The 288,358-nt window shown below is 42.3% G+C and overlaps 2 protein-coding genes and 1 pseudogene across 7 annotated transcripts; 2 read left to right on the top strand and 1 right to left on the bottom strand.

Annotated features, from left to right (window-relative positions):
• The first annotated feature begins 19,675 nt into the window (after window positions 1–19,675).
• Window positions 19,676–200,367, top strand: WWC3 (WWC family member 3). Of its 3 annotated transcripts, none has more exons than XM_030572575.1 (23): window positions 19,676–19,822; window positions 81,126–81,235; window positions 85,793–85,996; window positions 98,338–98,414; window positions 101,086–101,165; window positions 120,829–120,958; window positions 131,256–131,405; window positions 133,724–133,797; window positions 159,797–160,039; window positions 163,260–163,349; window positions 165,266–165,837; window positions 173,549–173,669; window positions 175,177–175,251; window positions 176,544–176,630; window positions 178,073–178,265; window positions 183,786–183,953; window positions 184,920–185,071; window positions 190,472–190,631; window positions 191,819–191,983; window positions 195,423–195,515; window positions 196,558–196,788; window positions 197,563–197,690; window positions 199,418–200,367. In XM_030572575.1, the coding sequence occupies exons 2-23, from the start codon at window positions 81,220–81,222 to the stop codon at window positions 199,482–199,484; spliced, it is 3,276 nt and encodes a 1,091-aa protein (XP_030428435.1). In that variant the 5' UTR covers window positions 19,676–19,822; window positions 81,126–81,219; the 3' UTR covers window positions 199,485–200,367. The 3 variants fall into 3 exon arrangements, with proteins under 3 accessions (XP_030428435.1, XP_030428444.1, XP_030428424.1); XM_030572584.1 differs by having other exon boundaries at window positions 196,561–196,788; XM_030572564.1 differs by lacking the exon at window positions 19,676–19,822 and having other exon boundaries at window positions 81,133–81,235; window positions 173,549–173,597.
• A 2,287-nt stretch (window positions 200,368–202,654) lies between these two features.
• Window positions 202,655–268,067, top strand: CLCN4 (chloride voltage-gated channel 4). Of its 4 annotated transcripts, XM_030572623.1 has the most exons (13): window positions 202,655–202,774; window positions 205,818–205,958; window positions 229,858–230,009; window positions 235,617–235,716; window positions 240,866–241,053; window positions 247,079–247,201; window positions 249,648–249,854; window positions 249,941–250,021; window positions 250,615–251,160; window positions 253,815–254,001; window positions 256,654–257,052; window positions 264,765–264,981; window positions 266,710–268,067. In XM_030572623.1, the coding sequence occupies exons 3-13, from the start codon at window positions 229,866–229,868 to the stop codon at window positions 266,798–266,800; spliced, it is 2,283 nt and encodes a 760-aa protein (XP_030428483.1). In that variant the 5' UTR covers window positions 202,655–202,774; window positions 205,818–205,958; window positions 229,858–229,865; the 3' UTR covers window positions 266,801–268,067. The 4 variants fall into 4 exon arrangements, with proteins under 4 accessions (XP_030428483.1, XP_030428474.1, XP_030428492.1 ...); XM_030572614.1 differs by lacking the exon at window positions 205,818–205,958; XM_030572632.1 differs by lacking the exons at window positions 202,655–202,774; window positions 205,818–205,958 and adding an exon at window positions 226,063–226,067.
• On the bottom strand, window positions 254,751–254,930 carry LOC115644655 (annotated as a pseudogene).
• Window positions 268,068–288,358: the final 20,291 nt, after the last annotated feature.

Genomic DNA, 288,358 nt, shown 5'->3' on the forward strand with positions numbered 1-288,358 from the left:
GGTTTGGGGTGGAGGCTGACAGCTCGCAACCCCCCATGTAATAATCTCACGACCCACTGAGGGATCCCAACCCCAGTTTGAGAACCCTTGCAACAATTCACTCAGATTCAGACCTGCCAACCATAGAAATGTTTTCCATAGACTAGGGGATTTCAGAGCCTTCTACAGGGAAGTGCCATAGGCTACGGATAACCCCTCCCCCCACTAGCCAACTGCTTCTCCCCATCTCCCTACTTCCTGGAGAAGAACAGCTAATCAAAGCTGCTCCATGTGCTGAGGGATAGCCTGGCTGCTCAGCACAGAGGTGGGCAGAGTCTGACTTCTGGCCTGCCTCCCAGATGCAGCACTGAGCCTTTTGATCTTCCAGACAGTTCTTTGGATCCCTGTACTCCCCCAGGCCAGGGAGTGAAGATGCTGCCACTGAACAAACCCTCAGCCCCTCCATCACTGTAGCTCTGCTCTTGGCCAATGAGACTCAGGTCAGCAATGAGGTTCCATGGTCCTCAGCTTCCCTGAAGCAGACAGCTTCTGCTCAGGCCTCCCACCATATGCCTGGCTTCTGTGTGCAGCCATCATTTCCACCCACTGGATGCTGCCCCGATTCCCTACAAATGCAGCCCTCAGTCCTTACCTTATTTTATATGGTAATAGAGGTGATTAGCAACATTCAAATAAGCAAGTCCAGATTAATGAGCTAGTGAATAACTATGGCAGCGGGTTGATGTATGTCCGAAATGCCACTGGCAAACGATCAAAGCAGGCACTGATTTACAATGTGGTCCATCATATTTGACTAGTGTCCAGTCACATTGTGAATTATTTCTCATCTTTCAAGGGGTTTAAGAGATGACAGCATCTTTCATGTGATATTCTGAAATAATTCAGTGAAAAACATTGTTCTGGGGGGATGTTGAAGCCTGAGAGTTCTTTTGAAGCCAGCAATCAAGGGTTTATTTGGGACCTTAGTATTATCCCAGAACTCTTTCCAGCATGCTTCTGGATTGGATGAAGGTGCTTTTTAAGAGCTTTAGCCCAATACAAAAAAGGCTTGTGAGATATCAGACGTGTATTTGGAAGGTTCTGGAGCTACTAATGAATTGGGAAGTTCAAGCTGGCCATGGTTCAATAGTACTCATGAGCTCTGTGTGTGTTTCTATATTTTGGGTAGGCATATATGTGCCACAGTGGGCAACTATTGAAGAGGTGTCAATTTTAATGTTCCAGTTATGATTCTCATCATAGCATTATGATGTACATACAGAGATTTGGTATGTGAGTTGCCTGTCCAGACAGGTGGGCAATCTTCAGTGGTTGAGTATATCAGTGTGTGTGCATTTAGCATGTTATGTGCACAAGTTTTTGGATGAATCAAGTCCTTTCTTTTTCATTTTCTCATGTCTGTTCCAGATGAAGTTTAAAAGTCAAGCTTTTGTACTTTGGATCACTTTCATATCAGACCTGTTGACCTCAAAAGTTGACCCTTTCCTTTGCAGCTTTGTTGAACAGATGAAAAGCTACTACCAAGGTTCTGGAGGCACTACGGCAGAGCTCCCAATATAGAAAGCATTATGACATTATTTTGAGGTTGGTGGAAAGGGTGTCGCCCATGGTGGTGAGGTCTTTGCCTCGTACCACAACAGTGATATTGTTAATGAACTTAAACAAAATTGTGTTAGGTAAGTCACTAATGTATGTGTTTAATAGCAAAGAAGGAAGCATAGATCCTTGAGGTAATCCATCATTAAAAGCTTGTGCTGTGCTGATCTGCCCATTCAAAAGGACACTTTATCTAGTTGCTCAATATTGTGGCCAGGAGTCGTGTGGTATGGCATTTGATGACCCTTGATGCCTTGAGCAATAGCACATATTGCCATACCATGTCACAGGAGGTGGATAAAACTATTGGTGCTGTTCTCGTTTTTACATTCTGCTGGAAGCCAACCTTAATGTGACTAGTGATGGTGAGAACCTGGTCATGGCAACTTCTTCCTTGTCTGAAATCAGCCTGTTTTTTGGCAGGATGGTCTCAAAGTTGGGATGAAATGGGCCAGCAAGACCCTCTCCATTAATCTGAGAATTGTGGAGGCGAGTAATGTTGGGCAATAGCTGGCAGAATCATTTAATTGTTCCCATGTTTGGGAAGGCAATGATTTTCACCTCTTGCCAGCCTTTTAGGATCTTCCCAGTCGAACGTCTGGCAGTGAATGTGTATGCTAATCATGCTCGTCTCTTTGACTCCAAATTCTTAAGAAATTCAGGATAAATGCCCACCTTGCCAACAGCTTTTTTGCTTTTAGTGGCCATAAAAGCCTTGGTTATTTCTTCTATAGTATATGAGGGTTGATAGCGGTGAAGTGGTGAGTTTTGTCATATGTTTAAAAGAGCTCTTTTTGACCCTTCTGTCTAACTGGCTTGTCAGTTTTGGTCTTCAAGGTGTGAAGAGACAGCACTGGCCATCAATTTCAGTTGATGGTGTTTTACTGGGTCAGCAACTCCAAGCTTATGGAGGAGTGTCCAGGATTTGTGACTGGAAAGCATGAAGACAAGATCCTCCACTGTCTTGTTTCATCTCTTCAGATGGGCAGAATTCAATGATTCTACTAGAGCTTTTGTTGTGTCTGGATCATCACTCTTCTCATACTGTTTGACGAGTGCTCCTGTTGTCAACTGCCAGCAAAGAGTATAAGCCTTGTGATAGCAGTGGAGAATGTGTTTTGCAGCAGCTTTGATAAGAAAGTGAACAGAGTGGTCATTGTTTTCTGGAATGGACTCAAAGATATGGTATATGATACAGTATATCCCAACTTAAACTTCTGTGGTATATGCAATCCAGTTCATTTTGCGGAAATTCCAGCATAATTTTGGCATTGATTCAATCAATGGAAATCCAAAGGCAACATGCAGAATAGTGGGGTAGTGTTCGCTGTGAAGAACATTTCAAAGCACTGTTCAGGAAGCTTACAAGGGTACTCTGGTATTGTCTTTCATCAGAGAGCAGAGGTCTTGGTTCTGTTCAGTATTCCATCTGGCCGAGCAAAAAGCCCCTGGTTTTTTTGGGTTGAAAAGATGGAGGACATCTGTGAACAAGGCTCAATATGTGTGTTGCTCACCAGCAGCATCATTTCTGCAATAGCCTCATTGTGAATGGTGGTGGTTAAAAATCACCAAGGTACACATCTAGGTGGAGAAATGATGGTAAAGCAAGATTTGACCATTCAAGCTGTGGAGGTTTGTGGATATCCATTATGGTCTGTTGTCTTATTCTTATTGGAGGGATAGATTCCCATGGTCTTGGGTTCCTCCAGGACTACGACATCTTTAAGACCATGCCTGATGCACATGGCAAGGCCATACTTTGCATCATTCATGGTGGCAGTCAGTTCATAGCCATGAATTTATATCTTGCAGTTTGCTCATTGTCTGCCACATGAGTTTCTTGCAGATCAACTATGCTAATGTTCTTCACCTTGAGGACTCTTGAAAGATAGTCACATTGACCTGGTACACACGTACAGCTGGTCCTACGATTCTTCTGTACTGTCCCAGACAGGGACCCTTAACAAATTTCACATTGCTAATCATAGTGGGACAATGACAAATCCATGTCTGGTAGCCTTTTGATGACATTTGTTATGTTAATAACATATAATAGGAGCACCGTGTGAAGTTTGTCATCTTGTCCCCATGTGTAGTTGTCATAAAAATAACTTTAGTCCCAGATTTGGACCTTAGCGTCCAAAATATGGGGGTTAGCATGAAAACCTCCAAGCTTAGTTACCAGCTTGGACCTGGTACTTGCTGCCACCACCCAAAAAATTAAGAGTGTTTTGGGGCACTCTGGTCCCCCTGAAAAACCTTCCCTGGGGACCCCAAGACCCATATCCCTTGAGTCTCACAACAAAGGGAAATAATCCTTTTTCCCTTCCCCCCTCCAGGTGCTCCTGGAGAGATACACAGACACAAGCTCTGTGAATCCAAGCAGAGTGACTCCCCCTCTCCGTTCCCAGTCCTCGAAACAAAAGCACTTTCCTCTTCACCCAGAGGGAATGCAAAATCAGGCTAGCAAATCCAACACACACAGATCTCCCCCTGATTTCTTCCTCCCACCAATTCCCTGGTGAGTACAGACTCAATTTCCCTGAAGTAAAGAAAAACTCCAACAGGTCTTAAAAGAAAGCTTTATATAAAAAAGAAAGAAAAATACATACAAATGGTCTCTCTGTATTAAGGTGACAAAATACAGGGTTAATTGCTTAAAAGAATATTAAATAAACAGCCTTATTCAAAAAGAATACAAATCAAAGCACTCCAGCACTTATATTCATGCAAATACCAAAGAAAAGAAATCATATAACTTACTATCTGATCTCTTTGTCTTTACACTTAGAAACAGAAGATTAGAAAGCAGAAACTACTTCTCCAAAGCTCAGAGAAAACAGGCAGACAGAAAACAAAGACTCAGACACAAACTTCCCTCCACCCAGAGTTGAAAAAATCCGGTTTCCTGATTGGTCCTCTGGTCAGGTGCTTCAGGTGAAAGAGACATTAACCCTTAGCTATCTGTTTATGACAGTAGTCACCTTGTTCTGTTACTCCATCCCCTCATTTGCCCATGCCACCCCTATATCTCTCTGTCCCCTTTTGACTCACACACCTAACCCCAGATTCTGGCTCCCCACTTATCACTGGTGTCTTCTGGGGGAGCTTCAATAGCCTTCTCTTACCAACCCATTGTTTCAGAGGTTGATCAGATAACTTTCCTGTTCTTTGTTTTAGGGAGGTCTCCAAAGGGAACCTCTGATTTCTAATCTAACAGTGAGCAGGCAGCCCAAGGAAAGCTTTACCTAGGCTGACCAGATAGCAAGTGTGAAAAATCGGGATGGGGTGGGGGTTAATAGGAGCCTATATAAGAAAAAGCCCCAAATATCAGGACTGTCCCTATAAAATTGGGATATCTGGTCACCCTAGCTTCACCCTCATGGGAAAGGTTTTTTAGTCATAATAGGGTTTTTCCATCAGCAAGATTAAGCTATTCTTTCCCCAGGGGATGATGCTGGCTGAGCACAGTTGGCCTGTGGAACAAGGCCCTGCTGGGGGGATTAGGGATGTGGGATAATAAGAGGAGGCCCCTAAATTTTCCTACTCTCTGCTGGTTTAGGGCACAGTGGCTGCCTGAAAACTGGAAGATGAGGGGATCAGCTGGCCACCTCTGAAGACAATGAGATGGGAGAAGGGGGAAATCTATCAGTGCTTCCCCCCTCCCCCAGAATAATATGTGTGGAGGATTCAGATGGGTTGGGGCAGCAGGATATGGGGGATAAACTTAGAATAGCTGCTCACAACTGGAAGCTGGGGAAACAGGAGCTCTCCCTGCTACCAGTTCCAAACAAGTAAGGAATGAAGATGAGCCAGTCAGTCAGGTAACGATTTCCCCATAGATAAAGGATTTTCCCTGTAGATCAGTAGAAAGGCCAGAAACTATGTAGTTGATAGGGACTGGGTTGGCATTCGTGGGAGTGGGTATATGTGCACATGGAATGGGCAGATGTAGGGTGAGCAGATGACTGTGTAGAATTAGTGACTATATATATTCAAACTGACAGAGAAGGTGGGTGGGTGGGTAAATGTAGAATGAATTTGGGTAGGTGTGGCATAAGATGTGCCTCAGGAGTGAGTGAATGTGTGTGTTTGTGGGTGGAACGACTTGGAGTGGAGTGAAAGTGGGTGTGGAATGAAGATATGTGAAATAAGTGAGAGCTGAGATGTGCTGAATGCATGCAGTGGGTGTGAGACAATGAGTTGATGAAAATGTCTATAAATGTATTCATTTTGTAATTATAATTAATTATTATAATTAAATTAATTAATAATTATTTTGTTGGCAGTATGCATGTACTGTACAAATTGTGTTGTCTTTCCTGCAAAACAAACTCAGGCTAAACTTAAATGCTATATATTGTGCATAGCGCTCTAATTTGGCTGCAGGTTGTTTCTCCTTCTCTACATAATGTGGAGAAATTTTGCATTATACTAGGTACCCTACTCCTGTTAGACAAGAGAGGCCTCCAAGGAGCAGAGCTGGCTGAGAGGAGCCAGTGGTATTTTTTGAAGAGGGGAGGAGGGAGCAGTCAAGCAGCCTGAGATGCTACATTTTTCATAAATGCACTGCAAGTGAAAGTGTGATTGTAGTACCGGTAGGCATATCATGCTAGCTTCAGTCTAACTATCAGTGAACATAAGAGCAACCATACTGGGTCAGACTAAAGGTCCAATCTAGCTCAGTATCCTATCTTCCAATGGTGGCCAATGCCAGGTGCTTCAGAGGGAATGAACAGAACAGGTAATCAAGTGATCCATTTCCTGTAGCCCATCCCCAGCTTCTGGCAAACAGAGGCTAGGGACACCACATGGACCTATCCCCCATGAACTTATCTAGTTCTTTTTTGAACCCTGTTATAGTCTTGGCCTTCACAATGTCCTCTGACAAAGAGTTCCACAAGTTGACTGTGAGCTGTGTGAAGAAATACTTCCAGTGGTAATAATAGTAGTGTAGGCATAGTGCCACAGACTTCAGCATGGGCTACCAACCAGGGTAAATACCCAGGGTCCCTGGCTGGTTTGTCTACCTGTGCTACAATCGCACCTTCACTTGCAGAATATACATACCACAGAAGGAAAGACAGGAGAAGGGCAAAGAACAGGCAGTGGCTCAGAAACTAATATGCTTCTCTCCTCTTAATAAAATTTTAGAGGTGCTGACTGATTTCTCTATCCTGCTTAGAAACAACCATTGGCTCCAAGGTGCTGAGTTCTCTCCTGTCCCTGGAACTGGCAGGAGGATGAGGTAATCAAAGATTGGGGGTACTTGGCCTGGCCTCTCAGGAGGATTGAGCTGGGGTTCCTGTTCAGAAGCTGAGTGGTTCTCTGTCCGTGTTTCTTGGGGCAGTTGAGAAGGTCCCTGCCCTGATATCTTGTGCATGTGTGTGTTAAGGACTGAGGGAGTCCCTGCTTTTGGGGATAATTGGCAGGCAGTTGAGAAACCGTTCCTAGATTTCCCACTTTTCTCACACCTGGGAGAACCTCTCAGGTGGAGGTTGTCTGTTTCTCAAGATAGCCAGGGTCTTTCCACGGATGCCACGTTTGCCAGTGTAACTCCAACAGACCTTGGCCATCAGTGGGCGGGATCGAATCTGGAATCTCTGGAGCCAAATGTATGAGCCTCTACTGCATAAATGAAAAGGCATGTGGATCTTAGCTAAGGCTGTAAAGCAGACTCATTATTCTCTATCTAAGTGGATTCAGTGCTACCAGATGGGACAGAGCACCACACCCACAAGGTGTGTGGCTTATATAAGAACCTAAGAACAGCTGTACTGGGTCAGACCAAAGGTCCATCCAGCCCAGTATCTGTCTACTGACAGTGGCCAATGCCAGGTGCCCCAGAGGGAGTGAAGCTAACAGGCAATGATCTCTCTCCTGCCATCCATCTCCATCCTCTGATGAACAGAGGCTAGGGACACCATTCCTTACCCTTCCTGGCTAATAGCCATTTATGGACTTAGTCCCCATGAATGTATCCAGTTCCCTTTTAAACATTGTTATAGTCCCAGCCTTCACAACCTCCTCAGGTAAGGAGTTCCACAAGTTGACTATGCGTTGTGTGAAGAAGAACTTCCTTTTATTTGTTTTAAACTTGCTACCTATTAATTTCATTTGGTGACCCCTAGTTCTTGTATTATGGGAATAAGTAAATAACTTTTCCTTATCCACTTTCTCAACATCACTCATGATTTTATACACCTCTATCATATCCCCCCTTAGTCTCCTCTTTTCCAAGTTGAAGAGGCCTAGCCTCTTTAATCTTTCCTCATATGGGACTCTCTCCAAACCCCTAATCATTTTAATTGCCCTTTTCTGAACCTTTTCTAGTGCTAGAATATCTTTTTTGAGATGAGGAGACCACATCTGTACACAGTATTCGAGATGTGGGCGTACCATGGATTTATATGAGGGCAATAATATATTCTCAGTCTTATTCTCTATCCCCTTTTTAATGATTCCTAACATCTTGTTTGCTTTTTTGACCGCCTCTGCACACTGCATGGACATCTTCAGAGAACTATCCAAGATCTTTTTCTTGACTTGTTGTAGCTAAATTAGCCCCCATTATAGTGTATGTATAGTTGGGGTTATTTTTTCCAATGTGCATCACTTTACATTTATCCACATTAAATTTCATTTGTCATTTTGTCACCCAATCACTTAGATTTGTGAGATCTTTTTGAAGTTCTTCACAATCTGCTTTGGTCTTAACTATCTTGCGTAGTTTAGTATCATCTGCAAACTTTGCCACCTCACTGTTTACCCCTTTCTCCAGATCATTTATGAATAAATTGAATAGGATTGGTCCTAGGACTGACCCTTGGGGAAGAACACTAGTTACCCTTCTCCATTCTGAGAATTTACCATTAATCTCTACCCTTTGCTCCCTGTCTTTTAGCCAGTTCTCAATCCATGAAAGGACCTTCTCTTTTATCCCATGACAGCTTAATTTACGTAAGAACCTTTGGTGAGGGACCTTGTCAAAGGCTTTCTGGAAATCTAAGTACACTATGTCCACTGGATCCCCCTTGTCCACATGTTTGTTGACCCCTTCAAAGAACTCTAAAAGATTAGTAAGACACGATTTCCCTTTACAGAAACCATGTTGACTATTGCTCAACAGTTTATGTTTTTCTGTGTGTCTGACAATTTTATTCTTAACTATTGTTTTGACTAATTTGCCCGGTATCGATGTTAGACTTACGGGTCTGTAATTGCCGGGATCACTTCTAGAGCCCTTTTTAAATATTGGCGTTACATTACCTAACTTCCAGTCATTGGGTACCGAAGCCGATTTAAAGGACAGGTTACAAACCTTAGTTAATAGTTCCGCAACTTCATATTTGAGTTCTTTCAGAACTCTTGAGTGAATGCCATCTGGTCCCGGTGACTTGTTAATGTTGAATTTATCAATTAATTCCAAAACTTCCTCTACTGACACTTCAATCTGTGACAGTTCCTCAGATTTGTCAGGTTTGGGAATCTCCCTAACATCCTCAGCCGTGAAGACTGAAGCAAAGAATCCATTTAATTTCTCCGCAATGACTTTATTGTCTTTAAGCGCACCTTTTGAATTTTGATCGTCAAGGGGCCCCATTGGTTGTTTAGCAGGCTTCCAGCTTCTGATGTACTTAAAAAACTTCCCCTAGCTAAGGAAACGTTTCCTGAGCTTAAGAGATTTATCAGTTGAAATCCTGGACGAGTCCCCACTTGTAATACTAACAGACCTCAGTCGTTGGAGGAGAAGATTGAACCTAGGACCTCTAGAGCTTAGTGAATGAGCCTCTACTGCATGAGCTAAAAGCCATATGGCTCTTAGCTAAGGCTGTAGAGAAGACTCATTAATTTCTCTCTAAGGGAATGTCTACACTACAAAATTTTATAGATTTTATAGAAGTCAATTTTTAGAAATCGATTTTATATAGTCAATTGTGTATGTCCCCACTAAGCACATTAAGTTGGTGGAGTGCATCCTCATTACCATGGCTAGCATTGACTCACGGAACTATCCCACAGTTCTTGCAGTCTCCACTGCCCATTGGAATTCTGGGTTAAGCTCCCAATGCTTGAATGGGCAAAAACATTGTCATGGGTGGTTTTGGGTACATGTTGTCAGTCTCTCCTCCCTCCGTGAAAGCAACTGCAAACAATCATTCCGCACCTTTTTTCCTGGGATTCCTGCGCAGATGCCATAGCACGGCAAGCATGAAGCCTGCTCAGCTCACCGCCGCTGTTGCGAGCTGTAAACACTTTGTGCATTTTATTGCAGTATGTGCAGACCCTGGCTAAGAGATGGCAGCACGAGAACGATTGTGAGGAGGACATGGACACAGACCTTTCTTAAAGCATGAGATGTGGCAATTGGGACATGATAGCAGCAGTGGGGCTGGTTGATACAGTAGAATGCCAATTCTGGGCCTGGCAAACAAGCACAGATTGGTGGGACCGCATAGTGTTGCAGGTATGGGATGATTCCCAGTGGCTGCGAAATTTTCACATGCGTAAGAGCACTTTTCTGGAACTCTGTGAGTTGTTTTTCCCCACCCTGAACTGCAGGACTATCAAGCTGAGAGCTGCCCTGACAGTTGAGAAGCAAATGGTGATAACCCTGTGGAAGCTTGCAACGCCTGACTACTACCAGTCAATCGGGAATCAATCTGGAGTGGGCAAATCTACGGTGGAGACTGCTGTGATTCAAGTAGCCAGTGCAATCACTGACATTCTGCTATCAAGGGTACTGACTCTGGGAAATGTACAGGTCATAGTGGATGGCTTTGCAGCACTGTGTTTCCCTAACTGTGGTGGGGTGATAGATGGAATGCATATCCCTATCTTGGCACCAGACCATCTTGCCAACGAGTACATAAAGCACAAGAGATACTTCTCAATGGTGCTGCAAGCACTGGTGGATCACAAGGGACGTTTCACTGACATCAGCGTGGGATGGCCAGGAAAGGTGCATGACGCTTGCATCTTTAGGAACTCTGGGCCGTTTTAGCAGCTGCAAGAAGGGACTTATTTCCCAGACCAGAAAATTACTGTTGGGGATGTTGAAATGTTATAGTTATTCTTGGAGACCCAGCCTACTCCTTGTTCCCATGGCTAATGGAGCCATACACGGGCAGCCTGGACAGTAGTAAAGAGCAGTTCAATTATAGGTTGAGCAAGTGCAGAATGGTTGTAGAACAGGGGTCGGCAACCTTATAGAAGTGATGTGCTGAGTCTTCATTTATTCACTCTAATTTAAGGTTTCGTGTGCCAGTAATACATTTTAATGTTTTTAGAAGGTCTCTTTCGATAAGTCTAGAATATATAACTTAACTATTGTTGTATATAAAATAAACAAAATTTTATAAATGTTTGAGAAGCTTCATTTAAAATTAAATTAAAATGCAGAGCCCCCGGACCGGTGGCCATGACCCAGGCAGTAAGAGTGCCACTGAAAATCAGCTCGCATGCCGCCTTCGGCACATGTGCCATAGGTTGCCTACCCCTATTGTAGAATGTGCCTTTGGATGTTTAAAAGCTCACTGGCGTTGTTTGCTGACTAGGTTAGACCTCAGCGCAACCAATATTCCCATTGTTATTACTGCTTGCTGTGTGCTCCATAGTATCTCTGAGAGTAAGGGGGAAGACATTTAAGGTGGGGTGGGAGGTTGAGGCAAATCGTCTGGCTGCTAATTTTGAACAGCCAGATTAGAAGAGCACAGGTAGGCATGCTGCGCATGAGAGAGGCTTTGAAAACCAGTTTCATGACTGGCCAGGCTATGGTGTGACAGTTGTGTGTGTTTCTCCTTGATGCAAACCTTGTTGATTTTAATTCCCTGTAAATCAACCACCCTCCCCCCTTCAATCACAGCTGGCAAAGAAAATAACATCACTGTTTTGAAACCAGGCATTCTTTCTTTATTAAATTAAAGAAAAAGAGATAACTGATAAGGTAGCCCGGGTGGGGTAGGGTAGGAGGGTAGGACAAAGCCACATTGCTTATTGCAGCTACACTACAAATCAAAACTGTTTGAATGACAGCCTTCTGTTATTTGGAGCATCCTCTGGAGTGGAGTGGCTGGGTTCTCAGTACCTCCCCTCCCCGTGTTCTTGGGCGTCTGGGTGAGGAGGATATAGAACTTGGGGAGGAGGGCAAGAGGTTGTACAGTGGATGCAGGGGCAGTCTGTGCTCTTGTTGGCTTTCCTGCAGCTCCACCAGATGCCTGAGCATGTCCGTTTGCTCCCCCATTAGCTTCAGCTGTGCCCTATCAGTGCAGGAGGACTGCATGAGCTCAGAAAACATGTCATCATGAGTGCGTTTTTTTCACCTTCTAATCTGCGATAATCTCAGGTACGGAGATGATAGGGGGAGCACAGAAACATTTGCACCTGCAGGGGGATAAAAAGGGAGAGTAGAATTTAAGAAGAGACATTTCTGAGAACAAAAGGGAGACTTTCACACTGAATCAAGCAATTCACAGCAGACAGCATATGTGCTTTACGTACAAGGTTGCATTTTGCCTTTTATATCAAGCGCCTACCGGTATGGTGACGCATCACACATGGCTAAGCAACAGAATTTGGTTTCCAGGAAGCCACGGTAAGACTAAGAGTATGTGGGTTTGGCTTCTAACGTCCTCCTAAACACGTGAGAATGTTTTCAAACTGCAGCGCCTTCCTTTCCCATAGCAAGCAATGCCAGTTGGGTTTGCCATTTAAAAGGAGGGTCTGCGGTCTTCGGGTGGATGTGCAGCACCTCCCCCCCCCGCCTTGTGGCTATTTGGGATGATCCCTTCACCCCTCCCCCTGCCATGTGGCTATTCTCAGGGATGATCCCTGTTAGCCAAGAGCAAACAGCCCAACACGAACAGGGTCCTTTTACTGTTCCCTTACAAAAATTCCCCTATTTCAATCAGGTGATCATGAACGATATCACTCTCCTAAGGCTAACACAGAAAGATATAGACTGAATGTTGCTTGAACGCGACCAAAACCCATGACCATTCCCTGCCATGCTTTGTGCTGCAATGATTCCAGACTACTTGCTACTGGCTTGTCAAGGTAAAGTATCCTACCGTGGAGGACAAAATAAGGCAACCTTCCCCAGAAACCTTCTGCAAAGGCTTTCAGGCCTGGTCTACACTGGGTGGGGTGGGAAGTCAATCTAAGTTAGGCAGCTTCAGCTAGGTGAATAATATAGCTGAAATTGACGTACTTAGATCGACTTATTGTGGTGTCTTCACCGCGGTGAGTTGACTGCTACCACTCCCCCGTCGACTCTGCCTGCGCCTCTTGCCAAGCTGGAGTACAGGAGTCGACAGGAGAGCGCTCGGGGACTAGACTAGATCCCCTCTGGATCCAGGGCCGTAGCAACAAAGAACGTGGCCTCCTCCGAACATATGTCCGGGGCCCCTTACAATGCAGAAACTGGAATGCGGTATTTATTTTATACAATATACAGGGTTCATATTATGTATACATAGGCCTACAGTGTACATGTATTCCGTATTTACTCAAAGCGCTTCTTTCGAGCCTTGTTCTCCGCAAATTGGTTAATCAATGCGTCATATCTAGAGATCTGGCAATCTTGTTTTTGATTGACATAACTGCAAGCGCAGAAAGCCTGTCATCTCTCAGGGTTGAGCGCAGGATATTCTTGATCAGTTTCATTCTGCTGAAGCTCCTTTCAGCACCAGCGACAGTAACTGGTGCGGTCAGAAGAATTCTGAGCAAATGCAAAGATTCGGATATATCTCCTGAAGGCTGTTCTTGTATATGTACGTTAAAAAATTGTTTGCCGTGACAAGTCCTTTCTTTTTCTCGATGACATAAATAAAACAATTCAATTCCATTATGAGTTCGTTGGCATCAATGTCTTCCATTTTTCTTTCAAAATTTTTGCTGTGATTCTCCAGTTCATTTTCTTTGTGACTCTGCTTCAGGCTGTTAGCATTGTACAGAAATCCAAACAACTTATACCACTCCACGAGTTGGTCAAATCGCGACGAAAGAGAAGATATGGCCTGATCATTGAGAACAAGAAAGAACTGTGATTTGAATTTTTCTTCGGCAGAAAGATGACTCGAATCATCAGCACATTCGTAATCAAACATTCTCTTCTTACGTCGCACCCTGGTTTCTGGAAACACCTGCTCAATACGCATATGCTCTGCTATTTCACGTGCATTTGTGACCACAGAGTTATATCCTGTATTTCGATAGTCTTCCAAAAACTTCATTGTAGCACCGACTTCTGCCTGCAGTACGTCAATTGACACATCTGGTGACTGAATTAATTTGCTGGTTTTATTGATGTGAAATAGTACATCGTACCACGTGTACACAGTCAGAACAAAAGGCCACGTAGTAACATGGTCTAAAAGCGCACCGGCTTCTGTTGCTGTATTGCCATCTTTCTGTTCGAGAGCATATTCTCGCAAAGATGACAAAGCATTGCACAATTCTTCAAGGTGATAATGCAATGGCTTCACAGCATCAATTCTCGACTCCCAACGAGTGTCTGATAACCCTTTAACAGATATTGGCACATGTTCTTGAAGTATATCCCAACGTGAAGGTGAAGAAGAAAAGATAACGTATATTCTGTTAATCAGACCGAAAAAGTCAACGGCATATTTCGATGACTTTGCCACGTCTGAGATCACAAGATTCCAAGTGTGAGCTCCACATGGTACATACAAGGCACGGTCATATATTTCTAGCATGCGGGCTTGAACTCCTTTATTCTTTCCTGTCATATTTGTGCCGTTATCATAAGCTTGGCCTCTCATGTCAGCAGTCTATTCCTAAGTTGTTTGCCTTTTCAAGAAACACTTCCAATAAGCCCTTGCCAGTTGTATCATGAACATTAAGAAAACCAACAAACGCTTCACGAATATTGACACCATCTTCACCGTTGCATTCAACAAAGCGTAACACCACAGACGTCTGTTCTTCATGTGACACGTCGGGAGTACAGTCCAAAATAATTGAATAATATTTTGCTTTTTTAAGCTGCGCTATGTTGGCCTCTTGAATGTTACTGGCAACAAGTTGAATCAGCTCGTTTTGGATCTGTGGACTGAGGTACTGAACATGTGTCTCTGCCTTCTTAAGCCTCTGTAAAAGTTCGCTGAGGACAGTATCATACTTTGCAAGCAATTCAAACAGTCCCAAAAAGTTGCCATGCGAAGGATTGCTGAGCTTTTCATTACTTCCTCGAAATGCCAAGTTTCTTTCGGACAAGAAAATAACGACATCAACCATGCGTTTGGCAACATTTCTCCAGAAATCTCTTTCTTTCAGAAAAGCCTGCAATTCGAGTTGGTCAATAGATGTACGGTTTACTATGCCTGACCGAAGGTCAAACCATTTCACCGTACAGTCTTGATGACCTTTGCCTGTTTCATGCTGCTGAAGTCTTTTTGACAGTGCTTTCCAAGCAGATGTTCCATGACGTAGCGGTATGTCGCCAGTGCCAAATAATTTACAACAAAAACAAAAAATGGCATCTTTCTGAACTAAGTACATTAACCATGAACGTCTTATTTTCTCACCATTTGCCACGGTTCTATAGAAATGAGTACTTGTGAACCTCCGTCTTTCCTCGTTAAATGGAAATTCGTAACTTTCATTTTGCTGCGGTGGGCCACGTGCAACAATGTGACACACTTGCCTGTCCGATATTATAGATGGCCAATCTCCTGGATCATCAGTCAGTGGTTCAGATTCAGATACTTCTTTCCTGGCAGCAGTTGCAATATCTGTCACAGTTTGTTTGGTAGAACAACTGGCTTCACCTTCGACCTCACTTGAAGCACTTCTGGATACTTCTGGATACGATTCGTCGCTGTTAGTGCTGTCTGTTTCATGTGCCTGTACCTGTACGTTGGATTGCAGTGCAAAATACGTTGACAACTTTGGAATTTTCTCAAAGTTCCTTCTCGGCATCTTTTGCTGCCTTTCATTTACTAGCTCCGCTCTTATACATTCTCTTAGACATCACAAAGCATGCTTCTGCGTTGGAAACGATAAAAAACTAAACAACTAAATTAATAACATTTATCCGCCGACCACCATTATGAACGCAAATACACATTCTTTGAATGGGTCCAACTAAAATTCGAAACTGACTGACAGACAACTGATGTAGCCAATAGCATTATGATGTATCATAATGACTTCACGGTTTTGTCAGTAAAACCGACATGGATTGTGCAATAGCGTCCATAAATGTCACTTACCTAGTTATACCTTACTTTTTTTTGCCACTTTTAGGGGCCCCCTTCCTTGCGGGGCCCCCTCCGGTCGGAGGGTACGGAGGGCACTCGCTACGCCTCTGTCTGGATTGATCGCTGCCCGCCAATCCGGCCAGTAGTGAAGACATACCCTCAGAGTACCTCCAGGAGAGCTTCATGGAGATGTCCCTGGAGGATTCCTGCTCCATCCCCAGACACCTTAATAGACTTTTCCAGTAGCAGTACTGGCCGCAAATGCATCCCAAGTCTTCAGGGCAAATTAAACACTATTTCTTTTAAACCCTGTACTGTAGTTACAAATGTGCATTCATCAGAGGTGCCTTCTCCACCTTTATGGTCAGGATCCTACCTTGAGAGGGTATTGGCTCCAGGGTGATGAAAAGGTCCTGGCTGCCGGGGAGAACAGATTCACCACTTGCCTGCTGCGCATTTGTCTCCTCCTCCTCCACAAAATCCATTGCTGTGTTGAGTGAGACTCCCTGCTTCCAGGTGTCCACGGACAGTGGTAGGGTAGTGGTAGGATCCCCCCCCTAGAATGCCATGCAGCTGATCATAGAAGCGGCATGTATGACTGTTTGCCTCCTTTGTCTTTTGGTAGGCTCCCCTGAGCTCCTTAATTTTCAAGCAGCACGGCTGTGTGTCCCTGTTGTAGCCTCTGTTCATCATGCCCTCTGCGATTTGGCATATATATTAGCATTTCTTCTTTTTGATCAGAGTTCTGCCTGCACAGATTCTTCTCCCCATACAGCAATCAGATCCACTGTCTCCCATTTGCTTCATGCTGGAGCTCGTTTGTGATTCTGGGAGGACTGCATGGTTACCTGTGCTGCTGAGCTTGCCACGCTGACCAAACAGGAAATGAAATTCAAAAGTTCCCGGGGCTTTTCCTGTGTACCTGGCTAGTGCATCAGAGTTGAAAGTGCTGTCCAGAGCTGTCATATTGGAACACTCTGGAATAGCTCCCAGAGGCCAATAACATCGATTTGCGTCCGCACTACCCCAAATTCGACCCAGCAAGGTCGATTTTAGTGCTAATCCCCTTGCTGGGGAGGAGTCAATTTTAAGAGCCCTTTAGGTCGACAGAACTGGGTTGCTTGTGTAGATGCATTCATTGTAAAATCGACCTATTGCAGCTAAATTAGACCTAACCCTGTAGCGTAGACCAGGGCTAAGTGGTCTCAGTGCCACTAGATGGGACAAAGCACCACACCCAGGAGGTGCGTGAGGTATACCGGGTCTACTGAAGTGCCCCCTCATGGCCACTCAATAAACAGCTGTGAGGGGAATCCAAACCTCTGGATCCTAGATATTTTAAGCAGGCCGCCTCAACAGGCTACAGCGCTGTTTCCTCCTTTGGCCTCTCTGCAGACTTCCTGGGCACCGATTCGCTCTGTTGCCCCTTCCATGGAAATGGGGCCTCTGAAACCACCTGCTTATGGGCGTAAGGCAGGTAGACTGAGGGACTCCATTTCTGCAGGGAAGTGTTATTATTCCCATTTTTACTGATGAGGAGCTTAGTCACAAAGAGACTGACTTGGTCAAGGTCACAAATGGTCTGTCGCAGAGCAGCAAAGTGGACCCAAGTTTGAGATCCTAACCCCTGGGCCATTCTTCTTCTCTGGTCAGCCACAATGTCTTTCTCCTCTTCAAAACATGTCCCTTCTGACTCTTTGTCCCTGACCCTGAATCCTCCACCTGCAGGTTCCATGCTGCTGCCTGCCTCCGCATGGAGTGGATGGTTGAGGAGGGAGAGCCAGGCTGTTCTAGGCTGTTCTAGACTGGCAGAGATATGGAGATGATGCAGAGGGACGGGCCTAACATGCAGCCAGTGCATTCTGCACTAGGACTAATCGCTGTGAAGGAGCCAGAGGCTTTGGAAGGGAGAGCTGGGTATGATACATGGAAGTGCTTGTAAATTACTTTAAAAAACTAGTATCAGAGGGGTAGCCATGTTAGTCTGGATCTGTAAAAGCAACAAAGAGTCCTGTGGCACCTTACTGACTAACAGACGTATTGAATACTGCTTGCATATTTATACCTACCTCTGGAAATTTCCACTACATGCATCTGACGAAGTGGGTATTCACCCACGAAAGCTCATGCTGCAATACATCTGTTAGTCTATAAGGTGCCACAGGGCTCTTTGCTGCTTTTAAAAAAAATAAAAATTTAGTATCTCAAAACTTTCACCCAGATTTAAAGTTAATAGGGGATGCCATGTGCCCTTCTGAAACAACAAGTTCAGCTAAACTCAGATCTTTCAAAATTAGGAAATAAAGACTGCAAGTGCACCAGGTGCATGTTTTGTGTTAGGTAACCTGTATTAACAGGAGCTACCTCCACTATCCTACTCTCAAACACTGATCCTACTCCACAGAAACATCCCAACATTTGCTGAACGCTATGACCCCTTCACCCCTTATAGGATTCCATCTAACGGTATCACTTAACCATTATTAAACCTACAGACCACTCTCATATCCAATCTCACCCCTGGCAATCCCCAGGGCAAGGAGACCCCTGTGTTGCTACTAATACACCACAATTCAGCACTGAAATGAGGCATGCTGATCAAAGAAAAGAGGTGCCTGTGTACCATAAGAAATGCAGACACATGGGGGGAGAGAGGCTCAAACCTCCCACATCTCATATCACAATCATGAGATTCTCCAACTCCTCTGCCCATCGCTATTGCCAGCTCCAGGGAAGCAGTCAGGGTTGCATTGATGTTGTGTAGCTGGTCTCTTCTGCACGCCTTTAAATCTTATCCTCTGCAGGCTCCGAGGGTCAAACTTTCCCCATAGGCACATAAATATTACTTACCATCTTAGTGACAGCTACAGATTTTGACGGACACTTGGTCCCAGATCCTCCAAAGGCTCCAAGCTTCCACTGAAATGAATTGAAGTTAGGAGTCTAAGTCCCCTGAGGATCCGGGCTTTGGGATCGAGGAAGTAGTGAAGAGGCATGTCATGAGGCACGGGGAGGCCGCTCTCCAGTCCCTTTATAATTGCGCCTCAGTCTCCCAATTGCGTGTGTGAACACAGGGTAGGGGTGAAATTCGCATGCTCTAGAAGGGGGTCAGATGTGGGAACGCCCCAACTTGGCGCGGTTTCACACGGGGCAGCTCTCTTCCCCCAGGGCCGAGCCACTACCCTGGCTGGGGGAGTGTGGCTGTAACCGGATCCCGGCTCTGAACACAGGAGCAAACGCCGCGTGGCCCCGCCGCTCCGGATCCCCTCCCGGTTCCTCACGCCCGGATTTGTTTCCGCGCCACCTGGGCCAGGAGCTAACTTCGGCCGCCGCGCCTCGCCCCCCTTCCGGGAGCGGGTCTGTCCAGGCCGGAGGGGAGTGTCTGCGCCGCTGGGGCTGGAGGCGGGCGGAGGGGAAGCGCCGCTCCCCGCCCCAGCGTGGGAATCGCCGGGAGGGGCCGGCCCTGGCGCAGGCAGGGAGGGAAGATGGCCGGGGCAGGCGCCGGGCGGGAGCAGGGGGAGCCGGCGGGGCTGTGAGCGGGGCGGGCGCTGGGAGACGCGGGCTCTCGGGGCCGCTGCCGGGCGGGGTTAGCGGCGGGGCTGGTCCCGGCTCGGAGCGGGGGAGGATGAGCCCGGCGCGGCGCTGCCGGAGCCGCCCCAGTCCCGCTCTCCGCGGGGCCGCTTGGTAGCGCTGGAGGCGGCGACGGCGGCGGGCGGCCGGGGCCCTGCAGCGGGGCCGGCCGGCGAGCGGGCGGCGGCCGGGGCCAGGTGGCGGCGGCCGGGGAGCGGCGGGGCCATGCCCTGGGTGAGCGGCCGCCGGCGGCGGCAGCAGCAGCAGCAGCAGGGAGCCGGGCAGCCGGCGGCGGGGGGTGGCCAGCGGGGCCGGGAGAGCTCGGAGCTGCCGCTGCCCGCGGGCTGGGAGGAGGCGAGAGACTTCGACGGGCGCGTGTTCTACATCGACCACAACACCCGGCAGACCTCGTGGATCGACCCCCGGGACAGGTAAGGGGCCAGCGGGCACCCAAGCCGTCTGCACCGGGGGCTGCGCTGGGGGAAGGGCAGCTAACTGCGGTCCGGGGCCGCCGCAGCCAGGGAGGCACAAGGGGTGGGAGCCTGGCGAGCCCCCTGGTTACATCTGGCTGATGCCCCCCTTCCTGTCTCCTCCGCGGGGGTGGGGTCCATTGCCTCTATGTGCTCCCTTCCTGGGGGCGGGTAGTAGCCCGGGCTGGGGTGGATCGGCTGCCTCGCTTCCCTCGGCCCAGCAGCGAGGATTTGCTTTTGGACACTAACGGGGCCCGCTTGCCCTCTCCGCGCTCCCCCAGCAGAGAGGTCGGGAGGTGTATGCGTGCTGGCTGGGGCCGTCACGCCTTCGCCGGGCTGCTCGCTGTGCTGGAGCCAGGTTCAGCCCGCACGAACGCAGAGACCTTCCAAGTAGCAGAACTGTTGCAGCATTTCAGCTTGCACGGATGGGCTGAAGCCACCTGAAAGAGCAGCCGTTCTGCGGGCACTCGATTTTATTGATCTGGTGATGGGGGTGGCTTGTCTGTTCCATGGTGTAAGTTTACGAGCCAAGAAAATCCAAAAAGGACACTTACCGCAACATATTTAAAGGGTTTATTTAATTCTTGTAAGTCACGGTTTGCGCTAGTAATTTTTAACTCAACTCCCAATATGAAGTCAAAGAAGCTCTTCTTGCTCTCATGGAAACTTCTGCAAACTATTGTTTGTAATTCAACACGAGCATTTTAAAGCATTCATAGTGGAGTGAAATATCACTTTGCTGTGAAGTGTAAAAGTGGAGATGATATTGGTGCATCGTGATGTAGTTTAGAAGTACAGAGTTGTCACTTGTTGAAATCTAATAACATTTCTTCTCAAGCTTTGACCTGCCATTTCCTTCTCAGAAGAACAGAAAAATATTTAGGCCTCCTCTGATTTAAATATTCTTAAAGAGGCCTTGTGTGAATTCTTTGCTTCTCTGCTCTAGAAGCCCCAAGCAACTCCAATGCCCCTCAAACTGCACTATTTTAGATGTAGCTGCGTTTTTAAAAGAAATGGAGCATAAAGTCTCTTACAGTGGATATAGACTGATTGAGCTGCATAGCTTTATTCTGATACAGTACTCAGTCCCTGTAAACACTTGCACATGCTTATCTTTACTTGCATGAATAATCACACTGACGTCTGAAGTGGGCCAGCTCACTTAAGTTAGGGGTGTGAGTTTGCAGGATCAGGTCCCTAGTCATTTCTGTATAGTGTTAAAGTATCTTTTTATTTCCAATTTGTAAATATTATTTGAGCGGTAAAAGCGTATTTTAGGAGACAAAGCACCACTGTCTGTAGTTAGTGCCCATGCACAGGAGTGTGTTTTCATTTTTCAAATGCTAGTATAGAATCCACTATAACTTTGCAGCATGACCATGCTGATTTATTAGCCGGTTTGAACAAATTGGAAACCCAGCTGCTTGGGATATAATGAAATAATATGATGGATTACCTTATCAGAAGATAACATTTAGGGAGAAATTTGGCAAATCAGTGTTTTTTTCTAATCAATTTGAGGAATATGTGGGCTACAACACATTACTTTGGACTACATTGTTACAAAATGACTTCACATATTTTGGGCTTGATGGCATGTCTCAATGAGTAAGAAAACATCAATTTTTAAAAACAGGTTTAAGTATTTTTTTATAAACTTACTTGCATCAGCTAACTGAAAAAATTATTACAGTTTAAAGATTATGGAAGTATGTAACATTTATATATGGTGTGGTCTGGTAAAGGCAATCTCACTTTGAAGATTTGCTCTAAAAAATTCCATGTAGAGTTACTGAACACAAGTGTCAGTATTTTAGGTGTTGGTAAAATAAGAAAGTTTGCTGTATACTTTTCTATATTAAACAGTTTTTATAGTAAGTGAAAGTTAGAAAAGGACAGTTTGAACTTCGTCCAGAACTACCTTGCCAGAAATATGCATGGAATGTTAAGCAGGCCACAGAAACATTTAAATAGAGTCTGGTTTAAAGACTAATAATAATTTGTTCAATTCCTGTTTTCTTGCACAATGGTACATTGCTGTTTTTGTAGGTAAATATTTATACTGTTTATACAGTTAACTGTTATATCTGAAAACAAAATTTTGGCTTTTTCCATATTCTATTGACTGTGTATATGTGTATGTTTTGTGTTCATGTACTGCAGTTTTGTGTATTCATAAATATAATTTTCTGCATTGATTGTATACTTTAATGCTGCTGTTGACTTATTTTGAATATGCAGTGGTATTATAGCCATCTCGGTCCCAGGATATTAGAGACACACGGTGGGTGAGGTTTAATGGCCCAATTTTTGGTTTTGAATATGTTACCTTCGGGGTGTCTGAAGGGAAGTATATTTGTCTCAGTAGTCAGTCTATCTCTTTGCTTTCCCCTGAAATGTAATGGAAGGAGGAAGCCTTTCCATATGGTTCTTCGAAATATATGGAGCAAATATATAGAGCTCAGAGGAAAGAATTAAACAAGTCTTATCATAACGCCGTTGAATTCATGACAATTTATTTCAGTATGCTTAAATTTATATGCCTTAATTTGTTAAAATAATCAGTAATTTTGAATGTTGACTGATATGTGTATAGATTTGTCCAAATACTAATTTAGATTAATGCTTAATCTTCCCTTGGCTCACCAAGAATGCATGAATATGTGGTACAGTTCGTTCAGTGGAGATGGACACATTTAGCTTGAAGCAGATACAAAAGGTGATTTATATCAGGCCAGTGCCATCAACTTCTGCAGAATTTAAGCCTTCATTCTAGCCCTGTGGTTGCAAAGATAACCTTTCAAATGCAAACTCAGGATAAACTGCTGCTATGTTATCTTACAGACAGACATCTTCAAAGTATGCTGCTGATTAGATGTTTCTTTGGAAATGCTGTAGAGTGAAAACTGACCAGGCTTGTGAGTCTTCATTGCTGCTATTCAAAGTCTTCTTGGTGGCAGTGGAACAAATAAGAACTCAATTTTGCCAATGCTTGGGAAAGCCCTAAGCAGCTAGGAGACGTATGTACTGTAGCTATTCATTTTTTGGAGAAAGGGACTTAACACCAGATTGAGAGAGGGGTGGGGTAGTAGTAATACACCTCCCCCATCACATCAACCAGGAGACCGAGGAAGGAGTAAAGTAGCAGAAATTACTCCCTATTCCTGAAGCTGCCAAAAGGAGGTGGGGTGTTTTTGGGGGAGGGGGAGGAGGAGGACACACCCAGCATGTTGTTACTATCTAGCAGCCAAAAGGTATTGGGAAAAATTTGAAGCTTGGCCCACAGGCATCTCAGATTATCAGCCATCTACTAACTAGAGAATGATAGGAAAGATGGAGCCCCACTCCCAAGCACACATCAGGGACAACACTCTATTAGGCTTTCCAGCATGTTTCACGTTCCCAGCAGCTTGGGGCATGGCTCTTCTTTTGGGCATTGCCTCCAGACTGTGCGTGGGTTGTGTGTCTCAATCATTTGTTTGAGTAAAAACTTAAACCTACCACCAGTTGTTTAGTTAACAAATTGATCCCTATGTCAGGGTGGGCAGGAGAGAGTGGGAAAGGTTAATGGGGTAAGTTAGGAAAGCAGTATACAGATTTTTTTGGAGGCTGGGGTGAGGAAGAAATGCAAGAGAGGAGGAGAAGAACACAGTGAAAAGAGAGATGAGATGGTGGTAGATGGAAGGAGAAAGAAGAGAACTGGAAACTGAATATGACTCAGGAGAAAATACATTAAGATCTATTATAGGAAAGAAAGTGGAGTAAAGCTAGGAAGGAAAACAAGGAATAATATGTGAGATGAAGTAAGGAAGGTTAGTGTCAAAGGGTGTTCTGCTTGCCGCCGGGTGGTGCCTCCTAGTAATCAGCTCTGCCCAGTTTAGCAATCCCTTTTTTGTCTTCCACCATACAGTTCTTCTCCTGCTCACCAAGTTACAGTATGTCTACTGCATGACATGACCCTCCAGCCAGATCACGCTTTAATTTCCTCTTCATAAGAAGTCTTTCAAAGTCCTTCTGTACCCACTGTCCTGACTTTGTCACTCCTGCAGTGTCTCCACCAGTCTTCCTATCAGCTTCCCTTAACAAAATCACTCTGTAGTGGATGATAGGGAAACCAAGGCATACCCTCTACTCTGGGTTCCTGTTCAGGGCTCTGTAGCAAGCAGTTGGTCTGGGACTTCACTAACCTTGCTGCCCTCTTCCCTGGACTACAGCCCACCATGCTTCTTTTTCATCAGCCTTCTTACTCACAACCTTTTCTCTTAGGCCCACTATGTAAATCCTTCCTCATGAGTTTCTACATCCCATTCCTGCTCCCTTACTGCAGAGAGAGAGGATGCAGGCTTCATCCCTGCTGCCTCCCACCTTGTTGCCACTGCCAGCCTCCTAGCTTTATAGAAGCTCTGCCTGCTCCCTCATAGGTGAACTTCCTTGTAATTAGGCCCTCCACACAACCTAAGTCTCCCACATTTGCAGCTTAGTTAGGTGATGGGGCCCACCTAGCCTAATCAGCTCTTTCAGGGCTGGTGTGGCGAGCACACCCCATCACAGTCAGCCAAGCAGTTTTAGTGAGTATTTTATCTTAGAGATCGATCACTGCCTTGGTTGACAAAGATAATTGCGTTGATGTATGTAGACTTCTTAACACTATACAAAATCAATATGCTATGTATTAAATGGATTATAAACTGCTAGATCTCAAAAATTAATGGTTAATGAATAATCAACGCATCCGAACTCCCTCGTCTGTCTTCTGTCTCTATTATACCTGGGCTCTGTAGCGTAGACATGGGCTATGTTGACCTAAGGTAGAGCAATGTATCCTGACAGAAATTCTTTTGCCAGCATAGTAATGCCACCTCCCCGGATGATATGAGTTAAGATGACAGAAGCATCTGTGCTAGTGGTTTTATCAGCCTAATTATCTTCAGGGGTATGATTTTTTTTGTTCCACACTCCTAGCCAGCATAGCTATTCATAGACTCTAGGACTGGAAGGGACCTCGAGAGATCGAGTCCAGTCCCCTGCCCTCACGGCAGGACCAAATACTGTCTAGACCATCCCTGATAGACATTTATCTAACCTGCTCTTAAATATCTCCAGAGATGGAGATTCCACAACCTTCCTAGGCAATTTATTCAGTGTTTAACTACCCTGACAGTTAGGAACTTTTTCCTAATGTCCAACCTAAATCTCCCTTGCTGCAGTTTAAGCCCATTGCTTCTTGTTCTATCATTAGAGGCTAAGGTGAAGCAGTTTACTCCCTCCTCCTGATGACACCCTTTTAGATACCTGAAAACTGCTATCATGTCCCCTCTCAGTCTTCTCTTTTCCAAGCTAAATAAACCCAATTCTTTCAGCCTTCCTTTATAGGTCATGTTCTCAAGACCTTTAATCATTCTTGTTGCTCTTCTCTGGACCCGCAATTTTTCCACATCTTTCTTGAAATGCGGTGCCCAGAAGTGGACGCAATACTCCAGTTGAGGCCTAACCAGCGCAGAGTAGAGCGGAAAAATGACTTCTCGTGTCTTGTTTAGAACACATGTGTTAATGCATCCCAGAATCACGTTTGCTTTTTTTGCAACAGTATCACACTGTTGACTCATATTAAGCTTGTGGTCCACTATGACCCCTAGATCTCTTTCTGCCATACTCCTTCCTAGACAGTCTCTTCCCATTCTGTATGTGTGAAACTGATTGTTCCTTCCTAAGTGGAGCACTTTGCATTTATCTTTATTGAACTTCATCCAGTTTACCTCAGACCATTTCTCCAATTTGTCCAGATCATTTTGAATTTTGACCCTGTCCTCCAAAGCAGTTGCAATCCCTCCCAGTTTGGTATTGTCCACAAACTTAATAAGCGTACTTTCTATGCCAACATCTAAGTTGTTGATGAAGATATTGAACAGAGCCGGTCCCAAGACAGACCTCTGCGGAACCCTACTTGTTATACCTTTCGAGCAGGATTGGGAGCCATTAATAACTACTCTCTGAGTACGGTTATCCAGCCAGTTATGCACCTATCTTATACTAGCCCCATCTAAATTGTATTTACCTAGTTTATCGATAAGGATATCATGCTAGACCGTATCAAATGCCTTACTAAAGTCTAGGTATACCACATCCACCGCTTCTCCGCTATCCACAAGACTCGTTATCTTATCAAAGAAAGCGATCAGATTGGTTTGACACGATTTGTTCTTTACAAATCCATGCTGGCTGTTCCCTATCACCTTACCACCTTCCAAGTGTTTGCAGATGATTTCTTTAATTACTTGCTCAATTATCTTCCTTGGCACAGAAGTTAAACTAACTGGTCTATAATTTCCTGGGTTGTTTTTATTTCCCTTTTTATAGATGGGCACTGTATTTGCCCTTTTCCAGTCTTCTGGAATCTCTCCCTTCTCCCATGACTTTCCAAAGATAATAGCTAGAGGCTCAGATACCTCCTTTATTAACTCCTTGAGTATTCTAGGATGCATTTCATCAGACCCTGGTGACTTGCAGGCATCTAACTTTTTAAAGTGATTTTTAACTTGCTCTTTTTTATTTTATCTTCTGAACCTACCCCCTTCCCATCAGCATTCACTATGTTAGACATTCCTTCAGACTTCTCAGTGAAGACCGAAACAAAGAAGTCATTAAGCATCTCTGCCATTTCCAAGTCTCCCGTTACTGTTTCTCCTTCCTCACTGAGCAGTGGGCCTACCCTGTCCTTGGTCTTCGTCTTGCTTCTAATGTATTGATAAAAAGTCTTCTTGTTTCCCTTTATTCCCATAACTAGTTTGAGCTCATTTTGTGCCTTTGCCTTTCTAATCTTGCCCCTGCATTCCTGTGTTGTTTGCCTATATTCATCCTTTATAATCTGACCTAGTTTCCATTTTTTATGACTCCTTTTTATTTTGTAGGTCATGTAAGATCTTGTGGTTAAGCCAAGGTGGTCTGTTGCCACATTTTCTATCTTTCCTACCCATCGGAATAGCTTGCTTTTGGGCCCTTAATAGTGTCCCTTTGAAAAACTGCCAACTCTCCTCAGTTGTTTTTCCCCTCAGTCTTGATTCCCATGGGACCTTACCTATCAGCTTTCTGAGCTTACCAAAATCTGCCTTCCTGAAATCCATTTTGTCTATTTTGCTGTACTTCTACCCTTCCTTAAAATTGCAAACTCTATGATTTCATGATCACTTTCACCCAAGTTTCCTTCTACTTTCAAATTCTCAATGAGTTCCTCCCCATTTGTTAAAATCAAATCTAGAACAGCTTCCCCCCAGTAGCTCTTTCAACCTTCTGAAATAAAAAGTTGTCTGCAATACAGTCCAGGAACTTATTGGATAGTCTGTGCCCCGCGGTGTTATTTTCCCAACATATATCTGGATAGTTGAAGTCTCCCATCACCACCAAATCTTGGGCTTTGGATGATTTTGTTAGTTGTTTTAAAAAAAAAAGCCTCATCCACCTCTTCCACCTGGTTAGGTGGCCTGTAGTAGACTCCTAGCATGACATAGCCCTTGTTTTTTACCCCTTTTATCCTAACCCAGAGACTCTCAACACTTCCGTCTCCTAAGTCCATCTCCACCTCAGTCCAAGTGTGTACATTTTTAATATATAAGGGAACACCTCCTCACTTTTTGCCCTGTCTATCCTTCCTGAGCAAACTATACCCATCCACACCAACATTCCAATCATGTGTATTATCCCACTAAGTTTCAGTGATGCCAACAATGTCATAGTTGTATTTATTTATTAGCACTTCCAGTTCTTCCTGCTTATTACCCATACTTCTCGCATTTGTATATAGGCATCTAAGATATTGGTTTGATCTTGCCTCCCAGTTTTGCCCTCACCCTCCTTTCTCTCTGCCATTATAGCCCACACTCCCTCTTGTTTCCGTCCCTTCTCCCAGGTCTTCGTGTTCCCCACTTACCTGTGGGCTTTGCTCACCTGTCCCTGTCGAACCTACTTTAAAGCTCTCCTCACTAGATTAGCCAGTCTATGTGCAAATAGGGTCTTTCCCCTCCTCGAAAGGTGAACGCCATCTCTGCCTAGCAGTCCTTCCTCGAATAGCATCCCTTTGTGGTGTAGACCAGGCCATAGATTGTAAACTCTTCAGTGGGGTCTTGATCAGTGGCTTGGTGCTTAGATACTATGGTAATACAAGTTTCCTGTGACCGTTTTTCTGAGAAGGTCAGAGTTGGCAAGGGGGTGTACTTTGTTTTGGGGATGTGCCTTTTTCTGCCCCTGTGAAAACTGTCAAAATTTGAAAAAGCCTTTGAAAAATTGCAGTTTGCACATGCTCAGTAGAGATTTTGATTTTAGCAACTAAATTATCTGAAGATTCTGTCTGCACTGAGTATGCTGCAACTTGGAGCTGAGCAGGACATGCTCTGCAATTGCAGCTCTGGGCTGCTGCAGACTGTAGTGAGCATGGACACCTGAAGTTAAAACTGAGAGATGGAGGGCTACCTTTCCTGTGCTCTTAGTGATCCTGTTGGCACTCATTCAGGCAGCATGGAGGAGAAAGTTACCTGATATGAATGCAGAGGGGACAAAAGCTAGACTTGGAGGGGGAATAGTCTGGAGGAAATGGGGGGTGAACCCCAAAACTGAAATGGAAGCTGAGTAAAAGGGAATTGGGAGGGGTAGAGGTGAGTCGAGTCTAAGAACCAGGGAGGGAGATGTGGAGGTGAAGGAGACTGGGAATGGGAACCAATGGGGCAGGGAGAAAGAAGTGAGGGGGTGGGGGACATCTGCAGAAGAGCTAGGGTGTAGAGGAGAAATGGGACTGGCTGGACAAGGAGCTGGGATGAGGAACCTATGTGGAGGGAGACTGAGAGCTACTGACAGGGAACATAGGGGAGCAGTGAGTGGTGGTCAGGGTAGAGGGTGGGGAGAGAGAGATTAGGTAACGAGTGGAGAGATTGGGCCAGGAGACAGGATAGGAGTGTCAGAGTGAGACTGGGATGAGCAGTTTGGAGAGGTAAGACCTAGGGCTTTCTGATCCTGGGATGAAAAGTCTGAGGTGTAGAGACTGGGACTGGCTAAATAAGGAGAATAGGACTGGGAAGAGACAGGACCTGGACACATTGCGAGGAATAGAGCAGAAAAGAAAGGGGTCACACTTGGATGGGTCGGCAAGACAGGCTGTACCCACCAGACACACTCCTTACCAGACTCCAGGCCACTGAATCAAAGTGTAGTACAGACAGGGCCACTGGGGTTCCTCCCCCTACTCAGCAGGGGTGCTGGAACAATTTGTACAGTGGGGGTGTTGAGTGCCATTGAACCAAACTGTAAACCCTGTATATAATGGAAACTATGTCAAGCCAGGGGGTGAGGCAGCACCACACGAATCCCTAGTTCTAGCACCTATGCTCCTCAGGTGGCAGCAGATCCCACCACTTGGTGTAGGGGCGGGATGGAAGGGCTAGGAAATGGATGGTGTGAAGCACGAGCGTGTACAGATGTTCTCTGGAAGTGATTTGGAGGTTGGAAGTTTTGCAGTGAATGAGCCTGGGGATTGAAGGAAGATAAAGGAGGTTCTCCTGGTTAGGCAGTCAAATGCTGCTCTGGAGAATTGGATTCTAGTCTACCCCTGCTCTGAGATTCTGTCGCTTAAACCAGGCTTTTCGCATGTGATCACTGATTATGTGTTCCTAATTTTTTGGCTGCTTGACTTGAGATCCTGGGGCTTGATTTGCAGAAGTGCTGAATACTCACAACTGCAAATGAAGTTAGTGAGAGTTGTTCTTTGAATATAGGATATGTCTACACTACGGGATTATTCCGATTTTACGTAAACCGGTTCTGTAAAACAGATTGTATAAAGTCGAGTGCACGCGGCCACACTAAGCACATTAATTTGCCGGTGTGTGTCCATGTACCAAGGCTAGCGTCGATTTCCGGAGCATTGCACTGTGGGTAGCTATCCCGTAGCTATCCAATAGTTCCCACAGTCTCCCCCGCCATTGGAATTCTGGGTTGAGATCCCAATGCATGATGGTGCAAAAATAGTGTCACGGGTGATTCTGGGTAAATGTTGTCATTCATTCCTTCCTCTGTGAAAGCAACGGCAGACAATCATTTTGCACCCTTTTTCCCTGGATTGCCCTGGCAGACACCATAGCATGGCAACCATGGAGCCCGTTTTGCCTTTTGTCACTGTCACCGTATGTGTACTGGATGCTGCTGAGAGAGGTGGTACTGCAGCGCTACACAGCAGCATTAATTTGCCATTGCAAGGTAGCAGAGATGGTTACCACTTGTTCTGTACCGTCTGCTGCTGTCCTGGGTGCTCATGGCTGGCTTAAGCTGAGGTCGGCTGGGGGCGCAAAGACAAAAATAGGAATGACTCTCTGAGTCAATCCCTCCTTTATGGTTTATCTAAAAATAGTCAGTCCTGCCTAGAATATGGGGCAAGTGGACTAGAGAACCAGTGTATCAGAGAACTAGAGAGCACAGCTGCTCCATGTCAGATCCCGCAGAAATGATGAGCTGCATGCCATTCCCGGGGGGTGCCCCTGCAACAACCCCACCCGTTGATTCCCTTCTCCTCCAACCTTTCTGGGCTACTGTGGCAGTGTCCCCCATTTGTGTGATGAAGTAATAAAGAATGCAGGAATAAGAAACACTGTCTTTTTAGTGAGATAAAATGAGGGGGAGGCAGCCTCCAGCTGCTATGATAGTCCAGGCAGTACAGAGTCTTTTCTTTAGACATGAAGGGGTGGGGGGCTGATGGAACTCAGCTCCCAGTTGCTATGATGAGGACAGTTACCAGCCGTTCTGTACCATCTACCAGGAATGACTGGGAGTCATTCCTATTTTTACCCAGGCGCCCCCGGCCGACTTCACCTGAGGCCAGCCAGGAGCACTCACGGGCTGATGATGACGATGGATAGCAGTCATATTGTACCGTCTGCCACCGGGGAGGGGAAGGGAGAGGATGCTGCTATTCATTGCCGCAGCACCATGTCTACCAGCAGCATGCAGTAGATATAGGGTGACATATAAAAAAGTCAAGAAATGGTTTTTTTCCCTTTTCTTTCGTGGGGGAGGGAGGGGGGTAAATTGACGACATATACCTGTAGCAGGGTGGACCACTGCTCTGGCCCTGAAAGGGTTAAAACAGCCCTGGATAAGGGCTGGGGCTGGAGAAAGCAGCCTTTTAGGCTGGGCTGATTGGGGGAAGTGGCAGCAGCTGGGGCCACACCCCAAACTGAGCAACAGGCCCTTATATAAGGCAGAGAAGCCAGGAGCACAATCAATCTCTCTCTCTCTCTCTCTCTAGCTGTAGAGGGAGATGGACCTGCCTGCGGGGAGCTGGAGACTGGGTGCCTAAGTGGAGCAGGGCTGGGGGAAGGCAGAGGAGCTGGGGGGCTCCTGCCTGGAGCCCAGGCTGCAACCTAGCTTTAGGCCAAGAGGTGCTGGGGATTGCAGGAGGCAACCCAGGGGTAGGCCAGGGCAGCAGGTCCAAACCCTCCTTGTCAGTGATGAGTTGGTTGATACTGCAGTCTGCCCTAGGGCGTGGGGCTAGACAATGACTGGCAGTAGCCATACACTGAGGCAAGGTGGGAATAGAGGGCGGGGGTTGCCTAGGGAGGGGAAACCCTGAGAACAAGGGGTCACTGCCAGGGGGCAGCACCCTATATAAAAGGGCACTGGGTCCAGGGAGGGACATGGGGCCAGTAGCTGGAAAGGTGGATCACCGCCTGCAGAGGGCGCTCCGGGCTGGAATTTGAGCTAATTCCCTGAAGTTACCAGCAGGAGGCGCTGCAGGGGTGAGTCCGGCCCGTCTACAATACCCTGAAACACTCTGGACAATGTGTTTGACCCTACAAGCATTGGGAGCTCAGCCAAGAACGCAAATGATTTTCAGAGACTGCGGGAACTGTGGGATAGCTGGAGTCCTCAGTACCCCCCTCCCTCCATCCATGAGCATCCATTTGATTCTTTGGCTTTCCGTTAACGCTTGTCACGCAGCACTGTGCTGTGGCCTCTGTCTATCATAGCCTGGAGATTTTTTCAAATGCTTTCTCATTTCGTCTTCTGTAACGTAGCTGTGATAGAACAGATTTGTCTCCCCATACAGTGATCAGATCCAGTATCTCCTGTACGGCCCATGCTGGAGCTCTTTTTGGATTTGGGACTGCATCGCTACCTGTGCTGATCAGAGCTCCACGCTGGGCAAACAGGAAATGAAATTCAAAAGTTCGCAGGGCTTTTCCTGTTTACCTGGCCAAAGCATCTGAGTTCGGATTGCTGTCCAGAGTGGTCGCAATGGTGCACTTTGGGATACTGCCCAGAGGCCAATACCGTCGATTTGTGACCACACTAACCCTAATCCGATATGGTAATACCGATTTCAGCGCTACTCCTCTCATCGGGGAGGAGTACAGAAACCGGTCTAAAGAGCCCTTTATATCAATATAAAGGGCCCTGTTGTGTGGACGGATGCAGCGTTAAATTGGTTTAACGCTGCTAAAATCGGTTTAAATGCATAGTGTAGACCAGGCCATAGAGTGCTGTATGATGCTAAGTACTTTAAAAACTCAGAACAGGGAGAATACAAAAGATTGATTAGCTTTGATTAAGTGAGCAGGGTCCATTCAACTAAGTCAGGGCCTCATTTTGTTAGACATTGTACAAACATAAAGACAATGACAGTCTCTGCCCCGAAAGTCTTACACAACTCTTTTCAGGATCAGCTGAATGCTATGCTCTGTGAATAGTCCCCTTGAAGTCAAAGGTAAGCTTGGGCGTAAGTCTTTGCAGGTTTGAGACCTAAAAAAATATTTTAATGGACAAGTTAGATGGACACTTAACTACCAGGCCATAGGTTAAATGTTGCTTGCAATTACACAGATGCTGCTCCCATTGATTTACGTGGTATTTGTATCCATGTGACAAGAGAATGTGGAAGATAGTGGCAGGACAGCTGTTAATCTTAAATCATTAGGGATTTCTTTTACCCTTTCATATGTGTCGTTGCAAATTTAAGGGAGGGAAGCAATTCAGTTACCCTACTGTCACCCAACAGGAGAGATTGTTCTCTGTGCACTCAAGTCACCTTTTCTCACACAGGATTTGTGAATGTCAATCTAATCAATTCTCGTAGGAAAAAAAAAAAGGAAATTGTCTCTAGGAAAGTCATAACTTGTTACAGTGCTGAAGGGGCCAAACATTTTATAACATTCAATAACTAATGTGAATTATTGAGAACCTTTTCATCTTCCTCAAGGAGATTTATTTCCAGTCTGTTGATCTAACTTACTGTACACAAGACCAGGCCCTGATTTAAGTTTGCCTTTTGAATATTCCTTAATAAAATTCCAAGTTATTTTCAGACTTTTCTCACCATTTCCTTTTTGTTGTAGTTCCTGTCCCTAACTAAATAGGGTGTGTTCTTTGTGTCATCCCACAGGGATTGGTTCTTCTAAAGCTGTTTAATAATTATCAATGACGTGGAAGAAAACATAAAATAATTGCTGATAGAGTTTGGAGATTGGTGGAATGGTAAATTATGATCATTGGTCACTGATCCAGAGCAATCTGAATCAGTTGGTAAACTTGCTGCAGTTCAGGGTAGAGGTATAAAGAATGCAGGCCATTACCTACTGGCAGTCCTGGAAAGTAGTGACTCTGAACAGGCTTTAGAGCAGGGTTTCTCAAACTTCATTGCACCCCAACCCCTTTCTGACAACTACATGACCCTAGGGGAGAGGGGGGCAAGAGCCAGACCCCCAGTGCCCCCAGGTTGGGGGTGAGGGGACCCGTGCCTGGGCCCAAGCAAATCTAATGCTGGCCCTGGCGACCCTATTGAAATGGGGTTATGACCCACTTTGGGGTCCCATCCTACAGTTTCAGAACTGCCACTTTAGAGGATGTCGAAGATAGCTGAATTGAACAAGATTTCCCAGTGAGATGCTCTGGAAAAGGGTTAACATATACCATGGGTGTATAAATGGGGATATTGGAACTAGGGTGACCAGATGTCCTGATTTTATACGGACACTCCCGATTTTGGGGTCTTTTTCTTATATAGGATCCTATTTCCTCCCACCTCCTCTCCCAATTTTTCACACTTGCTGTCTGGTCACCCTAATTGGAACAGAGAGGTAATATTTTCTTCGTATATGGCATTGGAGAGACCATTGCTGGAATATTGTGCCAGTTCCTTAAAAAGGATGTTGAAAAATTGGCAAGGGTTCAAAAAGAGCTAAAAGACTGATTTGAAATTTGGGAAAATATGCCTTCCAATGACAGACATAAAGAGTTCAATGTATTTAGTTTATTGAAGGGAAAGTTAAGAGATGACTGACTGATAGACAATGACCTACATAGGGAGAAGTTATCTGAGAATTCAAGGCTCTTTAAATTAGCAAAGTCATTACAAGAAATTATGGAAGCTAGAAATAGTAAAAAGTACAAATAAGATACACAGTTATAATAGTGAAGGAAATTAACAGTTGGAATAATTTATCAAGTGGCAAGCCTTGAAGTCTCTAAATCAAGATTGGATACTTTTTTATAGGATATGCTATAGTTCAGGGTTTCTCAATCTTTTCTTTATCGACTTTAGAATATATATATTTCTTAACTTGTAAGCTCCCCCCAGCCCACAGGTCCCCCAGCCCACAAGTCATGACAATGTGCAGAGGTGCCATTTGAGGTTTCCATTTAGGCCTCTGGAAGCTCTTGGATTTTTGAAGATTAAAATATAAAAATCACTCTGTGTTAGGATTATGTTCTGTACCTCCCAGCAATGCCCCTGTGCCCCATGCTGCCCCCAAATCACTTGGCAGTACCCCTCTACCCCCATACTCCTCCTAACTCACCAGGCAACATCCATCCCCATACCCTCCCCCGCCACTATTCTGCCCTCAAATCACCTGGCATTCCCCAGCTTTAAATGATCTGGCAGTGCACTCACCGGACAGCTCCCTCCCCCCCATCACACATCCATGGCTCTCCTCCTGCAGAGAGAGCAGAGGGATTGAGCGGATGTGGAGGGAATTCCCCCAGGGGGTTCTCTGTTCTACACTCTTCCCCCACCCTGCTTACCTAGGTTGGCACTCCCTGCTGTAGGTGTGGTGGGACCCCTCCTCCCACCCAGAGGTGCAGTGACTGACAGTGCTGCAGGACAATCACAGCTCATGTGTGTGTGAGGGGGGGAGGGAGGCTCTATAAAGCAACCCTGGGATCCACTTGGACCATCCTGCAGTTGGTTTTTCATGCTCAGGTTGACTGACAGTTTTGCCTGGATTTCTCTTCTCCCCCCGCCCTTCCGTTTTTGCTCTGAATGCAGGAATTATTGGTTGGCTTTTTATGGCCTGTGTTATGCAGGTGGTCAGTCTAGATAATCACAACTGTCCCATCTAGGTTTTAAAATATATTAATCTATTCTTTAAATTGCTGGAGATGTATAGGTGCACGTGTTTTTTACTCTAGCTAGTTGGCCTGGGCCCTGATTCTCCAAACACACGCAGTCTTAACTTGATACTTGTGAGTGACAAGTGTTTGAACAAGTGTTTGAACGATTGGGGCCAGAGATGTCAGGCTGGTCAGTGTTGGGTACTTTTTTGAACTTGATGTTTACTTAAAAATTGCAGCTTCTTTGTTACTCTTATTTGATAACTGAAATCTAGTTCATGGTTAATCATTTGAACTTGATCTTTTTGACCCTCAGTGTATTGTGGTTTAGATACTTTGAAACAAGTGAGATGGTTAGGGTATTATTTTTGCCCAAATTATATGCCTGTTTTGGGGAAAAGTTATCATCTGTGTTAATTTCATGTCCACATGTTTCCTAATTAATGGAACTGATATCCTATGATTTATCCAGCCTTGTTGAACGCTGATGCTGTACCTCCTGTGGCAGAAGATTCTGAATAGTACAGGCCTAAAATATGTTGAGTAGTAGTGTAGAATCATGGAAGGTAGCGATGGAAGCTGCTTTCCAGATTATGCAGGCCATTTCTCTCCAAAAAGTGAAGGATTGTTCCTTACAGTACAATATAAATGATAGATTCATGTATTAAAAAGAACATTAGAATTTTAAGTTTAGATTGAGTGACACTAAACTTTGTGGTCAGGTTAGCCAATTTTTGCAGTAGTTTAAGAAGAAAAAAAAATTAGAGTGCTTTGAAACCTTAACAAGAAGAAAGATGATATGCTGCTAAATGTTTTGTCATAGTTCACAGAAGTGAGATTTTATATTGTGCGCTCTCTAAACCCATGCAGTTTTGCACTTCCAGATGATGTGGTGCTCAAATTATATTTCTCAGGAAAAATGTTAGTAGAGTTCAGAGCTTTGCAATGATACAGGAATATGCAGGAATGTATGGTTAGCACTTAATCTTAGAAGGTCCTGGCTGTCTGTGGGGAGGTGCTGAGCATCCTTGAGTTGGACTTGAGGGCATTTTGCAGCTTGCAATATCTAGGCCTGAGCAGCCAAGTTTTGAATAGAAGGAATTTTCAAAAAATATTTGTTCTTGAGAATTTTGAGACATATCATTGCCGAGTACTGATGAATGAAAGGTAATGCAGTTTAATCTTGGACAAAATGAAGATGCTTTCCTGCATAGAAAAATGTGTGTAAGAGTTTTAAGGTAAGACAAATACAGAGAAATGTTAAACATGTCCTTAGATGATGAGACTTCAGATGCTGTTAAAAGTGTGAGCTGCAAGGGGTAGGGACTTTGTCTCTTTAATTGCATGTAAAATGCAATGTGCTCCAGAAGCACTTAGAAATAACATACATGTTTAGGTGTTCCAGGTGCCCATTTTTTGACTGGAAAGTCTGGTTGAAAAGTGGACCTGAAAGAGTCCAATCAGCTCTACTGATCAGACACCCAAAGTCCTGGTGTTACAAGTGGGGGAGGCGGGGAGGTGCTTGGTCATCACCCACTACAGCCCCTAGTCAGCCGGGGTGGCCTCCTGCCTTTGCTGGGCGATTGCTCCCAGCCCAGTCCCTCAGGCAACTCCCTCCTGACCTGGGGTGTAGGAGGAGAAAAGCAGAGTGTGATGAGGGAGAGGGGAAGAGGAATGGGCAGGTAGTGGGGCCTCAGGGGAAAAGGTGGGTCAGGGCGGTAGCTCAGGGGAAGAGGCAGGACAGGTGAGGTTCCAGCACTCCTGTGGGAGTGTCTGGTTTTTAAATATTACCAAGTTGGCAACCCTTCGGAATGGCTTGCATTTACTGGTTCAGTCTGGGTTTTCCAGAGTCTCAGACAAAGAAAGGGCTTTTGATATAACTGAGTTTAAATGACTCAGGGCCTTCTTTCTGATTCAGCAAATGGACAGGACCTTCTGTCCATGGGTGGCCCTAGGCCTTGTGGAATGGTTGGAAAGACTTCATCTTGCTAGGGCCCCGCAAGACTTTGGCCTGTGCCCTATGAGACTTCTGGTAAGCCTTAAACGTGCATATAAGAATTTTTATTGTTTTATATGTTTTCTGTGTAATGCTTTTACCTTAAGAATAAATGTGCTTGGTTAGAAGGAGTTGTGTAGTAACTGGGAACTGCTGGTAATATGCTGTTTGTAGCTCTTGGAGACAGACCAATACACAGGCGCTGGTGTTAGCCCCAGCAAGTCAGTCTGCCTATCACAGTGTATGGGAGGAAGATGTGCAGCTTAAAAACCTGCTGGTCAGAAGGAAGCCAAAGAAAGGTCCTTACTCAGAGATAGGTGATGGCAACAAACTTGAAACCTGACTGGGTACTCTTGGAGTGGACCACGGGGCTCAGGGGATACATACCCTGAAGCTATGGTAAATATTACTCAGAATGAATGTAAGGGTTTTACAAGAAGATAATTTGTTTAATTTCCAGCCAAACTTAAGGCCCTGATCCTACTTACACACGTGCTTAACTGAGGTAAAGTTAAGCATATGCAGAAGTAGGCTTGGCAAAATTTAATTGTCATTTTTAAAAATAATTTCAGTAGATAATATCAATGTCTATTTTTAAGATTTTTTTCCATTTTTTTATCACACACCACACAGGCACAGCCCGCTGCCGCAAGGATGGTAGGAAGCACCTTTGCAACAGCAACGGCAGCTTCCCCCCAGAAGAACAGGCGCCGACTTTTCTGGGGGATGTTCCAGGCCCGCCTGTTCCTGTGCCCACTTTACTCCAGGTCCACCTCTTCCCACCCCCACTCCACCTCCTCACCAGAGCACGCTGCATCCTCGCTCCTCCCCCTACCTCCCAGAAAGTCCTAAGTGTCGCCAAACATGCACTGTGAAGGAAGGGGAGGAGGCGGAGAAGAGGAATTTGTGCAATGCTTCCTTGTAGAGTCGCTGCTCTTCCACAGAATCTTACAAGCAGTGGACAGAGCAGGCAGCCAAACAACGTTTTAAGGGAGCATTGCACAACTTTAAGCAAGCATGTTCCCTAGTGGAGCAGCGACATAACTTTGAAACAGCGTTAAACGAGAGGGCGTTAAGTGAGGAGTTACTGTACTGCATATAGGACTATGGTTCCCTGATCTTGGTGGGAGTTTCTAGGTTTTAGTGTAATACAAATTTTGTTAGAAGTGAATTGGTGAGTAATCTGTGGTAAGGTAGTAAAACACTTCTGTTTCAACATTATAAAGTTTGTATTGCATTCCAGATACATGCAATAGACCCTGTTGAAAACAGTGACAAAACTGAAGTCTGTTATGGGAATTGGAAGAGTTGAGCTTGGCTCAGAAAAAAATGTGAACAGATTTAGTAGAAACAAGAAAATTTATTTATCTAGTCATAGGGTGACCAGACAGCAAGTGTAAAAAATCAGGATGGGGTGGGGGGTAATAGGAGCCTATATAAGAAAAAGACCCAAAAATCGGGACTGTCCCTATAAAATCGGGACATCTGGTCACCCTGTCTAGTTGTGACAATGTTGCTTGTGCTATACAAACAGAGTTCCTGCCCCAAAAATCTTAGACTAAGTCAAACATGGAAATACAATTCAAATATGTAAATGCAATCCAAACATACATGATACATAGGGTGAAAGGCTAAACATAAGTGTTGCCAGTTTTAAAAGTTATGTATTCTGTTTTGTGAAACAGACATGTTGACAATCATTCTGAATTGCACTCCTTGTTTTCACCATCAGGGCATAATTTATGTAAGAAGAAGTTTGAAAGGCTCGTTGCGTGTTTACTGCAGAAGTGCAAGTAGTGCTTCCAGGGTTGAGGTTGCCTTGAGATTTGTGCTTAAATAGCATTAATATCCCTGTTTTACATTTAAGTATTTGAACTTACTCTCCATATTTTGTACAATAACTTCTCAATGGACAATTGAGTCGTCACTTTAGAACAGGGGCAGGCAAACCTTTTCGCCTGAGGGCCGCATCGGGTTTCTGAAATTGTATGGACGGCCGGTTAGGGGAGGCTATGCCTCCCCAAACAGTTAGGGGGCAGGGACCGGGCCACGCCTATCTGACCCCTCCTGCTTCTGACCCCCTGACATCCCACTGGGACTCTATCTGCCCTATCCAACCCCCCCCATCCCCTGACAGTCCCCAGAACCCCTGCCTCTGACTGCCCCCTGCCCCCCTGTACCCCATACAACCCCTGCTCTCATTCCTGACTGCCCCCCTGGTACTCCTGCCCCATCCAACCACCCCTTCTCGCTGTTCCCAGATCGCCGCCAGAACCCCTGCCCCTGACAGCCCCCCGCCGCCCCATCCAACTACCCCTTCTTGCTGTTCCCAGATCGCCGCCAGAACCCCTGCCCCTGACAGCCCCCCGCCGCCCCATCCAACCCTCCCCTCCTTCCTGACTGTCCCCGGGGACCCCTGCCGCCATTCAACTCCCCGGTTCCCTGCCCTCTGACCACCCCGACCCCTATCCACACCCCCGACCACCACCCCGAACTCCCTTGCCCTCTGTCTAACCCCCACTGCTCCCTACTCCTATTACCACGCTGCTTGTAGTACCCGTGGCTGGTGGTGCTATAGCCATGCTGCTCAGAGCACCAGGATGGGCAGCCGTACCACCTGGCTGGAGCCAGCCACCCCACCGCGCAGTACAGAGCACTGGGTCAGGCCCGGCTATGCAGCTGTGCTGCTCCAGGAGCATACAGCCCCGCCGCCCAGAGCATCGTGGTGGCGGGGCGAGCTGAGGCTGTGAGGGAGGGGGAACACCAAGAGAGGGGCGCAGGGCTAGCCTCCCAGGGAAGGAGCTCAGGGGCCGGGCAGGAGGGTCCTGCTGGCTGGATGTGGTCTGTGGTTTGCCCACGTCTGGTTTAGAAGAACTTTCAGAAGAGATCTGGAAATACTGTCCTATGAAATGTTGCCCTGATTTCTTCATATTTATTTGAGTTCTTCTTGCTAAATAATGTCTCCACAAACAACAAACTGTCCCTGCTTTCTCTCTCTGACACATAGAAGCGATTATACTGGTAGTTTCTATTTCCTTGGCCTCTGTCCTTTGCATACTAGCTCAGGCTTCCATTTTATTTCACATAGACTACCAAATAGCTGTTAGATTGTAATGCCTTTTGGTTACCACTTGCCTGGTATGGTTTTAGAGTAGTGACCTAAGTTTTAATCTCATTTGCCAAAGCCCTCTATTGTGTATTGCTTCCCCCATTAGATGCTTAATTAGCTTGTCAGTATAAACTAAAGGAGATGCTATGTGTGGGTTTTTTTCTAATGTGGCTTGATTTAATATTTTGGTTAAGAAGTTTCAGCTGTTGTCTGCTTTTATAAAATCTCTGAACCATTTTGTCATTACAACTTTGCCATAATAAATCGCTGACATTTTTGCTACATGTATCATGTCTAATACATGAAAATATCTGTATTATTTAGATTTGCACATTTAACCATTTCCCGGATTTCTTGAAAACAAATATTTTGTTTAAATATTTTGTTTATACTTTCTGAAGTCAACTGGTAAATCTTAGGGAAGTACAGTGTGTGTGTGTGTGTGTGTGTGTGTGTGAGAGAACTTTTTATAGAAGTATGAAAAGGGAATCATATGCCTCTGTTTAAGGGAAAGAAGTTAATGAACTTCAGAAACATTTTATTTTAAAAATACCCGGATCTCTGCCATGTAAAAGAACTATGGAAAATGTGTCCTTGTCATGGAAAGGTCTCTCCTCTCCTCTCCCCCTCCTTTCTGTAGATGGAGTCCTTCAGAATGTGCGTTTGTAAATTTATAGGTCATGTATTCAGTGAATGGTAAAATGATCATGTTTTATATCTGGAAAAATGCTTCCTCTTGTTAGCCTTGTATTTGATCTGTGGTACCTGTTTTGGTATTGCAGTCAGAGAACTTAATAGCAATGGTAATATCTCAATTTTTGTAGTAGGCTGTCTCTTCACTAGGATAAAGGTGTGTGCCTGTGTGCATGTTTGTCCCCCTCTTCCCCCACTTTGATTGTACCTCAGGTTAGCTAACTCAAGTTAAGAATATACCTTTTTTGTGTAATCTAAGGCCTGGTCTACACTACGAGTTTAGGTCAAATTAGGAGTATTAAATTGAATTAACCTTTCAGCCATCCACACAACGAAGCCATTTTTGTTGACATAAAGGGTTCTTAAAATCGATTTCTGTACTCCTCAAAGATGAGGGGAGTAGTGCTGAAATCGACATTGCCAATTCAAATTAGCATTAGTGTGGACGCAATTTGACGGTATTAGCCTCCGAGAGCTATCCTACAGTGCACCATTGTGACTGCTCTGTAGAGCGATCTGAACTTGGATGCACTGGCCAGGTAGACAGGAAAAGCCCTGCAAACTTTTGAATTTCATTTCCTGGTTGCCCAGCGTGGAGAGCTGGTCAGCACAGGTGACCATGCAGAGCTCATCAGCACAGGTAACTGTGCAGTCTCAGAATCGAAAAAGAGCTCCAGCATGGACTGTACGGGAAGTACTGGATCTGATTGCTGTTTGGGGAGACAAATCCATGCTATAAGAACTAGGTTCCACAAGACACAATGCCAAAACATTTGAAAAAATCTCCAAGGCCACAATAGGGACTCAACAAAGTACCATGTGAAACTTAAGGAGCTGAGACAAGCGTACCAGAAAGCCAAAGAATGAAACGGACTCTCCGGGACAGAGCTGCAGACATGCTGTTTCTACACTGAGCTGCAGGCAATTCGGGGGGGGGGGGAGAGAGGGGTGCCACTACTACCCCATCCCATCTGTGAATTCTGATGATGGGATACTCTCAGCCATGCCTGAGGATTTTGCGGATGGGGAAGATTAGGAGGAGGAGGACGACGAGGTTATGGAGAGCGCACAGCACACTGTTCTCCCCGACAGCCAGGATCTTTTTCTCACCCTGACTGAAATGCTCTCCCAAGGTGGTATCCCGGACCACGAAGCCGTAGAAGGGATCTCTGGTGAGTGTACCTTTGTAAATATAAAACATGATTTAAAAGCAAGCATTTTTTAATGATTAATTTGCCCTGAGGACTTGGGATGCATTCGCGGCCAGTATAGCTACTGGAAAAGTCTGTTAACATGTCTGGAGATGGAACGGAAATTCTCCAGGGACATCTCCATGAAGGTCTCCTGGAGGTACTCCAAAAGCCTTTGCAGAAAGTTTCTGGGGAGAACAGCCTTATTCCATCCTCCGTGGTAGGACACATGACCACGCCATGCATGTAGCAAGTAATCTGGTGTTATGGCATGACAAAGCCTGGCAGTGTATGGTCTCGGTGTTAGCTGGCATTCAAGCAACATCCGTTCTTTATCTCTCTGTGTTATCCTCAGGAGAGTGATATCTTTCATGGTAACCTGGTTGAAATATGGGAATTTAATTAAGGGGACAGTCATAGGTGGCCATTCCTACTGAGCTGTTTGCCTGTGGCTGAAAAGAAATCCTTCCCTGCAGTTAGCCAAACGGTGGGGGGCAGGGGCGGGGTGGCACTGGTGCTGAGCTGTTCGTGTTTGGCTAGCAGGGATCTTCCCTGATGTCACACGGTTGGGGAAGGTTTAAAGCGATCATTGCAGAGAAAAGGATGTATATGTGGGGAGGGGGGCTTCATGCTGAGCTGTTCGGTTTGGCTAGCAGGGATCTTTCCTGATGCCAGCTGTGTGGTGAGGGAAGGGTTAAAGTGATCGTCCCAGAGAAAAGGATGGAGGGGAGTTAGTTTGGTTTCTGCTGCTGCACGTTAACACTAAAACCGCAGCCCTAAATGGACAGCTCAGCGGGTTTTGCTTGGTATGGGAAAGGAGGGAGCTGCTGTTATGAAGGTTGCAGAAGCTGAAAGACTATGGCTTACCATGGCTGCCTGCAAGCCGAATTCTGTTGCCTGTCGTGTTTGATCTCTAACACCAAAGCGACAGGCACTCAATAGAAGATGCAAAAAATGACCTTGTATCGAAATCACATGTGCTATGTAGTGTGAATAGTGTTGTTCACCATGAAAGAATATGCACATCGTTCTGTAAAATGTATCTTTTTAAATACTTTTCTCCCTTTTTTCCTCCCGCAGCTGCAAATGTTTCGAGCCTCCCTCCTCTGTCCCAAAGTCTATCTCAGATATGGAGGCGAAAAAAATGCACCCGCGCTGAAATGTTCTCTGAGCTCATGCAGGTGTCCTGCACTGAAAGAGCACAGCAGAAAGTGTGTAGGGACACAGTAGCACAGGACAGGAAAGCAGCAAATGAACGTGAGGAGAGGTGGCGGCAGGGGGATCGGAGGAGGCAGGATGCAACACTGGGGCTACTATGGGAACAGACAGACATGATCCAGCGTCTGGTGGAGGTTCAGGAATGTCAACTGGAGAGACTGCTGCTGCAGCCCCTGTTTAACTGCCCTCCCTCCTCCCCAAGTTCCATAGCCGCCTCCTCACCCAGGTGCCCAAGAATGTGTGGGTGGGAGGCTCCGGGCACCCAACCACTCCACCCCAGTTGACAGAAGGCTGTCATTCAACAAGTTTTGAAATGGCCTTTTCCTTCCCTCCTCCCACACCCCACCCGGGCTACCTTGTCAGTTCTCTTCTTATTTTTATAATCAATTAATAAAGAATACATGGTTTTTAAATGATAATGACTTTATTTCCAAGCTGTGATCGAAGGGTGGTGGGGGCGGTTGGCTTACAGGGAATTAGATTCAACCAAGGAGGCAGGTTTTCATCAAGGAAAAATAAATAACTGTCACCAGTTATGAAACTGGTTTTCAAAGCTTCTCTGATGCGTAGCACTTCCTGATGTGCTCTTCTAATGCCCTGGTGTCTGGCTGCGTGTAATCAGCGGCCAGGTGATTTGCCTCAACCGTCCACCCCACCATAAAGATCTCCCCCCCCTTACTCTCACAGAGATTGTGGAGCACACAGCAAGCAGCAATAGCAGTGGGGATATTGGTTGTGTTGAGGTTTGAACAAGTCAGTAAACTGCTCCAGCGACTCTTCAGATGTCCAAATGCACACTCTACCACCATTCTGCACTTGCTCAGCCTATAGTTGAACAGCTCCTTACTACTGTCCAGGGTGTCTGTGTACAGCTTCGTGAGCCAGGGCATTAAGGGGTAGGCTGGGTCCCCAAGGATAACTATAGGCACTTCAACATCCTCAACAGTTATTTTCTGGTCTGGGAAGTAAATCCCTTCCTGCAGCTGTTTTAAAGAGACCAGACTTCGTGAAGACGCGAGCATCATGAACCTTTCTTGGCTATCCCACGTTGATGTTGGTGAAGTGTCCCATGTGATCCACCAGTGCTTGCATCTCCATTGAAAAGTACTCCTTGTGGTTTATGTACTGACTGCCTTGATGGTCTCGTGCCAAGATAGGGATATGGGTTCTGTCTATCACCCCACCACAGTTAGGGAATCCCATTGCACCAAAGCCATCTACTATGACCTGCACATTTCCCAGAGTCACTACCTTTGGTAGCAGCAGCTCAGTGATTGCGTTGGCTATTTGCATGAAAGCAACCCCTACAGTAGATTTACTCACTCAAATTGATTTCCAACTGACTGGTAGCTGTCTGGCATTGCAAGCTTCCAGAGGGCTATTGCCACTTGCTTGTGAACTGTGAGGGCTGCTCTCATCTTGGTATTCTTGTGGTTCAGGGCAGGGGAAAGCAAGTCACAAAGTTCCATGAAAGTGCCCTTACGCATGTGAAAATTTCGGAGCGACTGGGAATCATCCCAGACCCGCAACACTATGCGATCCCACCAGTCTGTACTTGTTTCCTGGGCCCAGAGTCAGTGTTCCATGGCATGAACCTGCCCCCTTAACACCGTGATGTCCACATTGCTGGGGCCTGCTCTTTGAGAGAAGCCTCTGTCCATGTCCTCCTCATTCTTGTCACCGCGCTGCCATCACCTCCTCGCCTGTTTTTTCAGCTTCTGTTTCTGCATAAACTGCACGATAATGCGCAAGGTGTTTAAAATGCTCCTAACTGCTGCAGTGAGCTGAACGGACTCCATGCTTGCCGTGCTATGGCCTCTACTTGGGCAATCCAGGGAAAAGGGCGCAAAATGATTGTCTGCCGTTGCTTTCACAGAGGGAGGGTTGACTGATGACATTTACCCATAACCACCAGTGACAAATTTTTGGCCCCATCAGGCATTAGGTACTCCAACCCAGAATTCCAGTGGACAGTGGGGACTGTGGAATAGCTACCACAGTGCACTGCTTGGAATGTCGACGCTTGCCACGGTACTATGGATGCACTCTGTCGAATTAATGTGCTTAATGCAGACACATGCACTCGACTTCATACAATTTGTTCCCAAAAATCGACTTCTGTAAAATCGGAGTAATTTCATAGTGTAGACATACCCTAAGAGTAGTAAATATGACATGCATCATTTTTGTAAGACCAAGTTCTTGAAAAAAATTGAGTACCTCATAGGTGTGTAATTCTAATAGGGAAGATTTTGCTTAGATCCTTGACCCTGTGTTTTGGTTAGGCTTTATAAAATGTCTATATGTTAGCAAGCATGTTTAAAAAGTATATATGAGTATAAAAATTAGCTCTCTTATTTGAAAAACAAGTCAGACCTGTGCCTCAAGATCCAAGTGAAACTGCTGCTCAGTTGAGGCTCTAAGAAGGCATTTATATGGTGAAGAATGAATGGCATGCCTTCTCTAACTCCCACAGGCTGGTTATTTCCAAGGTATCAGACAGAGCTGTATATGTTGTGCGTGCTCTCTCCCCCCCTTCCTCCTGCCCGATATGAATGTTTCTCTCTCAGCAAACGCATAAAAAGCCCTTACCCCAATGGAGAGAGAGAGAGAGAGGGGAAAAAAAAAAGACAGAGGTAATTACACACTTTTCTTTTGTTCTCATTTACTGTGATGCATTTATGGGTTCTTTATGCTTTGTAAGTTTAGAGTTTTTTTAAATCATTGTTTTTTGAGTAGCATAGTTTGGAATTTCCTGTTCACATTTTACTACAATGGTTTGTTTAAAATGATAAACCACAGTCTTTTTCCTGACCTAAAACTAGATTAGCCTTGAATGATGAAAAGAAGTATAACAAATAAGGGGAATTGATTGTATTTGCTTTTACTACAATGGACTCAGTAATATCAAATACCATAAGTTGTGTTTCTTAAATATTTATGAATGCAAATAAACACAATTGTATGAACTGTCAGGTCTCCAAATTTATATTTCTTTGATTCTCCATGGCAGGCTGTTTTTAATGAGGACAGCTATTTTTAAAAAGTACTTTACCTGCCTATCGGGGCATGAAATTCAGGGTACAAGCAATTGTTTTCCTGCTTTCCCTTGTAACTATATTAAATGCAATAAAACTACTTAAACTTTGTATTCAAGTTGTAAAATGAAGCTTTTGAGTGTCAGGAAATGCCAAAATTGTGGATAGAAGATGCTTTGCTTTCCTGTACCCCTGGTGATTGCCTTGAATAAACATTAGGATGGTCTTTAATCATGTTAACCTATATTTTTTTTAAAATAATAAGGAAAAAATAAGTATAGCATCTTTTAATATATGCAATTCTGGTATACTTAAACCAATTTCTTTATCATAACATTACTAATATATGTACATGTGTTCTGGTCCCAAGATATGTGGAAAGTTACCTGATAAATTTATTTTCAGGTAATTTAGGCCTTCAGGCACTTGGTAACAAATACAGTTTCAGCTTGTTTTAAAATCTAAAAAATTGTTAAAGTAGTTTTTCTATACCATATATGGCATATACAAAATATGTGATGGTTTATCTGCACTTTTTTGGATTCACCTACCTAACTTGCTCATAGCTTTGCCACCCATGAATAATGTGACTATTGCAAACTCCTGGTGGTATAAACGTTCTAACGCATAATTGTGTATTTGTGTGTGTGTGTAAATATGTATGTAACAATACCGCGTGCACTCTAAGTGTATTAAATTTGCAAGCCATGATATTTGAAATTTTTAAAGATATGGATTCCATAGCTGATACCACACACAGGCATGTCACTACAAGAGTGTTACCAGTTAAAATGCTCAGCTGTTATGGTATTTCTAGCTCAGCATCTAGCTGTGTTCCACCCAGCAAATACTCACATAAATAGGACTTGTTATTGATTTATAAAGGAAATATTTAATGTATTTTTAAAGAAAATAGTTTTGGAAGGGAAAATATTTGGGTAACTTGCACATGAATGTCTAGGACAAGGTAGGAGGTGCACCGCAGAGCACTGGGTTGGATTTGACGTTTGGTTATATTCAGAGAATTCTGAAAGAATCATGTGACAGGAGTTAACGTAAAAAATGTTACTGTTTTTCACATCTATGTCTGTATTCTATACACTTTTTGCCTTTCGCCAGCTTTTAGTAAATGCAAATTTATTCTTAGTACACATGGTTAAAATCTTGACCACTTCTTTGCCTAAAACAGCAATCATAAGAAATATGCAATATTAGTGACTCTTCAAATTATGCTTCAGATTTAGAACTTTATGGTAGAGACTTTACTTTACTTTAAGCATACTGTTTTGCACTTACAAATATTGTCTCTAGAATTGAAAGGAAACATTTGAATTTTCTGTGTAAGCTTCTTGACTGCACTGGCTTGATTTCGATTTAATTTATGTGAAGTTTTTATTATTGGTAGTTATATGTAAAATGAAGTAGCCTTCTATTTAAATTGTACCACAGTTCTCTTTTTTTATTGGGGTTCTGGTGTTGCAGAGCAGCTTAAAAAAACTTGTTTGTCTTAGCGATTGGCTGAACAAGAAGTAGGACTGAGTGGACTTGTAGGCTCTAATGTTTTACATTGTTTTGAGTGCAGTTACGTAAACAAAATTCTACATTTTGTGATTGCACGTTCACTACAGAGATCGCACTACAATACTTGTATGAGGTGAATTGAAAAATACTATTTCTTTTGTTTCTTTTTTAAAGTTCAGATATTTGAAATAAAAAATAATGTAAAGTGAGAACAGTATACTTTCTATTCTGTGTTTTAATTGAAATCTATATACTTGAAAATGTAGAAAAACATCCACGAATATTTATAATAAATTTTAATTGGTACTCTATAATTGTTTACCAGTGCGATTAAAACTGGGATTAATAGCGATTAATTTTTTAAATAAATTAATTTGTTTTGAGTTGATCTCTGGAGTTAACTGTAATTAATTGAAGCTCTACTTTTTTTTATTTTAATTTTTTAAAAGTTGGGACATATGGTACTTTATCGTGTATGTATAGTCATACACCAGCACTGGTTAAGTGGATGTATCAACAATCTGACACACAGTAATGAATAAACACGTCGGCAATGCAAATTAATTCACTGTATAGTGGAGAACAGTCATTAAAGCACTTCTGAACTAACTTTAACGCCAGGAGCTTTGCAGTGCTGTAAGCATGTGAGTTCATGGAACTTATCACGCTAATGTAATAGTGAGCTTCAAAGAGTTTGGAAAGCTGGAGTCATTTTTCTGATTGACAAACAACAAATAAAAAAGAAGCTGCTGTGAAGAAAACCAATAGAAGACTGCATTGGTAAAATAGTATCCTGACGGTTTAAACAAATAGTTTGTTTCTAGTACACAATCAAAATTTGTAGCATATGAAATCATATGAATAAGTAGAGCAAAGAAATGTAGTTGCGTTTGCCATTAATGTGAAAGGATGCAAGAGTATAAATGACTTGAGGTGAAGGTGTATGTGTTTGGAAATATTTTTATGATCTTTTTGTTTTGGACATTGGTGTTAGCGAAAATTAAAACAGTATATATGTTCAAGACAAGGGAAGAATGTGGTGGGCTTGAGTAGAAAATGCAATGTGCCATACAGTTTATTAAAAATAGAGTTTTCATTGTTGTGGATTTTGAGGAGGCCCCCCTCCTCCAGGAGCGGGAGGGAGGAGGGAGCGGGAGAGAGAGAGCAGCTGTAAAGAATGCCTGGAACTATTTTATTTTTTTGGGAATAAGATTCTGATAATGCTAAATTCTGCTGGATAATCTTATTCCTATTTACTATTCTTTTTAATACTTAAGGACCGTATAAACATGAAACCAATTTCTGCACAAGCACAGGAATGGCATCTGTGTAACAATTGTCTCCTTCTAAAATTAATTTAACTATATGCAGTAGCTTTTTAAAATATTTCATATACTTAAGAACTATATAATAATCATCCTGATTCTGCATAAAATTGTTTTGACACCGTGAACAACATATTAAATTTTATCCTTTTTAAGAGTTCTAAGTTAACCCTGCTTGGCAGATTTTTCACTGCGAACTCTTCCTAGCTCCTAATTCAGTTGTTGACATTCTTTTTAAGTTTCTGAGCCACAGTAAATGTTAAATAGTACTTCTTTTCTGAGTTTGGTAGAGTTTTGAATCATGCAGACAATTTAGTCAATGGGAACTTGGCCTTTTGCATGATTCTTTACATTTCAAGACTGCATGGCATCACTGATGCCACTTCAAGAAGTGACATGTTGTGCAGACTGATGGTGACACAGTTGCTTGCACATTTAGTCTATATTCAAGTGTTATTACTAGGCTGTATACTTGCCAAAAAGGAGTGAAGATCAGTATTACACTCAGGAGTGTGTTGACTGATAGCTATAAACTCAGTGTAATATAATTGCTCCTTACATGGGAGAAAACATTTAATAGTCCCCATAAAAAAATAATTTAATACAAGGCTTAAGACATCTGCACCACACTGGTAAGAGGCCTTGTCTGATGAGTGGGGATAGAGAGGAGGGGCGGACTAAGCTATTGATTTCTGCAGAATTTCATCTTCCATTAAGAAGTTTCAGTTAGTTTCTAGAACACTGATAATGTACACTAGTGGTCTCCAACTGGTAGATCGTGATAGATTGGTCTTGGAGCCTCTGCCAGTTCATCGTGATCTCCGTCCGCTAAAAGTCTGGCAGTGCAGCAGGTCTAAGGCAGGCTCCCTGCCTGCCTTGGGCCCACACTGCTCCCGGAAGCAGCTGGCATGGCTCTGCAGGGGAGCAGGCAGCTCTGTATGCTACCACTGCCCCCAACCCAGCGCTGAGTCTGCAGATCCCATTGGCCAGGAACTGTGGCCAATCGGAGCTGTGGGGGCAGCGTTTGTGGCTGGCTGGGGACAGCAGGTGTCCGTGCGCTGTCCATTCCCACAAGCGCTGCCCCATGGCTCCCATTGGGCGCAGTTCCTGGCCAATGGGAGCTGTGGAGTCAGCACTGGGGTTGGGGTAGTGGTGGAGTACAGAGCTGCCTGTCCGCCTGCAGAGCCATGCCAGCTGCTTCCGGGAGCGGTATGGGCCCAGGGCAGGAAGGGAGCCTGCTTTAGCCCCTCTATGCCACCAACCAGCAGCTGCCTGTAGTAAGCGCTTCCCGGCTGGAGCCTACACCTCACTCCCCCTGCCCCCCCCGCACCCCAGCCCAGATCCCTCTCCTGCACACAAACTCCCTCCTAGACCCCACAACCCTTCCGCACGACAAGCCCCTGCCCTGAGCCCACACTCCACACCCAAACTCCCTCCTAAAGCTTGCTCCCCTCATCCCCTCCAGCACTTTAGCCCCTTGCCCCAGCCCAGAGCCCCCTCCTGCACCCAAACTCCCTCCCAGACCCCGCACCGCCTCCTGCACCTTAACCCCCTGCCATGAGTCTGCACCCAAACTCCCTCAGAGAGCTTGCACCCCTCACTCCAACCCTCTGCCCCAGTCTGGAGCTCCCTCCTGCAGTCCGAAATCCTCGGCTCCCTGCACAGCCTGCACCCCCTGCCACACCCAACTCCCTGCCTCAGCCCAGTGAAAGTGAGTGTGTGGAGGGGGGGAGAGCGAGCATGGGCGGGGCCTAGGATAAGGGATGGGATAGATCCTGGATTGATTTTAAGTTAAAAAAGTGATCCTGTGTGTAGAAAGTTTGGAGACCACTGGTGTATACAGATGGGTGTGAAGTCAAGCTCCTTAACTCAAGGGTTTTATAATCTGTGTAGACAACATATGGAGGAGGATTGGATGCAGTGATATTCAGTTTTATTGAATGGTGATTAAGTATTGTTAGCTACCCAGTTTGTAATCCCTGTGACTCCAAAGATAACCTGGGTTTGGGGCGGGGGGAGGGAACAGTTCTCTTGGGGGAAGAAACTAAAGCACACACAGGCGTATAATATGACGATTTGGTTTGTCAGTAGTGGCCCAATTCAGCTCTCATTTAAGTCAGTGGCAGTCTTTTGAAGAACTCTCATGGACCTTAATGATGCAGGATCAGACTTTCAAATACCAGCGTGAGCTGGGTACACGCACAGGTACCAATGCACTGCTGTCTTCTTGACTCTGCAGACATGACTCCAGTGCCTGTGTTACTCCTTCAGCTATCTGAAGCAGTGCCAAAGGGAAATTAATAAAATGCTGGTGAATTTCAGTAATGCTATTTAAAACCTTGTGAACAAGAACCCTGTGGATTAAATCTGCAGGTACCTGGGAAGGCTGTAAGCAGCAGCCTATGTGGGCAATTTGTGCTTATGGGAAAACAGGACCTGAAAAAGGAGGGGGGAAAGAGGATGATAGAGAAGAGCCACCTATTTTGGCAGTAGCAGGGTGGTGGGAAAGGGTCAGCATAACAGAGAAACCCTCTGCTCCTTAGACAATCATTAGGTTGTGGAGTGAGCACAGGGGGAAGAGTGAGTGCTACACTTTCAACTAAACTGTGTGGGAGGCTTCAAAATTTATTTAATAGATATCTCAATGTTTATAAAAATAACAGAACTCAAGCAGTGTACAGGGACAGTAGGTAGACAAGAATCATAACCCCATTAGAATAATAAGATATCAGGGTTGGAAGGGACCTCAGGAGGTCATCTAGTCCAACCCCCTGCTGAAAGCAGGACCAATCCCCAACTAAATCATCCCAGCCAGGGCTTTGCCAAGCTTGACCTCAAAAACCTCTAAGGAAGGAGATTCCATCACCTGCCGAGGTAACCCATTCCAGTGCTTCACCACCCTCCTAGTGGGGAAAAAAAAGTTTTTCCTAATATCCAACCTAAACCTCCCCACTGCAACTCAAGACCATTACTCCTTGTTCTGTCATGTGCTACCACTGAGAACAGTCTAGATCCATCCTCTTTGGAACCCCCTTTCAGGTAGTTGAAAGCAGCTATCAAATCCCCCCTCATTCTTCTCTTCTGCAGACTAAACAATCCCAATCCCCTCAGCCTCTCCTCATAAGTCATGTGCTCCAGCCCCCCTAATCATTTTTGTTGCCGTCCGCTGGACTCTTTCCAATTTTTCCACATCCTTCTTGTAGTGTGGGGCCCAAAACTGGATACAGTACTCCAGATGAGGCCTCACCAATGCTGAATATAGGGGAATGATCACGTCCCTTGATCTGCTGGCAATGCTCCTACTTATTCAGCCCAAAATGTCGTTAGCCTTCTTGGCGACAAGGGCACACTGTTGACTCATATCCAGCTTCTCGTCCATGGTAACCCCTAGGTCCTTTTCTGCAGAACTGCTGCCTAGCTACTCGGTCCCTAGTCTGTAGCAGTGCATGGGATTCTTCCATCTTAAGTGCAGGACTCTGCACTTGTCCTTGTTGAGTCTCATCAGATATCTTTTCGCACAATCCTCTAATTTGTCTAGGTCCCTCTGTATCCTATTACTATTCTCCAGTGTATCTACCACTCCTCCCAGTTTTATGTCATCTGCAAACTGGCTGAGGGTGCAGTCCATGCCATCCTCCAGATCATTAATGAAGATATTGAACAAAATCTGCCCCAAGACCAACCCTTGGGGCACTCTGCTTGATACCGGCTGCCAACTAGACATGGAGCCATTGATCACTACCCGTTGAGCCTGATGATCTAGCCAGCTTTCTATCCACCTTATAGTCCATTCATCTAGTGCATACTACTTCGACTTGATGGCAAAAATACTGTGGGAGACCATATCAAAAGCTTTGCTAAAGTCAAGGAATAACACGGCCGCTGCTTTTCCCCTCATCCACAGAGCCAGTTATCTCGTCATAGAAGGCAGTTAGGTTAGTCAGGCTTGCCCTTGGTGAATCCATGCTGACTGTTCCTGATCACTTTCCTCTCCTCTAAGTGCTTCAGAATTGATTCCTTGAAGACCTGCTCCATGATTTTTCCAGGGACTGAGGTAAGGCTGGCTGGTCTGTAGTTCTCCAGATCCTCCTCCTTCCCCTTTTTAAAGATAGGCACTACATTAGTCCTTTTCCAGTCATTCGGGATCCCCGCGATTGTCAAAGATAATGGCCAATGGCTCTGCAATAACATCTACCAACTCCTTTACCACCCTCGGATGCAGTGCGTCCGGCCCCATCAACTTGTGCTTGTCCAGCTTTTCCAAATAGTCCTGAACCACTTCTTTCTCCACAGAAGGCTGGTCACCTCCTCCCCATACAGTGCTGCCCAGTGTGGTAATGTGGGAGTTGACCTTGTTTGTGAAGGCAGAGGCGCAAAAAGCATTGAATACATTAGCTTTTTCCTCATCCTCTGTCACTAGGTTGCCTCCCCCATTCAGTAAGGGGCCCACACTTTCCTTGCAACAAAAAGATGGTCTAACATATCTGAAGAAACCCTTCTTGTTACTCTTAACATCCCTTGCTAGCTGCAACTCCAAGTGTGTTTTGAACTTCCTGATTTCACTCCTGCATGCCTGAGCAATACTTCTATACTCCTCCCTGGTCATTTGTCCAAGCTTCCACTTCTTGTAAGCTGCTTTTTTGTGTTTAAGATCAGCAAGGATTTCACTGTTAAGCCAAGCTGGTTGCCTCCCATTTTTACTGTTCTTTCTACACATCAGGATGGTTTGTTCCTGCAACCTTAATAAGGATTCTTTAAAATACAGCCAACTCCCCGGACTCCTTTCCCCCTCATGTTGTTCTCTCAGGGGATCCTGCCCATCAGTTCCCTGAGGAAGTCAACATCTGCTTTTCTGAAGTTCAGGGTCTGTATTTTGCTGTTCTCCTTTCTTCGTTTTGTCAGGATCCTGAACTCGACCATCTCATGGTTACTGCCTCCCAGGTTCCCATCCATTTTTTTTGTCCCCTTCTAATTCTTCCCTGTTTGTGAGCAGCAGGTCAAGAAGAGCTCTGCCCCTTGTTGTTTCCTCCAGCACTTACACCAGGAAATTGTCCCCTTCACTTTCCAAAAACTTCCTGGATTGTCTGCACTGCTGTACTGCTCTACCAGTAGATATTGGGGTGATTGAAGTCTCCCATGAGAACCAGGGTTTGTGATCTAGTAACTTCTGTTACTCACACTTCTAAACGTAATCCAGAGAGTCTTGTGTTTTTCCTGCAGTTTCATACTGGCGCTCTGAGCAGTCATGCTGCTCTCTTACATATAATGTAACTCCTCCCCTTTTCTGCCCTACCTGTCCTTCCTGAACAGTTTATATCCATCCATGACAGTACTCCATTCATGAGTTATCTCACGAAGTCTCTGTTGTTCCAATCATATCATAATTCCTTGACTGCCAAGACTTCCAGTTCTCCCTGCTTGTTTCTCAGACTTCTTGCATTTGTGTACAGGCACTTAAGATAACGCTCTGATTGTCCCGCTTTCTCGGTCTGAGACAGGAGTCCTCCCCTCTTGCACGCTCCTGCTCATGCTTCCTCTTGGTATCCCACTTACCTCAGGGCTTTGGTCTCCTTTCCCCGGTGAACCTAGTTTAAAGTCCTCCTCACTAGGTTAGCCAGCCTGCTTGGAGAGGTGCTCTTCCCTCTCTTCGTTAGGTGGAGTCCGTCTCTTTCTAGCAGTCCTTCTTTTTGGAACACTATCAGATGGTCAAAGAATCGAAAGCCTTCTCTCCGACACCACCTGCAGAGCCAATCGTTGACTTCCACGAGTTGACAGTCTTTTCCCTGCACAGGGAGGATGGATGAGAACACCACTTGCAGCTCAAACTCCTTTATCCTTCTTCCCAGAGCCATGTAGTCTGCAGTGATCCGCTCAGGGTCATTCTTGGCAGTATCACTGGTGCCCACGTGGAGAAGCAGGAAGGGGTAGCAATCTGAGGGCTTGATGAGTCTTGGCAGTCTCTCCGTCACGTCGTGAATCCTAGTCCTGGCAAGCCGCACGCTTCTCGGTTTTCCCAGTCAGGATGGCAGATAGATGACTCAGTCCCCCTTAGGAGGGAGTCCCCAACCACCACCATCACCCGCCATCCCCTCTTGGGAGTGGTGGTTGTGGAACCCCCATCCCTAGGACAGTGCATCTCATGCCTTCAATCGATGGAGTCTCCTGCTCCCTTCCCTAAGATGTGTCATCTAGTCCACTCTCCGCATTAGTACCTGTGGCGAGAACATGAGAACATTATCCTTGGATCTTTCTGGCATGCCGTTTACACCCTTTCCCCTCCTGCTTATTCCACCACAAGGGAGGAAGATTACTCCTCCCACCCCCCTTCATTTCTCCTTTGAATTCAGACTCCTTTTGCTGGACTGCTGCAGCATTGCACATTGCCTCCAGTTTACTCTGCGTTCATCTGAGAGAACAACGCTCTGCTCTAAGCTTTTAAGCCTGCAGATTTCTTCTCATGAACTGCTGGGAGCTTGACTTAACTGGATTTTAAGTAATCAGGAACTGTTGACCTACAACTGCCTCGTCTCAAATTTTGCTGTACAGTCCTTGAGACTGGCTCACCTATCTTGCTTAGCTCTAAGATGGTCAAAATTGCAGTGAGAGACAGAGAGAGAGGGCTGGTCTACACTATGGGGTGTGTGTGAGATATCTAAGTTACGCAACGTCAGCTGCATGAATAACGTAGCTGAAGTTGATATACTTAGATCTGCTTATCACGGTGACTTCGCTGTGGTGTGTCGATGGGAGACATTCTCCCATCAATTCCCCTTGCACTCCTTGTTGAGGTGGGGTACCGGAATTGACACTGTAGTGATCGGTGGTCAATTTATCACATCTGTAGTAGACTTTATAAATCAACCCCCACTGGATCGATCACTGCCTGTCGATCTGGCTCATGGTGTAGACAAGCCCAGACCCACAGAAAATATTTTGTAGCCTAGTAGAAGGTGCACTGATTTGGTAGCAAGGAGAAATGAGTTCAACTCTTGACTCTTCTATTGACTGTTAAGGGTTCTGAAGCGCGCAGAATAGTTATTGAGCAAGGCTTTGTGTCCCTCCCTCTGAGTCAGGCAATCATATTATCTAGGTTGTACAACTGAAAAAAAGAACAGGTCACTTCGAGCAGAGCTGGATTGAACTGAGCTCTCTAATACGGCAGACCCCAGTCTCCTGTACTTAGCCACTCTGTCTTTCAGAGTAAATCTCTTGGCTGTTTTGTTTGTAAGTACCAGCCTCCTTGGAAACAAAGTTTTGTTTCCTTCCTCCCCCTGCTTTCCTTATTAATCCTACACACTAACTGGGGGTTATAATACTACTGACATATGCTAGATTGATTGCCATTTTTTTAAGCAGGCATAAGAAAGTTAAGGAAACAAAAACAACCACCCTTAAATATCTTTTATTATAATTTTCTTATTTCTTATGCTATATTAAAATGTAGATCTTGTCCCGACCAAGGGGTGAAGTGGGAGATGTAGTCTTTAATTACATGATCACATACACTTTTTTTCCACAGAACCCATGCCACAGCAGGATCTGGATCTTTAGACCTAGAGCACAGACCTCTACCACTTGAGTTAGTGGAATACATGATGGCAGTAGCAGGCTGTTGTTCTCTGTGTATCAGTCGCATGAAAGGGAGAAGAGACACAAGTTTTCACTGGGTTTCAGAATTATTTGCTGAGAGCTGAGGAATGTGGAGACTGAGGACTCAGGTTCAATTCCAGGTTTTATAGGGCAGTGTTCTCTAGTGCCTATCCCTCTGTCCTGTCCCCCTTCCCAAGGCTTTCTCTCCCTCTGTCCTATCCTCACCCTGTGCCCTCCCTTTGCTCTTACTCATCTCCTGCTCCTGCCTCTCCTCCCTTTTTGTGCCGATATACCACTTCCCCCCCACCCCCACCCCTTGGCTCTAACTTACTCCAGGACTGCGTGGTTGAGAGTGAGAGAGCTGCAACTGGCTCGCCACAACTCCCCATTCTGCTCCGAGTGCTGCTTCGACATCACAGGGAATCAAAGTCTGTGTATCAGTAGTGAAAATGACCTTCGCATATGCTTTCTCCGACCACGAAGGAATGCTTAAATGTACAAAAATAAGCCAATGTTGAAGAACACCTAACAGATTTTTGGGGGGTGAGGGTGAAGAGGTGATTTCATAATTAAAATTGCCCCTATTCCAGACCTTCTAAGAGAGCTGCAGAACTTGGAGAGAAATGCTAATAAGATGCCATTTATTATTAATAATAATACAAAGCATATAAAATCAGTTTATTTAATTATACATGGAAGTATGGCTGTAACATGCCTCTTTTTCAAACACAAACATGGGAAGTTGACAAACCAGATAAACTTTCTCAGAGCATTGGAATTAAAGGGAAATAATCTTAGGAAACGGAAATATCTATTTTTAACTTTCTTAATCGTATTTGTTTTTTGAGGGGAGGAGGAGGAGGAGAAGGAGGACCCTTATCTAGTGTTGAAGGATTTGATGAACAGAGCTTCAATTAGTATGTTACCTGTGTAAATTCTCTCTCCATTGATAGAAGTGACGGGATTTGTCTCTTGTTCTGTGGTGAACTGTTTTTTTTTTCACCAGCAGCAATTGCCTTCTGTTCTCTAGCTGCTGGGTTCTGGTGTTCGTTACTTGTAGATGTGCAGTATCATGTAATTTTGCAGTCAAGATCACAGTGTGTCTTCAGTTTATACTGTGGTCCTGTTGTAAATTCCTGGAGCAACAAGAGATACTATATTTCCAAAAAGCAGTGCAAATTTTAAACTTCTTATATGGTTATTTTTGCAAACTCACTTTATTATTTTTAGGTGTCTAATCCAGGGATAGGCAACCTATGGCACACGTGCCGAAGGCGGCACGTGAGCTGATTTTCAGTGGTACTCACGCTGTCCGGGTCCAGGCCACTGGTTCGGGGGGCTCTGCATTTTAATTTAATTTTAAATTAAGCATCTTAAACATTTTAAAAACCTTATTTACTTGACATACAACAATAGTTGAGTTATATGTTATAGACTTATAGAAAGAGATCTTCTAAAAACATTCAAATGTATTACTGGCACGCAAAACTTTAAATTGGAGTGAATAAATGAAGACTTCGTACACCACTTCTGAAAGGTTGCTGACCCTTGGTCTAATCCTTTCACAATTATTTTAAGAGGACTCTGCTATTTTATCAGATAGAGTTGGCTGCAGTGCAAAGCAAATGTTAAATAGCTCTGTTGTTTTAGCTGATTGTTTTTCTTTTGCTTTTTGAGTGCACTGGAATTTTATACTCTTAATACATATTGCTGTTGGTACCATTTTATTCATGTTAAAGGGCTTCATCAGTGTGTAACTATTTGTATTTATGCATTTTTTTCTAATAGATCTATTTCTTTACTATACCATAGTTATGCAGGTTTCACTTCAGTGTTTCTGTTACCTAAAGCAAGTTCCTATTTTCCCACTGGTCTTTGTTCATTAAAAATGCCTTGTTTGGTCAGCATTCCTGAATGGAACATTTTCACAGAAGATACTTAATTCTGTGACTATACTCCACGTAAGAGTGAAGTTATGAGCAACTGTTCTATTGCTTTCTCTAAAGGACTAAATTGCAATAGCTTTCTTTAAATTTAAATAGAAAGTATTGTGAAACTACTGGCAGCACTTAAGATTATAAGGTTTGGTACCTTTATTGTTATCGCTGAAAAATATATGATGACTATTAAGCTTGGTAACTAAACCTAAAGTAGTAATCACTGTATATGCAGCATGGTTATATGCATGTTTGGCATTCAGGAGCAAGTTGGAGCTTTATAGGCATATATGCGTAGGGACTACACACATTTATTGGGAGGTATTGAAGAACTGAAAAACAAGCAGTAAGTTTTCTGAGAACTAGGAGGATGAGTGAAAGAGAATGCTGGCTGATATGAGGGGAAAGCTGTTTAGGGTTTGTGAGAGGTCCTTGTATCTTAAGATTTGCAGGGGCAGCCCACATCTGGGAGACCTGTTTTATGAAGCTTTATAATAATATTTGTATGTATTTTGTAGTGTACCTAGAGATTTTAGATACATAAAACATAATTTGCAAGTAATATCAACTACTTTGAAGTAAAAATTGACATATCATAAAGGGATAAACACAAATTACATGTCCCTTTGAGGTCAGAGAAAAGACTGTGGTGATATGGAAAAGAAAATGTGCCCATGCTGCAGAAAATATGTTGAAGTTTTTTTTTCTTCTGTTCTGAAATATCTAGATGACTATTGAGTTCTAAAACAAATTGTGTATCACTTTTTTACATTACTTTTACTTATTGTAATTTCCATGAGAGACTATTACATTTATGAACTTACTGTGAGAGGAACCTGTTCTGCATATTGAGGGTATAATGGGTTTGTATTCTTGTTTTTGGAGTACAGCAATAAGTGATATTTCAAGTAATCTGTATAAATATATTAGCTAGAAAGCTTGGCTCACATAATAGCTTACAAAAGAGTAAGAATGAAGTCTCTGAGGCTCTATGATAAAGTAGTCGATTATTTTTTGTCAAGGTATAGTTAAGGTCCAGACTTCAGAGAAAATAATAACAATAATAATAATAATGAGGATAATAAGTAAATAAAAAGTGTTCAGGGTCCATTCAAAAGCATCTGGTGGTCCATATTTGGCCCACGGTCTGCCTGTTGACTACCCTTGGTTTGAGATCAGAGGCTCTAAGAGCTGAGTGAGACAGTGCTGGCTTGAGATTTTAATATTACTTTTAACCAGAGAATTGTCTAGGTGCGGTGTATTTGTCTTCAATTTTTTATTTTACGTTTTTCATGCTAAATTTGTTTGTAATTAGGATGAGTGTGAAGCCCTGGCATGCATGTATTTTTGGCACCACTTACAAATCACTCTGTGATGAAATTTGAAAAGAATGTCCTCCTGAGAATACATTTTTCAACCATTGTTGTTTTCTGCTTAGTTTAAATTAATTTACTTTTTCCTCCCATTGTTAGCTCCTTGATTTCATTTTATAACCCTTTATAACTTAGTTCTGTAACTTTTTTAAAATAAGTTTTATCTTCCATAAGACTCAGACTGGATAAGGTTCAAGGTCAAGTAGTACTTTACCGGGAAGTCTTAGGGTGAACACTTCTGACTGGAAGTAGCACTTACTGTTGGGAATAGTCTTATTGTGAATGTGAATATTCCCAGTCATAAGCTTTCTGCAGGAACAGGGCTTTATCAAGAAAATATTAAGGGCAAGTTACTGTGCAGCAGCTGGGATGTGAATCTACAGCACACCAGCTTGCTGCAGCAACTTCTGGAATGGATACTGCTATAGCGTATTGAAATTCCTGGCCTGTGCTTTGGCTTATTAGTATCTGAAAGCATAGTATGCCAAACTACGCTCTGGGACTTCCAGGGTGCTCTAGCAGTATCCACACCAGAAGTTTCAGTGGCAAACTGGTATGTTGTAGATTCATGCTGTGGTTTGCTGCATAGTGACTAGCTGTGTAGATGGGCCCTAAGCCCCTGAATTTCTTTCTTATGCCTGGTCTACACTAAAAGGTTAGGTCATCCCAACTGCACTGCTCAGTGGTGTGAAAAATCCACACCCGTGAGTGACATAGTTAAGATGACCTAACCCCCAGTGTAGACAGCACTTGGTCAACATAAGAATTCTTCCGTCCACCTAGCTGCCACCTCTTGGGGAAGTGGATTACCTATGCTGATGGGAGAATCCCTGTGTATTTTAAATGACTGAGGTCTGTTTCTAATCTTCTTTGACTTCATCTCCAGGGAGACTTAAGAGCTAGCCGCAACTAGCTATTACATTTTTAAACATGACTTGTCCCAAATTATTACTCTAGATGCTAAATCCTGTTTAACATCCTGTTACTGTGTGTTAGTTAAGTTTTTCTAACATGATGTATTCTTCCAGCATACAAAAGGCGTTTCTTAGATTGATGCCAGTTGTAGACCACAGCAGGTTATAACGGTATATCTCTAGTGCAAGCCTCTAGTCAAAAGCACTGTACATCTTCACCTTCTCATGCACAGTCAGTCAGTCCAGTCTCTTTTCAAAGGTTATTTCACTTTTATCAGTTGACAAATGGCCAAAGTGATTTTGAACCTTGTTATGAAATCCTTTCACAAAAGTATTTCACAGCATCATTTATGAAAGAATGCTGATCAAAAACCTCATCATCCTTGTCCTTTTCCCTTTTTCTGGTATATGGAACTAAAGCACAACTTCTTGATCTGGCTGCCTGTAGGAGGAATGCTGATAAACTTAGAGGAGAAGAAAAAAAATCTAGTTGCTCTTTGAGTAGTGACCCTAAGGATATTCCACTTCAAGTGTGCATGCACCTCTCAAGCTCTTCATTGTAGATGTTTCTGCTGGCAGTGCCTGTTCGGCCTTATGCCTACTTATGCTTGACGCCGAGGTTATGGGGTGAACTGTCCTTAGTTCCTTCTCTATTATCTCAGCCTGAGAGAGAGAGAACTCTGGCATGTCTGCCTTGAACATGCCTCAGCTATTTCGTGTTCTTCTGATAGTTAAGTTTTGTTAGTGTAATTCAGGGGTTGGCAACCTCTGGCACGCGGCTCGCCAGGGTAAGCACTCTGGCGGGCCTGGCCAGTTTGTTTACGTGCCACGTCTGCAGGTTTGATCGATCGATCGCGGCTCCCACTGGCCACGGTTTGCTGTCCTAGGCCAATGGGAGCTGCGGGAAGTGGCGCGGGCCAAGGGATGTGCTGGCCGTGGCTTCCCGTGGCCCCCATTGGCCTGGAGCAGCGAACCAGTGGGAGCCACGATCGGCCGAACCTGTAGTGTCGTTAGTTGTCAGTAATAGTTATCGTTACTTAGTAAGTGTTACTACTGAGAGGCTAAGGTGTGTGGTTTTTTTGGGGTTTTTGGGTGTTTTGTTTTTTCTTCTATTTTTCCTTGGGGAGCCATTTCTTCCTGGCATGGCATGCCTGGCTCATCAGGCTTCAAACACTGCCTCTCCTGCTGACAGGCTATACCTGTGAGTGATGGCCACTCTAAATGTGTCCGTTGTTTGGGAGAGTCTTGTGTCTCCCAGAATTGCAGTTTCTGCCTATCCCCTAAATCAGGGGCAAAGAACAGGGGGATTCAGTTCAAACTGTTAATGATGGAGTGCTCAATTTGACCAGTATCTGAGTCAGATCAGGAGACCCCCCCACATACATCTTCTCTCCAGACAGATCCAGCAGCTCTTCCACGTAGTGCAGCCTTCCCTAAAAAGAAGGCAAAGGTAGGGGGTCATTGGAGAGTTCCCAAAAAGAGGTGTACGGGCTGTCAACTGAAGGGACCCGCTGCAAAAAAGCCCAAGCTCAAGCCCCATGCAAGATCTTCGATCTATGATCTCAGAAGCTTCAGTTGGGGGGAGGGATAGCTCAGTGGTTTGAGCATTGGCCTGTTAAACCCAGGGTTACGAGTTCAATCCTTGAGGGGGCCATTTAGGGAACTGGTGTGAAATCTGTCTGGGGATTGGTCCTGCTTTGGACTAGATGACCTCCTGAGGTCCCTTCCAACCCTGATATTCTATGATTCAGTGGCCAAGTCTCTGGCCCCATGTATTAACTTCTCAAGGTACTCTTGAGTCGAAGGACTCCTTCTCTGGTACTGGCGGAGTGGGAAAGTCCCTGAGGTTGCAGGAGACACATGACTCTGACAGGGCTTCAGTACCCTCTACCAGGAACAAAGAGGGTGAGCATAACCACCACTGTTAATACCATCAACTTTAGTTACTGTGCCAGTGCCAGTTCTCTACTCTGTACTGCAAGAGTTTAGATATATGAGAGGTCTGTCCATAACAGATGAGCTAGAATCCCCACTCCTCATGAGTACTGAACATCTTTTGGTACTAAGATCTCAATCCTCAGACTGCTATTGTCCCCCACTACCACAGGCCTCTCTGTCTTTTTCTATGGGAGTTCCTCCATTGGACACTGTTGAGGAGAATGCAGTTGATCTCTTTTATTTCAGTCCAGGGTTTCCCTACATATCCTGTCAGAAACTCATTCTTTGATAGTCATCGGGAAGATCACAGAAGTCACCTAGAGTGGTAGAACCAACTCTGTATGCCATCCCTACGTCTGTATAGGAGTCCCCAGTGTCCACACTGGGATCCCTGGGCTGTTTACTGACAGCAGTTCTCCAAATGACTGGTACTGTGTCAGAGAGAGATTAGGATTGTTCAGTCCTTTCCTCCCCACCAAGCTCCCCCCACAGGAGATGTCTGAGGAATAGGACGCTAGGGCGGATAAAGAGGCTGCCCTTTAAATACCCATCTCATCCTTGTGTCCAGATAAAGCAGTTAGGTCTCCACCACTTTTCATGGTATGTTCTCAAATAGAACAGCTCATAAAGAATGCTGATACTTTCACAATAGAAAATAAGGTGTTAATGAATTATCCTTTTGAGAAACCAGTCCCGGGGAAGGCAAATCCACAAAGCTGCTGGAACAACACTGTAAGTGGACCAGTTCCCAGTTTCATGAACTGCTGTGAATAACAGAGCTATATATATTTGCCTGTTTGTTTAGTTTGACTTTCGCTTACTTGCATGTGAATATGCAAGTGTGTGTAAGTATAATATAGTTTAGCCTGCTATTTTGAATAATGTATTAATATTGAATCTTTACAGTAACAAGTTTTAAATCTATTTGTATCTTAAATAGATTTTTGCCTTTCTCTAAAGAATTGCTATAAATATGATTTGACTTAAAGCACAGCTAACATTTACAAGATTTTGCACACGTTAGTTTTTTTTAGTGATGCACCTGAGCTGACAAGTTCAGATTCCAAACCCCTATTCAAAATTTCATAGTGTATCAGTCTGGCCTTTTGATTGGGGCCTGCTACATAATTTTTCATTATTGGACTCATAGCTAGTATTTAGCATTTGGCCAACTAGCAATTTTTTGCATTTACAATGAAATTGCACAAAGAAGTATTTATAATAATAATACTGTAACCAATCCCGCTGAGAGTGTTGTGGTATACCTTTCCTCTCGATATTTGGTAGGCTTTTCTGGGTACCATGAGCTTGACTGTAAACGTAGGCACTCGCTGTTTTAGACTTTATCTAAACTATGCAGCTTTTAGTGACACAGCTGTGCCGCTAAAGCCATTTCACTAAAGTCACATATTATAGCTCCTATTTGTCAGCAGGAGAGAGCTCTCCCATCAACCAAAAAACTTACACCCCCAACAAGCAGCGGTAGCTTTGTCCTGCCGACAAAGCGCTGTATGCACCAGTGCTTTTCCTCGACAAAACTTTTGTATTCAGGATGTGTGTTTTCTTAACACCTCTGAATGACAAAAGTTTTGTTGTTCACTTGCCAGTGTAGACGCAGCCTTTGGCTCTTCAGACAGTAGTGCTTGGGAGGCTCCCAGAAACATTCACAGATTCTGAGTAACACAAGAATGTTTTACTAGGGCTGGCAAAATAGAGGTGCAAACACCATAGGTACAATTGCTTTTCTTATAACAGAAAAAATCAAACCAAGAGTTCCTAACCTATTACCTAATGACAGTCCTGTACAGAGGTGTATAAGTAAGAATTTCAACTCCTCCACACACCATTCTTCTGCCTGCAACATGCTGTCCTGTATTCTTTTTTGCTGGCCTTCTGTCAGTAATATCGTGACTCTGTCTGGCTCTCAGCTTCCCAGTCCCAGATCAAGCCTTCCCTCTGCAGTCAGCTCTCAGGCTACACTGGGGTGCACAGTCGCACAGCTCACACAATGCACAGTCATGTGGAACTCCTTGCCAGAGGATGTTGTGAAGGCCAAGTCTATAACAGGATTCAAAAAAGAACTAGATAAGTTCATGGAGGATAGATCCATCAATGGCTATTAGCCAGGATGGGCAGGGATGGCGTCCCTAGCCTCTGTTTGCCAGAAGCTGGGACTGGGCGACAGAGAATGGATCACTTGATGATAACCTGTTCTGTTCATTCCCTCTGGGGCACCTGCATTGGCTGCTGTTGGAGGACAGGATACTGGGATAGATGGACCTTTGCTCTGACCCAGTATGGCTGTTCTTATGTACACTGTCTCTCTGATTTTGGCTTTCTGCCTACCCTGTTTTGTGGGGAGTCTCAGAATGTGACTTTCTTTTCCTGAATTGGAGGGATTATGGAGCCTTCTGCTGGTTGGATGCTAAACTAGGAAAAGATAATACAGTGTCTAGTAACAAGCCAGAAGATTTATTACAATTCTATACTTTGTTGTATCCATGAACACTTTTAAATACACACGACCACACAGAAAGACAGGGAAATAAAGATGCATGAGATAAAAAATTTAAAACCTTTATGTAAGAGTAGTAAATGTAGAAACAGCAATCTTTTTGCTTTGTAGTTGATCTTTAACCTGAGTGTGGATTTTAGAGCAAGTGTTTCAGTCCTTTTGGTCAAGTAGCATAGTACTTGGCAGACGCCTTGATTCTGCTTGTGGATCAGAGCTGCCATTTAAACAGTGGTAGCTGCTTGGAAGATTAATTCTAGTTTTCATGGTGTATTTCAGGAGTTCCTTTGCTGCCAGATATATTGTTTACATGGGAGAGTTATGAGTAGAGAGTAGTTTTTAAGGCATAATGGAATAAAACATTTTATAAGCCTTGCCTTCTTTTCTGAATTTGATTCTGAAGAAAATAAGAAAATACAATATATAACTATTTTTGCTCATAAGCTTACTTGATGATAGTAAAGAAAAAGTCAGAGGGTGGAGTATTTTAACTAACAAAAAATTAGACCATAATTTTAGGTATACAAAGTCTCAAGATTAAGACTATGAACTACTGTTATTTCTTATTTTGCTGAAGTACAGGATTGTTTTGTTATGGGTTTTACAGTTCAGTCCAGCCCAAATTCAATATACAGCTGCTGTCCTGAAGAGATTCTCTCTCTTGGTGTATGCAGACATAGGGGCTATCCTATTCAGGTTGATTATTTGTGGCACAGAAGGAGCTGCGTAATAGAGATTTCAGTATTTCATGCTTACCTGTGCTTATCTCTTTCCTAGGTATTTGGCTTATGTAAGATATCAGAGGATACACTGAGCATGTTTAATGCATCTCTCAAATTCCAGTGCATGGGTGACGTTCTTTCCTGTTTCGCTGATCATCATTGACACTTAAGAAAATGTAAAGGAGTTGTATGGCCTGTTGTCTCCGTGATCTCTGAATTGATGCAGTATGCCATATAACACAAGGCTCAAGATCCTATAACACAAGCCGTATAACAAGAGGCTGAAGATCCTATGAAACTGTGTGAATCAAAATCATTCTAGTGAATTTTCAGAAGTCAGAGCAGAATATTTCTGACCTATTAATTTAATATAATGACCATTTCCAGTGACATTCAAGAAAAATGGGAATTTTTTTTCATTTGTATACCATTATAAGTGATGTTTATCAAATGACTTTCTACTTTTTATGTATTTTAACAGTTGTCAAATTAAATAATATGAAATGATTTGCTGATCTTGATAATACTAGGCAGTAAATTTCCAGTCCTGCAGTCTGTTCTTTGCCTTAATTCTGTAATTTGTCCTAGGCGGGTGCAAGGATTTACAAATACAGAAAAACTTGCAGTTCATGCTGTTAGAGACAAATAAGACAGTTTGGCTAAAAAATATTATAGACCTGGTAGTCAGTGGAAAGCAATTCTCTTCCATTGTTTTTTAAGCACAATGAGCCTTTCATCACTGTGCTACTTCTGTTTTATGCCACTGTAATACCATTGGAATAATGCTGCAATGTAACCTGCTTATGTTAATTTTTTTTAAGTTTGGGTGTACCTTCCGCAAAGTGCAGGAAGCACTAGAGGATCATAAAAATAACTGACTTGTTGAATTGTTACTTTTTTTTTTCTCACTCTGAAGTAATGTTTATTTCTGAGGGGAAAAAAAACCCACTGTGGGAGAGGCTGCTTTGAATGCAAGCTGTAATTTAAAATATGTGATAATGATATTGATTTTTATCATATTTTAAATTACTATAAGATCATATAATTACTATAAGATTTTATATATATAAATAAAAGAACTAAGGCAACTGGCATTGAATACTTGCTGAGCACAGTGCAGGTTGAATAGTTGCTGAGCACAGTGCAGGTTCCTGTAGTATAAGTCTTTCTGTGTTTTCCTCCCAGTGACCTCAAGCTAGAATATATTGCATTCTGCAAGTTTCTGTGCTAACACTGTCCTTCTGAGCACTGAGCTTCATTTGTGCCAATTTCTGTGTGGTCATTTATGTTGTGGATTTATGTCCATGAGGGCCTGAACTGATGTGTACCAAATCATTTTATTTCAGAAATTAAGGCTATATTTGAGCTGCTGTTCTCCAAGGGTGAAGTCCAATTAGCCAGTCAGGCACTCATACACAAATGTTCACTTTTATATGAGGGAAGAAGACTTTGTTTTATCTTTTTTTTTTAAATGTGTATTTATAGCCTATATTACTCTGAGGGCTTGTCTACATCAGAAAGTTGCAGCGCTGGTGAGGGAGTTACAGCGCTGCAACTTAGGAGGTGTACACATCTGCAGGGCACCACCAGCGCTGCAACTCCCTGTTTGCAGCGCTGGCCGTACTCCCGTTTTGTCTCGGGTGTAGAGGATCCAGCGCTGGTGATCCAGCGCTGGTAATCAAGTATAGACACTTACCAGCGCTTTTCTTGACCTCCGTGGAATAAGCAGGTATCCCAGCATACCTGAGGAAGCCTCTGGTAATCAAGCTGGTCTCCTTCCCCAGCTTGCTCTCGCGTTCCCCGAACCCCGAACAAGCAGGTCTCCTTCCCTGAGGTTTGCTGGGTGGTTCTGGGAACGCGAGAGCAAACCGCGGCGAAGCTGGTCTCCTTCCCCGGTTTGCTATCGCGTTCCCTGAACAAGCAGGTCTCCTTCCCTACGGTTTGCAGGGTGGTTCGGGGAACGCGAGAGCAAACCGCGGCGAAGCTGGTCTCCTTTCCCGGTTTGCGCTCTCGTTCCCTGAACCCCCGAGCAAGCAGGTCTCCTTCCCTGCGGTTTGCAGGGTGGTTCGGGGAACGCGAGAGCAAACCGCGGCGAAGCTGGTCTCCTTTCCCGGTTTGCTCTCGCGTTCCCCGAACCCCCCTTGAAGCCGCCCAACAGCGCTGCAGTGTGGCCACATCTAACACCACTTGCAGCGCTGGTTGCTGTAAGTGTGGCCACTCTGCAGCGCTGGCCCTATACAGCTGTACTAATACAGCTGTAACAACCAGCGCTGCAAAATTTTAGATGTAGACATGGCCTGAGCTATGCATATTTCTAAGTAGTGAAGATGGGCTTTAAAAAAAAAGTTGGGATATTAAAATGCTAACCATCTTCTATGATTTGAACATTATTTCTAGGGAAATTCTGCACCAACAAATTAAAAATTCTGTGCAGAATATTTTAAATTTCTGAAAAATTCTGCATATTTTGTTTGTCAAAATAATACAATATAATCATGCCAGTTTCAATTATTTTGGTAATTTATTTCAAAATACCTGTCAGCAAGTATGTCTGTAAAAATACAGACAAAAAAGTTTCAGTAGATTTTTTTTTTTTGACAAATAGATTCCTTACTAGGTATATTAACACAGAACTGTGAGTAATAATTCATTTAAACTTCAATACAGAAACTTATTTCCTGTATCCCTCAGAAGCAGTGGGGGATACAGGTTAATGGAGGAGCTGAGGGATAAGGAAGTATTGTTGAGAAGGTGCCTGGGAGAGAATCTTGGAGGGTTGCTGGGTGTAGCGGGAAAATATAGAATAGGTTTTTTTGGTGGGGGTGTGAGGGGGAAGGATTGTTAGAGAATTGAGGAGCCTCCTGCAAGCATACCCTGGCTACATCCTAGCATCTCCCATTCAGTCAAGCACATTTGCCCCCACAGGCTCTGCCCCAGGCCATGCTCCCACTCCACCCCTTCCGTCAGTGACCCACCCTGCCCTGTCCTGCTCCCGCTCTACCCTGTCCTGCCTCTTCCTGACCGCTTCTGCCTCCCCCCCCAAAGCCTGCTGCATCTTTGCTCCTTCCCCCTTGCTGCCAGCCTCCTGTATGCCGTGAAACAGCTGTTTGCAATGGATGGGAGATGCGTGGAGGGAGGGAGAGATGCTGATTGGCGGGGCCTGCCGGTGGGGGAGGTGCTGGGGGGAGAGGGAGGGGAGGTGCTGATACGGGGGCTGCTAGTGGATACTCAGCATTTTTCCTCCGTGGGTGCTCTAACCCCAGAGCCACCCAAGGAGTCGGCGCTGAAGTCTGCTGCTGTCTCCACGTGCCCCGCACCTCCATTTCTCCTTGTGTCCCTGCACCCTCATTCAACTAGGCGTAGCTGCCTCTGTCTCCATGTATCCCTGAACGCCCACTCTGCATTCAGCCAATCATAGGTGCCTCTATCCCCATGTGTCCCTGCATCCCCCCTCTCCCTGTCCTCATGTGGGCCTGCACCCCTAATCCCATTCAGCCCCTGGCTCAGTGGTATCATTCCACTAGTTCTTGTTCCCCCACCTCAGTCTGTCCATAACCACTAGCTCTTCTAAACCCCAGTCTCTGACAGACCCCGCAGTAGCCCTGTGTGCCCTATCTGTCTGTCCCCACATATCCAGTGCCTCCTCACCTAGTCCCGCGGACAGGATGCTGTGAGGAAGGCAGCCTCTGCCCCCTTCCTTTCTGTGACTGGCTGCTCCATCCCATAAGCCACCTGCCCTCTTTTTTGGTGCCATATCAGCCCCTTGTGGGCAAAAGATGTAATTGCAATTTCTCTTTGCCTCTCCCTCATAATCAATTATTATACGGGGGAAAAAAATCTGTGGGGGACATTAATTCTGCACTTGCTCAGTGGCACAGAATTCCCCCAGTAGTATAACTTTTAACGTGTTCTGAATTTTGTTAGTAGAATGGGATACTTTATGTAAGCTAGACAATGTGACGATATCCAAAAATACTGTAATATAGGGTTTATTGCTTATGATGTAATTTATTACAGATTTTTAAATACAGAAATGAGTGTCATCTTGTTTGCTGCCACATTACTAAAGGTGTCCTAGCTTTTTAAAAGAAGTTTATATTTTTAAAAAGAAATATTGCTGAAAAAGCACATTCTTCAGGATCCGGGCAGTGCATTCATTATTTGTTCAATACTGTACTGTCCTTCTGGGAGGGAGGTGGCATCTCTAAGGAGAGTGTGTTTGATCTCTTTGGATTAGTCTGTTTGGAGAAGCTGTGAGGGTTAGGGCTGCAGGAGGGATATGGCTGAACAGTTCAGTGGTCACAGACTGACTTTCTTCAAAGAAGTTCCTGCAGGCCTTGGAATGTACTCCTAGCCAGCCTGTAGCTACAAAGGTGAAGGAAGTCATTATGGCTTCTTCAAGATTGGAATGTGACTAAAAAAGCTATAAACGGCTTTTCCTGTGAATGGCTTTGTGAAACAACAAAAAAAGCCCTCTTCAACATTTCCCTTTCCTAACTGTATATTTTCTGTGAAAAACAGTTGCTAAAATACCAGGCTAATGTGCAAGCATAACTTATTAAAGTGGCTAGAAATTACATATAGTATGAAAGGCAAACAAACAATAGAACAGAAGTCGGACATCTGACAAAAATAGTTTAGATATGTGCTTTGCTCCTCATTTCACCCTTTCCACTTCTCATCCCTTTTCTCCCTAGCGTCTCTCAGTATGGTGTTTAAAACAGTACCTTCACTTTGCAACTGGACCAGTATTAGCCCTATCAGAATGAATAAGGATAAGATAATGAATAGCGTTTTCTTGTGTCAAATTGCACACTCTCATTCAACATCCTGTCGCCTTGTCTCTACTAGAAATAAATTTTAACAAGCTTTTTGCCTAGTCCACATTGACTGGTTAAAGCCATCTTAAATCCCTGTTAGACTGAGGCCAGGTCTATACTACATACCTTATATAGGTCTAACTACGTCACTCAGAGGTGTGAAAAATCTACACCCCTGACTGACATAGTTATACTGACTTAATCCTCTGCGTAGAGAGCACTATGTTGACAAGACATAGCTACTGGCTGTAAAGTAGCCATAGCAGGTATAAAAATCTCACCCAACATGTTCCAGTCTCTTGTTCTACCAGTGGTCTAGCCCAGGGGTGGCCAACCTGTGGCTTCGGAGCCGCATGCGGCTCTTCAGAAGTTAATATGCAGCTCCTTGTATAGGCACCAGCTCAGGAGCTGATGCTACAGGCGTCAACTTTCCAATGTGCTGGGGGGTGCTCACTGCTCAACCCCTGGCTCTGCCCTCACTCCACCCCTTCCCCTGAGCCTGCTATGCCCTTGATCTTCCCCTCCCCCTCTGAGCCTCCTGCACACCATGAAACAGCTGATCAGGAGATGCAGGGAGGGATGGGGAGGTGCTGATTGGCTAGGCTGCCGGTGGGCGGGAGGCACTGGGGGGGGTGGGGAGCTGATGGAGGAGCTGGTGATGTATTACTGTGGCTCTTTGGCAGTGTACAATGGTAAACTCTGGCTCCTGCTCAGGCTGGCCACCCCTGGTCTAACTCAGTTTCTGAAAAGGGTGTGGGAAGTAACTAAAATTGGTTTGTACCAGGTGTCTGCACTAACAACCGTTCAACTCTTGAGGGGTCCATTTAGGGATCTGGGGCAAAAATCTTTCTGGGGATTGGTCCTACTTTGAGCAGGGGGTTGGAATAGATCAGGGGTCTCTAACTCAAATGACCATGAGGGCCACATGAGGACTAGTGCATTGCCCTGGGGGCTGCATCACTGACACACACCCCTCACTGCCTCTGGCCCCGCCCCCACTCCACCCCTTCCATTAGGCCCTGCCCCATTCCAACCCCTTCCACGCTGCCCCAGGGGTTGCAGAAAGGGTGCAGGGTGTGGCGGGGGCTCAGGGCAGGGAGTTGAGGTGCAGGAGGTGTGCAGGGTATGGCAGGGGGCTCAGGCAGGGGTGAGGGGTGCCGCACGGGGTCAGGGTGTAGGGTGCAGCAGGTGGCTCAGGACAGGGAGTGCAGGAGGGATGCTGGATGTGGCTGGGGCTCAGGGCAGGGAATTGGGTGCAGGATGGGTGTGGGATGTGGCACGGGGCTCAGGGCAGGGAGTTGGGCACAGGAGGGGTGCGGCAGGGGGCTCAGGACAGGGGGTTGGGGTGCAGGAGGGATTCAAGGCGTGAGCTTCAGCCCTAGAGCAGCTCCGGGGTGGCAGCAGCACTCACCGGAGCCAGGGCAGGCTCCCTGCCTGCCTGCCCTGGCCCCTGGCCCCCGGCCCACAACGCTCCCAGGGCTCGCAGTGCCACAAGGGCCAATCCTGCGGATAGGCAGAGGGGCCGAGGGGGGCCGTGGGGAGCTTGGCAGACCACACGCAAGAGTCCCACGTGTAGCCCACAGGCCAGATGTTTGAGACCCTTGGACTAGATGACCTCCTGATGTCCCTTCCAAACCTGATATTCTATGAATCAAACTGCTTTCAGCCCTCTTTGAAGGAGCAGGGGCAGGAGAGGCATGTAGTTGTCACTTGTTATGCACCCACAAAGATTTTCTTATTATACAAAGGTGCTTTGAGTTTTTTGTGTTGTTGTTTTTATCCCAAGAGGAGATTTCCATCTTTTTAAAACAAAAAACAGGATTCTATTATAAAGGGTGTTAAAGTTTGGGCCAAAAGGTTGCGTTTTCGCCTAAAATAGTGTGATACTTTTTGGAACTACTCTTACAAAGATGTTGGACTATATTTGGAAGCATTTACATTATCCAGAGGAGTGCCTCTTGTGCATCCACAACAGATAATGTAAACTGAACAAATGAAATGGGGATGGGAAGCAATCCCTTCTGATTCAATCAGAATCTAATCAGGTGGCTACACTGTTCCATGTTCATGTCAAACCACGAGTCTTATAATTGGACTGTTATAATTTGGCTTTTAAATTGGCAGAGTAAATATTTAATAAAGAGAGGCATTATAGGAATATTTTTATCTGCTTTATTGCATATGCATACAAGACTGTCTTCTAAAAAAAATGTTTTTACTCAAAACAATTTAGGTGGGAAAAATCCCCCAAAACAAGATTTCTGTCTGTTTAAACCCATGGGATTCAGATTCCAGAAGCTTTCTAATGTGCTTCAAAATTTAAGCTTTTGAAGGGTTACATAGCTAAAAATGGCTGTGATGTCAGAAGATTGCTATTACTTTTGGAAAAGGTGAAGTTAAATCAGAGAGCTGAGGAAACAGCTTAATCTTGATTTGAATCATGGTATGAATAATGGCAAAGATACCATTGTAGCAGTTTGTTGTCTACTGTGAAGTATGATCTCTAGTTAAGAGACCAAAACCTTTTTGTATAAAAATGTACCATTTTAAAATTTTAACTTTTTAGCTTGTACACCACAGGTAAGAGAGACAGAAAAAGCCAGTGTGGAGTGATCTCACCATGTCACTGGTTGGAAACTTAATCTGCCGGTATTTAATAAAAGTTTACATGGAACATATCAAGTACTTTTTCATGTGCTCCTTGCAGAATGTTAGAGGACTTGAGTCAACGGGGCCACAGTGGAGTCTATATCTCTTAGTGAGCACTAAACAGCTCTCAGATTGTGAACAACAGGCATTATTTAGTTGGCTTTTTCTTTGCAATGGGATGAATACCCTTGGTTTGATCAAAGTAGAGCAGTCAGGCACTGTACAAGTTCTTTAAACTAGTGGGGAAAAAAGGGATAACAAGAACTAGTGGCTGGAAGTTGAAGGCAGACAAATTCAAACTAGAAACAAGCCACACATTTTTAATAGTGAGGGTGATTAATCATTGCCAAAAAACTACCAAGGGAAGTGGTGGATTCTCCATAGATGCCTTTCTGGAAGATATGCTGTAGCCAAACAAATTATTTGGCTCAATACAGAGGAAGTGGGTGAAATGTAATGGCCTGTGATAAAAAGGAGTAAATGATCTAATGGTCCCTTCTGGCCTTAAACTCTCTGAATCTATGAAGGTTTCATCCAATAGTTCTTTTAGCATATATCAGTCACCCCTGTTCTTGAAGTACTAGTGTTTTCCTATGCAGAGATAGCTAATTGTGCTATATTATGTTTGGTTTTATACCGTGAACAGATGGGGGAATAGAATAAGACAACCAAAGTCATTTTCTCTTGTGAGTTCAGACAAGAACCTATTGAATTATTTTTTTGGGAAAAAGTGAGTGCTCTTATTCTGTTGCTGCCTAGCTCCTAACTTTGCTGATTTAAAGTGCTTTTACAGATGTACTCATTCCATGTACAATTCCTTGTATAGAAACAGGAAAGGAGACCTCTCCCATTTTTTATAGTAGTTGAATTAATCAGAGAAAAGGGTGTGATACTTCCAGAGGACGTTTAGTTTCAGTAGACTCCTAATGTATTTTTTGGCTGACCCACTACCGCTGTATCTGTTTCTATGTTACTCTTCTACAATGTACGTTTTATTACTTTGGGAGCCGGTAATTTGCCTAGCAGAAAAATAATTGTTCTAGGCTTTATCTGTATTCAGAGTTATACCAGTTTAGCTAAAGGTGTAACTTTAAACCTGATTAGTTAGACCTGTGCAAACAGAGTGCAAACACCTTAATCAGATTGAAACCTTGCTTATTTTGATTTAATTAAATAAGGAATTTAAAAGATACATTAATACAAATCTGGTTTAAATCAAATGAAGAACGCCCACTCTGTGCACTAGTTTAAAGAAAACAGGTTTAAACTGAATTAAAATTAAATTTGTACAACTTCGAATAGAGACAATTTTTTAGTAAAATCTTTACTTAAATAACTGAGTTGTTGACTGTGTGGTCATGGTTTCCATTTCCATTTTTTCTTTTTAGAATGCTAGCATGAATTCTTAACAGATCTAAGGTTTCCTTTGGATACACAAACTATCATTCTACAGTTTAAACAGGTTTTTGTGAAAATGGTATAAAACCTGTTCCATCTACTTAATTCCCTTTCTTCACTGTTGACTCTTGCTCCATCTGTTCATGGAAAGTTAATATTGTTTATATTCTAGAAATTTAAGTGAGAGAGATGGGATCATCACGGATGCTGGATTAAGGTTCTTAAGGCATGCGAAGGTAGAATACTGCATGTGTAGATTTTGCTTATGAATAAGGGATGTGTATGTGTGATGGGCAAGCATGCCTCACTATCCATTGCAAAGAAGATCTTGTTGATAGTGTAGCAATTTAGGTAGGAACCAACGTCTAGACTATCTTGAGTAATTGTAAATACGGTGTCTCTAGAACAAAATCGTCAGAGGTAAATCAAGTGCTAAACCTTCACTTGTATTTTTAATATTGTAACTGAATTCCAGAGAAATTAGAACTTATTTGGCAGTATTTTGCCTACATAACTACTAGATAAAGTCTTGGGAGAACACTTATTCTGTTCTATAATAAAGCTTCAGTGACTGCAGCTTTTGGTTCAAATGGACACTTCTTCATGAAGTAGCATATATAGAAGTTGTCAGTAATGGAAAATGTTAAGGTAGGTGTACTGTATATGTAGTGCTAGAGATCATTTCACTGTAACTGTAACAATAGCTCTAATCTGTAAAATCCCTCCCTTTTACTAGGTTTCAAATCTCATATCGGGCAGCATTAGTAAATTCTAATCACTTAGTCTAAATTTATTTCTGTAGTTTATAAAACTTATTTTTATTTTCAATTGTTTGGGTTTCCTGTTCGGTAAGTGTTGTGTACAATACCTTGTAATGTTATCATAACAATCATTTTAGCAGCTTGTTGAAAATATTCTTTAATCTGAAAAATTTATCAAACCTAATTTAACATTTTTATCTTTAAAAACAAAAAGACATGTTTGCACTGATCATACTGGTCACTAACTCTTGTACTAGGCACATTCAAAACAGCATGATTGTGTAAGATTGTGATTATAAGTTACTGTCTTGCACTTACATAGTAGTTCACATTTTAAAGCACTCTAAATGCTTAAAATAATCATGAGAGATAAGTAAATATTATTGTTCAGTTTGTGTGCATGTGCCTGTGTATGGACTTTTTGTGATCTATCCCAGTGTTATTTCACCATTGGTGCTGTACCACCTGTGGTAGTGATGGTGAAAGTGTTAACGTAGAAATGGCAGAGGCTTTTAATGCTCTCTTTGCTAGCACTTCCACAAAGGTTACCACTGACAATGCAGATGCACTGGTTCAAGACCAAAAGTGAGAAAAGTGTTTGTATAGACAAAACTTTTTAACTTTCAGTTGCTATAATGAGAGTCTTATAATGAGAGTCTTCTTGGCTTTATGAGCTAAGATGTGAAAAAATTATCTAAGTTTTGAATGGCACACTTTCCATGCCTTCTGCTCGTGACGTCAATGAACGAGTCTGAGCAAGAAAAGAAAGTGTTCCTCTTGCATCTGTAGTGACATTTGGTGTAATTTAAGAACATTCTATGTGTGCTTGCTGTGCACCCCTTGGTTAGAAAATGAATCCTCTTTTGAAATTTGTCTTTGCTACTTTATTTTGTGTTCAATAAATTTAAATATGCAGGGCTTTTTTATTGGTTCAGTCATCATTCTCCTATCTCCTTTAAACCAAAATCTTGTTTGGTACTAAAACAGAACTTTTAGCACTTTTTTGCGTGCAGGTCATTACCTGTTGTGTAGAAGATATAATCAGTGTCTCTGGGAAACATCTAGATCACAAGTATATGATAACTAGGAGAACAAACTAGGATTTTCTTACTATTGTCTTGAATATTGTCCAAATTAGTCTGTTTATCATGTTTGTAAACATGATGGGAAAATATTATATTCCCTGCATTTTGAAAATAAGTGGAACACTTTTGCACAGAAGAATTGTAGAATGCAGAGTGCTGCTATAAAAATGTGGAAAATACATTTTTGTTGTGGTTTTTTTTAAGTTGAGAGAGGGTTTGAGGAGAGAGATCCAGATGCTAAAATAGTTATATTTTCCCATTTGTATTTGTCAAGTTGACATCGGGCCTAAAGGTTTTGGAAATTAAGAAAGATTTCACTGTTTTTATGTAAAAAGATAAGCAGTGTCTTGCAGGCTGCTTTGGGAACAGTTAGCAATAAGTCTAGTTCCTTTATTCTGAAAAGAACATAGGTGGTCATGCTAGATAACAAAACAAACATATAAGCTGCCAGTGTGATGCTATGGCTAAAAGGGGTAAAGATCACTTTGGATGCTCAAAGGAACATTGAGTAGGAATACTGAATTGGTATTTTTATATATGGCATTGGTGAGACTGCTACAGGAATGCTCTGGCCAATTTTGATGTCAGTACTTCAAAGACGATCCTGAAAAACTGAAGAGGGTACAAAAAAGAGCCAAGACTGGTTTGAGGTCTGGAGAATACATCTTTCAGTGAGAGACTTAATAGGCTAATAGATTGTTAGATGAAGTGAAGATTGAGACTGGTTGGTAAGTTTGTATCAACACTGGAAGAATGTATCTGATACTTCAGAGCTTTTAAATCTAGCATACAAGGGTTTAAAAAGATTCACTATTGAACTTCTCAAAGTTGAAGTTAATTAAATTGAAACAATAAATAAGGCTCACATTTTTTTTTCCATCATGGAAGGTAATGAACCATTGGAACAAATGACCAGTGGATGTGGTAGATTCTCCGTCACCTGAAGTCTTTAAACTGAGAAGGATATCTTTTTTAAAAGATGAGAGTTTTTGCAGGAACTACTGGAGGAAGTTCAATGATCTGTGTGTTATACGGAAGGTCAAACTGATGATCATTAGGATTCCTGCTGGTGATAAAATGCATGCATTTATAAATGTCCAAATTCTGATCTTTTATAGGAGACTGTAATCAGATATTGTACATTTGTTCACAAATTTGGAAGCTGATTTTATGCAGTATGTGGTGATATGCGTCACCTGTATTACATTATATTGGAATTGTTTATATTTATATTGTTTATATTTAACTTAGGTTTATATTGTTAATATTTAGTTAATGTTTATCTTTATAAAATTAACTTTTCTTTTGTGACTGAGTTGATTACATAGCTAGTTACATTTTTTTATTTGAGCCATTTAGAAACTATTAGGGAATACATTATGTGATGGTTTCAGCAACTGCTGGAATAATGCTGTGGGAAGTGAACTGGATAAAAATCTATACCCTTGGGTTCTGTCTTGGTTACTTTTGCCTTTGTATTGGTTTTCTTAAATTCTTGGTAGTTTTGTTGTTCCAGAGTAATACAAATGTTGAATCCAAAGATTTAGTGGTACTCAACCAAGGGCCATGAACAGATTTCAAGGAGCTCTGGTCTACCCTACGAGTTTAGGTCGAATTTAGCTGCATTAGATCGATTTTTAACCCTGCACCCATCCACACGATGAAGCCATTTTTGTTGACTTAAAGAGCTCTTTAAATTGATTTCTGTACTCCTCCCCAACAAGGGGATCAGCGCTGAAATCAACCTTGCTGGGTTGAATTTGGGGTAGTGTGGATGCAATTCAACGGTATTGGCCTATGGGAGCTATCCCAGAGTGCTCCATCGTGACTGCTCTGGACAGCACTCTCAACTCAGATGCACTGGCCAGGTAGACAGGAAAAGCCCCTCCGTGCTATCCGAACTCCGTTCTAAAAGACAAAATGATTAAGTGCAGCCAGATACCAGGGTGATTAGAAGAGCACAGCACGGCGCGCTGCGCATCAGAGAAGCTTTGAAAATCAGTTTCATAACTGGCCAGGCTACGGTGTTACGGTGTGAAAATTCTGTTTGTTTCTCCTTGATGAAAACCCGCCTCCTTGGTTCATTCTCTTTCCCTGTAAGCCAACCCACCCTCCCCTCCTCCCTTTGATCTCTGCTTGCAGAGGCAATAAAGTCATTGTTTCAAATTCATGCATTCTTTATTAATTCATCACACAAATGGGGGGATAACTGCCAAGCTAGCCTGAAGGGAAGCATGGGTGGGGTAGTTGTAGTTGCACCCCCTAGAATGGCATGCAGCTCATCATAGAAGCAGGATGTCTGGAGTTCTGACCTGGAGTGGCTGTTTGCCTCTCTGGTTCTTTGGTAGGCTTGCCTGATATTCCAGGCAGGACTGAATCTACATTAGATGAATCTTAAAGAAGGGAATGACCTGGAGTCACTCCTATTTATGTCCAGGGGCCCCGACCAACCTCACTGAGGCCGGCCAGGAGCACCTATGTCTGCCCAGGAGCCCCTGACCGACCTCACCGAGGCTGGCCAGGAGGAACCAGAGACAGTAGCAGATGGCACAATAAGGCTGCTAACTGTCTATGCTAACTTGCAAAGGCAAGGAGCTGCTACCGTGTGTAGCACTGCAATACCACATCTGCTGCCAGCACCCAGGAGATGTAAGGTGACAGTGAGCTGAGCAGGTGGTGTGTCATCTGCACGGGTAACCCAGGAAAAAAGGCAAGAAATGATCTTTTGCTGTTGCTTTCATGGAGGGGTGGGGGGCTGACAATATGTACCCAGAACCACCCACGACAATGTTTTTGCCCTGTCAGGGATTGCGAGCTCAACCCAGAATTCCAATGGGCAGTGGAGACTCTGGGAACTGTGGGATAGCTACCCACAGTGCAACGCTCCAAAAGTCAATGCTTGCCTTGGTACTGTAGACGCACTCCGCCAGCTTAATGGTCTTAAGTGGGGACACACACAATCGCTGTTTCAAATTGATGTCTAAAAAAGTCGACCTAACTTCGTAGTGTAGACATGCCCGGGGTCCGCCAAGCATGGCTGACATTAGAATTGCTAGGGCTCAGGGCAGAAAACCAAAGCCCTGCCGCACTTGCCTGCAGCCCTGAGCCCTACCACCCCAGGGCTGAAGCTGAAGCAGCTTAGCTTTGCAGTGCCCGCTGTGGCTTGGGGGCCCGGGCAATTGCCCTGCTTGCCGCCCCTTAATGTCACTCCTTGCTTTTATATGTAGAAAAATGGTTGTGGTACAACTGGACCATGGAGTTTTTGTGTGTGTGTGTGTGTGTGTGTGTGTGTGTGTTAGAAAGAAAAAGGTCAAGAAGCTCTGGTTCATTGAATAGTAGGAAAAATGACTATTTACCAGTACTCTATTGAAAGTTATCACTCTGTGTATTTTATTACTATTAGTTTGTCAAACAGTTGCTGCAGAAGTAGTATGATATTCAGAATATTCGGTTAGTAATGCTGCTGCTGCTACTTGTGTATATCCTTCATTCTAGGAATATCTAAATGCTTCACAAACCTATAGTGATTGCCTAGTTCCTTTTTCTGGGCAGAGCAGGGTAATTTATGTTGGCCTGAGATAATGGAATTTCGTTATATTATATATACTGTGCGTTGGCAGTTGAAATTTATTTATTTATTTATTTATTTATTTTACATTTGAGCTGCCATGGATAGCAAATTATACTGCTTTGACAGTCTAAGAACTTGGATGCTATAAAGTTTCCAATAAATGTGAACAGCAATGAATTCCAGCTCTGTTCTCACATTGTTACTGCAGGGTTTTTTTTGGGGGGTGTGAAGAGAAACTGGCAGGACTGCATGCCATCATAATTAAATAGTTAAACACAGAACTTGAAGGGAGAAGCTGTCTCACCTGTTTTGGGAGTAGCTGTCAGCATACTTTCTAAATTAAATGTTCATTTTCTTCATACATTTCAGTTTTCACGTACTTAAGATTACTATTGCATGTGAAAGTGTTGTAACTATTTAATGTTGCTCAAATCAGAGGTTTGATTTAGTCAAAGCACATACTAAATAGCATTAATTGCATAGTAAATGATGCATCTTTTGAGTTTGTTTTCATTATTTATATTTTATATTTTTACAGGATTACAAAGCCATTAACGTTTGCTGACTGTGTTGGCGATGAACTTCCTTTAGGATGGGAAACTGTTTATGATCAACAGATTGGAATTTATTACATGGACCATATAAATCGTGAGTAGAAGTAAAATTGGTTTTCTGAACATTCACAAGCAGCAACAAGTATAGTTTCACCAAGTGTGATTAAAATGACATTTATTCAACTTTCAGTTACTATGAGAAGTCCTGGGCAAGTTACTTCTTGCAGTGTTTGTTTCCCCATACGTCAAAAGGCAATAATGCCCTTTAAGATCTATGGATGAAAAATAGTTGTATGTAAAATCACTATTACTCTTGTGATGTAATGCAAAGTTTTATCTAAACAACCCTTATTGGAATAAGTCAAGTTTATAATTTCATTTTAATATTTATATTCAAAGAGAATTTCCAAAGTAGATGTATTCCTAATCAGTGCTTCAAGTTCTTGTTTTGACAGAAGAGTATTGAAGGAGCATGTCATAAAGTGATACAAATGCTAATGCTGGTGAAGTGTCAGCATTTTCAGACTGCATTTTGTTTGTTGTATTCCTTTTCAGTAGTCCATAGTTTGCTCCCTTATAAAACAACCCACAGTGCCCAAAACAGGCTGAGAGTAAATGCGTGGTGTTTTTAATTTTAGCAGCTATTTAGCATCATTTTAAGATTATTGATTGATATATGTATTCTTATTTAAATAATAATCTCATCCTCTCCTAAGCATTGTATATTTTATGCTTCCTCATAGCAAATCAGTGGGCTTAGAACCACTGGCTATATACATTACGCACTGTTGCTGTTGGACTGTTACTGAGCTTCATACCACTACTGTCTGGCACATTTGCAAATTATACTTTTTCAAGTATATATCTTATCTTTTTATAGCTGTATGTTAGTGCTGCTGGGACTATTGTGCTTCCATCATTTAAGCTACTTTTCACTAATGAGCGAATGCTTTCAGTATTGTGCGAACTGGCAACTAGCTGGTAAGAAAAGAAGAAAGGAGCAGTAACATCCGTGGTAAAGAGCACTCTCTGCAAAACCAATTTCAACACCATCTCTTTGGAATGTAGTTAATTTAAACTAATCGTTTCAGGTATTATACCAGCTTCTGAACTGCTCTGCATATTTTTGTGGCTTTCACAAAAACATTTTTCACCTGATTTTGGTGCGTGAAAGACCACACACAGACATTTCTTCCCTCTTAAAAACAAAAACCTTTACAGAGATTTTAATGTAGTCACTAGAAAGATAAATAACCTAGTGAGTATTTCAAGATCCATTGAAAAACCATAGCGCAGGTGTTTGTGTAATTCTTAAAGTACTTACTGTTAAAAATTATATGAGCAATGTTCTTATTTGAGCTGTCAGGGCAACTTTTATAGAAGATAGAGCTTTATCTCAGATAGTAATAAAACACCACTGACACACACACATTGTACATATAAGCATAGTGTCAATAGTTCTGAATATTGTCACAGGTTTCTTTACTTTGTAAAGGACTTACTGGTGTGGTAGATAATGGACTAAACACAAAATCCCTTTGGGATGCTGTGGCTAAAAGGGGCTAATAAAGCATCCAATTAATAGGATTCCTTTTTTAGGAACTAGGTTCTTCATGCTATGGAACAAAGATCTGTTCTTTTTTTGTTTCAATTTTTTAAGCTTGATCCTAGTGCAAGGGTAGAATTGTTGGGGTGTTATTTAGTAACCATTGGGGATGCAATGACAGGTGAATGCAGTGATGGCATAAGAATCAAGGAGAGGTTCTGGTGGAAGGAATCTCTTACTCTGGGGGTTCTGAGATCTACCTAAAATATTTGCCACAGTAGCTATTGGGTGACAGTATCCAGTAGGAGAACAGGATCACTCCTTGATTAGACTTTTATCCATTCTTCTTTACTGATGGCCTGGTTATGTGCTGTCTCCAGGAGCTACAGCTTAGTGTATCAGCAGACACCGCAGCAGAAATCAATGTAATAGTTACAAGAAATGTTGGGAGAAGATGCAAGAGAGGTTTCAAATCAGTGCTTTTTAAAGTCCATGCATTGAAGAAACCTCCCAAGCTATGTACACCCAAATCCTTTCTTTCCTTCCACTCTTCAAAATAAAGCAGCAATGCATATCACTCTTCTAGGTCTCCTGTCTTGATAGCTTTACTCAAGAAAGAGGAACACTATCTGGGCTGTGATGAAAAAAATTCTGGTCAATGACTTTCCATTTACAGTAGGAAACCTAAGATGAAAGGGAATCCTCTGTAAATCACAGAGCTACCTTCGGAGCCAACCCTGATCTCCATCTCATCCTGTTAATTCTTAGCTTCGTTGACACCCTCGCTAAGCTGGTGTTGGAGCATGTCCAAATATTTCTTAAGACGCTTCAGTGGCTGCCAACCGCAGAATTCCTTTCCCCTCCTCCTCTGAGTTTTAAGAGCCTTTGAAGTCTCCTTTTAACCAGTTGCACATTTCCCAGTTGGGAATAACATATTCCATGTTCTTGGCCAGCCAGGGCTGTGCCCGAGTAACTATAGGAATTTCAGTCAGCTCTATAGAAACTAAATTAGTGGCTATCCAAATCTAAAACACCTTCAGTTTCAGTTTCTCTATGGTAACTGGTGCAGTCTGTGCTCCATACACTTATTCCAGGCCAGAGTACAGTGTAGTCTTCCACAGAAGAATGTCAGTGTTGTACTTAACAGGAAGTGAGACTCTTTCTTAGTGGGATGCAAGATGATGATGAAGATTTTTGGTCACTTGGCAGGTTATGCAGTGTCTCAAAATGTACAGACTCCTCTTCTCAAGGGCTGGGTGTGATACATTTTAACCTTTGCTGTTACCTGGGATTAGAATTGGAACATTGTGAAGAGCCATTTATTAGGGTGTCATAGTTCTAAACCACTTTAAATATAGTCACTCTTTTAATTCCTGAAAGTCTCATTTGTTTAGGCAATTAATTTTCAAATGGTTCTCAAACAACAGAGCTGCTTGTATGACTGTGGTGATTTTTTATTATTAGTTTGAAGGGAGAACTGCAGTTTTTATTTTGGGGGGCTCAATCACTACAATCTCTGATTTCACAGTGCAAACAGAAATATTTAAATAGGTTTAAGTCCTATTATTAGTACCAACAAAAGAGTTGGCTTTCCCCTTTCCTATCATAGTAACAACAAAATCAGAGTTTTTAGGGGGGAAAATTAACTGAAAATATCTTCTTTGCTTGTATTGAGTATCTGTCTTATGGCTTATTCTACATTCCTCAAGATAGCCTGTGGTATGATGTTTCAAAAACCACTTTATTAATACATTTGGAACTCATAACAGAAATACTTCCTATAGTTAACCTGTGGAATGCCCTATTGCAGGATTTACTGTGGCTAACGTTTTTAAAAAAGGACTAAATGATTTTGGCAACTGTTTATAGCACTTGTGTACATTAAGGTAATGATATAACTTGAAACATAAAGATTGATTTATATGGTGGCAATGGAACAGCAATGCAGATAAGGTATAAGCATTTTTACCACCATATTGACTAACCCTGTTCTGAAGTATGGTATTAAGATGCCAGCCCCCTGGCTGTATGACAGATTGCACAATTACTACCAACAATGGAGCTGCAGAAATGGTGATTTATGCATCTGATTTTTGTAAACACAGCCATAGGAGGCTGGCATTCACATACACAGCAGACTCTGCACAGGCAGGATGATATAAACTACTCTTCTTCCTGCTGCCCTTCCCCCTCCCTCCCTTTTTCAGGTTTTTTGTTCTATTTTTTGAATTTGTGGGCCATTGAAGTGTTTGCAGGAACATAACATTGAAAACTTTTTTATACTATAAGCATATATTTGAAAAAGTTTCTTGATGCTAGAAACAAGCTTTACTTTCAGCCTGTGACTGTAAACATTAGCTGTTCTCAAATGTTAAAAGCAGGGCTTTGGAGCAGTGCTCCAGCTCTGCTCCAGCTCCAGGCAAATACCTGCAGCTCCACTGCTCCGGAGCTGCTCTGCGCTCCAACTCGAGGCTCTGCTCCAAAGCCCTGGTTAAAAGTGATGAGAACATCAAGGATCTAGTTATGACTTTTAGGATAGAAGAAAGTTAAAATTAAGCATGCATTAAAATGATTTCCTGAATCTGGGCCCAAAACACTAATCTTCATTGTTTGCTATTTAACCATGCAGGCATAAAGATAACATAAATAGCCTTTCAGGGTGTTGCGTTTATCTTGCACCTTTCTGGAGGCTGAATATAAAATCTCTAAACTGTTCCTGCCACCAACTGAGTCAAGTATTGGGATATTAATTTGTCTCTCTTACTTGGCTGTGGGTTGTATTACCGTTATGCCATCAGAATGATCTAATTTGTCATCTTAAAACAAGTTGACTGAGGTCATTTTACTGCTGAAAAACTAGTTTTATTCTTAGAGATGAAGTTAAAAAGAAAAGACTCAAATATAAGTGAGAGTACAGTCACTTTTTTCTCTCTTTGCTGACCTTTGTGTTGAATTGAGTATACTAGATGTTTTAGAGAGAGACTTCACCTGGATTATTTGAGCACATTTCCTGTGGTCATGAACTATCAGTGTAGATATTGAGAATTGACATTGAGAAGGTACTTGTATTTAGTGGAGTAACAGGACTTAAGTTTTTCTCCTCAGAGCTCACACAAATTGAGGACCCAAGAGAGCAGTGGCGAAGAGAGCAGGAACGCATGCTAAAGGAATATTTAATTGTTGCCCAGGAGGCACTTAATGCCAAGAAAGAGATTTACCAAATTAAACAGCAGCGTTTTGAGCTAGCCCAAGAAGAATACCAGCAGCTGCACAAATTGTGTGAGGATGATAGCCGCTCCTATGCTAGTGGTGAGTTTACTTTCATTGTCTTGCTAATATGTATTTTTCCACTATTCAGTTTTTACACGCAATCTAAGAGCTCGCTCCCATCACTCTCTGTTTTCAGTAATGTAAAAGTTTAAACTACTCATGAAGTTGCTGTGATTCTTGGGAAAAAATTGCATCTTAAAAGAAAATAGCCCTCTCCAAAGACAATTTCCTCCAATATAACTAGGAGTTTCATTTTAATGAACTTTCACTTTTGAAAAGCAAGTTCTGTCTTTATTTAGAACAGAAGGCTAATCTTTTTATCCATCTGCAGAATATTGAAAGCATAAATGAAGCAATGAGAGTAGAACTAGGCCAACCCTAGTTTCTGCTTCTCAGGCTCTATGAGTGTGAAAGTTATGTGTTAAATTAATGAAAAACACCTCCTTCACTGGAATATTTTAAAGTATGTTTGGATTCTGGTTACACGTGTGCACTTCAGTTTCTAAAGTTGCTGTTTGCTCTAGATAAGACAGTGCCTTCTGCACTGGCAATCCATTGTGTTAATTTGCAACACTATGTACCAGCAGATGACAAATTTACTTGCCTTAAGCTAACTCTTAGAAAATTGAAAAGTTTCCTTATCTCCATACACAGTTCTTAATAAATGTATTACCTCATCAGATGTTTATAAAGACAGAGTTTAGGATAGGAATGAGCAAACAAGGTCTTCTAAGATAACTAGTTTGAACTTCAACCTTTTATCTGATCCTAGCTTAAATATTATTTTATAAGATTGACCAAAGGTTTAGTTAAGGATTTCTTTGGTCAATGCTACTTGAAAAAATAGTATGACCTAAGAATTGGTTCACTCACTTCTCCCCTACAGTATAATTCAGTCGTCCTCTGCTGGCTCCTTCACTGTCCCACAGGCCTCTAGTTGCTTTTCTTCCCTAACTCTAAAGTCTCAAACAGACTCAAACTTTTCCCCCAGTCAGATCTCTCCACTGTATTGTTATCTAATACTGTTTAAGGTCTGTTAAAGGACCTAGCTGCCTCAACTTTAAAATCTCTTAAGTTGTGTCTTGAATAGTTCAGTCTGGGTTAAGTCACAAGGTCTGGCAAATCTTGGTGTGATAGTTAAAAGTACAAGTTCCTGGGGTCAAACACAGAGACAACTGTATCCCCGCAACAAATATCTAAAGGAGAGTGAGGGGCAAATGGAGGAGTAGGTGGAGGTTCATTGTATGTCGGGCATGGAAACAGGAGCATGTTGCTGGGGGGAAAAAATGGTATTTAGTGTGAGTTGTGGAGGAATGGGGGCTACCAAAAGGGGAAGGGCGAGGTGCCCATTAGGAAAGGATGAAATGAGTGAAAGTCCCAAAAAGTTTGGATCACAGTGGATGATTAACTGAATCCATTGAGGTTCATCCATCACGAGTTGAGAGTAGGTTTTGATATGGTTTTAGGAGCCAAGTTGGACATTTTATGAGAGATGACTTTATAATGTGAGCACCACAGAAAGCTTCCCTTCATATGGCCAACCACTGGTTGGTGACTGTGGTGGAATAGACATAAAACATTTCTACAGATGACTGCCTTCACAGTCCAACTTACTGTCCAGTCCCAGTACAATTTATTCTCTCTTATTAGTGCCTGCTTTTAAATGTAACATTTTACTTACATTTTGATATTCAGAGCCAGAAACAGATGTTTGATGCATGACTTTGGCATTTTGAAGGGCTCAGAGCCAGGGTGTCCAAACAGTTAATATATTTATGTAGTACACAACTAGATCATTTATGTAAGAAAATCTCTTTAATAATTGTATGTGCCTTTACTAAAAGGCTACTTTGTTTAGCTAGTTCTTAGATGTTCTTGTTTCATGCATAATATCATAATATTCAATGTCTTTTACCTTGGAGATCCCTGCACCTTATAATTCTAATTGATTCTTTTGTATATGGTTTTCAAAATTAAAACAAACAGATAATTTAAAAATGTTTTTAAGATTTTGTGGCAGAGGTGGTAGAACCCAGCAACAGAAGTATTGGGAGTGGGGAACTCTGCTGCCTTGAGAACTTGTGCATGCCTGGTGGGCAGGGGGAGGGGGGTGGCTGATGTGGCGCTCGGGATTGAACAGGGAGCAGGACCTAGCAGGGCAGCAATGGGAGCAGATAGGAACACCAAGAACTTTCCTTCTCAGTGTGTTGCTGGCTGCACCCTCTCACCCCTGAGTGTCAAAATCACTCCCCATCTGATTCTTCTGCCCCCCATTCTCAGTGAGTTTCCATCCCCACCCCCGCAACCCTTGGTGGGCAAAAAATATTGCAAAGGGTGTTGAGTATTAGCCATAAATGCTTTAGTTATTTTGGAATGGAACCACACTGTTAGGAAAAAGCAAAGATCTTCTGTCCAAATCACTCTGGTTTTTCTTCATGGCTGAACTTCTTTTGATAATTTTAAGTTGCAATTATAGGACAGAATTTTACGTAAGGTGACGGATTTGCTAACACATGTTAAACAAATATTCAGTGCATTATATATGTGGTCTGTTGCATCAAAGTATTAATAAAACAGAATACTACAGAAATCTGTGGTACTTTCGTTCAAAGGCTTTCCATATTAGATTAGACTTATATTTCTGTCCTTTCAATTTTTGATGAAATCTACATGTCAGAAGTTTAGAGCTCTTCTTTTGAGCCCTAGGGTTTTAGCCCTCCCTGATCTGTAATGGACTCATTTCCCAATTTGAGAGGTTGAGCTGATGACTTTTCTGTTGCGGGGCAACCATTTCCCCGATAACTGCTCGATGTATACATCCTCCTCAGTGAGGATGAGCAAGTCAAGGGATGCATGGCTGAAACTGCACTTAAGCACTGCCTCCCAGTTTCCTTCCCTCCCCACCCCCAACACAATACCAACAAGCACCACAACCCAGGATTTGGTAATGAAAGGAAGGAAGTGAAGGAAACTCCACCATCAAATGCACATGGAGTACCCTGGCACTAGGATCATCTACACCAATCATAGCTACCTCAGGACTGATATCAGGTATAAAAGCAGCACAAATACCAACTGACTTCTGGACCAGTTCTTCTGGCATACACAACATCATCTTTGGAGCCAGCACCCAACGTAAGGATTAGAAGGGCCAAACTGAGACCAGACATGGCCCCAAGTGTAAGGAGACATTGCCCTGTAGAAAGGAGAAGAAGCCTCACTCCTAAAAGGATAAAGAGCCTAAATCTTCTACCGTGGAGAGTGGCATTGACTAAGCTGACACCAGTGAAGGCATCAACCATACCACAGGGCTGAGGTAGACCCTTGTGGAACTGCCAGGATTCCCTCTAGGGTCCTTGTTAGTACTGAAGTGGCACTGGGCCCTGGAGCCAATCATCCACCATTCGAGGACTCCTTTTTCTCATCATCATTGTGGAGCTATGCCTTCACTGCAGGGTTAAGCAGGGATGCCTCCCTGTTACTGTCTGGGAGTGGCCCTGAAGATGGCCTGAGGTTCCTGTTGCAATGCTGCCACAAAGACAAAAGGAGTGGCTCTGAGTCAACCAGTTGCTCCTGGGCTGGTATCCATATACCAAGCTACTCTGGCCATACTGGGGGCCAATCATCTCAGGTATCCCACAGCAGATTCCCCTCCTGTAGGTTCGGGAAGATGAATAGATCAGGCTCCCCAGTGGAATCATGACTTGGGTCACTGACACCAGAGCCATACATTGATGTCCAAGAAGTAGGGACATTGGAGAAACAATGGCACCTTGACCTCCATCCAAAGCATCTTTATTGTTTCCTGACTAGGTGGTCATACCATCTCTAGCCCTGGTGCCCCGGGACTTTAAAGTACTCCAGGATCTTCCAACTCACATAGTGAAGACCCTGGACAGTGAAATGATGGTAATCCAAGAGAAATCTCACACACTCTTTAATTTCTTGATCACACTGTAAATGTATTTCCTGTAGGCTCTAGCATACCCCAGCAACCATCCAGCCCACATGCAGACTGGTGGAGAAGCATTATCAGGTGCCTCTAAAAACCTTTGAGCACTCGTCCCATCCCCCTCCAATTCAGGATCAGTTGGTAGTTGCAACAGTGCAAGAAAAATTAAAATTGACAAAAGGCACATCGAAGGACAAAGACCCTGAAAAGCTTTTTGGGTGCCTGTGTGCACCTGTTTGAGTGCAAAGCCTACTCATTTGTCTCACTGCAACTCCATGTGGCACACTATGAAGCACTGTTAGCCAAATATAATTTCCTGATAGGGGAAAGAGTGACTCTTTCTGACAAATGTGCTCCAGGATGTTAGGGACGAATTAAAGGAGATCATCAGAGAAGACCAGACAGTGTCCAGGACAGCCTCACAAGCTGACATAGGTGCCTCTGGCACAGTCAGAAGATAGATGGCCATGACCATGAGACGGGCCTCTTGGCTCTGGCATCAGAAATACCTAGAGAAGTCCATGTTACTAAACGAGGTCTCCTGTTTGTGGCATGGAGCTTGTCAAGAAGAGAACTGGCAAAATCATTCCTTAAAGGACACTGGGGCCACCCTGAGATCACTGGAGACTAGGCTTGCCAACTTTAAATTTCAAAAATATGGGACAAACCTCAGATGTGCCTAGTCTTCACTTGCACCTCTGGAGAAAGTCCCTTCTTGTCTCATATTCTTCCCAGGGGTTCTTTCTCTAGCTCTGGGCGCTGCCACTGTGGCACCTGTTAAGATTCCACGCAGGTGCTGGGAACAGTCAGAGCTTGGACTCTGAGTGGCATTGAGACCCCACGTGCTAAATTGAAAATGGGATAAAATGCATCCCATACTGACTTAGTACGGGGCAGGCAATTTTGTGTTTTAAATTGGGGATGTCCCTTGTAATGCTACTGGGAACCTACACACCGACCCCTACAGAAAACTCTATAAATACCAGCCCCGATGAAAACTGTGGGCTCATCCATACTCCCAGGGCAGACAGCAGGAGTACCATTCTGAAAATGATCATGATACTCAAAAATGCCCCTCATATGGCTCCTCTGGCATTTATTCCACCCTGTTATCCAGCTAGCAGAATTGACTGGAGACTGAAAATACACTGCCCCAGATTCAGGATGGTAACATGTGCACCTATCATTTCATCTCTGCAGACTCAAGACTAGTTTGTGGCTCTCGGCTTGGGAGATGTGTACTTTTATATAAATATTCACTCAGCCCTCAGGAAGTACTTTTAGTTTCACAGTGGAAATTAATCACTACCAATACACGGTACTCCATTTGGACTTTCCATGGCACCTAGACTTTTTGTGACTACTTTAGCAGTGGTGGCTGCCCACCTGGGGAAGACAAGGCATTCACACTCCTCCACTTCTAGCTCAGGTCAGGCTATTCTCTGCAACATTGACTAGATAGGAAAATCTATGTGCCTCATATATCAGTCACTTCTGATCTGGCTTAGTGGTTGGATCCCACAAATGCACTAAGAGGGGTACCCCTTTCAGTCCCTCGTGAAGATACGCTGATCATGGATGTGTCGGGGCAAGCAGGAGAACTCATTTTGACTACCGCAGACTCAAAGGACTGGTCCTCAGATGATATGGAATTATATATGAACGTCCTGAAGCGGAGAGCTGTTAGACTGGTCTGTCTGGTGTTCCTGCAGATCCTCCGGAATTTGGTAGTGCAAATCTTCATGGACAAGACAGCTATGCACTGCATAATCAAACAAGTGGACACTTGCTCCTTGTCCCTCTTCCTGGAAACCATCAAATTCTGGACTTGATGTTGTCAGAATGGGGAGATCCTGATGGCTCTTCACTTCCTAGTCAGCAACAACCTGGCAGACTTCCTGAGCAGACAATCTGTGCCTAACCAGAGATGGTCCTTGCATAGATTCATTGCAGAAGAGCTGTTCCATGTTTGGAGATCCTCAGTAGACTTGTCTGACACCAAGGACAAGACTACATGTCACGGCTTTTGCTCCAGAGGTGGACTGAGCCCAGGATCATTACTGGATGCATTCTTCCTACAGTGGAACAGTGGTCTCCAATAGGCTGTCCCACAGATTCCCCTAATGATCTCCAAGACTGGGAGAAACAAGATCATGGTCATTCTCATTGCTCCTGGATTGGGTGAGGCAGTTTTGGCTAACAGGTCTCTTACCAATGTCCATTCAGTCTTTGATCCAGCTCTTGGACCATTCAGACCTAATCTCACAACACCATAGTCAGATACTTCTTCCAGACCCAGAGTTGCCACATCTAACAGTGTGGCCTTTGACTGGTTAAGTACCATGGATAGGATCCAGGAAATTCTGATTCAAAGTAGGAAAATATCTATCAGATGAACCTATTCATCTAAATGAGTAGCAGCCCATCGTGATCTGGACATGACTCAGACTGAAGTACTGAAGACCACCCACTACCTGTTACCACTGAAGCATCAGGCTTCCATGTAGCTCTGTAAAGGTCCACTTCATAGTGATTTCAGGCTTGTACTGCAGTGCTTGATTTTTTTATCATCCCATAGTATCAAAGTTTGTCAAGAGACTCATACACACTGGTCAGAAAACCGGCTCCTGCTTGAGACCTTAGTATGGTCCTCCTGAAACTTAACAAAACCTCCACGTGACCCTCTCTCAGAATGTTCCCTGGACTAACTCACTCTGAAGATAGTGTTCCTCATGGCTATTTCAACCAAGAGAGTGAGCTGGCTTCAGGCACTTATGGGTGTGTCCCCTTATATGACCTTCCATAGTGACAAAATGGTGCTGAGGCAACACCCAAAGTTTATTTTGAAGGTGGTCTCTGATTTTCATCTAAACCAGGTGATCATCCTACTTGCCTTCTTCCTGAAATCTCTCACTGCTCAAGGAGGAAAGAAAATACATATAGTTGACATTTCCATGACTTTGCTTTATCATACTGACAGGACCAAACTATTCAGACTGTAGCCTGATCTATTTATTGTATTGGCTGGACGTTTGAAAGGTCCAGCCACTTCTTCTCAAAGAATATAAAAGTAGATAACACAAAGTATCTCACTTGCCTGTCAGCGTCTCCCACCAAACATCAAGTCTCAAACTCTGCCAGAGTGCAAGCAATATCCTCTGCCTGCTAAAGGATTTTTTCAATATCAGAGATTGATAAGGCAGTGACTTGGAATGACATTTGTCAGGCACTGTTTCTTGGACTTAGCTGCTAGGCCAAATACCAACTTTGTGAGAGCAATACTACAATCCCTATTCAGCTGATGCAATTGGAACTCCTCATTCCTACCATCCTGAGTGGTTACTGCTTGCCAGTCACTTAAAGTGGGATCCACACTGACACATGCTCTCCCTGGTTCTTCTTCCTTACTCTACAAATGATTGTGGCTCTTTTGAGATGGTGATGTCAGTGTGGATCCCACAAAGTACAGCCCTGCTTTTTGGGTTTTCAGCTACCCCAAGCTTTCAGTTACGAGGGAGCTAAGGGAGAGTCATGGCTCTCTTCCCTTTATGCCCTCACATGGCAGCATAAGGAGGCAGAGAGCATGTGGATGGCCCTGACGGACCCTGTTGTTTAAAAACAAACAAACTGCTCTTGTGTGTGAGTCGCATGTGCACACACACGAGTCCACGTTGACTACAGCATCTTGAAGAATTGTAGTTACTGTAAGGTAAATAGTTGTTCTTCTGTTAAACTTGCTTTCTTTCAGCTATATTTATGTGGCAAGTAATTTATTTAAATAGCAATTATTTAAGGCAGATTTCTCCTACACATTTCGTTCTTCTCACAATTAAAATTTAAGAAAAACATTTTGTGATGACATAGTCACATGTTAACGTGGTAATAAACATGATGTTAACAATAGGAGCATTATACATTTAAGTGCAGGATCAAGTAGTGAAAATAGACTGGAAAGAAAAGACCCTGTTTAAAAGTACTTATCTTTAATAATAATCATGGCAGTAGCATTTATGACAAATGAAAAGTAAATGCATTAATGTTTGACTGTTTTCTCAAGTGCATATGTCTCTTTTTTCCTCTAAAGTAAAAGATATATTTGGCTGTCCTTATTTCCAGGTTCACTATTTTAGTTCCCTCCTAACACCTATAATTTGTGAATAATTTTTACGTGGTATGCCCTCTGGTTTCAGAATATTTAAAAAAAAATCTATCACTGTAGTGCTAATATTTATTTAAAAATCAAAGATGTTTTTTCAGAGCTGTGCAAAAAGCATCTTACATTTTTCTCTGCTGTTTTCTGCAACAAGTACTTGAGAATTTGTTGTTGAAATAATCAATGAGCTAATAAATAAAACTAAGTTCCTTTATATGTTAGAGTTGTAAGGAACTTCTTGAGTCTTTGTCCTTCCCTCCCTGTCGTCCCATAATAATAATAATAATAGATTTCTATAAAACCCTTATTAATTTCTTATCTATTCTTGGTGTGAATCCGACTCTCTGAAAACTACCCTGATCTAATATATGTGCTCCTGTAACAATGGCCAAAAAAAACTTTGTTGATCCAAAGGATCAGTGGCAAAGTCCAATATCTATCAAATCACTAGTGATATATACTGTTGGAAAGCTGAAAAATAGCTTTTGTTTTTGGTCCTTTTGGTTTCTGAGGTACTGGATGCCAAAGTCATACCTCTTGCTTTCTTCCCACTTATAGTCTAACATGATTTTAGTTGCTGCTGTTTCAAACACTATAACAGGCTGAAACTGATACTTTATGACACATTTAAATCCCAGCTCTTGTGGTGTGGAAAGTGGGCAACTAAAATCATGTCACAATTGGAATGAGGGTGGGAAAAAGCAAGTTAATATGATTTGATGTCATTTTAAAATAGGAAAGTCATCCAATTTATAAAAATATTTTTTCTTTATTTTTCAAGACTTTTAGTAGTTGCACAAGACTTTAGTTTCACTAATTTTGATAACCTATTGCCTATCGTCTTGTAGAGGGCAATTTTTATATAAGTGGAGAAAATATTGGGGAAATAAGGTCTGATTTTTTTTTAGCTACTTTATTTGATTGGGCTGTGGTAGTTCTTTTTCTACCCAGAAAAGGTAAACTGCGTATGACAGCAGCAGAATTGGACACAAACAGTTACCCAGACTTTGCTGGGAGATATCCATAGGAAAGGTACAAATACTAATTAATTTTGAAGTTTCTGGAACTATTGAGATTTGTTTCTGGCATTCCCCAGAATCAGAAGCCTAACAAAGTACTTGAAAAATATTTGTAATAAACTGTTTCACTTGTGCTTTAAGATCTAGAAACATTTTAGACCAGTAAAAATGTTTTCAGTATTTGTAAACATTTCTAAATATTGGTCTCTGACCAGTTAGAGCAGTTCTAGATCTGTGGAGAGCTGGTTTGTCGAACGATCTTCTTGTTCCCATCTGTCAAATCGGATTAAAAGGCAGTTAAAAATACATAGACTTTTCTATGTATGCATTTCCTCTAAGTTCATGAAGACTATGTGTTCATGAGCAGGGGAAGATGAGATCTGTATGTTTGCAGGTGGAAGCGGAGGTGTCCATGAAACTCTTTCATTACTAAATTGTGATCATCACCATGAAAAAAATTATGAAATTCTGGATTAGAGAACTTCAGTCCATGCAATGATAGCACTTGCACAATCTCTTTTGGCAAGTTACTGCATGGTTTATTCAGAGTTAAAGTTCTTTCCACAATTGGTCAAGACACACAGCAGAATGAAATGCTGAGCTGGCTTATAAAGTGTCAGGCCACAACTTTATTAACCATGGGAAGAGAGGACTCTCCCCTCATCTAACTCCCCTGAAATACCAGGCTTTTTATTGGGTCTAGTGCTGAGCTAAATGGCTTCACACAATAAACCCAGCAGATTAGAGTTAGCAGTCTCCAATCTAACCTCTTGGACTTAGCCCACTTCAGAATCCTTTTACTACCTCAGTCTGCAAGGGCTTCAGGTCTCCTCTTTTCTCTACACTCTAACAGGTCCACCAACCATTTTCTGGGACTCTTAAGCATATTTACTTCTGGGAGCTGGCCCTTGTAGCCTTTTTATCCACATTAGACACTGGCTGCTAATTGCTACAAATTAGGTATTCCTGTATTACTACTTAACATTAACTATTCCTTTCCTTTTTCCTTTAAACCAGCAGGACTTCCATGGTAAAACCCAGACATCCCTCCCTGGACACCTTGCTGATTTGGTGCAAAAGGAAAAAAATGCTTTCTAATCCCAAAACAGGCATTCTGATCAGATCCACATCAGGGAGTGGATGAGGGGGCATTAAAATTAAATATTTCTTTTTCTCATTTAAGGCCATTATTACTCATTTTTTTCCTTAGATGGTGATGGAAAATAATTCTTTCCCAACTCTCCATTTAAAAAAAACAACCAATTACTTGCCATATAGACCATTGTTCCCCTTCAGCATTGCATTAAACTGCACACATAAAGTTCTTTTTTTCCTACAGTATGAAGAGGCATTGTGTGTCACATCCTTGTAGGGGGATAATACCCAAAAATCCCACTGCAGTAACATTTAACTTTGAAAAAGGGAACTACACAAGAATGAGGCCGCTTGGTAGATGGAAATTAAAAGGAGCTGTCAAAAGGACTAAATGCTTGCAAGCAGCATAATAGAGGTTCAGATTAAATGCGTGCCCCAATCAGAAAAGACAATAAGAATACCAGAAGAATGCCACTGTGGCTAAATAGCAGAGTAATGGAGGCTGAACAGGCAAAAAGGCATCTTTAAAATTTGAAAGTCAAATCCTATAAGGAAATGAGAAGATGCATGATCTCTGGAAGGTTGTGTGTGAAAGTATCAGAAGGCAGGCCATGAAGGAATTTGGGAAGCAACTTGCTAACAGTAAGAATTTAAGTACATCGGAATCCTGCCAAAAAGGGAGGGAGGCCAATAGTTGACCAAGGTGTTAAAAAAGTAGTCAAGCAAGACAAGGCTGTTGCAAAGAAACTAAATGAATTCTTTGCATCCATCTTCACTGCAGAGGATTTGGGGGAGATACCCACATCAGAGCAATCCTTTTTGGACAACAAATCTAGGAACTGTCCCAGGTGTCAATAAAGGGAGGTTTTGGAATAAATCGATAAATTAAACAATAATAAACATTTAAACAAACCTGCATGCTAAATAACTGGAAGGGTGTTAATGTAGTAACGTTTTTTTAAAAAAGGCTCCAGAGATGATCCTGACAGTTACACTGGAATGGAAGGTATCAGCTTTTAATCAACAGACAGTGCTGCTATATAGCAATTCAGGATAGATAGTGAATAACTTTAGGTACACACATAATAACTTCCCAGTTGGAATTCAGCCCAAATTGACTTTTGAAATCTTGTACCTTATAAAAGAGAGAATATGTTGGTGTACAAAAGTATGTTGCCTCCTGGAAAACCTCAGTCTACCAAAAGAGAAAACACAAAGGTGTCTTTAAATAGAAACTCTGTCTTAAGAGAAGCTGTGACGAGATTATTAAAACAGTCACTATTGAGGGGCTGTGAGGAATTTTTTGAACTGTAAACTTGCATGTGGTTACTGTGTGCACTGAGTTGCAAGCAGGCCTAATTTCATCAGTGATAGAGCTGGAAACTGATATTGATGTGGAACAATTTTTCCTAGTTTTCTGTTCTTAGAAGGGCTTTATTAAATTGAAATTTGTGATGTGATTTTACTTCCTTTATATGTATTTGGTAGCAGATTGATTCACATTCTATTAGATGGTTCAGTCCAAATTTTGTCGATCTAAATAAATTCTATTTATTGCATATAAATACCATAAACTTAATTAACAGCCAAAAATTACTTCTGTCTGTAATCATGTTGAGGAGGTTGTAAATAAAATCTGTGTTACCATAGGGACATTAAATTTGTTACATTCCTATGAAAGTTCCTAAACTGCAAGAAAAATAAATGGAAAAATCCATGAAATGTACTGCCAATTTTTAGACCCTACTGTTTGGAAGAAATCATTTTGGCTACAAGCATTCCTGTGTTGTACTCAAAAATAATTACACTGAGTAAGTCTTGTCACAAATGATTATCATATCCTACAAAGACATGTCTTGAAGTTGTAGACAAATAAGCTTGTTCCTTCTTTAAAATAGAATGACTCAACTTTGGGAACTCAGAATGACGTGTAGCCACACTTTGACAAGTATGTACTGTTTTTGGCCACAGTCCTGCAAAACAGTTAAGCACATGCTCAAGTGATTTGCTGAGTTGTGGCTTTGAAGTTTTTAGAAACATGTAGACAGGCTAACCTATTTATTTACAATTTACATGGCATACAACCTGCACGCACTATCATTTAACACATTGAAAACATGAAAAATGTTTTCTAAAATACCATTGTTTTCCATCTCTTTAGCATTCTCTGGATTTTCAGCTAATACCAAGTATGACCCATATCAGATTAAAGCAGAAATAGCAAGCCGTCGTGACAGAGTGAGTAATCTTTTTTTTGATGTTATGTGATTAAAACAGTGCTGTACACACCCACCCACCATTAAGCTTAGAAGTTGTGTATGCTTTCTAAAACTGCACATGTTTAAAGTGCCCTTCTACTCTTGAACAATTATTTAATAAAAATAGCAGTGTGATTCCATCTGTACTATGTCTCAATGATTCCGAAGATTTTTTCTGTTTATAAGTGTAAAGAATTTTTTTTCTGAATGACTGACACACCAACCCAACTTGTATTTTAAAAATCATTTCCTTTCTGTCTCGAGCATCATCACTAGTAGCAAATATTCTGCAAGTCAAATTCTGTCCCCAGCAACACCTATCCAAACCAGTTGTCATTAAATTTTGCTCTTGGGTTCCATAGGGTACTGTAGATGTAACTGAGGTCAGGATGTGGCTCTGTGCTGAGAACTCAGTTTAGTTGATGCACAGACCAGAATAGATCGCTTGCCCAGGGCTGCATTTATAAAAGTGACAAATGACCCACCCCCAACACTTCTCCATATACTATGATAAGAATATAGAACTCTGAACACATATGGACCACATCTGTTGTATAAGAAAGTACCATTTTTACTTAACCATTTTTAGGTTAGAACCATACTTAGAATATTGTCTTGTCTGAAGTAGTTACAGTGGTAGAGGGGAAAGTTGTGCTTATCTTTCCAAATCTGCTTGTCAGTGTTCCTAATGAACAGTAAAATTCTACATATTTAATGGAAGCTAGTTAGATGCCCACAACTAATAAAGCAGCTTATAACTTAAGGCCCACCATATATCTAAACTGCATATTCATTTTATTAATGGATAAAATGGACTTAGCATGCCAGATGCTCAGTTTATGAAATAAATAAAATACATATCTTTGAAGGATGGTGTTCCTGTTTATGACTTCATGATTTAGTGACCACTTTTCACAGGAGTGGCTCTCTGGAAAATAAATTATGTTTACCACCCATCAAAGGCATGTATTCTGTTAGCATGCATTTACAACATACTGTATATGGTAGAGCTAATGTTTGGAAAATGCAGCAAACCAAACAAGAAAATATAACAAGTTAAAATTTCACTCAATTTCTCTAAACATGGTTTAAAGGAAATAAGTGACTTTTCTATTTGCATAGGGATTACCCGTCTCTGTCCCCCATCCTCTGTAGTCCAATAATAAAGTGACTATGAAATACGCCTTTTTACTTCTGTACATAGGGTGAACCTCTGTGTTATGCACGTGCATGTATATTGAATTAACATGAAGAGTGCAATATACTATACACCATTGAATATACACCGCTGACCTGATATAACACAAATATGGATAGAACGCAGTAAAGCAGTGCTCCGGGGTGGGAGGGGGAAAGGACGGGGCTGCGCACTTGGGTGTATCAAAGCAAGTTCAATATAATGCGGTTTCACCTATAACACAGTAACATTTTTTTGGTTCCCAAGGAAAGTGTTATGTCGAGGTAGAGGTGTATAAACATGGAAGATATTAGTGATATATTTTCTTATTTTAGCGGAGTGTATTTTATAAGAGTTGGACTAGATAATCCGAGAAGTCACTATATACTTCCTGTTTTGTTATGAAGATGTAGTGACTTCTGTTTTTTCAGGGCATGAGGGAGATGTGTTAATCATTTTGTCACTGATTTACATGTGTCTTATCAGTGTTTCAGGTACATCGTAGAAAATCCACTAAATCTCTGGGAGACTCAGTTTGTTTTCTGTTTATGAAACTCAATTTTCATTTTTTTTCTGTGGCTGAAAGTTGATGGCATCATTTATTGAAATGGATATACGAACAAAGGAGTGCCTATCCCAGAACATATGTTACTTTTTAAACCAAAATATAAAACATCCATACGGAACCAGACATAATTCTGTGTATCTGTTACAAGAAGCATCAGTTAAGGAACAACTTTATTAAAATAGTGAAACTTGGTAGTAAACGTCACTGCAGACACACACCAAATTTTGAGGAGATTATAATGAACAGCTGCTTATTATTACATTAAATAAATGATCCGCCAGGCAACTTTCACTATTTACTGCTACTGAAGGGTCACTTTGTACTTGTCTTTTATAATAAAAATGGGCAGATGAATCATCACAATCTCTAGTGACTTCAAACGAACATTCTTCCCGTTGAAAAGGCCATAGTACTGAACCTCTTCCCCTTTCTGGCTGTCTGAGCTGGCTGTTTGCAATATAATTAAATATAGTTGGGCAGGTCTTTGGGTGGCTGTCTACTACAGAGTTAAATGGGAAATCACTGTTCTGAGGGAGACGAGAAATGGGAAATCACATGCGGACAGAGACTTGTTGGCTATTAGAACAAATGATAGCAGATAATATAGTAGAAGATTATACAAAGAAGCAGCAACTTTGTACGTTTGGCAATGTTGTTACTTTGTGACCGTTGTTGGGTAGGTTTTTATTAATATTTCTATAAAGCATTTGTTTTTGTTTTTCTGTATATTAAAAACCAAACAGATTATCACTTTTCTTTTTGAAAATACTAGTCTTTGAACAATACACAGTAATTGTAAATTCTTGAAAGAACAATTATTTTAAGAATTATTTGAAAGAAGAATAATAGTTACTCAGTGATTTGCTGCCATAACATATTTTTGCTTAAAAAATATTTTGTTTTAAGCTTTCTAGACTAAAACGAGAGTTGGCACATATGAAGGAAGAACTGCAATATAAAGAAAAAGGAGTGGAAACACTACAAGAGTGAGTTGGGAGGTTGTGGGAGGGGGGAATTTTTCTTTCTCTTCTTCCTGTTGGCGTACTTTCTTGTTACTTAACTGGAAATGTTACAAAGCTTGATTTAACGCACAGACTCCTGCTGTAAGTTTTTATTTTTGAATTGTTTTTCTTTCTTTATTTTATTTATTTATTTATTTATTTTAACAAGTGTTCCTACTTAGACAACTATGGATGGTGCTAACAATGTGCTTTCATTGATCATAAGGCAAACTGATGTAAGCAAGATTGGCTGAAATTATTTTGGATGATGATGCCATTGATTAATGTGCCGGCAAGTTTATGAAAAACTGGCAAAATATGCAAAAATTGAACAATTTTTGTATTTTAGGTTATAGAATTCCCTTTTGAGCTTAGTGTAGAGGTGGTGGTTGCTTACTTTTGCAACTGACGGTTGTCCTTAACAATTTCTGACTTTCAGGCAGCAATCTAAAAACAGGCAGCAGCTTTCTTTTCCGTTTGCTAAACATGGTACTTAGTAAATAATAAATACACATGAAAGATGCAGGTCATACTTAAAAGTTTAAGAGAAGAAAACTCTTGTCAGGCCAAAATACTTAACTGGCAAATATTAACTAGATATCCTCATACACAAATGTCTTTTAAATTGACTACAACAGATAACTGCGAGGCCAGTCAGAGGTATATGATAGAAGACCAATTATGAATATACTAAAGTAATGGAAAAGATATGGTAACACATGAAGAAACTGTTTAATGTAGCGAAAAGATCTTGACTGTTTCAAGACAAGCAATAATTCAGAATGCTGTTGTATTCACATGACAGGTAGCGCATACACACACAAACATTTACGCCTTACACGGTGACTTAATATCTATATCAATATTAAGGTTTAAAACTAGATAAAACACATTTCTGCTTTTCCTTTCTTTCCCATGACAGCATGAGGTTAACTTAAAATGAGGATGATAGCGTTCTGATTTAAGGCTCTGTTCTGCTGTTTCTGTGAAGGATTAATCACCTCCCTAGGAAGATCCAAGAACAAAGAAAGTGATTTGAAGGCAATTTCAAAGCTTTCTCTTGTATGGTTTTGTTAAAAAAAAAAAAAATAAGGCCTGAGAAGTAGTTTTGAACCTAAACATTAATGTCCAAGATTTTAGTCTAAGTTAAATTGCTTACAATTGGGCGGGGGGGGGGGGGGGGAGGAGGGGGGAGAGGGGGAATTAAGATTACTTTAGAATGGCATTTTGTGAATCTGATGAATTAATAGTTTTTTAGATACCTCTGATCATACAGTTTAAAAGTTCAGCCATGACTGTTCTGTGCTTCAGTGCTTTGCTTGTTTGTCGCTGACATTGAAGTCATGATATTGCTCCTGCTTTGTCTCATTTTTCATCCTTATTGTTTACTGAAGGCAGCCATATGTCTGTTAGTGTGTTGTTTGAAGTTGTGATGGAATTTTCTTCAAGAATTTCTCTAGAGCATTCTTGCTTTGCTGATCTCTGTGTGTTCTCCACAGTGACTTTTTGACTTATGGGCCAGGAGATTTGTGTTTTTTAAAAAGGCTACTCTAGAAAGGCTTGTTTTTTGGATATAATTTTTTGAATCATGTGTGAATCTGGTATTTTGTTGTATCTATCCATACAGAGAGTGTGCATTGTCACAAAAGAGGCAGCCAAGTAGGTCATCTCCCCCAACCTTTTTAAATGGGAAAACTTACTTTTTTTGCAGGTGCTTTAAGCTCAGTCACCTTGTTAATTCCTCTTCTGCTGTAGAATTTCTTTAAAAACTTCAGACTTCACAACTGCTTTCTGCCTTCTCGTTAGGCTGTGTCAAAACTATACATTTTCAGCTAATTACCAAGTATAAAATAGGAGGAGTGGAGTTATAATTGTTTGGTTTGCAATCATGTTTCCTTTCATTTTTAAGTGTGACTTTAAGCAGTGTTAGGAATCGTATTTTGAGCTTTGCATATGGGTGAATGTTAGGTCTTTAAAACCCTTACATAGTTTCCAAACGGCAAAATATTATGAGCAGTTAGGGGCCTGAACCTATTACTACTAAAGTCAGTGTTATAACTACTGTTGACTTCAATGGTCCTGGACTGAGACTTAGGAGATCAGGCAGATTTTCTTATAGGTGGGGCTGGTAGTGCTGCCTGTTGTTAAGATTGCCTGACACTTCCCATTATAAGACCCTGTTTTCAATTTATTATAACTTTGCCAAACTTGCACTATTTGGGCTGAAATTTTCCCTGCTAGATGTCTGTCGCAGGCTGAGCTATATATTGATTTATTTGTTAGTTTCAGCCAAAATGGTTCAGATGTTTTGGATAATGAGGCTAGGGGACAATACATTGTTTTGCCTATATTAAAAAAATAAAAATCTGACCTTTTTCTTTGAATAGCTCCAGTAACCCTGTCCTACAGAGCAGGGACTTGAAATTTGTCTGGGTGAGGGCAGGATGAGGCAAGTGGGGGTCCTTTGTATGAGAGAGATTCATTTTGCCATCCCTATGAAAATCTGCCCACACCTGGCCAAGTTATAAGCCTTTGAAAAAACACACTTCTTGAATGCTCAGTAAAGATTTTGATTTTAGCAAGTAACTTCTCTGTAGATTCCATGTTTTGGTCCATCAGAGCTCCTTGTGCTGCCTAGACTGCGCATGGCCCATCTCCACAGCGTGACTGATCACGCTGCAGCTCGGGGCTTCAGTGACAAAGCTTGAGTTTCCTTTTAATGGCTGCTCCGAGCTGCTCGATGCTAGAGTGGGGCCAGATAATGGACCTGAGGGTGGTGAGGCTGTCTCTTCTGTGCTCTCAGTAACCCCCCTTCTGGCACCAATGCAGTGTGGAGGAGTAAGCCATCTGATCAGAATGCAGAGGGAACAAAAGCCAGATCAGTTGGTTGGAGGGAATGCAGAGAGAACCAGGAGCTGGGGGAGCAGGGAGACTGGTACTGGCTGGACAAGGAGGCTGAGACTAGGAACTAAGGTAGAAGGGGCAGAGGGAGGGGAGATGGATCTGACAAGGAGCTGAGGCGTGAGAGGAGAATTGGGACTGGCGGGGCAAAGAAGGGCAGAAACTGGGCTTTGGCACTAGGCAGGGGGTGAGGATAGACACTGACTATATGAGGAGGAGCCAGTGGTGGATAAGGGGAGGGACAGATAGGAGGAAGAACCAAGAATGGGTAAGTGGGGCTGCCTAGGAAAGAAAAAAAAGACTGGAATAAGGTGTGGGGAGGGGGTAACTGAGACTTGGACATGAACCCAGAGAGACTGGGATTATTATGAGAAGCCTGAGGAATGGAGACTGGGGCAAGGAGCCAGGGGTGGGAAAGAGACAGAAAAGAGGCAGGTTGGAAGTGACAGAGCAAAAGGGGTCAGGCTTGGATGGAATAGACCCACTGTCAAAGTGCATGTGTATGTGTTTCATCCCTCTCTAGTCCTGGTTTTCACAGGTGGTCACTCATTTTCTGGTTGCCTGACTTGAGACCTTGAGGGTCTGATTTACAGAAGTGCTGAACTCTCCAAGCTGCCGCTGAAGTCAGTGAGAACTGTGCTTTGAAGTTATATAAAGAGCTAAGGACTCTGCAAAATTAGATCTGAAGTGTTTAAAATTGAGCATCCAAATTTAGTGGAAACTTAAATGTTATCTTTCTGTGCCTCAGCTCCCTCCACCTGTAAAATGACTGTCACCTCAGAGGGGTGTTGTGAAAGTAAATTAATAAATGTTTGTGAAGTACACAAATCTTATAGTGATGAGTACTGGAGGAAGGCCCATGAGAAAATCAATAATTCTATTTTAAGAAGAGGGTTTGAATAGTACAGGCGGTAAATAAAGCATTGAACAATGAGGTGAAAACAAAGTAAGCAAGCATCATCCAACCTGCTCAGTAAGGAAGGTCTAGAGTCTGATCATGTAATTAAAGGCTGCATTGTAATCTGTATGCACAAGGTGGCCGAATAAAGGTTGTGCAGGTAATTCTAGCACTTTCTGGTTTTTGAGTGTTTGACCTTGCAGTGTTCATGTTATTTTAATGTAATTTTCTTGTATAATGTAGATATAAAATCACAGCAAATGTGGTCCGCAAGAAAACACCAAATATGGCTATCACTTTAATAAAAGAAAAAAAGATATAAAAATGGTGTAAAAATAATTAAGGTATTGTTTCTGGTAATGGGATAGTTCTTGCAGAAAACCTGCCTTCTTTACCTGCTGTTGACCGAAGACTTGCAGAAAGCCATCTGTGGTTAACTTGAAGGCCTGTTGCCAGGATCAGTGATGTAAATGCAGAAATTGTAATACAACTTTCCATTCTTTTAGGATGTAATCTATTGTGTGATATGAGAAATCAGCTGGTAGGTTTGGGCAGTGGTTTTTTCAAGGTATATAGAGTAAAAAGGGAGTATTATAGACAGTAAATTGTATTACTGCACGTTAAATTTGATCCTCTTAGTTGTTGTCTCTTGATAACTTAAAAATCATGTTGAAAGCAAAACATTTTTATAGGGGCCAATTGAATTTTGGAAAAAATGTTCATAAGTTTATTTTTTAATAAAGATTACAGATTTTCTTTCCCTTTTACCTCAAAAATATTCTACAAGATGAATTTGCAGCAACAGTTTACTCAAGAGTTGAATTTGATAAGCCTTTTTGCTGCCACTAACAATGAATCTCACCATTTACAGCCAATGATTCTTTAACCTGTGAGGCTGCTCCTCACATATGTGAGCCCAGGACATCTCTAGAAGAATACAGCTCTTTCAAGTGTATACAGGTCTGTCGCATCTTACGCTGGGGTTACGTTCCGCGGTCAGCGCTTAAAGCGAAAACTGTGTGTAGTTAAAATGGCCCTTGAAAATCCCTTGAATCACCTATAAAGTACTATGTATTGTACATGGCAATGTACAGTACAGTTTATAATAGACTACGTATGCAAAATATAATTTTACAGTATTTTTAATAACATAACAGACAGAAGAATGAAAAAATAAAAAATGAAAACAATACAGTACAGTGCAGTATTGTAAACCTGAACAGTCACCAGTCTTGTACTGTTCACACTCCAATGATTAGTCTTCATCTACGCTGACAACACTATTATTGAGTTGTCAGGGCTTGATGTCGATCCAGGAGATGATGGGCCAGGCTTGGGTGATGGAGAGCGAGTCGTAGACGAAGTGGTTGGCTCTGGTTCAGCTAGAGAAGTTGATTGTGTATGCTCTGCTGCTGCTGGTTGTTTTTTCTTTAAAAGCATGGTGATTGGCAACTGTCGCTGTTGTCTCTTGAGCTCCTCAAACATTTCTTGTATGGTCTCAAATCATCTGTAATACTACGTGTGATTTTGAGGCTTCGTTCCATAGAGGGATCATATTCACAAATTAAATCATTCAAGTGTTTCGCTGCTTGGAACACTTCAGAAAATTTATGAAGATTCCAAGTTACTGGCTCTTCCTGTTCGTCGTCATCTTCGTCTTCTGTAGATGATTTTATCAGTTCCTGTAACTCTTCATTAGTCAATGTTTCTCTATGGCCCTCAATTAATTCCTCAATTTCGTCCTCGAGGATGTCGACGAAGCCATCACCATCCACTTGCCTGGCCACTGAACGATGAGTTGCACTTCTTTATCAAATGGTCGGGAAACTCTTAAAATCACTCTCACAGTCTTCCCATAGGTTTTGCCAGCATGCCTTGACTGTTTCAGTCTTGATTGCATCCATTGCCTGTTTAATATAAGTGATGCAATCAGCAATATTAAAGGACTTCCAACACTCCATCACATTAACATTGGGATCAGCATCCATAGCGGTAAGAATCCGTGAGAATGTAAGCCTCGTGTATGTGGCTTTGAAACAGCTAATGACGCTTTGGTTGAGAGGTTGGAGGATGGAGGTGGTATTGGGGGGGAGAAAGACGACTTCAACATCGTTATATGCAGACCAGAGTGCCGCAGGATGGTCAAGAGCATTGTCTATCATCAGCAACAATTTAAAGTCAAGTCCTTTTTTTGTCAGGGTACTGCTTGACCTCCAGAATGAAACGCTTGTGGAATCAATCCAGAAATAATGCTGCCGTCACCCAAGCCTTTTTATTTGATTGCCAGAGCACAGGCAGGAGATTTCTGTTCTTGCCTTTTAGTGCATGGGGATTCACAGCCTGTAGAGCAAGCCCGGCTTTATTAAATGCTCAGCCGCATTGCCACAAAGCAACACAGTCACATGGTCTTTAGCTGCTTTGAAGCCAGGGCTTGTCTTTCTGATTTTGAAATGTAAGTGCGGGTGGGCATTTTTTTTCCAGAAGAGCCCAGTCTCTTCAGCATTTAAAAACTTGTTCTGGAAGATAGCCCTTTTCCTCTATGATTTTCTTTAATTGTTCGGGGTCGGCTTTTGCTGCGTCCTCATTGGCAGATGCAGCTTCACCAGTAGTCTGTAGTCATGGATGCTAAGAGCCTTTTCTCGCAACATGTTGCCATCAGTAGACACACATTTACAGTTCATGTCTTCCAGCCATAAGTTTAATGCCTTTTCAGTCTTCACTAAGGTCTTATCACGCACTTGGCTCATCACCTTAGCAGTTACTGGAGCACTTGATGCCACGACTTGACCATTTTCTGTCTCTCGAATCTTGATGGCACGGATGCTAGATCCGTTGCGGCTGTATTTACGTGCCACGTTGGCGATGGACATACCGTCTCTCAGTAAGTCCAACACGGCCAGTTTTTCCTCCAGCGTTGAAACACATCGCTGTTTCTTCGGTTGAGCACTAGATGAAGTAGGTGCCTTGTGTTTAGGGGCCATGTTATACAGTACGAAAAATATGTACTGTCTTTTTAAACAGTACAGGCGTAGCAGAATCTCACTTAGCACGGCGAGGAGCGCACAATATGAGAGGCACGGGGGGCTGAGTACTGTAATGGGAACAGCAGATTCACTTCTCCCATCTCACGCTCACTCCGGGGCAGACACACTATTTAAACCTTTTTTTTTCCCCCCAACCCTCCAGGGTTACTATAGAGGAAACCCTTATCACAGGCCTAAAGACAAGTTGTTGCTGTCAAGTCCACCCCCCAAAAATACTTCAGTAGGAACAGTAGATTTGCGTCTCACGCTGGTGGAATCGTCCATTCTTTTTTCTTTCCCCCGACCGCGCAAAGCTGAAATCGCGCATGTTAAATGTGTGTAAGATGCAACAGACCTGTATGTGATCATGGAGGCCGCTCAACCTGCAGTACAGGTGGTAGAACAAAAAAATAAACATGGTGGCTGTTAACTGTAAGGTCTGTTTGTGTTCCTACCCAATTTTAATGGGCCTGTTTAACTGTGGAGATGGAAGGATGTGCTGAGTGAGAAGATACTGGAGTGGCGGAGCTGTGGTAACTGGGAAGCTCCCAGATTCTTGGTGTATTGCAGACCTGCTCACTATCTTGAAAGCTGAAACAGAAGAGTGGTGACTGGCTCCTTTTAAGCTTCTTTGTTTAGAGCAGATGTCCATTCTGTGCTGTGCTCCCGCAGAAGAACACATGCATCAAGGGACCCTGCCATTATTCCTCTGGTAAATGGGAGCAAAGGACAAAGAAGGAAAGCCACTAGTGCATGCCTGTCAATAGTCATTATTTGTTTGGAACATTCCCAGATTTTGAAAACTTCTTCTGGGAACCTGCAGCTCCCAGACTGTGGCAAGCAGCTATTCAAAAGCCCATACCTTTTTCCTCGCCAGCTTGCTTCTCTTAGGTGCAGACTCCTAGCTCTGGCTTCCTGCAGCTGCCTGTGGAGCTGTGCCCAGCTGAACAAGGAGCTGGAGGCCAGGTTTTTACACTGAAGAGAGACATGTGCAGTAGGTAGTAGTCCACTGAGCAACACAGAAAGAAGCCTGCATACTTTTTGGGGAGCAAAAATAGTCTGCAGGGGATAGATGTCACAAGTTGTGTGGGGAGGTTATGGACAGGAGGGAAGAAATCAAAGCAGTGTTATTTTCAGGGTATGATATTTTAAATCAGCCAGTGGTCTGGGAACTACTGGAGTGTTCCATGTGCACTCTGATGATTCTGAGAGGATTTCTCTTTTCTTTTTTTCTCATGTTGTATGAAGAAAATAACCTGCTCAGAGGTTACACAAATATGTCCTCCGGCTGGGGGTCTGGCAGCTCCTGGGTTCCTGCTGTTTTGGGGAATTGTGGCCAACTCCAGGAGAATGGGGTAGAGAAGAGAAAAAAGTATAGCAATAGTGGGAGGGAGGGAAGAGTCTGGAGAAGAGACAGAAGGAAGGAGAAAAGCTGTGGGGAAGGAAATGGGAAAGAATGACTGTGAAGGATCTGGGAGGGGAAAAATGCAAGGGGAATAGCAGAGAGAAAGGGAGACAAACTGGTAAAGAATGAAAATGTGGGAGAGAACACTGCGAAGTTAAGAGCTGGGGGCTTCACAGCAGAGCAGAGACTGGAAGAAAGAGGCAGAGGAAAGTAGGACAGTACTTTGAGAAAGCTAGTGGGAAGAAAAAAATTCACCAAATGCATAAAAAAGTAAAACTTGAGGACGGAAGAACAGCAGATAGAAACAAGAGGGGAAAGTGAGAGAGAATTTTTTTTGCAGAGTCTAACACAGAAGCACCTGATCTTGTTGTGGCCTCTAGGTGTTACTAAATTATAAATGGTACATAATAAAGAATAGATAATTAATATATGAGATGTAGAAGTGAGAACAAGGATTGAGGAGGAGGTGTCCAAGTACAGCTCAAGTTACAAATGAAGAAGGCTTCCATGCAGAATCCAGTCACTTTAAGTCAGTCATAGCACAATTCTCTGTGCTGTGCGTCAAAATGAAAAGTCTTGCTGCAAAGAAAAGGCAGTTAGGGTGGGATTTTCAAGTGCTCAGCATTGGTCTAACTCTGCTTCTGTTGAGTTAGTCCCATTGATTTTAAATAGGAGCAGAATTAGGAAAGTGGTGAGGGCTTTTGAAAATCCAACCATTAATTCCCAAATGAGGGCTCATACAATTGAATTCTCTTAGGGTCAAATGATTCCCCAACCTGGATAGCTCTGTAGCTTACTGACCCAAAAGAAGGGGCGATCTTTTTATTTAAAGATGCAGTTAGCATTGTAGTGTAAGGCCTTGTCTATACTGGCAAGTTTCTGCACAGTAATGCAGCTTTCTGCGGTGTAGCTCTCGAGATTTACACACTGCCTAGCCACTTAGTGCTTAACTATGCAGTTACAATGCTATAAAAAAAAAAAACCTACCCTGATGAGAGGAGTAGAGCTTTCTGTGCTGGGGCTACTGTGCTGTGGTGCCAGTGTAGACACCCCGGTCAATTACAGCGCTGCCATTGGCCTCCGGGAGGTGTCCCACAATGCCTGTTCTCGCCTCTCTGGTCATCGGTTTGAACTCTACTGTCCTATCCTCAGGTGACCAACCACGAGCTCCACGCCTTACATTTCTTGGGGAATTTTGAAAGTCCTCTTCCTGTTTGCTCGGTGACATATGCAGTGGTCTCTGCGCCTCTTTGCAGGTGACCATGTCTGCTCCATGCACCAGGCGATCCCCCGCTTGGAGCATTGTCGAGCTACTGAATCTCATGAGCGTTTGGGAAGAGGAGGCTGTCCAGTCCTAGCTGCACTCCAGCCATAGGAATTATGATACTTATGGACAGATTTCATGATGCATGACAGAAAGGGGCCATGACTGGAACACACTGCAGTGCAGGGTCAAAGTGAAGGAGCTGCGGAAAGCCTACTACAAGGCAGGAGGAGGCAAAGCACCACTCCCATGCTGTGCCCACGAGCTGCTGGTTCTACAAAGAGCTGGATGCGACCCCCCAGTGAAGGCCACTGTGGATACTTCGGTGGTTCACGTGCCAGGCAGGAGTGGAATGAACCAAGAGGGGGAATCTTGGACGAGGATGTGGAGGGGGGCTTAGAGGCAGAAGACGACTCGGAGGTCAGAGATGCATGCAACCAGGAGCTCTTCTTTACCCCAGAGGAGGTTAGCCGGTCACAGCTGTCAGAGCTTGGTGAAGTGCAAACAGGAGAGGAGACCCCTGGTGAGTGGCTTTGATTTTGGGAATTGCTGAAGCAAGTTGTTGGGGGCACAAGGGTTGCAGAAAGCAGACTTCTGTCTGTATGATGTGCGTATCAACGTGTACCTAGTCAGAGTGGTGGAACAGGGTGTTGTTTGACTCCCTTACTTCACGGGAATCTGCCTCAGCGATGTCCACGAAACTCTTAGAGATACAGGGCAATCCACTGCTGCAGGTTCTTGGCAGAGCTGTTTTGTCTCTTGCCCCATTAAGGGTAACTTTCCTGTGCTACTCTGCCATCACTGAGCGTGGGATGGGGTGAGGTGAGGTGGGAGGGACGGCCATTACTGCACACAGGCAAGTCACATAAGGGCCAGGGCGGAAACTGCAGTCTTCAAGAAGACCCTCCCTTGATTCCCTGCTCACCCTCAGCAGCGCGATATCTTCCATAATGAACACAGCCTATGGAAAATATGGGGACAGTAATGATTATAAGCCCCCACCCCTCACAGTGCTGGCTCTCCACAAGAGCTCAGTGTACAGTATGGTCCTGGAACACTGATTTCCTCTTCCCCTGTGTTTACTCACCACCATTTTGGGGATCTTTGGCTCATGTGTGCTTGCCTGGGATCAGCCAGTTAGTGATAGGTATGTGAATAGTGACTGTGTTTTAAATCACTGCATCCGTGGTCTGTGAGTAGCAAACAATTCTGCTTCTTTAAAATGCTGCATTTTGGTTTCACAGATATGACCTTGGGAGCCCAGCCTCCCTCTTTGTTATCGCCAGCTGAATGTCTGCGTGGAATTAGAAAGTAGCCATGAAGAAATAAAGAGGACTTTCTGCATGATGTCATGATGCACTCCATGGCTGAAAAATAGGAATTGAAGGAATGGCGGAACAGTGAGAAGAGGGACTGAAAGAAAAATGCAGCATGCCAGAATGAGGCCGTGGAGTGACTCTTAAATGTTATGGAGCACCAAGCGCACATGCTCCAAGCACTACTACCACTGCAAACTGAGCATCTCTGCGCCTGCCCTACCCTACAACCGTTGTCACAAAACTCTTTCCCATGTGCCTCCCCCCCCCGACACCGCCAACACACTCTTATCAACCTTCTGGCTCCAGTCTGTACCCACTGCATTCCACTCGTGTCCCATCACAGTCCAGCACTGCGGACTCTCAGTACCCACTGCATTCCACACCTGTCCCTCTGCAGTTTAGCCCTGCTGAAATACAGTATTCTCTGTACCGTACTCCAAAGGAGAAGGTTGGATATGATACCTGGACATACACAAATCTTTAACCGTCCCGGGACCTCCTCTCCTCTTGGGACCTCCCTTCCCCCATCCTCCACGGTGCTGATGGTTTTTTTGTTTCTTTCTCCTGCGGTGGTTGTTTTTTTTAATAAAAGAATTGTGTTGGTTTGAAAGCAATCTTCATTCCATTAATTGAAAGCAAACAGAGCCCTTCAAAGCAACAGGCAATTTTCTTAAACCTTCATAGTGCATCATCTGCACTAATTACAATCACCTCGTAGCATTTCAAGCACTGCACTCCTGAGCATAGCAACAAATATTAGTGGCTTTCAGCTTCAAATTGCTGCCTCAAGGTATCCCTGATCCTTATGGCCTCGCGTAGCGTTCCTCTAATAGTTCTGGTCTCTGGTGGTTCAAATTCAGCCTCTTGGCACTGAGCCTCAGTGGTCCAGATCTGACTGAAGCTTTCACCCTTCCTTTCACAAATATTATAAAGCATACAGCACGCGGCTATAAGCATAGGAATATTGTCATCAGCCAGATCCAGCCTCCTATATAGGCAGCGCTAGCTCTCTATAGTCATTCTGCACTTGCTCAGCCTGTTGTTGAACTGCTCCTTGGTCTTTCAAGCATTTGAAGACTAGATGGAAGGATAAACAAAAATAGGTCTGGGACTAGGGTTTTTTATTTCAAAAGGGCTAACTTTAAAGAATTAAGGAAATTAGTTAGGGAAGTGGATTGGACTGAAGAACTTGTGGATCTAAATGCGGAAGAGGCCTGGAACTACTTTAAGTCGCAGCTGCAGAAACTATCGGAAGCCTGCATCCCAAGAAAGGGGGAAAAAACCATAGGCAGGAGTTGTAGACCAAGCTGGATGAGCAAGCATCTCAGAGAGGTGATTAAGAAAAAGCAGAAACCCTTCTTCCACTCCTTGAAGGCTGGGATTAGCAAGGAAAGCTACCTTAGTGAGGTCAGAACATGTAGGGATAAAGTGAGAGAGGCTAAAAGCCAAGTAGAGTTGAACCTTGCAAAGGGAATTAAAACCAATAGTAAAAGGTTCTATAGCCATATAAATAAGAAGAAAACTAAGAAAGAAGAAGTGGGACCGCTACACACTGAGGATGGAAAGGAGATTAAGGATAACCTAGGCATGGCCCAATATCTAAATAAGTACTTTGCCTCAGTCTTTAATCAGGCTAATGGGGAGCTTAGGGGTAATGGAAGGATGACAAACGGGAATGAGGATATGAAGGTGGATATTACCACATTTGAGGTAGAAGCCATACTTGAACAGCTTAGTGGGACAAAATCGGAGAACCCGGACAATCTTCATCTGAGAATATTAAAGGAACTGGCGCATGAAATTGCAAGCCCGTTAGCAAGAATTTTTAATGAATCAGTAAACTCAGGGGTTGTACCGTACGACTGGAGAATTGCTAACGTAGTTCCTATCTTTAAGAAAGGGAGAAAGAGTGATCCGAGTAACTATAGGCCTGTTAGTTTGACATCTGTAGTATGTAAGGTCTTGGAAAAAAATTTTGAAGGAGAAAGTAGTTAAGGACATTGAGGTCAATGGTAATTGGGACAAAGTACAACATGGTTTTACTAAAGGTAGATCGTGCCAAACCAACCTGATCTCCTTTTTTGAGAAGGTGACAGACTATTTAGACAAAGGAAATGCAGTAGACCTAATTTACCTCGATTTCAGTAAGGCATTTGACACGGTTCCACATGCGGAATTATTAGTCAAATTGGAAAAGATGGGGATCAATATGAGAATTGAAAGCTGGATAAGAAACTGGTTAAAGGGGAGACTACAGCGGGTCATACTGAAGGGTGAACTGTCAGACTGGAAGGAGGTTACTAGTGGAGTTCCTCAAGGATCGGTTCTGGGACCAATCTTATTTAACCTTTTTATTACCGACCTTGGCACAAAAAGCGGGAATGTGCTAATAAAGTTCGCAGGTGACACGAAGCTGGGGGGTATTGCTAACATGGAGAAGGACCGGGATATCATACAGGAAGATCTGGACGACCTTGTAAACTGGAGTAATAGTAATAGGATGAAATTTAATAGTGAAAAGTGCAAGGTCATGCACTTAGGGATTAATAATAAGAACTTTAGATATAGATTGGGGACGCATCAGTTGGAAGCAACAGAGGAGGAGAAGGACCTTGGGGTATTGGTAGATCACAGGATGACTATGAGCCGCCAATGTGATATGGCCGTTAAAAAAGCTAATGCGGTTTTAGTATGCATTAGGCGAGGTATTTCCAGCAAAGATAAGGAGGTGTTAGTACCGTTATATAAGGCGCTGGTGAGACCCCACCGGGAATACTGTGTGCAGTTCTGGTCTCCCATGTTTAAGAAGGATGAATTCAAACTGGAACAGGTTCAGAGACGAGCTACTAGGATGATCCGAGGAATGGAAAACCTGTCATATGAAAGGAGACTCAAAGAGCTTGGCTTGTTTAGTCTAGCCAAAAGAAGGCTGAGGGGGGATATGCTTGCTCTTTATAAATATATCAGAGGGATTAATATTAGGGAGGGAGAGGAATTATTTAAACTTAGTACCAATGTAGACACAAGAACGAATGGGTATAAACTGGACACTAGGAAGTTTAGACTTGAAATTAGACGAAGGTTTCTAACCATTAGAGAAGTGAAGTTCTGGAACAGCCTTCCAAGGGGAGTAGTGGGGGCAAAAGACATATCTGGCTTTAAGATTAAGCTTGATAAATTTATGGAAGGGATGGTATGATGGGAGAGCCTAATTTTGGCAATTGATCTTTGATTATCGCCAGATAAGTATGCCCAGTGGCTGGTGATGGGATGTTGGATGGGATGGGATCTGAGTTACTGCAGAGAATTCTTTCCTGAGTGCTGGCTGGTGAGTCTTGCCCACATGCTGAGGGTTTAGCTGATCACCATATTTGGGGTCAGGAAGGAATTTTCCTCCAGGGCAGATTGGCAGAGGCCCTGGAGGTTTTTCGCCTTCCCCTGCAGTGTGGAGCATGGGTCACTTGCTGGTGGATTCTCTGCAGCTTGAGGTCTTCAGACCACAATTTGAAGACTTCAATAACTCAGGCATAGGTTAGGGGCTTGTTATAGAAGTGGATGGGTAGGGTTCTGTGGCCTGCTTTGTGCAGGGGGTTGGACTAGATGGTCACAATGGTCCCTTCTGACCCTAGAATCTATGAAGAAATATGAAGAAAAATTAAGTTAGGGTCAGAGAAATTGCTATAAAGGGTCAGAATTATGGTCCATCCAGTCCAGGATCTTGTCTCTGACAGTGGCTGATACTAGGTATTTCAAAGAAAGATAAACTGTCTATGTAATGGACAATAATAATGTACTCAAAGGGGAAGTTTATTTCTATCTCCTGTTATTTAGTGGCTTGATAGTTTGTGCTTATACATTTTTTATTGTATTTCATTGTATCTAAGGTACTGTGAATGTTTTTATTATTCATATATATACATTATTTATTTGAATGCTGCTACTTTTTTAATAAATGGAAAAATCTTCTTAGTGTTGTCTTCAAAACTAGCAATTTATGAATGGGCATATGACTTTGGAAGAATATTAATTAATAGTAACTTTGTGCATTCTTTAGAACAGTGTGTTTCCCAAATGATTGGTCTTAAGCCATTGGTGTCTTCCAGGAAGGGTCTAAGTGTGTCACCTGTCACCCTTCCAATCAGTCCCCGCCTCCATGTGTGCCCCGAAGCACTAATCCCAACTTCTCACTTCTGCTGGGCCGTGGCAGCAGGCAGTGATGTGGGGAGCAAGATCAGGTCACCTGCAGTAGCAACGTGGAGGAAGTGGTGGGAGCTAGTGAATGAACATTTAGCAGCCTGTTAGTGGGGTGTGTGTAGTGGGGGAGATGAATAATAGGTAGATCCGTGGAGGGTCACCTTAGTAAAAAGTTTGGGACCCACAGCCTTAGAATATTAGGTCAGTTTGGATTGACTGTATGACAGCCGATCATACTGTAAACAGTATGATTGACAATGACCCTTTGAGAAAATAAAAACTCACTAGTCAGCCTCCAACCCTCCCCCAAGAACATGAATTAGCAGATACTTACCTGTAGAAAATTCCACTTGAAGTTAAATATCTTTCTTTTCTCTAGATGTCAAGCAACAGGAAGGTAGAAGGGGGCCATCTGGTTTAATACTTGGGTTGAATCCAAGTTCTTGACATGAATGTGACCTTGAGTTAAAGCCAACTACTTTCTGTATCATATGAAATTCTTAGTGAGTTAAAGTCACTTTTCTTACTGTGGTTTGGTCTAATCTTGTCAGAATCTTAAACCAGAGCTGCCAGCTCCTAGCATTCAAAAATCATGAGTCAGGCCCAAAAGAATCATGAGATTTTTTTAAAGTAACACCTTTACATCCTCTCTGGTGTTTGAAATTTCAGAGTTCATGTTTCCCACCTGTTCTTTGCAACCAGGAGGTTAGTGACATGACTCCAGGAGCTGGATCTTTCAGTAAAGACAAAATAAAATCACCAGAATTAGCAAAACTGCTAAACTTATTGGTGGCTTATTTACCAGGTAATAGGTTTCCTTTCAGTTTTTTTTTTCCAATTTATTTTGTATTTAAGGTGATAAGACTCAATTGAAAATGGAGTTTCATCAGATTAGTTTATGGAAAGTGGGTGGTGGTAGCATGTGCTATATGACAGGGCAAGAGACTTGTCTCTTCAGGCTATATGTAAGGTTATTTTTATACCTTGGTATATTCAGTGTCATATTTTAGTATTTTCAGTGTATTTGGCAAATTATCACTTTTATTGTCATTTTCCTCCCTCCATATTGCAATTCAACAGCCTCTCTCCTTCAGTAAAGTTTGAGTTTCTGCTAGTTAGTACTGAGTAGCTCAAGATTGTGTCACGGTTCTGCTAGCATGGAGTAGCTTAATGACATCTTGCTAGATAGGACATCAAAAGTAAATCTTTGTTAATTGACACTGTGCAGCTAGTTGTCCTCCTTTTGTGGTGGCTGTCACGCTGTCTGGAGTGGCTCATGACCGTGAATGCCTACCTTAGAGCAGACATCGCAAACTGGTGGTATGTTCTGTAATTGGGTTTCACCAACGTAGTAACAAATGAGAACTCCCAAAGTAGTACAATAGTCTTACATGGAGTCACAACCAGTCCCTGAAGACACTCCAGTCTATTTTGTCACCCAGGCAAACTGGACTACGTAATAAATGATCATTTACAACAACAAAAAAAAAATCATAAAATATTCCAGTTGCACCCAGTCCAAAGAGACCAGTCACTCACCTGGGTCGATTTGCGCCCCAGATCTCTCACTAAATACAATGCTGGCAGCCAGTTCTGTAGTAAACTAACTAAAGGTGTATTAGCTGAGAAAAAAAGAGTTGTTCAGAGGTTAAAGCAGGTGAAAGTATATGTAAAAGATGAGTCAGAGTCTATAACTTTGAAAGGTGGCAGAAGTGTAGTAATCTGCCAGTTCACAAAAGTTTTTTAGGGCTACGCGGAGTAACTCTGGGGACTTTATTCTTCTCTTTCAGTTAGAATCCAAACAGTGCAGAAATGAAGAATTCTTCCTTGTGTCATATTTATAGCTTCTTCTCACACAAACCTAGCTGACAGCAACGGTTCCCACACAGGCCTCTTCTTCTGAAGGGTCGGGAGGGATTCACTTAACAAAGTCTTTCTTTGATCCTTGATCTCGCACAATGGCTAATTTTTTGGTTAACGAACAGGTTTTAAGAAGCCATCATTTGCATTCTTTGTTGTTTGATGGGTTACTTAGTTATAGGGATATATACAATGCAGATGTTTGCTGTTATGTTCAGACTTGGCGTATAGGTGAGCGAGAATAATATATGCAGCATCCCTACAAGCATTTTATAAAACACTAACCACATTCTTCTTATCTTAACATATACTATTTATTTTGATAATGCTAACACACAGATAAGCAAGACTGGTTTCCAGCTATGCACTTGTAAGTGTTCAGGGAGGCCTGAGGCTTTGGCATCAGCTGGCACCTGGTCTGCTAGCCTCACGGTGGCTGTAAATCTTCTCTCTGTATTTATCTTGTATCATTCTGCTAGAATATGAAAGATAATTTCCTGTGGTATGCTTGTTCCCTATCATAAATATTTGTTCGCACTTTGATATTTTTGTCATAATTTGCATTCTATCTAAGCCACAAATCCTTGTCCTTTTTTAAAAGATATAAATAAAATTATAATACTTTTGCGGCTTTGACAATACTCGTCAGCTTACCATAAAGAATAATTTTTAGCTCTTAGTATCCATAGTACTATCAAGTAAATACAGTTTGTGAGTATTCTCACTTTGTATTACTGAATGTTTGTATTGAATTATGAGATCTGCTGACAAATTTCCTTTATTAGCTGTGGCATATAGCCCATAACGGTATTCTTACTAGTTCTCTTCCTATGCGCGCTTTCTCCCCCTAAACACACTTTCTTTTATACTACTGTAGGCATAGAAGTTGAGATTAACATTAACTTCAGTGAGTGGCTGGCTAAATCCCCCAGTCAGCTTTGAAATCTGAATTTGAGTGTTTTTTCTAGAAAGTTCTGTAGGGACTCTGGTCTTATTTTTAATTGGTATCTTCAGGAGAGTGGTGAGGATGAGGTAATGGGAGAGGGTTTGTAGGTGTTGCTCTGTCAATGATTACTGATAACAAGTTTATAATCAGCCAGCTGTTGATAGAATGATTTAATGGTTGAGCAGCAGAACCCATCAGATATATCTGGACCTGCACTAGTTCTGTCAGCCCCCTAACAGATCTTCCCCCTGAAAGAACTGTCCTTAACCTGGAGCAAGAAGTGGTCTGGCTATGATAAAGATGTTATCTTCACACTCCCAACTCCCAGACCAAAGATAAGATCCAGACTGTGTTCTACTGTGAATTGAGTTGGAAATTTTGTGGGATAGTCCTGTGATTTCAAGCTGGCCATGAAATCCCATTTTGATGTGAACACTGAAATCCAGCAGAAAGAATAAGTATTGATTATTCCTAGTTAGGCTGGATATCAATCAGAACTTCTTGACAATAAAACCTGAGTCTTTACAAATGTCTCCCAAGGAAAATTGAGAGTCCCATCACGACTCACTTTTAAAACAAGACTGAACAAAGTCCTAGGACGGGGGTTGGCAACCTTTGGCACGCAGCTCGCCAGGGTAAGCACCCTGGCAGGCCAGGCTGGTTTGTTTCCCTGCCGCATCCGGAGGTTCGGCCGATCACAGCTCCCCCGGCCGGAATGCGCTGTCCCAGGCCAATGGGGGCTGCGGGAAGGGTAGCCAGAACATCCCTTGACCTGCACCGCTTCCTGCTGCCCCCATTGGCCTGGAGCGGTGAGCCCCGGCCAGTGGGAGCTGCGATCAGCTGAACCTGTGGACGCTGCAGCTAAGCAAACTGGCCTGGGCCACCAGGATGCTTACTGTGGTGAGCAATGTGCCAAAGGTTGTTGACCCCGTCCTAGGAAAAATTTTGTAAAGAGCAAGGATGGTGATTAATTGGAGAGGGTTCAGAGAAGAGCCACAAGAATGATTATAGTACAGTATTAGAAAACATGCCTTATAGTGGTAGACTCAAGAAGCTCTATCTGTTTAACAAAGAGAAGGTTAAGGGGTGACTTGATCTCAGTCTAGAATTACCGACATGGGGAACAGATATTTGATAATGGACTCTTCGGTCTAGCAGACTAAGGTATAACAAGATCCAGTGACTGAAAGTTAGACAAATTCATATTGGAAATAAGGTGTAAATTAACAGTGCGGGTAATGAACTATTTGAACCTGTTACCAGTGGTTGTGGCGGATTCCCTATCACTGACAATTTTAAAATTAAGATTGGATGTTCCTTTAAAAGAGATGCTCTAGATCAAAAGGAATTATTTGGGGAGAGTTCTATGGATTGTGTTATACAGGAGGTCAGACTAGTTGATCACAATGGCCCCTTCTGGCTTTGGAATCTATGAATCAATGCTGCATTGGCAGGGAATTGGTGCAGCTTACACTAAGGGTTCTATTTCAACTTCACCATCTGTGATACTACTTTGTAAGTTAATTTTATTTTTATTACATAAAACTCCCTTTAGAGTGTACATTTATGTTGCATGAACTGTGAACTCTGGTTCCGGAGGTTAAAAACAGGAAACTTGTCAGTTCTGGGGAAGCTGAGTTGGGACAACTGGATTGCCTTTTCAGTTTCCTGGTTTATAGTCAGATAACTTTAGAATGTTATAAATACTTGGTGTTTGTTAAGTCAAAGTAAATATACCATTTTATTCATAGAAAGGAAGTGGCATATTAGCAACCAATACTTTCGGAACCTTTGCATAATTAGTTAACTTTTAAATGTCTCTGAATTTTTGCCAACAGGATTGATCGTAAGATGTCAAATGCTCATACAAATTATAAACTGGATGAAGCCCAGGCCATAATGAATGAGCTCCGAACCATAAAAAAGGCTATTTGTATGGGTGAGAAGGAAAGGCAGGACCTTATGCAGGTAAGAAACTTTGTACTGGATGAATAGCTACAAAAATGTAACTTCCCCTGGTCTTTACTGTTTTCCCTTTTTTGTAGGTGCAGAGGAATTGCTAAACTGAGTCAGACTAGTGGTGTGATCTAGTCTGATATTCTGTCTGACATAGATCAGAAGTAGAGGAGAGGTACAAAACACACATCTTGGACAGTTTATGCAGTGACCTGCTTATCTGGAAAGTTTCTTCCTAATCCCTATCAGTTAGTGGTTGGCCTGTGTCCTGAGCCTGAGAGTTCATATCCCTGGATCATTTATACCCTAGATAGTATAACTAAATCTTCTTCTTCGAGTGATTGCTCATATCCATTCCAGTTAGGTGTACGCGCCGCGCGTGCACATTCGTCGGAAAACTTTTACCCTAGCAACTCAGTGGGCCGGCAGGTCGCCCCCTAGAGTGGCGCCACCATGGCGCTCCATATATACTCCTGCCGGCCCACCCGCTCCTCAGTTCCTTCTTACCGCCCGTGTCGGTCGTTGGAACAGTGGAGCGCGGCTTAGCTGACCTCCACTTCCCTAGCTACTCGTTTTCTCGTATATAATTATGCAGTTATAACCCTTTTATATATATATTTGTATGGTTATACGGGTTTTCTTTGCTAACATGGTTAGTTTAGTTAGCGGGGTTCAGGAAGTAGCCCCTTCCATGAGCCCAGTGCCGGAGCCATGCATGGCTCACCGGGTTTTAAAAGGGGCCCGGCCTGCCAGAAGCCGTGGCCGAAGAGAGATCTACATGACTCCTGTTTGAAGTGCCTCAGGGCAGATAAGTGCCCCATTTGCAAGGCTTTTAAGCCGAGAACAAAAAGGTGCGGGACTTTCACTTACCCCTCCACCTTGGGCGCCGAGCGGTATTCAAGCGGCGGGCAGAAGCGCCTCGGCACCGGACCCCGCCGGTACTACCAAGGCCTTTCGGCACCGACCATCGCCGGCACCGATGTCGACTCGGCACCGCTCCCTTCCGAGGTCGAGAGAGTCTACGATTCCTGCTGGTGCCTGGCGGCTCCCCGGCACGCGCCGTGGTTGAGCCCCCTGCTCCCGCTGCTTCCGTGCCACCTGCATCGCAGCCAGAGAGCTCGCCTAAGTTGCGTTACCCGGCACCGCCACCTGCAGAGGCACCGATGACTTCGGCTCCGTCGATTCCAGTCCCCCAGGACCACGAAATCCGGTGCCTGGCAGCTCCCCGGCTCACGCCGTGGTAGAGCTTACTGCTCCTGCTGCTTCTGTGCCAACTGCACCGCAGCTAGAGAGGTCGTCTAGGATGGCTCGCCCGGCACCGACGACGTCGCCACCGTCGATCCCGGTCCCACGAGGGCCGTAGAATCCGGTGCCTGACGGCTCCCCGGCACGCGCCGTGGTTGAGCGTATTGCTCCTGCTGCTTCCGTGCCAGCGGCACCGCAGCCAGAGAGCTCATCCAAGTCGGATCGCCCGGCGCCGACACCTGCTACGGCACCGATGACGTCGGCACCGTCGATCCCGGTCCCACAAGGGCCGTAGAATCCGGTGCCTGACGGCTCCCCGGCACGCGCCGTGGTTGAGCGTATTGCTCCTGCTGCTTCCGTGCCAGCGGCACCGCAGCCAGAGGGCTCGTCTACGTCGGATCGCCCGGCACCGACACCTGCTGCGGCACCGATGGCGTCGGCACCGTCGATCCCGGTCCCACAAGGGCCGTAGAATCCGGTGCCTGACGGCTCCCCGGCACGCGCCGTGGTTGAGCGTATTGCTCCTGCTGCTTCCGTGCCAGCGGCACCGCAGCCAGAGGGCTCGTCTACGTCGGATCGCCCGGCACCGACACCTGCTGCGGCACCGATGGCGTCGGCACCGTCGATCCCGGTCCCACAAGGGCCGTAGAATCCGGTGCCTGACGGCTCCCCGGCACGCGCCGTGGTTGAGCGTATTGCTCCTGCTGCTTCGTGCCAGCGGCACCGCAGCCAGAGAGCTCGTCTATGTCGGATCGCCCGACACCGACACCTGCTGCGGCACCGATGACGTCGGCACCGTCGATCCCGGTCCCGCAAAGGCCGTAGAATCCGGTGCCTGACGGCTCCCCGGCACGCGCCGTGGTTGAGCTCCTGCTCCGGCTGCTTCCATGCCAACGGCACCGCAGCCAGAGGGCTAGTCTAAGTCGGCTTGCCCGGCACCGACAACGTTGGCACCGTCGATTCCAGTCCCACAAGGGCTATCGAATCCGGTGCCCGACGGCTCCCCGGCACGCGCCGTGGTTGAGCGTATTACTCCCGCTGCTTCAGTGCGGACGGCACCGCAGCCAGACAGCTTATCTAACTCGGTTCGCCCGGCACCGGCACCTACCGGAGCTCTGATGACCTCGGTACCGTGGATCCCGGTCCCACGAGGGCCGTCGAATCCGGTGCCTGACAGCTCCCCAGTACGCACTGTGGTTGAGCCTGCTGTTCCCTTCACGCCGGAGATGTTACCAACGGCGAGGGCTCTCAGTGCCATGACAGAGTCAGTGCTGCCTGACCCGGGCACCGCCGGTACGGGTAATACAGTCTCTTCAGGGGACTGTCCCCTGTCAGCACAGCAGAGCGGCACCGTTCATGATCACGGTCCCGCAGACACTCCACGTCCTGTCGGCACGCCGGACGCCACTGGCAGTCCCGGTGCTGTTTTCCTCGGTACTGGTCACACTCGCTGCACCGGTCGGTATCCCGTTCGCCGACCCGCTATCGGCACCGTTCCGACCTCTGGCACCGGGGCAGGTACCTTGACTCCTGTAGCCCTTCTCCGAGTTGGGCAAGGTCCGAGTGAGTCAGAGACTCTGCCTGTGCCTTCTTTTAGTACCTCCATGGCTGTCCGGACGCGCATCCGTGTCATCCCATATGCGCAGATTTTATGCTCAGGACCACGATCCTGATATGATGGCCAGCGGGCGCCAGCCCCGAAGCAGAAAGAGGCTTGGCGAATGCACAGGCTTGGCCGCCAGGTGTACTCTGCAGGGGCCCTGCAGCTCTGGGTAGCAAAGCAACAAGCCTTGCTTAGCTGCGATAATTATAGCACCTGGGTGAAGGAGTTTCTCCCTCAAAACTCCCACCTGGAGTTTGCTACCGTCTTGGAGGACGAGGGAAAGAAGGTTCCCAGAGCGTCCCTCCAGGCCTCGTTGGACGCAGCAGACTCTGCGGCCCGCACTCTGGCCTTGGGTGTCGCCATGAAGTGCATTTCATGGCTTCAGGTTTTAAAACCTCCGGCCGGAGCTGCAGTATGCCATTCAGGATTTACCCTTTGTTGGTAAAGGCATCTTCGCGGCAGAGACAGCCCCAGACTGCGAAGCCTGATGGACAATAGGGTCCTAATGCGTCTCAGCATGTATACGCCAGCGACCAAACGCAAGCCTTTATGGCCCCAGCCGCCATACTCTGTGCCTAGCCAGAGGCAGAACTCTGGCAAACGGCAAGGCCAAGGTGGTCGCAGACAAACGTCAGGACCCCTAAAGAGCCAAAGTCAAGGTCCTTCGCAATTACCACTGGGACCAAAGACGGACCTTCCAAGGTTCGCCTGAGGGCGGTGTACCAGTCGCAGGACGGGATCTCAATCCCGCTTTCTCCTGGCATGGCCCCAGTTACTTTCAGATCGCTGGGTCCTGCGCACGATGGAGCATAGGTACCACCTTTAATTTGCTCCAGCCCTGTCCCCCTTCAGCGGGTGAAAGGGGCAAGGGGTTTTCTCCCGTTATGCCCTAGTCCCCCACTCGAACACAGGTCTCAGACCTCCCTGGTCCTGCATGGACTCAACCGGTTTAGGATAAGGTTGAAGTTCTGCATGGTATCCCTGGGAACCATTATTCCATCCTTGCCTCCTGGGGGCTACTATGCCGCCCTGGATATGAAGGACGCGTACTTTCGCAATGCCATCTTCCCTCCGCACGGGAGATGCCTCCGCTCTATAGCCGACTGTCAATACTCCCGGTTTCCGGCCATAGTCGCCGCCTACCGTCGCTGATGTCGGATATGCGTTTTTCCGTATCTGGACGATTCGCTTATCCGAGGAGACTCTGAGACACAAACCACTCAGCCCGTGGACATCGCCATGGTCTTATTCACAGGTCAAGGCCTGCGGTTTACTATAGAGCAATCCACTCTGGTTCCCACGCAGAGGTTGGGCTTCCTAGGGGCTATCCTGGTCTCCTACCTAGCTGGAGTCTGCTTATCACAACTGCGGTTTTAGGCTATGGCAACAATCATCTGAGGTCTGAAGGCTTTCCCAACGACCTCAGCTCGTTCTTGTCTCAGTCTCCTGGGTCCATGGTTGCCCGCAAGTTTGTAACCAAACACGCCAAGCTCCGCCTCCGTCCTCTCCAAGTCCGGCTCACCTCGGCGTACCGCTTGGACAGGGAGCCAATGGTCATGGTAGTTACCGTTCCCTCGGACGCCTTAGGCTCCCTAGAGTGGTGGCTAACTTCCTCCTTGGTGTGGACAGGGATGCGGTTTCATCCGCCCCAGCCCTCACTGCCCCTGACGGCGGACGCATCATCTCTCTGCTCGAGTGCTCATGGTCACCTCCGAGCTTAAGGCCTTTGGTCTTCTAGGGAGCTGGCATTCCTCATTAATGCTCCAAAAATGAGAGTAGTCCGCCTGGCATGCCAGGGGTTCCAGCGGCAGCTGCGAGGCCGTTGTATCTCGGTGTTTACAGCCAACACGATGGCCAGGTGCTTCATAAGTATTCAGGGGGGACATAGTCCTCCCCCCATTTTTTGTCAGGAGGCCATCCATTTCCGGGTCTTTTGCATGGCCCACTCGATGGAGCTGGCGACGTCCTTTCTCCCAGGCGTTCGGAACGTCTTACCTCTTTGACTCAGCAGGTCTTTCCTGTCTTACGAGTGATCACTCTGCCCCATGTGAGGCGTCCCGCTTTCCGGAAGTGGAGATGTTTCCTCACACAGACCTGTTCGCTCACCGCGAGAGCAGGAAATGCCAGGTGTTCTGCTCCTTCCAAGGTCTCTCCTCGGAATCGCTCTTGGACGCATTCCTGATGTCGTGGAAAGGCCAACTGCATTATGCCTTCCCACTGTTCCCACTGGTTCATTAGGTCCTGCTCGAACTCCGCAGGGGCAGAGTGCGCATCATCATGATCACTCCAGAGTGGTCCAGGCAGCACTGGCATACCACGTTGCTCGGCCTGTCAGCCCAGACCTCATCACTCAGGGCAACGACAGGCTTCGTCACTCGGACCTGCAGCCTCTTCGCCTCACGGTGGCTGCTGCGTACCTGAGTCGGGGTGACAGGCAGCCTTCCACCTGGTCAACGTACCGGGCCAGGTGGAAGCGTTTCTTTTACAGCTGCAATACGCTCGATCTTGCTCCTGCTGAGGTCTCGATCCCCTCTATTTGGCCTGCCTCTGGCCTTCAGCGGCAGGACCTGGCGGTATCATCGCTGAGGATACTCTCGGCAGCCATCTCTACCTTCCAGCAGGCTAAGATGGACGTTCAGTGTCCCACGCTCTATGGGTTCGAGGCCCCTCAAGGGCTTGAAGCGCTTGCACCCTCGGGTGCGCCGCCCAGCCCCGCCCTGGGTCCTCAACCTAGTCTTGGCCAGACGGGTCTCTGAGATCAGAGCTCTTACGGGGGTTCCGCCGTACACTAGGTTCCACAAAGACAAGGTGCAGTTATGACCGCACCCGGCTTTCCTCCCTAAGGTGTTTTGGCCTTTCATGTTACCCACAGCTCAACGCAATGGGCATAACCGTTGCACTCCTTGGACATCTGTGGAGTGCTCGCATTATATTGACAGAATCATTTCCTAAGGTGCCCCCAGCTCTGCCCGGTAGCGGGCCAAAGGGAGGGCTTGCTTGTTTTCCTCTCGGAGGATCTCCTCTTGGGTGATGGCGGACATCCCCACTTGTTATGATTTGGCTCATATTTCCCTAAGCCACATCACTGTGCATTCTACCAGGGCTCCGGCTTCATCTGCCGCCTTGCTGGCTCGTGTTTCTACCCACGAGATCTGTCGCGAAGCTCCATTGGTCTTCGGTCCATACCTTTGCTTCGCAGTATGCCCTGGTTCAGCAGTCAAGAGAGGCTGTAGCCTCTGGCTCAGCAGTTTTATTCTGCCACATTTCACTCCGACCCCACCGCCTTTGTAAGGCTTGGGATTCACCTAACTGGAATGGATATGAGCAATCACTCGAAGAAGAAAAGACGGTTACTCACCTTTGTAACTGTTGTTCTTCGAGATGTGTTGCTCATATCCATTCCGCACCCGCCCTCCTTCCCCACTGTCGGAGTAGCCGGCAAGAAGGAACTGAGGAGCGGGTGGGCCGGCAGGAGTATATATGGAGCGCCATGGTGGCGCCACTCTAGGGGGTGACCTGCCGGCCCACTGAGTTGCTAGGGTAAAAGTTTTCCGACGAATGTGCACGCGCGGCGCGTACACCTAACTGGAATGGATATGAGCAACACATCTCGAAGAACAACAGTTACAAAGGTGAGTAACCGTCTTTTCTTATTCATATAAATGTCTCCTCTTTATATGAATCCATTTACACTCTTGACTTCAAGGATACCTTGAGTTCCACAGAGTAATTGTTACATAAGAAAATATATTATTTGATCGGTTTTATGTTACTTGTCTTTAATTTCATTTTGTGTTCTCTTGTTGTTTGTATAATGAAACAGGGTAAAGAAGAGAATGTGCTAATCCACTTATTATTTTATATATTTACTACGTTTCCTCCTGTCTTCTTTAAACTATGAAGTGTTTATTTTATTAACTTATCCTCATTTAGAATCTATCCAGGCCTCTAATAATATTTTTGCCTCTCTTGACCATTGTAGTTTGTGCTTTGGCCTTTTAAAAATTCAGTGATCCACCTTTTTGGCTTCAAGAGCCAGCGGAGGAATACCAGTACTATGATGCACTAGTCGAGATAACTGGAATGTAATTGCATATGGTTGCATGAAGCCTCTTCATCCCTATCTCACTATCATTAGGCATTAACTTCCCCCTTTCCTTTTTTTAAATCTCAACTTCATACCATACGTTAGCTTTATACACCTTATTAAAAAATCCAGAGAGCCTGTGGGCTTGGAAAGATGACAAGGATAGTCTGTTAAATCAGCTCTGCTGTATGTGAAAGGCAATATCTTTTAGGAGCCTAGTAGATTAACATAGCCTTTCAAATGTATCTTTCATCTCTCTCTGCAGTAGTTTCATCATGTTCTGTTAGCTTTTTTTAATTATCTGGGTATCTTGTAATCTTCTTATTATGTTTCCATAGTTTAAAAATTATTCAGTCTCTGAAGCATTACCCAAAGGTCAGCTGATGGACTCCAAAACATTGTCTAAGTAGGCAGAAAAGTGAAGTCACTATTAAAAATGTCAACCTTCCTTGGCAACTTTCACTATATTTGCTATTTTGTATTGGCCAACTTTTAAAATGGTTTTCAGCCTTCCACATGCCATGGCTAGTGAGAATGATTAGAAAAGCATTTCTTCCTGGATTCTATAATGCACATTTGGGGAAGGTAGCTGGCAGTTTAAAGGCTTGTGTGTGAGAAATCTTGGATCAGCTCAACTACTGGCCTTGTTTTAACTCTCCCACTAGACTATTTTATTTAATCTTATGTCTTAACCCAGCAACACAGTGTCCACCTGACAGACTGAGGAGTCTTGAGAATTGCACCTTTAAACCAAACTTTAAGTGTGATAGTAGTGGCCTGAAAAGTACTATTAAGTAATTACAAATCTAGTATCACGTTAAATGCCATGGACTGAAATGTGTCCTCTGGCAAGCCTGGAATAGAAGTCATATAGAACAAATGAGAAATTTAGGATGATATTAGTCATTGGTTTTAGATCTGTTTTACTGATGAGAATTGAAGTTGTCACAATTGTATATTTCTTCCAGTGCATTTTGTGGTGCAATAGTCTTTAATATTGATTTGTTTCATAATTAGTTACATATTTTATTCAATTTCGGCATACTTTACAATCCTGATCCAATTTTAAGATTTAACAAAATAACAGTATTTCAAAATATGAGTATCTCAGTTATGTAGACCCAGTATGAAGTCTGTTTAAAATTTTCCATATTACTTTTACATTTTAAGGTCTGACTAGCAGGCGAAGGGGAAAAAAAATCTCTCACAATAAACACATTTTGGAAAAAGCAGTGGTTATGGAGGAGTTGGGAGTTTTATGTAAACACTTTGTAAACTATTCCAGAAAGAGGAAATAGAAAACTTCATAACTACCTCTTAATCTAAATCTGTAAGGTGTAGGCAGTGGACCTAAACATAGCAGAGGTGACTCAGTCTTCTGTATGTGCTCAGAAAGCTGTGGCTGTTGTAGAAATATGATAATTGGATGAGGATATGTGGGAGAAGAGTCTGAGGCAAGGAAGGAAGAGGTGGACAGGTTTAAACTGGGTGCTGTGGTTAGAAATAATGCCATATATGTGGTGTCATTGCTCCAAAAAGATGAGGGAATGTTTATAAAGGGTTGTGTGCGTAGTTAGACTTCTGAGAGCTGCTCTTCCCCCGTGCCTACCAAGTATACATTCATACTAATTTTGTTGTCTGCTCCAGTGTGTGTTTTCTTCTGTAATTTTAACATCCATCGACAGCCCTGGGGAGATTTTCCTTTTTTTTTTAACTGGGTTGGGAAATTGAGTAGGAAATATTGAAGTGGAAGAGTTGTTTCTATCTAACATGAAGTAAATATTGCCCCAAAATTGTATCTGATAGTGTGTGTATTTGGCATAGTGTCCCCAGGATAGAGCTATGAAGTGAGAGAAGTTTCAGGCAGAAGACCCCCATTGCCCTACACCCAGCACAGCTACATTTCTCCTGTACCTCGTGGAGATGAATGGCTTTGAGCAGGGCAGTGCAGATGAAAGTGGGACCACACAATGTGGTAGAGCATGTGTGGAAATCAGAGGGCACCAGGCCCCTCTCCTCTATTGGCTTTCAGAAAGGGCTTTTTTCTTGCTTCTGTAGTTGTCCAATTGTAAGCAAAGAGGAGATGCCAGTAGTACGATGTTGTCTGCAGTTTTTTATGAGCTACAGTTTGAGAACTACTGAGCTATATTATGTTCTTTTTTTCTTAATAAATTGCAGGTTGTTGCAAATTAGCAATCCCCATAGGGAACCTAAAATCAGCAAACTCTGTTTCACTAGCACTGAGCCTCTGTAGTTTAGAATCAGGTTAGTTCTTTGTTAAGTAACAGTCTTCTTCCTGATGCTGGTCAGTATGGTTATAGTAGGTTAACTTAATGTTTGATGGGATTTGTTAGTGTGAGTTATCTCTTTTTGGGAATTTGTTGGAGAAGTTTATTTAAATATTTTATGTTTAAATTTTTTGCAGTGTAGGATGCCAGTGGTCTCTCTCATGTATGCCAGACTATGGTTTTTGTTTTCATTGTGACAAAAGAAAAAAAATCTTTTGAAAACATTTGGTTGCAGGAGAGGGTGAATAATCAAATCATGAAATTAAAAGTTGGCAATTTATCTTGAAGAGAAACTCTGTTTAATGGGAACTTCAAAAACCCCAAATCCTGCTGTCTAAGCTTGTATAAAAATCATGATATTGGCTTTCTTCTTTTAATTAACATTTCATTTAAGAAATTGAAAACTTGCCTTCTGTCTGATAGTTGCTATTTTGCATGATTGTGTCTTACCTGCCTTTCTCCCTCTGTGCTGTTCTACACCCTTACCTACACAATCTGCTCAGATCCATAGATTTCATAGTGCTGCCCTTCTTGCAATCCAAGTGGAAAAACCTCTCTGGCTGCATGGACCTTGTGATTGTAGAATCTAGGGGTGAAATTAACTGTGATTAAAATTGAAGCAATGGGTGATATTTTTTCAGGATGGGTGAGGGATTAGTCACTGAGGAGTGTCCTGTGTTGGCGGCAGGGGCAGGTAAGACATGGCCTTCTCTGCTGTCTGTCCTGGAAGCTGTCAGCTGCCATGTATAAAGTCAGAGCCATTCACAGCTCTGAAAACTGAAACTTTGACAGATATTTCTTAATTATTTGTTGTTCTTGGATTTAAACTACATTACTTTTAATATACACTTACATACAGTATACAATCATTGGGGGGTTTTGGAAATGGATTATTTTCAAAACAAAGTTCCCATTTCACAGAATGAAATGATATATTTGACTTTCTTACAGGTAGCTTTTTTTAATAAACATCTTGTTATATCCCAATAATAGAAAAAGTAGTGGGTGGAGTAATTTTACTATTTTTTGAAAATGGACAACAAAAATTAGATTCTATTAGATCACCTTTTTAATGTTCTTTTTTAGAGCCTGGCAAAGCTAACAGATGGATTCAGGAATAGCTGTTGTATTACAGACTCTCTGCAAGGTCTCCAGCACAATTCTAGTTCACTGAGTGATTCCTGTTTACCTCAACAACACTGTGATGCTTGTTCTCAAACTGACATCACTGGAGAGGTATGTGTTCCAATGCAAGATGTTTGCTGTGGAAAATAAGCTGCTTTTGTGTTAATCACATGATTATGGTTCATTTTCCATTTTAATTCAAAGATGTTTTGGCTGCAGTGGAATGGATGCTTGGAAGAAAATACTGTGTTTTTTCCCTCCATTTTTAAAAGAATCCATTTTGGTTTAATAGTGTACAAATAATGTTCACTAGTTATGTGCTTTGTGATTCTAATCCTCAAACATGCAAAAGGCCTTTGTGAAATGTTTACAAAGGAATCTGCTCCTCAGTTCCATCAGTCTGGGCTGAAGCAATCACTTTCTTACCATTGACATGACTAATGGCCAGATGGCAAAGTAGACCCTGAATAATAGTTCCCCACGGGCATGTTCACAAGCTTCCCAGTCTATGGTTTTGCCTGTTCATAGTGCAATTGTTGCCAGCTGTTGGCACCAAGCATCAAACTTTTACTAGTATTACAGCCATGCTGGAGGGTAAAAAATAAAGGATTGTAAGCGCCCAGTTTTACATTTGCCTCAAGGACCTGTTACCCTATGACCTGTCAAGTGTTTTTTTACCCACACTTGGTTTTGTCTTTTCATATGGATTAAAAGATTCAAGATCTAAATTGATATCTACTCCTTTCTTCCAAAATAAAGGGAAATTTACAATTTAAATTAGGGCTCTAATATTTTGTTTTTTTTAAATAAGAATCCACTTCTTTCTTAAGCTGGTTGGTCAGGCTTTCGCTGTAATTTCCTTCAAGCCCTTCTTTAAAACATGTTCAAGAAAAGTAAAAGAGCACCACACTTAAACAACCCAATGTGAATTACACTGTCGTGTGCATGCCTGTTAAAGTGGTTACCATGCACTGTTACTTTGGTCATTTGAATTAGGATTTCATGGGCAAAAAGTAAGCAACTGCTTCTGAGGAAATTTGAAGTGGAGTTGAGAGCTCATTCACAGTGAGATAGTATAAGAATTTGAATGTTACTTCAGATACAGAGCTTGTTTCAATTCAGGAACTTTAAGTTAACTGCTTTTTCTGAGTGTTGTATACCATGCATTTTTTCTTTGGTCTATTTTCCCTCAAGTCCCTTTCTACTCACCCATGTGTGATGGGTGAGTAGAAAGGGAAATTTTTATAAATATGACGTGATTGTGGTCTGTGAAGAGTTTGAAGAAACTGATCTGGCACTAAACTTTTCTCATATGGTCCAAAGTGAGAGTCGTGTGGTACAAATTTGTTGAAACTGGTGGTGGATCAGATTGCAGTGTCCTAGTTTACCAAAAGGATAATAGCCATGTTCTCTGCTGCAGAATGCACATTGAATACCATCCACGACAAACCAACTATGGTATATTTTGAAGACTGTATAGCATACATTTGGTTAGAAAATATAAATGTATATCGGCATAGGGATAACCCTTGCACTCTTGAATTTGAAAAATATTCTGCAGTGGGGGAATTAGTATCAGCTGGTGGTTGTGAATGGGAAATTGGTGGATTGTGTTACCTGTGCCTGAAAATGCATAGAGTAGGACAGGGAACTGATAAGGGACTAAAAACTCAGTGATCTGGTATGTATGGGGATCCAGAGAAGTTATAGCTATTAAGCTATATGTGGCTGGCTTGGGGAGGAACTAAAGCTGCATGTGATGGGGCATATTGCCCAAGGAGGGTTTGCAGAAGTGAGCTTGCTTTGCTACAGTAAGAATTGCGGCATGGCAACAGTGTTGCAACCTTTTGATTCAAGAAGCAGTTATAGCATGTTCGAATAAAACTGATTAATTTGTTGTTTATTTCTAGATAAATTTAAGGCAAAGAACCATGGATTTCAGGGACTAAAATACTTAGTAATGCTTCAACATATAGGGAACATCTGTCTTTTTGCTTTGAAAGCAAAACCCCAATGACTTTGCACTGACTTTTCCCATAAAATAAGAATACTACTGTAATAAGCAATTAAATATTGCACTCCTTTGATTCATCTTATTCTTTACATTTTGAGCTCTGATTTAGGAAGGTCTTAACAATGCATAATTAAGTGTTACTAACTCATTTTATTTCCATAAAGCCAGTTTACTGAGAGGGCTAACTTTACAGTTACTGCACCTTTAGGTAATTTATTAAGAACACAATTTCATATCTTAAGAATCCAAACTATCTCTTGCAGACACATTTTTATTTGAAACATTGATAGTTTTTTGGTAAGCTTGGGTGGGGAGACAACATTTTATTTATATTCTTTTTACAATGTTTGTTACTAATGTGTGTTGTATTTTGCCACCTTTCCTTCTCTTCCTGGTCCTCAACTCCAAAAAAAAGTTTTGCTTTGATGATAAAATGAGACTTGTGGACAAAGTAAGACTGAGCTGGCAATATGAAGAAGCCAAAAAGAGGTAAGTAAACTTAAGCCTGTTTTCTGTTCTTTGTGACTGAAACTTTGGAAATAGATTTGAAACCAAGCAATATCACCACTTTCAGTGTACCTCCTGAAAGATAGATTAACTGTATTTGCTAGTACTTAGTCCATAGGTAGTTGAGGTTTACTGTAGCATAACATTATCAGTAAGATTACAATATTTGTTTTCAGGGGAAAATCCAAGTGTCAGACATATCAGAAGCCCCATGTACACACAAAGTTGCACTAGTTTAAAACTGTGGTTTGAAAGTGGTTTTGTTAAACAATTGCAAAATCTTGTGTGGACACTCTTAAGTTAATTTAAATCCAGTTTATATCTGTTTAGCTCATGTTGGTAAATTTACAGGGCAAGCTAAACCCGTATAAGCAGTTTTAAGTCAATATACGTATGACTGCATAAAGGTTTGCACTAGTTTAACTAAATCAGTGTAGATAAGGCTTAAAACTCAAAACGAGCAAGTGAAAACAAAACTTTCTTAACTGAACAGCAGTGCTTTTAAACTTTTAAGACCTTTAATTAACAAAGGGTGTTTTTTTTATTTTTAAAAACAAAAAGTTTGAAAATTGGTTCATCCTTCACTAATTCCTTCGGTCATATTTGCCTACTTAGTGATTTGACTTACTATTTTTTTTTGTTTTGTTTGCTAGTGTATCAATCCTGCAGAACCAACACAACTCTGTTAAAAGTAAATTGGACACACTTCTGGTTTATGCATCAAGAACATTGTTAAGTAATTTCTGTTTGCAGTGCTCCTTAGCAGCTCCATTGTCCTCAAACTATGTGCTTAGTTACACCTGTGCAATTCCATTGAAGCTTATAAGGTATTACTAGTATAAATGGTAATTTGAGGACAATAAGATTGCATTGCTGTAACAGTGATTTTTATAGACAAGATTGGTAGCACCATTATTAAGATTGCCCGACATCTCCCACAACCACATGTTCATTAGCGTATAACTTTGCCAAAACTTAACCTTTGGGTCTGACATTTTCCAAGTCAGGTGTCTGCCTTACCCAACATTTTTCAACATTTAAAGCAAAGTGGTTCAGGCATTTCTGAGAATGAGGCTAGAAAAAAGATTTTTTGCTCATAATAAAAAATTCTGGAGACCTTTTCTTTTGGAAGCTATAGCACCCCCATGCTTTGAAGCAGAGTCTTGACATTTGGCAGGGGGTAGGGGTAACAATGTGTCAGGGATTTGCTTTTCTCCATCTCTGTTAAAATCAGAATGATCTTGGCCAAGTTTGAATAATTGCATTTCACACTTGTTTGATGATGACTTGCCAGAACTTCACAGCTAATTTCTTTGAAGATTCTGTCCATGCTGAGCAAGACTTGCCCTGTAATTGCTGCTGCGGGCCACAGCTGGGCACCAGGACTGAAAGCAGGGAGGCTGACTCTCTTATGTTCTCAGTGCACTGCAACTGGACCCAGGAAGTGAGCAGCAGGAAGCTGTCTGATGTGAATGCAGAGGGCACAAGAGCTGTATGTAGGAGGAAGGGAAAGGGAAGAAGTAGATTGGGGCAAAGAATTGGGCAGAGGTGACTGGGATTGGCTGGGCAGAGAGACTGGAACTGGGAGACAGATTGCAAGGAACCTAAGGGGAGAGACTGAGATTGAAAGCCAGTGAGGATGGAGAACCTGGGTAGTGGAGGATGGGACTGGAGGTGGGGGAAACAAGGGAAAACAGATTAGACATGGTTCTAGAGAGAGGGAACTGGATGGGCAAGAAGCCAGGGGGTGAGGAGTAACTGGGAATAGCTGAACAAGGAGTATAGTGGCATCCGGGGGTGGGACAAGGATTTGTTGGGCAGTGAGATTGGGATTAGGGTTAGAAGACTGAGGAGTGGAGGCTGGGACTGGCTAGGTGAGGAGACTGGCACTAGGACGAAGAGCGAGGGGTGGGAAGAAGACGGACATGTTGCAGGGCGTGGAGTAGAAGAAGTCTGTGTCCACCAGAGACACTCCCTCCAAAGGCTGGAGTGGAATTTAAGATTCCTGAGCTTCCTCTGCTGCCAGAAAATATCGTTGAAACCCACTGTCAGTGTGTGTGTTTCATCTCCCCCTCTCCTGCCGGACCACACAGAACAGTGGTGCCCAAACTTTTCTTGTCATGCTCCATACCAATAATGGAGGAGCTTGAGTTGATTTGGAGCTGGGGGCAGAACTGTGGATGGGCGAGGAATTGGGGCAGAGGCGGAGTTCACCTGGGGGCAGAGAGGGGATGAGGGCAGAACTGGGCTGGGTGACGAACAGGGGATGGAGTAGAGCTGTGTCTGCAACTAGAGCTGAACTGGGGGCAGAGCAGGGGGTGGAGTGGAGCTGTGGCTGGGGCTAGAACTGGGCTGGGGCAGAGTGGGACTGGGTGGTGCTTCCTACCCATCTCTTGCCCCTCAGACCGTGGTAGACTCCCTGAATATCCCTCAGGCCTCCTTATGGGGCACACCCAACAGTTTGGGGAACTCTTAGTTCAAATGGCAGAAGTCTGTGTGGGAGATCTAAAGATTCCAACGGTACTAATCATCCATGTAGGTGTCAGTATGATGCTATTGGATACAATTTTTGTTGTTTGTTTCTTTTTTTAAAAAGCAAGGAATTTACACAAAACCTATGTTAAAAGAAAACCATTACAGTTGCAAAGTCAAGCATTTAGAAGTTAGGAAATGCCAGAATTAAGGCTGTCTATGCACCCTTTGTGCATACAAGCAATGTGATACAAACTTTAATTACATGATCACACACATTTTTTTCCTTTAGTGAAAGGGAGGCTATAGTCTCCAGGACCCGTTTCACGTGTACCAGAAGTTGGGAGGGGTGTAGTGAATTAAGCAGTGGCGTGCAGGAAGAGAATGGAGGGTGTCATTGTTAAGGCAGTTAAATGCTGCCCTCAAGAACAGGATTCTACCCTGCCCCTGTCACAGAAGCCCTGTGTAGTCACTTGTTTCAAGACTGGTAGTTGGAAAAACTTTTATTTAATTTAAAAAAAGCACTGTGTTTTACAAGACCTAATTTAATCTGAAAATTTGAGGGAAGCTAGCATTTTAACTCTTCGATTTGGTTAAAAGTTTTTCGAAGTTCTTGCTCCTTTTCATCTACTTCAAAGAGTTAAGGAATCCCGTTTTGTTCGGTAGGGCCAACATGTATGCCACTTAATTTCCAACTGTGATTGTGAGTTGGGAGGGAAGGAAAAAAACCTATTACTTTTTATATAATTGGGAAAACATGACTGAGGAATGATTGAAAAGATGTAGACATTTATAATGTACAATGTTTTAACACACTGGTTACAAACCTGTTAACACTGGTCCATTGGTGCTCTGAATAGTGCAGCTCACTGCGATCATAAACCTAGAGGGAAGGCCATAGGAATTAGAAAGGATCTTGGTTTGGACAGCAATGAAAGAACTTGCTGAAACAATCAACTTCTGTAAATCACCTTTGTCCAGATTTTCCTTGTCTGTCCCTCCACAAATGCAAGTCAACGCCACACCACTCCATTTTGTTGCAAGCGCGTTCTTTTCACTTATGGCCAAAGAGTTTTATCATGGGATCGGCCCAGCACATTTTTGGTCTCCCCAGTGGTCACTTGGGGTCTCTGGGGATCCGGTTACTGATGCAGGTTGTCCACCTATTGTCTTGCCTGCAGTCTACATGACCCACCCATCTTTGCTTTGCATCGTATATTGCCTGCACTACATAACTTCTGTAAACACGCTCTATAGATATGGAGTCGGCAACCTTTCAGAAGCAGTGTGCCAAGTCTTCACTTAATCACTCTAATTTAAGGTTTTGCGTGCCAGTAATATATTAACATTTTTAGAAGGTCTCTTTCTATAAGCCTATAATATATAACTAAACTATTGTTGTATGTAAAGTATATAAGGTTTTAAAAATGTTTAAGAAGCGTCATTTAAAATTAAATTAAAATGCAGAGCCCCCTGGGCCGCTGGCCTGACCCAGGCAGCGTGAGTGCCATTGAAAATCAGCTTGCATGGCGCCTTCAGCACACGTGCCATAGGTTGCCTACCCCTGCTATAGATATAGTGCCATATGACATGCTACAGAGAAATTGATCAAAGACCGTTCCCCACATGTACAGTCTAGGAGATATGTGACATTGATCAAGGATGCAGGAGATAAGTGAGGTTTATGCAATATAATATAATAGGGGTTATTTGTATCTTACTGTATAAATCATGTGAGACAGGGTGTTAATTAGTTTTTCCCAAGGTACAATCAGATATTCTACATGTCCTTCCCAGAAATTTTTTTGTTTGATGTCTGGAAAAACATATTGGTTGCTTCTTTGTGGTATAGCATGTAGCACAAGCATAAATAGAGGGGAAATGCTGAGCATTTCACTAATTGTGAAGTACTTGTGTTATCTGAACATCAAGAAGTGACCCGGTTAAAACCTTTCTCTACGAACTACATTTACTTTTTTTTTATTGAATAAAAAGGCCCTCTGTATTAAAAATATTTTTCTAAAATTGCCACTAGGATACAATTTTGCTATCCAGGGATAACAGCTTTGACAACGAACTATTGTTCAACAGAAGTGTTAGTTGCTTTAAACAAGTCTTTATTTTGCCCAGTATAATGTATAGTAGTAATCAGCATTTTAAGTTTTGAGTGGAATTGCACAAAGCTCAATTTGCCCCTACCAGTTATCTCTGGTTACATTCTTCATTTATCATGCATTCCTTCCCTTTAGCTTGCTGGCATTTCTGTAGAGCTTTTGTCTCCATTAAATATTTTTGTCTTCAGCCTTGCTTGGCTGATGAAACATCTACTGTAACTGCACAGCGTGGGTGCAGGAATGTGCTGTGTTGGATTAAAATCTACAAACTAGAAAATTAAAATGCTGCATTATATAATAATTGTAAAACATTTTACCATGACTCCTTACTACTTAAATGTAACATGGAATCAATCTGTTATGCTGGTAGTACACAGCAAATCAGTACATTATACAAGTTCTTCTTTTTGGGAAAAAAACAAACAAGTTAACAGAAAATTTAAAATATACTCAGTGTAGAGTGGAAACCACCTCCCTTTTCTCTTTCTAAAAAAAATGGAAAAAAGTAAAAGTGATAATATATGGCATGCCATAGCCTACCTGTACTCCTACAGAGTCAGGAAGATAGAGCAGCTTCAGATAGCAGTAACTTTTTGGCTTTGCCATGTGTAAAGAAAAATAAATATGATTTTCTGTTCGATTTACTACTTGTGTGCATAGCCTCTTGACAGAGAAGTGCAAGTGTGAGAGTTCAGATTGAGCTCCCTACAGGAGAAGAGACTCAGTAGCAGTAGAAAAATTTCCCTCCCTCCTTTCCCACTGAAGGTGATCTGAGTTGAAATCCTGCCTTCAAAAATTCTCATTCTGTACCATCCTGAGTGACTTGATATTTACATAAATTAAGACATTCGCAGAGATTTTCTACAGTTTCCCATATTGGATAATTTGCCTCTTCTTGTGAGCAGCTTCTGCTGGATGGAGTTGGGGATTCTTGCACATTGAATCCATTGCTCTGGGCAGAAACTCATAATTCATGTCTTATTGTTCAGTCCAGCTCACTGGGAGGCTACATCTGTTTCCTTCCACCCCTTACTCTTCCCTCCCCCACCTTTTAAAAAATACCAGTTGAATGCTACTTCCATGGGATTTACTATTTGTCTGTGAGCCCTGCCAGTCTCACCCTACAGAATTGGAAGGAGGAGGTGTGGTCACATTAATACAATCTCACTTGGAGCAGTGACTCAAGGACCTTTTTGGAGCACTGATATTGGCTTCAGTTACTATATCAGTGAGAGCCCACCTCTTCAGAAAGTAGTTGGTGGAAGCTGGAAAGGCCATCACAGACCACTGCTCTGACAGAGCTGTTGCATAGCAAGAAAAATCAAAAGCAAAATTGCTGCTTTCACAACTCTTAATGGTGCTAGTAGTTTAATGCCTTATATGAGCTTCTATCAGCAAAATCCATTCTGAAATATTCTAGTAACTATGCCACATCTCCCATGAAGTATATGATTATGCTTCTGAACAGAAGACTGACCATACTGGGTCAGACCAAAGGTCCATCTAGTCCAGAATTCTGTCTTCTGACAGTGGCCAATGCCAGGTACCCCAGAGGGAATGAACAGAACAGGTAATCATCAAATGATCCATCCTCTGTTTCCCATTCCCAGCTTCTGGCAAATAGGCTAGGGACACCATCCCTGCACATCCTGACTAATAGCCATTGAAGGACCTATCTTCTATGAACCCATTTAGTTCTTTTTTTGAACCCAATTATGGTCTTGGCCTTCACAACATGCTCTGGCACGGACTTCCATAGGTTGACTGTGCGTTGTATGAAAAAGTACTTCCTTTTGTTTCTGTTAAACCTGCTGACTGTTAATTTCATTTGGTGACCCCTAGTTCATGTGTTAGGAGAAGGAGTAAATAACACTTCCTTGCTTACTTTCTCCATACCACTCATGATTTTACAGACCTCTATCATATCCGCCCCTTAAGCTCAAAAGTCCCAGTTTTCTTAATCTCTTCCTATGGAAGCCATTCCACACCCGTAATCATTTTTATTGCCCTTTTCTGTACCTTTTCCAATTCCAGTATATCTTTTTTGAGATGGGAGTGACCACATCTGCACACGGTATGTGGATGTACCATGGATTTATATAGAGGCAATATATTTTCTGTCTTATTATCTAACTCTTTCTTAATGATTCTGAACATTCTGCATGCCTTTTTGACTGCCACTGCACATTGAGTGGATGTTTTCAGAGAACTATCCACAATGACTCCAAGATCTTTGAGTGGTAACAGCTAATTTAGACCCCGCCATTTTATATGTATAGTTGGGATTATGTTTTCCAATGTGCATTACTTTGCATTTATCAATATTGAATTTCATCAGCCATTTTTGTTGTCCAGTCACCCAGTTTTGTGTGATCTCTTTGTAGCTTTTCGCAGTCTGCTTTGGACTTAACTATTGCGAGTAGTTTTGTATCATCTGCAAATTTTGCCACCTCACTGTTTACCCCTCTTTTCAGATCATTTATGAATATGTTGAATAGGACTGTGGACAGCACTATTTATGTCTTTGCATTCTGAAACTTGACCATTTATTCCTACTCTTTGTTTCCTATCTTTTAATCAGTTACTAATCCATGAGAGGACCGTCCCTCTTATCCCATGACAGGTTACTTTACTTAAGAGCCTTTGGTGAGGGACCTTGTCAAAGACTTTCTGAAAATCTAAATATACTATATCCACTGGATCCCCCTTGTCCACATGCTTGTTGATGACCTCAAAGAATTCTAGTAGATTGGTGAGGCATGATTTCCCTTTACAAAAACCATGTTGACTCTTCCCAACAAATTATGTTCATCTATGTGTCTGACAATTTTGTTCTTTACTATAGTTTCAACCAGTTTGACCAGAACTGAAATCTACAGGCTTATCGGCCTGTAATTGTCAGGGTTACCTCTGGAGCCCTTTTAAAAAAATTGGCATCACATTAGCTATCCTCCAGTCATTTGATACAGAAGCTGAGTGAACTGATAGTCCTGCAATTTCACATTTGAATTCCTTCAGAACTCTTTAAGTGAATACCATCTGGGTCTGATAAATTATTGTGGTTTAGTTTATCAATTTGTTCCAAAAACCTCCTCTGACACCTCAATCTGCAACAATTTCTCAGATTTGTCATCTAAACAGAATGGCTCAGGTTTGGGAATTTCCCTCACATGATCAGCTCTTGAGACCGATACAAATAATTCATTTAGTTTCTCCGCAATGGCCTTATCATACTTGAGTGCTCCTTTAGCATCTCGATTGTCCAGTGTCCTCACTGGTTGTTTAGCAGGTTTCCTGCTTCTGATGTACTTACATTTTTTTTTATTTTTTTTTTTGCTATTACTTTTTGAGTGTTTGGCTAGCTGTTCTTCAAGTTCTTTTTTGACTTTCCTAATTATATTTTTACACTTCATTTGCCAGAGTTTATGCTCCTTTCTATTTTCCTCACTAAGATTTAACTTCCACTTTTTAAAGGATGCGTTTTTGTCTGTCACTGCTTCTTTTACTTTATTGTTTAGCCATGGTGGCACTTTTGTTTTCTTACTGTGTTTTTTAATTTAGGGAATACATTGAAGTTGAGCCTCTCTTATGGTGGCTTTAAAAAATTTCCGTGCAGCTTGCAGGGATTTCACTTTTGGCACTGTACCTTTTCATTTCTGTCTAACTTCCTCATTTTTGGGTAGTTCCCCTTTCTGAAATTAAATGCTACATTGTCAGGCTGCTGTGGTATTTTGCCCACCATAGGGATGTTAAATTTCATAATATTATGGTCACTATTAACAAGTGGTCCAGCTATATTCACCTCTTGACCCAGATCCTGGGCTCTGCTTAGGACTAAATCAAGAATTGTCTCTCCTCTTGTGGGTTCCAGGACTAGCTGCTCCAAGAAGCAGTCATTTAAGTTGTCAAGAAACTTTATCTTTGCATCCTGTCCTGAGGTAACATGTACCCAGTCAATATGGGGATAGTTGAATTTCCCTATTATTATTATTATTATTATTGAGTTTTTTATTTTAATAGCCTCTCTAATCTCCTTGAGCATTTACCAGTCATTATCACCATCCTTGTCAGGTGGTCAGTAATATATTCCTACTGCTGCTATTGGAGCATGGAATTATTATCCATTGAGATTCTGTGGTACAGTTTGGTTCTTGTAAAATTTTTAAGTCATTTGATTGTTTTTTGCACATATAGTGCCACTCCCCCACCAGCACGACCTGTTCTGTCCTTCCTATATATTTTGTACTCTGGTATTACTGTGTCCCATTGATTATCTTCATTCCACCAAGTTTCTGTGATGCTTATTGTAGCATTTAATGTGAGGCACTTGAATTCACCCATCTTATTATTTAGACTTCTAGCATTTGTGTAGCGGGTCGGCAACCTCTGGCACATGACTCGCCAGGGTAAGCACCCTGGCAGACCGGGCCAGTTTGTTTACCTGCAACGTCTGCAGGTTCGGCTGATCACAGCTCCCACCGGCCGCGGTTCGCTGCTCCAGGCCAATGGGGGCTGTGGGAAGCCATGGCCAGCATATCCCTCGGCCCACGCCGCTTCCTGCAGCCCCCATTGGCTTGGAGTGGCGAACCACGGCCAGTAGGAGCTGCAATCGGCCAAACCTGTGGACACAGAAGGTAAACACACTGGCCCGGCCCACCAGAGTGCTTACCCTGGTGAGCCGCATGCCAGAGGTTGCCAATCCCTGGTATATAAGCACTTTAAAAACTTGTCACTTTTTAGCTGTCTGCCATTACATGATGTAATTAAATGGGATTCTTTTTTATGTGACTGTTTCTCAGCAGATCCTACTCATATTTTATCATTTTCCATCCTCTCCTCCTTACTGGGACATAAAGAATCTCTATTAATAGATCCTCCCCTAAGGAATGTGTCTATCCAAACCAGGTTCTCCTCCGCACCTGTCGTCTTTCTCCAACCCTTAGTTTAAAAACTGCTCTACAACCTTTTTAATGTTAAGTGCCAACAATTTGATTCCATTTTGGTTTAGGTGGAGCCCATCCTTCCTGTATAGGCTCCCCCTTTCTCAAAAGTTTCCCCAGTTCCTAATAAATCTAAACCCCTCCTCCCTACACAGTCGTCTTATCCACACATTGAGATGCTACAGCTCTGCCTGTCTAATTGCCCCTGTATGTGGAACTGGAAGCATTTCAGAGAATGGTACCATGGAGATCCTGGACTTTAACATCTTACCTTGCAGCCTAAATTTGGCCCACAAGACCTTCTGTGTCATTGGTAACTACATGTACCATAACCACCAGCTCCTTTCTGGAACCACACAAGTCTATCTAGATGTCTCAAGAGATCTGCAACCTTCGCATCAGGCAGGCAAGTCACCATGGAGTTCTTCCAGTCATTGCAAACCCAGCTATCTGTTTCTAATGATCAAATCCTCCATCATTATTAACTGTCTCTTCCTAGTAACGAGTTCCCTCAAGCAGAGAGGTATTCTCAGTGCACGATTATACCACAACACCATCTGGAAGGAGGATCCCAACTGTGGGATTGTTTCCCTCTGTTCCAGTTAGATATTCTCCTTCCATGAGACTTTCATCCCCTCAACTGCACAGAGGCTGTCAGATTGGGGATGGAACCGTTCTACTGTGTCCCAGAAAGCCTCATCTATGTACCTCTCTGTCTCCCTTAGCTCCTCCAGTTCAGCCACTCTGGTCTCCAAAGCCCATACTCTGAGGGCCAGGAGCTCCTTGCACTAAATGCACACCTACGCCACCCGCCCATAAGGCAGGCGATCATACATGCTGCATTGGGTACAATAAAGTGGGTACTCGGTTGGTTGGTTGGTTGGACTTCTGCCTGAATTCTCTTTCTACACCTGCAGCTCCTTCCTTTGTTGTTGATTTGGTTTTACCAGGGGGTGTTTTTGGCTTTAAGTTTAAAGAACGTTAAGTGTATTTAGCCGCCGCCGCCACCAAACACGTGCACGCGCGCACACACCCTCTAAACTCCCTTGCAAAACTCTTGTTAGCTACTCCTGTTCACTAGCTCCTCTGGCTCAGCACATGGTCCCACAAACAAACAGGTCACATGGTATATTTCAGTCAAGCAGCAAGCTCATCACAAACATGCACGCTGCAGATGACAAACTCTACCCCAAGGGTAGAGCTCCTCCTTTAACTCAAGAACTACATCACAAAACTCCTCCGTTAGCCTCTCCTGTTTGCTAGGTCCTCTAGTTGCTTAGGAATGGGTTTTTGAAAGCCTTGGTCTTTCCGAGTAGCCCCACCCCATGGTTAAGGGTTGATGGGTGCTAAAGGGCTTAGGGATCAAAGCCGTATTAAGAAGTTCTCAGCCTTGCCTGGCAAGCTGCTAGGCTGAGCACACGGTCCCCCAAACAAACAGACCACGTGGTATATTTCAGTCAAGCAGCAAGCGCAACACAAACAGACACACACTACAGACAAACTTACTCCATGGGTCACGTAATCGCTCCTCCTTCACCTGGAGAACTCCCTTGCAAAGCTCCTGTTAGCTGCTCCTGTTCGCTAGCTGTTTCTTTGCTGAAGAAAGCACATTGCATCTTTCCAAGATGCAAATTAGAAATAGTGCATTTTGCCTTTTGTCAGCTAATAATCTAAGAAGTCATAGACCCAAGTACAAATCAAAAGAAAGGGATCTCTCAGTGCAGTGCTCATTTGTAGTACCATAACCTGGGCAAGTCTGGTTTTTGGCAGAGAGAATAGGAAAAAGCTATTTAAACTTTAAAATAGGAATAAAAATGCTCAATTTTCTTATCCTGTGCTGTTGATCAAATGCAATTTTAATGGTAACACTGCTTAACTGTAATGAGATTGGCATGAATCTGCAGCTGAATTGATCATAGCACTAGTGAAAGAGTTTCAGTGAAATACATGATCATGTGGCTAGCTTTAAGGTCAAAAGGTGCAAAAATGATTTAACTGTTGTATGTATGCCAGAATGAAGAAACAAATCCAAGAGCTGTAGAGAAAGAAATTATTCATTTTCCACAGAAAGAAATAGTGAGATTTAAAATAGTAACATGGGTAATGCTGAGGAGCTTTAAATTTGAAATCTTGCTTTGTGAAAGCCTAAAGTAATGCAAATAAAAAGTGCATATGAAAAATCTGTTTTTACTACTGATGAGTATTTGTGAGTGCGCACTTCTGCACTATTGCCTGTGATCAAGATGACGTTAGTTTATTGTAGATAGATGTTACCTTAATTAAAATGGAAAAGAATTTTGCCCAGTTATTTTAACCTATTCTGATGCCAGCTGATTTTTTAACTCAAACTTAATTAACAAATCTCGGTTTCCTTACCTGGAGGTATCCTCATATGAAAGCGCAAGCAATAACTTGTACCTTTCTTCTCTAGTCTAAGGTCAGACAGCATCATTTTTCCAACTACTTTCCAACGAAGTTCCACGGAAACATTAGACCAAACTCCAAAAGCTTAGATTAGCTGTCAACAGACAATTCAGAACTTGGAGTTTGTATATATGCAAAGGACATTAGTTGCATCCTGCAGGTGGGTTCAGATTGTTCCATTTTCATTGCCTCAGTCAGGCAATTAAGAGAGCAATCCTGGTATTTTGTGAAGACTCAGTGTGTTGAAACACTCAGAGCAGCAGTATTATGGCAGCACAGCTGTGACTCCACAGTTGAGGTTGTAAGAAACTTTCCATTATAGGGCAATTTTGAGCTCTCCTGAATTCCATAGTAAAGATCCTATAGCTTGACATTTCACAAATGTGTTTCTTCCTGCCAAAAGAGTATTTTGGCAAAGTCTGGGTATATAACACAGAGTGTCTGAGACATGTTCATTGAGAGAGAATGATATTTCATTTTTAGTGAAGTCCTCTAATGCATTCTTGCCATCTCAAAAAATGACTTGGTACAGGCACTTGAGATTTTCTGACATTTGTTTGTTTTGAACTATAACCTTCTAGTTTCCTGACATTCAAACATCTGTTCTTTTGTTATAACTAAAGTAATGAGTGATGTAATTAATAAATACGTATTTGCAGCTTTATCTTCACCAAGTTTTTCATTTGGTTTGTTAGTGTTTGAAATGCATTAATAATATGGGTATTTGTTTTTAAAAATCACAGCATTTTTGAAGCAGACCATAAAACCAATGTATGCATTCATTGCACATTACAATTAAAAGTCTCTTTAAATAACAATATTTTCATAACGTAGATCAGGAGTGGGGAAAGGAACCTAAAAAGGAACACAAGGGAGGCTAAAAATGAATGGAGTGTTTTTAAAGACTCTGCCCTTTATTGGCAAGGAAACAGCAGCTCCACGGCCAGCGTTAATCACTATATTATAACATTTCTCAGCTTCCTGAGAAAAAACAGTACTAAGTATGGCCAGGAAGGACTTCTCCCAACAGAAACAATACCTAGTGTAAAGCTTATTTCATATTGCCATCTGGAAAAAATTTGGTCATCTGCAATATCAGGTGGGGGAAAAAAATAAAATCAAGTATCAATGTAAGCCATATTACAAGCCCTGTACCAATGATATGATATAGCATCACATTTACCTTTTTTAAACAATGCCATTTCAGAGTTTTTTGTAATGGGAAATGATCATTTTTTGTAGCTTTTAATGTAGGTAGTAAGTTTCATACCAAAATGCTCCATGCACAAAAGAAATATGATCTTTTACTGAGCCAGTCAATAGTATTTCCTCCTTTTAATGTGAATGCAATACAAATGAAAGCACACTTGTGAATTGGTATTGTATAGTTTACATACTTTGTGCTTCAGCTATTGTATGTGTATTCCAGCTGTGGTTTCCTGATGAACATCTAGACCATTAAGTGGAATGTCAGAACCAGGAACAATCACAAAATTAGTGTTCATCCACTCCCCTACATCCATTGGTGTGTGGTTCTGCACTGAAAGGACAGCAAACATTTCCCATGATACATGCAGCTCAATTTTCAAGCACCAGAAATGCCAGATGAAGCTATATAGGAACTTCAGGGGCTCAGCAGCTGTTAGAAACAGGCCCATGATCTTTTAGGATTTGTCGATGCACAGAGATTATACTGCTATAACGTAGGGTGGCTTTAAATGGCTGTAGTTATAATAGTGTAACACCCATTTGAGCAGTCTTATTCTAGTATAAGAATGGATTTTTCAGGGGTAGCTTATAGTGCTTTGGAAGAGGGGAGTTATACTAGCATAACTATAGTGGTATAACTGAAAAAATTTCCAGTGTAGACAAGCCCACTTTTTTTTTTCTTTTTTTTTTAGTTTTAACATGAATATAAGACCATGTGTCACAGTTCTCGGCCAAATTTCAGTTTGGGTATTTACATTTTGACTACTTAACTTCTCCTGAAGTTTCAACAAGCTATTATTCACAACCTGCCCATAACTATTCCACAGGAGTGCTGTGAGCTGATGAACTAGGGTTACCAGGTGTCTGGTTTTTGACTGGAATGCGTGGTCGAAAAGGGACCGTGGTGGCTCCAGTCTGCACCGCTGCCTGGGCTGTTAAAAGTCCAGTCAGCGGGGCTAAAGCAGGCTCTCAGAAGCAGTGGCATGTCTCCCCTCCAGCTGTTAGGTGTAGGGGCAGCCAGGGGGCTCCGCATGCTGTCCCAACCCTGAGCACCAGCTCCGCAGCTCCCATTGGCCGGGAAGGAGGGGCGAGGCCTTGGAGGAGGGGAGGGGCAAGGGTGTTCAGTTTTGTGCTAGTAGAAAGTTGGCAACCCTATGATGAAAGGTTGCATTCAGGATCTTGTATCTATCACTATGGTATCTAAGCACTTTCCATAGTTAGCACACATGGGTGACTTACAAACTCGCATTGTTTTGCATCTCATCTAATCACAGCAGTTGTACATTTATATGAAGGGTTTGGGGCATAATAAGTACTAATGCTTTCTGAGCTGCTGTGAGAGAAAGCTGTCTGATTCCACCACTGATGTAGCTGTGTTAGAGAAATAAATGAACCAATAATACACGTTCAGTGGAAAAAAAATTGTGCTGATGCAACATTATGGTCAGAGTTAAAAAAAAGACCCATGAAAATAAAGAAATGCTACAGTTCCAAAACACAAAACAATAATTGGCTCATATTGATCCCCAGTTTTGTTAGTTTATGGGCACGTTTTACAGCAGAAACAGACAATATATTAAACTACACATAAAAGAAAATTAGGAATAAAATACTGTATGTGCAGCGTGGCAGAGTTTATATTGTTGTGGAACCTTAACTTTCTTCTTTGAGTAGATAAAGCCATGTATTGCATGTGGGTATGGGTGTGCCCCAAGCATTAGAGTTGAGAAGTTTGTCTAGCAGTACTCTTTGGATCTGGCGGGTGATGCATAGTTGGGATCCTCCTTCCAGATGGTGATGCTGCTGCACACTCAAGCTCTGGCGTTTCCCCCAAGAGGAAAAGGGGTCATTCAACTTCTTCTGGTGCAATGAAGAAGAGGACCGATTAAATGAGTTGAGACCATTCCAGGGCTCAGGAAGACTCCTCTTTGAAGGGGAGTGCTGACTGGCACTGTATTCCCTCTGGCACGTAGGATGGAGCAGGTCCATCCAGCTGCTCCCGGTACCGTGCTGTGAGCAGCAAGGGCCTGTACTGTCAACTCTGGTTCCAGCACTGGGGTGTCCCTTGAGTCCAGTACCAATGATGCTGGCACCAGTGTCAACTGTCGCCACGCTGATGGCATACTAGCCAGCATCAGACCTACTTTATCTCTCAGTCCCAGACTCTCAGCTAGTTCAGGGGTTCTCTGGTGCTATGGCTTCCGCCGGCTCGTCCTCCATAGTGCCCTGGACAATTTCTGGTCATGTCGCAAGCTGTCAGGTTCATTGGCACCGCAGCTCGAACCATCTGAGTTGTAGATTTTGGAGTTGAGGCCAGGTCCAGCACTGAAGACCCCTTTGGTGTTGGTGCATTCTTCGGCGCTGTCGTCATCGTGGCGGCAGATCCCATCCTGGAGTTTGGTACTGGCCTGAGTGACGACACCTTTCCTGGTAGTGGGTAGGAGTATGTCCCATTTGATGCCACCAGGGCCAACTCTCCACTTCGCTTCTCTTCAGCACCAATGCTGCCTCCTTATTTGGCTTCAGATGAGTCTGATCAGTTGTTTGCCCCATCAGGGTTGGCTCTCCTGTTGTCAGTACAGAACCTCTGGATTGTCCTCCCCGGTAGGCGCCAGAGATTGCACTCAGATCATTATCGATACCAAGATCAGCATCTGTCTCACAGCTGGGAAAAGGGGATCTTAGACCAGTGCCTACTGGCTATCAAAACCTTGTCCTTATGCCCAATGGCTCATACTGGAATCACTGAAATGCTCCTCGGTCCCTGAGGTTCTGTTCCTTGACCCACTTCAGAGTGAGATCACCAGTCCCAATAGTAGCTTCTGCTGCTGTACTTCTCAACTGCAGTCAACTACTTAGTCCATTCCCCAGGACCTACAGTGCTCTTCCAGCTGAATCCTGTGGTACAAGAACAGGATCCATTGTCGGCACAGCTAACTGCCTCTTTGTCCTCCCTGGATGACTCTTCTGTGCTGGAATCTTTCTCTCCTTCAGTATCCAAGGATTTTAAGTTGCATCAGGGCCTCCTGAGGTGTATGGCCGCTACCTTTGGTATCCAGTCAGAATATTCCTGTAGGAGAATATCCATAAGATGCTGGATATTCTCCAATCACCAGCTCCAGGAGAGAGTAGCCATCATGATAAATGAGACTTTCACTGGAGCCTTCAAAGACCCTCTAGAATACCCCAGCTTCGTTGCCCCGTACAGTGAAACGCTCGGAGAAATAGTGCTTTATTGCCATGCAGGAGTTGAGGGTTTCTACTCCCATGCATCCCACAAGTCAGTCTCAAACTTAAACTGGATTGTGCCAAGCTCATTCTTATTGCTTTAGTGGGGCCAAGACATTGCTGGTTCTCTGACCTCCTCATGGTACTGGTTCGGCCTCCCCTATCCTTTCCTCTTCATCCTTATCTTCTGACTCAGTATCACAGTCAAGTTTTGCATCCAGCATTCATGTCCCCACATCTCACAGCATGGATGCTGCATGCTTAGAAGAGGAGGAGGAGGAACAGGTTGTGAAGTGCACATGATCAGTCACGTGGCACAGGGCAGCTGGATCCCCTGGGAGTCCAGAATGCACATCAACTTAGAATCCAGGGCAGTCCACAGGCCTGCAATGCTTTCCTCCTACTCATCCAATCCAAACATGTTCAGTTAATGTTGGAGAATGTAATAGTATTTTATATAAGCAAGCAAAGGAGAACAAGAGCCCTTTCTTTGTGCATAGAGACAGTCACGCTCTGCAGCTTGTGCATCAAACATCACATAGCCTTATCATAGCTTACTTACCAGAGATTCAAAATTCCCTACTGGACTGCCTGAGCAGACACTTTTCTGTGAATCCTGAATGGAAGAGTCATGATTCCATTCTCAGTGATGTCTTCGCTTAATGGTGAATGCTACCTTGGGACCGTTTTGCCTCTCAGGCAAACAGGATGCTTCCTCACTACTGTTTTAGAGCAGGTCTTGGCAAAGGCTCATTGCTCCTTGATGTCACAGAGAGTCACTTGGGGTGTGTCTTCCCTCCAATTCCTTTGATCACGCAAGTTGTATGGAAGATCTGCTGAGACAGAACTTGAGTCATCCTCATCATGCTCAACTGGCTGAGACAGTTCTGGTTCACAGATCTGTTGAAACTCTCAGTGCAACCACCTGTGAGCATCCCCTTGTTGCTGGAACTGCTAATACAACATGGGCAAGGTCACAAACTGCAATTCAAGCCACAGCAACTCAGAGCTGTTTATTTGGATGGCCATCAGAGAGAGAGAGTGGTCATGTTCCAGGAGGGTGTAATCCAAAGTTAAAAAGACTTCTACATGAAGCTGTTACTCAGCAAAATGGAAAAATTTATCTGCTTGGGCTCATCAATGCAATTGGTTTCCAGAGTCCGCCAGAATCCCTGATGCTTTGAGTATCTACTTACTCTTAAGTCTTTCCATAGCCGAGGTATCAAGTCATCAACCTGTATCAGTGGAGAGACTTTCAAAATAGATCTCGGGTTGTATTACCTTTTCTTACCAGAAATTTGGCATCCCCTCCTGTCCCCGGAAGGGGTAAAGGCTCATTCAACAGGGGGCAAGCCACTTCAGCTGCATCTCTGAGAGACGTACCCATACTACAGATATGTAGGGTAGCTACTTGGAACTGTTTGCGTACCTTCCCAAGCCATTATGACTTTGTACAGTCGTCAGCTCTGGCTTTGGGGACAGCAGTACTACAGTTAGCTATCACTTCCTCATCCTCACAATCATCACCAGTTTGACGACCTCTTGTTAATCTTCCATGTGCGGAAAAGACATAGGGATCATCACTTGAAGAAATGGAGGATACTTACCTGAAACTGATGATTCTTTAAGATGAGTGGTCCTTATCTGTGTTCTGCTACCCACCCTGCGGTAAGAGCGGGAAACTGGAGACGTTGCCCCGTCCCAGCCTTCATGCCGTTGGTTGGGAGCACAAGGAGAGGTACCATGCATGTGTGGGCCCACAGACACTACCTGCAAGAAACTGTGGACTGAGTCATGTGGTGTGCATGTATATCCCACGTGCGGAATATAGATAGGGATAACACTTCTCGAAGAACCTCCAGTTACAGGTAAATAACTGCCATTTGCTAAGCCTGCCTTGTCACTCCCTGATACTGTTTTCAGGGCCCTATTCATGATCTCAGAGCAGCAACCACTGGTCTGCCTTCAACTACAGAGTAAAGGGAAAGGCTGGAAGACAGAGAATAACATTTTTTTTAAAATCTCTAATTCCCAAATGAGACTTCTATTATGATGAAAATTAAATTAATTAAAATATAGCTTCGGTCATGAGAACTGCACATTTTAAAAAAAGAAAAACTTAAAATTTGCAGAATGTTGCATATTGTGATGAGACTCTAAAAATCACAAGCTCAGTAGTTGATATTTTCTCTGGACCCTGTAGGGTTTTTGGAGTATTTTTGTTTATATTTCATGGGCATATTTGCATTCTCCCTCAAGCAAATCTGAGAGCAGCTGCACTTGTGCATGTGAGGCTGGGCAGTACATTCAGCTCTTCTCAAAGCTGACCCTTATGCTCAGTGTACTGATCATGCTCAGAAGTGGTGTTTTAATTGCCTGTAGTATTTCTCTTTCATCCCACACTTCTCAAACCCTTCTGTCACTAAGTCTATGTTCCCTACTGAATGTGCATATGCCAGCTTTCAGCCTCTAAACTTCAGCCATTTTTTACTTTTGGCCTGTTCCAAAAAGAGTAGGTATGTTCTGTTTTGTTTTTGTTTTTCGGGGTCAGAGCATACATTTGCTTTCCCTAACCACCTCTTACAAGAGGTTTCCCAAACTTCTTAAAATCAATGAATGTATTAACAGAGATGTAACTTACAATATGCACATTTAAAGTCTTGTGTAAAACCTCAGTTTTTCATGAATTGTTTTTCTTCCTACTACAGGCTTTTGGAGATATATATTTTACAGTGACTACACTTAAAAAGTAATACTTTCATTAGGCTGTATTCTAAAAATGGAAGTCTCTATTGATGTAGTAATTTAACATTTTTCTGAAAAAACTAAATTTCTGAAACATCGAACAGTGTTCTAGGCATTTTGCCCATTCCCATCCATGAATAACAAGTACTGATGGGCTTGCATTCCACACTCCAGTAGGTGGTATCAAATTATTGCTTTCTGGGTCAACAGGCTGACTGCTGCTTATTTGAATATCAAAATTTGAAAAAATTTAAGTGCTCCTGTAAAGTGCAGAGGAAGGAGGTTCACAGAGGACATAACAAAACTTTCACTGTAGTTAATAAGTGAACACAGATTTAAGATGGCAGCATACACCTTCCAATAAAGTAACTGCTATTCACTGTTAGATATAGAATTACTGCTGTTACTCCTTTATATAATATAAGTGTGCTGCTGTTACAACCTTTATTTGAATTTATTGTACATCTCAGAATGTTTGTCACATTCAATAAAGCAAAAAGGAATTTCACAGGGAAAATACCAAAGGTAGATTTAAATACAGTTTTCGGCTTTTCTTGATTAGGGAAATTTGCATTTAAGTAACCATTGGTAATGAGGTATAAATACACTTGAGCAATCCCACATAGTGTAGACCTACTGCATTGGTGCAAAATGGGGCACCAGTAACTGACCATGCACTGGTGTAGCTACATCAGTACAAAAAACCTCCAGTATACACCAGATATGAGATCATTTTATCCCTGCATAAAGTCTCCAACAAGAAAATGTTGCAAATGTATGGAACAGGTACCTTTAGCCTGATGCAGATAGGACAACCATTTTCCAATGGTGGAGATTGAAACAGCGCTGAATGGAATGCTGCCACTGAGTTCAAGAAACGTTCAGCTGAGAAAGAAGAGTATCTGTACATTCAAATAGTAATGAAAATTAGGGCTGTTTAGTGATGATTCACTCTGTTAATAATAGAATACCATTTATTTAAATTTTTTGGATATTTTCCACATTTCAACACAGAATACAAAGTGCACAGTGCTCACTTTATATTTTTATTATGAATATTTCTACTGTAAAAACAAAAATAGTATTTTTCAATTCAGTTACGCAAGTACTTTAGTGCAGTCTCTTTATCATGAAAGTTGAACTTACAAATGTATAATTATGCACAAAAAGTAACTGCATTCAAAAATAAAACAATGTCAAACTTTAGAGCCTTCAAGTTCACCCAGTCCCACTTCTTGTTCAGCCAGTCGCTCAGACTAACAAGTTTATTTACATGTGCAGGAGATAATGCTGACTGCTTCTGGTTTACAGTGTCACCTGAAAGTGAGAACAGGCATTTGCACGGCACTGTTGTAGCCAGCGTTCCAAGATGTTTACATGCCAGATGTGCTAAAGATTCATATGTACCTTCGTGCTTCAACCACCATTCCAGAGGATACGTGTCTATGCTGATTATGGGTTCTGCTTGATAACGATCCGAAGCAGTGCGAACCGACACATGTTTGATTTTCATCATCTGTGGCAAATGCCACCAGCGGAAGGATGATTTTCTTTTTTGGTCCTTTGGATTCTGTAGTTTCTGCATCGGAATGTTGCTCTTCTAAGACTTCTGAAAGCATGTTCCACACCTCATCCCTCTCAGATTTTGGAAGACACTTCAGATTCTTAAACCTTGGGTTGAGTGCTGTAGCTATCTTTAGTACCAATGTGAGATTTTCTTCTTTGCATTTTGCCAAATCTTCAGTGAAAGTGTTCTTAAAACGAACAACATATACTGGGACATCATCTGAGACTGATATAACATGAAATATATGGCAGAATACCGGTCAAACACAGTGCAGGAGACATATAACTCTCCCCCAAGGAGTTCAGTCACAAATTTTAATTAACCTCTTTTTTTTTTTAATGAGCGTCATCAGCTTGGAAGCATGTCCTCTGAAATGGTGACTGAAGCATGAAGGGGCATACTAATGTTCAGCATGTCTGGAGCGTAAACACCTTGCAATGCCAGCTACAAAGGTGCCATGTCAATGCTTGTTCTTATTTTTATATGACATTTTAAATAAGAAGTGGGTAGCATTATCTCCTATAAATGTAAACAGACTTGTTTGTCTTAGGGATTGGCTGAACAAGAAGTAGGACTGAGTGGACTTGTAAACGCTAAAGTTTTACATTGTTTTGTTTTTGAGTGCAGTTATGTAACAAAAATCTACATTTATAAGTGACACTTTCACAATAAAGAGGTTGCACTATGAGGTGAATTGAAAAATACTATTTTATCATTTTTAGAGTGGAAATATTTGTAATAAAAATAATAAAGTGAGCACTGTACAAGTTATATTCTGTGTTGTAATTTAAATCAATATATTTGAAAACATAGAAAAACATCCAAAAATATTTAATACATTTCAATTGGTATTCTATTGTTTAACAGTGCAATTAAAACTGTGATTAATCACGGTTAATTGTTTTGAGTTAATTGCATGAGTTAACTGCGATTAATCGACAGCCCTAATGAGAATAAGACAAAAATTTCTCATCTCACCACTAGTGTGTTTTTTTGTCTTTAATGTACTATCGCTTACAAAAAACTGTTAAAAATATTATTTATGTTGCAAGGTCAAGCACTAAGAGTGCTCCAAAAATGATCAGGAGGTGCCTTATACCGACCCCATAGTTAGGATTATGTTTTGAAATGGGCTTGAAGTGGGGCATAAATTCCTGCATTTCCAAGCATGTGGCCAATTAGCGTGAAATGCCGTATGAGGTTAGTTTTTATGCCTCTTGAATTTTCTGTATGGTGTTTATTTGGTTTCTGCTAATGCATTTTTAATAGGTTGTCTTGAATTTGGGCGCTGGCTGGCTGTAATTTTTCCAGAGAAGTTCTGCTTGTCTTTTTTGACTGATATCTTTCTAAAAAAAAAAAAATTTTTCTGGATACCCCAAACTTGATAGAAAGGTGTGTCCTCAGTAGATGTGATGCAACAAGTAGTTTTTGTTATTAAAAAAAAAAAAGGAGAGTATGAAGGGGTCATTTTTAGCCTATAATCATGCTGCTAGTTTATGTGCTGTGAGATTAAATCTAATTGAGCGGGGACAGGGAAACCTGATTGAAGCACACATTCTCCTGTCAAGAGCTACACATTCTGCTAGATTTTATCCCACAACAGAGAAAGTTTCATACATAGCTGCTGACACGCAAAGATTCATGCACAGCTGCTGACAGATAAAATCTTCTCCAGCTGCAGCAATATTTCTGCCTCTCCTCTGCCCCATGCTTGCCCTGTTTAAGAATTTAAAATAACCCAAAAACCTAGGAAATTAATAAACAAACTTCATTGTGAAGGTGTTAGTTTCCACTCAGAACATACTTGAGACACTCACAAAACCAAAGAAATGAAGAGTTAAGTAACTTAACAGTAACTTTTCCTTTATCCACAGGTCATACCTAACCATTACTACAGCTACCATAACCCAATATAGGCCATGCATTATAACTTTAACTCTGCTTTCCTAAGGATACCAGCCTTTAAGAAGAATACTTCTCTGAAGACTTCTTTACCAAAGAAGGTAAGAGGCGGGGCCAGAGTCTCTCCGCTTCTGGTCATGCTGCTCTCCCCCCAGCCTCCGAAGCAGCTGCAGCTCCGAGGATGGCAGGCTGCAGCCGTGCTGCTCGGCCACCCTGCCCCCAGAGCAGGCTATCTGTCCGCTGGAGCACACTGCAGCTGTGCCGCCCTGCCCAGCCCACTGGAACATTCTTTACCTTTGGTAAAGAAGTCTTCAGAGAAGTATTCTTCTTAAAGGCTGGTATCCTTAGGAAAGCAGAGTTAAAGTTATAATGCATGGCCTGTATTGGGCTGGGGTAGGGTCATGGGGGGAGTGTTCACAGGGGTTACTCCCCTGAGTCCCAGCTTCCCCCCCCCCGCCCTCTTCCCCCCAAAAATTTCCCCACCAGTTGCTGTCCCGGCCTGTCAGGGTAAGCAGCTGGCGTGCCGGGATACTTCGTTTACTTAGGTTTACCTCTGTGCCTGCAGACACTCTAGATACACAAATCATCTCGGCCCGGAGCCAAAGTTTGCTGACCCCCTGAATTATAGGGTCAGTTTATGAACGGGTTATAAAAATTTTCCATTTTTACTTATCCATCTTGGGGGTGGGAGTCAGCTTATAAACGAACTGGCTTATGATTTCCATGCCAGTTTTTATACCCCACTTCATTAATATGAGTTTTTTTTAAAATAATAGTTTATTCTAAGTTAACATTTAAAAAAAAAATCTTGCTTCAGATCTTATCACTGTCCCAGTCACTACTACTCTTCAGCTGTCTGTCAATAATCTTTCAGCAAACTCACCTGACACAATTTAAAATCCTTTGGTAGACCAGTATTGCAATTGGATCTTCACTGATGGACTTCTGGGCATGCGTAGAGTACCACTGAAGTAATCTGGATTTCAGGAGCAGGGTTGATATGATTAATTGCCAAATTTATAAAATCGCATGTAATCTGTTGATTTATTTTATCAAGATTGAACATTTTTTTTTAACTGATTAAAATGAATATGTTCCTCTTCGGCTTTATCAGATGTGAATATGTTTCATGAACATGACTTAAAAAAATTAACTAAAAATGTTTGTAATAAAATGAAACCACTGAGCATTTTTAAGTTATTCAGCATGGCAGTATTCTTGATTAATTGCCAACATTCCTAAGAACTGAGGAAAAATTATGGCAAATTTTATATTGCACCTACAAAACTTTCTTCCCTGTGCATATTTCCACTTTTACTGAAAGAGCTGTCAGAGTGTTGGTAATTGATTGACAAGAACGTGGTGGTTTAAATCAGGTCTCCCGCATTCCAGATTTTCGCTAGGGAACACATAATGAAACAAACTTCTGGACATATTTTTTAATTTATTTATTTTTATATATATATAAAACAAATAGTATCATATAGCTTTGAAGAATTTTTGTTCACACTCTAAAATAAAAATATCTCTTGGGGTTTTTTTTGTGTCTTAATTATTTTAAGCTATTTTAACAATACAGGCTAAACTTTTTCGATTTTAACTTTCTGGTCATATCCTAGAAACTCTACATAGGTAAAAAGTCCTACTGAGGGGCACTAACCCTGTTTCTGTATTCCTGCCGTCTCCTGTTACATATAAATAAACTTAAAACTGATGTGTTTTCAGAAGTGATTGACAAACCTCAGTGTCAGGGGATTTTTCTGTTTAGTTGCCTATCAAAATTGTTTGGCTTTACAAAATTAGGACTAGATTCTGCCACCCCTAGGCTGTGTCTACACTGCAGAGATTATACCCGCATTGCTATGTTGGCACAACCCCTGAGCGTAGATGCAGCTTACACTGCCAGAAGGGGTAGTGTAGGAATGCCACCTTCCCAAACAAAGCTAATTATGTTAACAGAAGCATTCTTCTGTTGACATAGCTGCATCTACACTGGAGGTTGGCCAGCATAGTTTACGCTGACAGTTTTGTCAACAGACTTAGTGTGGTTGGCAGATTTTGTCCCTTTAGGCTTTTGAGATCATGGGAATTTGGGTCTTCCAGACCTGGGTAAAATGAGGATGTTCAGAGGCATGTCAGAAAAAGAGGCAACAAGGAAACTGTTCAAACTGAATTTAAATTTAAGAAAACTTGATTTGTTAGGAAACTCAAAAGAACTCCGCTCTAGAGGGGAGTAGTGTTTATGCAAATAAACTCCATGACTTCTGCATTCCTCAACTCTTAATATTTAAGATAAGTGTGTTCATTTCTAGTTCTCTGACCGTCACCATACCACCCTAAGGCTGAAGTACTCTCTTGAATAATTCTTGGTTTGCGGATGGGCTGTTACGGCTTATGTTTTGTTTTCAGACAAAAGAAATAAGTTGTTGGAGTGGTGGGACAGGGAGGGCTTGGCTTCTTCCCAGTAGTACTTGTATAATGGCTGCTCCTGGCAGCAACTGTTCTGCTCCAGCCCCATATTTTTTTGGACTCTTGACTTATTTATTCCTGTCCTTGAGTTGTCAGTCATGGAGTGCCAAATATTTTCTGCCCCTTAAAGACTTTTCTTAGCTGAATGATATACAGTCACTTGGAGAAAAGCTTGGCTCTAGACATTGTGGGACTTGTTGATGGCTCAAAGCATTCCCAAAATTCTGACTGGGGAGAATAAGAAATAAAGGGGACTACTTCCTTCAGAATAGAAGGCAGCTTCTTAGGCTACACAAACAGCACTCATACTGCTTCCTTGGAACAGCAGCCAACGAGTTTCATGTTAACTGCATCTAGTCGTCTTAAAAATATTAATTTTATTCCCATATCTTTAGCATATGAATTGTAGCAGCTCAAAACTGCTAAAATATCATGGCAGACATTGTCCACTCTAATTATGATAGTTGTTGTGGTTAGTTTTGTTAATTCTTCATTTGCTATTTAAAAAAATGCAGATGTAAATTAGGATCTAATTTAAAGCCAACAAAGAGAGGAAGCTGAGAGTAAACTCCCCAGTTGTATCCTTACGTCATCTTTTGAATCTGTCTGCAACATATATGGTACCATGTGGCAGAAGTCATTAAGTATCTTTTAAATGCCCAACATAATGGGGTGTATGTGTAAGTTAAGGATGTTAAGCTATAGATCTGAACATATTCACTTATATGAGACCATAAATGTATGCTTGCAAGTTTTTGTGGTTTATTTCACATATACAAATAGTTTTAAGAATAAAAGTAGCTAAGTGCTAGTGGTCTGGGAGTGATTTTCCTCAGCAGTTATTCCACAGTGTTTTTTTTCCCTGTTACTTATCTATTTCTTATACATGCTCTCGTTTTTTTTCCCCAAAGAGTTTCCAATATACAGCAGCAGCTGGCCTTGCTAGATAATGAATCTTGGCCAGGAATGGCTGAGGCGGACAGGGACCGTCTTCAGCTCATCAAGGAGAAAGAAGCTCTTTTTCAGGAACTGCAGCTCATCAGTCAGCAGAGACGATCCCCAGAATACATTGCACGTTTGGAGGAAGAAAAAAGGCGCTTGGAGGATGAAATTCAGCAGGCTCGGGCCAGTTCTGCTCAGGGGGCCACTGAGAGGTTTGGGGACTTAACAAATTATTTTCTTATCTACCATAGGATGCAGCTGCATAGATTCCAAGTGAAGAGCTGATGCAATTTACCAGCTTTATATGAGATCAAAGCACTACAGTGGTTATTTGTGCACTTTGCCTACAAAAGGGACTGGTGTCCCAATCAGCACTTCCTGACCATGCCACTGTTTAGATCCAATCTTCTGAAAGCTTTCCTGTAAGCGGTATTAGAGTGAAATTGACAAGACTAGTCACTTTCCCTTTTCCTATTCAGACCCTGGGAGTGCAGCAGAACTGATAAGAATCATGTCAGTTTTTCACTTATCTTTGGAAAAGCTCTGAGCTACAAAGATACGCCATTGAGCTACTCAGGATGAAGGGGAACCCAAACAATGGTGACCTGAGATGATGGGGATAGTTGGTTGGCACGTGGGGTTAAGTTAGAGTGATTGAGGTCACGTCCCCAGAAACAGCAGAGACATCAGAACACAGAGACCAGCCCTGCACACAGCAGTAGCCCCAGGACTCGGGAAGTTTAAAGATTACCTTTATGCTGTAGTTGTACATATCTCTTTCCCATTGACCTGTGCAGTGTACAGTTTGGCTGGACCCAGATGTGGCCCTAAGATTTTTTTGAGTATACTATATACAAATTTTGTGTATCTAAAACCAATATGAAGCTCTCTGTTGTTAGAAATGAAAACATTCTTCACTTGGGGGAAGTATTGTTCATTTCAAGGTGCCATAAATTGTCACTGAATTTAAGGAACAGACTATAATTCTGGTCAAGTATGTCAATTAACTGTGCATATTATAAAATGCCTCCAATTAGGGACAGAGCTTCTGTCTAAAACTCATTTCTCCTAATACTCTAATAATGCTGCTTAGCTTTATGGTGAACTTTTTTCTTACGTCAGAGGAAATATTTCTGTCCACATAGTTCTTCCATGCAAGCAGCTAGCATCTGTGAGAGGTTTTTCCAGATTTTCTGTGCATTCTTTTGGTTTTTGTCACAGGTTGAGACATGAATTAATGGAAAAAAGTCAATTTTGACACTTGAGGGCACTACACTGAGCAATATTAATACAATCTTGTCTAAACATTAACACTTACGTTAATTAAGTTGATCTTTATAAATAATTGAAAATGGCCCCATATCTGAGTTTGTAGAACTCTATTTGACTTGAACAGGGTTACTTCAGGCAGTAAATCCAAATGGTGATAGAGAATTCACAGCTGATTAAATAAATACAGTTGATGTTTTGTATGACATTATTTGTGATTTTTGCAATATTGGCACTCCAGCCTAGAAAATGACAGAGAAGGGAGTTCACTTTACACTGCAATGTAGTAAATTTTATTTGTTGTTTTTGGGATCTCATGTTAGGTAGCACATACTGTGCTGGCAAAAAGAGCAAGCTCTTTTTCCATGTTGTAGTCCATGCTGTGGAAACCAACATTCCAGGGTGACATTTGATATTTCAGATTCTAGCAAGAAATTGAGCAAAAGTTAGCACAATATTTAAGGATGCTGTATTTTTTATAATAGAGAGAACAACACCAGGACTAGACTAATAATTCTGTCTTGTCAGAGACAGAAAACATTTATCATTGGAGGATCTCCTTCCATATCCCGCTTCTTCCCCCAGCTTGCAAAGAAGGGTTGATGTTTAAGCACATTTAATAAGAGTTCTGTTGTTACTGATTTTAAAATGTAACGTTAAGCACACGAAGAGCTAGCATAACTTAAAACTCATACAGAGAACTACACAGGGGCTTCAAGATTATGCTGTGTAGAGTAGGTCGCTTTTTCTTTTTTCTTAAATAGCCTTAACTACTCATATGATAGCTAACATTTAATTTTTAATTTCACTCATCCAAAAGATTCCCCTATACTACCCTCTCTGTCAAAACCCCTGCATCTTATTAACTGTTTTTCCAGTCAAGGAGGGTTTGATGGGACTTTCTGTGGAGCCAGAAACACTGCCCTTGGCTAAGTCAGAGAGCTCTGGACACCCACCCCTTTGTTTCCCTGCATTCCAAATATCAGCCAGCTTGGGAGCCTTGAGGACTGAGGAAGTATCGGGTCTGGGCTACAGCATGGAGACATATTATGCCAAGAAACAAAACAAATTATCCCCCTGATTTTAATCTGTGGAGTGAAAGGTTTCAATTTGGAGTTAAAAGACTAAAACTCCAGAAAAAACATAGAGAACTGATAGAGACTAAATGGAGGGATTGGAACAAATGTTGCATCTTTTTAAAATAAAGTTTAATAGTTTCAAAATGTAATCAGGGTACCTTACAAGCATATAGTACGGGCAAAGTTATGACGACTCCGTTTGTGTTCAGGCAGTAATGCTGAATAATTTGGCCACTTGCTTTTGCCTGGTAAAGAAATAATAATGGTCACTTTTTCCTCAAGAAGAAAGAAGTTTTTATCATAGAAGCATTTAAAATGTTAAACTAACTTCTGTTTGAAGGAGAATAATACAAGAAATATATTAACAAACATTAAAGATTACAATTACAGTTTACTACAGTAAATTCACTCTTGGTGCATTACTTGAAGGTCAGTTCGATACTTATCCTTTTTCCCAATGGTTTCTTACTCCACTCCTGCCACAGTATATCTGATTGAAAGCCAGGATCACAGAGTTTGGTGATAAACTGCTTAACAGAACAGAAGTTCCCCCCCAAAATTTTTCCTCTTGAAGTTTGACTTTCAATCTGTATGGGTATTTGAGGTACTTCCACATACTTTTTCCTGCAAAGTACAGTTAAGTGACAGTTTTCTCTGTTTTACTTGAGCTATGATAGTCACGCCAGGAAGAAAAGAAGTCTTACTGTTTTTAATCAGCTGCTCCTGCCTCTTACATGTCAGCTTAGGTACCTTTATGGTTGGCCTTGGCAATCTCTGTTATATACCTTCACCACCATAGCTCTTGTGTTTTCTTTTGGTTCCTTATTCCTCAGTTACTGCAGTTCTCGAAGTGCTATATAAAGCTCTCAGTTCCTGTGTTCTCAATGGGAGTTCTGTCATGGATTAAACACAGTGTATTGCCCTAAGTGAACTAATTCTGTTAGTTAAAAAAGGATTCATTGTTTACTCCCAATACAACAAGAACTGTCTCTTCTTCTGTGTTTGGAAAGCTCTTAGCACATTTTGAGCACTACTGCAATATAAACAAAAGAAGAAAAATAATAATTGCAATTTTTAATTATAGGATACTGTTACAGGAGAAGAGAAATTGTTTGCTTTTGCAGCTGGAAGAAGCTACTCGTTTAGCTTCCTATTTACATTCCCAGTTAAAAAGGTGAGTTCTTTAGAGAAAATATTTTTTAAAAAAATTAGTAAATTTTGAATTCAACAGGAAAAAAAGTAGAAATACAAACAGAACAGACCATTTTACTTTTTCATACTACTTTTGTATGCTTGTAATATAAGTAAAGGATGGGCATTGGTTCCTACTTTGTTGATCTGTTTTCTTTAAGTACATTCTGGGCACTGAAAGGCATTCACAGCTTACAGTTCAGCAAAGTATTTAATGTGTCGTAAATTCAGTGGTTTGGATAGAGTGTTGTTAAAAAGGAGAAAAGGACTTTTCACTTTTAATAATAGCTATCAGGACTGCCTGGTTTGAAAGTTAGTGAGATCTGTCTGTATAATATGTGGAAAGGAGAAATATAGCTGAACCCATTTTATGATTGTTTTTGTTTTTAAATAAAAAATTATACACAAACAAGATTAAGCCTTAAAATTATGCATGACAGAAGACAGAAAATTCAGTTATATTCAGGGTGTCATTCGTAAGCCCATATTAGTGATTGCTTGTTTGTTAAACATTGATGGTCTCTGGTGCTGTACCGGAAAACAACACAGAAGACAAGATAAATAGACAGTACAAATCAGACATGCAACTCCCAAGTGACAAGAGGAAGGTAAATGGAGAGTCAATATATAATCAGGGAGGCAGCATTTTACGAACATGGTCTATGTTTTGTGGGAGAAGGTAATTTTGAGGAGGGATGTCAAAGAAGAAACAATAGGCACTTGATGCACTGGAGTTTGGGCTAAGAAGAAACAGAAAAGGTAGTGATGGACCTTCCCAGCATCCACTATCAGAACTGTCTCTTTCCAATCTGCCGGTTTTATGCAAACCTTACAATTTTCACCTGGAGGAAAAACATGAGTACAGTGGCAACAGCAGCAAGACAACCACTACTGTTACCCACAGTCCAACCAACTTCCCCTCTCCCCCCACCTCAAACTCTGAAGAGAGAAAGGGTTCATTTCTGGCATAAAAGGGTAAACAGAGTAGTCAGAAGTGAGAGAGAAAATGCAAGAGGATGAAATGTGCTTGGAAGGTTCTAAGAGATTCACTACTCTGACATTCCAAGACAACAGTTACACAGAGTAGGGGTTTGCATGCTATGGAGGAGACAGAGGATGTCACCCTCTAAACATGAAGATGTTCTGAGATCTACAGAAAAATCCTACAGGGTTGAGAGCATCTCTGTGAGGGATCAGTCTCTTGGGATGGCTCTTAAGGACCTCTTACCTCACCAGCACACCACCTGCGGGAGCCTAGCTCCCGTTGGTTCACACTTTACCAGCTGCTGTACTCTTCTCTCCACATTTGGAGAGTGGCAGAGGAATGGAGCTAGTGCTGAAATTGCAACTTGAAAGCTGCCACGAGGTTTTCAAATGGGAATTCTGTGAGTTTGCTTGGATATAAAGCTGTATAGAGTGACTGTTCCCTTGTTCTGCTGATGTCCCACTCCTCTTGAACCAAGTTATTGGACTCAGTTCAGAAGCAACTGCTTGAAATATAATGGCTTGTGATACGCAGGAGTTCAGACTAGAGAACTAATGGTCCCTTCTAGCTTTAAACTCCATGAATCTATGACTTTTCCTCACCAGTCCTCTCTCTGGCCACTTTTCCACCAAAACCCACAGAGAGCCATCTGCAGATTTGAGGAAAGGGATGTGATGATCCTCTTGCTCCACTTCTCCTTTTTAGGCATGCTGGCCTAAGTTGGTTCTCATTTATACTACTTTCATCACCTTTAGCCTAAAGGCAAGGGAGGAGAAGAAAGATGGCCTTAACCTAAGTATTACAATGCTGAATGCATGTAAAATCCTCTACTTTAATGTGAGTTATTATTTTTCTATCTATGCTGTGTTTCTAGCTATATAATTCATATATTAATGGATCTTTTTCTGTTTTAGTTTATCTGCTAGCACCCTCACAATGTCTTCTGGCAGCAGTAGGGGATCACTGGCATCCAGCCGAGGATCACTGGCGTCCAGCAGAGGGTCTCTAAGCTCTGTCAGCTTCACGGACATCTATGGCCTCCCACAGTATGACAAATCAGACAGTGTTACTGACTATGCACAACATCTGCGCTTTGACCTGATTCCATTTGATTCACTCAGTAAAGATGTGCAGTACTCTGATTCCACTGGACATTGTAACTTCAGTAAACAAAGGAGGTCCTTGGATACTCCTCAATCCCTGGCATCCCTGTCATCACGGTCCTCCTTGTCATCATTGTCCCCTCCAAGTTCCCCTTTGGACACCCCCTTCCTTTCTGCTTCTCGGGATTCCCCACTTGCCCAGATGTCAGAAGGATTTGAGGAGATAGCAGGTGTGGGAGCCCTAGAAATGCGCAGAGCTCAGGCCTCGGTTTTGGGTGATGATGCCCAAGGAACAACTTCATCACAGGTGTCTGCTTATCCTGGGGATGATGAAGGACTGCAAGAAATGGGACCACACCTGGCAAACATCCAAACTGGTGGAGGTGAGTTTGATTTCTTCTTTACCATTTTGTCTCACCTAATCTTCAAAGGATAATGAAAAACACAGGAAAAATGTAAGCATGGCATTATAATAGAAGATATACATCTGCTATCAATTTTTCTTTTTTTAATTTAATTTTTAAACAATTATACAGCTGATGTTAACTAAAATATTTTTTTGTTCAAAGGTGAAGTGCAGAGAATGTTTTATATGTAGTAATTTTTTTAGACTTTAACATAAATTGTTAATGGAAACTTCAGTACTTTTCTGAAAATATGCCAATTTTGTTGATTAAAAAAAAAATGGCCTGCGTGTTTACTTTTTAGGAAAAATCCTGAATGAGAGAACCTAAACAAGCTTAGACTGTGCCAGCTGATATAACTTCTCTCTGTGTGCCAAACACGCTTAGTAATAGCAGTAAGTTTGATGGAGGGACATGGGGATGCAACGTGAACTGGCTGAATTAGGAACAAACAATGAGAGAACACAAGTAACAGCAGTAACTACCCCTTTTAAATCTACCTGGTTCATGCAGATTGCATGCAACTGTATGAGGCAGGCAAACACAACTGGCTTGTAAGTCTATGATGTTACTGTATTCCTTGATTTGTGTGCACATGGTATGGAATGTCTATATGTGAGTGTTATTTGGGCCAGAATTGGGGTGAATGGATGCCACCCAGCACCTATTCTGTTTACGTGAACTGACATGCATACAGGAGTTTAGGGGGAAGACAAACAAGTGAGCTGGTTGAAACTGTTAGGGATTTCCAGATCTTGAAGTATAGGAGGGGAGGGGCAGTTATTTTTACAATAACTCTACTCTAAAATCTGTACACTTTCAAAAATATATACCATTTGTACTGAAATAGGTACTATTCCACTTGTATTGCAAATGATCACAATAGATCATTCATTATGGGTGCTCACCATATATAAACCATTACCAGTTGTCTTTGAGAACTCATGGAGGATGGGTGAGGTGCCAGAGAACTGGAGAAGGATGTGCATAGTACCTGCCTTCAAAATGAGGAACAAATAGCGTTTGAGGAATTATAGACCAGTTAGCCTAGCTTCAATACCTGGAAAGATACTGGAACAAGTTTATTAAATACCTAAAGGGTCCAAGGGTTATAAGGAATAGTCATCATGGATTTGTGAAGAACAAGTCAGGCCAAACCAACCTAATTTCTTTCTTTGACAGAGTTACTGGCTTAGTGAATTGTGGGGGGATATAGGGGAGAGCTGTAGATATGATCTACCTTGATTTTAATAAGGCTTTTGACGTAGTCCTACATTATATTCTCTTAAATAAACTAGGGAAATATGGTATAGATTAAATTGGTATAACATGGGTATAGAACTTATTAAAAGACCATATTCAAAGAGTAGTTATCAATGGTTGCTATCAAACTGGGAGGACGTATCTAGTGAGGTCCTGTGTGGGTCAGTTCTGGGTCTGGTACTATTCCATATTTTTATTTCTGATTTGGATAATGGAGTGCTTATAAAATTTGCAGATGAAACCAAGATGAGAGTGGTTGCAAGTACTTTGGAGAACAGAATTCAAATAGAAAATAACCTTGACAAATTAGAGTATTGGTCTGAAATCAACATGATGAAATTCAATAGAAACAAGTGCAAAGTACTACTTAGGAAAGAAAAATCAAATGCACAACCACAAAATCGGGAATAACTGGCTAGGTGGTAGCGTTGGTGAAAAGGTAATGCAGGCTATAGCGGATCACAAATTGAATATGAGTAGGGGTATATTAAATCGTGGAGAAATCACATATTTTTCAAGGGTTGGTCACGGCATAAATAGCAAGTTTTGCAGATGCATTTATACCATGTCACCCTTACTTCTGCACTGCTGCTGGCAGCGGCACTGCCTTCAGAGCTAGGTGCCCAGCCAGCGCACTCTCATTGCCCAGCTCTGAAGGCATAGGGTAAAAGTGTATGGTATAATATAGGGTACAAATACACAAAAGACCAGATTTTGTGGGGAAGACCAGATTTCAAGATCCATGACACGTTTTTCATGGCTGTGAATTTGGTAAGTCCCTACCTATACATAGTTCTTAGAAATGAAGACCTGATTTGAGTGCTGAGATAAGGAAGGCTGTAATGAGGCTGGGATGCTGCTTCAGTTATACTCTTCTTCCCACCCCCTGTGAAGTTTTCTTTCCTATCTTTTCTCTTTTCTTTCATTTAAACATTCTTTTCTGCTTTTGTCGCTAGAGTGCTTCCTGTTCCACTGTATTCACCTATTTTTTCTCTGTATATAGCATGCAGTGTTTATACTGGAAGTAGAAAAACAGTACAAGGCCAAAGAATTATTCTGGTGTTGTTCAGTTGAGCTGCTTTTAATGTGTGAATTTTAAAACAATTATTTAGGAAAAAATGGTTTCCACCTTCACATTTCTTGCTGAGGCTCTTGACTCTTTTGCACTCTGTAAATTGATTGGCTTGGATAGTTTGCATTCTGTTTCATAGCGGCTGTTTTCAAGCAGCATTTCTCAAACTTCATTGGTTCACATACCACCTGAAGAACTGTTGTGAAGTGAACTGATGGAACATATACCACAGATTGGAACTCTGGGGCTTAGAGCTAACTTTATGATTTTAAGTTCTTGCGCAAAGTGTTTGGCTGCTGCCACCTACTGGTGTCGTAGCATAATGCAAAGGGAACAAATTGTAATTCTGACAACACTGCAAACAACTTTCTTAAATATTCAAATAAAATAAATTGTGTAGTAATTTTGATGAACTTTATTACTCATGGAAGTGGGGGAGGAACCAACAGTCCCTTGTTTACTGCATGCAGCTAGTGTGCAAGATTTCTTCACACAATGTCTTGTTTATGCACCAAAATGTTGACCAGCACCTCTGCTGCTCCTCCAGTCTGGCATCTCTCCTGAGAATATACTAAGAATTGTGCTAAAATATGTGGTGACTTCATGATGTGTACAAAAAGAACCTGACTGAGCCATGGAATTCAACTCACTTGCAGGAAGAGGCTTACAAAGATCACAGGGGGGAAGAAATCACATCTGACTAGAACATAGTTTTTAAACTTTTACATTTTTTCCTGTCTCCTCTTCTGTGAATTTTAATTTAAAGAATTTCCATCACTAATTTTGTTAGTTTAAGTTATATATTAATTTAAATATAGAGGGGATATTTTGCTTTCTTGTAAAAAGGGACCCAAAGAGAGAATCCATATCTACAACCCTGAACTTTGGGGAAGTTTGGATTTAGATCCAAATGTCACAGCTCGCTGTTATCTCTACAATGGGCCAAGTTAAAATCCTTGCTCCAAACATTACCAAACTTGAGGAAAATTCAGATCAAGATACAATTATTTAGGTATATAGTTTCCATTAATGTCCTAAATAATCTTTTGTATAAAAAGCATTGGCATAGATTGAACAATTGATTTATCACCATGTGCTTTTCATTTTGTATCTTGTTTCTCATGCGGCACTGCAGAAAAATTAACTGTAAGTGAACCTGGAATTACTTATTATGCTGGTTTTGCCTGTAATGCTTAGCGTGTTTTTGTGTGTAGTGTGTATGTTCTATATGACTTGCATGTGGAGAAGAGGGTGGCTGAGCTACATTTTAGGTATCACTATATATATGTTTAATCATCATGGGATACTTAAGTTTTTGCTATGTCGACTAAACATTATATTCATGGCTGTGGATGACTTCTCAGAAAAAATTTTCTGTAAACTTCAGCTTTATTATATCTTGATAATGCCCAACAGTACCACTGCAGATTAGGGTCTGTTTATGTCCCCCTTATAAGTTTATTTTCTGGGGACAGTTTAACTCTGCTATTAAAATGCATTTTGAGCTGGTACAAAGCACGTAAAGTCCAAGTTCATGAAACATGGGTTACATTCTCAAAAACAGCTGGTAATTTTCATTCCTTGGTTATTTAACAGCTAGTTTGAGAGATCTTAAAAAGTTCACTTTTTCAGATAGTAGATTCTCAGAACTTTCTGAAACCAGGTCCATTTAAGGCATATCAGCTGACCCAAAATCGAGTCATTTCTGAAAATGTAGGTCAGTATTTCTTATCCAAATTTCTAAGATATGGAGTAAGTTAGAAGAGATGAGATGCTGCCTCTACACTAGAAATACCAAATTTTATTTTAAGTAAAACTTTTCAGTTTCCAGCTCTGTTTGACTAAAACCTGTGGTAAATCCCATTACAGGAGATCCAAAACCTGATGTTACTTTCTGGTTGTCAAGCTACTTTTCATGTTGATTTTCTAGTCAAAGGCATGTTCTGACATTTGCCACCTCTCCCAAATTCTGGGGGATTTTCCTGATATTATCAGGTGTTTCCGTGGCCTCCAGGCAGCAAAAAAAAACATTAGTAAATTGCAACATTGTTGTAACAACACTTTTTCATGACTTTACCATGTTGCATTTTGAGATCAATTTTTTTTCTCTGGACAGATTCCAAAAGATGACAGCCAAAGCAGAGAGCTTGCAAAGTGCCTATTATAGTTACAGGGTTTACTTTCATCTCCTATATCCACACAAGCCATCCATGTAGTGAAAAATTGCACCAGTGTAACTTAAGTTGGTGTTTAAACTGATACAGTTACATAGGTGCAAAAGGCTTTTTGGACTCTTATTGTGATGTAAAAGTGGCTTATATATCAGTCTAGCTGAAACTGTTCCTGATTGACTTAAACTAATCCAAAGTGAGATGCTCTTATACTAAAATAAGAGTGTCCATCCAGCCTTTTGCACTGGTTAAAATGTACTACTTCAGTTCCACACCTTAAATTATGCTGATGCTACTTTTTCATGTAGACAAACAAAAAAATAAAATGAGTAGCATAAAAAAAAAATGTCGCACACCATCCTGAAGGCCTCATAGTGGGGTATTATGCAAACATCATCATAGTTTGAATATCGTTTCTTCAGTCCTTTGCTTGCTCTAATTAACTGGAGATGAGAAGTTTGCTTGTATTTTTGGTAAGGTTGAAATGCTTTGTGTTGCATAATGATCTCTACTGGACAATTGAGATGTGAAGCAATGATCCCGGAGAGCTTAATTCTTTCTTCAAACTCAAAGACACTTTTGCTGATTTAAGAATAGATTGGGACACTCCTGATTGAAGGTCAAAATTTCCCAGGTAGATATAGCTAGCTAGAAACATTAGATTTGGAGGAGGGCAGACATGGCTTGTTATCGGTCCACAAAGGCAAACACTTGGATCCTCTTGCATCTAGTTCAGGGGTCGGCAACCTCTGGCATGCGGCTCACCAAGGGGCTGTGGGAAGCAGCATGGGCTGAAGGATTTGGTCGCCACGGCTTCCCGCTGCCCCCATTGGCCTGGGACAGCGAACCTCAGCCAGTGGGAGCTGCAATCGGCCAAACCTGCAGATGCGGCAGGTAAACAAACTGGCCCAGCCTGCCAGGGTGCTTACCCTGGCTAGCCACATGCCAGAGGTTGCCGAACCCTGATCTAGTTGATTGAATTCTATATTCTGCAAAGGTCTTTTCACCTTTTGCAAGTCTCAAAATACTTTGTTTTTCTTAACGTTTGAGTTTGTAACGTATATCAGGCTTCCAATGAGGTAAGTCATCTAGATCAGTGGCTCTCAGCCTTTCCAGATTACTGTACCCTTTCCAGGAGCATGATATCTTTTGCACCCCCAAGTTTCATCTCACCTTAAAAATTACTTGCTTATGAAGCCAGACATAAAAATGCAAAAGTTTCACAGCACACTATTACTGAAAAATTGTTTACTTTCTCATTTTACCATATAATTATAAAAGAAATCAATTGGAAAAGAAATCAATTGGAATATAAATACTGTACTTACATTTCAGTGTATAGAGCAATATAAACAAGTCATTGTCAATATTAAATTTTTGTTTGTACTGACTTAGCTAGTGCTTGTTACATAGCCTGTTGTAAAACTAGGCAAATATCTTGATGACTTGATGTACCCTCTAGAAGACCTCTGTGTACCTGCACTGGTACGTGTAGTGCTGGTTGAGACCTATTGATCTAGGTGACAGCTCAACTCTATCATGAAGTTGTCCAGTAGAAGCTTGAAAAAAATTTAATCCCGACCAAAGTTTTCTGGTGACAGCAAGTACTGATATTTGAAAACCAGTAGCTGCGCACATGCAGTAGTAATTTGAAGGCTTTCGTGAGCATGACGTTATAGCCCTCTTCATATTACACTCAAAAGGGGCTGCGATTCACCTTAGTGCAGAGGATCTGCCCAAGGCCTCTGCATCATGTATGCCCAGCAGTGTGCTAGCCCCTTGCACTGGGGGGTGCTTTTCATCCTTCATGAATATTAATGTTTTACTGGCATTCATTAAAATAATTAATCCTTAGAATGCACTTATTTAATTGTGCTATTTGTTTGTCGTAGGATATACATTATGTACTTCATTGTAATAAGCTGTATGTTTTGATCATTTTTTTTCCCAATGTACTGTCCACTACCATCCATGCACGTGCAGAAAAACCAGTTGCCTTAAAGGATTGCTTGTTGCAGTTTGATGCACCTCAAAACCACCCCTTGAAATATCTCAGCATGGATAGACAGGGGAATGATATGTTTCTATTTTCCCCCTACTTGTGAATGCCACATCTCACTACTCACTTTCCTTAAAAAGTTTTTAGTTGCTTTCCTGCTTTCTGTTTTAATTCTTTCTTTGAGGGAAAGGAAATTAAGTTTGGAAAGATCATGTGTGATACCTGTGCAATGAGGAAACACTTACGTAAATCAGTTTATCTCTCAGACTCAAGACATGGAATTTCAGAACATATAGAGCCTTTTGAATGTGTGGAACTTTGCATATGCACTCAGTTCTTGAGCACTGTCACTTGTGCATGCCCATTTGAGGTTCTACACTGCAATCCTCATTTGTATATATAAAACTATTTTGCATACATTCTGTTGTGTACCTTATGATGTGAAAGTGATTGTCCGTACTATTTTTGTTTATTGAGTTTGCTGATAAGGGGTGGGGAAAAGGGAAATATCATAATTTTTTTTTGTTTTCATCATTTTTCAATATTTTTTTAATTAGAAAGAGCTGGATGACCTTTTTTTAGTCAGGTTCAGATCCATTTTGACAGTGTGCCTCATGCTGCCAGTAGAACCTGATATTATGGTCTGATCAAGCCAGTTTGATTTGTGGTTGGGGAATTAATATTTAAAAAAACAAATAAAAACCCTATACTACCAACAGCAAATTACTTCCTAAATCTTTCCTTTTTAGCTAGGTTAAAAGAAATAGGCATTATGGATATTTCCAATGTGTCACATACTTATAAAGGAGTGGTTAAAAGGTAAATCCTACTATTAGGATATAGTGTGCGTATATATGCTGGGGTGGAGGCAGTTTAAGGCTTAGCCCATTGGTGGTGGCAGTTCTTTCAGAAATACATTGCATAATGATGAGATCAGTTTATATTTTATCTTGTTATGGAGAAATTAACCATTAACGTGCTTCCTAAATTCTTCAGCAAAGTAATTCCAATCCATTTTACGTATTTTTCTAAGTTGCAATAATGTTGCAGCATGTGTAATTGTATTTACATCAACAGTATGTTTGTTTGGGCAGTTTAAGAGATATTAAATTTGCTTTTTAAATAATGCATTGTGAGGGACTGCCTCGACCTGACACTTTCTTTAATTTTTTCCCTCCATTATAGCCGTAACTCTACGTGAAGACAGTGCAAGAAGGTCGGCAAGGCGAGCCAGGCGAGTCTCAGCATGTCTATCCGATTATTCACTGGCTAGTGACAGTGGCGTGTTTGAAGCTTTAAGCAAAAGGTCAGGTGTATAAATGCGCAATAAATTGGAAATGTCCTTTTTCTGCCACATAAAGTCTGCAAAAATAGTTTGTAAATTTCTAAAATAAGTATTATTTTTTCTTATTGGATACATGATAATGCCTAATACTTTATAATGTAAGAATATTAGGTTAAAATGCTTTAGAAAGAATGGAGGCTGGCTACATGCCATTCCACTGTCATTTTCACAGGTGTTAGTATGTCACTGCCACCTCTGTACCACTCCTGACAACCTATAAGATATTTTCCCTTGTACTTGTAAAATGCTGCTTTTTCCTCTTGCTGAATTATTTTGGCTGTTTCATCCTGTCCTAACACCTTTCTGATTTCAGCATCTATCGTGTATTTTATTTATATTTTATCAACATGAAAACAATATTTTACAAAATACTAATTACAGTTCTGGAAACAGAAGGGTAACAAAAATGACTAAAGGGAAGGAATAATTGACTTATGTGGAAAATTGTAAAACTAAAATGAATAGTTTGGCCAAATGATGATTAAGGGGAGGATGTATAACAATATACAAGTGTGTAAATTCTGTAAAACAGCAATCAAGGAGAGAATATCTGGGAAAAAATCATTTTAAAAGTGACATCTCTTGGACTGTGGAATAGTTTTTCCAGAGAAACTGTAGAAGGCCATTTCCTTGAATCATTTGACACTGGTCTAGTGTAACCACTGTAGAACATAGAGCTGAATTTCCTGCAGTGGCAGGAGCCTAGCTATGGGTACGTCTACATGGCAGTAATAAACCTGTGGCTGGCTTGTGTCAGCTGACTTGGGCTTGGGCTTCAGAGCTATAAAACTGCAGTGTATATGTTTGGGTTTGGGCTGGATCCCGGGCTTTGGAACCTTTCCTCCTCACAGGATCCCTGGGCTGGAGCTTTTATGGTCCTGCAGGCCGAACCCTGCTAGCCTGACTCATTGACTTTTATGGTCAGAAGGGACCATTATGATCATCTAGTCTGACCTCCTGCACAATGCAGGCCATAGAATCTCACCCACCCACTCCTGTAACAAACCCCTAACCTATGTCTGAGTTATTGAAGTCCTCAAATTGTGGTTTGAAGACCTCAAGCTGCAGAGAATCCTCCAGCAAGTGACTCGTGCCCCACGCTGCAGAGGAAGGTGAAAAACCTCCAGGGCCTCTGCCAATCTGCCCTGGAGGAAAATTCCTTCCCGACCCCAAATATGATGATCAGTTAAACCCTGAGCAAGTGGGCAAGACTCACCAGCCAGCACCCAGGAAAGATTTCTCTGCTGATGTGGGCCAGCCGTGGGTGTTTGCCTGCAATTTAGACATACCCTAGATTGCCTAATGAGCTTTTCCCATGTTTTCTGATTTGCAGTGTTTCAGGTCACAAAACAAGTCACAAAGCTTGTATCCATTTTTTTGCGTGTTAAATGGATATCCATTTTATTCATAAAATAAACCCCATCTAAATCAGCGTGTGGTTTACAGTTGGCTTTTTTTCCCCATGTAGGAATGAGGATGTTGAAGACCCTGTTTACAGTGATGTTGTTGCTAATGAAGAACCACAAATACATGTTGGATTCCTGTAAGTAATGATATTTGGGTTCTTCAGTGGATACTGCCCACCAGGATTCTCCTTCTAGGGTCTTATCTATTAAGCTTTGAACACTGAGGGCAGTGGTAGCTGGGTGTGGATATGAACCAGGCCCTTACTAGACGACATGCACCAACCACTGCAGTATATTAATACTACTGTCAGGTATTCCATTCAGTTCTCTCTACCTTAGTTGGCAAAGGCGCACTTGGTTTGCTGCGCTTTTTCATCCTTCCAGCTGTTTCCACGGTATCCTTTTCATTGTTTGGAATTCTTGTGTGAGTAAGATGATGAGGATTTGTCTCAGCACATGAGATCATCACCCTTTCTCTGGCCCCTTACTGTGACATAAGGCACAGTGGAAGACTGGTTTAAGGCTGCCTCCCACGTATCACCTTGCAAGCCCTGCTACTGCAGGGAGGGCTGGTCACAGCACACACTGCTGCAAGGATTTCACTGTCACTGTATGACAGCCATGGGCACCTAGACAGGCCACCAAGTCTGTTATGTCTGAGGCCTCTCAGCCTCTGGGGCAGTCCTCCACCTAGTCAGCGAGTTCTGCTCTGTGCCTCTAAGAGGTGCAGCACAGAATCTCATCTAATAGATTTAACTTGTTTGTTCAGTTTCCAAATTCATGTTGACATGAAAAAGTTAACTCTTATTTAAACAGTGCATGAATTAGCGAAAGAATGTAGACCATGGCAAACTGCAACTGACATTCAGATGTGTTTATCAATATAGTTACACTGGTACAACTCTTAGTGTGGATGCAGTTAAAGCAGTGTAAAGGTGCCTTGCCTCTGTATTAGATTATTCCCCTTCTCATATGAAAATCACTCTAGTGGCATAACACACCATCATGCTGATTCAACCTCATCTACATTAAGGTGGTTGTACTGCTCTAACTATAGCCATATAATGAAAGCAATAGAACTTTTGTGGATAGAAAGCCCCAGTTGTAGCTGAGGTTTGGCAGCGTGGGAGCAGAGATGGGATTTTTTTTTTGAATTTAATAGTACTTGATTCTTATATTGTTGGTTCTAATAGATTCTTTAGTGTAGTATTATAATAATACTGTTTCTCTTACAAGAACGTGATACCCAGAATCACATTGGATATCAACAGAGTTTTAGCTAATTTCATTCAACCCCATGTGCATAAAAGATTTATCTTATTCTAAACAGAGCTGTTTTTGTTCCTTGTAACGTTTTTATTCTTCCATCCAAATCTAGCAAGCCAAATACTGAGTTCTGCTAACTTACTCAGCCAATTTATTTTTTCAGGCATGATGGTGAAAGTGAATGTCTCCTAGTCCATGTGTTAGAGTTGAAGAACTTTACTGGTCCTGTTGTGAAAGAAGGCTGCAAAATGTAAGCTCAGATATCACCAAAGGTCTGATTATTACAGATTGTTGCTTATTTTGTTCCCCAGCCACAAATGTGTAATAAATCTGGCTAGATCCTGTTTGTATAAAATAGTCGAGTATTTGGGGAAGAATGAAAATTTGGTATGCTTTGATAGCCATCTAGTTTGGGGGGTGGAGGAGGGTTGTGTTAATATTCAGGGACATTAACAAGTGACCATTAAGGAAATAGTTCTCTTAGAGGCCCAATCATTGCAACCTTTATTCGCATAAGTAAGGATTTATGATGCTTAACTAAGTGTAATAATCCAGCTGTAAAGCCCAGGAGCACTGTGTAGTTCTGTAGGTTTTGCAGCTATGAAGACCATTTGGGATAGAATTAATAAATGAATTTAAACAAAGAAATTATCTGACAGAATTTCAGAATGAGGAATTATAGTCTCTCTATATCTGGTCTAATAGCATTACAGTTCATCCCTTCCATTTCTTTGCCACAATATATAGAACATATACCTACATTTATAATTAGGTGTATTTACAATATTTCTTACCCAGAGATACAGAAATTATATTTCTGTATTTAAACATCAGATGAAACTTAGCTGACAATATCTCTCTAAATTAATGATTAACAATAGGGACCTTGAAAATTCTGTTGTCTGGTTTTATTTCTGCCCAAAGAACTTGCCTGGAAACTTTGGAAAGTTGATGTACTGTAGAATTGTTATGACTGTAGTAAAGTAAATCATTCCAATGGGCTTCTTGATGTAACATAAGGCCTCTTGATCATAAAGCTTGTTCCTTCCCCTCTTGCCCCTCTCCCCAAAGCTACAGCTAAAAATAATTTCAAAATAAGTTGGGTCACTGTCCTATTGTTAGTCTGTGCCATACATAGAATACAAAGGTTTGGTTTTCTTGGGAATAGAAGGGGATGGTAAAGAGAAGGTGATCATCTTGTATTGTTCAGCGCATTGTCCTGTGTAATAAGAGAGGTTTTGATAGTCTCTGAAGAGAGCCATGTATAGTGAAAGTCATCTAGAAAGGTAGTGACTACTAATTTGGGCTTGGAGTTTCATTGGTGAAAGAAGCAGGTAATGGATTGTCAATCGTAAGGCACTCTCCGTGACTTTTTTTTTCTTCATCTCCTACCTAACTTTTCAGGCAAAACTCTGGGGAGGCACAACAAGACACAATAACAGTAGCTATATTGTAATGTCTCCGGGTTAATCAGTAGTGTTGGAAAGTGGAAGAACTGCTCAGCTTTGTGTTTTTCATTTAACGAATGCAAGACTAAACTCCCTTAATGAAGAGATGCAAGTGTGTGTCATGAATGCAGAAATTACATTTATTTTTATTGTTCAGTTTGATTTTTAGAAACTTAAAAAATAATTTGAACCTAGCTTTCTTTATTTCACTTGTGCTGGTTTGGGCTTGTTTTGCTGTTCCCAGACATGTTCGAGTTTACTTACCTCCACTGGAGTCAGGCACACCAACCACTTACTGCTCTAGAGCTTTGGAATTCCAAACGCCGTTAATATTTAATGAAGTTTTCCGAATCCCTGTGCATTCAAGTGCATTGAAATTAAAATCGCTGCAGCTGTATATTTGTTCAATTGACCACCAGCAGCAAGAAGAACTCTTGGTAAGTGGTCCATTTTTCCTGAAAAATAGTATGGTATTGTTAATAACAGTAACTTCTGTATCAGCAAAGGACACCAAGAAGGACTAATTTTTTTTCTTAAGCATAAGAGAAGTGTAGCTGGAATTTGAAGGGAGTGGTATGGAGCATCTCTTTGTATTAGTCATAATCAGGGCTATTTTTCTTTGTAGGTAACAAGAATAACTGATAGAATTGTTTGTTTGAGGTCTGTCTTGTAAACAAGAAGTACAGGCAGTCCTCGGACTTACGACACAATTGGTTCCTGAAAATTGTGGCGTAAGTCTAAATGTCATAACTCAGAACTACAGTCCACTCCATTGCGGGACCAAGCATCGTAAAGTCAAAACCAGTTGTCATAAATTGAATCAGGGTGTCAATTCAGAAGCAGTCATAAGTGCCGTTTGTCATAAGTCAAATATTGTAAAGTCGAGGACTGCCTGCAATTAAATATAATTTAAGGATGGGATTTTCAAAAGCCATTTTTCAAAGTCAGTGGGCTTGTGCTCCTCGTTCATTTAAGAATTTGTGAAAATCCCCCTTTAAATGTTTAAAAGAAATGAGCTAAAAGGGAAGAGTTACTGGTCTTGAAGAATGCCAGCATTTTAATATTACTTGCTGTATATTTGTGGTGTTACAGGCAGTCCTCGACTTTACAACGTTCGACTTATGATGAACGGCACTTACAGAGCTTCGGAATTGACACCCTGATTCAACTTACAACAATACTTTACGACGCTCGGTCCTGCAGTGGAGTGGGTTGCAGTTCCGATTTACAGTGTTTCAACTTACAATGCAATTTTCAGGAACCAATTGTCACAAGTCTGAGGGCTGCCTGTATTTCATCACTTTTTTAATGCAGAGCCTTGCTAAAATGAATAGAATGCTAGTGCCACCAATTCCTGTGAGACTTGGTAGATTAAGAATACTAATATATTATTACTTAGAAAATTATTGTGTTGGAAAAGGTAAAAGAATTATATAGTTGCTGCTGCCACCAAAGATTGACAAAATAATAGTTCAAAGTGTTGTATACAAACCATCCTTTCTTAGTGGCCTGAAAATGGATATTCTTACATACTCTTTCAGTTGTGAACTTGTCCTTCATACTCAGTGATGACCTCCTGTGTTGTCATTCCAAAAACTGTTCAAAGATGATGATCATGGCCTTCTTTCTCCATGCTTTTTATCCATGTATCATGTTCATCTTTCTCTGCCACCATTGATGCCTGTACCACCCCAGTTAGTGATTTTACCCACAGAAAAAATTCAAAACTCAATTCAGCCTTGATTAAACAAGAGAACATAAGAATAGCCATACTGGGTCAGACCAAAGGTCCATCCAGCCCAGTATCCTGTCTACTGACAATGGCCTGTGCCAGGTGCCCCAGAGGGAGTGAACCTAACACATAATGATCAAGTGATCTCTCTCCTGCCGTCCATCACCACCCTCTGACAAACAGAGGCTAGGGACACCATTCCTTATCCATCCTGGCTAATAGCCATTAATGGACTTAACCTCCATGAATTTATCCATTTCTCTTTTAAACCCTGATATAGTCCTAGCCATTATAACCTCCTCTGGCAAGTAGTTCCACAAGCTGACTGTGCGCTGTGTGAAGAACTACTTCCTTTTATTTGTTTGAAACCTGCTGCCCATTAATTTCATTTGGTGGCCCCTAGTTCTTATATTATGGGAACAAGTAAATAACTTTTCCTTATTCACTTTCTCCACATCACTCATGATTTTATATACCTCTATCATATCCCCCCTTAGTCTCCTCTTTTCCAAGCTGAAAAGTCCTAGCCTCTTTAATCTCTCCTCAGATGGGACCCGTTCCAAATCCCTAATCATTTTAGTTGTCCTTCTCTGAACCTTTTCTAATGCCAGTATATCTTTTTTGAGATGAGAAGACTACAGCTGTATGCAGTATTCAAGATGTGTGCATAACATCAATTTATATAAGGGCAATAAGCTATTCTCCGTCTTATTCTCTATCCCCTTTTTAATGATTCCTAACATCCTGTTCGCTTTTTTGACTGCCGCTGCACACTGCATGGATGTCTTCAGAGAACTATCCACGATGACTCCAAGATCTTTTTCCTGATTAGTTGAAGCTAAATTAGCTCCCATTGTATTGTATGTATAGTTGAGGTTATTTTTCCCAATGTGTGTTACTTTACATTTATCCACATTAAATGTCATTTGCCATTTTGTTGCCCAGTCACTTAGTTTTATGAGATCTTTTTGAAGTTCTTCACAGTCTGCTTTGGTCTTAACTATCTTGAGCAGTTTAGTATCATCTGCAAACTTTGCCACCTCACTTTTTACCCTTTTCTGTCAGATCATTTATGAATAAGCTGAATAGGATTGGTCCTAGGACTGACCCTTGGGAAACACCACTAGTTACCCCTTCTCCATTCTGAAAATTCACCATTTATTCCTATCCTTTGTTCCCTGTCTTTTAACTAGTTCTTAGTCCTTGAAAGGATCTTCTCTCTTATCCCATGGAGAGAGAAATTAAGAAATGTTCTTCTTCGAGTGATTACTCATGTGTATTCCACAGTAGATGTGCCTGCTCGCCACATGCACCTGTGTTGGAAGTTTTTCCCCAGCAGTACCCGTAGGGGAGCGCCCCTAGCAAGCCCTAGAGTGGTGTCTCCATGGCATGGTATAAGGGGTGCTGCATGCTCCTCCCACCCTCAGTTCCTTCTTGCCGCCAGTGAAGGTGCTTTGGAACTGCTCTGCTCCAGCTTTGCTGTAGCTTGTCCCCAGAACTCTTGTTCGTTCAGTGTATGTGACCTGTAGTTAGTACTTGATTAGTTTTAGTTTAGTTTAGCTAGTGCGCCCAGACCAGGGCATGCCCCGCTCCGGGGTTTTAAGTTGCGCGACACTTGTAGGAGCCCGATGCCAGTGAGTGATTCACACGTGGACTGTTTACACTGTTTGGGTGAAACTCATCTCAGCAATCGCTGTAAGATTTGAAAGTTGTTTAAGCCTCGAACTGAGAGAGAGAGAGAGAGACTTTAGGCTCCGGGCCATCCTCCTGGAATCAGTGTTAACCCTGACTCTGCGCTCCGAGTCGGCACCGAGATGTCGATGCGCTGCGCCCCTCCCCCCATGCCGTCTACTAGTCGGCACCGCTCCCTATCCATGGGGCATGTCAAGAACTGAGGGTGGGGGGAGCGCGCAGCTAAGTACACAGCTAGGGGCACTCCCCTATGGGTACTGCTAGGGGGAAAACTTCCAACGCCAGTGCATATGGAGAGCACGCATCCCTATTGTGGAATAGACATGAGCAACACATCTCAAAGAACACCAGTTCTTTTCTAACTGTCTTTTCTCCCAAGTAGCCCTAGACTTCACGGATATAGGAAAGAAGTACAGGTATGAAAGTTACTGTACAGCTTCTATCTTGAAGTCCTTGTTTGACCCAACTAATCTGTCTCTGACTGTCAGAGCTTTCTCCTGGAGGAATGTTTGTGCCTTTAAAAATACAAACGTCTCTAATAGGACCCTCCGCCTTTGATGTTTAGTGTCAGTATCTGCAAAAGATGTTTTTCTCTAGTATTGAGCCAAAATAAATACCAGCTGTGGAACACGGCAGTCCTGTTTTTGCTGATGCAACAAATATACCAAATGAATAGTGTCTTCCTTTATGGTATGCAATATTGACATAAATTGTGGCGGATATAACAATTTTATTTCCCAATATATTTTATTTTTGTTCATTTCAAAGTCATTTGTCCCTTGTCCTCTGTCCATCTGTTTAAACGGAGCCCCGGGGAACTTTTGGCATGGAAACACAATAAAATAAATACTTCACGTGTTTTCTAATTAACTCTTTTTTAAAAATCTGCTTAAAGTTAAATTACGATTTCTGAACACATTTACTAGCTTACTGTACTATTAGAGACACTTCTTCAGCCAACCTGTATTGTGAGAGATCTAAGCTGTACTTTTTACATAATTCATTTCAATGAAAGAGACCCCTGCTGGTATTGTCATAGCATAGAAATGTAAAGTCCCATTGCTAGCTAGATAAACGCATAAGTTGTAGATGGATGAATTAGGCTAAATAATTAAAACCCATACGTTTAGTTAGGATCACTTCATCCCTCTTTGTTGCCCCCTTGAATTTGGGGCATCAAAGGTGACTTACAAAGGAAACAAATTTTGTTTATACCCTATTTGGCTTCTTTATGATGTATAAGGAAAGCTTGAAAGTTTTGACTACTTGTTTTTTAGGGTTTGGCTACACTTGAAGCTGTACAGCGCTGGGAGTTAAGGCTGTCTTCGTACAACTGCAGGGAAAGCGCAGCAGTGTGGCCACACTGACAGCTACCAGCGCTGCAGTGTGGCCGCATTTGCAGCGGTGTTGGGAGTGGTGCATTATGGGCAGCTATCCCAGCGTTCAAATGGCTGCAACGTGCTTTTCAAAAGAGGAGGGTGGGGTGGAGTGTGACAGGGAGCGTGGGGGAGAGAGAGAGAGTGGATTTTTGGAGCTGACACTGTCAGCTCCCTGCCTTGCAAGTTCCGATCCCTTCCCCCACCCCTCTCATTCACTAAATGCAAATAGCCTTCAGACCAGATAAGCAGCTGCTCCCACGGATTCCTCCCCCCCCGCCCCCACCGTGCTGTTTCTCTCCTCAAGCAAACACTAGCTGTGGACATTCCCTGCCTGACTCTGCTCGAGCAAACAATTGCTGTGTTTGTTTTTTAGGTAAGCAGCTCCGGGAGCCCCGAGTTCACAACAAAACAAAGAGAGTTCTTTAGTTAAAAGCATTATGGGAAAATTCCGGAGGCCAGTTACAGCGTAATAACATTAATCACTGTTTACACTGGCACTGCAGCACCAGCACTGTTCTCTATATTCCTCTCGTTCATGTGGAGTACAACCAGCACTGTAGCCAGGGAGATACAGCGCTGTATGTGCCTTGCCAGTGTGAACGGAGAGTAAGTTACATCGCTGTAAAGCCACCACCAGCGCTATAACTCTCAAGTGTAGCCAAGCCCTTACATAGCAATATTCGTGCCCCTCCCACCTTCCTGTAAACCAGTAGAATTATAACATTAGAGAGATCTTGCAAAGGAAACTTGATTAACTGAGAACAGTAGTGATTTTTAGTCAGATTAATTTTTTTCATTAAAGACAATTTAACTCAAATATATGAATAAACACTTGAACGAAAAGCTGTCTTTGTAAAAAATTGAGCTGAGATTGCTAATACAGTGTCCAGTAAACCTCAGGAACATCAAACTTAGCAATTAGACTCAATTTAAAAACAAAACCCTTCTCTTTGGTAGGGATGCGGGGTGGGAAGAAAGTATTTTTTTATACATCATAAATATGCAAAACAAGGGAGACTTTATAATTTTTTTCCATTTCAAGTCACCCGTAAGGTGCACTATTTTGATGCAGTATTTCTATTAAATGGGACAGTTCTGTGAATGGGAAGCGTTATATTGTTTTCTTTGCTTATTTTGGCCTATCATTTTTACAGGGTATTGCTCAGATTAGCCTGGCTGATCATGAGAGTTCCACTGAGATGCAGCTTCACTGGTATACCATCCAGATATTCACTGGTTCAGACCCACAAAGGGTGAAGGACAAAAACCAGTGTGAAGAAAGCACTCCACAGAGTTCTGGAAATACAGCTACAGTGAAATCGGTACGGCCAGGAAGGAGCAGAATGTTTCTTCTATTATAATAGAATGCTAAATCATATGTGCACGGATAATCAAAGCAGAAGAAATGTGTGTCTTGAAAAGAAGTCTGATTTTTCCCTGCTAAATTGTTCAACTAATCTGCAGCATTTAGGCTACAGAAAATAGTCATCATACAAAATTTCAGAACCACTGAATTTTAGTAGAAAATATAGCTTTCCAATATGGGAGAGTGCTTTCTGTTCTGTTAATGATTTAAAAACCAATATTTTGAAAGTATTTTCTAAAACAGAAGTATTAAACTTATTTTTTCCAGTGTAAGGAACACTACATTGTAACTGGTTAATTCCTTTCTCTGAAAGACTATTAGTATTAGGCTGTGTTTTCTTCCGGTTGTATACGCTGATACTCCTCAAGAATCTGAAAATATCTTACATTTTGCAGTATCTTTAAAAGAAATCACAAATCTTACCCAGTTTTCCACACTTTGCTGGAATACAGGCTCAGATCCTGCAAGAACTTATGTGAGTGCTCAACCCTAATCCTATTACTGCTATTTAAAATAAACATAAAACATTCACCCTTTCCCAATGAAAGGCTTCCACCTCTTTGGGGAGTTCCAGTAACTGAACAGCATTTTTGTTTTGGTCACCCTCTTTGCTGGGCGGGATAGCTCAGTGGTTTGAGCATTGGCCTGCTAAACCCAGGGTTGTGAGTTCAATCCTTGAGGGGGCCACTTAGGGACCTGGGGCAAAAATTGGTTTTGCTAGTGAAGGCAGGGGACTGGACTCGATGACCTTTCAAGGTCCCTTCCAGTTCTAGGAGATTGGTATATCTCCAGTTATTACCTTTACCTATTACCTGGTGAATATAAAGTCATGATTCAGGTCACACTTCTTTTATTCTGAATATTCCATAAAAGCTAAGTGCTGGTTTAAGCTGTTCCGTTTGAAGCCCGTTTTCTCTTTCAGGATGCAGTGACAGCCCTTTTAGCTAGGACCACAGCTCAGCTGGAAGCAGTGGAGAGAGAGCTGGCGGAAGAGAGAGTGAAATTGGAGTACACAGAGGAAGAAATCCTAGAGATTGAAAGAAAGGAAGATCAGGCAGAAGCTGTATCAGAGAGGTAAAAATATTTAGGTTAAACCCTGATCAAAAAGAATTTGTAAGATCTTGGCTGAAGTTTACACTGGTTCTATCCTCAGATACAACTGTAAAAACAATAGACCTTACTCTGAGTTCTGCTCCCTGCCTGTATTCAGTGTATAAGATCATTATAGCCTATCATCACATTGAAGCAGGAAGGAACCCAGCTTGCCTCTCAGATCCCAGGTTGCATTTGCAGTGAAGGCAGCTAGGAAAGGGTTGGAAAATGTCTTTTTGTTACAAACTGAGTACATGTAACGTGGAGATATTGTGAAACAGAAAGCAGGGAACCCTGCAATGCCATTGTTGCAGTCACTTTCTAGAATGTAATTTGCACTTTAATTAAAATTCCTTTGTATTCATGAAGGGAAGTTCAAATAAAACTGCAAGTTGCAGAGGAAACAAAATTGAAATGTAGACAGTTCATGTCCTGACTTTGCAAACATCTACAATGTGTGTTCAGGATTGGGCCATACACATTTATGTGTTTAAATTGTTTATATATGACCTTGTACAAAAAAGAGTTCACACTATAAAAGGATGCATTTTCTGATGGAAGAGGGAGGGACGGATTGATTTTGTTATATATTAACAGTACCACAGTATTCTTTTCTCCTAACTACTCTCACTTGCAAGAAGAGCAAAAAGATCCAGTTCGGACACTAGAGATACAACAGTGCTATCAACTGGACAGGGTAGGAAATGTACAAAAATTAAGGACATTCACAACCCTGATTCCACAGAGCATTTTAATGAATTTTATAAAACCCCATAACTCTCCTGTAAATTGCAGCATGGGTGGATTACATTTGTCAGCAGAGTGTCGTCATGCTTCTGAGAATTTTCTTATTATGGTGATTCCTTTTTTAAATACTCAGCTAATCCTGAAATTATTCATATATAGAGTAACGTTTTCAGAGTGACTTAAGGGTTTAAGTTCTTACTGAAGATATGTTGTCCACATGGATTTCACTGTTGATACGCTTATACCCCATGTACGTGAGATTGGATTCTTTTTGCCAGCAGTGTCCATTTAGCCTGTATCAGCCCTAGATGTCCTCACACCCTCCATCTGGGGATATAAAGGGCAGAATGGGCCCAGCTATCCCTTAGTTCTTTCTTACTACCTGTGGCAGTGAGATGGAACCCCTGCAGTGTCCACATTTTCTCTGCACACCGAACTAGTGTTATTTATCTTAGTTAATTGCCTATTGGCAATATATATACTATAAAAGTTAATTACTTCTTAAATAAGATTCACATATGCTAGAAAACTTCAGTTAGACTAGCGATATGTAATAGAAATGTGGCAGAAGTGAAATCTCTAGGATTCAAGACCTATCTCTTGTACAATATTTTGATGTCTATTGACCAGCACTCCCACTGTCTACTGTGCAGGAGAGAGGGACACATTCCAGGGCAATGTTCCATTTGTCAATCTTTCTCCAAGTGCAGTCCTCAAGAGAGCAGTGTAGATCTCTTCAGACATTGAGTGGAAGACTACTGGCCTCAGCCACCTGGTCAGTCTCTCTCTGTTAGTGCCCAGAGAGCCAAGATTCCACCCTGAGCTCTCAGGCCCCATCTTCTCAGAGTTTTCATGTGTCCATCACTATCTTGGCATACTCTGACAGGCAGAAAGGAGCACCACCCACCTGTTCCTATCAATCCTATCCTGTACCACCTGTTAATTAAAAATGCCTTATTAATAGCGTTTACCTCAGCTCAAAGGGTAGAGTGGACTTTGTCCCTCATGTTCTCCTTGTACAGTGTTTCATAAGGACAGGGTCACTGTCAGGCGTCATTCCAAGTTAGTGCCCAAAGTTGTCTCAGTGTTTCATATAAACCAATCCATTCACCTCCCGTTTTTTTCCCCAAGCCTCACTTAGCCCCAGAGGAAGCCAACCTTCACACACTTGTAGTAAGAGCACTGTCTCTTTACATTGACAGGACAAAATCATTCAGGAACATACTTAGACTATTTGTCATCTTTGCAGGTAGAGCTAAAGGATATCCTGTATCCTTACAAAGGTAATCTAAGTGGATCTCCAACTGTATAAGGACATGCTAGGAGTTAGCCAGCTTAGATCTTCCTGATCATATTAGAATTTATTCTACTAGGGCTCAGGCATGTTCTGCTGCTTGTTTGAACAATGTCCCTGTACATGAAATTTGTAGGGCACTTTAAGCTTAGGCTGCAGATGGTGCAAGGGTATCTAGGGTGTAGGCATGGCTCCAATTGATCAGTGGCCAAAAGAGTCCGATCTGGTGCACATGCACCCCATACATGCAAGGAGTTGAATCTGTGTGAACAACCCATACTGAAGAACCAGTTACCGCAGGTAACTGACCATACTTTTCATTTTAAAAAATGACTGTCAGTATGAGCCTAAGCCTCATTGAAAGCCAGTGGGATTTAGGCTCCTATAACACTTAAGCACTTCTGAAAATTTTACTGAGTCCAGTATAGAAATTTATTGAAATAATTTTGAAGCCTATAAATGGACACAAAATTCTGATCCACATATCTAGTAAACTAAATTACCTAAAACTGGAAAGCCTGTGTATCAACTTGTGCATATTTCTGAAAACAACATTGCTATCAGATGTTTAGATTATCAGAGATTAAATATGACCAAAATTTTGAATTATTCTAACAAAAAGAGTACCTTTTTTCTTGAATTGTTACCACTTTTCTTGACTGCAGGTTTGTTACAACTTTTAATCCTCTCAGTTTCTTAGACAGCCATTCAGATTTAAGGACCTTCATACCAGACTTGCTACTTCACCTGTTAGTTATTTAATTTTTCAGCTCCATTCTGCTTTTACATCATTGCAGACTAATCTGTTCAGTTCTTTTGTGGTCCTAACGATATACCAGCCGCTAGAAAGTGCTAAAGGTGTCCAAAGTAAACCACGACTCTTTTTCCTGGCATATATTGCTATAGCAGGAGCCTTTCACCCTCTGCCACCCACAACTTTCCTAAATCAGTGCACACAGGACGTGGAGCCTAGAAATTCCCAGATAACCCATTTTAGAAATAGATAATCCGTCCAGATCTGGTTCTGAGGACTTCTCACAACTCAAAAATTTTGGTAAGATTTTGTTTGCAGTGGAGGACAAAATTTAGTATGCTGTTTGGGGAACAGGGGAATACCAAGAAGATTGTTATGGAGTAAAGTTAAACTGCATTTAATTGTCCTCAAAATAGAGTCTTTGCATAACCCATTCCATTGCTAAATTAAGGTAAGCAATTTCATAGAATTAAAGTGCAACATGCAGTCTGGTATGGTAGCACATATTAGCAAAACTTACTTTATTAACAGGGCAGAACTTGCCCAGAGTGGACATAGTGGAATCTCTGGCCTCTACCATATTGGTTAAAACAAGTTCCTCTCTATTTTGAGTGACTCATCTGGGCATGGACTTCAAATGGCAAACTCATGAGATCATGCTTCTGTTTTATAAGCTCACATAGCTTTTTCTGTTGTTAGCACTTGATATAGTATTTGCTTCTCATTCAGATGTATGAGTCTCAACATTTTGCTGCAGGTGTGCAGAATGGGGCATCATGTCCATGGACAAATTCTACATAAAAGATTTAATCCCTTGTGGCACATTCCCTAGATGTTCTAGAAATGAAAGAGACAGTCAGCTTCTCTATCCTGAAAAGATGCCTTTAGCAGCTGCATTCAGACTTTCTTTGCTGTATGCAACAGTGAAGATTTTTGCTTTTTTTCCCCCTGGCTTTTGAAAGAAGGGCAATTCAGCAGTTAGTACCTTAAATATGTTGACATGCATTGACCTTTGTCTTTTATATATGAGTGAAGAACATAGCGGATAGGTGGTATGAGTTCCAGGGTTGTCCATTTTTGAAACTCATTGTGAAATATGGGAGGAGGAGAGATGTCAGTGGTCTGCAAGGGACATATGGGCTGATAATCCCAGTTAGATCTGTTTTAAAGCTGCATCTTCTCAAGAGTCAGTAAGTGAACAACTTATTTTAGTATTACTGTTTTTGCATCAGAAAGATGTGCAGGTTACTGGCTTTGTCTTGTAGAAACAATTTTTTTTTTGCCTTTCCTACCAACAAATTAGCCATACAGGTTAGTCTTTAACTTCATTTTCAAAACTAGGACCTCCTTTTGTGTAACAAGTACTTTTTTAGTCTCACCTCCTGGAATGACCCACTTTTAAGAAAAGAAACCTCTTTTGCCGATGTCAAGAATAGTTTAGGCCCTTAAATATTGCTTATCCATTTTTCTTTTTGCTTGGGCTTGTATTCAAAAGATATTTTTAGGTTAGGGTTGCATTGTCTTAGATAAAAAAGTTGCATGAGGAAGGCTGTTTCTTTATGCAGTATATGATCAACCTGTATGTATTGATGCAGAAAATCTCAGCAAAAAACACTGTGGCTGGACTTTAAAAAGTGACTGCATAATTGTAGTTCTAGTAACAATACTTATAGATATTCAAGGTAAAATAATGACATGGGCAACCAAATCTCCTACTATCGGATGTACATTGCAAGCATCAGGAATGGTCCAACCTCCAACTGGGTAAGGGTCTGCTGCTGGAGGCGTTATACCAGATTAAGTGTACCAACAGCCTGATCTGGTATAGCTCTATCTATTTAAGAAAAGGAGCAGGTCCCAGAAAGGTGGACCTGAACCATTAAAAAAAATAAACATGAAAAGTGTGTTCTCCAAAACCAGCTACGTGGTGTGATGAGTTCCTCGGGTACTGCTTTGTAGAACAGAAAACCAACAGCGAGATTTTATACAACCCTCCCATTGCCCACTTTATACAGAGTCTTGATATTGAATATCGCATCACAAAATGCCCTCATAAATGACATAACTAAAGAGTTCTGTATTCTTCTGCCTTTTAATTACACCATGTTCCTTTCTTTTCATGTTATAAGAGATTTTAAAAAGAGGAACTGGCCACTTCCGTTATGGTTTTCAGAATTTTGAATACCTTCAGTTAGTGCTCCTCTTGCTCTTCTGTTTTACAAGCTAAATAATCAAGTCTTTGCAGTCTTTTATTTTATACATCACTGTTTTTCATGCTGTTAGTTTGTTGTGTGTGAGAGGCCTTTTGTCCTTTTATTTATTTTAATGCTCTTTTCAAGGCTGGGTAGTGACTTTCTGGGAGGACTAGAAAAGCTGCTTCCTTCATGAAAGAGTTGAAATTGATTGCTTGTCTGTGTACCTTTAGAGGTCCAAATAGAATAATCACCTCACTGAAGTGGAATGAATCAGAACTGCAGGAACAAAATTTTTGAAAAGGCAAATTATCCTTGAAATTCATTAACATGGCACATATTTTTGCACAATTCCATCACATTTCTTAGAGTTCCTTGAAATGTTCTGTCCTTAGGAGTTGGCAAGCAGAATCTGTTGACAGTGGATGTAGTAATTGCACTCAGACCAGCCCACCTTATCCAGAGGCATATTGTGGAGATTCGTTACGTGGACATACGTTTGCAGTTCAGGCAGGTCAATACAGTTCTGGGAAAGTGCAGCCTCCGCCCCTAAAGGTAAGTAGAGAAAACACTGTGCTCTTGAAGACTGGCAAATGCCTAGCACTCTGCGCATTACTTGCACTAGCTGAACTCGTGTTATCATGTGATCAGAAAATAAAATCAGAGCTGCATCGAAAACCCTGACACATTGTTGTCTACAATGCTGAAAATCATAATCTGTATTGAGTTGTTAAACTTACTTTTGAGGGAAAACTGCATGTTTTCTCTTAATTTTATTTCTTCTTATTGGATACTTGCCCAGTTTCTTGTTGAACAGAATCACGTTGTCAACTCATAAGATGAAATATTTTTGCTCCTACATAATGAGTGAGTAGGGACTGTGTTCCCTAGAAGTGTTGTAGAGAAGGCCATCCCCAAATGCAAGTACTCATACCAATGTCACATTCATGCAAGATTTTTAAAATGTAAAAGCGGAAAGATTAATTTTGTTACCTTGCTTTCACTTTGTTAAAATAAACATAGCTGGTTTTCAGACCAAATCTGGTGTATTGAAGGCTGTATGTCATTTAAAATGTTTTGTTTGAGGAGTTAAGACATGGAGCAGGTCCCCAGTTGTGTAAATCAGTGCAGTTTTGCATTTATTTACACCTACTGAGGATCTGGCCCCGTCAGAGTGTGGTACACTATTCAGTGTCACATTGTGAATGGGCCAGACTGAACAGTTAAGTGAACCATCTAAAAATTTGGAGGGTTGGTTCAAAGCTTATATGTTCAGGTTCTCCAAATGCTTTGAGGTTTTTCTGTGATATTCTCAAAAAAGTTTCCTGGTTCCCTGTGACTGACTTCTCTCTACCTTTGTAATAACTTAGTTGTGGAGTTGCTCCCTTCACCAGAATCAGCACAGTTTTCTGAAAAGTGATTTAGTTCTTTCCAGCGACTGAGATAAGAGCTTAGGCAGATGTCCGGTCCAGCAGAGTGCCTGTGCTGTTTGGTGATGTGGCTATAGGATGCTACATGTTAATCTCCTGATGGTTTAAGGCCCAGCAGAAAGTCTGTTAGCACTTGCAAACCAGTCCCACTATCTTGAATTGTATGGTTTTAGAATTATGGTTTCTTAATTGAGAGATGATTCATGAACTGGACATATTAATTAAAACTAGATCATAACTTGGCAAGTTTTTCTGCTTTTGGTGTAGAAGAGATCATTGGAGTAAATGTACTGTTTTGGGCTGTGATTCTAGGTGGATAAAGAGACTAACACAGAAGATCTCTTTCCAGAAGAAGTTGCTATTCTTCCAAAAGAGAGAACCTGCCGCAGGCCTCGTGGTTCTGCTTTTGTTCGTAGTACCACTATTGTTCGATCACAAACCTTCTCACCTGGAGCACGAAGTCAGTATGTTTGCAGAGTGAGTAAAATTTTTTTGTGGTTTTATGTTCAGAAACAGAAAGTGTATTAACGTGCTTTTTTAATACTTACAACATATTTACAAGAATCAATATCTATATATTTTTAAAGTTAAACCAAAAATTCTGCATTGCATTAAAGAATTATCACTGGAAAGAGTTCATTGATAAGAACTTAGTTCTCTATAAAATATTAAGAATTAAATGATAGTCTTTTAGAGTCTTATGATAGATACTGCTGACCTCCATAACATAACTCTCTTCTTTGGTTTTTGTCTGTTTGATGTTTAGTATAGTGGAGATCTGATCCTTGTTGAGAATTCCTTCTTGCTACATAATACAAATAACAACTCACATAGCAGCCACCTGACACGCCTTGAAAATGCATTCTTATCTCACTCTGCTAGAGGCTCAGATAAAATTGCTGCACATTTCTATCCGAAGTGAAGCACTATGTAATGCAAGATACTATTTTATTATATATTGTTTAAAGCAGGCATCTCATTGAATCTGAAAAGCTAGTAATTTAGTGACATTGGTGTAAGTGGGGAAATGGTCCCGCTATTGTGGGGAAACTTCCCTGGATTATACCCTACCCTGGTGGAATTGGCTAGCAAAAGATCTGAGTCCTCACTCTCACTTAGGATGACCAGATGTCCTGATTTTATAAGGACAGTCCCGATTTTTGGATCTTTTTCTTATATAGGCTCCTATTACCCCCCACCTCTGTCCCGATTTTTCACACTTGCTGTCTGGTCACCTTACTCCCACTCCCTCTATACAGAGACCTGCCTTATCTCCCCTTCCACTCTCCTGTGCGGCAGAGTTCCGTAACCCCAATAAGGCTGGGCCCAGGATTCCTAGGGGGCTCGACCCCCAGTCCTATTGTGTTGACATAGGACCAAGGCTAGGGTGCCCCATGCTGGGGTGCTCTCTCTGCACTGGTTGCTTCCTTGACCCACTGGTCATTGCATATAGTTCAAAGTAAATACAATTTTATTAAACAGAACTAATTAAAAAAAATTAGGAAAAATATGGGAAAGGTTAAAGGAAAACATGTAGCACTGCCCCGAGAGGACTAGGGAACCACAAGTAGCTGGAGCTGGAATGTAAGAGAAAGTCACAGTCTTCCTCACATGTCCATAGGGTGACCAGGTGTCCCGATTTTATAGGGACAGTCCTGATATTTGGGGCTTTTTCTTGCATAGATACCTATTACCTCGCACCCCCGTGCCAATTTTTCACACTTGTCCAAGGCCGCCTGCCCAGGCTGTGCTGTGGTGATACCGTAGCTCTGGCAATGGCCACACACTCTCAGGCTCTAGGCGGCAGGACCCTTCTTCCCAACATCAGCTCCCCCCGTCAGGGTTATGATTCCCCCTCCCCCACACACACACTCCGGCCTGCAAGATCTCTTGGCTGGGGACATCTCCCTGTGCTCAGCCTGCTGCCTGGGGTTCCTCCTCGCTCTCCTCAGCTGCTCACCGCACCCTGCTCCACTTTGCCTCAGCACTGCTTTTTGGGCTGCTCCTCTGGGCCACTCTGCCTGCTGCTGTTCTGCTCCCAGCTCAGCTCTGCTCCCTGGGGCTTGTCTACATCAGAAAGTTGCAGCGCTGGTGAGGGAGTTACAGCGCTGCAACTTTGAAGGTGTACACATCTGCAGGGCACCACCAGCGCTGCAACTCCCTGTTTGCAGCGCTGGCCGTACTCCCGTTTTGTCTCGGGTGTAGAGGAAGCGCTGGTAATCCAATGTAGACACTTACCAGCGCTTTTCTTGACCTCCGTGGAAGGAGGAAGCCTCTGGTAATCAAGCTGGTCTCCTTTCCCGGTTTGCTCTCTCGTTCCCGGAACCCCGAGCAAGCAGGTCTCCTTCCCTGCGGTTTGCTGGGTGGCTCCGGGAACGCGAGAGCAAACCGCGGCGAAGCTGGTCTCCTTTCCCGGTTTGCTCTCTCGTTCCCGGAACCCCGAGCAAGCAGGTCTCCTTCCCTGCGGTTTGCTGGGTGGCTCCGGGAACGCGAGAGCAAACCGCGGCGAAGCTGGTCTCCTTTCCCGGTTTGCTCTCTCGTTCCCGGAACCCCGAGCAAGCAGGTCTCCTTCCCTGCGGTTTGCTGGGTGGCTCCGGGAACGCGAGAGCAAACCGCGGCGAAGCTGGTCTCCTTTCCCGGTTTGCTCTCTCGTTCCCGGAACCCCGAGCAAGCAGGTCTCTTTCCCTGCGGTTTGCTGGGTGGCTCCGGGAACGCGAGAGCAAACCGCGGCGAAGCTGGTCTCCTTTCCCGATTTGCTCTCTCGTTCCCGGAACCCCGAGCAAGCAGGTCTCCTTCCCTGCGGTTTGCTGGGTGGCTCCGGGAATGCGAGAGCAAACCGCGGCGAAGCTGGTCTCCTTTCCCGGTTTGCTCTCGCGTTCCCGGAACCCCGAGCAAGCAGGTCTCCTTCCCTGCGGTTTGCAGGGTGGTTCGGGGAACGCGAGAGCAAACCGCGGCGAAGCTGGTCTCCTTTCCCGGTTTGCTCTCGCGTTCCCGGAACCCCCCTTGAAGCCGCCCAACAGCGCTGCAGTGTGGCCACATCTAACACCACTTGCAGCGCTGGTTGCTGTAAGTGTGGCCACTCTGCAGCGCTGGCCCTATACAGCTGTACTAATACAGCTGTAACAACCAGCGCTGCAAAATTTTAGATGTAGACATGGCCCTGGGCTGCTTCTCTGGATCTCTCTGGCTCTGGCTGCCGCTCTCCTTACCTTTGCCCCACTTTGCTTCTAGAAGCTCACAGAGAGGGGTGGGACTCTGGGCTCCTGACTCACTCATTGGCCTGCCTGCCCTGTCAGTCAGGCTGACCTGGAGCATTGGCCTCTCCCCATTGGCCCTGGGGAGTGTCTGTCTCAGGGTCTTGATTTCTCGTTGGCCCTTTCTTTTGATACTGGGAGAGAGCTAAAAAACCCTACTAAGTTTCAGTAAGAGGCCAAGAGCCCTTTACATTGGCATGAATTACCGTTGATGTTGCGCTCCCTGTCAGTACCCAGCTCTGGCTGGGAAAGCTAATCATCTAACCAGCGGACCAAATTGAGTGATGAATCCTGGTCACATGCCGCCACCTTGCAAACATGCTGAGAAGAATGGCTTGTTATACACAACAATAAACCACTTTTGGTGGTAGATCACTCTTGCTAACCACAACAATCTGTTGGCAATTTAAAAAGAAACATAGTGAAACATGCACCATCTTTTAACAACTAAACATTGTTCAGAAACTGCACAATAGAATTTTTTTAAAGTGAAGGCAAGTATGAACTTATGATGCAATCTGAGAACTTTTGTCCATTAATGTAAGTAAATCCCAAGTGTCCTATAAGAGTATTCTGTTGTCTTTTTATCCAATTGTAACATTTTTTATTCCAAAGCAGCCATGAGTAAATGTCCCTTTATGTTTAATATCTTTTCTAAACAGCTGTATCGTAGTGACAGTGACAGTTCAACCCTTCCAAGGAAGTCACCCTTCATCCGCAATACATTGGAAAGGCGTACTTTGCGCTATAAGCAGGTATACTACAGTATATGAGCATGTGGATTTTTCTCTGCTGAGATCTTCTTTACAAACTGAAGCAGCAGTACTTTGACCTCGATTTCAAGGTGTATGTTAAGACAATTTTTATGAAGCATCTGTTACTGTAATGTAATAAATTAATTGAGTTTTTTAGGAGAGGAGACAGATATTTGAGATACAGTCATAAACAACTGCAAAAACTTGCCGATCACCTAATGACCAATTTAAATAGATACTGATTATGGATTGGTTTAATTATCCAGTGTGTTAAAACACTATGGGTAAGACTGTGCGTGGCTGCATACCCATAAAGTGTAGTGAGACCAATTAGAAATCCCTGTTACAACCCTATGTGATCCACCTAGACCTTGGTCCTAGGTGTTCAGGAGTAAGCAAGGCTAAGTACCCTTTAGTCTCTTACCAGAGCAGGGGGGCAGGGAGTTGTGTGGGGCCTTGGTTTCATCCCTCATATTTGATGACCAGTGCATCTGATCCAATGTGGGAGGTGTTACAAATTATTGCTGGAAGAGATAAGTAAGAAATTGCTACTGCCATCAGAGCAAGGAGGAAGCTTGGAAGAAATTTTTACTCAGGATGTGTCTCTTGAGTCACAATGCATTTTGGGTTTACTCCCGAGTGGTGTAGTTTGTACACCACCCTTTGCTGAAAGCTATTCCTGAAGTCATCATTTAACAGTAAGAATTTCATGATGGCAGCGGAAGGTATGTAAAATAAGAAAGTTTGGTTCACAATCCTATAAATAATGTATAGACTAAGACATCTTACCAAGAAAAGGTGGTTAGTTTTTTTAGACCAAAATTTGGATCTACCATCAAACATGAATTGAAATAGTATACCTAATGTATAAAATATGTTTAGTCTTGTCACAGTGAGATTGGTACGTTATTTCCAAAACTTCCAGTGCCAGAAGAATTAAAGGCATACATGAAATGTCTGCCTTAATCAACTAAGAATATATCAATATAACATGTTTTGAATAACATCTGTTGTGTGTTTTATTTGAATTATAATAACCCAGCAGTCCTGTAGATCTTCTTTGGCTGAGCTTATGGCAAGGACATCCCTAGACCTGGAGCTGGATCTCCAGGCATCCAGAACTAGACAGAGACAACTGAATGAGGAGATATGTGCTTTGAGAGAATTGAAGCAACGTCTGGAAGATGCCCAACTCAGGGGGCAAACTGATCTTCCCCACTGGGTCCTTCGGGACGAACGATTCCGAAGTTTGTTGAAGGAAGCAGAGAAACAGGTATGGTTTCTTGGGCTGTACATTGGGCATACTCAGAACCCATGATTAAAGCCTGGTTGTGCTGAAGTTAAATGAATGGAACTTCATAATGTTACATGATTTCAAATAAACAGTTTCACCCTGGATACCCTTGTTGTTGCCCTCATGAAAACATCATTTCATTGATTATTATTGAATACCCCACTGGTGACAATTGCTGGAGGATGGAACTGTTTAATGTGTCCGAGATGTTAAAACTCTCCATCAAGAGTTTGATTTTTGTGGTATTTTAAAAGCATTTTCTGATATTGCTGTAAGTTATAGATATTGAGTCGGGGAATCACAATGCATTTTTTTCCCCATAGGCCTCTGGATGAATATCCACTGATTTGATATTTTATCTTACATGAGAGTTCTGCAAAATCTCCTCTTACTGTGTATGCATACTGTAATTCCCATTGATGGGAAAGGGAAATGTAACAAAGCATGCTGGGGCAAATCACTACAAAAAATTGCCATTGGATTTTCATTGCCCACATAGAGCAGACATCATCTCTAGCTTACGGTCTCATTTGAAAGATGGAAATATAGTAAACTACATGGAATTTAACACACCTTTCTCAGGAGCCATAAGGACTGAAACAGTCCTGTGGCTCTGAGGATTCTAGCTATTTCGGACCTTGTGCTTGGCTGGTTTCATTGAGATGAAGTGGGAAAGCACATTATTTAACCAGATGTCTTGGTTTCCTAGTGTTTCCAGCTATTCATTTTTAGTTTGGTTTTAATACTTTTCAGACAAGACAAACCAAATTTGAACATCACCAAGAACAAGTAGCTGAAAAAATGCTAAAGAAAGCATCCAAAGAAGTATACCAACTGCGTGGACAGAACCAGAAAGAACCTATTCAGGTGCAGACGTTTCGGTAAGCAATAACATCTGTATTGAAAATAGCACATGTTTAATCCTTACAGGTCTTTGTTGGTTTTAATGTACTAATGTTTTATTATAGTAGCTCCAAACCACCTAGCTTCATTGTGTAGTGTCCTATGTATCTATAACCTTTACTTAGATATTGGTGTGGGCCTGTCTTCATTAGAGTGCTTTTCTTTTGAGCAATTTATGGTACAAAGACTAAAAACCAAAGTGAAGAAGCGCTGTCACCCAACGTGCAAATAAAAAAAATGCTGTAATACAAAAAGAGTCTCTCTATATTTATGTACACATATTTTTAGGCTATAATTCTAATTAGTGCAGCTGCTAACACTGCCATATGCTTTGGGCTCCAAGCTCACATGGTTTAAGTTCCCCAAGAACAAGTTGCATCCTTATATGCATGGTTAATTAGTTAATGTTCTATATGTACTCTAGTAAATAGCATTCTACCCATAACTGTTCTTTCTTACTATTCCAACCCCAGTCTTGTTTCCCAACTGCTCTTTCCAAAAATCTCTGTGCTTGGTATCCTTCCTCATCTGCAGCTGCTGCTCCTTATAGTTCTTACGTCAAATATACAGTTTTAAACTTTGCTTACCAGTGACTTTGGTAAATATTAACATGCATTTCAGATGATGATTTTTCTGATTTTTAGTATTAAAATAGCAGTTTATTTTGTCCATTCATATGTATACGCTATGTCGTAAAGTGTTTAAGTGTAAATGCTTGCAATGCAATGACAGTGTAGAAAACACAGCTAGTGTCTCATATTAGGCAGATGTTCACAGAATGCTTTGGTTGTTAGAATCTCTTTTCATTGAGTGATTATTCAAAAAATGGTACGATAATGGTAACAGGAAAGCTTAAGTGAAAAAAAAATCAGGATTTTAATTTCATTTTTCATTTGGGAGATGCTGTCAAAAATCCCTTTCTCCTAGGCTGACAAGCAGGACATCAGGAGAGCAGAAATTGCAGGGTTGGTTTCTGATAGCTCTCTAATTACTGCAATAGTGGCTCCAACTTAAATGCTGCATATTGGGGAACACAAGGCAGGAAGGAAATAAATCAGATATATGGGCTGATATGTGGAGATGAAACCATGGATAGTTTCTGCTATGGGATAAAAAAGTGGGAAGAATAACAATGTTCTTATTTCAAGTATGAATGTATTCAGAAATAGACAGTTACTTTCTGAATCTGTCAGTAAAATCTGAAACAGTACAGTTTTGTTCAGTGAAGAGGAACTATGCAAGGCTTAGCCAATGTGTAGAGCCTTGTGTGGTTCTGTGTACTATTGAGCATCTTTCATCCAAAAAGTAATAGTGTCTATGGTTCGTATTGTCAAGGAATTTCTGTATTCCCCCTTCAGTTCAATCCTGTATAGCTAGTAGTGGATACTAGTAGTGCTTTTTTTGTTTCTTCCAAAAGACTGATTCTGTGATGCTGACCTCCTTTGCAAAGCACTTTGAGAGCTACTGATGAAAAGTGCTATATAAGAGCTGGGTGGCATTTATTATTATTTATTTATTATAACTATACAATATGGGCCTGGTTTACTATGTTTATAAACATCTCAATAAATACTTGATCTGAAGAATTTAATAATAGCTAAATAAAGATTGGTACAAATTCAGTTTCTTGAAATGAAAGTCTGTGTGTATATATATATATATATTTGTTTGACAGCCTTTTTATATCTATTTTTTTCAATAACAGAGAGAAGATAGCATTTTTTACAAGGCCAAGGATTAACATACCTCCTCTGCCAGCTGATGACGTGTAACATGTTGCATTGTAAACATGAAGTATTTATCTGTCTGTTTTATTTTAATGGAATTATTAGACTAGCTAAATTTCTTTTTAAAAGTTTGTGCAAAACCTATTAATATACACCTTTTGTAAAAAATAAAAACATAAAAAAGTAAAAGTAAAAATATATATAAATAAATAAATATATATATATATATACACACACACACATACACATATATATATATATTTTATAATAGTGACTACAACAAGGCTTGGTTTTTCCTTGTTGTGAAATTGACATCTCTGAAGACAACTTATTTTATAAAAGATCAGCTATCCTGTTAAGAGTGTGTACAGTTTTTATGCTGTTTTATTTGATTTAAAGGCTGGAAGACAGAAACAAAGTGAGTTCAGGCAAATTCACTGTATTGTAATTTATTTATAGCACATTTTTCCTTGAAGGAAAATACCTACTTTAAAATGTATTTTAAGACTGAAATTTTGTTCTTCAGTATTTGTCATACAGTAGAATGGAACCATTGAGCTGGTTTTGTTTCTGATACCTGAAATGAAAATACTATGTTCTAAATTTGTCACTTTTATCAGCTTTACTATCTGTATCTTATAATGTAAATTGTATTCTTTAGCACTGTCTGTGTTATAGCAAAATATTATCACCTGCAGTGTTTTTAATACTGATTAAAAATGCCATTCAACATTGCAGAACTCATTTGCATGTTCTTACTGTGCACTAATAGATTGTTCTCATTTCAGTTGTGTTTAATATATCTTTATATTTTTAACTAGATTCTCAGTTTAAACGGAGGGAAGGAAAAGGGTAGCAGGTCTTTGTTTTGCTTTGATTTAATAAAGATGGAAATGGGGCAGGGGCGAACTTGCCATATTAATAAAACCAGTAAAAGAATGTAGCATCTGAGTAGTTTTAAAGATTGTGGCCCCATTCAGGAAAGTACTTAAGTCTTATTTTCTGTAAAGCATCCCTATTCAGAAGGGGGGTTAAACACATGCATATCTTTTTAAGCATGTGCTTTGAGTTAGGCTCATGTGTGAGTGCTTTCCTGAATAGAGGTGATTTTCAGAAACAGGACTTATAGCTCTGAAAGAAATAGCTCACTTGGTTGGCAGCTGGGCCAACGGAGTGATTTTATTTGTTACCATTTGCTTTAACATAGGTCTGTCACCCTAAATTCCCGATAATGCCAGTTTTGTGTCCTTGCATCTTGTAAGTATGTAAAAATGCTTCTTACTAAACTACTATAGACAGTTTTTCTAATATTTTTGAATGTGCATTACCTAAAGAGAAGGGCACCCCACACAAGACTTATTTAATCTAACTGTTGGAACATCCAGTGTGAAAATCAAGGTCTCTTTTGGTTCAAGGGACATAGGACAGATTTGGCCCCAAATTTAGGTTTTGTAAAAAGCCAATAAAATTGCAAAATCTCTGACAAGTAGATTAGAAAAATAAATGACAAACAGGTAAACATTCCCTGCAGTGTTAGGAGTCGTGTACTGTAGCATTATGTAAGAGCATGAGAACCTGAAAGTTAAACCGACTGGGTCTATTTTCATTGCCCAAGCTGTGGAAGAAAGTAAGCAGAATAAATTTAGCCAAAGTATATTGAACATTATTAGTAACAAAGACATTTGTGTTTTTAAATTATATTCCTTTTTACCTGATAAAGCTTCCTATTCATCCAATCTGGCATGAAAAAAGAATATTTGGCTTTATCATACTAACTGCCTTCAAGCCTCTTTTCTTGGCAGTGGTATTGGTAGCTGTAGATAAGGGTCTCAAGCCCACGAAAGAGATATTCAAAAAATGAACAGAATGTGAGCCAACAAAAATAAATACTTATTTAAAATAAATAATTAAAAATCAATTGAAAGAATTGTCTGTGTTGGGATGAAAGTCTGAGAACACCATCTCTTTCAGTGCTCATTACCTGAATGGCACAGTGAGTCAGAGGGAATAGATCTGTCTCTTTGACAGTGATTGCCATTAAAAAGACAGTATTTACTAATAAGTGCACACTGTGATATCTGAGATGTCACAGACTTGTCATATACCTAGACTAGGAAATAACAGTCCAGTATCTAAAGGCAAAAGTTCCTGTTTGCTTTTTTTAATGGTGCCTATTGTACAGTATCACTAGAATGTTTTGTGAGTCCAAGATTGACTGCTGTAATGAGTACTCTTTTGATGTGGTAATGAGTTATTATAATCAGTATTCATCTCTCTTGTTTTTGTCACAGTTTTGTACGATTGTGTCATTTGTATTATTTGGAAAGTATTTCTTCTACAGAATAAAATAATTTACTATAAATACAAATAGAGCTTTCTTATGTACCACAATATAAGATGTTTTTGAAATACTTACATATAGGTCCTTCTAATAATACCGTTACAAAGCAATTTTGTGGGCTGTGCAGCATTGTTATTTAGATGACACCACTATAATAAACTTTCATCTAATAGTAAGTTAGGGAGCTTGTGAAATCAATCAGTCCAGAAAGGTTACCTTGAAGGCTTGAAATGGATCCAGAGTGCCGTGTATGGGAATAATGTCCCGAAGCCTTAACACTAATACCTCCCCTTGAAAATAAGTTCACATCTGCATCAGAGGCTCATGGTTACGACCTTTTCTGGGCGTATTTGCTACTTTTGTATTACTATGAGCAATTTCTCTGCAGAAAAAAGGCTGTTCAAGATTTCCTTACTAAGGTTTAATTTGTGCTCTGCAGACAGCTTCATCATACTACTACTACTTTTACTACTTCTTTAACAACTTATTGAGCATCATAGTTCCTTGATGGAAATCACTTCAAACAGAAGTAAGATATACAGTATAAGTTAATTTTTGACTTTCATTCCTAGCTTGACTGACCTATTACTAAGCCACACTAGGACAATTTTTTCAGAAGACTATGCATTCAGTTTGAAAATGAATATACAATACACATGGAAGACAGTGTATCACTATGCTGCAGAAAGGTGGTGACCTGATCGTATTTGTGTAACCCTGGGCAGCATAAGCACAGAGGGGATTTATAGCACTGCAACGTCTGCTGTTCTCAGTTCACTGTTTACAAGGCATTGTGGGTATAACAGAGCTAGACTATTTTTAACCTGTCTACTGGAAATAGCCTTTGGAAGTTTTAGCCTTCACTCATTGCTGCCATCAAGATAACAACAAAGTTAAAGGGGATATGCTTGGAATTACAACATGGTATGAGAACAAAGTTTTATGTATTTTTTACTCGAACAAGAGTAAATATATTGCAAGATGATAGTTCAAGGTAAGTGTTACATAAAGATGACAATGTTCTTCTAAGGCTTAGATGATTATGTATGTTGTTAACTATAGGTCCTGTTGAGCATAATAAAATATCAGATTTTATCCCAGGAAGGAAAACTATGTTCATTACGAACCCAGTGTACTTTTTAACTGTAAAGAAACTCCACAATTAGAAGACCTGAGAGATTTTAAAAGGTTCTGTTTACAGGGAGAAGGTTTAAAATACTCAAGAACTTTTGTAATATGGAAAACAAAACTATCTCCTCAAGAAAAAAACATCATGTATACAGTACTACTGCTTTTTCACCTTTCAGTATGAGAATATAAATTGAGCAGATTGTTTTGGTCCATTTCATAATGTAGTTGCTGGAAAATAGTGAGGAATCATATTGAAAGGCAATGTGTGTTTTAACTATTTGGAAATGGTGGACTTCAGTTATGTGGTTTAAAACATTCATTTGACTGGCACTCTTTAAAATGCCTGTGTTCTTGATTAAAATCTTTTACAGGATATTTTAGCTGCACATGTTTTTGTAACCTACAGAAGCATATAGCTGATACAATTTTATTTTTTATGGTGAATTAGTTATTCTGCCCCTTTAATCCTTAAGCATATTAGTAATGAGCCCATCGTACTAAAAATACACACCAAGGATGGGATAGACAGAGAATATAACTTTGGGATGAGTTCAGTGGGACTAATATAGAAGAAGGGAAGAATCAGACTATTAATTTAGAAGTTTCTCTACACAAAAAGAGAGCCCTTTGGTGTATGTTCATTTGATTCGAGCCATTCGCTCCCTTGCTTATGGCCAGGGTTATGGTACTAGGATTATGTTGTATGTAATAGGAAGTTCCTCAGCTGTGGCATGTAAAGAGCTGATGGGTCATATGGTACTTGCTCTCCTTATTTTGAACTGCTAAACTCCATTAAATGAAACTCCAGGTACCTTCAGGGTGGGATCTTCAAGAGATGGAACAGCCTAGTTGCTTCCATTGAAATCAATTGGAGTTTTACTCCTGATTCCAGATAGAGCAGAGTTAGGACAGCACTGAGCACTTTTGAAAGTCCTATCCTAAGTACTTTCCTACTGCTACTTTTCCGTGCACACAATTGTAACTATTGGCACAGAGCTCTTACATGATTATGAATGAGGATAGGGGAGCAGTGATCTGGCTGACCATGAATGTGTGGGGAGGTGGATCATAAGCCAGTCTCTCTCTGAAGATGTGGTCCACACAAAGAAAATGTTTGAGAAAACCCATACATAGCAGACTAAGTGCCAAGATCTAATCTCTTACACAAAGTCCATGTAAATGGGATTTGGTCAGAGGATCTGCATGGGAAACCAGGGAGACCGGCACTTCCTTCAACCCAGAGCCCAGATTTGGAGCAGCTGTGTAGCCATTCTGAAGTCACAAATCCAGTTTCCTATTTACAGTATCACCTGCTATTCAGTCCCTACCTAAGGATTTGGCCCAGTTGGGTATACATAGTTATGGAGGCTGGCTATATGTTTGGCCTGCCGCAAATGTTCTACATGAATGCAAAGAGAACTGCTGCAGAACTGCTTTGTTAACCCAAAAGGGTATGGGTGGAATCGCTCTGTGTACCCCGTCCATACACTATTAATGGTTCCATGAGTGCAAACATACTATTTTATCCTACCTATTGTTAGGTAGCTGATTTTTCATAGGTACTGTGTCACAACAGAAGTGGATTTCGAGGAAGGCTTTGACCATGAAGAGACTAGTGGAATTGAGGACCAGTTCAAAATGTGTATTCCAAGTGAGTGAGAGACCTGTGGGGGATGCAAAGAGAATATTGTAATAAAAGTGCCTTACTTAAGACAACACCCTAAATGTTGCTGTGTTTACTCTCCTGTTTGGTATTGAAAAGGTCTTCACTGAAGATCATTAAGGCTAAACCAAATGTAAATTCAAATAAGGGAGGATGAATAATGTCAGTGTAATGCTATAATAAAACATAAAAAGAGAACATGCTTTTACACAATTATGTATATCTAGTATATTTTGTAAGAGTTCATTGAACTGTACTGTGAAATGTAAATCTAGAGGCGTACAAAATTCTTATAAAAACAGCATTTATTTAGAACAAGAGAACTGGGTGTGCTCAGAGTGGTACAGTAATTAGAGTAAAACTCAGTCTAAACTTGTCCTTAGAGAATGGTTCTAAATGTGATCTCCTGGATGACCAACGATTTGGAAGTCAGAGCAATGAAGATTGTGGGTTTGGGGCTTTTTTTGTTTTGAGGGCTTTTTATGCTATTGAAAGTATTTTAAGTGAATTGTTAGTAAAAGATTCCATGGAAAAAAATTCAACAGGGATTTGACAAATAAGAGGGTAAACATGTGGCACATAGGAAAAGAAGAATTTCAAGCACAAGGGGCAGCATGGAAGAGAGGGGAGAAAGATGAGTAGGCAAAGGATACAGAAATAAGTAGTTAGGCAGGGACAAGCAAAATGGGAGAATAAGAAGAGCTCAGAACATAGATGGATTGAAGTATTGAACTTTGGAGGTCAGGACAGGAAGTTTGAACATGAGGAAGATAAAGGGAGTCAAAGGGTTCAATGAGGGTGTGAAATGTATTTTGCCTCTGCATTTTTGGATAGACTTGGAAAGGAGTAAGGGGAGAGAAGCATGTCGGAGGATTGTGAGAGATTATAAAAGTGTGCCATTTTCAAACTATTGTGATTAGTAACTTCATATTTATGAAATATGTAACAAGGCCTTCGGGCATTGCTATAAAATAAACAGCAGTATTGCTTATAACGTATGAACACATGAGTTCCTAGTTAATTAGCTTGTCTTCATTAACAATGATTTATTATTGCTATGACAAAATCATAATCCCTTTTTAGAAAAACAACCTGGGTATGAAATAGCTAGTCATCCATTTTGATTAATAGAGCTTTGTAAGTCACAACATATGTGTAGAAAAGGGTGATCGAGCTTTCACTGCCTCAACTGATTCCTGCAGGATTACAAACTCTCTCTCTCTCTCTCTCTCTCCCCCCCCAGCTGATACCCTACAGAGGGAGGATGCAGTCACGTGACTGTAACTGCTTCCTCCCTATGACATCATTGCTTTTGCAGCCATACCAGTAACGAAAGGATGCTATCAAAATCTGTGGGACTGGGCTAAATGATGTTGCTTTGCAGGTAAGAGACAATTCTCCAAAAGCTAATTTGCCAGTCTCTTTCTGTGTGGTCATCCTAGAGCTCAACCTCTGTTAGGCAGATCTTGCAATAGAAAATAGAGCAGAGCAGTTTCTGTGCAAGCAGAGGATTTGCAGGTACAGGGGCTGCTTCTTTGCACTTTACAGTTCTTTCGGCTAACATTTCTAGCAGCAATGCTGCCAGATGGAGCTTTAAAGCTGAAGAAGGCCCATTGTCCTGAAATGGGCCCTGTATCCTACAGGGGCCCTGCTTGTAAGTGCCAAATTATGTATTTACATTAGCAGCCATCAGCCTAGATCAGTACAGAGAGGCATAGCAATATTGTCTTGATTATGTTCCCTGTTTTTTCATCACACATAAAGCAAATTAGTATAGAGATTAAATGTGTCTAGTTTTTAAAAAAAAGAAAATTGATCTAGGGGTTAGCAGATCTTAATGGAGACTATTTCTGTTTATTTGCTGACAATATTTTTAAAGACCTAGTCCAGTAGGTTTCTTGCATAATTGATTTGCATGATGTCAGGTGGTTTTTGTTTGCAAGGATTTTGTCATCTGATATAAGCAATGACAATTATCAAGGATGGGGCGGGGGACATGAGAAGGCTAGCAGCCTCTTGCTATTTAACCCAAAGTCCTAGTGATATAACCTGAATTTATTCAAGTCATAATTAAAGTGGTAATCGAGCAAAACTTCATATTCCAGAGCTTTTTCCCCTTCAGCTGTAATTGCACACAATGAAAATACATGAAGATAAATCATTCAGGGTTGGGGGAATGTTTGCTACTCTGTTGTTTTCTAGTTCATTTAAAAAATGTATTTTGTTGCTAGCAACCTAAAAATAATGGCAAATGCCAGGAATTTTAGGAGGCAAGAAATCAAAATCACTTATGAGCATGACAGTCGAATAAGAGAATTTCTCCTGCTTTCAGTCATTTGTAAGAACCTTGATGAATAATTTTCTGTCTTTGTCAGAGAATGGATGATGACTCGGCGGCGGCAGCAGCAGCAGGGAAATGGTCAATTTAATTAGTCAGATTATGCAGGAAGTTTTTTGATTCTTGAAATTCCCTTCATACATTTTTTCCGACCATTTAAAATGCAAGAAAAGATATATGCCATGATATATGAGTTTGTGTGTGCATGTGCATCCGTGCATGTGAGGGATATCTGATTGTGTCATGTTTTTAAATGTATGTCCTAGTGAAGGAAGAACTTTAGTGAGTGCATACCACTATCAATAATGGTTAAAATCTAACATAATACCAGAAAGCATTAAAGCAGAGGTTCTCAAACGGGGGGTCACGAGGTTATTACATGAGGGGTCACAAGCTGTCACACTCCACCCCAAGCCTTGCTTTGCCTCCAGCATTTATAATAGTGTTAAATATATAAAAAAGTGTTTTTAATGCATAAGGGGCGGGTCACACTCAGAGGCTTGCTGTAGGAAAGGGGTCACCAGTACAGAAGTCTGAGAACCCCTTCATTAAAGGCTATATGGTCAAATGTGTCTTAAAGAGACTTCAGCTCTATAGGCCTTTTTGAAAAAAACATTTCAGACAAAATCAAATCTTGTAGAGAAAAGCATCTCCAGAGATCTTTCATTTTTCCACACCTAGGCACTAAAAGCAATGTGAACACATTTCCAATTGCCATATTAACAAGCTTGCACTAAAGGCATTCTGGTGCTTCCAATACTGGGTTTATCTGTTCAAACCTCTTAGAAATCTCAGCAAGAGAGTTGTGTGAATTCTCTCTTCACACTTAAACTGTGCTAATATGTTCCTGTTTAATATAGACCACAGTGCTTGGCTCCCACTAGCGTGGTTTTTGCCTGTGTGAAAAATGCATGAGGACTTCAGCCCTGATCTTTTAAAGGCAAACTTTAATTTATTTTTCCAGTGGTAACACTTGAATTCATTAACAAAATCTGGTGGGAACAAAAGCTGTCAAGACTGATATGAGTCAGGCATTTCCATCCAGCAAAATATGATATGATACCAGGCTAAGTACATTTTATACCTATGACCCATGCAGATGTTTTGTGTGCATAACACAAGCAGAATATTGCCCTTAAACGCCACTTTCCATTCACTTAGATTCTCCTTCTGCTGTATTGTTTGGTTATTGTGTAGGGCACCCATGAGTGTATTGCTGTTCAGTGAAATGAATCCTGCCATAGATTCAGATACCAATTACGTTTTATGTTAAAAAAAAAATCAGTTTTCAAATTTGGTATTTCTGGAAGGGCTGCTGGAACAATTTGTATAGTGGGGGTGCTGAGAGCCATTGAACCAAATTGTCAACCCTGTATATGATGGAAACCATTTCAAGCCAGGTGGTGCGGCAGCACCCCCTGCCCTCCTAGTTCCAGCACCTATGTTTCTGGACTGCAGACCAGGAAATGATTCAAGGCTAATGCAAAACTTCCAGGCCTTGGGAAAAAATCCATATAATGATGCTCAGCTCTTATATAGCAGTTCTCACCTCTTGATCTCGAAGTGCTTCACAAAGGAAGGTTCCCCCTATTTGCAGATAAGGAACACATGCAAGAAGAGAAACCTAGAGTGTAAGCTCCCAGAGGTTGGGTGTGACCAGTGACCTATATGTTTCCCAGCCCTGGTCTAGTGCTCAGTATTGTCATCCCTAAGCATTCAAAAATCACGAGTCTGAACCCAAAAAGGAGGTGAAGTGACTTGCCTGAGGTCATACAGCAAGTCAGTGAGAGATTCAGCAATAGAGGCCATGCCTCTGACTCCCACGCTAGTGCCATGCCACTGGTCCATGTTGTCTCGTGGTTGTGTAGAAAGGATTTGCTGCACACTCTGTTCATTCACTCTCTGTTTCTGTTAGAATCACAAGAGCTGAAAGAACAGAACAATCTAGTAGTGGCCTACCTAGTGCGGGGCTGTCACCTTGTGTGCTGAGGGCTGACGAGCCGTTTCACTCAGAGCTCTGGGGCCGGCGGTAAAAAGTTCTCTAGCAGGAGGCTAACTTTGCCGTCTTGACTGCAGAGATGGCAAGTGCTGCATTTAAAACAGGACATTTTAAAAAAGCGAATGCATTTATGAAACCTCCTTTCCTTTGTCCATTGATAAGGCAACCCCTCGCCCGCACCTAGTAGTGAATTTTTTCTCTTTTCCTAACACTTGGGGCATGTCTTCACTACCGGCCGGATTGGCAGGCAGTGATTTGATCCAGCAGGGATCGATTTATCATGTCTAGTCTAGATGCAATAAATCGATCCCCGAGCACTCTCCCCTCGACTCCAGCTCGGCGAGAGGTGCAGGCAGAGTCGAAGGGGGAACGGCAGCTGTCGACTCACGGTAGTAAGTAGATCTAAGTATGTCGACTTCAGCTATGTTATTCACGTAGCTGAAGTTGTGTATCTTAGATTGATTCCCTGCTTCCCCACCCCCCTAAGTGTAGAACAGGCCTTGGAGAATTTCCTCTACTCCTCCCTTGAGCACTTCCTTGCCACTTTCCTCCCCCACTCACTTTGGGCGTATTCCAAATGGGGAAGGGAGAAGCAGCAGCAGCAAGAATTTAAGGAGAGATCAGGCACAGCCCTGTGGGAGAGGGCCTGAGGGGGGAGCTGGAAAAAAACCCTCTTCCTGTGAGCTCTGGCTGGGGAGCATTGTGGCAGCTGCTCAAAGAGCCACTGCTGAACAGCAGGGGGCAGCAGATCAGCTGCCTGTGCCCAATCAGGCATGCGCTTCCTCCTCAGTTCCGCCCACTCCCGCCCCACTCTCTCCTGCCACTTGAGCTGCAGAGCAAGCACCTGCAAGCTGGGGACCTTAGAAGTGCGCAGGGTGAGCTGCCAACTAGAGAGAAGGGTCCTTGGAGCCAGATGCAGCCCTGATCTGCTGTTGCTATCCCCAAGCATTCAACAGTCACGAATTTGTTTGAAAATCACAAGCTTTTAAAATAATAAATGTTCTGGGGGTGCCTCTGGGTTTTCAAGCCTTCAGGGGCCACGTGCTGAAGCTTTTTTCCACAGCCGTGTGGTGTGTGTGTATAAACATTTACTTTTTAAAAAGTCACAGAAATGCAATTGTTTTAACATTAATATGAAGACCCGTATTGTACCCAGAGACATGTCTCTTGACCACTGTAGTCCTCCTGTTCACTGGCCCACTAGGAGGTGGTTCAAGATGGAGTAAAAGGCCTTGTGCCTTTTTTTACACCACTTCAGGGAACTGGGCCTGAGGCTCCCGTGTGTGTGTTGTGTTGTGTGTCTGTGTAGTCACCTCAGACCGGGCCCACTCAGACAAAATACCAGGAACAAAGCTTTATTCTGTAAAGAAACACAGAAAAGCATTCCAGTCCAGCAGCCTCCTCTCTGCTTGCCTGCTACATGCTACCAGCTTCAGTCAGTGCTGAAACTTCCTGCTGGGAGGGCAGAGAGGAGTTCCTGCCAGGAACCAGGATGTTCTTCTTCAAGTGCTTGATCATATCGATTCCAGTTAGGTCTGCGCGCACCACGTGCACATTTGCCAGAAGATTTTTACCCTAGCAACACTCAGTGGGTCAGTTGGGTGCCCCCTGGAGTGGCGCCACTGTGGCGTCGGATATATACCCTTGCCGACCCAACCGCCCCTCAGTTCCTTCTTACCGCCCATGTCGGTCGTTGGATCAGTGAAGCGTGGTTTTACTGACCTCCACCTCCCTAGCTACTCGTAGTTCTCTAGTTATTTTTGTGTACATAGTTCAAAGTTATATAGTTAATTTTTATCATTCATAGTTAGTATTATAGTTAAGAAGGGTTCGGGCCCATGCCCGATTCACTGGGTTTCTAACCGTGCTTGGCATGTCACAAGCTCATGCCGGCAGGACTCCTGTCTTAAGTGCCTCGGGGAATCTCACCTGGCAGATAAGTGTCGCATTTGCAAGGCTTTTAAGCTGAGAACAAAAAAGGAGCGGGACTTTCTGCTAAAACAGCTCCTCATGGAGGCGGCTCTTACCCCTCCGCCTTCGGCACTGAGCGCTGGTCAATCAGTGGGCAGAAGCGCCTCCTCGGCACTGGACTGCGCCAGTACTGCCAATGCCTCTCGGTACCGGCCGTCGCCGGCACCGAAGTTGACTCGGCACCGCTCCCTCTCCCCGAGGTTGAGAGAGCCTAAGACTCCTGCTGCTGTGCCACCTGCACCGCAGCCAGAGAGCTCATCTAAGTCGGGTCACCCAGCACCGACACCTGCCGCGGCACCGACGACATTGGCACCGTCAATTCCGGTCCCACAAGGGCCGTCGAGTCCGGTGCCTGTCAGCTCCCTGGCATGAGCCGTGGTTGAGCTTACTATTCCATCCACACCGGAGACATTCTCAACGGCGAGGGATCTGGTTGCCATGACAGAGTCGACGCTGCCTCAACCCCCGGCACCACCGGTGCGGCTAATACCGTCTATCGGCAAGCCTGCCTTGATAAGACCATCCTCTGTCGGCACAGCAGAGTGGCACCATTCACGATCATGGTCCCGCAGACATTCTAGATCCCATCAGCGCTCCCGCTTCTGACGCCACTCGCAGTCCCTGCACCATTCTCCTCCTTGGTACCGGTCGCACTTGTGGCACCATTCAGTATCCTGTTCGCCGGCCCACTACTCTCGGCACCGCTCCAGCTCCAGGCACCGTGACTCCCGTAGCAGCTCCCGATGTCGAGCCTCAAGATCTCGGTCGACCTCCTAGCACCGCTCCAGTCGCAGGTCCCGATCTCATTCCCGGTACCGGTATGCCTCCCGGTACTGGTCCCCAGTGACGAGTAGAGCAAGGTCCGCTATAGACAGAGACTCTGCCCAGGGCTTCTCAACCCCTCCATGGCCATCCAGACACACATCAGTGTTGTCCCACGCGGACAGCTCTTATGCACAGGACCGCGATTCCGATGTGCCCACCAGAGTCTTCCAAGAGGCCCAGGCCCAGGACCAAGGCCCCCATCAGTGGTCTTTCTGGACACCTTGGGCATACCACCAGGCCCAAGGCGTACCAGTAGTTCCGTCCCGCTCTGTCCCATCAGAGCACTGAGTGCCAGAGGCAACAGTTAGCCGTCCTCCTCCGACTGCTACGGAGGAAGCCCCAGTTCACCCATCGGACTCCCAGGTTCCACTGGAGCAGGAGGTCGCCCCAAGAGCAAGAGGCCACACAGGACCCACTCATTCCTGGTATCTCCTCTTCCTCTTCTCCAGATGAGGCAGTGGCAGGAACATCCTCCTTGAGCCCTCCTCCAATCAACTTGAGAGCCCATCAGGACCTCCTGAGGAGGGTAGCACTCAATATGAACCTCCAGGTGGAGGAGGTCCCGGAGGTAGAGGACCCGGTAGTGGACATTCTATCGGTGGATGTCCCCACCAGAGTGGCCCTACCGTTTATTCGGACCATCCAGGACAATGCCGATACTATATGGCAGTCTCCAGCCTCTATCCCTCCTGCGGCCAGGGGAGTCGAGCGTAAATACATGGTGCCCTCTAAAGGGTACGAGTACTTGTATGTCCATCCTCCTCCCTGCTCACTAGTCGTCCAGTCTGTTAATGAGAGAGAATGCCATGGCCAGCAGGCACCAGCCCCAAAATCCAAGGAGGCTAGGCAAATGGACTTACTCGGCGGCAAAGTGTACTCGGCAGGTGCCCTACAGCTCCAGGTGGCAAATCAACAAGCCCTGCTTAGCCGCTATGATTATAACACCTAGGCGGTGGTGCGGAAGTTTATGGAGCTACTCCCTCAAGACTCCCGCCAAGAGTTCGCTGCCCTCTTGGAGGAAGGGAAAAAGGTGGCCAGAACTTCCCTCCAGGCCTCGTTGGATGCAGCCTACTCAGCAGCCAGGACTCTGGCCTCGGGTGTTGCCATGAGGCGCATCTCATGGCTATGGGTTTCAAGCCTCCCACCGGAGCTGCAGTATACCATTCAGGACTTGCCATTTGATGGTAAAGGTCTCTTCTCAGAAAAGACTGACCCCAGGCTGCAAAGCCTGAAGGACAACAGGGTCATAATGCGCTCTCTCGGCATGCATACCCCGGTGATCCAATGTAGGCCTTTCCGTCCACAGCCTCACTGCCCATACTCTGCACCTAGACAAAGACAGGACTTTGGCAGGTGGTGCGGCCGAGGTTGTCGTAGATGACAATCAGGACCCCAAGGGGGCCAAAATCAAGGTCCCTCGAAACCACCAGCCGGACCAAAGATGAACTTTTGAAGGTGTGCCCGAGAGCGGCGTACCAGTTACAGGCCAGGATCCTTCTCCTCCCTTCTCCAACCATCTCTCCTACTTCCTCCCGGCATTGTCTCAGTTAACTTCAGATCGCTGGGTCCTACGCACGGTGGAGTATGGGTGCCACCTCCAATTTATTTCAACCCCGCCCTCCCACCGCGTCCCTCTTCAGGGACCCCTCTCACGAGCAATTCCTCTTGCAAGAGGTGCAGGCGCTCCTCGTCATGGGAGCTATAGAGGAGGTACCAAAGGATGAAAGGGGCAACGGGTTTTACTCCCATTATTTCCTAATCCCCAAGTCAAAGGGAAGTCTCAGACCTATCCTAAACCTGTGAGGACTGAATCAGTTTATGACAAAGTTGAAGTTCTGCATGGTATCCCTGGGGACCATTATCCTGTCCTTGGATCCTGGAGACTGGTATGCCGCCCTCGATATGAAGGACGCATACTTTCACATCGCCATTTTTCCTCCACACAGGAGGTACCTCCGCTTCGTAGCCAACCGTCAGTACTTCCAGTTTACAGTCCTGCCATTTGGCCTTTCTGCAGCCCCAAGGGTATTTGCAAAGTGTATGGCCGTAGTCGCCACCTATCTCCACCGACGTCGGATACATGTTTCTCCGTATCTGGACGATTGGCTCATCCGAGGGGCCTCCGAGACACAAGTCACCCAGCATGTGGGCATCGTCAAGGACCTATTCACACATCTAGGTCTGATGATCAATATAGAAAAATCCACTCTGGTTCCCACGCAGAGGTTAGACTTCATAGGAGCTATCCTGGACTCCAATCAAGCCAGGGCCTGCTTACCACAGCCGTGGTTTCAGGCAATGGCAACAATCATCCGAGGTCTATAGAATTTCCTGGTGACCTCGGCTCGCACTTGTCTTGGTCTCCTGGGTCACATGGCTGCCTGCACGTTTGTAACCAAATACGCCAGACTCCGCCTCCGTCCTCTCCAAGCTTGGCTCAACTCGGTATACCGCCCGAGCAGGGACCTAATAGACAAGATAGTCACCATTCCCTCAAGCACCCTAGGCTCCCTAGACTGGTGGCTAACTCCCTCCCTGGTGTGTACAGGGCTGCCGTTCCATCCGCCCCAGCCCTCAATGTCCCTGACAACGGACACGTCATCTCTCGGCTGGGATGCTCACCCCGGACACTTTCGTACTCAAGGCCTCTGGTCATCTCAGGAGCTGGCATTACACATAAATGTCCGAGAACTGAGAGCAGTCCGCCTGGCGTGCCAGGCGTTCCAGCAACATTTACAAGGCCGTTGTGTCTCAGTGTTTACAGACAACACAACAACCATGTACTACATAAACAAGCAGGGAGGGACACGATCCTCCCCCCTTTGTCAGGAGACCATCCAACTCTGGGACTTTTGCATAGCCCACTCGATAGACCTGGTAGCGTCCTTTCTCCCAGGGGTTCGGAACACTCTGGCAGATCGACTCGGCAGATCCTTCCTGTCTCACGAGTGGTTGATCCGCCTGGGCGTTATTCATTCTGTTTTCCAGAAGTGGGGATTTCCCCACATAGACCTGTTCGCTTCCTGCGCTAACAGGAAATGCCAGATGTTCTGCTCCTTCCAAGGTCTCTCCCCGGGATCCATCTCGGACTCTTCCAACCCAATTACCTTGCCACTCCACCCAGACCTCATAACTCAGGACCACAGCAGGCTTCGCCACCAGACCTGCAGGCCCTTCACCTCACGGAGTGGCTGCTGCGTGGCTAAACCAGTTAGAGTTACGTTGCTGTGCATCAGTACGACAAGTTCTCCTGGGTAGCAGGAAACCTTCCACCCGGTCAACGTATCTGGCCAAGTGGAAGCGTTTCTCCTGCTGGTGCGAAACACATAATCTTACTCCCACTGAGGTGTCGATTCCCTCTATTTTGGACTACCTCTGGTCTCTCAAACAGCAGGACCTAGCAGTATCATCACTGAGGGAACACTTGGCAGCCATCTTTACCTTCCACCCAGGGGAAGATGGCTGTTCCATGTTCTCACACTCTATTGTTTCGAGGTTCCTCAAGGGCTTGGAGCGCTTATACCCCCAAGTACACTGCCCAGTCCTGACCTGGGACCTCAACCTGGTTTTAACCAGGCTTATGTCTCCCCCATTGGAGCCGTTAGCAACCTGCTCGCTACTCTACCTGTCTTGGAAGACAGCTTTCCTCATAGCCATTACATCGGCCAGATGAGTCTCCGAGCTTAGGGCTCTTACGATGGATCCGCCGAACACTGTGTTCCACAGGGACAAGGTGCAGTTGCGGCCACACCCAGCATTTCTCCCTAAGGTGGTTTCGGCCTTTCATGTTAACCAGGACATCTTTCTCTCGGTCTTCTTCCCGAAGCCACACTCAACGCGACGGGAGCAACAATTGCACTCCCTGGACGTCCGTAGAGTGCTCACATTTTATATTGAGCGGACAAAACTCTTTTGTAAAATGCCCAACTCTTTGTCACGGTAGCAGGCCGAATGAAAGGCCTACCTGTTTCCTCTCAGAGGATCTCATCTTGGGTGATGGCGTGCATCCGCACTTGTTATGATTTGGCTCATATTTCCCCAAGCCACATCACCGCGCATTCTACCAGGGCTCCGGCTTCATCTGCCGCCTTCCTGGCTCGTATACCTATCCAGGAGATATGTCGTGCAGCTACCTGGTCTTCAGTCCACACCTTTGCTTAACTTTATGCTCTGGTTCAACAGTCCAGAGATGATGCAGCCTTTGGCTCATCGGTTTTGCATTCTGCAACATCTCACTCCGACCCCACCGCCTAGGTAAGGCTTGGGAATCACCTAATTGGAATCGATATGAGCAAGCACTCGAAGAAGAAAAGATGGTTACTCACCTTTGTAACTGTTGTTCTTCGAGATGTGTTGCTCATATCCATTCCAAACCCATCCTCCTTCCCCACTGTTGGAGTAGCCGGCAAGAAGGAACTGAGGTGCGGTTGGGTCGGCAGGGGTATATATCCGACGCCATAGCGGCGCCACTCTAGAGGGCGCCCAGCCGACCCATCGAGTGTTGCTAGGGTGAAAATCTTCCGGCGAACATGCACGCTGTGCTCACACACCTAATTGGAATGGATATGAGCAACATATCTCGAAGAACAACAGTTACAAAGGTGAGTAACTGTTTTTTCTCTCAACATGCCAACGTTTGTAGTCTACATCTTGTCTTTCCGATGGCGGCTGCTGCTGCTGAAGCACACTGGACCTTGGGTTGCACTGGGACACATCTCTCTGCTAAGTTTTTGAAATACCATTTTTATGGCTGTATACATTAATCCCCTCTTTTTCATAAAAGTATTGGCTGCCTAAGTTCTTTATTTTGAAGGGCTTAAGTATGATAATTCTTGAAATACTTGTGTGCTTGCAAATGTGTAATTACCCATGTCCTGGAGTCATTCTACCTCTCATCAGTAATATCCGTGGGCTGCATCACACTAGTTCTGTTAATGGATCACATTAAAATCTGTTTTCATAAAGAGAGTCAAACGGAACCCTTTCCTCTTCAAGCCCCATTTTGATTACTGTTTACTACATGGATTCCAGGCAATTTTCTTGCGGGTGACTCGTGTAAGAATGTGGAATGCAACCCACTGCTCATTTGGATAAAAGCTTCATGGAAGCAGTTAGCTCCGTGAGAGAAAAGCAATGGCCTGAGTAGGGCAGAGGTCATCATACTTAGCTCAAAAACAATGCTTAGAAGTGATTCAATAATGACATTGACCAACTCCTATCTATACTCCTTGGCTACAGGCTGATGAGTGTTGACACGGGGGAATCCATCATAAGAATAAAGAAATACTCGTGCAATAGTCAGAGTACACTCAGAAATATCCTATAGGGAAGGGAGGAATCGAGCAACAGATTTTGAGTTAATTTAATGAAAGGTTCCTGGCTAACAATGTTGGAAACAGAGTTTTTCTATTCATGGTACAGAGATTTGCAGTGTGAGCTTCTCCACTGTGCTCAGCTCGTATCCCTGAATCCTGATGTTGAGGATTCCATGCAAACTGACATAGTTTTGCAGAGAGACCCAACTGAAGTATTAAATTAAAAGCAATATAAATCAATGAGCTCAAAAGCAGACCTTCTGAAACAGTAACGGAATAAAGATCAATTTTAATGAAGAAAGCAAGACTAGAAAGTAATATATGTGAATCATGTAAGAGTTACTGGTGTGTGAGAAATCCTAACATCTGAAAGCTGACTTCTGAGTGTTCATTTCTCGACCACAACATTGCATCATCTCCTGATTTTGTTTAATTAAATTTCCCCGTTTCCTTTAAAAGACAAAAGGGAGGAAGTTGGTGCTAAACCACAGAGCTCTCTTCCCTGAACTGAACAAAAGTTAACTGTGAGACATTCTTTATTAAAGAAGCTTTAATAACACAACCTGAAAAACCCAAAATAGAGTAATTCTAAACTCTGTGTATGAAATTGCTGACTTTGCACATAAAGTTGAGATCTACAGAACCAGTTTTCTTCAGACTTAGGCTGACATTTAAGTGTCACTGGGAACAACAAAACAAACTGGAGTTTGATGTTTTTAGCTTGAGCTGATTTTGAGTTATGGGAGTGCAAAAATTCCACTTGGAACATATGGGGAAAGTGGTTTGTTTGGGTTTTTTTTTTCTTCTGACATAACTCAACAATTTTGCTCAAACTTTCCAAGAAAACTCAAGCTCAGACCAAACACAGCATATTTCAGACCAAAAAGAATTTGTTTGAAAAAAGACTTACATTTAAACTGAAAAGGGAGGTGCTGGGAGAAAGCTTAGGATGAAAGCTAGAAGTTAACCTTAAATACAATGAATGCTACCATCACAGGTGAGGCTGTGTTTTAGCATTAGCAGGGACAGTCTTATGATTTACAGGGCGCCTAGCAAGAACTAGAAAACAGGAGATCGGGCTATAAATTCTTGCTGCTTCCATTCCCATTGGCAGAGAGGAGCGAAGGCCTGGCAGTGAGAGTGTGCTTCTCCATACATTCATGCTGCCAAAGATGCAGATTTTGTTGGCGGGTGAGTTTCGGAGTGTCCATGGATTCTGAGGCACTAGTGGACACTTGCTTTGCTTGTTCTTAAGACCAGCTCTATTATCCTCACTATGCTTTTGTCCTTACGTAGGATAACAGAGCTAATGGCTGGAGATCCTGATTTAATCTGGAGCACGTCTTTCCCTTTGTGCCTTAAATTTCCAGTGATTAGCCCATGTGTTTTTCCTTTCTTCCAGAATCTCTCCCATGTGATGCTATGCCCTGTGTTTTTTCATTACTGCTGCAGCTTAACATTTTTTTGCATGGAGATTATTCAGGGTAAAAGTACACATTGAATATATACTGCATTTAGCTTGCCCACAGCATCATAGTGGGAGACTGCTTTATATGTGGTAACCAACCCATATAAAAACGTACCACAATATTTTAAAGTAATGTTCCAAACCACTTCATCTCTCTGTAGAGATGCTGCTGTTTTAGGTGAGCGCTGTAGAATATAGTAATGTATTTTCTTCTTATAAGAGAGGTCTATATGATAGACCCAGAAGCATAATAATAAAAATACTGTTAGTTTTAATCTCCTATTTTTTCCCTGGGTTGTCCAGTCTAACTGGTCTCCACTTTCTTATGCTAGATCATGCTTCCAAACAGGCTTGTACTGTATTCTTTGGGGGATGGAGGCACTGTTCTAATTAAATGACCTTTTAAAATTTTTAAGTTGATATGGAAGGTCAATAGATCAATCAATATGCTCATTTATGACTTTGAAAATCAACAGCTTTGCATTGCCCATGGGTATTTTTAAACACAATTAAAATGCAGTTTAACATGCCAATGGTTCAGTCATGCCTTCACTAAACATATTTTGTAAATCATCACTCACTACCTTTTCTTTAATATTTAGAAGAGTGTTCCATAACCTTTTAATTACCTTCAAGTGCGCTTGCAATGATGCAGCATCATGTAGCTGTTATAATGTCATTTTCCTGTCTGTATATTGGTTGTTGATATGGAAAGATTTTTTTTTAAAGGGGAAGGAGGTATTTCTTGTGCCAGGGCTGTGGGCAAATTCATCATCATGATACTTTGAGGGTTAGAGTAAAGTAAGCATTTTTACTTGAAATTATGAAAAGTGTTCATAAAATACTGGAAATTAAATATAGAAATGACTTTTTCTTTGTTGAATATATTTCCATGTGTACTCCCACATAGGTGCACATGCATGCAAGATCAGTTTTTTGACTAGCTGTGTCTGTCAGGGCTGCACATACACCCTCTGCCTCCTTGTGCTCCCATGTGAGGTCATAAAGGACAGAGTCGTTGCAACCCCCTCATGGCAACAAGACAGAATTTGGCAAATGTTCAATCTGCTGCTACTCCAATTTTGTGAAAAAAATCTTCCTTCACTCTTCATTAAGGCATTATCAGCAACTCTGCCATACAGAGGTCCAGCCACCATGTGCCATGGTAGACTCCAAACTCTGCCTGTCCTATTATGAACTGATCCCTATCAAAGATGGACACTGTGGCTTTTCTGCTCAGTCAGATATGCTCTGTGTTTAAGTCCTTTTCCTCCACAAATCCAGGGAGGCTTGACTCAAGCTACACCTGCAGGGGCAGTCCATTTGGATTGCTTCAGACCCAGAGGTGACCATCACTACCAGATCAAGGAGAGAGAAATCAGCATCAGCCAGTGCTCCTGTGAGTACACATTGTACTTTAGGATCAAACACTGGAAACAAGGCAAAGAGAGCACTGGCAGAACCAGTCTTGGTGTCTTGGACACCAACCACCTCAACATCAATGAAGTCTTTAGCACTGGACACCTCAGTATGGATGAACCTGGCACTCACATCCCAAAGAGTAAAGCCAGCATCTGTGCTCAGACATAAAGTTGACATTCTTTCACAGAGCTGGATGGAGCCCAGTATAGCACCAAATATGAAGGAAAGTCCCAGAAGGAGAACCCACACAATCACTTTTCAAAGCACAGAGCCTCTGACTTCTAGATCAGAGCAGGAATGGCACAGGGAACAATAAACCAGGCACCAACCTCAGTACCCAGCAATGCTCTGAGATACACCTAGAGGACACTGGATCATGTCCAGAGATGTTCCCTAGTCCAAAAAGGTGAGTGGTGCTGGAGATGGCCTTTGATACTTTATTGCCCTATGGCACCACTGTTTGAAGAGAAGATATATCCCTCCTCGCTATTACCACTGTACTCACTCTCACTGGTTTCAAGTACAAATCTGTCTTCTCTGTCCTCAAAGAAAGCACCAACCAGGGAGCTGTTGTTCACAGCTGGGATGTGAGTGGCATTGGGTTGGCCAGCCACAACCAAGCCAGTGCCCATATGGCATGCCATCTTGGCCACATCTCATGAATCTAGGAGCAGATCCCCCTCCCACATTTCTAGAAAGAGGAGGAGATCCCATTCTCCAGCGGCATCATTAGCCGGGCTGTTCATGCCAAAACCAAAGGTGGACCTCCAGGAGCAAGAAGCAACAGAAGGATTACGTCAACCTTGTCTCCACCCAAAGAGGAGTCGTCATTGCCAGATGAGGCAATGACACCGTCCCCGACACTCGGATGGACAACTTGAAAGCTTTTAATGACTTCCTGTCCCATCTTGTGGAGACCCTGGATACTGAGACTACATTTATATGAGAGAAGTCTCACCAACTCTTTGACATTTTGAGTGCCACATAACATTGGCCAGAATTGCCCTCCCTATTAACAGTGGATCCTGGATCTAGGCAAATGACCATGTAAAATGCTACTCTTCCTCCCACTTTTAAAGGAACAGAGAAGAGAGATCAGGCGCCCCAAAGGGGCACTTTACAACTATCCAAAACCCAAGTTCCCTGGTTGTTTTGGCAGCTGAGGAAAAATCAGTACCCACAAAAGAGATACGTGCAGACAAAAATCCCAAAACATTTGACCTTTTGGATGTAAGGCACATTTTGTCATCCTCGCAGCAGCTTTGGGTGGGTGAACTACCGGGTTCTGTTTAACAAATACAAGTTCTTCACTTGGAGAGGATCACTCACTTCCTATTTTATATCCCACAAGGAAATAGGGGTAAGTTAAAGGAGATTATGAAGGAGGTTTAGTTGATCGTGAGAACATCTCTACCAGCAGCCATTGACACATCTGATATGCCCTCAAGGTTGATGTGTACAGCTGTCACTATGAAACTGGTCTCATGGCACCAAGTATCTGAAGGTACCATGATACCTTGTGAAATACAGGCTATTACAAAGGACCAGCCCTTCAGGGAGATGGAGATCTTCAGACAGAAAACAAACACAGCACTCTGCTCCATCAAGGGCCACACTATATGGTCCTTAGGGATTTACCCATTGGCCCTCTATAGGAAGTCAAAGAATTACCAGAGGACAGTGTCCTACTCCTGAAGCTGACAGTCACAGTACCCACAAAGAAAGAAGCCTAGGTATTCTAGGGAGTGCCAGTTTTCTGCCTTTGTCTAACTCAGCCCCCTCTGACGCAGCAGATTTGACTGGAGAGTTGAGTCATACTGGAGTCAATCTGAAACCTGCACCCACCCTTGAGAATCACTTTGTTCCTTTCTACCAGGTCTGAGTGGCCATTACAGCTAACTGGTTCATGGCTTTTGATTTGGAGGATGCATATTTCCATATAGCTGTACACCTGATCCACAGGAAGTATCTAAGACTCTCATAGTGGGACCAAGTCATTCCCAGTACCAGGTACAGCCACCCAGACTCTCCATGACGCTGAGTCTTCATGAAGTAGCAGCACAATTCAGGAAGAAAGACCTTCCCATCTATCCTTACCTGAACAATTGACTGATCAAGGGCAGATCCCTGCAGGAGACAGCAACAAGCCTAGAATATACCCTCTCCCTGTTCTCTCAGAGCTTGTGGTGAACTACGAAAAATTGTCTCTAACCCTATCACAAACTATATTTCACAGACTATAGTTCATAGGAGCCTTGATTGACTCCGTGATGGTAGGAGTGTACCTCCCCAAAGACCAGTTCCTGTTGAACAAAGACCAGGTCCTGTTGATGCAGTCACTCTTACTCGGACTAGAATCAAACCTGATTACAATAGCATGGACATGTCTGGGGCTGCTAGGTCATGTATGACTCCACTTGCCAGACTTCACTTGAGACTGCTCTAAATCTGTCTCTCTGTGCCTCTCTGAAACACCAAATGAGCAAAAACATTTTGGTTACACTTCACATCATTGCAGAACTGAAATGGTGGAAGGGACTCCAAAATGTGTTTGGAAGGTGTGCCATTCTCTGATTTCCATCCCCCCCCCCAGTCAGTGTCTTTAATCACAGATGCATCAGGCACAGGTTGGGAGCCCACCTGGACCATCAAAAAGCAAGAGACCTGTTCCCCAGAAGATGTCTGGTCCATATCATTTTCCTGGAATTCAGAGCCATCAGGCTAGTATGCCTGTTCTTCAAAACTCCATAGTGCAGATCTTGACAGACAACACATCTGCAATGCACTATGTAAACAAGCACAGAAACGTACATTCATCTCCCCTCTCTCTGGAAGCCATCAAGTTCTGGATATGTTGTCACCACACAGGATAGCAGAGATGCTCTTTCCTTTCCAGGAGTTAGCAACAACCTGGCAGACTTCCTGACCAGACAACCAGTGACTACTCACAAGTGGTCCCTACAGAGATCCATCATAGAACCAATATCCCCTGGCTGGAGGTTCCCGGGACAGACTGTTTGCCACCAAGGTTAATGCCAAGTGCCAGAATTACTGCTCTAAAGGAGGCATGAGCCCAGGCTTATTGCCCAACACCTTGCTTCTGCGGTGGAGCCCATACCTCCTTTATGTCTTGTCACTGTAATTCCCCTGATCCCCAAGGTGATTTCCAACATCAAGAGATTTTTCTCGTAAGCCCATCCTAGGTAAGGCAGCTTTGGCGGACAGACCTAATACAGATGTCTGTTCAGCAGCTGATCTAGTTCTCACACTGCACAGACCTGATCTCACAAGACTATTGTCAGATACTCCATCCAGACCCGAAGTCTCTGCACCTGACAGCCTGGGTGTTGGCTGATTAAGTACCATGGACAGGAACTGCTCTAGGCAGGTCCTAGAAATCCTGCTATAGAGCAGGAAGACATCCACCAGAGGGATTTATCAATCAAAATGGATGAAGTTCTCAATTTGGCTGGCCCAGCAGAGCCACATATGCTTTGATACCATGGATCTTCAACTACTTGCTGCATTTGTAGCACTCTGGCAAATCATTCTGCTCCATCAAGTTTGCAATGATCTTAGGATGCCATTCACCAGTAAAGTCATACTCCATCTTCACTCATTGGCAGTATCAAAGTTCCTCAAGAGTCTGTTATGTACATATCCACTGGTCAGAGAACCCTGCTCCTGCGACCTCTGCATCATCTTCTTGAGATTCCTAGGCCTCCATTCGAATCCCTTTCAGAATGCTCCTTCCTTCATCTCAGGCTGAATACTCTCTTCCTACTGGATATCACTTCGGCCAGGAGACTGAATGAGCTTTAAGTATTTAAATGCTGACCCCCCCGCAGTGACCTTTCACAGAATGAAGTAGTGCTGAAACTTCACCCCAAGTTCATCCCCAGAGTGGTCTCAGAATTCTACATAAATCAATCCATTATCTTATCTGTTTTCTTCCTCGAGCCCCACACTACACTGAGAGAAAAGAAGTTACAAACACTGGACATTTCCAGAATCTTATGTCAACAGACCCAAATCATTGAGGCGATCTCCTCGTTTATTGCTGGCTGTAGCTGGCCATTCCAAGGGCTGGGCCATCTCACTTCAAAGAATATCTAAGTTGCTATCACAACATACCATACCATGGAGAAATCCCAAGGCAAACTCCACTATGTTGTGCTTCTGCATGGCAGCCAACAAGAACCACATTTGGCATAGGGCAAAGATCGGGTTCTGGATGCCTTAGAAAAGAAGATCCATACAAATATAAAGTGTAAAGCAGGAGTTTACAATGCCACATCAGTCTTCACCAGCCAGGTCCCTTCTTCCCTCAGTCTCATTTCTTTCTTTTGTTAAAGCACAAAATTAACTGAAGAGAATAATGACTCAAAATCTGCAAGGGGCACAAATTCCATACAGCAAAACCAGATTCTTATCTTCAAGACAAATAATAGAAAGATTGAAGCAATAAAGCATAAAGGTGACTTCTGTAGCTGATAGCAATTATTGTAGGTAGAGAAGTAATTGAGTAACTGTGATATGTTGAAAGTAACTTGAAACTTGTTGGAATTTCATTAATAAAACCACTGTCTGCTTCTCTCTGATGTGGCCAGTTAAAATAGAAAACAGGATGAAGAGAATGTACCATGGAACTAACATGTCTAGTTGCAATAAACTACGGCCAAGCATTTTCCTTTGATGGCTTTTCAACTAGTTGTTTCCAGTCAATATACTTTTCAGTTTCCTCTGGGCTGCAAGACATTCTAGTCTGTCCTTGCTAGAGCAAATATACTTTGCATCAAATCAATCACTATCCTATCTAGAACACCATTTCACTGATATCCTTTCTAGCTGTATGTGGTTTCTACATTAGCACATATTGTAACAATGTTACAAAGCTGAGTATTTTCCACTCTAAACCTAATTTTATCACCTATGTGTAAAACTTTGCTCCAGGCAGGGCCAATCAGAGGGGGGGCCAGGAGGGCCATTTGGCCTGGGCCTCAAGCTCAGAGGGGACCTCAGATTTAGACACTTGTCAATTTTTTGGACTTTGATAAGTTTTGCAACTTGTTTTTATGCACATCCCTGTCAGACCAAAATGTGACACATTCTCTCAGCTTAGAGCTGCAAATTAAAGCAAATAAGAGATGTGATTTGGTAAAAGACATAATTTTTTTGTTAACTGATATAGATTTTGTCATATTAAAGAGTTAAAAATTTTCATAAATATTAATAAAAATATATCAGTTCTGATGGCACAAGATTAGACTCTGATGAACATGTCCTCTCAGATCAACTGATTATATAAACAAATCACTACTAGTGGCTGGTGCTAGATCAAGTGTGTGTTGAAAAGTAGAGAATTGTTACATTTTAGTGTCTTTAGTTTTACATCCAGTTGACTAATGAATTATTTGTGTGTGAGAATTCCTCATTGTTGTCTTCATATAGTAGCTAAAAGAGGTGACTGGTTGGTTGGTTGAGCCCCAGCTTGGTAGCTTGGCCATCATCATAGGCTTTCGTAGTCTATAGGCCCAGCTTCAAGGTGAAAATGTGTGAGGACAATCTTGTACAGTGAGTTTCATGAGGGCACACGTTTGAAATTTTTGGACATTATCTCTGTATCTGTGCCATGCTTACTCTTATATATTAATCATCCCTTTGTCTTGGGACAAGAGCATTTGAATGGGCTTTCCGTGCTTAATATCAACTGTGACATTAAGCGAAGGCTAGATTTTCCCTCACTAATTAGTGCATTTGCACAGAAAAAGGCTAGAAAAGCATTTGTTAAATACAAAAATATTCAAATTATCTCTCTCTCTTTTTTGGTGCCTTATTTTGTTTTGATGTGCTGTCACTTTTTATTTTTATTATTGTTAGGGGCCTCAAAAGCTGAAAGTGGACTGGGCCTCTCCAGACCTCTGAGAGGGCCTGGCTCCAGGTGACAATTTAGTATACAATTGGCTTTTTCTGAAGTACATCTTTTTCTGAAAGATAATTCATCCATTTAAGAGTGCAGAAAAGCATCTTAAAACTCAAAAATTCTGTGTGGTTTTATAAAACACAATTTTACAAATGATGAGTACAATCCCTACAGAATTTGTTCTTATTTGCATATCAACACCCAGAATACTCTTTTTTACATTGCTGTGCAGGTGTCTTGAATTCTATCAGCTTGTTTGTAGACACTGACCTCTTCTGTGTCAGCTTACATAATGAGGCCTTCCCACTTTTTCATTTTTTTAATTATTAAATATAGTCTGGTTTATCAGAACATACTTAGGGAAATGCTGTCAAATTCACAGTAGGCACTTATTGAGGTTAGAAGTTCATTGGAGCATGCAGATTTCCTCCATGGATTGTTTTTAAGCTAAATGAAACAAGTGATCTACATGAAATTCTGTAAGGTGAGTTCACAACTGGTTGAAAGACTGTCTGTACTCAAAGAGTAGTTATCAATGGTTTGCTGTCAAACTGGGAGGATGTATCTAGTTGGGTCCCAAGATGTCAATCCTGGGTCTAGTGCAATTAATATTTTCATTAATAACTTTGGTTAATGGAGTGAAAAGTATGCTTATAAAATTTGCAGATGACACCAAGCTGCGAGGGGGCACAAGCATTTTGGAGGACAGGATTAGAGTTCAAAATGACCTTTACAAATAGGAGAATTGGTCTGAGATCAACAAAATGAAATTCAATAAAAATAAGTGCAAAGTACTTAGGAAGAAAAAAACAAACGCACAACTACAAAATGGAGAGTAAGTGATGAGGTGGTAGTACTGCTGAAAAGGATCTTTATGGTGGATCACAAAATGAATCTTGAGTCAACAATGTGATACAGTTGTGAAACAGGCTAATATAATTCTGAGGTGTATTAACATGAGTGTCATGCATAAGAAACAAGAGATAACTTTCCCACTCTACTCAGCACTGGCGAGACCCCCGCTGAAGTACTGTGTTCAATTCTGGGTGCCACACTTCAAGAAAGTTGTGATGCTGAGAATGGACTTGCCACCACTGTCCTATAAACATCTAACAGCATTTTGTTGGAGTCTGATGGTCTCACTGTGATGGAAGTGAAACTATGCTGTAATAATTTATTACTAAGGTATGTTGTTGTTGAGATGTTCAGTGTATGAATATATTGTTTTAGTTTAATAAGAGCTGTAAGGAAAAACAAGCAGGGAGGGGAAAGAATAAGATAAGCCACCCCTAAGCAAACACTGAAGAGGTGTTAAGAGATAATGCCAGGATAAGAAAAGGCCTGGAAACCAGAAGATCAGAAAGAGTATATCTATTTTAAAAGGAACACACACTCAAGAGGAACAGTTGTTTGGAGGGACTATATGAACCCAGCTAGGGTGTCTGAAGAAACTAGGCCTACCTAGGTTGCCATCACAGGATGGTAGGGCTTTAGGTAAGACAGACGTAGACTATTGTTTTAAAATCCTTTTTTTGTCTATGCTTTGTTCCTACTGTCAAAGTAAACAATACTTTGGTTTAAGGAGGTTGTTGGGTCACTGTGTACACAGACTCCTGAAGGGAAAAATCACAGGTACTAACTCCAGTCAGACCTGCTGGGCAAGCACAGTTGATACACGTTGTAGCTCAGGGTGCAGTCTAAGAGGGAGAGAATTGTGTACTTCTACCCTCAGGATAGGTAAAAGCACAAACCCTGCGTCCTGAGGGCATGCATTCACAGAAACCGGGAAGGGACAGAGGTGCAGCTAGACCTGAAACCATGACACTCGCCAGCACGGAGGCAATACTAATAAACATGCAGGTTAACTGGAGTGCTGATTTTCTTTGAATAGATGATATGTGGCGAACTAGCTGAAACAGTGGGCAATTTAAAAAAAACAAACACTTACAGCAGTGTGTTCATTGTGAGAGTGTGATATCGACATACAGCACTGAGAATCTCTAGCAGCCAGGCACAAACATTCACAGGACACAGTAAATAATGGCATGGAACTATTTGACTATGGACAACAATGTGACCACAAAACAAAAACACATTTACACAAAAACACAAAACAAATCTACAACCAGAGTCATATCCAGTTTTCATCCTCACAACTGTGGCAGGTCACATACATCCAAAATTTTAGTCTGCTGTCATCAAGCCACAAAACACATAGCCTTTGGTTATGAAGTGATCAGTGCTGGATGAGAAATGGAAGGATGGTCCAGTGATTAGGGCACTAGCCTGGGACATTAGGGAACTGGATTAAGTTCCTGGCTTTGTCACAGACTTCTGGTGTGACCTTGGGCAAGTCACTTAGTCTTTGTGCCTCCGGTTTCCAGCTGTAAAATGGGGATAATAGAGTGCTATTACCTAATGGGTGTAGTGAGTATAAATCCATTAAAAAGTGTGAGGTGCTCAGATACTGATGATGATAGGGGGCATATAAGTACCTGACATAGATTAAGATAAGCATGTGCAGGAGAGTCTTTGCCATCTGCTGAGTTATCTGCCATTATTTCTGAGTGTCACTCTTTCACTTCTACTTTTACTAAAAAAGCCAGTCCAGCAGCAAATTATTCATGCATTGCATTGCACTGCTATGTTGGACACTTTGTCTGGTTTTCATGTCCTTCTCAACTTTTGGACTCCGTAGGTTGAGTCATTTTCAGATAAACATGCCATGGTGCTTGAAGATTATTTGATTTCTGCACTTAAGACTTTCTATAAATTTATCATGGTGACTGCTGCACTCTTTGTAAAATTATGCTTTTTTTTTTTCAGTTGTCTGCTCAGAGCAGATTTATTTATTTTTTTTTTAACTAAATTGACAGAGTCCCTAATTGGCCATGCTCAAAGGAACAGAAACTCAGAAAACTGAGCTCTGGTGCTTATGTCCTGTATGTTCCTACCACAAAAAATTAAAGGAATTGAAAAAGAGGGATTAAATATAATTTAAAATTTAAAGATATAGGCAAGTGGACTGGGAGGAGCTGAGCACAGCACCAGGGACAGGTCTGCCACATTTTTGCCTGTTTTAATTATAGGAATCAGTAAATTTCCTAAGAAATTCATGAAGGCCAGATTCTGCCTTTTACCTGCACATGTATAGCACTCATTGACACACGTAGGATTTGTGTGTTGATGTCTGAGAGCAGAATATGATCCAAAGTGTTTAGGATTTTATTAACCTTATCAATCTATAGCAAAAGGACATTCTTTCTGCTAAGGAATTCTAAATGCTGCGGAACTGCTCCTGTCAGGTTACCTAAGGATCTTTAAATTCCATATTTATCTCCAATTTTTCCTTGTAAACAGCAATTGGTGTCTATAGCAGTCTATTTAATCAGTACCACCCCCACCACTTGTCAGACCCAGGAGCGGCGCCAGGGTTTTTGGTGCCCTAGGCGCAGGGCTGGCTCGCCGGTCCCGCGGCTCTGGTGGACCTCCCGCAGGTGTTCACGGACGGTTTGCTGGTCCCGCGGCTACAGTGGACCTGCCGCAGGTGCGCCTGCGGATGCTTCACCGGAGCCGCGGGACCAGCGGACCCTCCGCAGGCACGCCTGTGGGAGGTCCACCGGAGCAGTTTGCCGCCTTCCCAAATCCTGGTGCCCTAGGTGACCGCCTAGATCGCCTAAATGGAAGTGCCGGCCCTGGTCAGACCTCATCAGGAGAACAGGCAGTCTTTTTTGAACTATCACCTGAGTGACTACATAGGAACCTGCACTTTCAACAGAGCTTGGGAATTCTATGCAAACATTTTATTCAGGGTGAATGTATTTTTTCTGTTGATGTAGGCTTTAGAAACAATTACTTTTCATACATACTAAGCTCCCTTAAACAAGACTGGTTATCTCATGCTCCCACCATTCTTGCATTGTGTGTGTAGTGGCAGGTCAAGGGTTTTCTGAATAATTTTGTTCTGAAACAAATGGATATATTGCATGAATTTTCTAAATTTGTGTTTTTTCCTCCTACAGATACTAATATGGTTAATGCAGGAGACATGAATGGTTCTGGCAATCTGATGGATTTCCTGGATGAGCCTTTCCCTGATGTTGGGACATATGAGGACTTCCACACCATTGATTGGCTGAGAGAGAAATCGCGTGACACTGACAGACATAGGAAGGTAAATCAAAACCAAGTCATCAACAATGACCTTTTATTTCAAAAGGTCAGATTTTGGAAAATTAAGGGAATTAGTTAAAAAAGTCAGCTGGACTGAGGAGCTCAAGGGTTTAAATACGGAGTAGGGTTGGCATTTTTTCAAATCAACTATACAAAAAATTTGGAAATTTGCATCCCAAGTCAGAGGGAGAAACTTGGAGAGAGGTTGTAGGCCCACCTGGATAAATATCCCCTCAAAAAGGTGATTAGGAGTAAGTAGAGAGCCTATAAGGATTTGGAAAAGGTGTTAATCAACAAAGAAAGCTACACTATGGAGGTTCGAAAATGCCAGAATAAAAAGAGAATTGCTAAAAGTCAAGCTAAAGGAGTTTTTGCTAAGGAAATTAAAATAAATAATGAGGTTTTTTAGTTATATGACTAGAAGTAGACTAAGGATGGTTGAGGTTGGGCCACTATGCAATGTGGATGGGAAGGAGATGAAAGATAATCAAGGTATGGCCCCAAAACTAAATGAATACTTTGTCTTGGTTTCAATAATGATGATAATATGGAATGTGGGTATGAAGGCAGTATGGCTGATGGAAATGAGTGTCTAGAAAAGGAAATGACCATGTCTGAGGTGGAAGAAAAACATGAGGAGCTTAATGCACTCAAATCAGGCATACTGGACAGTTCCCACCTCAGAATAGAAGCAAAGAGTCCAGTGGCACCTTATAGACTAACAGACGTTTTGGAGCATGATTTTTCGTGGGTGAATACCCATTTCGTTAGATGCATGTAGCTCATGCCCCAAAACGTCTGTTAGTCTATAAGGTGCCGCAGGACTCTTTGCTACTTTTACAGATCCAGACTAACACGGCTACCCCTCTGATACTTGCCACCTCAGAATACTGAAAGAACCAGCACATGAGATTGCTAGTCCAGTTGCAAGGATTTGTAATGAATTTATCTTTTCGGGGTAGTACCATATGACTGGAGACTAGTTCAGGGCTGCCCGGGTGGGGAGACAAGTGGGGCAATTTGCCCCAGGCTCGGCAGGGCCCCCCACGAGAATGGCTGAGGCTCCCTCCCCAGCCCCAGCCCAACCCCACCCCACCTCTGCCCCTCTCCCGGAACCTCAGCACATCCAGGAGCTTCGCTCGGCAGCGTGGCTCTGGCGGGGTCCCAGAGCTCCGCCTCGCTCAGAGCCACGTGGTAAGGAGGCGAGATTGTGAGCTCTAGTGGGGCCTGAGCTCCCTCCGCTCAGTATGGAGCTTGCAATCCCGCCCCCTGACCACGCAGCTCTGAGCAGGGCGGAGCTCAGGGGCCCCGCTGGAGCCACGCTGCTGCTGTCGAGGGAAGTTTCTGAATATGCTGAGGCTCCGGGTGAGGGGGGCGTGGGGGTTAAAGGGCCGGGGCGCTGGGGTTGGGAGCGGGCAGAGGTTAGGGGTGTTCAGGGGACAGGGAACAGGGGGGTTGGATCGTGCGCATTCCGGGGGTCTGTCGGGACTCAGCCGGGGGGGGGGTGGATAGGGATCGGGACAGTCAGGGGACAAGGAGCAGGGGTGGGGTCCCAGGGTGGTGGTTGGGGGTGTGGGGTCTCTGGGGGACGGTGAGGGGACAAGGAGCAGGATGGGTCAGGGATTCTGAGGGGGGCAGTCAGGGGGCAGGAAGTGGGTGGGGGTTGGATAGAGGGTAGGGCCAGGCTGTTTGGCAGGCACAGCCTTCCCTACCCTAAAGCTCATTCAGCAGTTTGAGGCTTACAGAAGAGCCAAGCTGTTAGCTTTTCCATTAGAGCTACCATCCCTTTCACTTCTCAAATGCCAAATTATAATCTATATTTAATTTCAGTGCCACAGGGAGATTCATGTCAGGGGAGGGTAGCTTCATTTAATATTAGTCACTGGGGGAGGGATCACATGAGAAGAACAATATCCTTCCCAACCCTACCAAGGCAGACCCCCCCTCCCCTGCATTCCCTGAGGCTTCAAAGGGGTTACTGGTGACCCCTTTCACATAGCAAACCTCTGACTGCGACCCCGCTTTATAAATTAAAAACACTTTTTTATATATTTAACACTATTGTAAATGCTGAAGGCAAAGCGGGGTTTGAGATGGAGGCAGACAGCTCACGACCCCAGTAATAACCTCATGACCCCCTGAGGGGTCCTGACCCCCAGTTTGAGAACCCCTGGGTTAATTTAATTTTAGCACCCTGTGTCCATTCACATGCATGTGCTATTTTGAGCATTTCAGTTTTCACAACATAGGCTCATCCCAGATTCTGGAACAAGCTTAGATGTTCAGTTCATGGAGTATGTATATAGTCTATACTAAAGACAAACCCACAGTAACCGTCTCCAGTTTGTGAGGGACCCCATGGAGCCAGTCTCTAGGAAACAGATAAATGCATGGAGGTTAAGTCTATTAAAGGCTATTAGCCAGGATGGGTAAGGAATAGTGTCCCTAGCCTGTTTGTCAGAGGGTGGAACTGGATGGCAGGAGAGAGATCATTTGATCATTACCTATTAGGTTTACTCCCTCTGGGGCACTTGGCATTGGCCATTGTTGGTAGACAGAGTACTGGGCTGCATGGACCTTTGGTTTGACCCAGTATGGCTGTTCTTATGTTCTAATCTAAATGAACCCAAAGTTATGGAGACAGATATGAGTCAAGGAAGCCAGCAGAGTATCAGAAACCTGCAAAAATCTCTGACTGGATGGGCCCAGGTGTTTGGTCACAAACTGAGATGGTTCAAAAGTTTTGGATTTTTTTTAGCAGAATTTTTGTATTGTTTCTTTAAACAATCAAACACATCAAGCAGCAAATATTTGGCCACACACTTCTGAAACCCCAAACCATATTCAGGTTTTGGCAGACTAATTTCAGCTTTTCAAATAAAAAAACCCACAACAAATTTTGAAGGAAAGCAGACATTGTCCATGATTTTTTCCTGCTTTTTAAAAACCCCTAGTTTTCGATCCAGAAAAAGTTTTGATGGAAAATATTTGTCCAACTCTTTTAATGAGCTTTAGTGCCTTTTAGCCCTGGCTGATGCTGAGAACCAGTGATACCTTGTAAAGAAGTTTTTTCAAAACTGGGTTTGTGCCGAGATGCAGAAGGTTTATTTTTCCCAGGGCCACCCATGGATGTGGAGCAAGTGGGGCAATTTGTGCCGGGCCTGCAGGGGCCCCCATGAGAATATAGTATTGTATAATATTGCAATTTTTTTTTATGGAAGAGGCCCCCGAAATTGCTTTCCCCCAGGCCCCCTGAATCCTCTGGGCGGCCCTGGACTAGCTAACATTGTACTTATGTTTAAGAAAGAGAAAAAGGGTGATCTGGGCAATTACAGACCTGTTAGTCTGACCTCAGTAGTATGCAAGGTTTCAGAACAAATTATGAAGGAAAGAATAATTAAAGTCATAGAAGTAAAGGGGATGCAGTGTAACATGATTTTACCAAAGGTAGATCAGACCAGACTAACCTGATTTCCTTCTTTGACAAAATAACTGATTTTTTAGCAATGGGAAATGCAGTAGATCTAATATACTTGGACTTCAGTAAAGCATTTGACGCTGGACCACATAGGAAATTATTTGTTAAATTAGGGATTGGTACAAGCATTATAAGGTGGATAAGGAATTGGCTAAAGGAGAGCAGGCAACGGGTTGTATTGAAAAATGAATTATCAAACTGAAGGGAGGTTACTAGTGGAGTTCCACGAGGATCAGTCTTGTCCAACCTTATTCAGTATTTTTATTAATGACCTTGGCACGTAGAGGAGGAGTGTGCTATTGAAATTTGCTGATGATACAAAGTTGGGAGGCATTCTCAATACAGAGGAGGATCGGAATATTACATAAAAAGATCTCCATGACCTTGAAGACTAGAGTGATAGAAATGGGATGAAATTCAATAGTACAAAGTGCACTTAAGATCTAATAATAAGAATGTCTGCTTCAATCTGGTGGCTCATCAGTTGAAAGCAACAGAGGAGGAAAAAGACATGGGTGTGTGGGTCAATCTCAGGATGACTAAAACCCACTAATGTGATGAGGCTGTGAAAAAGGCAAATGCAATCCTACGATGTATCAGATGAAGCATTTCCAGTGGAGCTAGAGAGGTATTAATGCCATTATACAAGTCACAGGTAAGACATCACTTGCAATACTATATACAATTCAGGTTACCCATGTTAAAGAAAGATAAATTTAAACTGCAAGAAGTTCAGAGAAGAGCTACTAGGATGATCAGGGGAATGGAGGGCCTATCTCGTGAGGGGAGACTGGAAGAGCTTGGATTGTTTAGTAAAACAAAGGCTAGGACGGGATATGATTGCTCTCTCTATATTCATTAGGGGGATAAATACCAGGCAAGGTGAAGAGCTATTTAAACTAAAGGGCAATGTTGGTACAAGTACAAATGGATATAAACTGTCCGGGAACAAATTCAGGCTGGAAATTAGAAGGTTTCTAACCATTGGTGAAGTGAGACTCTGGTACAGCCTCCCAGTAGGAGTTGTAGGGGGCAAACAACTGAACTAGTCTTAAGAGAGAGATGGACAAATGTATGAGTGAGGGAAGGGGTAGGGCTCAATAGCCCCAAGGCTCACTTCTGGTGTGTGTTCTGCTCATGCATCAGGGTTTCAGCAAGCCACTGGCAAGGGTCAGGAAGAGATTCCCCCTTCCCAAAATGTATTTTGGAAGAATTTTTTTAAATCTCCATCCTCTGAAGCACCAGGAGATGGCCCTGCCTGGAGATGGGATGCATGGGATGGGCCAGGGCTCTGAGATGGTACCAAACGTTCTCTCTCTCGTGTACTTAGCTGGCTGGTTCTTGCTCATATGCTCCATGTCTAATTGATTGCCATATGTGATATTAGAAAGGCTAGATTGGCAGTGTCTATGGGGTTTTTTTCGCCTTCCTCTGCAGGATGGGGGTGCAAGTCAATTGCCGAATTATCTGGGAATATCTCACCATTTTCTGCCATTGCAGAGCCTTGGGCATTGGTCCATCTCACTCCCCCCTGTTCTGTCATGGTTGCACACAATGATCTACTCTTCTGTGGGCTGTAATCCTTTGGTTTAACTTCAGTTCTTGGGTTTAGCTTGCAGGGGTGGGTGGTGTTGGTGTCCTGTAATATACAGAAGGTCAGACTAGATGCCCTGTTGGTGCCTTCTGGCCTAAAACTGTATGACTTTATGTAAGAGATGCAGACTCAAACACAAATGCACTCATCAACAAAAACCCAAGTTATATCCATACCTAAAGCCGGCAAATATTGTTTTCAAAACTGTTGTATCATCTCATTGTGCATTCCCTGGTTCTTGAGCAGGACCTACAAAAAGATGGTCGTAATTTGCCTTTCATTGCCCGTGGTTTTCATCTGTCAAAATGAAGGGAAAAAAAAAAGAAGAAAAAACATTGAATCTGGTAAATTGGAGCTGAAATAATAAGTAAAGTTGTTAAGGTTGGACAAATTCACTTTAAACAACTTGATCACTAGCTCTGTAAAAACAATCAATGCTTTTAATGTTCAGTCCATCTGTGTTCAAGTAAGAGTCTTGCCATATAGATGTGACACAACAAAACCAACTTTATGAATCAGTGTATGTATTATTACAGATTACAAGCAAAAGTAAGGAATCCATCTGGGAGTTCGTCAAGAGTTTGTTGGATGCCTGGTCAGGATGGGTTGTAATGCTTCTCATAGGACTACTGGCAGGTATGTGCACTATAGCAGAAGTGTTGTGTCTGGAACTCTCACACAGTCTTCCTGCAGAGCTATTTGCTTATCTTTTACTTACTTTGTCTGGTCCCCAACTTTTCAAGATGGATGAGATAAAGAGACAGTTATGAACCCGCACAGTTTTAATGCTTCACTTGGAAAGTCTCACACTGAGTGCTGACCTAGAAAAAGGGCTATTAACAAGTAATGTGATTTCTGTATTGCTTTTGAAAACATGCCTCTGAGTGGAAGTGCCTTACCGTTGATGAACTGTTTTGACTATCTCAGCCTCTGATTCGTATGTTCCTTTCTTGATCTTGTGAATTTAATTCCATGGATAGATATTTTGATGCAGGAGGAGAGTACTGGTAGAGTACAATGAAAATATAGTTCTCTAATGCACTAGAATCATTGTAGACTGAGTTATCTCTTTATACATGCCTGAGGGGGGAGAAAAAAAAAAAGACCCGACACAACCGATTTCAGACTCAGTTCACAAGCCAGACAGACATTACATATTTAACAACAAACTCAGATGGGAAATTCATTAATTTCCTGAATTGCTCCTGTCTCCTGCTCAGTTTAGCATGTCTTCCAGTTTGGAAAGCTGCTCTCATGTTACCAACCTGAAACAACGGCCTTGAATAGCTTTATGCTGTTTCAGTTATGCCAATGTGATTATGACTGCTAGGAAACAGCATGATGTCAATTTTCACACACTATGTTCTCACCAAAACTAGTGTGAATCTCCTGGTTTAACAAGTGTAAAGTTAGTGCCTTTAATATCAGTGTTTAGAACTGTGAGTGAAAGCTGTTCTGGAACATTATGGCTAAAGCTAGCGGGAGCATTTTTGTTACCTGAAATTTTGGCAAAATATGCTGTTTCATGGAGATATCTTCTCAACAAAAGTTTTGGGTACATTTATGAGACCCCCCCAACTTCCATCCCTCCCCAGTGGTTAGCATACCCGCCTCGGAAATGCTCAAGTCAGTGCTCTGCCTGAGTTGGGAAGAAAAGCTCTCCTCTGAATCAGGGACTTGAACCTGGCTCCCCCACATTCCAAACCAGTACCCCAATTACCCAGCTGTACAGTGAAAACATATGCTCGCTCACTCTCTCATTCCAATGTGGAACAAAAATAGTTTGAAACCTCAAAAGTTGATGTCAAATAGAATTGTCCTTCAGGTATGTCATATGGGTATATTGAGGTTAGGGTGGAGCTAGTTAACATGTTAACTAACTCTACCCTTTCCCCGAATGTGGATGCAGGTTAACATCTTTTATCTCAACCGGCTAAATCAAAATAAAACATGTTATCCTGCACCTATGCTAGGGAAAAGGTTGTGGTTAGGTTGGACTTAGTTAATAGATATTAACTATTCACAGACCTACACCTTACCACATCTTTGACTACTGTACACCACTTTTCTAGGGAAATGTGCCTTCCAGTATCCCCTTTACCAAACGATCCTGTCCAAACACATCAGACTACCCCTCAAGATTGTCCTCTGCACACTTCTTCATCACAGTGGTGGCTTGAGGTAGTAGAAAGAAAAGGACAGTGGTTAAGGAACTAGCCTGGAGCCTGAGAGGTTCTGTCCCAGACTTCCTGTGTGATGTAGGGAAAGCCACACAGGTCCTGATTTTTAAAGGTGTTTAGGTGTTGTTTCACTCAGCATTGCAAGGCCTAAGGGATCTAGATGGCTAAGTCCCATTTTCAAAAGTGATTTAGGCCCTTAGGAGCCTAAGTCTCACTGAAAGTCAATTAAACTAGCCTGACTTTGAGGTTTCTGAGCAGCTGCATCACCCACTGACTTCCTTGGAGTGATGAGTTTTCAGCATAAATCAGGCACAAGGTTTTCTGGCTCATAGGACTCTACCTAACCTAGCCCACAGTACTGCCCAGGCAGGTGATTCAGCCTTTCAATCTCAGTTTTCTTATGTGAAAAGTAGGCCACATGTGTAGCACTTTCATCTATTAGCAGATCTCAAAGCACTTGACCCCAGCAGCCTCATTTTGCAGCCAGCATAACTATGCAGTTTTCTCAGAGGCACCGTAGTGTAATGGATGAAATGGGAGTCTGTCACATCAGAGGTCTGGACATATGTCCCCAGTGGTGGCACCAACTTTCTTTGTGACCTTAGGCAAGTCACTTTATAAGGTTAAAAACAATCTTATACTCCAGGGGTGGCCAAACTGTGGCTCACAAGCCACATGTGGCTCTTTTACTGTTAAAGTGTGGCTTGTGGTGTGTGTATGTCCCATTCTCCACTTATCAGACTGGTTGGGTGGGGGGAGCTTGGGATCTCTGCCTTGCAGTGGGGTGGTGGGATAGGGGCTTTTGCCCAGCGGGGAGGCGGGTCTTGTGGCTTCAGCCCTGCAGGATGCACCTGCCAGGGGTTGTGCTGAAGCCATGAGCCCTATCAAGTGCCTTTCATGGCGTTGAAGCCCCAAGCCCCGGCCCCTGGCAGGTGTGCCCCAGCTATTGAACTTCTGAAGAGTGTTGTATGCAGCTTGTAGGGCCAATAAGTTTGGCCACCCCTATTATAGTCTTTATTTACTCCACCTCTGAAGTAACATGAGTATTGATTTAGCTGACAAGACACGATGGAAGGCTTCTCTAAGGATCTGTCTATACTGCACACCACGAGCGGCAGCATGTAGGGGATGTGTAGCTACACGCCTCACTGAAAAAGCAGGCGGCATCCACATTGCAATGTGTAGCTCCATGTATCAGTGAAAGGCTCTGGCAGAGGGGGGAGGCAGCGGTGCCTTACTGTCTACACTGCTATTTATACCCATGCTGGGGTGTGTGCATAGTGTATGTACTCGACATGCTGCCAAAAGCAGCATGCAGGGTAGATGTACCTTAAGCGAAGCTTGGGAAGTGTAGCTAAATAGGGAGGTGCATCAGAGGATGAGGTAGGGACCAAACTCTGCACGTTTTGGACAGGGCAGAAGTTTCCTTATGCCAGTCCCAGATCTTGTGTAAAGATTCTGATCAGTAAGAGGTTTTTCAGAAAATCATAGAGCTTACAACGAAACTCACTTAGCTAGGCACATTGGGGTCAGTAGCATTATGGTGATTTACACCGACTCAAGATATGGCCCACTGTTTCCATAGAAACTTGAGCAACCAGAAATGTCAAGTCACAAAAAAACAAACGTGTGTGTGTGTATATGTATATATATATATATACTCATATATATGTCAAACTAACTCTTTACAAAAGCAAATACTTGGATTGCTACACTAGCTTTCCCCTTTGCTTCTCTAGTGATCTCACATACCTCTCATTGGCATATCTATGTTCTCCTTTAGTTTGGAGAGAGATTCTTCCCATATCACATTCAATCCTTTATTGTTGTCATATGGCCTTACAGTGGTGACAAATATTATCCCTCTTGCTGATGTGACAATAAATGTGATGTACTTATGAAGTTATTGCAAAACCTTTCAGTTGTCTTTAAAGAGTTTGTTTCTAATTTAACTTTTGAATACAATTTTAATAGTTTTTCAATAACATCATCTGGAGATATCAGTGTAGAATAAGTCCAAAATAATCACAGTAGAACCTCAGAGTTACGAACACCTCAGGAATGGAGGTTGTTCATAACTCTGAACAAAATGTTATGGTTATTCTCTCAAAACGTTTGCAATTGAACATTGACTTAATACAGCTTTGAAACTTTACGGTGCAGAAGAAAAATGCTGCTTTAAGTTAAATGAAACAAGCATGGAAACAGTTTCCTTACCTTGTCAAATCTTTTTTTTAAACTTTCCCTTTATTTTTTAGTATGTTTAACACAGTACTATACTGTATTCCCCTTCTCTCTCCCCCCCCCCACTGCTGCTGCCTGATTGCATCCTTCCAGTTCCAAAAAAGGTGTGTGGTTGATCAGGCGGTTCGTAACTTTGGTGTTCATAACTTTGAGGTTCTGTAAACCAATTCTGTGGTGGAAGACAGGCTTTCGCAGTCTTATGCACTGATGCAAAATGCATTGGTGCTATGGTGACTTCTCTGTTTTCACAATACTAGCACTATGGTAGATTCAGGGGCGGCTCCAGGCACCAGCACGCCAAGCGCGTGCCTGGGGCGGCAACCCTTGGGGGGGTGCTCTGCCAGTCGTCGCGAGGGCGGCAGGCAGGCTGCCTTTGGGCATGCCTGCGGAGGATCCGGTGGTCCCGCAGCTTCAGCGGACCTCCTGCAGGCGTGCCCCCTAATCCGCGGGACCAGGGACCTCCCGCAGGCAAGCTGTCAAAGGCAGCCTGCCTGCCATGTTTGGGGCAGCAAAATACCTAGAGCCGCCCCTGGGTAGATTATGATGTTTGATTAAGACTTGTACAGGAAAGTCAAGATCTTCTCTGGGAATCCACAGCATAAGGCATATACTCAAGCATTGTTTGGCCACTGGATGTCACTGTTGCTCTGTATAATTATGTGAAAAAGCTGGTTCCGGCAATGAAGGATGAAGTTCATAAAGAAAGTATTTTAAGGACATTTTTATTCTTGGGCTTGAATTACTATTAGGTATCTATATCAAAGACTAAATCATAGTCCCATTGATCTTAATGACTAAACTATCATAAAATTCAATAAATCAGGACTGGGCCTTAACATTATTTTTATTACTTAAATTGCTCATTTTAAAGATCTGTGTACTGAGTCCAACAGAAATAGGTGTGTGTGTGCACGCACGCACCCCTCCTCTCATCTACCATGTGGAACAATTTCCCAGATCCTGCAGTCCGATATGTATACGTTGATTTCTCTGCATGTGTGAAGTCCTATTAACTTCACTGGTACTTCAGCAGTCAAATGCCATGCTGGCATGGATCAGCTTACAGGACTGGGGCCTGTGTCTGTATTTGGAATGTGATGTCCTATTTTATCAGGGGCAGAGCCAAGATAAGAATTATGGTGTTATAAAGAAGCATTGCACAGTAAAATGTAGGAGAAGAGAGGATATTTTTGGAGAAGCTCAGTACCTTCCTACTAATTCTCAGCTGTTCAGTCTAATTATTTGGCACATGTTTATGCTCATATTGTAACTGGTCCTTCACATTATGTGTTTTGTTTCAATATAATTAGATTAATGTGTTCCACTTAACTTTATTTTTTATTTCCTGATCTTTTTTTCAGGCACGTTAGCTGGAGTTATAGATTTAGCTGTAGACTGGATGACAGATCTGAAAGAGGGTGTCTGCTTGTCTGCATTCTGGTACAGCCATGAGCAGTGCTGCTGGACATCTAATGAAACCACATTTGATGACAGGGACAAATGTCCCAAATGGCAGAAATGGTCCGAGCTTCTGGTAAACCAGTCTGAGGTATGCAAGACCTGGTTAGGCTGGAGATTGGGAAATACTAACCCTTCCCAGAATATTATTTTCCCCAGCACCAAACTATGATATTCTCTTCAAATAATCTGCCTCCCACAAACATTTTCTGCTTAGCCTGTTATAAGCCCCAGGTCTCATCGGTATGTGTGCTGCAGAGATGAAGTCTGTGAGAATGGGAAATCTCTTATTTGAATCCTTACTAGAATAAAAGAATTACCTCATAACTAGATCTGGTTGAAAATTTTCAGACAAGTCATTTATTTGCTAAAAATGCAGTTGTGGCCAACCTGAAACTATTCACGAATTTGACCTGATAAGTTTTGGCTCGAAAAATATTCTCCAATCTCTCTCTCTGTGGAGAACAGAGTTATGTGAGTATCCTCCACCAGCAATTTAAAAAAAAAAAATACCTGATGCTTGCTACAATCTCATCCATTCAGGAAAAAAAAATGTTTTGGATGTACTCTTATGGGCTCATGGATTAAGTCATCTTTGATTTAAGGGATTTAGCAGAATAAACAGAAGGTTTGACTCCACCAGGGAGAACACCACAACCTTCACTTTAATTTGGCAGTGGAGTTTTAACCTGGAACTCCATATAGTCTCTAAGAACCCTGTCATCACTGTACAACAACAACTTGGTCATTCTTAACAGTAACTCCAAAACTGCTGTTTTAGTTTTAGCTGGACTGCACTGTCTGTGGACATGCCTGGCCTAATTTTCCAGAGATGATGTCTCACTGACTTCATTGTAACTTGTGTGTACGTGCTGCGCTGTTAGAAACCAAGCAGGAATCACTCCTGTACAGTGGGTGATACACAATGCCATGCACTTTGCATGGCATTTCAACCATCTCAGTATTTATAGACTGGTAGTTGTTTCTTAGTAACATTAAATAAACATTGTCCCAGGCTAAATTGTTGAACTGAAATGAAGTTGTAGTTTATTAGAAATTCTCTGGATGGAGAAGAGGTGGGAAGGAAGAACTGGGAGGTGGGGTAGGTGGACATATAATTGATATAGGCCCTGTCTTAAGGAAAGCCACAGAAGGCCACTTGATTTCTTGGAGGACATAAATAGAAAACATCCTCACAGTATTCGTTTTATCCATATGCACTGGAAACTCAACAATCAGGTCTACTGTATGTTATGCATTGCATTAAGCATAACAGCTGGATGGGTGTTTTAGTTCACATGTAGTTAATATTTTCATCATACTCAAGCTAGGTTTCTGATCCTCAAGGTGGTATTACAGTGAAAATAACTATTAGTTTGACAAAAACAATGAGGAGTCCTGTGGCACCTTAAAGACTAACAGATGCATCTGAATAAGTGAGCTTATATCCATTTAAATCTATTAGTCTTTAAGGTGCCACCAGACTCCTCGTTGTTTTTGTGGATACAGACTAACGCGGCTATCCCTCTGATTCTTGACACCATATTAGTTTGACCTGATTCTGGCAACTCCCCCAGACCAACGGAGCTTCTAAGATCTTCAGTCTTCCCCTGTCCCTGGCTGCTATAGTCAGTAGATCTAACCGTATTAATGTTGTTGTTGCTATATTATGGTAGCATCTAGAGGCCCCAATCAGGGACCCAGGGGCCCACAAGAAATGTACACACATACAACAGAAAGTCAGCCCTACCTCTGTACAAACTCTGCAGGCTTCTCAAAGCCTTGTAGAACTTCTAAGAACACTCAAGATCGATTTAATTACAGTCAGTACAGAGAGAGATTTTTGTTCCCATTCATAAGTAACTACACCTTGCAGAGGACATCCAAATAACAGACACAAGCACAGTGAAAAGAACTGGTTGTCTTGAGTGTACAGAAGGAACAATTCACAGAACATTTTACATAAAAAGTTCTTGGAGGGTTTTTTCCAGAGGTAATCTGTTCAGACTCTTTTATTTTATGCACAGCTGTGGCTCTGCTTATCATATCTAACTGAATTTGACATTTTGGAGCCCTAGACGTAGATAGATATTTTTTTGCAAAACCATTTCTTCCTGTGGTTTTGGGCATTATGGCTGCTTTCAGCGCCTTAAATATATTGCACTATGAATTCTGACACATCCTATAGGATCTGTCAATATTATTTTAATTATAGTCTTTCTATGAAACCTCCCCCCAAAAAGCAGATTTAATTTAGAGAAAACATGAAAATAAATCAGACTATGCACCAGACCATATTTTCTTCCCGACTCCTTATTATACAGGTTACCTGTGTGGGCCATCTGTTCAACCCAGTGCTCTTTCCTTCTCTTATTCTAGTGGCTTTCAACCTTTCCAGACTATTGCACCCCTTCCAGGAGTCTGATTTGTCTTGCGTACCCCCAAGTTTCATGTCGCTTAAAAGCTACTTGCTTACAAAATCAAACCTAAAAATACAATAAAAAAATACAAAAATTAAATATTTTACATACATTTCAGAGTACAGTAAATAGAGCAGTATAAACAAGTCATTGTATGAAATTTTAGTTTGTACTGACTGCTAGTGCTTTTTCTGTAGCCTGTTGTAAAACTAGGCAAATATCTAGATGAGTTGATGTACCCCCAGAAGACCTGGGTTGAGAACCACTATCCTATTCCACTGCCAGTGCCACTTCTTTAAACAGCCAACAGAGGAGGCTGTAAAAGTAGATTACATGTCATCCTCCTTGTGGAGACTAAACTTGCTTCTGGTAATACACTGGAGCCATCTGTTCTGGCCTAGAGTAGTGACTCCAACAGTCAACTCGTAGATTTAAATTTAAGCAGGTGAGTAAGTGCCTTCCCGAATCAGGGTCTTGGTGATGGCAGCTAAAAGTGTGGGTGGGTTACTACTGCTTCCCTTCCAAAAGATCTTATTAATCTATAAAAACTGCTGTTTAAAGTTCCACAAGTTTATGACTAAGTGTTTAAAAAAAAAAAAACCCTCAATCTTGCCACATGTCTAATTCATGGGGGATAGGTCCATCAATGGCTATTAGCCAGGATGGGCAGGGATGGTGTCTCTAGCCTCTGTTTACCAGAAGCTGGGAATAGGCGACAGGAGATGGATCACTTAATGATTACCTGTTCTGTTCATTCCCTCTGGGACACCTGGCATTGGCCGCTATCAGAAGACAGGATCCTGGGCTAGATGGACCTTTGACCTGACTCAGTATGGCTGTTCTTACGTTCATATGTCAAATATTTGGAGAATGTGAGTTTGAATGTTATTCCTAGTGACGTAGTCATGCAAAATAAGTGGGATCCTAGTAGGGTGACCCAGTATAATGCAGTATGTGTATGTGTGTCTGTTGCAAATATATAAAACAGATCTGCAGTCTTTACATCTGAGATTTGAAAAAGGAGTCTGTCAAAAGAAACAAGTACGATACAGCTTAATTGAATTAAGAAGCAAAATAACTGCTTTAGCCGAATGTTTTACAGCCAAATTCTCACCAGATGAGCTGGAGCTGCTGCAGATTCACACTAGTGTATCTGAGATGAGAATCTGGCCCTGGGACTGCAAACTCAAACTGTTCTCTAAGGCAAGGGTTGTCAACCTTTTTCTTCCTGAGGCCCCCCAATGTCCTATTAAAAACTCCACAGCCCCTTTGTGCCACAATTGTGTTTCTGCTATAAAAGCAAGGACCAGTGTTTGGGGTTTCAAGCAGGGCAACTGTCCGGGGGCCTCATGAAGCTAAGTTGCTCAGGCTTCAGCTTCAGCTCCAGATGGAGGGGCTTGGGCCTCTGGGCTTCAACTCCGTACAGTGGGGCTTCAGCTTTCTGCCGTGGGCCTTAGCAACTCTAATGCCGGCCCTGCTTGGCAGACCCCTGAAACCTGCTTGCGGCCCCTAGGGGGCCCTGGACTCCAGTTGAGAACCACTGCTCTAAGGGAACAGTGAATATTATCAAGTCTCTAATTGAAAGCACTAGGGAGAAGACATTCATGGGGAAATTAAATAAACATTCTTCAGTTGGAACAATAAAAATCCACTATGTCTATGGGTGGGTGTCCGTGATAAGTTCGGAATTTATTACTTAAGTCTCGGGTCATGGTGGTTGATAACACTGCTCTTCTGCTGCTATCGGCAAGGCCAATCATTGATATTGTATTTGGATAGAAATCTCTAGGATTATGCTAGAGTTAGTTATTGTTATGGCATGTTTGGCAAACAGGGACCAACATGGCCTTTTCTGCTTTGTCATTCATGAGATTAGAACGTAGGTTTTTCAGCATTGGGAACTGGAACAGAATAGGAGTAGTTAACACAGACTTCCTTGATTGTCTTACACGCAGCACTGTCTCATCTTAATCCTCTGCCATCTGAAAAAGCACTCACAGCACCTCAGATATAGGTTATGGACACTACTAGTCTTCACACAGAGGCTCCCCTTGTCTCTGTTCTGGGCCATCAGACAGCAGAGGGAGAACCTTTAAAGGTATGCATCATATTGTCATCTTTAGACTGATGAATCACAGCTCCATGCCTCCTATTGGATCAGTCCATTATGGGCTTTTTTTTGGCTATTGGACTGTCTAGATCAGGGGTTCTCAAACTGGGGATTAGGACCCCTCAGAGGGTCACAAGGTTATTACATGGGGGTCAGCCTGTACCCCAAACCCCACTTTGCCTCCAACATTTATAATGGTATTAAAAGTGTTTTTAATAATAGAATCTCAGGGTTGGAAGGGACCTCAGGAGGTCATCTAGTCCAACCCCCTGCTCAAAGCAGGACCAATCCCCAGACAGATTTTTGCTCCAGATCCCTATGTGGCCCCCTCAAGGATTGAATGCTCAACCCTGGGTTTAGCAGGCCAATGCTCAAACCACTGAGCTATCCCTCCCCCCTGTTGGAACAATAAGAGGGGTTGCACTTAGAGGCTTGCTATGTGAAAGGGGTCACCAGTACAAAACTTTGAGAACCCCTCGTCTAGATGGCTTTATGATTTGGATGAGACACATCCGGTTGAAACTCAACCCAGAAAAGGTCAAGGTCATGCTCGTGGGTTGGGGAAAGTGTCTTGAGGAAAACTTGGTCAGTTTTTGTATGTCCGTTCCAGGGAGAATGGCATCACTAGAGATGGGTGTGGAACTTGGAGGTAACCACTGACTGCTCATTCCGCAGTTACAACACTGATTTAGAGTGGCTATTACCATTACCATTTCCATCCTGTCGGGAAAGCCCATCTGTTTATCTTGAGTACGGGCCTCAGCATGATTGCTTATGCTTTTGTCACATCCAGGGTAAATGACTGTAATACATTCATAATTGGGCGTCCTTTCAGATTGCTTTGGAGGCTACAACCACTACAGAATGAGTCATTTACCTTATACCTGCAGATAAGAGTGAGGAATTTAGTTATACCCATGTTCTGTGAAGTGCACTGGCTGCTAATACACCAAAGAATATAATTTAAGGTATAGAGTTAGTATGGAGAGCCTCTTCATAATCTAAACCCTCAGAACTGGATTGATCACTTCTCATTCTATGTCCTTGCCTGATCATTACAATTAGCTAGGGTGGTCTTGGCCCTTCTATTAAAATTAATGGAGAAGTTTTGCTAAATCCCTGGCTTTGAAAATCTCAGGCAGTGTCCTCAGAGAGGCCAACTGCTGTCTCTCATTGGCTGACTTTAAAGTACATTGCAAATCTCTCCTTTGGGTATTTTTTTCTGGCTGTAACTGAGTTTGCCCTGGTGCTAGATTTGTTTGATGTTATTTGGACTGTGTATATGTGCTTACCTTTTCTTTCAACTGTTTAAGTGTTTAGTTTGGTATTTTGTACAGTGCATGAGAACCTTACAAAAGACACCATATAGATTGATTTAAATAAATGAAGATGCTGCATCTATATATCTTTGTGGAGCACAAAAAAGTGCAAATGTTCACATTTACTGAGGCGAAAGCAGCTTTAAACATACTACTAGTGTTGCAGTAATTGAACAGAACCTGCTTCACCCCACTCCTAATCTTAATAGAAACATAAGATTATTTCATTGCATTTATCTAACAGTGTTTTTGCTGTTATTTTTCCAGGGTGCAAGTGCTTACATTCTAAACTATTTTCTGTACATTATGTGGGCTCTATCTTTTGCTTTCCTGGCAGTCTCCCTGGTCAGGGTGTTTGCTCCTTATGCCTGTGGTTCTGGGATTCCAGAGGTGAGTTTCTTCCAGACGGATGCAAATTTAAAAACTGAAAAATCATTTCATGTTCCAGACCTGTGCTATCAGATAGCTATGTCTTTGGTATATGAACAAGCAGAAGCAAGACATTTTAATATTTTTTTCCACTGGGCCTGTCTCTATATTATGCCTTTTGCCTAAGCTGTGTTCATGTTACCCGTCTAAATTCTTCATCTTAGACTCCACTCAAAGGCATACACAATGGCTGCTATTTTGGCCAACAATCCAAGGACTGAACTGGACACTCCCAGAGCTGAAAGTATGAACTGCTACAACTTGAGCTAAAGATCCAAGACTCCCTAGCTGGGCTGTAACAATTCATATCTTCTGTGGAGTGGACACAGAGGCAGGCCATAGTGCATACTCATCAGAGGGTTACCCATAAATATTTGCCTGGAAGTCCAGCAGATACAATTGCATGTTCCAATTATAAGGGAGAAGATAAAAGTTAAGGCCAAGATTTAAGCGGGGGGATTTAAGCAGGGGCGGGGAAGGAAAGGGAGGAAGATTCAAGACCAAGCTTTCCAACGTAACTAGTGATTTTGAGCTCCTCAATTTTTGGGAGTCCACCATTTGGAATTCCTTTAAAGAATCTGATTTTATGAAAATCCGGTGTGTCAAGCTGGGTGCCCAGCATTCAGGCAACCAAAATCACCAGTCACTTGAAAAAATGGCACTAAATCCATATTTGGGTTCTTAAATGAGTGACCTTGAAATCAAGGAGAGCTACAGGTTACTCAATACTTTAATAAAACATGTCAGATGCTTATTAAAAAAAAAGTGCTAAATAACAGCTGGGTATTATTGTTTAAGAGCCTCCATATGGATTTTGGAGTCTAAATTTAAGCGTCAGTCTTTGAAAGTCTTATCCTTCTTCTTTAGATTTAATTCAATGTACAGATCTGTTTGCTCCTTTCCTCACCTCTAGGAGAGCAATCCAAGAAAACTAAAACTGATTGAGCAAAAATCTGGAACTGGTTGGAAAAAATAATTGCAAAGCTCTCCTGAAATATTGGCATTGTTTCCATTGCTCAGATGTCAATATGAAGCTATTTTAATTTTTTTCAATTTTTGTTGTAACTTTAAAAAAAAATTAATAAAAATATTATCAAACATTTTCACTTACAGAAAACCTGGATTTTAATAAATGAAAACGTCTACTGGTTTTTGATAACATTTTGGATTAAAATTCTGATAATGAAGTCAGAAAAGTCTGAGGTGTAAAGCCGCCACTTTTTGATGAAAAATGTTTCCTTTGCAAAATTTTGCAAAGTTTAAAAATCAACAAACACCAAAGCCAAAAACCTTATTTCGATATTGATTTGAGTGTACTTTTAGAAAAATTGCTTAGAGATTGATTTATGGCTATATATCTTTGGGGAAGAATACAAAGGAAAAAAGGAAGGTGGGGGGAGTATCAATCCATGTAAACTGGAACTTGGAATGGTGTGTACTTAAATTGACACAGCTTAGTTGGTTCTCGCTTTTAAAATCATGATGGCCTTAACTCATGCTATAATCTTGTAAAGGATTTTTTATTATTATTTTATGTGTATATTGCTTTAATGCCTATAAGATAACCCAGTCACACGCTCAAGCAATGTAGGCACTGTACAAACATATAGTAAATCATAGTTCCTTCCCTCTCACAGGGCTACAAGGCACACTAAAACTGCTATTGCTTGAACACGCTCAGTCAATTCCTTTTACACTGCAGTCAGTGAAGGAACTCCCATCAGAAACTGTGCTGCTTCAGATGCCAGCCCCATGACCTAGTCCCACTGGCCTGGATTGCTGGAACAGGATGTAGAAAAATAAAAATCACTGCTAAGAATGGTGGCAAGCAATGTGTATATGTTTGAGTTACCTTCAATTTAGACATGTTTTAGAGGTAAATTCCAAATCAGATTTTTGCCTGTTTGTCTGTTTAAATATGGCAAGATTTGATCCATATTTTTTAAAAAAAAATTAAGAGAAACTTGTTAAAACCAAGATCTCTACCAGATTCAGTTTCATGGCTCTGTAATTTTTTTTGTGATGGGATTTTTAGAAATAACAAAACATTTTCTGTTTATGGAATCTGCCCCCTATTATTATAATTATGTTTTTTTGGTGATACTAATTTGCATCTGACTTATGCCCTGATCCTGCAAGCCAATCCACATGGGCAGTGTCCTGTTGACTTCATAGAGGCAGGGGTCCGACCACAGTAACTAGCTTGTAAAATTGTTGTCATGTTTACCCACTACTCATGTTAACCACTAGTACGATATCACTGTAGAAAAGTTGTCTTAATCTTTTGCTCTGTGCATCATTGGCTTCTTTCAAGCAATGATTTGCCTACTATAGCTCTTAAGTTGTGTTTTGCAAAATTGAAGTTGCAGAAGTTTTAGTTCTTCAACCTATTCTTCCTGCCTTCCAGATAAAAACCATCCTGAGTGGTTTCATTATTAGGGGCTACCTGGGGAAGTGGACGCTCTTAATCAAAACAGTCACCTTGGTTCTGGTGGTGTCTTCAGGCCTCAGCCTCGGCAAAGAAGGTCCTTTAGTGCATGTGGCTTGTTGCTGTGGTAACTTCTTCAGCAGCCTCTTCTCAAAGTACAGCAAGAATGAAGGAAAGAGGAGAGAGGTGAGCTTGAACTCAGATTCTTTCCCCTTAAATATAGTCAGCAACTCAAAGGGCTCATGCCGTGTATGCAAATCTTTGTGTTGCAGGTGCTTTCAGCTGCAGCTGCTGCAGGAGTCTCTGTTGCTTTTGGTGCTCCAATTGGTGGTGTACTTTTTAGCCTGGAAGAGGTAAGATATATATGGTGTATGTTTGCAGAATTCATTTGCATCAGTAAAAATACTTTCCCTTGATTCCTTCCTTAAGAATCCTTTTTATTTTCCCAATACTGTTATACCATATATAAGCATATATAATCTGTAATTGTTGCCAATAAGAAGTAACCGTGTAGATTAGCACAATGTTGGCGGAAGAGGAGCAATAGTCTCCTGGAGATAACCAAAGGCATGGTTGTGCTGAGTGTGTTCAGCATTTGACTCCATACGAAAAGGTGTATGCCTTGAGCATTCTAACAAAAGATTACAGAAACTTGCTACCACATGTCTAGAGATCATAACTCCAGCGTGTCAGTTTAAAACATCGCTGTTCAACAGCTTTCTTTATGATTCATCTTACGTTCATTTTCCATTGTTCGCAATTTCCTCCTCAAGTCTGAAAATGCCTTTCCTTACAGATATGTGACCCCGTGCTGGTCGCAGCACACCCATATATGTAAAGTCATACTAATCGCAGTAGGGCCTGTGGTGCAACAGAAAAGAGAGTAACTAAATCCAACACATTACCTCCCACTCGGTTAAGCATTCACTGTCTCTGTTTGTTTTAGGTTAGTTATTATTTCCCCCTGAAAACACTCTGGAGGTCATTTTTTGCTGCTCTTGTGGCTGCCTTTACTCTGAGGTCCATCAATCCGTTTGGAAACAGCCGACTGGTTCTTTTTTATGTGGAGTACCACACCCCCTGGTATATGGCTGAACTTTTCCCATTCATTCTGCTTGGGGTCTTTGGAGGTCTGTGGGGGACGCTCTTTATCCGTTGCAACATTGCATGGTGCAGGAGGCGTAAAACAACCAAGCTTGGGAAGTATCCTGTCCTAGAGGTCATTACGGTAACTGCTATCACTGCCATCATCGCCTATCCTAATCCATACACCCGGAGGAGCACCAGTGAGCTGATCTCTGAGCTTTTCAATGACTGTGGCGCTCTGGAGTCCTCACAACTCTGTGACTACATTAATGACCCAAACATGACCAGGCCTGTAGATGACATCCCTGACAGACCTGCTGGCTTCGGAGTCTACACTGCAATGTGGCAGCTGGCCCTGGCTCTGATTTTTAAAATTATCATCACAATATTTACTTTTGGCATGAAGGTAAGTTAAGGGTGTGTAAAGTTCACTGCTGCAATACATATTGCATGTTGAAGCTAGACTTTTGCATGACAAGACCTGTTTAATATTAGAGCTTAGACTGTCATGTTCAGGTTACATACATCTGACATAATACCAGGGATGTGTATGAGAACATACAAAATTCTGAAGCACAAAGCATTAGAAAATTAAGGCTTAATTAGGATTCTGCTTTGATGGTAACAAATTCCTCTAAAGATTCAGAAATTAGCAACAGTTCCACAGATAGTCATGGTGTCGGGTGAATTGTAAGATGCTATGACATAACCATCTCATGTCTTTCATTCAGCGTTTGTATTTCGTTGTAATATACAGAATAACTCAATTTAGCTGTAGCATTCTATCTATTTTTGTATGACTCGCTTGCCCTTCTCATCAAATTGCATTGGCTACAAAAAAGACAGTACTGAAATGAGCACCCTTGTTGTATCTTCTAGGTTTCTTTGATTTTTTTTCATTTTAAAAAAAAGATACTGTAGTTGAGCATTTAAATTCACTTTTGCTAGTAAGTCAATTCAGCATGATTTCCACTTCAGCTGAAATCCAGCTCCCTTGGAAATATGGAGTATTTTATGTTGTTGAATTCTTGTCTTAATATAGTGCAGTGTAGCCAAGTTGCACTGATTGTGGGAGCTAAAAGTTTGAATTTACTGACTCTTTTTTACATTTAAAAGCTCACGAGATTATGCAAATGTGCAAAATTTTAAATAAAAGCTCAGCTGTAATATTCCATCAGTGTGGATTTTATTGGTTTGTTTTATTTTTTTCCTTCATTGTGTTTGTCAAGTTTTGCTTTCTAGAAAGAAAGGGGAAATAGAGTTCTGTACATCAGACCAAATGGCTAAAAGAAAAAAGATGCTGTTTAAAGGTGAACCTAGAGCAATCAAGGGTTATTTTTGTTTAAACCTTCCCACTCCAAACAAACGGGGATTTGTGGTCCAGATTCCATTTTATCCAAGCCCAAACTACACAAAATGTGGGCAGAGGCAAGTTGTAGCTATATGGTTGGTGATGGGGCCCATTTCTAAACATACGTATCTCTGTACAAACTAATAGCTCGCATTCACATAATTACATTGATGGTTTTATTCCAAAAAGCAAAACTATTGAAATAAACCCAACAGTGTGATTATTTTGCTGACCTAACCAACTGCTATTTTCTCAATGTCTAATTTAGGACCTGTCCATAGCAGAATGAATCAAGTTCTGCTGAGCCACCCATATGCTAAGCAGTGCCATATGCTAAACTAAAACCATTAAAGTCTATCTTGCAGAATAAGCTTGAACAGAGGATCCATAGCCTAAAAGGCCTAGTATTTTTTCCATGTGATGCTCAAACTTGAGGTTCTCCTTATGGAACTACTCTTACTAGGTTTAACTCATTTAGTATGTTTTATAAGGTTTCACTCTGTAGTTGACTTTGAAAATAATAATAGGATAATCTAAGTGAAGAAACATGGGTTTTCTTACACTGGGGATATTGTTAATAATAAAAAGTCATTTAATGATTAAAATATTATTAACATTATCTCTCAATTTTAGTAGATTTCCTGAGTTGTAGGAACAAACAGAGTCCAAGTTAAGTGTTCTTAGACTCCTGTGGATTAAATATAACTTGATAGAACTGGAGGAGGATTTGAAATAAGATGGTGACATCTTTCACTGTTGAAGTCTCAAGTTCAGGTGTGGATGAGATTGATACTGGCACAAAGTTATCATTATGGCTGTTCAGTAACTAAAAGTTCTCAGTACAGTTCTTTAGTGGACAGATGCCCACACAGTAAAAACCACCAGCATCAATTGGTAGTGTCAGCAGAGAACCCAAGGAGAGAACAGACAAAGAGGCTTAACACTCTCTAGAGAAGGTTGTACCTGAACAGGAATGAGAATACTGGGGAAACTAGCACTGCTGCTACCAGTGCCAAACCTTTTCTTTGGGCAGAGAGAGGATTTCAGCCTCCAGGCGTTAGCACTTTTCTCCAGTTCTAACTTGATTTTCAGAATTAAAAAATTTTAAAAACCCTGCAGAATTTATAATTGGCTGCCAAACAATTTCTTCCCCACCAATAAATCTCTCTTACCTGAAATACATGCTTGATATTTAATGCTTTAATTTAAAATCCAATCTAAATTACACTGATAAAGTAAATAAAGGTGAACAGCAGTAATAAAGTTTTAAAGTATCCCGTATGCCAGAGGTTCATTTCTAGATGCTATTTACAGTTAAGCCTATATTTTTTGAACTTATGAGACCCCCAAAAACTACGCCTTCAGAGGAGGAGAAATTAAAACTATGCAATGTGCAAATTTTGAATTCAAAAAAGAAGATTGCTCAAAGCAATACTGAGAAATAAAGTTGGTGTGAATTCAGGAACTAGGGTTAGGTCAAATAGATAAGCATGTATTTAAATTATATATTAATTTTTAAGTACCTGTATAATTCCAGTCATTGCAGAGGACCATCTCAGACCAAGGAGAAGATCCACTAAGATTTCCAGAGAGTTGTGGGGTCTGGCACTGGCTCCAATAAGGGATGTCGGTATTCTATTACTATATGTATTACATGCATAGCTGAGACCTTTTGGTCAAAACTATCACTTACCTGTATTTCATTTAAGATCCCTTCAGGCCTCTTTATTCCCAGCATGGCTGTGGGAGCCATGGCTGGTAGAATGGTTGGAATTGGAGTAGAGCAGCTGGCTTACCATCATCATGACTGGATCATCTTCAGGAACTGGTGTAGACCAGGAGCGGATTGTGTCACCCCAGGACTTTATGCTATGGTGGGAGCTGCAGCATGTCTAGGTACAGTAAGTGGTGGTCTTTAATTTGTGTGTGTGCACGCATGCACGCACGCTACAAGATGTTTTCCAGATGTACTGTGGGTTTTTTAAATTGTTAAGAGAATTTCATGCTCATGGAAGCATGCAAGTTTGCCACTCTGACAATCCTGGAAACAAATTATACAATTAGGCACAGCACAGGCAGTAGCACTGAACTCTTCTTTACATTGCCCCATCAGTGTACTTTAAACATGGTCTAGAGGAGAGGGGGTAGTTAGTTGTCTCTGCCCAGTTACACTTAATCCTCTCTATTGAATCTGCCAAAAAGGATGTCAATTGCAAACAATATGAGGGTGAGTGGGGAGAGAGTTCTAAAAAGAACAAGAGTTTTCTTTTTTATAAAGAGCTGGAAAACTCTCCCAAGAGGCTTGCTCATTTGTGATGGCTGTGATTTCCACTGTAATTACCCACTAATTTAAAATATTCCACTATTGAACCAAGGAAAGCCGTCTTTGGTCACTACAAATTTTGCCCAAATTGAAATAATTGATCTAGATGTGAAAGGTCTGTATCCCATTACCAATCATGCAGGCTATATTCAGGCTTTCATAGAAGATTAGGGTTGGAAGGGACTTCAGAAGGTCATCTAGTCCAAACCCCTGCTCAAAGCAGGACCAATCCCCAGACAGTTTTTTACCCCAGTTCCCTAAATGGCCCCCTCAAGGACTGAACTCACAACTCTGGGTTTAGCAGGCCAATGCTCAAACCACTGAGCTATCCCTCCCCCACTTTTTAAAAAAAAAAAAGGGGGGGAAAAGAAAACCCCCTGTTTCAAAAACCAATGGAGTAGACAGTCCTTAAATTAAGAACATATCAGATATTAAACCGATAAGAACAGATACAACTTACATAATGCTTTCGCCCCTCTTAACCAGAAGGCCAAGAAGCAATACTAAGACTCTACTAAAACTCCCTGATTATAGGTTCAAATCCTGGTTCCTTCGAATTCAGTGTGAATTTTGCTATTAACTTCAATTGGACTGCCATTCAGTCCTAAATACTAATTGTTAAAGTAAGGCCAGTGATATAAACTAAATCTCATACATCAAATGCCAAGTTGTACATAGAAAGGAAATGTGAAAACATCAATTCCAAGCATGTTATTTCTTCTTTCATTTTTTACTTGACCTGTATCTTACATAATTTCCACTGCTGCTTGGTAATTGGACTATGCAAATAATGGACATATATCACAGGCCTTGTCTAAAACAAAACTTTCTTGTGTAGATGACTCTTGTACAAGCAAAAGAGTGCTTTTGCCAGTATAGCTCATACAAGCACTCCAAACAAAATAAGCTGTTCTGGCAAAAGGACTCCTGTGCCAGTATAACTGCGTCTAGCACTCAGGCTTTTGCTGGCCTGGATATGTCAGTTAGGGTATGATTTTTCACACCCCTGTGTTCATAGCTATGCCAGCAAATTTTAAGTGTAGACCAGGCCTTTGTGTAATTCAGTAGGCTTCCAATGAAAGCTGTGTCCAGAGAAGCACTGGTAGATAAGTAGGCTCATTTGCGACACTAGTCATGGTAGGAACCTAATGTCAGAAATAGTAAACCAGCATCACTTGTCCTTTTTTATTCTTTTCTTTAGCATTCCAAAACAGAATTTATCAGTGTAGATGTTTTGCTTTTATATTAAAGAAAAGTTCTTTACTGTGCACCCATTAGCAGGCAATCATATTCTGTTTTTACAGCCACAAACATCTGTGTAATAATTGTAACTGCATAGCATTACCCATGCCATTATATAAAAAACAACTTCTAATAACCTATTTTCCTCTCTCTCCAATCTAAAAAATGGCACTGTATTTGGAGATCTAAGAATATCAAATTATTACAATGATCCTTCTGACACATTACCTGGAGAAACATATACAATTGTTATATACTGTAATGTAAACTGCAGCAGTAAACAGATTAATTATAAAATGACACAAAGAAACTACAGTGAAGAATGTTGATGCTAAAACTGATTTATATACAGAGGGTCATCACAACCAAGCTACAAAAACACATTTCATGGAAGCTGCTTACATTATTACAAGCAATTTACAGAGGTTGATCGAGGAGCGTGCTATGTTTAATATAGTTCCCTTGATGCTTCTTTTTCTTTGAGTGTAATCCTTTATCAAATATGTTTTCAAATTAAACTTTCAATAGAATCAATTGTATATAAATGAAGAAGTCAATAATGAAATTAAACATGTCTGCACTTTAGCACTGGTTTTCCCAGAAATATGGGCCTAGTAGTTTAGATTTACCTCAATCCAGTTTTGGTATGCATGTATCAAGTACAGTTCAGACATGTGCTTTGCTGTTGTGCCAGATTATTGAATTAAGGTAATCTTCAAGCACGCAGGTACCAGAGTCCGTAATTATGTGCTTTTCACATGCTAATAAATTTGGATTGAGCATGTCACTGTAACCTTTTCTGTTCAAAATTACAGCAGATGAAATGGAAACCTGTACTTTCAGTGAATGACACACAGTGAAGGGGTTGAATAATTTCATGCCTTTATGAAGATAAGATACTAGAAAGCCAGAAGAGTTGACACATTTATAGATATTTGTTGGGGTTTTTTAGGGGGGAACCTTAATGATCTTTTTCTTGACAGGTGGAGTTACCAGAATGACTGTCTCCCTGGTGGTTATTATGTTTGAGTTAACCGGAGGCTTGGAGTATATTGTACCCCTAATGGCAGCAGCTGTGACCAGCAAGTGGGTAGCAGATGCCTTTGGGAAAGAAGGGATCTATGAGGCACACATCCACTTGAATGGTTACCCATTTCTGGATGCTAAGGATGAGTTCACACACCGAACACTAGCAACAGATGTCATGAGGCCTAGGCGTGGTGAGCCTCCACTCTCCGTTCTGACACAGGGTAGTATGACAGTGGAAGATGTGGAGACATTAATCAAAGAGACCGATTACAACGGCTTTCCAGTGGTGGTTTCCAAAGACTCGGAGCGTCTCATTGGTTTTGCACAGAGACGGGAACTGATTCTTGCAATAAGTGAGTAAAGAGTACAATATAGATTTTAATGGGAATGTAAAGGGCATTAGCGATACTGTGAAGGATGTACAAATAGATAAGTAAGAACAAAACTGAATGTTTACTCCAAAGGATGTGGAAGGCTGTTTCTACCCTTCTTTGTAAGAACCATGCCAAGCAACCTCCCCACTACAACATACCTTCTGCCAACCTGGGGTTTAATTCCGCACTCAGTTATGCTGAGGTAAACCTGAAGTAACTCTGTTGAAGCCGTTGGAGTTAAACCAGTTTCAAATTGGTGAAAGTCAAATCAGACCCTGGTCAGTACCATCTCTAGCCTCCAACCAAACCTCTTGTCACTCTCAGCAGTAAAAGTCCAAAGATATCTATGAACCCCAGACACTACATAAAAATGTGCAAAGTGCTGGTGCCCACACTGTGTTAGTTTCTGTTATCACATCATAGTTATTCTAATTTGCAAGCATTTAAATCTTGCAGATCTTGGTGACCTGAAAGATCAGTGGTATGATTTTCAGATGAGTGGAGAAGGGGAGGCTCCTGAGTTCTTTGGAAAATAAAATCTAAAAGTAGAAAATAACAATCATTTTGGTGACAGCCTTTCCTGCTTACAGGGACTTTTTCACGAAGAAAAAATTGCTCTGTAAACTGTGTACTCTTTACATTTTAAGCTGCTCTACTTAAAAGTATCCCTTTACAAAGGGAAGATTTGTAACACCTACTTTCTCAGAGCCTTGCCTTTCAATTTGTCCCTTTGTGGATCTACCCCTAAGTAAAATTCGACCTAAAAATTACTTGTTCCCATCAGGTGTCCATCTATAATTTGATTTCCCATCTCCTTTCCTCCAAAACTGATGATTGGTGTCATATTATATATGTTAAGCACAAGGGATGGAAAAACTTTGTGCCTGCTTTGGAATCCACTTCGTCACTGTAGGTTTAACAGAGTGCCATAGACTCAAAAGTTAATAGATTCATGTTTTGCATAGGGAGTGAGTGATAAGAGGCAGATGAGAGAAGAATTCTAGAGCCCAGTTTCTAGCTATAATACATATTGAAGCCTTCCCTTAAGCTACAAGTATGTTTGTTTTTAACTGCATGACTGAAAGGTGGGTGGTTTAAATGGCTTGTGAATAGGATTGCCAACTTCCTAATCACACAAAACCAAACAAGCCTGCCCTGCTCCTTCCCTGAGGCCCCACCCTTCCCCTGCCCATTCTCCAAGGCCCCGCCACTGCTCGCTACATCCCCCTCCCTCTGTTGCTCACTCTCCATCCACCAACTCACTTTCACCGGGCTTGGGGAGGGGGTGAGAACTATGGCTAGGGGTGTGGACTCTGGGGTGGGGTTGGGGATGAAAGGTTTGGGGTGTGGGAGAGGGCTCCAGGCTGGGGCAGGGGGCTAGCGTGCAGGGGTATGGGCTCTTGGCTGGGGGTGCAGGCTCTGTGTGGGGCCAGAAATGAGAGGTTGGGGTGCAGGAGACGACTCCAGGCTGGAGCCCAGGGGTTCGGAGTGTGGGAGGGGGTTCAGACTCTGGCTAGGAGAGCAGGCTCTAGGGTGGGGCTGGGAATGAAGGGTTTGGGGTGAAGAAAGGGGCTTCGGGCTAAGGAAGGGAGTTGGGGTATGGGTGGGGTGAAGGCTCTGGCTGGGGGTGTGAGCTCTGGGGTGACGCCAGATATGAGGGGCTTGGGTGCAGGAGAGGGCTCTAGGATGGGGCAGGGAGTTGGGGTATGAAGGGGAGTGAGGGCTCTGGGGTGGAGCTGGGGATGAGGGGTTTGGGCTGCAGGAGAGAGCTCAGGGCTGGGGCACAGTGTTGGGGTGGAGGACTCCTGGAGGGAGTTTGGGTGTGGGAGGGGACTCTGGGCTGGGGCAGCGGGTTGGGATGTGGGAGGTACGGGATCCCAGCAGCACTTAACATGGCTGCCAGGTCCCTGCAGTCTCTTGGCGCATGGGTGGCCAGGGAGGCTCTGTGCTGCCCTCGCGCCCGCACGCATCACCCCCACAGCTCCCATTGGTCACAGCTCCTGGCCAATGAGAGTAGTGGAGTTGACACTAGGGGTGGGGACAGCGCGCAGAGGGTCCCTGCCGCCCATGCACCTAGGTGTGGCAAAGATCTAGCGGCCACTTCTAGGAGCAGTGCAGAGCTAGGACAGGCAGAGAGCCTGCATTAGCCCTGGGCCCCCGCTGTGCCACTGACTGGACTTTTAGCAGCTCGGCCAGTGTTGCCAATCAGAGCTGCCAGGGTCTCTTTTCTACTGGGCATTCCAGTTGAAAACCAGATGCCTGGCAACCCTATTTGTGAATTCAGACTAGTTTTGCAATTATCAAAAATAGGGAAGTGCACACACCTCAAACTACAAGGCACCTGGCTCATCTAACTGTAAAAGACAACCAAGTAGTTCAAGGGAATTTGCTTTTATGAATAGCATCAACTCAAAAGCCCCCCTCCCCTCCCATATCCCTTCTCCTCCCTACTCCCTACAAAATTAAAAGGAAGGAATCCTCAAAGTAATAACTTCAATACAAGACAATTGTTAAGTCATTTACAGGATAATTAAGCCAACAATTGTGACAGTGTTCCTTTAAATCTTTGTTTTACCTCCGGGCTCTCACATCCTCTGGCAGATACAAAAGACACACATATGGCAGGGTCAGGAGGGCAAAATAAACCAGTGATTGAGAGTTAACAAAAGATATAAAGACCAAGAGTTCTTTTTATAAAATGTATGGAGTTTGCAGTTTTATATCATTTTCTTTCCAACTAGTTTTAAGGTGCTGCCCATCCCTAACTCCCTAAATTTCCTTGTGAGAACTTGAAAATACAAATTAGATACACTGGGCCTGACCCTTATCTGTCTTGTACTGTATGTTGTCATGCAGTGAGTGTGCAGCGAGTTGCCAGGCTGGATTTCAGGCCCGCTGCACTAATGTCACACCAATGTCAGTGACCAGCACAGCTGCAAACAGGAAAGGATCAGACCTGTTAATTTAAATGTAGAGAGATCAGACATCATCTGAAATGGGTATAAAAAGGTGAGAATTATACTTTTTGATGATGATGCTAATCGGCAACAAGGCGAGTTTGTTCGCAGGGAGGCACATGGATGTGTGATCCTGTCTCTAAGCTTTTTATTATTAGGGCAGAGTTAATTAAAAATTAAAGCTGGTCCACATTTTTCAACTGAAATATTTTCCTCTCAGAAAATGGCTTATGTGAAATCCAAATTTTCCACAGGAAAAAAATGTGTGGTTTCTGGGGAGCTCTAATTAAAATCTCTTCTAATAGGCCTGGGGCAGAGTCAAGAATTAAAAATCAAAGAACATTTCTTCATAGATAAGATTTCCTAAAACATCCAGGACTTGTTGGCTATCCATGACTGTTCCCACCATTTCTGCAGAGAGGGGGCTGCAGTGGGGAGTAACAGCAACTGTTTGGAAACCATATGACTGATTCTGATCTCTTATTACTCCAGTTTTGCAATAAACAGTCTCGCTGGTTAGTTTTCATGGTACATGGTGATTCTACGTGATTTAATGAGTTTCTTTTATAAATCAAAATCCTGATTTAAATTTTCTAGCTCGAAAGGATTCTATTCTATTCATGCCCTGCACCATGCTATAGGAGAGCCTTCCGGGGGGGCATGAAGTGCTATAACTAGCATCATGTGTGTCTTTTCTCCTTATTTATTTCTTCCTCGTGACAAGGAAAAAAATGCATGTTTTCTGACATTTTTTATTAATTTTATTTTATTTTTCCATATTTTTGTGTGTATATGCTGTGCCATGTCTGTCTATTAGTGAAGGCAAGGCTGAAGGTAAAACTAGAGATCGTGAACACAAACTAATATTCAATGGGAATTTAATGTAGTGAGCGGAGGACTGGTTGGATGAGTTCATTGTGGCCCATGGTACTGAAGGGATGTGTTGCTGTGTTCTATACTGAGGATTTATGGTTCTATGCCAGGAGTATTGCATTGCTGAAATCCATTTGGAAGTAACAAAAGTACATATTACTGAGGCCAGGTCTTCAGCCAGCAGTATTGGACGGAGTCTTCTAGCCAGCTGTAGAAGACAATTGTGAATACTACTATGTGACAGCTTAAAGTCAGTGAGGAATCCAAGAGCACTCCTAAATTACAGACTGGCTTAACCAATTGTGGGTGTGTTTTGTCAACCACAGAAGACTTCACCGTGGCTGCAAACTCCGTTGCCAACAAACATAACCTCCGTCTTCCTCAGATGTAACTTCAACCAGATGTTCTTTGTCCATGAACTGATCTCAGCCATGTACTGAGCTAACTTAATGACAGTATGAAGGATAGATAGAGCTGTATGTCATCTGCATACTGTTGGCATTTGAGCATGTGATGTCTTACTAATTCTGCTAGGCTGCATGTGAATAAGGCTGGGGAGAGAACTGAACCTCCAAGTGAGAATTCTGATGGCAGAGGAAGGCCTACAAGCAAACAGAACCATCCACAATCGATTGTCCTGGTTGATGGGAGCCATCAAGATTCCAAACCACCATTAATGGCCCATACTTTGCATAACTGCAATAGGACCTCAGAGTTATATTTTATATTTCTAGTTTCAGAAACAAGAGTGATACATTTATACAAATAGGATGACCACACTCAGTAGATAACAAGCTTTGTAATGATACCTTACAAGAGACCGTTTGCATGAAGCATATTCCAGTTACATTATATTCACAGTCATTAGCATATTTTCATAAAATCATATAGAGTGCAATGTCACAGATGCATTTCTCCAGTGTAACTAGACTCTGAAGAAATAGTGCTTCTCTTCTGGTAGCAAAAGATGAAGGAGAGGCAAATGGAGGTGTGTCTAGCTGAGGAGACAAATGCACACTTTTAATAAAAAGTGGTGTAATCACATTGATTTTGCATTACCTGTGACTAGCCATGACTAGCTAATAAGTTTTTTAAAGCATTCTTGTGGACCAGGGCAAACAATGTGAATGCCATATTACTTCAAACAAGATAACTAACATGCTCTTATATAAATCCATGGTACGCCCACATCTTGAATACTGTGTACAGATGTGGTCTCCTCACCTCAAAAAAGAGATTCTAGCACTAGAAAAGGTTCAGAAAAGGGCAACTAAAATGATTAGGGGTTTGGAGAGGGTCCCATATGAGGAAAGATTAAAGAGGCTAGGACTCTTCAGCTTAGAAAAGAGGAGACTGAGGGGGGATATGTTAGAGGTGTATAAAATCATGAGTGATGTTGACAAAGTGGATAAGGAAAAGTTATTTACTTATTCCCATAATACAAGAACTAGAGGTCACCAAATGAAATTAATAGGCAGCAGGTTTAAAACAAATAAAAGGAAGTTCTTCACGCAGCGCACAGTCAACTTGTAGAACTCCTTACCTGAGGAGGTTGTGAAGGCTAGGACTATAACAGTGTTTAAAAGAGAGCTGGATAAATTCACGGTGGTTAAGTCCATAAATGGCTAGTAGACAGGATGGGTAAGGAATGGTGTCCCTAGCCTCTGTTTGTCAGAGGATGGAGATGGATGGCAGGAGAGAGATCACTTGATCATTGCCTTTTAGGTTCACTCCCTCTGGGGCACCTAGCATTGGCCACTGTCGGTATACAGATACTGGGCTAGATGGACCTTTGGTCTGACCCGGTAAGGCCATTCTAATGTTCTTATGTTGGATAACTCTATGCACTTTTCCACTACAGAGAAATCGTCAGTATGGGGTCTAAGAGCTACCTAGGTTAGAGAAGCTGGAATTTGAAGCTCATATGGGTAACTTGGATCCAAGAGGCCATTTCCATATCTGCAGAGACTAATTCACCTTTAAATCTGACAGGAGCTGTCTTGTGTGGATTACTCTGGTTCAGTGGAGTCAGCAAATATAGTCACCCTTCCTTTGGGGCTGCTTTGCTCCTTGGACTAAGTTTTGCACACTCACTGACTGAAATATATCTGTGCATTACTGTTTTTTATCACGTCTCTAACTTTCCAACTCGTTTATACCCTATGTATAAATTTCACCCTATTTATGGTACTACTGAATTTAGAGCAATGTTAATGTATCATTTGCAAAAGCATTGTCTCTAGAGACACACATTTTACTTCCAGGAGTAAAATAATGGCATGGGCTTATCAGTGTTGTCCAATGTCATTGTCATTTGGGGGAGGAGTAGAACTTTTGGAAAAATAGTTACCAAACTGTCATTGTCTGTTGCTTCCTGTGTAGATAAAGGAGTGAAAATAACTAGCTGATTTATTGATGGTTCTTTATGTGAGGAACATTTCTTGACCTGGGTCAGACTAAATGAACCACCTTCAGCTAGATGATGTAAACCCATAGTTTAATATATCAAAGACCTGTGCAGGCACATTCACTTTTGAAAGTCAGATGTATAAATCAAGACAAGAAAAGACAAGATTAGTATCATTCCTGTAAATTGCAGAGGTATGTGTAATATATGGGGTGAGAAGGTTGAAAGTCACATGACACAGTAATATTAGGTGTGAAGTGGAGCTGCTCTGATTCCAGTGATATTACAACAAAATGATCTTTAAGAGAAAAATAATGCAGCAGGAATGTGTTGGAAATTATTACTGTCTTCACATTACAAGTCACAGAGCAGGTTTCTGCACTTTAATTGATGGAAATGAGCTCCAAGAATATATATATTTTCACTGACTGTCTCCAATTTCCTATGCCTCTCAGGAACAGAAGCAACCTGAATCAATCAAAAAGGAAAATGGTTAGAATCAGCTATGAATTCTTTAAAAAAAAAAGTGTGTTTATATTAGGGAGAAGGGAGGTGTCTCTATCATCATTCTTGAGATTTCACTTCATCTGTTGTTAGCACCAAACACTGCAGAGTACAAACGAACAGCTGGTGAAGAGAAAAGTGCAAAGAAAACCAGCCATTTCCACTTTAACAATAACTGTAAAGCAAATAGCTAGGGGTAGATGTTAAGTGACAGGCTTGTAATAATAGTCATAAAAGCCAGGAGTAAACTTCACTTCACAGTTTGATCAAGGTGCCAGTGAGAGGTTTTGATTTGGAAAATGGGCAAATGTGCACAGTTGAGAACATGGAGGTGATCAAATTCATTTAGCTCAGCACTTTCCCCTCACTATTGCTCCTTTTCCTTAAAGACAACCATGGCTCCTTCCAACATGAAGCTTAGGTAAACAAGTTTTATATGAAAAAGTATCAAGAGGTCCAGGAGACAGAATCTGCCCCCCAACCTGTGGGCAGGACATGTGGTGGTTCAGCAATCCTGGAAAAATGGCTGCATCTCTTACACACACCCTGAATGGGATCAGTGTACAGACCGAGTACCCATGCCCACAGACTGCCCCTTTATGGTGGTGTAGAAGTCACAATGTCCAAATCCAGGTGTACATGTACAGCAGAAGTTCCACATTTCCATCATCTTGGGAGGTCTTCCATACCTTGACTCCCTGGGAGAATGATGACAATAAACATCCCAACACAAGAAATAGTAAAGATATGCTAAGCAAAATAAAAGGGACAGGAACTGTTTTTATATTTGATTTGGGGATAGGATTCTTTGAATTACTGTGGTGACCCTGTGAAATGCGAGTGATTTGCTCTGTAATCCCATGTTCTGATATTTAAAGCAAATGTAACCGTTCCAAGTAGGGATGTACATGAGTTTGGTCTGCCATGTGCCTGATCTCTTTGTCCTCCAGAGAACGCAAGACAGCGTCAGGATGGGGTGGTGAGCAATTCTATCATGTATTTCACTGAAGATCCACCAGAGCTCCCAGCCAACAGCCCTCACCCATTGAAGCTACGGCGCATTCTCAATTTGAGCCCTTTCACAGTAACTGACCACACGCCAATGGAGACTGTGGTAGACATTTTTCGGAAACTTGGACTCAGACAATGTCTTGTCACACGCAGTGGGTAGGTATATATAGATGAACCAACGAGATTAAGTACTTACAGGGAAGGAAAGTGCCACACCAGCTTTGCTGTAGCTGTAATAAATATAGCACTTTCGTTATTCAAAGGAATTTCTAAGCAGTAACTAACTCTCAACCGCCTATAAAGTCAGCTGGGTAAGTATTATTATTTTCTCTAAAACTAAGGTAGACAGGTCAAGTGGCTGCCCAAGGCAACAGAATAAAATCAGTGGCAGAGCTAGAATTAGAAGCAAAGATGTACTGGCTGCCATTGAGCTCACGCTCAGACCATGTTCCCTTCTCTGTAGTGTATTGTAATTTGGGTGCCATATCTAAGATAAGGGACAATAAAATACAGACACTATCAGGCTGATGTCCCTAAATATTTTGTTTTTAAGCAAGTGCAAATGCAGAGTTGGCAAAGTATCACTGTGTGCAAAGGGTTTGCTTGTCCCTAGTCTTCCAGCCAGGCTGAAGTGCTCATGAAAAGCATGATGTGGATGACAATTGAGGAAAATAAATCTGCTCAGTTTTGTCTGACAGCAAGGGAAAGTGAGTTAAAACTCCACGAGTGACAGATGACAAAAAATGATCAGGAACAGAAACTGAATAAAAAGTGTGAAACAACAGTTCTGTCTGCACAGGGGAAATTTTCCTTACAGCTCAAACTGGTTTTAAAACCTTTTGAAGAGACAGTTTAGCCTGGGCTTTAGTGGCCCAATTCCTGATAAATTTGGATGCCTAAAGTTTTGGCACCTGAATAAAACCTGCTTGCTTTTCACAGGTGCTGAGTATCCACAGTCATTTTCAGTTCTGGGTGCTCAACAACTGTGGAAATAAGGCCTCTGATTTGGAATATAGATTTAGGTGCCTACTGTTAGGCACTCAGGCTTGGAACCTTTTGGTTTTGGTTTCTACCTCTAGCAGTTCTTGAAGCATCAGCTACAAACATTATTTTACAACTGAATTGAAAGGCAACTGATGCTAAGAATGATGGGGTTCCAACCAGTATCTAACTATCTTCAAGAGTTGGAAAGGAATGCTTTGTAGCATTGGGAGGTATTCTGGCCCCTGAGGAGTTGTGAGATATTGGATATTAAAAATGTTTCACAACCAGCACTTGCATTGCTAGTTATAGCTTAATAAGGGGCAGATTCCAAAACTCTCACTCCTGTTGGATGGTCACTTCTTGTTTAGTTCCATTAAAGTCAATGGGAGTAAGGCACTATGTCATGAAAATAAGGGCATCAGAATTTTTAAAAAGAACACACAAGCTGAAATTCACCCTTGTGCAGAATGCCAGGACAAGTCATAGGCCCCCACTTAGCCCCTGATTAGATGGGTTAAGTGGTTTTGTGTTGTCTATATCTTGTGTAGGTGGCCCTCTGCTCGAGAGTGAATTTTATTCTGATAGAATTTTATTTTCTCAAACAAAATGGTGTTGCATAAATTACAGTTCTCACTTGAACACAGAGTGAAATAGATACTCCACAAAAGGAGGTAAAGAGAACCAGAGCACTTAATTTTTTTAATGGACATGGTTTTTATTGTCTTCGTGGTTATCATTAGGTGAGAATAGTTTTTTTGTTTTGCTTTGTTTTTAATCATCATTTTGGAAACTGAGATCCACAGCTGCACATGGGAGCTCTCATAAAAGGACCCTACAGCAGAACAGAAAAAATAGATGAGATATAAGATGATTCATCTTTCCTTTTTTCTTCTCTTCTAGAAGGCTGCTGGGTATCATAACTAAAAAGGATGTGTTAAGACATATGGCTCAAATGGCAAACCAGGACCCTGAATCTATCATGTTTAACTAGACTGGTAACAGAAGAATGGAAGAAATAACCTTGAAGGAATCTCTCCTAGATCAACACAAAGGCTGCATACAGTATTTTGTTTTGTTTAAAGAGAAAAATAGAGTGTATGAGGAGTGGCCCAGAACTAAGTATAACAGAGCAGTTTAGATGCAGGATGAGACTTATATAATCAGATAGTCAGGTTAGACACTCTCTATAGCTGCAAACATCGGGCTATATTTCTTCAATGAGTTTCCTAATAGCTCTGCTGGTATGTGTGATATGGTTGAAGTGGTACAGGTTAAAGTGATATGGTTTGAAGATAAGGAGCCAGAAGTACTGGAGAACACACCAACGTTCACACTAACTTATTAGACAGGTGCGAAGACTAGCAGATATTTATAAATAAGTTAGAAACAGCTGTAAACCTGTGTTCTAAACTAGAGAACCAAGCATGTATGATTCATGTTGATTTATTTGTTACTGATGTTATGGTTATTTATTTGCTACTGAATTATACTAAAATATTTTCATGGAAAAAACCCATCCCATTTATGGAGAAGTTTGTCATCTTCATTTATTTTGGTAAAAGTTCATTGAGACTGGAGTGGAACTCAAGCTGTGGAATACACTTCTGTTCACTTTAAACTGCCTGTCCTTTGTTTCCTGCTTTAAGCCATTCAGTTTTACTCAGTTTAGCAGTTTTCTCAATCAGCTCTCCTCTGTTATTTTTAAAATGCAGAGACTAATTTGTAAGGATTCATTATTTCTCTATGCAAAAATTGGCAAATTGATACTGTAATATTTAGTATGATGTAGTTTGCTATGACTATGGGAAAAGTATAAAAAGCTCACGGGGGAGATTTTCAAAGGCACAAAGGACAATTAGGTGCCCAACTCTCACTGAAATTCAGTGGGAGTTAGGCACCTATCTCCCTCCATGTAAATAGAAGAAACAGACAAATGAAGCTCTGCAGAGATTTCTGCCCTGCTCCAGTTTATTCTTTATTCCTCCACTGGCAATTGTTTGCACTTGCTAAGAAATCGCCTAAATTAATATAGTGTAACACTGAGAGATCCCAGTCAGTGGCAGGCAGGATTGAGCCTGGGACCTCTAGAGCTTAATACATGAGTCAAAAGTCACCTGGGCCTTAGCTAAGGCTGTAGAGCAGACTCATGAATCTCTCTGTAACGTGGTCTTGGTGTCATTAGATGGGAGGTGTGTGGGTTACATACTTCCCCTAGCTGAGGAAGCATGTTCCGAGCTTCAGAGACTTCCCAGTTGAAATCCCAGACAAGTCCCCACTTGTAACACCAACAGACCTTGGTCTCCAGCAGGCAAGATTGAACCTGGGACCTCCAGAGGTAAATGCATGAGCTAAAAGCCACATGGTTATTACCTAAGACTGTGGCAGACTCATTAATCTCTAAGTGGTCTCGGTGCCACAATCTGAGACACAGCACCACACCCAAGAGGTGTGTGGGTTACAATAGCATGGCTGAAATATTTATTTTCTAGCAGAGCTACTCACTCTTTAATCTGCTTGTACCATGTACAGGATTCATGCTGCAACCCTCCATAGTACCAAGTTTGGACAGGGGTGCAAGAAAGCAATTGTTGTTGTTACCTTGTGTCACTTATGTCCCCAGAATGTGAAGTTTAAAAGGAAACTACTCCAAATATGTTGGGGTAACCTGGTCCTAAAGCCTTCCTATTCTGGTGCTCTGTGGGATGCAGAATGTAGGTATTTTGTGTTGTAATAGACTGTAATAGTCTGAATGCAGAAGGCCAAATACTGTCATCAGTTACACCATCTATCTCTGGAAGAGAGGAGGCTATATTTAGAGTCACATTGGAATTTCAGAGTCCACGGCTATAAAATATGCCTTATGTAATGCCCATAGTACAAGCCCTTTATGGTATCAATGTTTTATGTCCATACAGTATTCCCAAAAGACATAAGAATGGCCATACTGAGACAGACCAAAGGTCCATCTAGCCCAGTATCCTGTCTTCTCACAGGCCAATTTGAGGTGCCCCAGAGGGAATGAACAGAACAGGTAATCATCAAGTGATCCATTCCCTGTCATCCGTTCCCAGCTTCTGGTAAACAGAGGCTAGGGATACCATCCCTACCCATCCTGGCTAATATCCATTGATGAACCTGTCCTCCATTAACTCATCTAGTTCTTTTTTGAACCCCGTTATAGTATGTGCCGTCCCAACATCCTCTGGCAAGGAGTTCCACAGACTGACTGTGCATTGTGTGAAAAAATACTTCCTTTTGTTTGTTTTTAAACCTGCTGCTTATTAATTTCATTTGGTGACCCCTAGTTCTTGTTTTACAAGGAGTAAATAACGTTTCCTTATTTACTTTTTCCACACCACTCATGATTTTGTAGACTTCAATCATATCTCCTGTGAGTCGTCGCTTTTCCAAGCTGAAAAGTCCCAGTCTCCTTAATCTCTCCTCATACGGAAGCCGTTCCATACCCCTAATCATTTTTGTTGCCCTTTTCTGAATATTTTCCAATTTCAATATATCTTTTTTGAGATGGGGCTACCACATCTGCACACAGTATTCAAGATGTGGTTGTACCCTGAATTTATATAGAGGCAATATGATATTTTCTGTCTTATTATCTATCCCATTCTTAATGATTCCCAACATTCCGTTTATTTTTTGACTGCCACTGCACATTGAGTGGATGTTTTCAGAGAACTATTCACAATGACTCCAAAATCTCTCTCTTGATTGGTAACAGCTAATTTAGATCCCCATCATTTTACATGTATAGTTGGGATTATGTTTTCCAATGTGCATTACTTTGCATTTATCAGCATTGATCTCAGAAGTTACTGGACAAACCCTGAAGTATAGATCTCAGCCTTAATTATTTAATTAATTCTGCAGAACCTAAAAAGTTTCACAGAACTTGGTTAATTTAAGAGTGAGGACGTTACTGTAGTATATAACTCAGTGTATGCAACTACAGTTCAATACTTGCTTTCAAGCTATTGTACTGAGGCTGATGTCAAACCAAATGGGTGAATAAAACCTTTGCTGATGAATGATGCAAGTTCAGTATTACACATTTGTTATGCAGGGACTGTGTTGAGTTAGACTCAGCTTCTGACATGTATTTGAAGTGTTCTGCACCAGGGGGCCTTCTGTTAAGGAACAGGACAAAACTAACATGCACCTATCCCTTATTTGAGTGTCACTGTAATAGTAACTGCTAATTTTTTTGTTTTGGGGAAGCAGAAAACAAGACCATTCAAGCATTGTAGAAGATCTCATTTAATTCCATGTTGGAATGAGTGCATACTAATAAGTATTGCTTTACTTTGTTTTTTAATTGTAAAAAGCAGTCTATATGTTGCACCTTATTAAAAAGTAATGGTGGAGTCTCTTTTTAAATAAAATAATCTTACAGTTCTAGCCACAAAGATGAACATATTGTTAAGTGAAAAAGCATTTATATCATGCGTACCAGTATGACTTTAGACTTCACCGCACATGACCACTCAAGCTTGTTGGATGAGTTGGGATATCTCTGATTCAGTTTTGTGATTGCTAAAGTTATATATTGAGTTGGTCAACCCCATACAATGAACTTCAGACAAATAGTCTTATACTGTATTTTGAGAGCAACATTGCAGTACATTGTCTTAGTAACATGAACTCTTACTTTATTTTTTTTTTAAATTAAAGAAAGAAGATAATTTGTTCTCCTGCAAGTTTGTTCTGTTTTCTGTCTTCCTTAAGCTAGTTTAAGGCTGCTAATTCAAATTCCTGTGTGAGTTCAGTTTTTGGTTGTGGTTCATGATTACTTTTTTGGATTGGAGCTAGCTCTGCGAATGAAAATGGTAGACTTAATCCTGCACATGTAACTCAGGCAAGAACTCCCATTAATTCTGTGCCTGGGAATTGCTTTCAGTGAGAAGAAAGAATGTGGGATTGGGCTCTTCCTGGTTAATGTCTCACACAGTGGTAGACGTTTCACTATGTTTTTATGCTGATGTGACACTAAATCAAGGGGTTGACCACAAAAGGCATTAAAGATGCCATGGCACTTTTCCAGAAAGTAAGTGTGTTAACCCGGACATCTTGGCAATATTCCAGTTAAACTAATTGCTATGTGCCTGGCCTAAAGGTTTCCCTGCAGTCTCCATTGGATACAGCATTCTTCATTTCCTCCTCCTTTTTTGTGCCGCTGAGCTGTGTATTGTTAAACACCTTTGAGAGATGGTTACATTTCAGAAGCAGACAACGAAGGCCCTGGAGACTTTGTAATAGGGCCATCGATTGCTGTAAACCCATATGGTGTTGCTGGCTCTTCCCCATACTTACACTGGTGTCCATAAGCTGAAGAAGAATCATCATAGCAGAAGCCTGCAGGAGACTATAAAAAATTGGAGCAGGACCCATGAACTGAAACTGGCCATCACAGAGCCTTGGAGCTACCTCCAGGCATGGTAGCAGCTTTAGTGCCAGGAGCTGTCAATCACCACTAGTGAGAGAAGAACCTTTCTTGAAAGGTAATACACAAGGTATGTGTGAGAGATCTGGTACTCTCCTCTCACACCTGTGCTTCACCAGCCCTGGGCCAGATTCTCTCCTCCTTCCCTAAACCTTGCCTGCCCTGCTTCAATGCCCAGACCAGCCAGCTGCCACATGGCCTGGTCTCATCCCCATTCCCTTTTTGTTCCCCCTTTAACCTCTTCTTTAATCTCCAGACACCACAACTTCCCTCTCCTGCCCTGTTTTCTTGGCTTAGCTCCAAACAGAGGATGGGGGTGGTATCTGCTCTACCCATGCTGGGGCAGGTTCCGTCCAGGCACAGTTTTAAAGGCAGGATATCCTGGCCAAGGAAAATCGTTCTAAGGTAATGAGGAGCCTCTGGTGGGTTCTTGCATCATTTCCTGCTGCTGGCACAGCAAGGGGAAGGTGATTTGGCTGAAGGAAAGGGGGTGTGCGTGAGCATTCTTACATTGCACTGATTGCTAGCTCTGCTTTTGGCCTCTTGGGACCATTAGCAGCCAGCATAAGTTAGGCAGCTCTCAGTGCAGGGGCAGTAGCCTGAGCTGCAGCTGTTGATCATTTTTGCCTGCCTCCTCCAATCTAGCTTGTACAATGCACAGTTTAGCCAAGGCAGACTGTCTGGACCAAAGCGCATATAGCCAAGAACAAAGAAAATAGAGAATTCATGCATTTACAATTCTTTCCCACTCCAGCGGTGGTTAACTGGATGAAAAGACACTGCCATATGTGAAGGCAGATTGGGGATAGCCAGTTTTTGGCATTTCTTCAACATTAGATTTCATGAGAGAAATAATTCGGCAGAAGAAACAATAAGCGAGCAGCATCTTGTGGGGATTTCCAAAAGCCCCAGGAGTCAGTTCCTGGCTTGCACAGTGAGATGAACAACTTTTGTATGATCCAGACTTTGTTATGGAACACATATTTTAATGATTAAACAGCTTTTCTTAATCCAAACAGATTCAATAAGGAGAGAAAAAAAACCAACCAAATTCACTTTCCTCAGATTGCTTAATGGGCTAGGCAGAGTCAACTGCTTTATATAGTGAACAATGCTCTGTTGTGTCAAGTGCATTTATTTATACACTAATGCATGTAAAGCCCAACAGGACTGTCACCTGTTCAATGCTGGCTACCTCTATTCCTAAGAATGAGTCCCGTATTGCTCCCCTAAGGAAAACTGAAATTCTTTTGCGGGGAGTGGCAGGTAATATAGACACTGTTATTTTTCTTTCCTGCTGTTTCTGAAACTACAACATATTTCAATCAAGAATGAGTCCTTTCCCTAAACAGTTAGTAGGCTGGATTGGATCAACAAAGTGCTGACATGTAGTACTATAGGATACTAGGATACTGATTGTTAAGTGGTAAGGAATTCTTTTTGAGAAAGACTGTAGAAATTAGTGGACTGACTGGACTAACTGTACCATGGAATGAGACCATCCCAAATAATTAGGGGGTTGAAGGCTTTTGGCTGAATATGGCTGTAATTTCATATTTTTTAGGTCAGCCACAGAAAGTTTTCCAGTCACTGGATAAGGTATTTCTGGATGTTACTTGGATTATGTGATGAAGCCTTGTGCTTTAGAAAACCAAGTACAAACTTCCCATTTTTGTCTATTTTTAGATCATTTGTCATGCTTATAAAATAAGAGGAGGCTAACACAGCACAGGTGATTATACATTGCACTTCCATAATGACTTCCATCAGAAGGAGCATGCTAATGAATTAAGCTTCAGATATACAGTAGTACTAGGAACTCACATATAGTACTAGGAATACTAAGTATTATCAATCTTACATTATAAACAGGAAAACTGAAGCATAGAAAGGCTGTGTGGCAGAGGTGGCATAAAACTCAGACGACTACCTGCTCCACCTTCACAGCCCTCAGTGTCTCACAAGATTCATCACTATATATCTGAAGCCATTAGGCAAACAGACTGAAAAAAACAGAAGCTAATTTGCCTCCTCTACTATTAAGGGCATTTAGATCCAGCTTGATAAATAGGTCTGCAACCTTGGGAATCTCAAGGCACTTCTCTGACATTGAATGCTCAAATAGTCATAGCAGGAAAAAACACTGTCTGTAACTGGCCAGAATATTGCATCATCTCCCATCAGATTCAGATCTGGTCATGTTAATCCATGATTTGTCTTTCCCTCCAGGAATACACAATGGAGCTGCTAAGCAGCCATTTAGTTACATTCGCTCTCTCCCCCTCCCCCGCTTCTCCCACTTCAAGTGAAATTGTAATTAGAGGTGGATCCAAGACACAAAGTCAGGAGACATGGTTGCAGATTTTGAGTGCCCGACATATTTGAGGGTCTGGGTTATGGTTTAGACACACATCAACTTTTAAGGAATTTCACCACAAAGCACTGGTTACAAGGGCATGGGAAGTAAGTTAGTGCTGTACAATCCTGGCCTATGCCACCATTCCCAACCCAAAGGAATCTGCCTACAGCACCAGGCCCAAAAGCCTCCCCTTCTTCTCTGCCTGGAAGAGCTTTCAGGGGTTGGACTATAGCAGTCCCCAGAGTCTTAGGGCACCAGTGGGTAAGTCACAGCAGTCATGTGCCCCCTTTCCAGACTCAGAAGGGCCAGTTCAGGACATGACTTCCTCCACAAGAACTGCAGCGATAGCCCAGTCACCGGACTACCTCTCCCTCTGTCCATTCCCTTGCCTTAAACCAACAGGCTTTTCCTTTCCCTGGCTTCAACAGTGTGTACCTCATGGAAATACCCATCCAAGCTTTTGTAACAGAAATAAAACTCATATATTATCCTCTATAATTAAAAAAAAACACCCTGTGCTTGGTACCGCTCTGGTCATGTTTGGTGTGATGTATCTTTTCCTACCCATCGCCCCCTTCATTTTGCATTTTTAGAATATAAATCTACAGAAGGACTCACTTAGGCGCCTAGCTCCCACAGTGGGAGTTTGAGAGTGTCAAAACCCCTGTCAGCTGCTGCCAACTCTGGAGGTGCCTAAAATCCCTTGCTGCCTAAATTTCCATTATGAAAGTTCCCTAAAGGGTCTGCTGCTGGATATGTGCACAATGCCTCATGTTAGGTGCCTTTCATAGCTCAGCGCAGCATAAACCTCAAACTAGGTGAAAGTAGGCATTCCGCCACCTACAGGGCCTGATCCAATAAGCAGTCTCAAAGCAGGCCTAATCCATACACAATGACTGGGGAAGGAGTAACAGCACTTCTAGCCCAATAGTTAAGAGCACTCACCATAGCTGTGGGAGACTGATTTAATTCTCTGCCTGATGAGGACAAGGGATTCCTTAACCCATGGACTAGAGGTTTTAACTGAGATCTCTTCCTCTTCCCCATTTTGGGTGATGGGATATGCTGATGTGGGGCTCCCTCAGAATCTCCTGTTAAGCTGTTACACTGTGGAGAAATAATTAAAGAAGTAATTGGAGCAGGTGGACTGGCTCCTGGCCACCCCACAAGGGAGTGTTCTAACCCCCAGGCTCTAGCCTCATTCTCATGCTTTCTCTCTCTCATACACCTAATATGAGCCTTTTGTTATTTAGCCACAATGGAACAGCATCAGCAGGCGAGCATGAGGGAACCCCACATCATAATTGCCCATCGCCTAGTGGATAAGGCACACAGTGGGGGGTGGCAGATCCCTGTTTAAATCCCACTACCAGGTAGAGGGGGACTTGAACTAGGAGAATCTCCCATATCCCAGGGGAAATGTCATAGAGTCATAGATCATTAGGGTTGGAAGGGACCTCAAGAGATCATCTAAGTCCAACCTCCTGCTCAAAAGCAGGACCAATCTGCAAATGGCCCCCTCAAGGATTAAACTCACACCCCTAGGTTTAGCAGGCCAATGCTCAAACCACTGAGCTATCCCTCCCCCCCGTCCTAACCATTAGGCTCAAATTGATGAGGGAGGTGGACATCATCCTCAGTTTCTTTTGGACTCTAGCCCAAAGTGCCTAAATACCTTGAGAATCTGGGCTTAGGGACTGTGATGTCATATATTTTTAAGGTCTCATGGATACCACAGACATTGTGTGTGTGGGGGGCCTGCCCTATTACAAATAATTATAATAAGATGGCAAGCCAGTGACAAATCCAGGTATGGCCCTTAGAGCTCTTTCCTCCCAGGCTCCTCTGCTATTCTAGCACACTCATCAAAATACAAGCAGTCTAAATCATTCTGAACGTGCTTATTTTTAGTAAGAATGAGAGTTAACATGCAGGTGCCTGTGCAGTGGCAGCTGCTGCCCAATAAGTGATCACGAGCTGCCTAACTCCATTTCTACTGCATCTCAACCCTCCCCTTTCCACGTGGTGGGTTGATCAAAGAGAGAGACTGGGCCAAGGCTGGAGAGCATGTGGGAAAGTGATGGGGGAGAAAATGTCAAAGGAATGCATTGTGTGGGGGAGGGATATGAGGTGAAAAGTAGTGCGGATGTGTAAAGAAAGCCTAGCCCCGTGCTCCTCCTATATCCAGTTGCTCATCCATGAATGAAATACTGCAATACTATATAGGAAAGGGTAAGATGGACCAAAGTAGTAATTATCCCTCTGTAAACCCTTTACTAATTTCAGTCTCCCGTCGCCCAATGTACTGCTTTCCTAACATCATCCTTGGCCTCCCTCCCACACCCCAGTCCCTCACAGACATTCCCCAAGTGACTCCATTCCTCCCTCTATTACCTTAGATTTTCTGAAGCTTCATGGGATGATGTACCAAGAGGAATAGGTGAGGAACATTAATATTTGGCTGCAAATCCTCCCTTTGGAGACTGACCTTTTAAAAGGTCCTCAGGTGCTCTGATTGGCCAACTGCCATTTCCTTCCTGCCATTTCATCCTGTACCCTGTATGACATACCAGGGAAGTGGTATGAACTTAGTGAGGCATCACTAAATTGCCATATACACATCTTTACTAGGCATTGCCATCAGCTTATTTTCCCAAAATAAACACAATCCGCCTTACAATGGAAACCAAATCTGCTATTGCAGCTAGTACAGCTCTGTCTATGTAAATCACGGCAAACGACAATTTGTCAGTGCAGCCAGCATTAATCTGTTCTTATTTCTCTATAGCAGCCCAAAGAAGGCCCAGTGCTTGATCTCATAGTTAGATATTCTGTGAGCTTCAAAGAGAGGTCGAATCTTTCCCTGTTATGTTCTCATAAGAGCATTGAAGTACCAGAAAGGGTGTCCTGGCCAATGTCCTTTTCTGCATTTAAGCATATAGGACTTACATCAGTGCAATATTCTTAGCTTGTACTGAGTTAGCAAATGACTTATTAGCAATGCACTGGGGTGCATTTTTCTCATGCAATTCCAATTAACATTAATAGAGCTTGCTATGGATGCAGAATATACCTCATTATGTATACAATATTGCACGTACTATGGCACTCCTTGTGACACAGCATATAAAATGCCACAGGCACAGTAGGATGTGATAGTGTCAATTTAGGGGGCATGAGTTAACTTACTTGTTCCACTGGCTATAAGTTATATAGGCCCACTAGGTGGCATTCAAATACCCAATATAGCAAAGTCTCCAACCTCAGAATGCCAGCAAGTCATGCCTGTACTTTCTTTTTCCTTTTAACATTTGTTTTATTTTTTTTAACTCTGAAATTGTATCCATGATTTTCCTTAGATACACTCAATATTTGTCATTTTTATTTATTTAAATACTGAGGTTTGTCAAAGATTTTTGTGAGGGGAGGGAAAAAAAATTCTGCATTGTTTGGACTATTTGGCAGGAGCAAAGTATGTCTGTTGGCTTTGGCTTGTTCATCCACACATCACATCTGTGAAAACATAGTGGCAAAAAGAGGAAAAAATAATCTGCAACCTCCTTCCTGGTTGTTTCTGTGAGATTGTTCATGTAACCAGTACATTTTCATGATTAGAGCATTCAGTTCATGGAGATGGTGGGATTCTCAAAACCCTTGCTCAGCTGCTGCCTAAGCCTGTAGTCACTTAACCTCTCTAGGTGCCTATGTTTCCACTTTTAAAGTCTTTGAGGCACCTAAAGTTCAGCAGCTGAGCATGTGCACAGACACCTAAGTCCTGACCCTATCCAGAAGCTGAGCACCTGTGTAACACCTAAACTTCAGCAGGATTGAAAAACTAGGTATTCCCCACCTATCTTGCTTTCAAGAGGTGCTCTGGTAGGTGTGCTGAGAGCATATCAAAATCCACACAAGAAATCCCCAGTCAAAGATGGTTACTTATCTTTACTGTAACTTGTTCTCCTAGTTGTAGGTGCAGATGCATATTCCACTCAGGTGCATGTATGTGCACGCATGTGTGCACCCAGCATACAAAAGCTAGAGAACTTTGCCTAGCAGTACCCACAGGCATGGTGCTTATGCTCTAGGGTCCTAGTCTCTCCCATGGCTACATAAGGGTGATGCCTGCTCCTCAGTTCCTTCACACCAAAATCCAAGGCTCGGGACTCCAATGCAGAAGGCGCAGAGGGTGGGTGGGGAATCCATGTCTGTACCCACCTCTCAAAGAACAGTTACAGTAGCAGGTAAGTAACCACCTTTTCTTCTCCAAGTGGGCGTAGACATGTGTTCCACTCAGGCGACTCCCAGGCAGTTTTGCTAGGCAATAGGGCTTGGAGTCTATTTAAACAGTGACTGCAGAACAATCTTCCCAAAGTTTGCTTCTGATCTAGATGACATGGTAACAGCATATTGTCTAGCAAAAATGCATACAGAAGACCAGGTAGCAGCCGTGCAAATGTCCAACATCGAGACATCACTGGGAAATGTGATTGATATTGCTTGTTCTCTTGTGGAATGGGCCCATAATGTCTATGGGGGCATAGTCTAAACTACCGTATATAAGCTGTGGTATCTACCTGGAGATCATCTGTGTGGTGACTGGCTGAGCTTTCATCCAATCTGCACAGGAGACAGAAAGTCAAGATGATGATAGGTGGTGTTGTGGGAGAGGAGAGACAGTGAGCAGATTGCTCTGGTCTCGAACAGAGGACTCACAAGGACAGCCAGCATAGTATTAAGGTCAATGTACAAGTAAATCTGCCTGAAGGTAGAAGTGGAATGGACTGGCTGAGTGAAAGTAGATCCAGAAGACCTCCTCCTATGGAACTTATTCCCCTTTCTGAAGTAGTCTGGTGCCTCAAATGGTATGGTATCTGTCTAAAATACCATTGAGGCCAGTATTGCTGCTGTTGTTGCTGATCTGTGAAGGGTTGCTTGTGAGTTTATAAAGTGTCATCCATTTTATCAGGTATCCCACACTCTTTGGATGCCTGGTGCTATTCCAGAGTTTTGCAACCACGATGCCCTTCTCATGATAACCACTGATGCCGTTAACTCTGGCAGCTCTATCAGTTATGCCCAGTGCTTATTGTAATGATGCCTTGGCAACCAGATGGTCTCCCACAATAAATGCCCTGAACTCTTCCCTAAAGGATTCAGGCAACTTGTCAGTGAATTTGGCTACAGAGTCTCAATTCACAAAATTATATTTGGATGGCAGCACCTACTGGTTTGGAATGTGCATCCTGTAGCCTATAGGTATAGGAATTTGCTAGGTAAGGCATAAGTTAAGGCAGTAGAGCTATGAGCCTACAGGCATGTGTCCTGCAAGACATTGACTTAAGCAGTTGGCCCACAAATTTTGACACCGGTAATTGGCCCGAGAGTCACCCTGAATTTTGAGAACTAGAAAAGTTGTGTTTAATGAGGAAGTTTATGCAAGTTAACCACAAAAACCTTGAACTGATACCAGGTTTTGCATATTTTTAGGATAGGAACATCCATAGACGTGACCACAAGAGTGCCATGGCAACAAATTGACATATGATAAGTTGAAATCAGTAATATACTAACCTATAGGATAAAGACACCCCAACATTAGTAGGATGAAGAAATACAAATAAGGAAGAGGGGAGACACTCCTACTGAATATGCATTAGGGATAGTGGTGTCAGCGCAACATATTATAAAAGTCGTATCTCAGCCTGAGTGCTTGGGAAGGGAGAGATATAGCCCTGCAAAAGTACCAGGACAAAGGTCGCTGGTGGTGGTGATGAGGAAGCTGATGGCAATGAGGAAGATAATGGCTAACATTTCAGGTTGGTGTAAGAGGGATGGTGTGAGTACATGGATGTTGGACTGTGCATTCTGCATTATCTCTAGCTATCTTGCTGAATTACAGTGTTGGTGACCTTGCTAACTGTTTTAATAAAACTATTACAAATACAGAAGGTGTTTTCTAAGTCTGAGTGTGGCAACTGTTCACATTGAGGTATGGGTAGCCGAGGGGCCTAATTCAGGGCTGTGCATTCCACTAGGCTTCCGGGTACCTAAAAGTTAGGTGCTACAACTCTCAGCATGACAATACCTAAGCCCCCCTTAAGAGCCCCACCCCAAGAGTCTGAAGAAAGCATTTCTTTGCCATTTCAAAGTGGCTATCAGAAGGAAACACCTCGCTGATGAAGTTAGAAAAAATGGAGTTATATTTTCAATGTTTGGAGACTTGTTTCTATTTTTCTGTTTATGTTCTTCAACGTCACTTCTTTCTCAGTGTTTCATTTTCCCTAGAGCGTCAAAATCTATGTGATAAATGAATCGGGAGAAATCCTTCCCACAAAGTCAGCTTTGAGACTACTCTTCTAAACAGAATGAGGATGGTCTAATCCATGTTGAACACCCACCGTTAGTCACAGATGATTTGATTTCAAATGCCTACTTTGAACACCTAGTTCTGGATGCATATGAACTAAGTGTTTCAAAATCAGAAAGTCAGAATGTCATCTTAGCTACTATTCAGCTCTCTTTTTTTGTTTAAAATGACACTATAAAGCACCCTGAAATGTTCAGCCAAGGGAGGGCCAGGGAATTCAATCCAACACATCTGCATGGGAAGAAGACTATATAGCATGTAACAGAATGTCCGTTCATAGGACCATTCCATTGTCACTGTTTAACAGCCAGCAAGGTTTTAAAAACTACTGAAAAGAAAAGTGAATTCAGACAAATCTCAAAGAGAATAGGTGCTGTATAATGTATGCTTGAGTGTTCCTTCCTGATCGAGATGCTTTTCCCATTAGAGTTTTGTTCCATTTTCAAAACATTTTCCTGGTCTTTTTCATTTCACCTAAATGGCTCACACAAATGTACCCAAACAGAAGGAGAAAGTCATTGCCATGGTTTGAGATCTAACTCTGAATGTCCTGGCTTTTGCAAGTTTTAAAACATCTCACCATGTCCTGTTCTTTCTCTATATGAGTAGCAATAAGTAGAAAAAAAAGGAGGAGGTTACTTTGTCCATAGGCAGGCAGAAGCCAACTTTCACACATTAAGTGTAACAACTAATCACCCATAACATTTCCTAAAGGTTTATGGTGCTGGCAGACAGCTATTTTCATTCTGATATGATTGTCTCGTAGTAGGCTCCTGCTGCCAGTAGTACGTCAGCCACTTTACTGGTGCTCTGTAACACTTCCTCAATAACTGCCTCTGCAACCTATTTCTGACTTACAGATAAAACCAATGCTAGACGGCTGTTGAATACAAGAACTGAGAAATAACCATCAGATTATTTCTCATTTGAAAAGTTTATTGAGGTATAGAAGTAAATCTTGGTTCCTAATCCATAAGGAGAGCTGAGTGAATAGTTATTTTTTTGGTGGTTGATCCGAAATATCTGAAAAAAAATACTCCAAACGTGGTTTGTTTCACATCAAAAATGAATTATTTTTACTTGCTGTAACAAAAAACAAAGCCAAACAAATTTTTGTTTGGGTCAATTCAAATTTACATTTTTGAAATGAAACTGTTCATGTTGAAAGTATCAAGATGAACCCTTTTGACTTTTTTGAAATTATTTTCCTCATTTTTTACTTGGCCCAAACTATCTTCCAAATCTAACCTGAATTCAGGGATAGTTTTGATTGCCCCAAATCTGCATTTTCTGAAAAATTTACTATTTGACAAAATTTTTCATTCAGTTCTACCCAGAACATTAAAGATCAAGTTGAAACTGAAAACTAAGGCTTATGCATGTGCTTAACTTTCAAATACAGCCACTTAACATTAGGTTCCCAAATCCATATTTAGACAATTTGGGTTTTTTTGGGTGATCAGCAATTTTGGAAATTAGGCAGATGCCTAAACCTGGATTTAGGAGTCCAACACTGGGCTTCTTTTTTTGGACAAACATGGCCCTATGCAGCAAAGGGATGCATACACTGTCCTTCTATGGTATGGGTTTTTGAAAATGTGACCTATAATCTCAAGACACACAGACAAATTGTTTAGCCTGTCTGCTTTTCATGACAAGGACTAAGCCTCTGATGTGCAGTAATGTGTCTAGAGAAGTTTTGGCATTACGTAAATAAATAATGATAATAAATAATAGTATGTGCCTTATACATATGTAATAATTCTCTCACACTAGACTTGGTGAGGGTGGAGTTTAAGAGACACCGGTGAAGTCTTGTTCACTCATTCTATCTGCACCAGTTTACCTATTGCTAATCACATATCCTTCTCAGTGGTCTATTATTTCACCTGTAGTCTTGATTCAATGCTTTTCAGTTTCTTGTCCTGAATGGCCATTGCGATTGAGATTATGTCAAAATCTTGGTGGGTAGCCAGAGAAGAATTTGTTTTTAAACAGACCTAGCACTGTTAGAAGACTTGTATCTAGACTGTGGGAAGACTGGATAGCATGACACTGAATTCACAAAAACTAAGCTCCCAGCTAATGCCAGGGGTGCCTGAGATTATAGGACTACTTCTCTGACAACCTTTGATAGTCATCCTGGGGAGGTAATCTTCTCCCAAATCGCTGAACAACCACCAGTTACAAAATGAGGGAGAAGAAATTGCAGATTGGAGTGGAAAGTTTTCTTAATATATCCCTTGAGCTGATAATTAGCTGTGTAATGAGATATTTTAAACTGAACATTTGATTTATATCCTTCCACCCCTGCCGTGTGTTTTTTTTTTCCCAGGGTAAGTAAACAAATCATCATTACAACTTTTCAGGGTCCCCTCCTTTCGATGGAACAATACCCTGAAGCGGTAATACTGTCTTTAACATGTATCCAGTTATTATTATTTACATTCCTATTGTGCCTTGCTGCCCCAGTGGTGGACTAGGACCTCATTGACTGAATAAAGAGATGGTCCCTGCCCCAAAGATCCTATAATGATCTCACCAGTGGTTTAGCCAATGAGGTTGTTTTGTTTTGTTCATCTTACTGAGTCTGTAGTTATCTACAATATACAAAGATACTGACCAACATCATTTGTTAAAAGTAAATGCTAACAGAATTTAAACATAGCAATGATGCTAAAATAACTAAATCTACATACCTCTTTATTAATGTAGCATAAAAGATAATTAGGATTAAAATATGCAGCAGACATTTTTAAGAATTTGTGAATACAGTTTATGCTTTGGTAAATTTTGTGCTTTAATGGATGTCATACAACTTTGATGCATGCAACTACACTTATGTAATACAGAAGACTTAATCCCTGCCATTACAGAATTACTGGGTGATGTTCTGTAGCCTGTGTTATGCAGGAGGTCTGGTGTTATAAATCTAATCTATAGCTACAGATACATGCAGACTTAAAAGGAACTGAAATAAGTAAATATATAATGCTTCTTTCTGTAAGTATATTATGCATATAGGAAACTAAAACCTCTCCAGCGCATCATCAAAGATCTACAACCTATCCTGAAAGATGATCCCTCACTCTCACAGATCTTGGGAGACAGGCCAGTCCTCGCTTACAGACAGCCTCCCAACCTGAAGCAAATACTCACCAGCAACCACACACCATACAACATAAACACTAATCCAGGAACCTATCCTTGAAAATGCGTACCTCCACCTTTTCATGTTCTCTGTATATATAAATATTTTCTGTCTGTGTGTTCCATTCTATGCATCCAAAGAAGCGATCTGTAGCTCACAAAAGCTCATGCTGAAATAAATTTGTTAGTCACTAAGGTGTCACAAGTACTCTTGTTCTTTTTGCAGATACAGACTAACACGGCTGCTGCTCTGATACAAGGACCAGATCCTTCAGTGCATTAAGGCTGCTTTGCACTGCTCTGCTGATATAAAACAGTGCAAATGCCTTCTTACCTGGCCGCCGGAGGATTCACTTTGTTCAGAGGACTCCTTAAATGTAATAAGCTCCTAAACTGCCCCCTTTCCAGATGCTGGTGCAGTGGGTGTGGCCATTGAAAAGGGTGTGTGGCTGGATTGTGTCTGTACACTCATGATGAAAACAGCCCCTTGGTACCACGAGAATCTGGTGTAAATTAATTTATTGTGGGGACAAGCCTCACAAATTGATTGGCTTGGTGGTGGTGCTGGCTTATAGCCACATTTGCACCATATTTGCAAATCTCTCACCTTCTTCCCTTTCTTGAGCTTCACTGAGCACAGCTCAGGATCTGAGCCTCCATATCATAAGCAACTTGTTATGAAATAGATTTATCTTGAGATCAATTAGCTCCTTGGTTATATTTATATTGCAGTAGCACCCAGAAGCTCCATTCAGGATGTGGGCCACTTTGTGCTAGATCCTGTTCAGACACACAGGAAGACACAGTCCCTGCCCCAAAGATTTGATAATCTACTTTGAACGAAGACACAAATGAGCGAGTATAACTATAGGAGAAAAGAGGGAAGGAGAAGAAGGGTAACAGCAGTAAGTTGACATGGTAAGTTGACTTGGTGGTGTAAGATAATGTGATTGTTTTTAACATGTAAATTGTTTCACTCAGTCCATGTTCTCTTCTTGAGAAAGAGAAGATAGACCTCTACAGAGGATTTCTGTATTTTGAAATTTGGTTTCATTCTGATTCAAATTTTTGAAATTCTCAATAAAAGAGAAAGTTTTGGGACCTCCCAGCTCAGAGAAACAGTCAGTCTGGTGATCTTTCCCCGAGCTGTGGACTCTGGAAGTCCAGGCTACTTGGTAGCCTATCTGGCAGGAAACCTGCTCTGGCCATCAGGTTTCAAAAGCTGCCTGGTTTCCAGCTTTGACTGAAATCAAACCCACTACAGAATGTTTTGATTTGGATGAACAGGCAATTTCTACTGAAAAACTGTTTTGTTGGAATTTTTCTGACCAGCTGTAGTCATAAGACTTAAAAACCCATGACACACATCCTTATAGAATACTAAAGGAACAGACAAATCTGTTGCTATGAGCTGGATTAAACCTTGTGATGGGTTGAGTTAAAACCCTATTGAGATTGATAGATGTGAACTTTCAATTAACATGACGGTAAGCATAAGATGCCCACCTAAGACAAAAGGAGTGAACCTACCGAGGAGCGTGCTTGCGTGTGTGTGTGTGTGTGTGTACACATGCATATGCAGAAGAGACAAAAGACTGAAAAAGACAAGAACAGAGAGAGATGCAGAAGCAAAAAGCAAGAAAGCCAAGAAGTAGCCAGTGAGTGCAGTGAAATCCTGGGAAAAGCTAGGGTAAGTGTTTTTGAGTCTGTTAGCTAAAGGTGCTTGGAACTGTAAGCTAAGAAATGGGTTCTTCTGTTGTTAATTCCTCCAGCATTCAGAGAAGCAGGACTTTGAATATTCCTTGTAAATAAACAAGATTGCATCAAAGAAAATACCAGACTCCATAAATTTCTACTTCGAACGGGAGCATCCCCAAGGCCCGTAACTTTGACTAGCTGCTCAGGTCAAAAAGGGGCAGCAATATCTACATCATGGGTTCAGACGTCTCAAAATATTCTCAGCATCAAATGGAGCGGTGACAGCCACCCTCTTGGCCAATATACCAGGGATTGAACCTGGGGCCTCCAGAGCTAAACTCATGACCTGCCATATCCAAACCTCCCTACCTGGAGTTGTAATCAAATCACATCCTCTGTGGACAGGCACAGATGGGGACCTGTAGCATGTGCACACATGCACACACGTGTGCCAGGTAGGAATCACCTTTACCTCTGAATGAGACAAGAATGTGTTATTTAAACAGGATTACCATTTCACACATACTCGTTAGCTGGTTTTTAATCTGTCAGGAAATAATGACCCATTATTTTTTACTTATGGGAAATGACACTTTCTAATACCTGGTATTTGCAGCTGTCAAATTATGTGTCTCAGCATCTGTCACTCTCCAGCAGTGCTTAATGAATGTGCTTTGCATATCCCAGTGAGCTTTTACTAGAACTGAAGAAATGTTTACACCTCCACCCCCAGCTGTGGAGGCTGACTTTGCTCTCCAAGCAGGAGCCTCACATGGATTCACTTCCATTCCATACAGGCTTAACATATACTGTCTTTATCTAACCTTTCTGTTGATTCTCTGAATGCAACATAGCCAAATGTGACAAAAGAACAACCATATTACCAAATGAACCATGTGGTCTTGCAGGCCACTTTGGATAAGTCACCCTCAGTAAAAAATTCTATTCTTTGGAGGTACAACATTTTCACCAGATCAAAATGCAGTACCAACTACGTAACTGATACCAGGAGATAGATACTTTTTATCTAAGCTCACAAAAAAGTTGCAATCATTGTTACTTGTTTTAAGGTTGGTTGTTACCTATTGTTCTTAATTTATACATATTTTGTAATAAATCTCTGGCAAAATAATTTTTATTCTTGTGATTAATTTTTAACTGATTTTCATGAAGAAATAAGATAATGAAACTACAAAAAGGTAAATAACTTACAGCCTGTATATGCTTCAAAATACTTCATGTTTCATAGGCTATCCAATAGAATTATGCAGTTTTACAACTTGTGAAAGCTGCAAGACCAGACAATACGAAACCAGATGATATAACACAGATATATCATTAAGGTGGTGGTGGTAACTATAATAAAGTAAGAGAAGTCATGAACAGGCAGAACAGGGAAAGAGGGCACTAAGGAAGGATTAGAGGAAAAAAAGATGAGGGGTTAGGTGGAACTGAGGCCTGCCAATCTTTGAGCCATCACAACATGTTTTATTCAAATGTAGTTAGAAATGGGGTCCACATTTCTTTGAATTCATGTACTTGCTCTCTACATCAATAAGCTATTTTTTCTTTGGCTGTTAACTCAGACGGTCTGAATACCACTGCTCAGTTCTGGGTATAAGCCTGCTCTTCCATTTTTGTTAAATAATGCATCTGGAGATCACTACAGCCCTCAAGAACCAGTCTTAGTGGTGGACTTAAAACAAAATGGAGCAGGTAAATAACCTGGAGTATAATTTTGGACGCACAGCGGTTGAACACAATGAAGGCCTTATTCTCTGTTGTTGGTTGCAGGGGCAGCTCCAGGCCCCAGCACGCCAAGCGTGTGCTTGGGGTGGCAAGCCGGGGGGCACTCTGCCAGCACCGTGAGGGCAGCAGGCAGGCTGCCCTCAGCGGCTTGCCTGCAGAGGGTCCGCTGGTCCCGTGGCTTCGGTGGACCTCTTGCAGACTGTTCTCTGCCGAAGGCAGCCTGCCTGCAGTACTTAGGGTGGCAAAAACCCTAGAGCCACCCCTAGTTGGTTGGCACTGTAACAAAGAAAGAAGAACCCCAATACATATGTGATAGGACTATCCAACAGTCAGGCAGCTGTGTAAAGAGGTGGACACAAGTGAAAATAGTGCTTAGCTTCAGCAAAATAAATTTGATATATAATTCCTTATGGCACCTTCCAGTTCAAGAGTCCAGTCTACAGATAATTAATGCACAGGAGTAACTTCACTCATATGTCTTTTTCCAGTGGGCCAGATTGTGCATAGATCTGGGCAGTATTATCTATGTGGCTGGGATCCATGTAGGGGAAGGGACAGGGGCTAGACAGGCTGGAGAGTGAGGAATGGGCAGTCCTACCCTCAGTGGGAGCAGGGGCAGTTTTAGACATTTTGCCGCCCCAAGCACATCGACATGCCGCTGGGGGCGCTCTGCCAGTTGCCAGTCCCGCAGCTCCGGTGAACCTCCCACAGATGTGCCTGCGGAGGATCCACCGGAGCCGCGGGACCAGCGGACCCTCCACAGGCATGCTGCCCTCCCTGCGACCAGCAGAGCGCCCCCCGCAGCATGCCGCCCCAAGCACGCACTTGGAATGCTGGGCCCTGGAGCCGCCCCTGGGTGGGAGCAAGTATATTGTCCTCCTGTCCAGCTGTAGTATCTTCACTCCCCTTTTAAAAGTAGCTATGGCAAGTGGCAATTGACTAGTGGGATTTCTAGGGCTGCTGCTGCACATGGTCTCTTCATGAGCTTTGTGGACAGAGCTCACAAGTTGTTCCACTCAAGGATGGAAACATCTGGGAGGAATTCTGTGATGGGGGGAATCTCATGGAATTGTCCTCCCTTGTTAGCCTCTACTCCAGGATGAGGCACAATCTGGCACATTGACTTCAATGAGAGTCCTCATGGTGATGTAACAAGAATCAGCAGTATCAGGCCCTAAGGCCCAGATCCACAAAAGGACTTATGCATTGCAACACTGAGAGGCAAAATGCCTAACTTTTAGGCACCTAGAACATCAGTAGAATAACAATAGGATCCACAAAACCTGAGCTAGGCCCCTATATAATGATTTGGTAGAGAGAGGTGCCTAAGACTGGGAGTCCCAAAAGCCAACAGGAAGTTGCCTAACCTAGCAATGGGGGATGCTGACCTGAGGGTATGTTCTAAACCCCAATCCCTCAGAGTTAAGAGCTTAACTCCGGACTGCAGCGGTGTGCCTATTGCTGCTTGCTATCCACAAACTAGGAGTCCCTCTTCTGGAGTCAGGCAACTAAAGTGCCTAAGGGTATGTATACATTGCAATTAAATACCTGCCATTGGCAAGTGTAAGCTGACTCAGGCTTGTGGGGCTCTGGCTGCAGGGATGTTTAATTGTGATTTAGGCCAGGGGTTCTCAATCGTTTTCTTTCTGAAGCTCGCCCAATGTGCTCTCAAAACATCATGGCCCATCTGTGTATAATAACAGGTTTTGTGCATATAACCAGCATTAGGGGATAGGAAGCAGGGCAATTGCCTGGGACCTCATACCACAGG

Source organism: Gopherus evgoodei, chromosome 1, assembly GCF_007399415.2.
Source record: "Gopherus evgoodei ecotype Sinaloan lineage chromosome 1, rGopEvg1_v1.p, whole genome shotgun sequence".
In the NCBI taxonomy this organism is placed as follows: Eukaryota; Metazoa; Chordata; order Testudines; family Testudinidae; genus Gopherus; species Gopherus evgoodei.

Excerpts from the sequence above, each read along its gene's own strand:
- CLCN4 (XM_030572614.1), top strand. Across the intron at positions 250,022-250,614 it reads TACTTTTTAGCCTGGAAGAG|GTTAGTTATTATTTCCCCCT; the intron begins GTAAGATATATA and ends TGTTTGTTTTAG. Across the intron at positions 257,053-264,764 it reads GGAACTGATTCTTGCAATAA|AGAACGCAAGACAGCGTCAG; the intron begins GTGAGTAAAGAG and ends TTTGTCCTCCAG.
- WWC3 (XM_030572575.1), top strand. Across the intron at positions 183,954-184,919 it reads ATACAGCTACAGTGAAATCG|GATGCAGTGACAGCCCTTTT; the intron begins GTACGGCCAGGA and ends TTTCTCTTTCAG. Across the intron at positions 196,789-197,562 it reads TGAAGGAAGCAGAGAAACAG|ACAAGACAAACCAAATTTGA; the intron begins GTATGGTTTCTT and ends AATACTTTTCAG.